This window comes from Pristiophorus japonicus, chromosome 6, assembly GCF_044704955.1.
Source record: "Pristiophorus japonicus isolate sPriJap1 chromosome 6, sPriJap1.hap1, whole genome shotgun sequence".
Taxonomy (NCBI): domain Eukaryota; kingdom Metazoa; phylum Chordata; class Chondrichthyes; family Pristiophoridae; genus Pristiophorus; species Pristiophorus japonicus.
This window is the reverse complement of record NC_091982.1, coordinates 45,796,856-46,085,213: the sequence shown is the minus strand read 5'-3', so window position 1 is coordinate 46,085,213 and position 288,358 is coordinate 45,796,856. Positions and strand designations below refer to the sequence as shown.

The 288,358-nt window shown below is 45.4% G+C and overlaps 1 protein-coding gene across 4 annotated transcripts; it reads left to right on the top strand.

Moving 5' to 3' along the window:
• The first annotated feature begins 63,497 nt into the window (after window positions 1–63,497).
• Window positions 63,498–281,927, top strand: ophn1 (oligophrenin 1). Of its 4 annotated transcripts, none has more exons than XM_070882805.1 (25): window positions 63,498–64,093; window positions 133,045–133,140; window positions 151,914–151,975; window positions 155,724–155,795; window positions 162,960–163,061; window positions 163,936–164,046; window positions 165,507–165,611; window positions 169,442–169,571; window positions 171,995–172,095; window positions 177,272–177,354; window positions 179,917–179,995; window positions 197,004–197,037; window positions 197,157–197,219; window positions 199,632–199,706; window positions 202,432–202,516; window positions 210,905–210,963; window positions 212,907–213,012; window positions 216,875–217,034; window positions 219,109–219,256; window positions 228,707–229,054; window positions 233,899–234,052; window positions 249,137–249,187; window positions 265,134–265,194; window positions 270,443–270,513; window positions 278,945–281,927. In XM_070882805.1, the coding sequence occupies exons 1-24, from the start codon at window positions 63,940–63,942 to the stop codon at window positions 270,482–270,484; spliced, it is 2,481 nt and encodes an 826-aa protein (XP_070738906.1). In that variant the 5' UTR covers window positions 63,498–63,939; the 3' UTR covers window positions 270,485–270,513; window positions 278,945–281,927. The 4 variants fall into 4 exon arrangements, with proteins under 4 accessions (XP_070738906.1, XP_070738908.1, XP_070738905.1 ...); XM_070882807.1 differs by having other exon boundaries at window positions 163,936–164,061; window positions 228,707–228,859; XM_070882804.1 differs by having other exon boundaries at window positions 163,936–164,061.
• Window positions 281,928–288,358: the final 6,431 nt, after the last annotated feature.

Sequence of the window (288,358 nt, the reverse complement as noted above, 5' to 3'; positions counted from 1 at the left end):
CAATTTTGCCCCCGGGTTCAGCCTGGCCGCCAACAGGCAGCCTGGCACCCACTCTTGGATGCCAGGCCTTTGGCTCGGCCGAAACCCTCCCTGGTGGCCCAGTAGACCGAAGTTTTAAAATCATGAAGGCTCTCCCTTTTAAGTGAAGGGGAGAGCCGTGGTGACATGGTGCCATGATGACATCATCGCAGTGGTCACTCCTCATTCATCCAACTTCCGCCCCTTAAGTGCACTCACCGCTCCAACTTTCATCCCTCTCGTGTAGTCACCGCCCTCATTATGAGCAATTTCCAGATCCAAATAAAAAAAAACAAGAGGGGAAGTTTGCTCAAGAGGCGACCTCAAACACAGCTGCACCCCGTTTTGGGCGAGGGGGAAATTTTTACCTCTTGCCTTCTTTTGCTTAGTCTGTTCCTCGGAGTCAAGGATGACTTGCTTCCACACTAAAAATGAGTTCTCAGGTGACTGATGAGTCCAATGCAGGATCTACAGTCACTGTCACAGGTGGGGCAGAAAGTGGTTGAAGGGACGTCGGTTTAAGGGATGGGTGGGTGGGGTGCTTGGGTTGTCGTGCGATCCTTCCGTTGTTTGCGCTTGACCTCTGCTTGCTCCCGGTGAAGAGACTTGAGGTCCTTCCCGGATGTTTCTCCTCCACTTTGAGTGGTCTCGGGCCAGGGATTCCCAGGTGTCGTTGGGGATGTTGCACTTTGTCAAGTAGGCTTTGAGGGTGTTCTTGAAGCATTTCCTTTGCCCACCTGGGCCTCGCTTGCCATATCGAAGCTCCGCGTAGAACGGTTGTTTTGGGGGTCTCATGTCGGACATGCGGACGATGTGGCCCGCCCAACAGCTGATCGAGCGTGGTCAATGCTTTGATGCTGAGGATGTTAGCCTGAGCGAGAACACTGACGTTAGTGCGCCTATCCTGCCAATGGATTTGCAGGATTATGCGGAGGCAGCACTGGTGGTACTTCTCCACTTCTTTGATGTGCCTGCTGTACATAGTCCATGTCTCTGAAGCATGTAGGAGGGCGGGTATCACCACTGCTCTGTAAACCATGAGTTTGGTGCTGGATTTGAGATCCTGGTCGTCAAACACTCTCTTCCTCAGGCGACCGAAGGCTGCTCTGGCACGCTGAAAGCGGTGTTGGACTTCATCATTGATGTCTGCCCTTGTTGATGGTAGGCTCCCAAGGTATGGAAAATGGTCCACTTTGTCCAGGGAATCCTCGTGGATTTTGATAATCGGGGGGGCAGTACTGTGTGGCGAGGGCAGGTTGGCAGAGGACCTTTGTTTTACAGATGTTTAGTGTAAGTCCCATGTTCTCGTACGCTTCGGTAAAGGTGTTGACAATGGTTTGGAGTTCGCACTTGGAGTGTGCGCAGATGCAAGCGTCATATGCATACAGTAATTCAATGTCAGAGGATGGGACGACCTTGGATCTGGACTGGAGGTGACGGAGGTTGAACAGTTTCCCATTTGTTCTGTAGATTAGCTCCACTCCAGAGAAGAGCTTACTGAGACTGAGATGGAGCATTGCAGCAAGAAAGATCGAGAAGAGGTTGGTGCGATGACACAGCATTGCTTTACCCTGGATCATACGTGAATTGAGTCTGTGGTGGATCCCTTGGTCAGGATCACGGCTTACATGTCATCGTGAAGCAGGCAGAGGATGGTGACAAACTTTTGATGGCAGCCAAATTTGAAGAAGACACTCTATAATCCCTCATGGTTGACAGTGTCGAAGGCCTTTGTGTGGTCAAAGAAGGCTGTGTACAGATGTTGCTGTTGTTCCCTGCATTTCTCTTGACTTTACCGTGCGGTGAATATCACGTCCATTGTGCCCCTTAGTGGGCGGAATCCACATTGCGATTCTGGGAGGAGCTCTTCAGCCACAGCCAGAAGACGATTGAGGAGGATTCTTGTGATGACTTTCCCTGTGGTAGACAGCAGGAAATCTCCTCTGTAATTACTGCCACCTTTCTTAAAGATGGTCACGATTATGGCGTCTCTGAGATCCCCTGCATGCTCTCTTCCTTCCAAATAAGAGACATGAGTTCATGTATTCATGCCAATAGTGCTTTTCCGCCATGTTTTAGTGCTTTGGCGGGGATTCCATCTGCTCCTGAGGCCTTGTTGTTCTTCAGTTGCTGGATAATATTGAGACGCTGGCTAAATGGAGCTTTCTTAGCAGGGTGCCGCTGCTGTTTTAGAGCTACATTGATGGAGATGACAGAGCGGATTAGGCAGTGGTCCGTCCAGCAGTCGTCAGCTCCTGTCATGGCATGGGTGATGTGCATGTCCTTGCGGTCCCTCGCTCGGACGATGACGTAGTCGAGCCGATGCCAGTGCTTGGATCGAGGGTGTCGTCATGAAGCCTTGTTCTTGTTTTTCTGACGGAACAAGGTATTAGTTATGACAAGGTCATGTTCCGCAGGTCGGGGCTACAAAAAGAGCTGGAGCGGCATACCACTACAACTTTCAGCGTGAGCTGCTCCAAGTGTGCAATGGCTTCGAGCAGGGTGACGTCATCATGACCCAGGTCGCTGTTTGGAGCATGGGCAGGAGCATTGGGGGAGCGGGAAGGACATGGCGGAGGTGCGGCGAGTGATCGAGGCGGAGGGGCGATGAGGGATCGTGACTGAAATTTGGTGGGTGTTCATGGTGGAGGCTCGACAAATGTTTGGTGCGGAGGTGCGGCGGGAGATTGTGGCAGAGGTGCAGCGAATGTTTGTGGCAGAGGAGTGGCAAGAGATCGTGACAGAGGTGCAGCAAATGAGGGTACCGGGCCCAGAAAAGCCAAGGGCCCAGTGGCAGCACGGGCCAGCTCACATTGCGATATTTTTGCGTGCACTAGGTCTGTGCAGCAGAGCAGGTCTCCAATCGTCCTGGTTAACCCTCGCCACTGGATAAAGGCCTAGCTCTGTCAAGCCCGTGTGGTGGCTGATGTGCAACAATCACCACACGGTAAAATAATCTACGCACAGGCATCTTCCATCCCTGGAGTTCAGGACTGGAATATCGGGTCCTCATTGAAACATCTGTGAACTCATGAGGAATCAAGTCATCCTCGTTCGAGGGACCGCCTATGATGATGATGATGTTCTAAGCATTTCATCAGGAGCATGATACCACTGGAGTTGGTTTTGCCTACCCCTCTCTGCCGATCACACCCCCCAGAGGTCTGTGTCCTTTCCAACTCTGGTGTTAAAGTCACCAAGGAGGCTCAACTTGTCGCCCGTTAGGATTCGGGACAGGGATTGTTCGAGGCTGGAGTAGAATTCCTCTTTGGTCTCATCTGTAGCATCCAGTATTGGGGCGTATGCGCTGAAGACCGTAGCACTCTGGTTCCAGGCTAGGGTGAGTCAAAGGGTCATGAGGCATTCGCTTATCCCGCAAGGAGAGTCTCTGAGACAACCCACTAGCTCATTGTTTATGGTGAAGCCCACCCCATGGAGGTGGCGTTCTTCTTCTGTTTACCTTTCCAGAAGAAGGTGTAACCACCACCTTGTTCCTTGAGCTGGCCTTCCCCTGCCCGCTGGTCTCACTTAGGCCGGCGATGTCTATGTCGAAACGTCTGAGTTCCCGAGCAACAATAGCAGTGCGATATTCCGGTCTGTCGCTGTTGGGGTTGTACATGAGAGTCCTGACGTTCCAGGTCCCGAACTTCATTCCTGTGCCTGTGCGTGAATTCTTTTAACATGGGGTGGCCATTGCACACTGGCTACCACACGGGCTTGACAGAGCTAGGTCTTGGTCCAGGGGCAAGGGGATCCAAGAGGACTAGAGACCAGGCTCTGCTGCATGGGCCTCCCTTGGCTTACAATATTATAGAAATAAAATGTTTTCAGGTCAGGCGATCGGCACTAAAACTGCTGCACTGAGTTGTGTAAGTGCTTGAGTATCAGGGTGGAATTCTCCTCCGAGATCCCACCTGAATCAGGCTCGATTAGCAGAGAATGTCAGAAAATTCAGGAGGTGAGGCCTATCGCCAGCTCACTATACTGACCAGGATTTCCATCCACTAGCCATGCTGGCTGCTCCTTTGCTGCCCGCCTAGAACAAATGGTAGCAAGGGTGGGTGGGCAGAGCCCCATCAGAATTCCCTCCTTTCTGTCCCTGTTACTGCTGCTTCCCGTGGGGTCCCATGTGGAAGGTGGCAGTAAAGGCCTTGAGTTTCCCCAATGTAAGGGCAGAGGGCCTTGTAGCAGGCCCTTCACCTGTCAGTGGGCCCCAAACAATTATCTGCTGTGTCAGCTGAGGCCTCTGGTGGGAGCCTTCCTTCTGATCTTCACTCCACTTCTGCCCCTTTTAGAGGAACCTCGCCACCTCTACCGGCACCCCTACTGGAGCACTGCTAGAGTTTCCTTACTCACACTGGTGGGCTCCCTCTTGACAGCAGGAATCCCCATTGCGCATATACAATGAGTCCCAAGTAAGGAAAATGAGTCAGGGTTGGGGCAGGTACAGATGGGCAAGCGGAAGTCCTCCTTGCTGGAACGATGCCCCAACAAGGAGAATCTGTCCCTCAGAAAGGGCCGAATGGTCTTCTGCTGCTCCTGTTTCTTATGTTCTTAGTCCACGGTGTAAGTCCCACTCTGGTGAAAATGATGCTTTTGCATTTTTGATTATCTTATTCATTGTACAATAATATTTTCCCCATCATTACGAATGCTTTGGGGAGTTGAGGTGGTTTAGAATATTTTAGACTGCTTTGTGAACAGCACCAGCTGGTTTGTAACACAGCTGTTTCTTTTTATGTACTAATTTTGTAGTTAGGAAGTCATTTGCCATAGTGCAATATCCTGCAGCAAATCCAATGAATTTTTACACTTACCACGTGTAAAGAAAGAAAGAATTGGATTTATATAGCGCCTTTCACGACCACCGGACGTCTCAAAGCGCTTTACAGCCAATTAAGTACTTTTGGAGTGTAGTCACTGTTGTAATGTAGGAAACGCGGCAGCCAATTCGTGCACAAGCAAGCACCCACAAACAGCAATGTGATAATGACTGGGTAATCTGTTTTTGTAATGTTGATTGAGGGATAAATATTGGCTAAGACACCGGGGATTTTCAACAACAAGGGTGTCAAGGGTTATGGGGTGCAGGCAGGAAAGTGGAGTTGAGGCCAAGACCAGATCAGCCATGATCTTAGTGAATGGCAGAGCAGGCTCGAGGGGCCAAATGACCCACTCCTGCCCCTATTTCTTATGTTCTTATAACTCTCCTGCTCTTCTTCAAAATAGTGCCATGGGATCTTTTACATCCACTTGAGAGAGCAGACAGGGCCTCAGTTTAACATGATGTCATGTATCTCACATTACTGTATATAACTGTATCTTACCTGACTGTAACTGGATATGACCTGTAACAATAAGCATACCTTATCACCAGGGGTGCACTTGCAGGAGACACTGCATACCTGTCCCACTGAAGTATATAAAGGGAGGTCTCAGGCAAGTGCAGCACTGGAGAGCTGGAATTAAAGATGCAGGTTCTGAGTGACCTTGACTTCAGCATGTGTCTCGTGTAAGTCAGTACATTAGAGTCAGGACTTAACAGTGGTGACGAGTTACGGGATCACAGAATCCACAGAATGGTTACCAACAGCTCAGATGAGAAATACAATGCTGGAGACAATTGGGATGACGTTATAGAAAGGCTCCAGCAAAGCTTTGTGACCAAAGACTGGCTGGGCGACGATAAGGCAGACAAGAGAAGAGCCCATCTCTTGACCAGCTGTGGCTCAAAAACATACGTTTTAATGAAAGACCTGCTGGCACCCGAGAAACCAGCAAGCAAGTCGTTTGAGGAGTTGAGCACACTGGTGAGAGACCACCTGAAGCCAGCGAGCAGCCGACACATGGCCAGACACAGGTTCTACAACTACAGACGCTGTGTGGGCCAAAGCATACCCGACTTCGTGGCGGAACTTCGGAGGCTGGTTAGTTTATGTGAGTTCCCCGATGAACTAAAGAGAGAAGTACTGAGAGACTTTTTTATTGAGGGAATAGGCCACGCAGGCATATTCCGAAAGCTTATTGAGACTAAGAACTTGACTCGAGAGGCAGCAGCACTGGTCGCACAGACATTCTTGGCAGGCGAAGAAGAAATGAGGCTGATCTATACTTCGGGTATGACAACCAACGAGGCATCGGAACAAGAGGTTCACATTGTGAAACAAACCGCTACCCCCACACAGACAAAGGCAGGAGAGCAGGCCTTCAACAGCAGACAATGGTGCCAGAAGCCATCAAAATCAAGGGCCACATGAACGGCCGATCACACCTCATCAACTCACAATGCGAGCAATCAACAACAGATTGAGAGAAGCTCAAGGGAGATCAGCCCCAGACACAGCTCATTCTTCGGAAACAATGGAAACGGTCTGTGTTGGAGATGTGGGGGAAGGCATTCAACCAGGGTGTGTCGATTTCAGCATGCCGTTTGCAGAAACTGCAACTACCCAGGGCATCTGGTTCACATGTGCAGAAAAACAGCAGCTCGGCTGGTATACGAATCGGAAGGGTTGGAAAGCGGACCAGAAGATGGTTGGAACAGTGCACGGGATGTCGAGGTACAGCGGGTTAACACGATCAATGTCCACTGTTCTTACACCAAGACGCCTCCAATTATGATGAGGGTTCTAGTCAACGGGATACCTGTCAACATGGAACTGGACACGGGGGCCAGTCAATCCCTCATGAGCGTTCAACAATTTGAACAGCTGTGGCCGCACAAAAGCAACAGACCAAAACTCACTAAGATCGACACCAAACTAAGGACCTATACTAAAGAAATCGTCCCAGTCCTTGGCAGTGCCATGCTCTCAGTCACACACAAAGGGATGGTGAACCGACTTTCCTTGTGGATTGTCCCCGGGGATCTCCCAGCCCTGTTGGGGAGAGGCTGGCTAGCAGAACTTAATTGGAAATGGGATGATGTTCACGCCATGTCGTCAGAGGAACGGACCTCCTGATCAACAGTTCTAAGTCGTTTTGAACATCACTTTCAGCTAGGTGTGGGCACCTTCAAAGGGGCTAAAGTTAGAATCTACATCACACAGAATGCCAGACCGGTCCATCACAAAGCTAGAGCTGTGCCTTATGTGATGAGGGAAAAGATTGAAAAAGAACTGGACCGGCTTCTGCGGGAAGGCATAATTTCTCCCAGTGACTGGGCAAGCCCCATCATCCCCGTCATGAAGCCTGATGGATCCGTGCGAATCTGTGGGGATTACAAGTCTACCATAAACAGAGTCTCCCTACAGGACCAATACCCGCTGCCCAGAGCGGAGGACCTATTTGCCACATTGGCTGGAGGAAAACTTTTCTCGAAACTTGACCTCACATCTGCGCATATGACGCAAGAACTGACCGAGTCTAAGCTACTCACCACCATCAACACACATCGAGGCCTTTTTGTGTACAATCGATGCCCATTCGGCATCAGGTCGACAGCTGCTATATTCCAGCGCAACATGGAGAGTCTGCTCAAGTCCATCCCATGGACGGTTGTGTTTCAAGATGGCATCACCCTCCCCCAAGCAACTATTGATGAAACGAATCTGAAAGACCAGGCTCTCGTTAATCCTCCCAGACATGCATGAAACTGTTGAGGCTAAGCGTCAAAAGCTAACTGAGTACCATGACCGAAATTCGAGGGGGAGGTGGAATGAGATAGGGGACAAAGTGCTTCTGCTAAACTATGGCCGGGGTCCCAAATGGCTTGCAGGGACAGTAACAGACAAAGAGGGAAACAGGCTACTGGTTGTACAAATAAGAACATAAAATAAGAACATAAGAATTAGGAACAGGAGTAGGCCATCTAGCCCCTCGAGCCTGCTCCGCCATTCAAAAAGATCATGGCTGATCTGGCCGTGAACTCAGCTCCATTTACCCGGCCGCTCCCCATAACCCTTAATTCCCTTATTGGTTAAAAATTTATCTATCTGTGATTTGAATACATTCAATGAGCTAGCCTCAACTGCTTCCCTGGGCAGAGAATTCCACAGATTCACAACCCTCTGGGAGAAGAAATTCCTTCTCAACTTGGTTTTAAATTGGCTCCCCGTATTTTGAGGCTGTGCCCCCTAGTTCTAGTCTCCCCGACCAGTGGAAACAACCTCTCTGCCTCTATCTTGTCTATCCCTTTCATTATTTTAAATGTTTCTATAAGATCACCCCTCATCCTTCTGAACTCCAACGAGTAAAGACCCAGTCTACTCAATCTATCATCATAAGGTAACCCCCTCCATCTCCGGAATCAGCCTAGTGAATCGTCTCTGTACCCCCTCCAAAGCTAGTATATCCTTCCTTAAGTAAGGTGACCAAAACTGCATGCAGTACTCCAGGTGCGGCCTCACCAATACCCTATACAGTTGCAGCAGGACCTCCCTGCTTTTGTACTCCAACCCTCTTGCAATGAAGGCTAATATTCCATTCGCCTTCCTGATTACCTGCTGTACCTGCAAACTAACTTTTTGGGATTCATGCACAAGGACCCCCAGGTCCCTCTGCACCGCAGCAATGGACAATGGCCAAACCTGCCGGAGGCATGTAGACCAAGTAAAAAGTAGATTCACTGATAACACTGAAGAACCAGAGGCAGACTACAATGTGGAACTCACACCACACCTGGTGGACAGACAGGTGGAACAACCTGAGGAAAGGGCAGTCTCAACAGACAACCCAGGCGAGATACCAGCAATCACACCGAATGAAACACAGGCACCAAGGCAAACAACGGAACCACAACTAAGACGCTCCACGCGAGAGCGCAGACCAACTGAGAGACTGAATTGATAAAGGCAATAAAACCTTGGGGGAGGGTGATGTCATGTATCTCACATTACTGTATATAACTGTATCTTACCATGCTATACATGCCTGTAACTGGATATGACCTGTAACAATAAGCATACCTTACCACCAGGGGTGCACTTGCAGGAGACACTCCATTCCTATCCCACTGAGGTATATAAAGGGAGGTCTCAGGCAAGTGCAGCACTGGAGAGCTGTGAATTAAAGGTGCAGGTCCTGAGTGATCTTGACTTCAGCATGTGTCTCGTGTAAGTCAGTACATTAGAGTCAGGACTTAACACATCTCATCTGGAAGACAGCACCTCCGAAAGTGCAGCGCTCCCTCAGTACTGCACTGGAGTGTCAGCCCAGATTTTTGTGCTTAAGTTTCTGGAGTGGGACTTGAACTCACAACCTTCTGAGTCAGAGGTAAGAGTGCTACTCACTGAGCCACAGCTGACACTTTGTTGGCCAGGTAACAACATTTTGCATAAAAGGTCCTGGAGTTGGTGAAAATGCTACTTTCTGAGCATGTCTGAGCTATAATAAGTCATTTGCAGCAAGAAATCACTTGCTTATTTATATTTGAGTTCTATTTCCCTTCAGGCCCTGCACTGATTGCAACTCCAGGATGATTGAGCTACCAGGTCCCTGGTCAAACTTGCACTCAGCCAGTCATTAGGACACTGTCACTCTCATTTTCCACTGTTCCTTATGAGGAAGTGGCTTGCCACCAGAATGAGACACAGGTCGTGACCCCAGAGTCACGTAGGATGGGAAACCTGTATCCTGCCACTGGGTGGTGCTCGACCATGTTTTTTGATGTCATGAGAAATGCTACAAAGCGATGGCTTAAACTTGGGCCACAGGGTGGCAATGTAATCACTCAAGACTTCAACAAATCAAACTGTTATTAATAAGAAAATATTCAGCACAAATGCAGTACATTTTGAAAAAGTAAGTGGATGTGCTGACTGAAAGCGCTCCCACCAATAGTGGAACAGAGGGAGAGGAGGGCATACTGTAGGTCAGAGTCAGAAGAGTAGAGCGCTTGTGCTGCGACATATGATTGCAGACCAAGGGATAGAAATTCAGGCATTAGCGATTTCGCCCGTATTTGGGCGATAATTGTGGAGTTATTTTTTTTAGCGCCGAGGTAGCGTTATCACTTGACATCGCAAAATTCGCCAAACAGTAACCAGCGATAGCGCTAAATGCAGCCTTGCACGAGTGAATTTGTGCACCGGAGCCGAAATATGCAATTACAAAACGGAACTTCTGCACATGCACGATTTGTTTTCTCCGATTTTTTTTTTTTCTCCAATGTTTTTCTTCTTCCCACGATTCTGGTTAGTTGTCAGGGTGTGCCCGCGCATGTGCAGTACACCCAGGATGGAATCGGGTATTTTTCACGGACCAAGCAGCCACCATGAAAGAGACTCCAGCAGGCAGAGAGCCGAGAAGTTTAGCTATGAGGCAAACGAGGCCCTGATTGTAGCTGTGCAAAACAGATGGAGGGAATTTAATACGAGGGTTGTTAGTAAACCCCTCCCAACTGTGCGAAGGCATCTGAGGACCAGCATGGACGAGACGGTTTCCTCAGTCGATAATATCAAGTGGGACCATCAACAAAGTCTTTAAAAGTTCAATGACAATTGCAGGGTCGTGAAAGTAAGTAATATTTTTATTCATGCACTCGTTCGTTACTTAAATTGTAAATCTGACATGCTGGTATAGATAGGCTTAACGTTGCATCTTATTTACCATGAATAATAGTTACGCACGAGTAAGACTACTTTTTGACATCATAAAGCTGTTTCTGCACTTTGATGTCTTCCTCATGAACCATGTGCAACGACCAGAGGACTGTATTAAATACAAACAGTATGGTATAAGTGCTTTGATGGCTACCTGTATGTGCCACAAGAGCAGAAGGGCACTCTGGTAACCATTCCAATTATCATCTTTGCCAGGAAAGTTGTCGCATAACCACCGGGAGCAGCGGCGCACAGGCGGTGGTCCATCCCAGACACGGCCATTACGGATCTGGAGGAGAGCGTGGCAGCTCTGATCAGTGCCTCAGCGAGGTCAACTACCTGTGGGGGTGCTGATCCTCTGTTTGAAACTGAGGCTAAGTCCTACAAAATCCTCGGGCTGGGTTGGGGCAATGTGATGCAGTATCTGTGGGCTCGGGTTGGACCAATGTGATGCAGTATCTGTGGGCTAGGGTTGGATCAATGTGATGCAGTATCTGTGGGCTATGGTTGGGGCAATGTGATGCAGTATCTGTGGGCTAGGGTTGGGGCAATGTGATGCAGTATCTGTGGGCTAGGGTTGGATCAATGTGATGCAGTATCTGTGGGCTATGGTTGGACCAATGTGATGTAGTGTCTGTGGGCTATGGTTGGGCAATGTGATGTATTGTCTATGGGCTATGGTTGGGGCAATGTGATGCAGTATCTGTGGGCTAGGGTTGGGGCAATGTGATGCAGTATCTGTGGGCTATGGTTGGGGCAATGTGATGCAGTATCTGTGGGCTAGGGTTGGGGCAATGTGATGCCGTGTGTCTGTGGGCTATAGTTGGGGCAATGTGATGCCGTGTGTCTGTGGGCTATGGTTGGGGCAATGTGATGCCGTGTGTCTGTGGGCTAGCGTTGGGGCAATGTGATGCAGTATCTGTGGGCTAGGGTTGGACCAATGTGATGTAATGTCTGTGGGCTATGGTTGGGGCAATGTGATGCAGTATCTGTGGGCTAGGGTTGGGGCAATGTGATGCCGTGTGTCTGTGGGCTACATATAATGCAGTAGTGCCACTCCTACAAATGAGCCTGTGTTATGTGACCTTCCTCATTTCACCCTGACCCTCCCCTGCTGCTAACCACTCATCTGTTGTTTTCTATTTCCAGATGAGGAGGCGTCAAAACCGCCAATGGAAGCCTCTACCTCAGCCCATCGTGTGGGGGTGCAGGAAAGGGACCACGAAGACACCGAGGACGAGGAACCTCCATGGGTGGAGGAAACTCAGAAAGCTATTCCAGGGGCGGGGTAGGGGAGGCGATGTAATCGACATCTCTTTTAGGTGCGGCCAGTAGCTCTGACCAGGAAGACACATTCTCGGGCTTTGGCCAATCCGAGGCTCCGGGTCCAAGTGGCATGCAGCCACGCTCTCCCAGGTTTGAATCCCATATGCCGTCTCTCCGGAGGTTGAGTCGGCAAAGCCAGTCTGCTGACAGACAGGCAGATGCACACCTGAACATGATGGGACTGTCCAGGGAGAGCATCCAGCTCAGCCGACAGCTCCTGGAGGTCTTGGGCGCTTTTCCCACAAGAGGGAGGGAATGTCGCAGATTATCGCGACTGTCAATGACCACGCTCAATTGATGGTCTCTACCTTTGGCACTGCAGTAGCCAGTGTCACAGCACCCAGACCCACATCACCTGTGAGTGGTGAGACTGAGCAAGAGGCTCGCCACTCAGAAGCCGGGCCCCCCATACACCGAGCTTCTCCAGGGGAGCCACATGTGCCATTGTCTATCCCCTTTTTACAGCAGGACTCTGGGCGCGCTGCTGCATGGTGTGTTGGTACCACCTTGGGTACGGTCATGGTGCGGGGAAGTGGGGTTAGGACAAGCCGGGGGGGAGGAGGAGCCGCAGGTAAAAGACGTTCGGTGAAGTGGTTTATCTTTCGCTGTCCTTTCGTTGTTTTGTTCCTGTTTTATTGTTGTTGCTATTTTATAAAAGTTTTATAAGTTTCCCAATTCTGTTAAGTTATTAAAAGTTCACAATGATGTTTAATAAATATTACTCAAGTTACTGTGTGTTAAATAAATTCTTTTATTCACTTTAACCATTCCTGTTTAGTGTCTCATTTGCACACTAAGAGGGGGAATAGCCAACATGGTGGGATAGAGTGGGGAGGCAATGGTCAAACGTGCCGTTCACTGTTGAAGCAAAGCGTTGAATTATGAGCTGCTGACGTAAGGCTTTTGCAGTGGCGAAAGCTCCACGAGGCCTCCCCTGTGGGTGGTGGTGGTGGGACTGGTGGGATGGATTCATCGCCAGGCTCCTCATCCTCCTCCTCCTCCTGGTCCTCCTCCTCCTCCTCCCCCCGTTCCTCCCCTCTCTCCTAAAGTGGTCCCCAGTGGCAAATTCTGTCCCCTCTTGAACATTGTGTAGCTTGCAGCACACCACAATGAACGCAGAGACCCGTTGAGGGGAGTATTGCAGGGAGCCTCCAGAGTGGTCCAGGCATCGGAAGCTTGAGCACTCTAATTGTCCTTTCGACGATGTTGCATGTGGCTATATGGCTCTCATTATAGCGATGCTCGGCTTGTGTCTTAAGAGTTCCGGAGGGGTGTCATGAGCCAGGTGGCGAGGCCGTAACCTTTGTCACCCAGCATCCAGCTCTGGCCTTGTGGTTGACGCTGGAACAGGTATGAGACATTGCTCTCACGCAAGATGAAAGCATCATGGATGCTCCCTGGATATTGGGCATTTACTACCATAATGCACTGAGTATGGTCACAGACGATCTGTACGTTCAAGGAGTGAAATCCCTTACAGTTTTGGTAACCCTCTGGATCCTCTAAAGGTGCTCACAGGGTGATGTGCGTACAGTCAATGGCAGCCTGAACCTTGGGGAAGCCAGCAATGCGTGAAAAACCTATAGCCATCTCATTTTATAAAGTCCAACCTGTGTGCGTACAGTGCAGTAGTCACCTGGTGAATGCAGCAATGTGTGGCGTGCTGTGAGATGCAGCATATATCCCCTACTGATGCCTCAAAGGAGCCGGAGGCATAGAAGACAAGTGCCGCAGTCACCTTCAGCTTGACGGGCAGGGCAGTCCTGTTGCTGGTGGTAGGCTGTAGGTCTGCCTGTATGAACTGGCATATTTTCGGAAGTGCAGCCTTCGAACTCACTGTGCCTCAGACAGCTGCAGGTATGAGAGCTATTCCCTGTAAACTCGTTGGGGGGTAAGGCCTTCTCCCCATTCCTCTGCGAGCTCTTCGATTATGCTCACAATGCTCTTGAATAAGCCTTCTTCCAGCTCAATGCTGCATTGAAAAAGCAGCCAAGAATAATGGCAGAGATATTATAACCCCCATTCTTTTAAATATCCTTAACTATCCTTAAAAACGTACTATGAACTCACATTAAGCTCACTGTGTAAAATGCAACCTTCTCTCCAAATCCTTTTCTGCAATGAACTTCTGCTCCATTTTTCAAGATGGCGCCTAGTGCCGAGTGCTCCCTGGATCCGACCTTGATTTTTTCAGGCGTGTTTTTGGGCCGGTGATAAAAATGGTGAATTTTCCGGCCCTGGCAACAACGCAGCATTGCACGCTGATTGACATCATAAAAACAGCTAACAAAATGGGCCAGCGCTAAAATTTAGCGCTAGTGCAAAATCGCTGACGAATTTTCCGCCCGGGCGCTAAATTTTGTGCGACTCGTTTAGCACCAAAAAGAATTACTTGTTCAGCTTCGCCATGGCACTAAACAGGCGCAAACCTGTCGAATTTCTAGCCCATAGTGTGGAGCAAGGCTATAGAAGGATTTTACAATGTATGGACAGAATGTAAACTGACAGGGAAGAGTAAGCATAAAGTTGATGACAATTCAAGGATCTCAGCCAAATTTAGAGCCCCCTGGATGACAAGGTGCATACAGGGTAAGATAAGGCAAAATAGGGAAGCTTATATCAGATATCAAGCGCTCCATACTGCAACAAGCCTGGAAGAGTATAGAAAGTGCAGTGGTGAAATTAAGAAGTAAATTAGGAAAGCAAAGAGAGGGCATTGAAAAAGTATTGGCAAGTAGAATCAAAGAAAACCCAAAGATGTTTTATAATTGCATAAAGAGCAAGAGGATAACTAAAGAAAGAGTAGGGCCTATTCGGGACCAAAATGGTGATTTATGTGGAGGATGTGGGTAAGGTACTTAATGAATACTTTGCGGCTGACTTCACAAAAGAGGGGGACAATGCCATCGTTGAAGTTCAGGAGGAAGACAGTGAAATATTAGATGGGATACACATAGTAAGAGAGGAAGTATTAAGTGTTTTAGCATCATTGAAAGTAGATACATCGCCAGGACTGGATGAAATATATCCTAGGTTATTAAAAGGAGCAAAGGAGGAAATTGTAGAGGCTCTGACCATCATTTTCCAAACCTCCCTGGCTTCAGGAGTGGTGCCAAAGGATTGGAGAACTGCTCAAACTGTGCCATTGTTTAAAAAGGGAGGAAGGGATAAACCGAGTAATTACAGGCCAGTTAGTTTAACCTCGGAGGTGGGCAAATTATTGGAATCAGTTCTGAAGGATAGTATAAACCTTCATTTAGAAAGACACAGAATAATCAGACAGTCAGCAGGGACATGTCTGACTAACGTGATTTCATTTTTTGAGGAGGTAACAAGGAGGGTTGACGAGGGCAGTGCGTTTGATGTAGTTTACATGGATTTTAGCAAAGCTTTTCACAAGGTCCCACATGGTAGGCTGATCCAAAAAGTAAAAGCCCATGGGATCCAAGGGAGAGTGGCAAATTGGATCCAAAATTGTCTCAGTGGCAGGAAGCAAAGGGTAATGGTTAATGGATATTTTTGCGACTGGAAGGCTGTTTCCAGTGGGATTCTACAGGGCTCAGTACTCGATCCCTTGCTTTTTGTAGCATATGTTAATGATTTAGACTTAAATGTAGGAGGCATGATAAAGAAATTTGCAGATGATACAAAAATTGGCCGTGTGGTTGACTGTGAGGATGAAAGCTTCAGACTGTAGGAAGATATTGGTCAGTTGGGCGGAAAAGTGGAAAATGGAATTCAATCCGGAAAACAATGAGGTCATCCGTTTGGGGAGGAGCAACAAGGCAAGGGAATACACAAAAACCGGGAGTATACTGAGAGGAGTGGAGAAACAGAGGGACCTTGGATTGTATGTCCACAAAACCTCAAAGGTAGCAGGACAGGTCGATAAGGTAGTTAAAAAGGCATACGGAATGCTTTTCTTTATTAGCTGACGTATAGAATATCAGAGCAAGGAGGTTATGCTAGAACTGTATACAACACTAGTTGGGCCACAGCTTGAGTACTGCGTGCAGTTCTGGTCATCACATTACAGGAAGGATGTGATTGTACTAGAGAGGGTGCAGAGGAGATTTACAAGGATGTTGTCAGGACTGAAAAATATTAGCTATGAGGAAAGATTAAATAGGCTGGGCTTGTTTTCTTTGGAACAGAGGAGGCCAAGGGGAGATTTAATTGAGGTGTATAAAATATGCGGGGCCGAGATAGAGTGGATAGGAAGGGCCTGTTTCCCTTAGCAGAGGGGTCAATTACCAGGGGATAGATTTAAAGTAGTTGGTAGATTGATTAGAGAGGAGATGAGGGGAAATTTCTTCACCCAGAGGGTGGTAGGGGTCTCGAACTCACTGTCTGATAGGGTGGTAGAGACAGAAACACTCATCACATTTAAAAAGTACTTGGATCTGCACTTAAAGAGCTGTGACCTACAGGGCTACGGACCTAGTGCTAGAAGGCGGGATTAGGCTGGATAGCTCGGACACGATCGGCTGGATGTGCTCCTTCTGTATAGTCATTTTTTATGATTCTACGATTCACAGAGAGGAAGAGAAGGTTAAAGAAAGAACAACTTGCTTTTATACAGCGCCTTTCACAACCTCAGAATACCCCAAAGCGCTTTACAGCCAATTCCATGCGTTTTTAGGCACTGTTGTACTTTAGGGAGGCACGACAGCTAATTTGTGCACAGCAAGTTCCCACAAACAGCAATGAGATAATGACTAGGTCTTTAGTGATGCTGGTTGAATCAAACAGTCTTCTGTTTTTATTTGGGAGATGTCAACTAAGAGAATATGTACCTATTTTGTTCAGTATTAAAAGGGTTAATACCGACAAGGAACAAGTTCCACATTCCTAGTTAGCTGACAGGAAGTTGCTGCTCAGAAATCTCAGAGTCAATGCTTTCCATATGACAAAGAAGGATACCACTTGATAAGAGAACTGTGAGCACAGAAGCCAGAGTTGGGTGAATCTGCTAAACAGAATTCGGTGCGGGGGTGTGGGGTGGGCAAAGAAGGTGCCCAATAATTTAAACCGAGGGGCAACAGCAAATATATAAATAATCAGAGTAATTCATTAGCTCTAAGGGGATAAAATTAAAATGACCTAAGTAGAGAATAACACGCGGCCAATGCCATCGTGTCGCTAAAGACAGCACTGGGCCCTGACTCCGTTAGGTATGTCAAGGCTGCTCAAGCACGTGGAGCGATCCCATCCAAACTGACCCCCATCCGGACAGAATTCCTCATTGGTACCAAGCCCCAAAACCTCCCTCGGGAGCAGGCGCATCACAACTTGAGCGTCCTCCGAGAAATCCCCTCCGTGCCTTTCAGTTCTGCGCGGAGGGGATTCCTGTATGGGCTGCTCTTGCACACCCGCTACATTGCCATCCTTGTCTGCCATCCGGACACGCCATGGTGCACAATCTTGCCGTCCCGTGGCAGTCCCGTGCAATCGGTTTTTAAGTCGGTTCACGGACTCCCAGGCCGCCAACAATTTCTGCAGTCTGGAAGAGTCCGTGTTTCATGTTTATGTAAAGTGTGCGAGGTTGCAGCCCCTCTTCCAATATTTGAAGGGGCTGCTCCTCAAATTCTGGTTGTACTTCAGTCCACGCTCCTGATCTTTGGGCACCTGGTGCGGAGAGGAGCGGGCAGGTCGGAGGGCCTCTTCATAGGACTGCTCCTGGGCATGGCCAAGGTGGCCATTAATCGGTCCAGGCAGCAGGCGGTCAGGCCCGACTGCCTGCCTCTCTTCCACGGTTACATTCGAGCCAGGGTGTCCCTGGAGGTGGAGCACGCGGTGTCCACCAGTACGCTCACTTCCACGAGAGGTGGGCACTGGAGGGACTGGAGTGCATCATCACCCCCGGGGACCAAATTTTAAGTTGATCCAATAATGTAAAAAGTTTAATTGGTTTAATTTGTCGGTTTTAGTGTCCCTTTTAAGGGGGGGGGCACGTGATTTATAGTTTTCACTAAAATAGTTGTAGAGAATAATAACGTTAAAGGGTTCCCAAATTTCATTAAATAAAATCTGGTATACGTAAATAATTAAATAATATATAGGAGCCACTGGATCAAGACCTAGCTAAGTAGCTCTGTCAAGCCCGTGTGGTGGCTGGTGTGCAACGGCCACCCCACGTTAAAGGAATCCATGCACAGGCACTTTCCACCCTTCAATATGTAGTTCTGGACTGAGAATATTAGGTCCTTCATTGAAACACTTGTGAACTCTTCCCTTTTTGGTGTGGAAGCAGGTCATCCTCGATACAAGGGACTGCCTAATACTATACTATACTATACAGGAATAAGGGGATACTAAACTGAAAATGTATATGTATATATGTATATATAACATATGTAGATAGACTTCTAAGCAAATTGACGGGACAGCATAAACCCATTGCCTGCACTTCTGTGCCCTCTCGGAACTCCAGGATACTTCATGGATGTGTCCTCGATGGCCACGTGTGCAGGAAGTCAGGAAGTGCCTCCAGTTGCTCAAACTCAAGCTCAGGGTTTCTGAGCTCGAGGAGTGGCTGGAGTGCAGGGCACGCGGTGGAGGGGGGGGGGGGGGCGGTGAGGTGGGGTGGGGGGGCTGAAAATTTCCTGGAGCGCACGTTCCCGCGAGGTGGTCACCCCACAGCTGCAGAGGGTCGGGAGGATTGTCAGTGGGTGGCCATCCGGCAGGGCAGGGGAGCGGCAGGCAGCGCAGGAATCCTCCAGGAATGTGGTGCTCTCAAACCGGTTTTCAGTGCTGCAAACTGGTGAGGGTGACAACACCTTGAGGGAGTGCAGTGCAGACCACATCCACGGCACCATGGGGTTAAATGACTGCACGGGAAAGTATCATCATCATCATCATAGGCAGTCACTCGGAATCGAGGAAGACTTACTTCCACTCTTAAAATGAGTCCTTAGGTGGCTGAACAGTCCAATACGAGAACCACAGTCTCGGTCACATGTGGGACAGATAGTCGTTGAGGGTAAGGGAGGGTGGGACAAGTTTGCTGCACGCTCTTTCCGCTGCCTGCACTTGATTTCTGCACGCTCTCGGTGATGAGATTCGAGGTGTTCAGCGCCCTCCCGGATGCACTTCCTCCACTTAGGGCGGTCTTTGGCCAGGGACTCCCAGGTGTCAGTGGGGATGCTGCACTTTTTCAGGGAGGCTTTGAGGGAACGTTTCCTCTGCCTACCTTTGGCTCATTTGCCGTGAAGGAGTTCCAAGAAGAGCGCTTGCTTTGGGAGTCACGTGTCTGGCATGTGAACGATATGGCCTGCCCAGCGGAGCTGATCAAGTGTGGTCAGTGCTTCAATGCTGGGGATGTTGGCCTGGTCGAGGACACTAATGTTGGTGCGTTCGTCCTCCCAGGGGATTTGTAGGGTCTTGCAGAAAGTGTACAAATGCAGTGGTCGTTGGAGATTCGATAGTCAAAGAGGATAGACAGGCATTTCTGCAACCACCTACGTGAGTCCTGCATGGTGGGTTGCCTCTCTGGTGCTGGGGTTAAGGGCACCACTGAATGGGTGCATAGAATTTTGTGGGGGAAGGAGAACAGCTAGAAGTCGTTGTCCATGTTGGATAAAGATTGAGGTCCTACAGACAGGAGTTAGGGAGGAAATTAAAGCGCAGGACTCTAAGGTAGCAATCTCTGGATTACTCCCAGGGCCAGATGCTAGTAAGTATAGGAGCAGTAAGATAAGACAGGTCATGCGTGGCTGAAGAGATGGTGCAGGAGGGAAGGCTTTGCATTCCTGAGGCACTGGAACCAATTCTGGGGCAAAAAGGACGTGTACAAGTTAGACGGGTTGCACATCAACAGGGCTGGGAAAAATGTCCTCGCAGGGAGGCTACCTAGAGCTGTGGGAGTGGATATAGAAATATAGAAACATAGAAAATATGTGCAGGAGTAGGCCATTCAGCCCTTCGAGCCTGCACCACCATTCAATATGGTTTACAGGGCTGTAGTAATACCCGCCCTCCTGTATGGGTCTGAGGCATGGACGATGTATAGAAGGCACCTCAAATCGCTGGAGATATATTACCAACGATGTCTCCGCAAGATCCTGCAAATCTCCTGGGAGGACAGATGCACCAACATCAGTGTCCTCGACCAGGCTAACATCCCCAAGTATTGAAGCACTGACCACACTCGATCAGCTTCACTGGGCAGGCCACATAGTACGCATGCCAGATACAAGACTCCCTAAGCAAATGCTTTATGCGGAGCTCCTTCATGGTAAACGAGCCAAAGGAGGACAGCAGAAACGTTATAAGAACACCCTCAAAGCCTCCCTGGTAAAGTGTGACATCACCACACACACCTGGGAGATTCTGGCCGCAGACCGCCCGAGGTGGAGAAAGTCCATCCGGGAGGGCGTTGAGCTCTTTGAGTCTCGACGCAATGAGCATGAAGAGGCCAGGCGCAGGCAACGGAAGGAGCGCACGGCAAACCAGCCCTACCGACCCCTTCCCCCGACAAATATCTGTCCCACCTGTAACAGGGTCAGTGGCTCCCGTATCGGACTGTTCAGCCATCAAAAAATTCACTTTGGAAGTGGATGCAAGTCCTCCTCGATTCCGAGGGACTGCCTATGATCAATATGATCATGGCTGATCATGCACTTCAGTACCCCATTCCTGCTTTCTCTCCATACCCCTTGATCCTTTTAGCCGTAAGGGCCACATCTAACTCCCTTTTGAATATATCTAATGAACTGGCCTCAACAACTTTCTGTGGTAGAGAATTCCACAGGTTCACCACTCTCTGAGTGAAGAAGTTTCTCCTCATCTCGGTCCTAAATGACTTACCCCTTATCCTTAGACTGTGACCACTGGTTCTGGACTTCCTCAACATCGGGAACATTCTTCCTGCATCTAACCTGTCCAATCCCGTCAGAATTTTATATGCTTCTATGCGATCCCCTCTCATTCTTCTAAATTCCATTGAATATAAGCCTAGTTTATCCAGTCTTTCTTCATATGTCAGTCCTGTCATCAGGGAATCAGTCTGGTGAACCTTTGCTGCACTCCCTCAATAGCAAGAATGTCCTTCCTCAGATTAGGAGATCAAAACTGTACACAATATTCAAGATGTGGCCTCACCAAGGGCCTGTATAACTGTAGTAAGACCTCCCTGCTCCTATACTCAAATCCTCTCGCTATGAAGGCCAACATACCATTTGCCTTCTTCACCTGTACCTGCTTGCCAACTTTCAATGACTGATGTACCATGACACCCAGGTCTCGTTGCACCTCCCCTTTTACTAATCTGTCACCATTCAGATAATAATCTGCCTTCCTATTTTTACCACCAAAGTGGATAACGTCATATTTATCTACATTACACCGCATCTACCATATATTTGCCCATTCAACTAACCTGTCCAAGTCACCCTGCAGCCCCTTAGAATCCTCCTCACAGCTCACACTGCCACCCAGCTTAGTGTCATCTGCAAACTTGGAGATATTACGTTCACTAATTTGGCTGGGGTAGGGCACCAGGATGAAGCACTAGAGAGGGAATAGAAGGTACAGAGGACTGGAAGCTACAAACAGCATTAGAATAAAGAGTAGTTCAGAAATAGGAGCGCTCGGACAGGAGCGAAATGCGAGGCAGACTAAGGTGGGTTTCGAGTGCCTGGGGGCCGATATTGCCCAGCACCAGAAACAAGGCGTACCATCATTGTCAATGTGTTCTGGCTGCCCCAATGATTTGGCAGCAGTCTAATCTCCGCAATTCAGCACTTCGGGGATTTTTTTCAAGCGGGACAGAAGTGGCTTCATCATGGGGGCGAAAGTGGGGATGGGGCAGAGTGGCCGTCACTAGCGGGGCGGAGGTGGGGGGTGGGGCGGAATAGCCGAGGTTGTCAGTCATCAGCGCCGTGCTGACAACGTCATCGTTCTGGCACGTCTCAATGTCTGTCCCCTTCAGTTAAAGGGGAGGGCCACTGCGAATTCTGCAGCAACTTTAGTGGCAAACACTAGGCCACCAGGGAGGGTTTCGGCCAGGCCAGAGGCCTGGATAAAAAAAATAAAATGGCGATCGCGGCAGTGCGCCCTCCCCTTTAAGGGTGGCTGCGCTGTCAAGCCACAGAGAGTGTACCAACAGCAAAGACTGTCGGGGGCACCGACTGGCAGTGCGGTCACTCCCACGGGGCAATTTTCAACAAGGCAATTTCCCGAGGGGCAATTTCGGGAAGGGGTCCCCACCCATCTGTAAGGGGTCGGCGCGTACACACCGCAGTGGGAAAAGAGACGGAACGGTCCCCTACTCTGCTCCAAAACTGAGGTAGGGCAATTTCCAAAATGGCGGCCCCTCCACGGAGACTCGGTGGCCATTCCGCGCCGCCCCATGGCTGTCGCTTTCAGGCGGCCAGTGGCCTTATCGGAAGGGGCAATTTCAGCCCCCATGTGCGTAAATGCCCAGAGCCTGGTAAATAAGCTTGGTGAGCTGCAGGCACAAGTAACCACATGGGATTATGATATAGTGGCGATAACCGAGACCTGGCTCAAACAAGGGGAGGAATGCAATGTACTCTGAAAAGACAGGAACATAAAAAAGTATGAGGGGAAGGCAATATTGATCAAACATAGTTACAGCACTAGAAAGGGATGATGTACTTGAGGTTCAAAGGCAGAATCGATTTGGTTAGAATTAAGGAACAATAGAGGAGGTATTACACTGCTGGGTACTATATACTATAAACATTGTATACTATAGTGGGGAGGAGCTGGAAGAGCAAATTCGCAAGCAAATTGCCGAAATGTACAACGACTTTAGAGTAGTGATAATGGGGGACTTCATTTAACCTGGTTATGCACTTGAAGTGTGATAACCTACAAGTCTAAGGACCAAGAACTGGAATGTGGGATTAGGCTAGATAGCCGGCACAGACATGATAGATCGAATGGCCCCCTTCTGTGGCATAAATTTCTATGATTTGTATGATTCTATATATGACTAACTTGATTGAGTTCTTTGATGAATTAATGGAGAGGGTAGATGAGGGTAGTGCAGTTGATGTTGTGTATATGGACTTTCAAAAGATGTTTGATAAAGCACCATATAATAGACTTTTTAGCAAAATTAAAGCCCATGGAATTAATGGGACAGTGGCAGCGTGGATACGAAGTTGGCTAGGAAACATAGAAACATATAAAAATACAGCGCAGAAGGAGGCCATTTCGGCCCATCGTGTCCATGCCGGCCGACAAAGAGCCGCAAGGCCCTTAGTCAGCAGTCCTAAAGGTTACATATAAACCTATGAACAAAGGCGAAAGGCAGAGTACCCAGTCCAACCAATCCACCTCACACAACTGTGACACCCCTTATACTGAAACATTCTACACTCCACCCCAACCGGAGCCATGTGATCTCCTGGGAGAAGCAAAAACCAGATAAAAACCCAGGCCAATTTTGGGAGAGAAAATCTGGGAAAATTCCCCTCTGACCCATCCTGGCGATTGGAACTAGTCCAGGAGATCACCCTGGCCGTATTCTATTCCCTGCAGTACTTACTATTATATCTGCGCCATCCAACAACAGCTCTGGGTCCATAACCCTGCAAGTTATGGCACTTTAAGTGCCCATCCAACCATCGCTTAAATATTTTGAGGGTTTCTGCATCCAACACTCTTCCAGGTAGCGAGTTCCTGCTCCCCACACCCTCTGCGTAAAGAAGCCTCCCGCCTCTCTCAAATTACCTCTAAACCTTCAACCAACCACATTAAAACTATGCCCCCTCATTATAGACCCTTCCACCAATGGAAATAAGTCCTTACTATCCACTATGTCCAGACCCCTCAATATTTTGTACACCTCAATGAGGTCTCCTCTCACCCTCCTCTGTTCCAATGAGAACAAACCCAGCCTATCCAATCTGTCCTCATAACTAAGATTCTCCATTCCAGGCAGCATCCTAGTAAATCTCCTCTGCACCCTCTCTAGTGCAATCACGTCCTTCCTATAATACGCACGCAGTACTCCAGCTGTGGCCGAACCAAAGTATTATGCAATTTAAGCATAACCTCCCTGCTCTTGTATTCTATGCCTCGGCCAAAAAGGCAAGCATTCCGTATGCCTTCTTAACCACCTTATTCATCTGGCCTGCTACTTTTAGGGTTCTGTGCACAAGCACTCCAAGGTCCCTTTGTTCATCGACACTATTAAGTGGCCTACCGCTTAATGTGTATACCCTTTCCTTATTAGCCCTCACAATTCTCTAAATTAAATTCCATTTGCCACTGCTCTGCCCACCTGACCTGTAGATTGATATCCTCCTGCAGCCCATGACTTTCCTCTTCATTATCAAGCACACAGTCAATTTTAGTGTTGTCTGCAAACTTCTTAATCATACTCCTTATATTCAAATCAAAATCATTGATATATACCACAAAAAGCAAGGGACCCGGTACTGAGCCCTGCGGAACCCCACTGGAAATATCCTTCCAGTCACAAAAACATCCATCACTCATAACCTTTTGCTTCCTACCTCCAAGCCAATTTTGGATCCAACTTGCCACTTTGCCCTGGATCCCGTGGGCTTTAATCTTCATACCAGTCTACCATGTGGGACCTTATCAAAAGCCATGCTAAAGTCCATATATACTACATCGTACGCACTATCCTCATCGACCCTCTTGGTTACTGTTAAGTCTTGATTAAAGGATCTGACCAGATACTGTAAGCTCAAAATAATGTGTGACTGTAGTCCTTTATTACAGGTCTCCAGAGTGCCTCTCCAGCCTGTGAGGCCTCCTTATATACAGGTGCTCCCAAGGGATTGTCGGATCCCTTGGGACTCCAGAGGATGAGCCCTCTGGTTGTTAAACAAGGTATTTACAGGTTTATATATATAACAGCACTCCCCCCCCCCAAAGTCAATAGTGTAACTATTTACAATGTGAGTCGATCTGGGGCCTTCTTTTCCTTGGTTGATCGTTCCAGTGCAAATGCTGGTTTTGGTGAGTCATTTGTTGGGCCCTCACTGGACTGCCGCGCATCTGGCCTTGCTGGGCTGCTGGGTGTGGTGAGTCCTGCTGGGCTGCTACAGGTGATGGGTTCTGCTTCGTGGTCAACCGTTGGGTCGGTTGCCACTTGTGTGTGTGTTGGGGGGTTGAAAAAGGTAGAGTCTATTGTAGGTTGTTCTGGATAGTCCTTGAACCTGAGTTTGGTTTGGTCCAAGTGTTTTCTGCAGGTGAGTTCATTTGAAAGTTTGACCAGAAACACCCTGCTCCCCTCTTTGTCCATGGCAGTGCCGGGAAGCCACTTGGGACCTTGTCTATAATTCAACACAAATACAGGATCATTAATCTCGATTTCGCGTGACACCTTTGCGCGATCATGATATGTATTCTGTTGAAGCCGTCTGTTCTCTACCTGTTCGTGTAGATCAGGGTGATGAACGAGAGCCTTGTCTTGAGTGTCCTTTTCATGAGCAGTTCAACGGGGGGAGCCCCGCTGAACAAGTGGGGTCTTGTGCAGTAACTTAGCAAGACTCGGGATAGGTGAGTCTGCAGTGAGTCTTCAACTACCCTCTTCAAGCTCTGCTTGATTGTTTGCACTGCTCGCTCTGCCTGACCATTGGATGCTGGTTTAAATGGTGTAGATGTGGCATGTTTGATCCCATTGCGGGTCATGAACTCTTTGAACTCGGCAATGATGAAGCACCGTCCATTGTCACTCACAAGGACATCAGGCAGACCGTGCGTGGCAAACATGGCCGCAGGCTTTCAATGGTGGCAGCGGACGTGCTTGCCGACATGATCTCACATTCAATCCATTTGGAGTACGCATCTACGACCACAAGAAACATTTTTCCCAAGAATGGGCCTGCATAGTCGACATGGACCCTGGACCACGGTTTGGAGGGCCAGGACCATAAACTTAGTGGCGCCTCCCTGGGTGCATTGCTTAACTGTGAACATGCGTTACAGTTGTGCATGTAGGACTTTAAGTCTGCATCGATACCGGGCCACCACACATGGGATCTGGCTATCGCTTCCATCATTACAATGTCTGGGTGGGTACTGTGGAGGTCACTAATGAAAGTGTCCCTGCCCTTTTTTGGCACCACTATCCGATTACCCCATAGGAGGCAGTCTGCCTGTATGCACAATTCATCTCTGTGCCGCTGGTACAGCTTTATTTTTTCCTGCATCTCTAACGGGACACTAGACCAACTCCCGTGGAGCACACAGTTTTTTACTAAGGACAGTCCTGGCTCGTCCAGGTTCTAATCTGTCAGGTGGTAACAGGTGATTCTCACTCTCGAATGCTGCCATTACCATAACTAAATCTGCGGGCTGTGCCATCTCCAACCCTGTGGTGGGCAATGGCAGCCTACTGAGAGCATCGGCACAGTTTTCTGTGCCTGGCCTGTGGCGGATGGCATAGTTGTATGCGGACAACGCCCATCTCTGGATGCGGACCGATGCATTCGTATTTATCTCCTTACTTTCAGAAAAGAGGGATATAAGTAGCTTATGGTCGATTTTCAATTCAAATTTGAGCCCAAACAGATATTGATGCATTTTCTTTACCACATAAACACATGCTATCGTTTCTTTTTCGATCATGCTGTAGGCCCTCTCAGCCTTAGACAGACTTCTGGATACATAAGCAACCGGTTGCAATTTCCCAGATTCATTAGCTTGTTGCAATACACACCCGACACCGTATGACGACGCATCACATGCTAGTACCAAACGCTTACATGGATCATACAACACAAACAATTTGTTTGAGCATAACAGTTTCCTAGTTTTCTCAAAGGCATTTTCTTGGCTTTTACCCCATACCCATTCATCTCCTTTCTGCAGTAAAGAGCGCAGTGGTTCTAACAGTGTGCTAAGACCAGGTAAGAAGTTACCAAAGTAGTTCAGGAGTCCTAGAAACAACCGCAGCTCCGTCATGTTCTGTGGTCTCGGTGCGTTCTCGATTGCCTCCGTCTTTGAATCAGCCCGCCGTGATTCTTCTCCCCAGGAACTCCACTTCAGGCACCAGGAAAACGCACTTCGAGAGTTTTAGCCTGAGCCCCACATGATTAAGCTGACTAAGAACCTCCTCCAGGTGCTGCAGATGCTTGACAGTGTCCCGACCTGTAACCAAGATGCCGTCCTAGAAGACCATGGTTCGTGGGACCGACTTCAGCAAGCTTTCCATGTTCCTCTGGAATATCGCCACGGCTGATCGAATCCTAAACGGGTATCTGTTGTAAATAAGGAGACTTTTATGCATGTTGATGCAGGTGAGGCCCTTCGATGATTCCTCCAGCTCCTGCGTCATGTCGAGGTCAAATCCAGCTTTGTGAACGTTTTCCCTCCCGCCAGCGGTGCAAATAGGTAATCTGCCTTTGGTAGTGAGTATTGACCCTGCAGGGAGAAATGATTGATCGTTACTTTGTAATCCCCACATATTCTGACGGTGCCCTCTTCCTTGAGGACTGGAACAATCGGACTGGCCCACTCGTTGAATTCGATCGGCGAGGTGATGCCCTCTCGTTGCAGCCAGTCCAGCTCAATCTCCACCCTCGCTCTCATCATGTACAGTACTGCTCTCGCCTTGTGATGGATGTCACGCCCCCGGAATCAAGTGGATCTGCACTTTTGCTTCTTGGAACTTCCCGATGCCCGGTTCGAACAGCGAGGGGAACTTATTTAGGACCTGGGCACATGAAGTGTCATCGTCAGACGAGAGCACTCGGACGTCGTCCCAGTTCCAGTGTATCTTTCCCAGCCAGCTTCTGGGAAAACAGCGTGGCCCATTGCCCGGTACCACCCAGAGTGGTAACTGGTGCACCGCTCCATCGTAGGAGACCTTTACGATAGCACTGCCGATTACGGGAAGCAGTTCCTTTGTGTACGTTCTCAGTTTAGTATAAATGGGAGTCAGGACTGGCCTTGAGGCCTTGCTGCACCACAATTTATCGAAAGTCTTTTTGCTCATTATGGACTGGCTCGCGCCCGTGTCCAGCTCCAGTGACACCGGGAGTCCATTTAATTCAACCTTCAGCATTATCGGGGGACACTTTGTGGTAAATGTGTGCACCCCATATACCTCTGCCTCCTCGGTCTGAGGCTCTGCTTCGTCGTGATCCACTGTGGATCTGTCCTCCTCTGCAACATGATGGTTTGCAGGATTAACAGGGTTTGCAGATCGCCTGCACATACTTTGGAGGTGTCCCATTGTTCCACAGCCCTTGCAAACGTATCCTTTGAAGCGGCATGAATGGAAGCAATGATCACCTCCGCAGCGCCAATAAGGTGTTAATGGCCTTGCATTCACCACCCTTGATGGTGGACTCTGAGACTTCTGCGGACATGCAGCTGCAGGCATGTGAGTCCTGCCCTGTACGTTACGATTCAAAAACAACATTACTTTGTTCACAGTACTTGCAGCAGCACTCATGTGCTGAGAGATTTGTTTGGTATTGTCACTGGTGGTGATGAATGCCTGGGCTATCGCTATGGCTTTACTCAAGGTTGGGGTCTCTACAGTCAAGTCAAAAGTTTGTGAAGTATTACTTCATGACCAATGCCAAGTACAAAGAAGTCCCTGAGCATGTACTCCAAGTGTCCATCAAATTCGCAATGTCCTGCAAGGCGCCTTAGCTTGGCGACATAGCTCGTCACTTCCTGGCCTTCAGACCTCTTGTACATGTAGAACCGGTACCTCGCCATCAGAACGCTTTCCTTCGGGTTTAGATGCTCCTGGACCAGTGTGCACAAATCATTGTATGACCTCTCTGTGGGTTTCGCTGGAGCGAGTAGATTTTTCATGAGGCCATACATTGGTGCCCCGCAAATGGTGAGGAGGATCGCCCTTCATTAGGCAGCATTCACTTCTCCTTCCAGCTTGTTGGCCACAAAGTATTGGTCGAGTTGCTCCACGAAGCTTTCCCAATCATCTGCCTCTGAAAATTTCTCCAGAATGCCCACGGTTCTCTGCATTGTTGCGGTGGGGTTCATCATCTGTATTTCGTCGCCAGTTGTTAAGTCTTGAATAAAGAATCTGATCAGGCACTGTAAGCTCAAAGTAATGTGTGACCGTAGTCCTTTATTACAGGTCTCCAGAGTGCCTCTCCAGCCTGTGAGGCCTCCTTATGTACAGGTGCTCCCAAGGGTTTGTGGGATCCCTTGGGACTCCAGGGGATGAGCCCTTTGGTGTTTAAACAAGGTATTTACAGATTTACATATATAGCAGTTACCTCCTCAAAAAATTCAATCAGGTTAGTCAAACACAATCTTCCCTTAACAAATCCATGCTGACTGTTCCTAATTAATCTTTGCCTTTCCAAATATAGATTTATCCTGTCTTTCAGGATTTTTTCCAATAATTTTCCCACCACTGAGGTTAGGCTGACAGGTCTGTAATTACTTGACCTATCCCTTTCTCCCTTCTTAAACAAGGGCACAACATTAGCAGTCCTCCAATCCTCCGGCACCATGCCCAGATCCAAAGAGGACTGGAAAATAATGGTCAAGGCCTCTGCTATTTCCTCTTTTACTTCGTTCAACAGCCTGGGTGCATTTCATCCGGGCCTGGGGACTTATTTTCTTTCAAAGCTGCGAAGCCACTTAATATTTCCTCTCTCACTATATTTATTTCATCCAGGGACAGAAAGCAGAGTAATGGTGAACAATTATTTTTCAGACTGGATGGAAGTATACAGTGGTGTCCCCCAGGGGTCGGTAATAGGACTACTGCTACTTTTGACTGTAGAGACCCCAACCTTGAGTAAAGCCATAGCGATAGCCCAGGCGTTCATCGCCACCAGTGACAATACCAAACAAATCTCTCAGCACACGAGTGCTGCTGCAAGTACTGTGAACAAAGTAATGTTGTTTTCAAATTGTAACGTACAGGGCAGGACTCACATGCCTGCAGCTGTACGTCCACAGATGTCTCAGAGTCCACCATCAAGGGTGGTGAATGGAAGGCCATTAACACCTTGTTGGCGCTACGGAGGTGATCATCGCTTCCATTCTTTTTTTGATATACATTCATGACCTGGACTTGGGTATACAGGGCGTGATGTCAAAGCTTGCAGATGACACGAAATCAAAAATGTAGTAAATAGTGAAGAGGGGAGTAACAGACTTCAGGAGGACATAAACATACTGGTGAAAAGGCTTGCAGGAACAGAGAAATGAAGGGTGTATGTACACATGTCTTTGAAAGTGCCAGGACAAGTTGAGAAGACTGTTAAAAAGGCATATGGGATCCTTCGCTTTGTAAACACAAGCATAGAGTACAATAGCAAGGAGGTTATGCTGAACCTTTATAAAACACTGGTTAGGCCCCAGCTGGATTATTGTGGCCAATTCTGGGCACCACACTTTAGGACAGATGTCAAGGGTGCAGAGGAGATTTACTAGAATGGTACCAGGAATGAAAGACTTCAGTTACATAAAGAGACTAGAGAAACTGGGGTTGTTCTCCTTAGAGCAGAGAAGGGCAAGGGGAGATGTAATAGGGGTATTGAAGGGTTAGAGTAAATAAGCAGAAACTCTTTCCAGTGGGAGAAGAGTCGGTAACCAGAGGACACAGATTAAAAGGTAATTGGCCAAAAAAACAGAGGCGAGATGAGAAAAACATTTTTATGCAAGAGTTGCTATGTTCTGGAATGCGCTGCCTAAAAGGGTGGTGTAAGCAGATTCAATAAAAACTTTCAAAAGTGAACTGGAAAAACACTTGAAAAGGAAAAATTTGCTGTACTATGGGGAAAGAGCAAGGGAGTGTGTCAAATTGGATAGTCAGCACAGGCTCGATGGGCCTAATGATTCATGATTCTATGATTCTAATAGGTATCCATCTTGCCAAAGTACATTCTTGTTGACTGCAGAATGCCTGCATGCAAGATGAGAGATGTAGTTCAGCTAATAATCGCAAAAGTGCAAAGATGATTTGGCTCAATAGTAGCTGATTTACTGAATACAACCACTAACCAATAGCCCAAAGTGATCTCTTTAATTAGGTAAGGCAAGACTTTGGATCGTTCGTCCCAGTGTTCTGATAAGTCATTTTTTTTCCAGCTGATAGTTCTAGATTCTTAGATTTGTTTTCTTTTAAAGCAGTTTAGCATCCATTGTTTTACTGCTGAAGCTCTCAGCTAAACCGGATTGTAAACCTTTAGATTGAGATTAGCAATTAAAACCCTGGAACCTTCTTCCATCTTTATCCGATATGCTTTGTGGGGATCTATTGCCTACAACATCAGACAGCAATTGCACTGAAACTACTGAAGCTATTTGTTGTGATACACAGCGTACCGCAATTGTGTTTGACAGGCTCGATGGACCAGATGGTCTTTGCCTGTCTGTCATTGTTCGCATGTTCGTACTGGGGTAAATTGGAAGACTTTTAGGCAATGTTTTAAGAGTTCTTCAATATAGGCTATAAAATGATCAGTTGAAGTTGATGCTAAGGCACATCACTATGGAGTGGTGGCAAGCATTCCCCAAGCTACTGAGTTCCCAATCACAGCTGCATTATTGTCAGGAAGCTCTAAGTAGAGGTCAAGTGCTTCTCCACTTTCTTCGGGTCCATCCAAGTGAGACTGACAATATAGGCCACACAGAACTTAACCATGGCCAGTTTTGTTTTGTGAGTTTGTACTTAACAGGAACCGGACTGGGACTGACCCAAACTCATTCCCTTATAATCCCTACCTTCATCTGAAAAAGGAGACTTTCAGATTCAAACTCAGATCTCAGAAGTGAAAAACCCATCTTGATTTTGCATCCGTTCATAGTCAATAGCGTGAAAAATCTAACCCAATTCAATTTGATGGCCAATTTCAAATTTAAACTGTATCTGTATTTAAACTGAAGGAGGACACTTTCCCACTTGTGAATGAAACGATAAAGGATTTCCTTCTGAACACTTCCTGCTGGATACCTCCCAGATGTATTGTGGAAAACAGCCAAAGATGTGATAAGAGATTGTATACAGCCTATTCATCTTATTTATATGGTGACTTACGAACATACGAAAACGACAGGCAAGAAAATGCCATCGAGTCCATCAAACCTGCCCCACGTTGTTATGTCTTTAATACTCTTATGAATGACTCCACAAGGTCCAGTATTGTACTTGAGCTGTTGTGACCTTAATCCCATTTATTGTAACTCCAGAGTGAAGCACAAGCATGGTGGGCAGCCTTTTATACTGGGCCCTGCACACCTATGTAGGTGACCCCCAGGTCTCCCACCGCAGTGCCCTCTGGTGGCACACCTTATGTGACTATACAGTTAGTATACATGGTCTACATACATGACATCACTTCCCACCAAGACTTTAATGCAAATTGACTCATACATTGATGGTGACCTGGGCTTTGCTCTTCCTGGTTGATCATTGGAGGGTCGCTTCTAGCTTGGGTGGGTTGGTAGTGAGATTTGTTGCCAGTGGAGGTCCCAGTGATTTCTGGTTATGAGTCCATGACTACTCCATTCTCCCCCTCACACAGAGATCATGCTCATGGCCCATTACATGCAAGTTGCATTCAAGTTCATCACATGGGTTTTACATTTACATCTTGGTACATTTGTTGGGTGGATTACAGTTGCGTTTTTTTTTGTGTGGTACATTTACATAATCAGTACAGGTATATCAATACAGGTACACAAGGACAGTCTAGTTCCAGCACAGCCGGATGAGATCCGGGTCGTCTGGTGGCGGTGCAGTGCCCCATGCTAGTGGGTCTGTGGGTGAGGTGAGCTCATTTTGCTCGAGTTGCCGGAGCTCAGGGCTCTTGCCGTTACTCCTAGTGTTGGGCAGACCCAAAGACAGCTAATGTGTCTGTGACCTCCTTGTCCTTTTCGTTTGCACAGTGTCGCTTCTGCTCCCTGGGAAATGGTCTGAGCGAGCCAGCGTTTCATATAAGCAACAGTGGGGCTGCCTCGTCTTGTCTAACAGTTCGCAGGGGACTGCTGACTCGCTTTCCTTGAGGGCACCGTTGTGAGCACTCTCTAGTTTGGGATCCTGGCTGGTCCAGGTCCCGTTTGGAGGAGCCGTTGTGGGTGACCCTTCGCTCTTGGGCATTGCCGTGGTGGCAAATTAGTTTGTGGGCTGCGCCTTTTCCACCCGGGTGGTGGGCGACGGTAGTCGACTGCGAGCATAAACGCAGTTTACTGTTTCTTGTCCATGGTGGTTAATGCCATCGGGTACCTGCAATGTTAAACCGATCTGAGGCAGGGTATCGCTACCGGTGCCTCTGGTCTCCGGGGATCGTTTACTCTGCGGCTTGTCTACTTCTGTCAGCTGTGGGGACACTTTATGATACATCGTTCTGGTCCCAGGGACGCAGGCTACAGCATTGGGTAGCCCGCTGGACCTGTATACGACCGTTAGGTGTTCGGCCGCTACATTGGCTGATTGCAATTTGCACCCGACATTGCTCAACAACATTTTGCTCATTACAGCTGGACTTTTACATTGGTTACCAATTTCAAGCAGTTCATTCAAAAATCGTGGGTTGTTGGCCTCCTTTAAAATGGCCTTACTACTTTTACCCCAATCATCTTCCTTGCATGGAACTACGTGTCATTGCTCCATTAGCACTGCACTTCGTGGTTTGGACGCCATCTTTTCCCTGTCCATGATGTCGACTGCCGTGATCTTCTTTCCCAGGGATTCTGTCACTGAAGCTGGGAAGGCACCCTCGGATCCAATCTTCCACCCCAGGAGTCCTGCCACTGAAACCGGGAAGGTGCGTTCGGGTCGTCTCGGCCGGATCATCGCCACGCAGTCGTGATGAGCTGTCTGTGCCTCAGGGGCTACGCGGATCTGCTCTCCGGTGCCTGGTCCAACTGAAGATGGGGGCTTGTTCTGCCTCTGAGCATGGGGGACGTCGATCGCTGGAGGGATGAAATCTTCCCAGTTCCAATGAATCTTCCCCATCCATCTTCTTCCAAGTAGCATTGGTCCATCACCTGAAACAATCCACAATGGTAAATTGTGCACCGTGCCATCATGGGATACACTTACATCCGCACTACCAACTTGATATCAGTTCCTTGGTGTAGGTGCACAGCTTTGCTTGAACCGGGACCAGCTTGGGTCGTTCAGCTTGATCGTTCCATAGCCTCTCAAAGGCTTCCTGGCTCATTACTGACTGACTCGCCCCCGTGTTCACTTCCATGAAGACTGGAACGCCATTTATCTCAACTACTATTATCAGTGGAGGACAATCTGTGGTGCAGGTATATACTCCATACACTTCGTCCTGGGACTGAGCTGCCTCTCCAGCCATCTCCTCGTAATCCACGCTGGATTCACAATCATCTGCTGACTCCTCTTCCATGTGGTGAGACACAGCTCTTTTGCACATTCGCTGGAGGTGGCCCTTTGTGCTGCAGCCTTTGCACACATAGTCTCTGAACCGACACTGATGAGCCCTGTGATTACCTCCGCAACGCCAGCATGGTGCTACTCGACTTACGTCTGCACCCCTCGGCAGACTCTGAGTTAAAGGACTCGGGAGCTTGTATACTCTGCAGATTCACATTCAACAGTTCTGCCTGTGAAAGGCGCCATTCTATTTATAGTACTTGCCGGGTTTGAGTCCTGAGAGTGAGTCATCATCTGCTTGGAGCTGCAGCTTGAGGCCATGAACGCCTGGCTGATGCTAATAGCCTTCTGCAGAGTGACGGTGGTTTCGGCACACAGTAGCCTGTGAAGAAAGGCCTCATGACCGATGCCAATTATGAAGACATCCCGCAATGCATCGGCGAGGGATGCGCCGAATTCACACAGTCCTGCCAGCCTCCTGAGGTCAGCTGCATACTTTGCGATTTCCTGGCACTCGGGGCGGCGGTGTATATAAAATCGATGACTGGCCGTAAGGATGCTCTTCTTCGGTTTGAGTTTGTCCCGAATTAGCACTTTCAGCTCCTCGTATGACTTGGTCGTTGTTTTTTCTGGTGCAAGCAAGTCCCTGACGAGGCCGTAGACCGCGGGCCCACAACTAGTCAACAGGATAGCTCTGCGCTTATCTGCCAGCGTAGCCGGATCATCGCCTACCAGGTCGTTTGCTACGAAATATTGGTCGAGCCGCTCCGTAAAGGCTTCCCAATCTTCACCCTCTGAGAACTTTTCTAATGCACCGTTAGTCATTTTTTTGTGAAAGTTCATAATCTGTTGTTATGCCTTTAATGCTCTTACGAATGACTCCACGAGGTCTAGTATTGTACTTGAGTTGTTGTAACCTTAGTCCCATTTATTGTAACTCCAGAGTGAGGCACACGAATGGTGGGCAGTCTTTTATACTGGGCCCTGCACACCTATGCAGGTGACCCTCAGGACTCCCACCGCAGTGCCCTCTGGTGGCACACCTTATGTGACTATACAGTTAGTGTACATGGTCTACATACATGACACACACAGTTATGATGCCTGAAGTATTGTGATTAGACAGCCCTTACCCAACAGTAGCCATACCATCTCCTGGGAGAGGCAAAGAAACAGATAAAAACCCAAGGCCAGTTAGTGGGGGAACAAAATCTGGAAAATTCCTCCCTGACCTGTTTATACAACTAGTCCAGGAGACCACATTGACCATGCTTGTATTACTTAGTATTTTAGCATCTGTTTATGAGACGCGATCTCCTCTCCAGCCATGAACTACTCCGCCTCCCTTTTGAGACTTTGCTGCCTTAATTCAAATAATCTGATCATTCAATTTGTTATCACTAAATTCCCACTTTGCTATGATATTTATGTTGCTTTCATTCAAATTATTAGTTCATTCCAATTATTTAACGTAAAACAGATTGAATTTTTAGGAATAGACTGTTAAGCTATGTGTAACCATTTGGAAAAAAGGAAAGAAGCAGAACTAGAAGAGACACTTAAACAAATGGAAAGAACTCAAATATCAAATAGACAAACTGATCCTGCCACACTCTAGTCTGATTTACCTCACTGTATCAGTACTCTGTTCACAAAATATTGAATTCCCCTTACTAAGAAGTAAATAGCAATACTTTGAATGAAGGGACAATACTGGATATCATTCCTTATATCATTGCCACAGATGGTTACTGCAGGAAAAACTTTGCTCAAAGTGTGTGTTGCCAACCTGCACCAAACCACCAATTATAAAGAATAAAAGAGAGGAACGTTTGAGGACTAAGATAAATCTTGAGTACCCATTATGCAACAATTCAGATGCACATAGCTTCCCTTTAAAGAGACAGCATTGCACTTTTCGGGGAGTTTAAGACGTCAATCATTTCTTTCAACACCGTTTGCGAGCCACCGGGGCTCCCTGGAGAGTCAAAGCTGCCGTGGATCCAATGTTTGCCGCACAACAGTGTGGGCTTCATATTGATTTCCAAAATTGGTTTCAAGTCTCTAAATTAATAAAGTGATTGTGTCATTGCATATGATTGAATTGGAAGTGGTTTGGTTGATTGGAATTCTATATAATGGCAAGGAGTAGAAAATGATTTGGTTCATGGGGATCCTGAGAGAATGGAAGTGGATTATATCTGGAAATATTCAGCAGGTCAGGCAACATCAGTGAAAAGAGAAACATTAATTCTGTTTCTCTCCACACATGCTGCCTGACCGACTTAGTATTTCCAGCATATTCTATTTTTATTTTAGATTTCCAGCATCCGTAGTATTGTGCTTTTGAATTTTATCTGGGTTGGGCAATCGGAAATCACTACAATGGAAGTGAAAGAAAGAATTTGCATTTATATCGTGCCTTTCACAACTTCAGAAGCGCTTCACAGCTAATGAAGTGTAGTCACTGTTGTAATGAAGGAAACACAGCAGATTATTAACACACAGCAAGATCCCAGAAACAACGATGAGATTAATGACCTGATCATCTGTTTTAGTGATGTTGGTTGAAGATTGGCCAGAACACCGGGGAAGACTTTCCTGCTCTTCCTTGAATAGTGCCACGGGATCTTATACATTCATCTGAGAGGACAGATGGGCCCTTAGTTTAACATCTCAGTTGAAAAGAAGGCATCTCCAACAGGGCAGCACTGAGGTGTCAGTCGAGGGTATGTGCTCAAGTCTCTGGACTTTGAATCCACAACCTTCTTACTCAGAGGTGAGAGTTTTGCCGTTCAGCCAATGCTGACACTTAAGGGAAGGGTTTTGTTCAATTGGAATTCATAACGTGGACTTTAAAAAAAATTTGTTCCCGGATGTTGGCGTCACTGGCAAGGCCAGCATTTATTACCCATCCCTAATTGCCCCTGAGAAGGTGGCGGTGAGCCGCTGCAGTCTGTGTGGTGAAGGTACTCCCACAGTGCTATTAGGGAGGGAGTTCCAGGATTTTGACCCAGCGACGATGAAGGAACGGCGATATATTTCCAAGTCAGGATGGTGCCTAACTTGGAAGGGTACTTGTAGGTGATGGTGCGCCTGTTGCCCTTGTCCTACTAGGTGGTAGAGGTCGCGGGTTTGAGAGGTGCTGCTGAAGAAGCCTTGGTGAGTTGCTGCAGTGCATCTTATAGACAGTGCACACTGCAGCCGGTGGTGGAGGGAGTGAATGTTGAAGGTGGTGGATGGGGTGCCAATCAAATGGGTTGCTTTGTCCTGGTTGGTGTCGAGCTTCTTGAGTGTGTTGGAGCTGCACTCATCCAGGTAAGTGGAGAGTATTCTATCACACTCCTTACTTTTGCTTTGTAGATGGTGGAAAGGCTTTGGGGAGTCAGGAGGTGAGACACTCGCCGATGAATACCCAACATCTGACATCCTCCTGTTGCTAAAGTATTTATGTAGCTGGTCCAATTAAGTTTCTGGTCAATGGTAACACCCAGGATGTTGATGGTGGGGGATTCAGCGATAGTAGGAGATTCAGTGATGGTAATGTCATTGAATATCAAGGGGCAGTGGTTAAACTCTCGCTTGTTGGAGATAGTCATTGCCTGGCACTTGTGTGGCGTGAATGTTACTTGCCACTTATCAGCCCAAGCCTGAATGTCATCCAGGTCTTTCTGCATGCGGGCATGGACTGGTTAATTTTCAGAGGAATTGCGAATGGAACTGAACAATGCAGTCATCAGCGAACATCCCCATTTCTGACCTTATGATGGAGAGAAGGTCATTGATGAAGCAGCTGAAGATGGTTGGGTCTAGGATACTGCCCTGAGGAACTCCTGCAGTGATGTCTTGGGGCTGTGATGATTGACCTCCAACAACCACAACTATCTTCCTTTGTGCTAGGTATGACTCCAGCCAGTGATTCCCCCTGATTCCCATTGCCTTCAGTTTTACTAGGGCTCCTTGATGCCACACATGGTCAAATACTGCCTTGCTGTCAAGGACTGGTCTGGCACAACAGAATTTAACAGCTGGATCCAAAAATGTTTATCTGGAGTGGACTGTAAACTTTCTGAACTCTACAAACTAAATGCTTACTCCCAGAAGATTGGCTTCATGCCAAGAAAGTGTCATAAAGTCCAAGTGGAATTCTACCTTTGAAATCTAATTTACTGAATTTATGAGAGGTGGCAATAAACAAAGCAAATAGGATTCCAGATCAATTGAGTTTAATGTTATGGCTAGGCTGCACCAGGAATACTTTAGGGGCCATTTAGGCCTTAGGAACGCAACAACTGTTAGAGGAATGAACGATAAGAAACATAAATAAATAGCAAATGAAAGAATTTGCATTTATATGGTGCCTTTCACATCCTCGGGTCATGGCAAAGTGCTATACAGCTAAATGATTATTTTGCAGTATAGTCAGCCTTGGCTCAATGGTAGGAGTTGGCCTTGGCTCAGCAGTGGCACTCTTCAAGCCCCATTCCGGAGACCTGAGCACATAATCCAGGCTGACACTTCAGCTGAGTATTGAAGGAGTGCTGCACTGTTGGAGGTTCCATCTTTAGGATAAGAAGTTCAACTGAGGTCCTATCAACTCTCTGAGGTGGAAGTAAAAAATCCCAAGGCATTATGTGAAGAAGAGCGGGGGAGTGCTCCTGGCGTCCTGGCAAATGAAAGAGACGTCCAGTTTATGGTGGTGTTGGTTGAGGGATAAATGTTACTCAAGACATTGGGAGAATTCCTCTGCTCTTCCTCGACGAGGGATCTTCAACATGTACCTATACAGGCAAACAGGACTTTGGTTAGAGCCTCCTCCGAAAGGTAACTGCTTCACTAATGCAGCACTCCTTCAGTATTGCACTCTATCAGTCTAAATTAGCTGGAGCTTTTCAGCATTGTAAAGGAAGGCCTCAAAGGGACTGTTAAAGATATTTAATATACTTAAGTTCACCGAAAAAATAAACTTGGAATAATGTTTTGAGATGCACAAGGTGTTATGTATTTAACCCTTGGCAATCTGTGTCACACAACCACCAGAGGGCCTACCTGTTGGAGTCCCAAGAGATCCCAGCATCCCTTGGGAGCACTGTATATAAGCAGGCCACCCACGAGGTACCTGCATTTTAGAGTCATATTAAAGGAGCTAAGGTCACACTTACTTATTGCTCACAGTACTCAGTTTCATCCTTTATTATGAGCTTATCAATTGGCGACAAGATAACGAACAACCGCGCGAAAATGCAAAGAACAGTTGGTAGCCTGGAGAAGTTCTCAGAAGGGGATGATTGGGAGGACTTCGTGGAGAGACTCGACCAATACATCATGGCCAACAAGCTGGAAGGGGACGAGAATGCTGCCAAACGAAGGGCGATCCTCCTTACCGTCTGTGGGGCAACAACCTATGGCCTCATGAAGAATCTTCTAGCTCCGGTAAAACCAACAATTAAATCCTGCAAAGAATTGTGTCCGCAGGTCCGGGAGCACCTAAGTCCTAAAGAAAGCGTTTTGTTGGCGAGGTATCGATTCTACACTTTCACCCGTCAGAGGGCCAGGAAGTGGTGAGTTACATCGCCAAACTAAGGCACCTCGCAGGACATTGTGAATTTGATGGCTTCCTAGAACAAATGCTGAGAGACTTTTTTGTGTTTGGCATTGGCCATGAGGTAATCCTTCGCAAACTATTGACTGTTGAAACTCCGAATCTGAGCAAAGCCATAACGATAGATCAGGCATTTATGTCCACCAGCAACAGCACCAAACAAATTTCGCAGCATAAAGAGGTTTTCGTCAGTACTGTGCACAAAGTAACATCGTTTTGGAGCAGGAATATACATGGCAGAACATACATGCTGGCTGCTGCTGCATGACCTTAGATGATCCAGAGTCCGCCATCAATCGTTAATGCGAGGCAGTTAACACCCTGTTGGCATTGTGGAGGTGATCATCGGGCCCATCAATGCCGCTTCAAGCACTATGCGTGCAATGGTTGCAGAACAATGGGACAACTCCAGCAAATGTGCAGGTGAGCTGCAAACCCTGCAAACCACCACGTTGCAGAGGAAGATTGATCCACTGTGGATCAGGCTGAATTGGAGACTCAAACCGAGGAGGTAGAAGTGTACGGGTACACACCTTCACCACGAAATATCCACCAATAATGTTAAAAGTTAGATTGGAATTTCAGTATCCATGGAACTGGACACGGGTGCGAGTCAGACCATAATGAGCAAAAAGGCCTTCGACAGGCTGTGGTGCAACAAAGCACACAGGCCCAAGCTCAGCCCCATTCACACCAAGCTAAGAACTTAAATCAAGAAACTGATCCCTGTAATTGGCAGTGCAGAAGTTAAAGTCTCCTATGATGGAGCAGTGCATGAATTCCCACTGTGGATTGTGCCAGGGGATGACCCCACACTGTTTGGCAGAAGCTGGCTGGGAAAAATCCGCTGGAACTGGGATGACATCTGAGTGCTTTCGTCCGTTGATGACGCCTCATGTGCCCAGGTTCTGAGCAGATTTGTTCTAGTCAGGCATTGGAAGCTTCTCAGGGGCGAAAGTGCAGACCATTTGGTTCCAGATAGGTGACCCATCCACCACAAGGCACAGGCAGTACCGTATATGATGCGAGAGAAAGTGGAAATTGAGCTGGACAAGCTGCTGTGAGAAGGCATCATCGCGCCGATGGGATTCAACGAGTGGGCCAGTCCAATTGTCCCTGTACTTAAAGTTGATGGCATTGTCAGAATTTGTGGGGACTATAAAGTGATGATTAACCGTTTTTCGCTACAGGACCAGTACCCACTACCCAAGGCAGACAACCTATTTGTGACCCTGGGTGGAGGGAAGATGTTCACCAAATTGGACCTGACCTCAGCCTACATGATACAGGAGCTGGAGGAATCTTCGAAAGGCCTCACCTGCATCAACAGTCACAAAGGTCAGTTCATCTATAACAGATGCCCGTTCTGGATTCGGTCGGCTGCGGCAACCTTCCAACGGAACATGGAGAGCCTGCTAAAGTTGGTCCCTCGCACTGTGGTTTTCCAGGACGATATACTGGTTACAGGTCGGGACACAATTGAGCACTTGAAGAATCTGGAAGCGGTTCTTGGTTGGATCGCATGGGACTCAGGTTGAAACGCTCGAAGTGTGTTTTCCTGGCGCCGGAGGTCAAGTTCTTGGGAAGAAGAATCGCAGCAGACGGCATCAGACCCACCGACACCAAGACGGAGGCCATCAAGAACGCACCGCGACCACAGAATGTAACGGAGCTGCGGTCGTTCCTGGGACTCCTCAACTATTTCGGTAATATCCTACCGGGTTAAGCACCTTGCTAGAACCCCTACATGTGCTACTGCACAAGGGAGACAACTGGGTATGGGGGAATTCACAAGAGGCTGCCTTTGAGAAACCCAGAAATCTGTTGTGTTCAAACAAACTGCTTGTCCTGTATAACCCATGTAAGTGATTAGTGCTAGCTTGCGATGCGTTGTCATACGGGATCGGGTGTGTGTTACAACAGGCTAACGATTTGGGGATTTTGCAACCGGTTGCTTATGCGTCCAAGAGTTTGTCCAAGGGCGAAAGGGCCTAGAGCATGATTGAAAAAGAGGCTCTGGCGTGCGCTTACGGGATGAAAAAATGCACCAGTACTTGTTTGGCCTCAAGTTTGAGCTTGAAGCTGATCGCTATTCTCTGAGAGCAAAGGGATTAACACCAATGCCTATGCCCACATCCAAAGATGGGCGCTCACGCTGTCGGCATACAACTATGTAATCCGCCACAGACCGGGCACAGAGAACTGCGCTGATGCTCTCAGTCGGCTACCATTGCCCACCACCAGGATGGAAATGGCACAGCCTGCAGACTTGCTCATAGTAATGGATGCATTCGAAAACGAAAAGTCACCCATTATGGCCTGCCAGATCAGGACCTGGACCAGCCAGGATCCTTTACTGTCCTTGGTTAAAAAACTGTGTCCTCCATGGGAGCTGGTCCAGCGTCCCAGCGGAGATGCAGAAGTGGATTAAGTCATTCCACAGGCGCAGAGATGAAATGTCCTTACAAGCGGACTGTCTGTTGTGGGGTAATCGCGTGGTCTTGTCCAAGACAGGCAGAGAAACGTTCATTTATGACCTACACAGCACCCACCCAGGCATTGTAATGATGAAAGCCATAACCAGATCCCATGTGTGGTGGTCCGGCATCGACTCAGATTTAGAGTCAGGCGTGTGCCAGTGCAACACTTGCTCTCAGCTGAGCAATGCACCCAGAGAGGCACCGCTAAGTTTGTGGTCGTGGCCCTCCAAACTGTGGTCGAGGATCCACGTGGACTATGGGGGCCCATTTCTAGGCAAAATGTTCTTGGTTGTCGTGGACGCTTATTCAAAATGGATTGAATGTGCAATAATGTCTGTAAGCACGTTCACGGCCACTATCGAAAGCCTACGAGCCATGTTTGCCACACACGGACTGCCTGATGTCCTAGTCAGCGACAATGGGCCATGTTTCACCAGTGCTGAATTCAAGGAATTCATGACCCGCAATGGGATCAAGCACGTCACGTCTGCCCCGTTCAAGCCCGCACCCAATGGCCAGGCAGAACGGACTGTTCAGACCATCAAACAAAGCTTGAAACGCGTGTCGGAAGGCTCCCTGCAGACCCGGCTGCTGCTCAGCTGCCGCACCGGACCCCACTCTCTCATCGGGGTTCGAGCTGAGCTGCTCATGAAAAGAGTACTCAAAACAAGGCTCTTTCTCATCCACCCTGATCTCCATGATCACGTAGCGGGCAGGCAGCATCAACAAAGGATGTACCATGACTGCACAAATTTGTCACGTGATATTGAGGTCAATGATCCTGTGTTTGTACTCAATTATGGACATGGTCCCAAATAGCCAAAGAAGGGAATAGGGTGTTTCAGATCAAATTGGCCAATGGACTAATGTGCAGAAAACATTTGGACCAAATCAAATTGCGGTTCACCAACAGCTACGAACAACCCGAAGAAGACACCACCAACGTTGACCTTCCAACACACACACACACAAGTGGCAACCGACATCATGATTGACCACGAAGCTGAACTCATCATCCCCAGCAGTCCGGCAAGGCCGGCTGCCCAGCAGCCCAGTGAAGAACTAACCAACTCACCCACACCCGCATTTGTACCGAGACGATCGACAAAGGAGCGAAAAGCCCCAGGTTGTCTCACTCTGTAAATAAGGGTAATACTGACTTTACGAGAGAGTGATGTTATGTATTTAATCCTTGACAACCTGTATCACACCACCATCAGAGGGTCTACTTGTTGGAGTCCCAGGGGATCCCAGCATCCCTTGGGAGCACTGCATATAAGCAGGCCACCCACACGGTACCTGCACTTTGGAGTCTTATTAAAGGAGCTAAGGTCACACTTGCTCATTGCTCACAGTACTCAGTTTTAGCCTTTATTATGAGCTTATCATAAGGGTAGTTGGATAAGCAGGTTCAAGTTCTGTATTGTTAATGTCATGTTGAAGACAGAGGCTAGGAAGTATTTCTTTGCAAAGAGGTTGATCAACAGCTGGAACAGGGTGCCAGAAAACATTGGTTATGGCCATGACTATGATCTAATTCCAAAGCTAGCTAGATGCTGTAGCGGGAAGATAGTAGGGATGATATAAAATCAAATGGGCTAAAGGGTTGCTTTCAGCTAAACCTATTTTGAGTTTGTGTGCGTGGATGTGCTATCTCACACTGGTGATGCACATCAACGAAGTTACAATGCTGCCGTATCGGGAAAGATGTTAGTTTGACAAAAGAAGCAAAGCCATAAAACCAATGTCAGCCGTGGCTGAGTTGGGAGCACTCTTGGCTCTGAGTGAAAAGGTTGTGGGTTCAAACCTCACTCCACAAGCATGAGCACAACAATCTAGGATGACACACCAGTGCGGTACTGAGGGAGTCATGTATTGTCGGGGGTGCCATCTTGTGCATGAGATGTTAAACCGAGGCCCTGTCTGGTCTTTCAGGTGGACGTAAAAAATCCCTTACCACTATTTTGAAGAAGAGCAGGAAAGTTCTCCCTGGTGTCCTGGCCAATATTTATCCCTCAACCAACATCACTAAAAAAACAGATTAACTGGCCATTAGCTCATTACTGTTTGTGGGAGATTGCTGCGTGCAAATTAGCTGCTGCATTTCCTACATTACAACAGTGATGCACTTCAAAAGTAGTTCATGACTATAAAGCACTTTGGGAGGCCCTGAGGGTATGAAAGGCACCATATAAAATACTTTCTATTTTTTTTCTGTTATGAAACTATCAATGGGGCTCACTCTCCTTTGTTTTTAGGCCAATTCCAAGACAGCTGGCTCATGTCTCGAAAATCTGAAATGGGATTGGATGCAAAAAAACCTCATTATTTCCAAACTCTGGTACATTTTACATAAAATGCTTTAATTTGTGGAAAACGCAGTCAAATAAAATAAGTGAAGCAAAGTACCAAGGACAACGTTTATTGACTGTTAGACAGAAAATCGCTGGTGTTGTTCCACTACAACTTTTTTGTGCAGAACTTAATTTCCGTGAGATTCTCGGTCCTACTCTGTGGTCAAGTTGCACTGTCTGTGTGACAGTAGAAATCTCACTTAGTCAGCACAAGGCATAATAGAGCTCACGCTATCTTGCAAGGTCCATTTATTATTGCATAATATTAGTGATGTGTTCTTTGCATGGAACTGGGCACCATGCAGGTAACATGTCTTCCACACAGGTGAGATAACTAAGCTACAGCCGATTTAGAGAGCTGCTGCTGTGCCTTAAAGGGAAACTGAACAATTTTTAACTGGTTGCCATAACCTTTCACTGCAAAGATACAGTTGGTTGACGGAAGTAACAATGGCCAGGGCGAAGAGAGGACTTCCCTTTACTGACAGAGACGTGACTGTGGGAAATGTAACAATGGAAGGTTGACATTTTTTGCTCAGGTGGGGGTGGGGGGGTGCTCCTCAAAAGGTGTGCATGAGAGGAGGTGATGGAACAGCTCATTGCAGTATCCCTTGTGAGGTGAACATTGCATAGATTCAAAACAGATTTTCTACACACAAGCAATCTGCCAATGTAAGTATACCCTGCCTTGTAGTTTCATTAAATATAATGATATGGCTTGCCTGCAGAAAACAGCCTGATTTTGCATGGATAGTTTATCATTTGTGATTCCTGCTGTTATTTTCCACATTATCATGAGGCAGCCCTTAACGATGTATAGCATATCTTCCAGCTGCCAAGAAAACCTTCCAACAATGTGGCTCAGTCATCAAAAAATGTAGGCGTATTACAGTTTCACATCAACAACAACTTGATATATTACAGGAAAAGGAAGTGCATGGCAGAAGGAAGCTGGAACAGGAGGTGCCGTCCCCTATCTGAAGCCCCTAACCAAGCTGGGAGAAATGACCCTGGAGATTGTGGGCGTGGTTTCCATACAGACAATTTTACAGGGTCATGTGGGAGGCTAATAAAGAAAGAGAAAGAACTTTTATTTATTTATATAAAAGCTTTCATGTCCTTAGGATGTTCCGACGTGCTTCGCAACCAATGAATTTGTTTTGAAATGTGATCACTGTTGTTTTGTCGGTAAATGTGACAGAAAATGTATACGCTGCATGGTCCCACAAACAGCAGTGAAATAAATTAACCATTGATCTATTTTTGGTGATGTTCATCGATGATTGTTAGCCAGAACATGGGAGAGCTCCCTATATTTCCCTGCAAAAATTCCATGGAATTTTTCACATCTATCTGAAAAATTGGAAAGGGCCCCGGTTTAATATCTCTTTCGATAGATGACATCTCTGACAAGGCTGCACTGCTTCCGTTCTGCACTGAAGTGACAGCTGAGATTATGTAAACATAGAAACATAGAAAATAGGTGCAGGAGTAGGCCATTCGGCCCTTCGAGCCTGCACCGCCATTCAATGAGTTCATGGCTGAACATGCAACTTCAGTACCCCATTCCTGCTTTCTCGCCATACCCCTTGATCCCCCTAGTAGTAAGGACTACATCTAACTACTTTTTGAATATATTTAGTGAATTGGCCTCAACAACTTTCTGTGGTAGAGAATTCCACAGGTTCACCACTCTCTAGGTGAAGAAGTTTCTCCTCATCTCGATCCTAGAGTGCAGCCTTGTGATCAAGTCCTAGAGTGCAGCCTGAATCACTAATCTTCTGACACAGAGGCACATTACTATAATAAGTCCCAACACCCTCGCATCTCAATAGTATCTTCACGAATCCTGATACCTAGCGAAGCTTTGGGTTACATGCCCAGGAACACAAACAATGAAAACCTTCCTGCTAATTACTTTAGCTACCAGAATAATCCTCCACAGGAACTTCCCTGCTTCCACAAAGAGCAGCATCACCATCATAGGCAGTCCCTCGGAATCGAGGAAAACTTGCTTCTAGTCTTAAAAACAGTCCAATACGAGAACCACAGTCCCTGTCACAGGTGGGACAGATAGTCATTGAGGGAAAGGGTGGGTGGGACTGGTTTGCCGCTTGATCTTTCCGCTGCCTGCGCTTGATTTCTGCATGCTCTTGGCGATGAGACTTGAGGTGCTCAGCGCCCTCCTGGATGCACTTCCTCCACTTAGGGCGATCTTTGGCTAGGGACTCCCAGGTGTCAGTGGGGATGTTGCACTTTTTCAGGGAGTCCCTGTAACATTTCCTCTGCCCATCTTTGGCTTGTTTGCCATGAAGGAGTTCCAAGTAGGGCATGGCCCTGGACAACGTGGACAATTTCCCATGCCTCGGGAGCCTCTTATCAACAAGAGCAGACATTGACGACGAGATTCAACACGCCTCCAATGCGCCAGTGCAGCCTTCGGTCACCTGAGGAAAAGAGTGTTTGAAGACCAGGCCCTCAAAACTGCCATCAAGCTCATGGTCTACAGGGCTGTAGTAATACCGGCCCTCCTGTATGGCTCAGAGACATGGACCATGTATAGTAGGCACCTCAAGTCGCTGGAGAAATACCACCAACGATGCCTCCGCAAGAACCTACAAATCCCCTGGGAGGACAGACGCACCAACATTAGCGTCCTCGACCAGGCCAACATCCCCAGCATTGGAAACACTGACCACACTTGATCAGCTCCGCTGGGCAGGCCACATCGTACGTATGCCAGACATGAGACTCCTAAAGCAAGCGCTCTACGTGGAGCTCCTTCACGGCAAACAAAGAGCAGCACAACGTCACTGAATATCTTCTTTCAGACTTTAACTATCAAATAAATGTATTTGACAGTAGATGAACAAGCAAATAAAGAACAGAAATATATTAGCTCCTCAAAGAACAAATAACAAAGAATAAAGTTTCTGCTTTGGGCGCAATCGGCAACCCGGGTGCAAATTGCACCCAAAATTGGGGTAGTTTTGCGAAGTGTTTTTCTCTCCCCAAGTTTCCGCAAGTCGTCGAGTGCAAAATCTGCCATGAACCAATGTGACCGGGCAGCGTTTTAGAATGTAATTTTTAACAAATATTTGTTTAAAAAAATATTCTTTGATATATTTAATATTGGTAACTTAGTGACACCCATTTAAAACAGAGATGAGGAGGAATTTCTTCTCTCAGAGGGTTATGAATCTTTGGAATTCTCTACCCCAGAGAGCTGTAGAGGCTGGGTCATTGAATATATTTAAGGTGGAGATAGACAGGTTTTTGAATGATAAGGGAGTCAAGGGTTATAGGGAGCGGACGGGGAAGTGGAGTTGAGGGCAGGATCAGATCAGCCATGATCTTATTGAATGGTGGAGCAGGCTTGAGGGGCCAAATGGCCTACTCCTGCTCCTATTTCTTATGTTCCTATGTTCTTATTGGTGTAGAATAGTCAGTAAATTAAAAATATATATATTCAAAAGCTTATAAAACGTGCCTATTAATGACTTTGCACCCAAAATAATCAGCTTAACTGCAAGAGCATCCTCGAAGGCTTGCAAATGAGCACAATTAGCAGCAATTCCCAATGGTGATTAATTCGATCTGCGGTCATGGTCAGTTTGGTGGGCGGGGCCAGCTTCTAGCGCGATGTTCTTTAAACTAACGCAAAAGATCGCAGAAACTTGATTTGCGCTGGACATAATTGCCACTTGAAGTTCAGCGATCTTTTGTGCCGATTATGTCAATTTCAGCCGAATTGCACTGAAACAAACATTGCAACTAGGCCCAAATGTTTACAATCTCTATGTTAAATTACTTTTCTTTTCAATCAACATTTTAAATATATAGTGATTTTTTTTTTGCATTTCTCACCACTGTGCAAGTTTCACTGGCCTAGACTAACTCCTTAAGGGTCAATTATCTTAAATGTCTTACTTTAAGGCTCCATTTGGAGAGCTTTTGAATATTTTTAATCATCAGCCTCTTAGAAGGCCTTGGGTCTTAGGCCTATTGTAGTGGTTTGGACTATTCTGGCCTCTGCTAGCTGAATGTCAGTGCAGGATCTATTCTCATCTGGGAAAAAAATGTTTCTCTAGGTATGGAAAAAGGAAAAGATGAGCGAAAGTAAATGTAGGGCCTTTACAGGCTGAGGCAGGAGAAATTATAATGGTGAATAAGGAAATGGCAGAGAAATTAAACAAATACTTTGTGTCTGTCTTCATGGAAGAAGATGTAAAAAAACTCCCGGAAATAGTGGAGAACCAAGGGTCTAGAGAAAATGAGGAACTGAAAGAAATAAGTATTAGTAAAAAAATAGTACTGGAGAAATTAATGGGACTGAAAGCCGATAGATAAATCCCCTGGACCTGTTGGCTTACATCCTAGGGATTGAAAGAGGTGGCTTTTGAGATAGGGGATGCATTTATTGTCATCTTCCAAGATTCCATAGATTCTAGAAAAGTTCCCGCGGATTGGAAGGTAGCTAATGTAACCCCGATATTTAAGAAAGGAGGGAGAGAGAAAACGGGGAACTACAGAGCAGTTAGCCTGACATCAGTAGTCGGGAAAATGCTAGAATCTATTATTAAGGAGATTGTAACAGGGCACTTAGAAAATAATAATAGGATTGATCAGAGTCAACATGGATTTATGAAAGGGAAATCATGTTTGACAAATCTGTTCAAGTTTTTTGAGGTTGTAACTCGCAGAATAAGAGGTAACCAGTGGATATGGTGTATTTGGATTTTCAGAAGGCATTCAATAAGGTGCCACACAAGAGGTTATTAAACAAAATTAGGGCTCATGGGATTGGGGGTAATGTACTAGGATGGATTGAGGATTGGTTAACGGACAGAAAACAGAGAGTAGGAATAAATGGATCCTTTTTGGGTTGGCCGACTGTAACTAATGGGGTACCGCAAGGATCAGTGCTTAGGCCCCAGCTATTCACAACCTATATTAATGATTTGGATGAGGGGACCAAATGCAATATATCCAAGTTTGCTGATGATACAAAGCTAGGTGGGAATGTAAGTTGTGAGGAGGATGCAAAAAGACATCAAAGGGATATAGATAGGCTAAGTGAGTGGGCAAGAACATGGCAAATGGAATATAATGTGGAGAAATGTGAAGTTATCCACTTTGGTAGGAAAATAGAAGCGCAGAGTATTTTTTAAATGGTGAGAGATTGGGAAGTGTTGGTGTTCAGAGGGACCTGGGTATCCTTGTACACGCATCACTGAAAGTTAACATGCAGGTATAGCAAGCAATTAAGAAAGCAAATGGTATATTGAACTTTATTACAAGAGCATTTGAGTAGAAGGGTAAAGATGTCTGACTGCAATTATATATGTCATGGATGTAGACCTTGTATACTAACTGTATAGTCACATAAGGTGTGCCACCAGAGGGCACTGCGGTGGGAGACCTGAGGGTCACCTGCATAAGTGTGCAGGGCCCAGTATAAAAGGCTGCCCACCATGCTTGTGCCTCACTCTGGAGTTACAATTAATGGGACTAAGGTCACAACAGCTCAAGTACAATACTAGACCTTGTGGAGTCATTCATAAGAGTATTAAAGACATAACAATATAGGCCCCTGGTGAGACAGCACCTGGAGTATTGTATACAGTTTCGTCTGCTTACCTAAGGAAGGATATACTTGCTATAGAGGGAGTACAACAAAGGTTCACCAGACTAATTCCTGGGATGGAGGGGATTGAGTAGACTAGCCTATATTCTCTAGAGTTTAGAAGAATGAGAGGTGCTCTCTATTGTGTTCCTAACACAGATGGGACTGCACACAAGGAGGTTAAAGTAACAGTGACCTCAGTCTTTATTAAGACACTCCAGAGTGAGGAACAGGCCTGAGGGGCCGGCTTATATACAGTGCTCCTAAGAGATGCTGGGATTCCTTGGGACTTCAGGGGATGCGCTCCCTGGTGGCGGAACATGGGAGTGCATGCTTTACAGATACATAACATCACTCCCCCACAAAGTCAAAGTGAAAACTATTTACAAGGTGAGGCGGTCGGGAGCTTTTCTTTCCCTCGTGAACCGCCTCGGTATAAATGTCTGTTCTGTTGTGTTGGCTGTGCCCTCGCTGGGCTGTCGTGTTGTTGGCCCTGCAGGGCTGCTGGATGAGCCTGGCCCTGCAGGGCTGTTGGGCGTGATGGGTTCAATTTCCTGGTCCGGGGTGGTGTCATTGTTCCTTTGGGTGTGTGTTGTGGGCTCGAAAAAGGTGGTGTCTGCTGTGGGTTGTTCAGGGCAGTCTGTGAACTGCAGCCTCGTTTGGTCCAGGTGCTTTCTGCAAAAATGTCCATTGTCTAGTTTGACTACAAACACCCTACTCCCTTCTTTAGCTATCACGATGCCCACGATCCACTTGGGACCATGTCCATAGTTTAGCACATACACAGGGTCATTCAGATCAATCTCCCGTGACAGTGGCGCGACCATCGTTTACATTTTGTTGCTGCCGCCTGCTCTCTACCTGATCATGCAGGTTGGGGTGAACCAGCGAGAGTCTGGTTTTAAGTGTCCTTTTCATGAGTAGCTCAGCCGGGGGCACCCCTGTGAGTGAGTGGGGTCTCGTGCGGTAGCTGAGCAGTACTCAGAACAGGAGGGTTTGGAGTGAGCCTTCTGTGACTCGTTCAAGGCTCTGTTTGATTGTTTGTACTGTCCGCTCTGCCTGCCCATTGGAGGCTGGTTTAAACGGGGCCGAGGTGACATGTTTGATCCCATTGCGGGTCATGAATTCTTTAAATTCGGTACTGGTGAAACATGGCCCGTTGTCACTGACCAGTATGTCAGGCAGGCCGCGGGTGGCAAACATGGCCCTCAGGCTTTCAATGGTGGCGGTGCTTCCCATTCAATTATTTCACATTCAATCCATTTTGAAAAAGCATCCACCATCACCAGGATCATTTTACCAAGAAATGGGCCCGCATAGTCGACATGGACCCTCGACCATGGTCTGGAGGGCCAGGACCACAAACTTAGTGGTGCCTCTCTGGGCGCGTTGCTCAACTGAGCAAACACGCTGCATTGCCGTACACAGGACTCTAGGTCAGAGTCGATGCCGGGCCACCACACGTGGGATCTGGCTATCGCTTTCATCATTATTATACCCGGGTGTGTGCTGTGGAGATCCGAGATGAACGTCTCCCTGACCTTTTTGTGTAGCACTACGTGGTTATCCCACAACAGGCAGTCTGCCTGAATGGACAGCTCGTCCTTTCACCGCTGGAACGGCTTGATTAGCTCTTGCATTTAAACGGGGATGCTGGCCCAGCTCCCATGCAGTACACAGTTTTTTACTAGGGACAGTAGAGGATCTTGGCTGGTCCAAGTCCTAATTTGGCGGGCCGTGACAGGTGATTTATCATTTTCAAACGCTTCCATGACCATCAACAAGTCTGCGGGCTGCGCCATCATCAACAAGTTTGCAAGCTGTGCCATTTCCACCCCCGTGGTGGGCAATGATAGCTGACTGAGAGCATCCGCACAGTTCTCGGTGCCTGGTCTGTGGCGGATGGTATAGTTGTACGCTGATAGCGTAAGTGCCCCCCTTTGTATGCGGGCTGAGGAATTTGTGGAAATGTATTTTTATCTAAGCTGCATCACACTGTATTTTGTACCCTTTTTGATATAAAACAAATTGAAGTCCTGGTCCTTCCAGAAATTTCTGCAACAGACAGTCTGTTTGCATAAACAGCTAAACCTGGCTTGAAACGGCTGATAGCCACCAGACAGCATGGAGACTGTCCTGCTGAGACAAGTACCACCCATGGTGCTCCTCGGTTTTGTCCATGCAGCACCAGTTCCACCCCCACCACCCCCCCGCCACCCCGCCTCACCCCCCCCTTAAGAGATACTCAAACTACCAGCCATTATCTCTTGTACAGAACTCATCCATTCTATGCAAAAAGATAACTGACCAGGAAACTGCACAATCCTGACACAATGCAAGGCTGGTAATACATTATCTCACTCTCATCGAGTAATGGCTGACTGGCCAATGAATAACCCTGACAAAGGAGACATTTGGAAACCATGTCAGGACAAGGATGTGGTAATTAACTCTTTATCTGTATTCACTGACTGCGAGACAGAGCCAATACACAAGAAGGGGCCATAACTTGGGTTTTTACTGTATAAATATCTCGTGAAACTGTACCATTTTGGAGGTCTTCACTTAGCCGTTGGCGGAGTAAGACTTTTCCCTTGCTGCAAGTAAAATTAAAGGAACATCTGCCGGAGCTGAAGGTGTCTGCGTCGTATATTGCGAGTCAAGATTTCGACACATTAGTATTTATCCCCTTGTTTTCAGCAAACAGGGATATGAGGGGCTTGTGATTGGTTTCCAGCTCAAATTTGAGGCCAAACCGGTACTGATGCATTTTCTTTACCCTGAACACACACGCTAATGCCTCTTTCTCAATCATGCTGTAGGCCCTCTCGGCCTTAGACAAGCTTATGGAAGCATAGGCGACAGGTTGCAACTTCCCCGCAACGTTAGCTTGTTGTAATACACACCCAACTCCGTACGACGACGCAACACATGCTAGCACAAGTCTTTTACACGGGTTATACAATACAAGCAGCTTGTTGGAGCATAAAATGTTTCTGGCTTTTTCAAAAGCAATTACTTGGTTTTTTTCCCCATACCCAGTTCTCACCTTTACGCAATAACACATGTAGGGGCTCTAAGAGGGTGCTTAACCCCGGTAGGAAGTTACCAAAATAGTTGAGGAGTCCCAGGAACGACCGCAGCTCCATGATGTTCTGTTGCCTGGGCGCGTTCCTGATAGCCTCTGTCTTGGCGTCTGTGGGCCGAATGCCGTCCGCCGCGATCTTTCTCCCCAAAAACTCCACTTCTGTTGCCATGAAGACGCATTTCGACCTCTTCAGCCGCAGCCCTACGCGATCCAGTCGCTAGAGGACCTCCTCCAGGTTTTATAGGTGCTCGTCGGCGTCCCGACCCGTGACCAATATGTCTTCCTGAAAAACCACCGTCTTGAGTAGGCTCTCCATGTTTCTCTGGAAGATCGCTGCAGCCGACCGAATTCCAAACGGGCATTTGTTGTAGATGAACAGTCCCTTGTGCGTGTTGATGCAGGTGAGGCCCTTTGAAGACTCCTCCAGCATCTGCGTCATGTAGGCCGAAGTCAGGCCGAGCTTGGTGAACGTCTTGCCTCCTGCCAGCGTCACAAATAGGTCGTCTGCCTTAGGTAGCGGGTATTGGTCCTGTAGCGAGAAACGATTAATAGTTACTTTATAATCGCCGCAAATCCTTACCGTGCCATCACTTTTGAGTACTGGAACAATCGGGCTGGCCCACTCGCTGAATTCCACTGAGGAGATGATGCCCTCGCGTTGCAGCCTGTCCAGCTCGATTTCCACTCTCTCCCTCATCATGTGAGGTACCGCTCGCACCTTGTGGTGAATGGGTCATGCCTCTGGGACCAAGTAGATCAGCACCTTCGCCCCGGAAAAGTTTCCAATGTCTGGCTCAAAAAGTGAAGGAAATTTGTTCAGAACCTGGGTACACAAGGCCTCATCGACACGTGATAGCACTTGGATGTCATCCCAGTTCCAGCAGATTTTGCCCGGCCAGCTCCTTCTAAGCAGTGTGGGGCCATCGCCCGGGCCAATCCAGAGTAGCAGTTCGTGCACCGTGCCCTCGTAGGTGACCTTGACCGTGGCACTGTCCAGGACAGTGATGAGCTCTTTGGTGTACGTTCTCAGTTTCGTGTGGATGGGGCTCAGGGCTGGTCTTAGTGCCTTGTTGCACCACAGTCTCTCAAACATCTTTTTACTCATGGTGGATTGGCTAGCCCCAGTGTCCAGTTCCATGGCTACGGGTAAGCCATTCAATTTTACATTTAGCATTATAGGTGAACATTTCGTCGAAAATGTGTGCACCCCGTGTACTTCAGCATCTGCCTCCTCTCTCTGAGGCTCGAAATTGCTTTGATCCACCATGGACCGATCTTCCTCTGCCACGTGGTGGTTAGCAGGTTTTGCAAAGTTTGCAGATCGTCTGCAAGCTTGTTGGAGGTGCCCCATTGTTCCACAGCTCTTGCAAACATACCCTTTAAAGCGGCATGACTAGGCTGAATGGAAGCCTCCACAACGCCAACAAGGTGTGAATTGCCTTGCATTCATCCTTTGTTGCGGACTCTGAGTCATCTGGGTCACCTGAGGCCTGCTGGCAGTTGCAGACTCGTGGTTTATGCCCTGTACTTTTCTGCTCGCAAATACAGTTCCAGTTATTTTATGAACATTGCTAGCAGTTGTGTGCTGAGAGATTTGTTTGGTGTTATCACTGGTGGACTTAAACACCTATACTATCGCAATGGCCTTACTGAGGGTCTGAGTCTCTACAGTCAAAAGTTTTGGTAGGATGGTCTCGTGGCCAATGCCCAGTACAAAAAAGTCTCTGAGCTACCTGCTCCAGGTAGCCATCAAACTCACATTGTCCTGCAAGTCGCCTTAGCTCAGCGACGTAGCTCGCCACTTCCTGACCTTCAGATCGCTGGCATGCGTAGAACCGATACCTTGCCATCAGCACGCTCGCCCTTGGGTTAAGATGCTCTCGAACCAGTGTACACAGCTCCTCATACGACTTATCTGTGGATTTTACCGGAGCCAGAAGATTCTTCATGAGGCTGTACGTCGGTGCCCCGCAGACCGCGAGGAGAACCGCTCTCCTTTTTGCAGCGCTTCCTTCTCCGTCCAGCTCGTTGGCTTCAAAGTACTGGTCTAACCGTTTGACATAGGCTTCCCAGTCCTCACCCTCTGAGAACTTCTCCAGATGCCCACAGTTTGCTGCATCTTTGCGTTGGATTCGTATACTCGTCGCCAGTTATTGTGTTCCTAACACAGATGAGACTGCACACAGGGAGGTTCAAGTAACAGTGACCTCAGTCTTTATTAAGACACTCCAGAGTGAGGAACAGGCCTAAGAGACCGGCTTATATATAGTGCTCCCAAGGAATGCTGGGATCCCTTGGAATGTCAGGAGATGCACTCCCTGGTGGCGGAACATGGTAATGCATGCTTTACAGATACACAACAATCTCATTGAAATATACAAAATTCTTATAGGGCTTGACAGGGTAGATACAGGGAGGATGTTTTCTCTGGCTGGCGAGTCTAGAACCAGGGGTTACAGTCTCAGAATAAGGGGTCGGCCATTTAGGACTGAGATGAGGAAAAACTTCTTCACTCAACGACTGGTGAATCTTTGGAATTCTCGACCCTTCCTGCTCCTACTGGTTCCATAGCAACGATTTCTGAATTCTTTTAAACAATATAAACTGATCTTTCGTTGCCAGCCACAATGGCTGTGGAAGAATCCCATGTGGAGCAGGTCCAACTCCTGCTTTGCCCGTTGCCACCCAGGGGAACCTGAAACAGGTGCGAGGCCCCTCATTTAGACAAAGTTTTAGGCAATGATCTAATACTGTATAAATGGTGTACAACTATACATCCGACTGTGCTTCTGACAGGCAGAGCTTAAATCTGACCCTCAGTACCCAAAGTGAAAATGTGTTCTTTGCCCCAGCACTAACGCACATCAACTCAATAAACACAAAACAACAACTAAAAACAACAAAAGCAAACACAGCTTTAATTATAAGGCCAACACTGCTCAATCCATTTCAAGGTTTCTAGTCTGCCTTCCTCAAATTCCAACAATAGCCTAACCTTGACTCGTTTTCAATTTAACATCCAGTTTGATTGATGATCACAGATTTTTATTCATATTCTTTTAATGTCAAGTCACAAACTAAATTTTGGTTGGTTTATTCACGGATTTTCATTAATCTAATCAGTAAGTATATGGTCAGCGTACCACCGGCAAAGGAAAGTAGTTGGAAATAAGTCCTAAGTAATAAATGGAATGAGGAAGAGCGAGACACAGGGGCGCAGATCTATAAAAGCAGAACTGTGTGGAAAAAGTCAGGAAATGGTAAATTGGAATCTGGGTTTGATATTTCGGAACACTGAATACAAAATGTAGTCACGATTAAACTGTACAAGACATTAGTGGAAGTACTGTGTGAAGTTTTGAACATCTTGTTCACCTTTATCGAAAGCCCACTAGAGCCACGGAAAAGGTGGAACGAGGATCCAGTAGGATGATACTGGGGGTGAAAGAATATAGTTATGATCAGAGACTTGAAAAAACTATGATAGTATTCACTGGAGCAGAATAATTCAAGGGGAAATGGAATTAAAATGTTCAAAATGTTGATAGGGCATGGAAGGGTAAATAATGAAAGACTTTTCCACTGGTCTGTGAATTGCTAACAATGGAGGCATAAACTTACAACACCATTTATGTAGCACCTTAAACATGGAAAAATGTCCCAATGTATTTCGCAGAGGCGTCATCAAAGATTGAGACAGATTGAGACATATTTTCAGTGCAAATCATATGGAACATCTTTAAATGTATAATACTGAGCACACAGAATTAATATATTTCTAAAAGCAATAAGCTCAGACTAAACAAAATTGAACCTAAATTGAACAACAAACAGATAAAGAGGAAAATTGTTCTGTACAAATTCAGCAAGGAGGAATACAAAAACTTGCAGAAACACGTTGAAAAAGGATCAGGGAGGGGAGGAGAGATCTGGAATAAACTTAACATCTGAGGTTAAGCATAACAGTAACAAAAATCTTTCTGTACCACAATAGTAAGCGGGCAGTCAGAGAAGAGGTAAAAACCAGGAAAGCTGCAAACAGTCACAAAGGATGCCTTTTGTGACTTTGATTAGGGCAGTTTCAGTGCTGTGGCAGGGTTGGAAACCTGGTTGGAGAGATTCAACCATGGAGTGGCGGGAAAGGTGGGTTCGGATTTGGGAAAGTCAACACATTCAAGGACTTTCTAGAAGGTTGGAAATGGGAGGGGGTGATAGGTGAGCAGGGCTTGGTGCAGAAAAAGATATGAGCAGGAGAGTTTGGATGAGCTATAGTTTATGGAGGGTGAAGGATGAGAGGCCGTCCAGGGGAGCCCTGGAATAGTCAAATCTGGAGGTGACAAAGGCGTGAATGAGGGTTTCAGTGGAAGAAGGGTTAAGGTAGAGGCACAGACAGGTGATGTTATAGAACTAGACAGCCTTTGTGAGGCAGTAGAAACAGAGTTGGACACTCATCCTGTGCTCAAACAGAGCACTATGTTTGCAAACAGTCTGGCTGAGCCTCTACAGTAGTGGGAGTGGGGTGAGGGGTGGGGGATGGAATGGAGCTGGTGGTAATGATAGGAATTATAAATCACTGATTCGGCTTCAGCTGGAGTATTGTGTCCAATTCTGGGCACCGCACCTTAGGAAGGATGTGAAGGCCTTGGAGAGGGTGCAGAGAAAATGTAGAAGAATGGTTCCAGGAATGAGGAACTTCAGTTACGTGGATAAACTGGAGAAGCTGGGTTTGTTCTCCTTTGAGCAGAGAAGTTGGAGAGGAGATTTGATAGAGTTGTTCAAAATCATGAGGGGTCTAGACAGAGTAGATAAAGAGAAACTGTTCCCATTGGCGGAAGAGTCGAGAACCAGAGGACATAGATTTAAGGTGATTGGCAGAAGAACCAAAGGAGACATGAGGAATAAAAAATTTTCACAGCGAGTGGTTAGGATCTGGAAGGCACTGCCTGAAAGGGTGGTGGAGGCAGATTCAACTGTAGCTTTCAAAAGGGAATTGGATAAGTACGTGAAGGAAACAAAAAAATACAGGGTTATGGAGAAAGGGAGTGGGACTAGCTTAAGAGCTCTTGCAGAGAGCCCGCATGGGCTTGACAGGCTGAATGGCCTCCTTCTGTGCTGTAATGATTCTATAATTCTAGGAAATATCGTGGGGCCAAAGATGATTCCCAGTGTTTCACCAGGGGAAGTTACAGATCACCTAAGACTGGATATCGCACATGCCGTCTGACAACACAGAAGTAGGGGAAGAATGGAGAGAGGTAGTGCTGAATGTTGTCAGCATACATGTGGAAGCTGACCCCATGTCTGTGCATGATGTCGCCAAGGGGCAGCAGGTAGATGAGGAAGAGGTGGGGACCAAGAATAGATCCTTGGGGGATTACAGAGGTAATGGTGTGGGGCAGGTAAGATTGTTCTGACTACTACTGAGTCACCCAGAGATGATGGAATGGATAAAATGGAATCAAGCGAGAGCAGTCCCACTGAGCTGGACAAAGGAGGAAAGATGTTACAGAAAGATGGTGTGCTCGACCATGCAGCGGCTGTAGAGATGATGAGGAGGGATAATGCATCATGTCACAGAAGATATAATTAGTTCCTTTCATTAGGGACGGTTCAGTGCTGTGGCAGGGTCAGAAACCTGATTGGAGAGGTTCAAACAAGGAAGTGCAAATAAGATGGCCATGGATTTTGGAAGTAACAACAGACAAGGACTTTGGAGAGGAAAGAGAGGTTGAAGTTGGGTGGTAGTTTGCAAGGATAGAGGGGTCGAGAATGTATTTTCTGAGGTGGGTAGGGATGACGCCAATTTTGAAATGATGGGCGACAGTACCTGAGAAGAGGGAACCATTTACCATGCCAGCTAGCATGGAGGCTACCAAGAGAAGTTGGGTGATCAGTATTTTAGTGGGAATGGAATAGAGAGAGCAGAAGATGAGTCTCATGGACAAGGTGAGCTCAGAGAGGGAATGAGGGCGATAAACTAGAGAAATGTGCGGGTTCAGGGTTGGGGCAGTTAAGAGCCATGGGGAAGTTTGACTTGGTGGGCTTGGGGAAGAAGTGAAGCAGCAGAGGCAGATGAAAGGATGGTCTCAATCTTAGCGACAAAGTCCATGAGCTCCTTGCACTTGCTGGAGCATTAGTACTGGAAGCTTAACAGGGGAGCTTCAAAATATTTTTTTCATGTACACGGTTATTAGAATATGGATTGCATTACCACAAATGGCAATTAGAATGTCGATCATCGCATTTAAGAGGGTTCGACAAACACTCAAAGAGAGATAAAAAACGTATGGTGGAGAGCGGGGAAATGGGACAGCTCCGATCTGGATAGCAGATGAATGATGGACAAGTAGTTTCCTTTTGTGGTGAAGTTGTCATGATTCTATAATTAGTCATGTTTATTCTGTGGAGCCAGGCAGTGTCCATTGCTTTGTACAGTGAATCATAAGAACATAAGATATAGGAGCAGGAGTAGGCCATTTGACCCCTCATTCTTACTGCGACATTCAATAAGATCATGGCTGATCTGATCCTGGCCTCAACCCCACTTCCCTGCCCGCTCCCCATAACCCTTAACTCCTTTATCATTCAAAAACCTGTCTATCTCCACCTTAAATATATTCAATGACCCAGCCTCCACAGCTTTCTGGGGCATAGAATTCCAAAGATTCACGACCCTCTGAGAAAAGAAATTCCTCCTCATTTCTGTTTTAAATGAGCAACCCTTATTCTGAAACTATGCCCCCGAGTTCTAGATTCTTCCACAAATGGAAACATCTACCCTGTCAAGCTCCCTCAGAATCTTGTACGTTCCAAACTTCATTGAGTATAGGCCCAACCTGCTCAACCTTTCTTCATATGACAACCCCTTCACCTCAAGAATCAACCTTGTGAACCTTCTTTGAACTGCCTCCAATGCAAGTATATCGCTCCTTAAGTAAGGAGACCAAAACGGTTGCAGTACTCCAGGTGTGGTCTCACCAACACCCTGTACAGTTGTAGCAGGACTTCCCTACTTTTATACTCCATTCCCCTTGCAATAAAGGCTAACATTCCATTTGCCTTCCTGATTATTTGCTGTACCTGCATGCTATCTTTTTGTGTTTCATGTACAAGGACCCCCTCTGTACCGTAGCATTTTGTAATCTCTTCCCATTTAAATAATAATTAGCTTTTTAAATTTTCCTACCAAAGTGGATAACCTCACATTTTCCCACATTATACTCCATCTGCCAAATTTTTGCCCACTCACTGAGCCTATCTATATCCCTTTGCAGATTATTTGCGTTCTCCTCACAACTTGCTTTCCCACCTATCTTTGTAATCATCAGCATTGGCTACATTACACTCGGTCCCTTCATCCATGTCATTAATATAAGTTGTAAATAGTTGAGACAAGTAAAATATGGATTGCATTACCACAAATGGTAATTAAAATGTCGATCATTGCATTGCATTTAAGAGGGGATTCGACAAACACTTAGCCTAGTGTGTGTTTGTGTGTGTTTGTGTTTCTGTCTGTGTGTGTGTGTTTCTGTGTGTGTGTTTCTGTGTATGTGTGTGTGTGTTTGTTTCTGTGTGTGTATGTGTGTCTGTGTTTCTGTGTGTGTGTGTGTTTGTGTGTGTTTCCATGTGTGTGTGTGTTTCTGTGTGTGTGTGTGTGTGCGTGTTTTTGTGTGTGTGTATGTTTCTTTGTGTTTCTGTGTGTGTGTGTTTCTATGTGTGTGTGTGTTTCTGTGTGTGTGTGTGTTTCTGTGTGTGTGCATTTCTGTGTGTGTGTTTCTGTGTGTGTGTGTGTGTGTTTCTGTGTGTGTGCATTTCTGTGTGTGTGTTTCTGTGTGTGTGTGTTTCTGTGTGTGTGTGTGTGTGTGTTTCTGTGTATGTGTGTGTTTCTGTGTGTGTTTGTGTGTGTGTGTGTTTGTGCGGCGGCCCAGCCCGGAAATCGTCACGGTCCCTTTCATAAAACCATGCTGACTCTGCTTGACTGCATTATGATTTTCTAAATGTCCTGTTACTACTTCCTTAATGATGCTCTCCAGCATTTTCCCAATGACAGATGTTAGTCTAACTGGTCAATAGTTTCCTGCTTTCTGTGTCCCATCTTTCTTAGAGGCATTACATTTGTGGTTTTCCAGTCCACTGGGACCTCTCCAGAATCCAGGGAATTTTGGTAGATTACAACCAATGCATCCACTATCTCTGCAGCGATCTCTTTTAAGACCCGAGGGTGCAGGCCATCAGGTCCAGGGGATTTGTCCACAGCAGAGCACTGTGTGTACATTTCCACTAATAGCTCCAAATGAGAGGTGATCTTATCGAAATGTATAAGATTATGAGGGGGCTTGACAAGGTGGATGCAGAAAGGATGTTTCCACTGATGGGGGAGACTAGAACTAGAGGGCATGATCTTAGAATAAGAGGCCACCCATTTAAAACAGAGATGAGGAGAAATTTCTTCTCTCAGAGGGTTGTAAATCTGTGGAATTCACTGCCTCAAAGAGCTGTGGAAGCTGGGACATTGAATAAATTTAAGACAGAAATAGACAGTTTCTTAAACGATAAGGGAATAAAGGGTTATGTGGAGCGGGCAGGGAAATGGAGCTGAGTCCTTGATCAGATCAGCCATGATCTTATTTAATGGCGGAGCAGGCTCGAGGGGCCATATGGCCTACTCCTGTTCCTATTTCTTATGTTCTTATGTTCAAAGTACCAGTGGAGTGTTTACTCTTAAGGACATGCTCAAAAACATTATGGTTTGTTGGTTTTTGCCTGTTATGATAGTTTATAGGTGATTCAGCTTTACAGTTAAAAACTGGTAACATGTGGACTATGTTGCCTGGAAAGTTCTCTGGTCCATAGCTGGCCTGTGCTAAGTTAGCTGAAGCCAGCTGGACAGAGAGAGAATTTTGAACAGTGATATTTATAACTGTACGCCTTATGATGTTAAGCTAGAAAACAGTGAAAACTGATCAGTATTCCCCAAAGAGATGTTCTGACAAAACCGTAAAACACCCATCTTTAAACTAAGCAAAATAATAAAGCGGTAAAGACTCTGCACCTCTCTTGCTGTGAATGCAGGACATAGATCGCTCAGGATGGGACTATGTTAAATACTGGCAATTGCCAATTAAAAGTCAAGCATGTGCCCCCTTTTTAAAGGGGCGCGACCATTAACTACTGTAAATAAACAATTGTAAATGGAACTTAATAAATCAAATTCAAATGTTGTTCACCCCTTTAAAGCACTAATTGATTCTGTTCATCATCCTAGGTGATTATTGACTGGCCCTGACTCTCCAATTAAAGAATATTGGTTTCACCCCATTTTTTGACCCCCCCAAGGGACTGGAGTGCATCATCACGCCCGGCAACCAAATTTTAATTTGATTTTACGTTTTTAAGTTTAATTTGTTTTAATTGCCGGTGCTTTTAGTGTCCCCCTTCCCTTTTATAGGGGGCACTGGGGAAAATTGTGATTTTAGTGCCCAAAAAAAAACCAAAAAAAGAAAAACACAAAAAAAAAGGGGGGAAAAAAAGGGCCTTGTAAATGTCTGGAGTGTCACCCAGGTCGGGTGGCACCGTTTAATGTTTTATGTTTTGCAGGTGAACTCCAAAAAGAATAAAACCGAAAATGATCATAAGGCGTATGAGGCAGACTGCCCACTTTTTTTTTTAAACTGGTCAATTACAAACGTTTACAATGTACTTTTACTTTTCACGGTTTAATAGAGGATATACATTTCAAATGTAATGTGTGCACTTGGAAAAAAATGGTGTTACACACTTGGTTTTAGAAACATAGAAAATAGGTGCAGGAGTAGGCCATTCGGCTCTTCGAGCCTGCACCGCCATTCAATAAGATCATGGCTGATCATTTCATTTACTTCCAGAGCGAGTTGTATTAAATGAGGTTACAACTATTTTTAGATAGAACTTTTAAATCAAGTACCCTCTTTTAGTAAGGGCACGGGAACCCACAGATTTCCAAATTAACTGGGAACTTCGTCAAATTAAATTAAAATGAAGAGAGGTTACAATTTGAAGCCATCAGCAGCGCTTGCAGATAACTCAGCCTTGACAAGCTTCAGTTTATGTCATTAAACAGCCTGCCTCTCTGCCCTCCCTTTCCTTGCTCTCTGTCTGCCCCTCCCTTCTTGCCATGACGGTGGCTTGGTTCTTGCTGAGGACTGCAAACCCCAGGATTCTCCGAGAGGGCGGGAGCTGGAAAGGGAGAGACGGTGCGGTGTGTGTAATATACAAGACAGTCAGTAACTGATCAACTCCTGTAGCTTGAGATAGTGAAAGGGGCTGGTGGTGGAAAACTAGGCGGAATAGTAACATCCTGCTGCACCAGTAGTGCTGGCGCCCAGGGGGAAGAGGGAACCTGATAATATAAAGATACATTTGGCAACATTTAGTAACAAAACAAATCCCCCCAACACCACACAACCATTGTTCCAGCCGCCGCTGGAGCTGATCCCCGGGACACTCGGTGACAGAGGCAAGGCGAGAGAGCTGCAATAGGCAAGACCGAGCGTCAGACCCGTGGGCAGGACAAGGCGAAGCGTCTGCAAACGCGGAGAAAAAGAGTGGGTTAAGATTGCGAATCCATCATGGGCCACCCTCCGTTGGAATTCAGCGACTGCTCGCTAGACAGCCCGGATTTCAGGGAGCGGCTGAAGTCTTACGAGCAGGAGCTGGAGAGGACGAACAAATTCATCAAGGAAGTAATCAAAGACGGGACCTCGCTTATCAATGCCATCAGAAGTGAGTATTTTACGACATACATCCTGAAACACAGGGAGGGAGAGCTTAGGAACTGCTTTTTCTTCTCTGGAGGGTAGGAGGGATCCTTATCGAACACCAAACAATATATATATATATATATATCTATGGTTGAAATGGGGATTCCAGCTTGTAATTGTTTTAAAAGGAGCAGTGTTGCTGCATTTGAGAATTTGGAGTCGGTTCAAGACAGGACGAGCCCGTTCGAGTGGAATTGCAGGCACGGGGCAGCCTGCTGGCTGCAGCAGATGCAATATCCGCTGTTCTGCATCCTCTGACGGCGCTTGTGTTTTAATTACATGTTTAGTGCCCTGTTTTGTGTACGAGAGTAGGGTTGTTGTGCGAGACATCTTACCATGGTGATATCAGCCCTTTAAATGGGTTCTGTGACCAGCAAAAGATGGTCTTCCTGTTGCTACAAGCCAAATCCATCAGTGCCAACAGAGTGGGTAGATGCAGATGGGATGGAAGAGACCTGGATGTGTTAGAACTGACGATTCCTGTTAATGAGAGCTGCTCACTAAACCAATAGGCTGCCAGTTGCATCACAGTGCAGGCTGGCCTGTGGGTTGCAATTTGTATATTCAAGGATAATTTGCGACCAATGTCTCACCTAAATCAGTCGTTAAAATCTTGATTATTGCTGTTTGTCGTCAACAACTTGCTTTTCTATAATAACTTGCATTTATATAGAGTCTTTGACATAATAAAACATCTTGAGTTTAGGGTGTGAATTCCAAAGCTTGGGGCCTAGGCAGTTGAAGGCACGGCCGTCAATGGTAGGGTGAAGGGGTGGGTGTGCGAGAGAGGGCAGAGTTAGAGTAACCGAGGTCTTGGAGGGTCGTAGAGCTGGCGTAGGTTACAGACATGGGCCGGGGTTTGTTGAGGCCATCGAGGGATTTGAACACTAGGATGAGTATTCTAAAATCAAAATCCACTAGTTGTTTCCACTAGTCGGGGAGACTAGAACTAGGGGGCACAGCCTCAAAATACGGGGGAGCCAATTTAAAACCGAGTTGAGAAGGAATTTCTTCTCCCAAAGGGTGTGAATCTGTGGAATTCTCTACCCAGGGAAGCAGTTGAGGCTAGCTTATTGAATGTATTCAAATCACAGATAGATAAATTTTTAACCAATAAGGGAATTAAGGGGTATGGGGAGCGGGCGGGTAAGTGGAGCTGAGTCCACGGCCAGATCAGCCATGATCTTTTTGAATGGCGGAGCAGGCTCGAGGGGCTAGATGGCCTACTCCTGTTCCTAATTCTTATGTTCTTATGTTCTAAAATCATGTGATACAGTATTGCTGATTATCAAATTGTGTGAATCAATTGGATGAATCCGCTCTTCAGTTCTGCCTTATGATATTCCTGCTGGATATCCTAGTCCCTTGCAACAAAAAATTGAATTAAATAAATCACTTGGGGGTGAATTTCTCTGGGTGCTAACTGTAGTGATATTGTAAGTGTGTTCATTGACTATTTCCTTTGGTCAATATTCCTAATATCATAAATATATAAAAAAATCCTATTACCAGAAATATTGACCCAGCTGAAGCCTTTACAAACATTTTTACATTGTCGCTACACAGAACAATCTTTGTGTTACAGATTTATTGCTAAGTGTCAACTGTGGCTCAGTGGTTAGCACACTCGCCTGAGTCAAAAGGTTGTGGGTTAAATCCCACTCCAGGAAATTGCGCACAAATCTAGGCTGACAGTCCAGAGCAGTGCTGAGGGAATGCTGCACTGTCGGAGGTGCCGTCTTTCGGATGAGACAATAAACTGAGGCCCCGTCTGCTCTTGTGGATGTAAAAGATCCCATGGCACTATTTTCGAAGAAGAGCAGTGGAGTTATTCTGACGGGACTGGACAGGTTAGATGCAGGAAGAATGTTCCCGATGTTGTGGAAGTCCAGAACCAGGGGACATAGCCTAAAGATAAGGGGTAAGCCATTTGGGACTGAGATGAGGAGAAACTTCTTCACTCAGAGAGTTGTTAACCTGTGGAATTCCCTACTGCGGAGAGTTGTTGATGCCAGTTCATTGGATATATTCAAGAGGGAGTTAAATATGGCCCTTACGGCTAAAGGGATCAAGGGGTATGGAGAGAAAGCGGGAAAGGGGTACTGAGGTGAATGATCAGCCATGATCTTATTGAATGGTGGTGCAGGCTCAAAGGGCCGAATGGCCTACTCCTGCACCTATTTTCTATGTTTCTATATCCTGGCCAATATTTATCCCTCAATCAACATAACAAAACCAGATTATCTGGTCATTATCACATTGCTGTTTGTGCGCAAGTTGGCTGCCGCGTTTCCCACATTACAACAGTGACTGCACTTCAAAAAGCACTTCATTGGCTGTAAAGCGCTTTGAGATGTCCGATAGTTGTGAAAGGTGCTGCATAAATGCAAGTCTTTCTTTCAATGTATGGAAGGTATTTTAAATGGCATGGATGGCGATACAATATAATGCTACAGCAGGTACTTGTTACATAGCAGCCCATGTCTCTTTTTTTAAAAAAAAAACAACTTTAAGCAGCAACAAATAACCGTTGTAGCTGATTCAAATTTCAACCTGTAGAAGCTAAGTTCTGCCCCTGGTATTTCATCCCCTGCTTGACTGCCTGTCTGTGTTTGCCTCTGGCACCTGTTCTTCATTGAAGTTCCACATCTCCAACTAGCTGGGTCACCATATGTTATTGGTATACTGTGGTTGACAGGATGTGGTAATGTAGTCACATGTTTTATGGTAAATGGTGTTGCTCACCATGCTGCTCGTGAGGGCTTTGTGGGGTCTGTCCTGTTAGGGTTCAAACCCATTGTTACAGTAATTATACAAGCTTGATATTTTTAAGGAACAGTTTCATAAAAAGGATGCCTAGCATAAGAAACTACATTGCTGGTCCATCTCATCTCATTTTCTATCATTCCTATCTGGCAAGGACCAGATTGGGCATAGTGGTGTTTTCTGGCCCCATCCCAGGGAGCATTGATTTAAAGTAATTGGTAGGAGGTTTAGAGGGGATTGAGGGGAATTTTTTTCACCCAGAGGGTGGTGGTGGTCTGGAACTCACTGCCTGAAAGGGTGGTAGAGGCAGAAACCCTCACCACATTTAAAAAATACTTGCATATGCATTTGAAGTGCCGTAACCTACAGGGCTGTAAAGTGGGATTAGGCTGGAGAGTGCTTTGTCGGCTGGCACGGACACAATGGGCTAAAATGGCCTCCTTCAAGCTGTAAATTTCTATGATTCTATGATCACCATAGCCAAATAATCTACTAACACTTGACTTTTTACCGTTGAATGAACTTGACCTGGGAATGGACACTGCAAGTATTATGGGGCTTAAAATAATTTGTTTTTATTTGTTCAGCCTCTTCAGTCAACTAAGATAAAATATTTTAATTTCTCTTAGAACCTGCTTATTCAACCAACAACTAACATTATATAATCTTTTTAACCGCAACTTTGTAAGCAACTTCCTATCATAACAACATAAGAAATAGGAGCAGGAGTAGGCCATTTGGCCCCTCGAGCCTGCTCTGCCATTTAATAAGATCATGGCTGATCTGATCTTGGACTCAGCTCCAGCTCCACTTTCCTGCCCGCTCCCCATAACCCTTCACTCCCTTATCGTTCAAAAATCTGTCCATCTCCATCTTTTAAATATATCCACAGCTCTCTGGGGCAGAGAATCCCACAAAATTCCATCATCTGAGATGGAGTTCTTTTTGAAGATGAGTAACTGGCACCTGCATGCACTGATTGAGCCCAGATGCATCAGCTGGATACATTGAAACCTTTTTTTTAGGGAATATTTTTTGATGCCTTTCCCCCTCCTCCTCCTCTTAGCCCCCCACCTCCCGTGCCACTGCAATCTACGAACAAAAGGAAAATGACGGATAGGTAAAGACCATCTAGTCTATTGCGCCTGTTCCACCTACTTGCGATGCTTTGTGTATCACAACTTATATGCTCCACCCCACCCGAAACCATGTGATCGCCTGGGAGAGGCAAAAAACCAGATGCAAAAAACCCAGGCCTCTTTCGGGGAAACAAATGTGAGAAATTCCACTCTGACCCATCTACGCGATCGAAACCAGTCCAGGAGATCACTGGCCATTAAATTCCCTGCAGTACCTACCTTCTGTAATAATTAATCTCCGCCGCAGCCAGAAACAAATCCAGCTTTTGCTTGAAGGAGTTCAGTGAGTCTGTATGTAACTGGCACCTGCATACACCCTATACTTTATGGTCTGGAGAGTGGGATGCTACAACTTGTGTTTAATTTCAAAAGCAACATCTCTTAAAACTCGGCAATAATTCCATGAGGGAATTGATATCGTCAGAGCTGTCTCCTTTTGGCAAGGTGTGCAGGAAGTGATCAAGGAAAAGTCATCATGCATGTGTTCATTTTAAATGATGGTGTTTCATAAGTAATGCTGTGTTATTTGTAACTCTTGAGCCTGGAGAAATCTATGCTGTTTTTTTAAATATGCCTAACATCTTTTACACATACTCAAGTAGACAGATAGATGGAATCTTGGTTTAACATCTCATCTGAAAGATGGCTCCTCCAACAATGTGGTAATCTGGGAAACTGTCCATTTCGAGGATGTGAAACTAATGTGTTTGTTTTATTTAAAATTTCCCCAATGGTTTTAAAATGGGATTTGAGTGTCAACCTGCCCAAATTGGTGGCACTCTTGCCTATGAGTCAGAAGGTTGTTGGTTCAAGCCCTGCTATGGACTTAAACATGCAATCTAGATTGACGCTTCAGTGCAGTACTGAGGGAGCATTGTCATGGCCCGGGTGCTGTTTATCGGATGAGACACTAAACCGTGGACCTGTTTGCTGTTCAAGTAGATGTAAAAGATCCCATGGCACTTTGAAAAAGAGCAGGGGAGTATTCCTGGCCAAAGTCATCCATCAACTAAAGCTATCAAAAATAGATAATCTAGCCGTTGGTCATTTGTTGTTTGCCGAACCTTGTGCACAAATTGGCTGCTGCATTTTGGAACTTCCTGAGGACATGGTAGGAAAGAAAAATTTATATAGTGCCTTTCACGACCACCGGATGTCTCAAAGCGCTTTACAGCCAATGAAGTACTTTTGGCATGTAATCACTATTGTAATGTCGGAAAGGACTCTATCTATCTTTCTTTCCTTCCTTGCAGAATAAAGCTCCCCTTTACCCCAAAAATGCTCCTGCTCCTCAACTTTAGAAGAGCAGTGCCTCGTGCACATGCTGTTTGTACTTTCGAAGATTGATTGGTCTGACGATCTCGAGGTATTCTCAATCTGTGACACTGAAGTGTAGTTCATCCAGTGGCAATGAAACCAAAGTGACTGAGCTGCTCTCTCTCAACGCATCATAATGACTACGCCCAAACATCAGAAGTTTAGGAGGTTTTCTTTGTTTACAGAAGTGCATGGGATGTTTTGAGTATCTTAACTCTGAATTCTGAACTGGCCTTTCTGCACAGAAATATAACTCCTGTTATAATCTCCACATCTATTTATTCTCCCCTTATTATACTCTTTGGTGCATTGTTCATCATTACTAACTTCCAGAGGAACATTTGCAGCCTCCGTGTATTTCATTTGGAGAATACTTGACTGTTTGACTCCCTCCCTAACAGCAGTGTGGGAGCACCTTCTCCACCCAGACTGCAACGGTTCAAGAAGGCGGCTCACCACCACCACCTATGTTTCTCAATGGGCAATTGGAGATGGACAATAAAAGCTGGTCTTGCCACATCCCAGGAATAAATTTTTAAAAATGCATTTAGGGGAGCATGCATTTAACTCTTGCTCTCCCTCAAGTTTGGGACAAATTCTGGGTTCAAGTTTTATTGCACGTATTAGCATAAATTCTGGTGCACCTATTGCATCTTCATGCATTTTGTATATGGAGCAGCGTGGCTTGTATGTTTGTAGATTTGCATGTTGTCACCCAATGTGCTACAAAATAGGGGAGCAGAGAGGAGGAAAAATTGCCAGGTAGAAGGCCAAAGATGCTCATTGATATAGCCTTAGCTTCATTTAAGATTCCCTGTAGGTTACTTTTAGACTAGGTTGGCTGGATCTTAAGGGGACACTTGCACCAAATGATACTTGTGGTTTAAGCTGAAAGGCCAGTAAGTCTGATCAAATCCTTGGGTGAAAAGTAATGTACATCACTGCTATTGTTTGATCTGTTACACATTATTGAACTATTAACCCACATTTGTTGCATGCTGCCAGAATATTGGGAAGCGCAGCAGTTTTCACTCTAGAATGGATAAATGAAGGAGAGGGAATCTCCACTTCCCACTCCATGAACATAACTAATGCAGAAGCCAGGGGAACAAATGGTATAAAATGGAGCTGGGATTTAATGATGTGATTAAACTCCAGCAATGATCTTGTACAGTGATCAAAATCCCCATTGGTCGTGTAAAGGGAAAAGGAGAAAATAGGAATATTATGAGTCTTGTTTTACCAGTGCATTAGAGGAAAACATGGCACTTCAATCAGTGTTCTTTCATGTTGTACAAATAGTCTTCTTGTGTGATGCTCTTAATTCATCACTTCAAATTACTGCCACCAATACCATCATCAGTGGCACTTCAGTCCTAGTGTTATGCAACTCAAAATGGTCTTTTCAGGCACAACCCAAGTCTGGAGGGAGAGTGTTCCTAGCATGAACATTTCACAAACCTACCTATGTTTTCCTCATTCTGGTAACTCTACCAGAAAAGGTTGATAATCTGAAATATCAACACTTGCAATGAAGGGAAAACCTATATTGTCTTGTTATAATAGTATCTATGTTATAATTGATCAGAGATGCTAACATTTTAAAATGCAGAAGTTTGGAGGGGAAATCAAGTTTGTAAAAGTACTTTTGCGTTTGATTAAAAATGCATTTCGTGCAAGACAAGCAGCCATGGGTACAAATTAGTAGAGTTTAGGACTGATGTCAGCAAGCACTTCACATAAGAAATACCTTCCAAATAGGGTCATGGAGGCAAAATCTCAAAGTATTTAGATGCTGCAAAGTTTGAGAGAAATCACAGATTTATACAGAAAGATGAGCGAATTGGCCAAAGAGCCTCCCCTCATCTCTACTTCAACATGAGGTATCCCAAGGTATCTTATTGCGTTCTTTGTTTTGTAACCCGTTATTAGATCAGATTTATGCTTCAGTATCTGCTAATATTCCTCTCAACACATGGGTATGAGACGAAGAAGTTTTTTTTTTTTTCTTGCCCCTCTTTCTCTTTCCCTCCCCCACCCCCCTACCCCGGCGTCCTTTATTCTGTTCTGTGTCTTTGATATTCTTTCATCTTGGGCCATATGTCGATCATCTCAGTCTGAATCCACTTGCACTCAATCAGAAATGCATCGTCATGGGCTTGCCTGTTTTTAAAAAAAAAAATGTTTAGATCTTCAACCTTGGATCAGTGCAATTTTTGGTTTGCAGTGAAGTACTTCTTGGGAATTCTTCCAACTCTTTCATGGAATTCTTGTTGGATTAACCTAATCTCCAGACTGAGGAGTTAAAATGTATTTTAGAAATCAATCACTCCTGATTGCAGATGAAAGGGTGTATGGTTTAGGTTAAGAATATTTGGTTTGGTTTCCAAAGGAGCAGAAATTCTTCAAAATGAATAATGTGTTTTAACTCCATTTCCTGGGGAGAAGAAATAAACTTCTAGGTTTAAATCCAGATTTTGCAAAGGTTGTGCCTGAGCCACAGATCAGAATACTTTCTCACTATTTCGAACATTAGTTGTTCTGCTTTAGCCTAGTCTTACTGATTAAATATGTTCTCCACAAGGTTAACACAGCCAGTATTATGATTGGTGCGTTCCTTTTGCTGGCAAAAATAAAGTATTGAGCATCCCAGTATCTCTGGGTAAATGCACTGCCTGGTGTGGCATTGCCCACACAGATGAGGAATGTCCCTGATCTCAGATGGGGTAGTGGTAGGATTGTTGTAATTGGCATCCGCTCCACTGGGTTAGGGAAGGGAGCAAATAAATCACAGCCCCCACTCATGATCTCTATTCAGTGTTCTTTGTTAGAACGTGGGGGAAGAAACCACAAAATGGAGTGATGTAACATGTTTCAAAACATAACACATCACATTGTGTCACTTGCATGGATGTTATCATGACCGAAATGCCATCTAATCCTCGTGTCTTCTCTCTCCCACTCCTTGAAAAGTTTTGACAAATACTTTTGCACAAAGACAATACCCCTTTAATAGAAGTTGACAAGCAGGTGACCTGTGTGTATGCCCCAAACCTCCCACAAGATCTCTCCACAAAGATATTCTGTCCCAGAGATTAGAGGCACAATGAACCTAGAAAAGATGGGAGTGGGCTGTGATAAGAGCAGACAAACTTCCACATTCCCTGGACTTGTTTCTGAAACCGATGGCAACCATTATATTAGACAGTCTCCGCAGTTGTTTGGCCAGTGAACTGAAGTATAATCGATCTAGTGTGCAGGAAAATGTTCTTCTCCACAAAACGTTGAGCTATCTCGAGGGCTTCTAATGAGGAACTTTGCTGTAATCTTTCTGTCGGGAGAGTTGGTGTTGAATAATGGGAATTACCAGAGGCAGTTACTCATTTGGAGAATCAAACCTGCTTACTCAGAAAACCGGCTTACTTGATTATGTAGCATATTTAATAATTAAATGAGGCCCAGGTCAGTTTTAAAAAAAAACTGCCAGGTCACACACTTGTTTTAAGTCGGCACACCAATCACAGTGTTGGAGATATACATAGAAGATACAACACGACGTTTTAAATCTCCTGCATTTAATCATCTATCTGTAACCCCTCATATTCGACCTTTGAACCATTTGCTTCTGTCGACCCATGTCCCATTCTTAATTTTAAACCCTTCTATTATGATGCCATGTAATCTGCATTATTCTAATGAAAAAAGCCCTAATTTTTCAAATATATTTCTTTGTAGTTTTATTTTCTCATATCGGGCAGAATCCTAGTGAAGTGTTGCACCATCACTAAAACCTCAATATCCTTCATAGTGTGCAGAGCCCAGAACTGCACACAATCCATTAATTTCTGATATATAGGTTTGGATTTTATATTCTACACCGTTCCTAGAATTCTATTAACTTTTATCGACCCGCAGTACTGTCCTCAATATCCTGTGAATCTGTCCTTTCAAATCCCTCTGCTCTTCCACAGCACCGATTATACCTCCATTCAGAGTTTAATTGCTGCTGTTGTTTCATCAAAATGTATCATCTCGCACGTTGAATTCCATCTGTCACTTTTCAGCTCATTCTCTGACCTTATTAGTATCTGCATGTAGCTTCCTTTGGTCTCCTGAATTAACTACTAACTATATATTTTCTCTTCAGGTACATGATAATTTTCATCCTTAAAAGTTGGCTCAAGTGGAGCATGGACTAGTTGGGCAGAATGGTCTGTTTCTGTGCTGTATATTCTATGTAAAAAGTTGTTAAAATATTTCCCTACCCACTGGCCTGTAATTACCCAGATTAGTTCTATCTCCCTCTTTAACAAGAGGGTACTACATTGGCCACTCCAGTCTGCCAGCACACGTCCACACACCAGAGCCCTGAAACAAAATTTTGGCAATTTCCTCCTTCACCTCACCCAGGATCTTGGGTTGTATCCTGTCTGGTTGCTTTAGCCTAAGACTGATCAATTGGATGGCCAAGTTTGAAATGATTGTTGACGGTTGTGAGCCTCAAGATGGATCAATGGCGATCAAAACGCACAACATGCTAATTGATTTATCCACTGCCAATCTCCTCTCCAGAGAGTTGCCAGTCCTTTCATTCATTTATTTTGGTATGGGCCGGCATTTCCAGTACATCATTGAAAACAGGACAGATGCAGTTGATGCCATTCTCCGGTTTCCCAGCTGCTAACTTTCTGCTATTTAAAAAACAATTGTGTGCGACGTGAGCAAGACCACAATTTTTGTTCACCCCTTGCTAGGCCACTTAAGAGGGCAGTAAGAGTCAACCATGTAGTGTGGGGCTGGAATTACATGTAGGCCAGACAGAGTAGGGGTAGCATGATCTCCTCCTTGACCTATTTGGATTTTTATGACAATCCAACAGCTTTCATGGTCATCTTTTTGGTGCCAGCTCAGAAATGACCAGATTTATGGAATTCGGTTCCACAACTTGCCACGGTGGGATTTGAGCTCCTGGTTGTAAGTCCACAGGCCTGAAAGCGCGCTTCCCACGGGCACATACGAAATGCGCACGAGCCCATGGAGTCCCCGCAAGTTACGGGTTTGGTATGCAAAGCGGATGTACCTAAACCCGGAACTTGCGGCAAAAGGGTTCCCACGTATAGAGTTGGTATTTGCCCAACTCCTGCCCAGCGAATGTCCTTCAAATTCTTACGCTTTAACCAGCGTAAATGTTTTTTAAAAAAATAGAAAAGTAAAATATTATCACTTTTTATATATTAAAAACCCTGTCTATTATTAAAGTAAATTTATTTTTTAGCCCTGTTAAAACATACAACTTTTTATTCAAAATAATTTATGTATAAAATATTTAATTAAATTGCATTTTAATTAATTTTAAATATGTAATGTGTTTTTTAAAAACATATTTTGTGTTTCTCTTCTTTTTTTTGTGGATATCCCCATTCATACTTACAGCAGCTCTGTACAGACGGAATTACCAAAAGTTTGAATGGGGATCCCACTACTCTGCTAGGTTGGGCCAGGCCCTCTTGATCCCAGAGATCCGTATGAAACCCGTACGATCCTGGGATACGTGGGCCCCTACGCTGGCCTTCGTGTAGAACCCCAGGAACGCAAGTCTGTGAACCTCCGGGACCACCAGGTACTTTCGTAGAAATGATTGCGGTCGGAAGCGTCCGCCCGCAATTTCTGGGGCCATATGTTTATCCCCCACCAGTGTAATCTCGGTGTGTAATGTCAAGAGAATTTAGATGCTGCTACCAATCCCTGTTGTAAATGTTAGTACAATGCAGTCATTAATGGAGCTGTTGTTTGAAAAATAAAGCTGTGCATGTTTATTGTGCTCTTCAACTGTACTACATCTCATTTCAGTAATGAGAGTAGAGTGCCAATCGGAGGCTGAAGTGAAAAGATCACCCATCCATCACCTAAAGTTCTAAAAGGTTTCCAATTCACAGAGGTAGAACCATGTACACACACAGCAGTGAGTGAGCTCCTCACTGCCTGAGTTGCTCGGTGAGGAACTGAGTGGGTCAGCCCTGGGATCCTGGGTTCAGCCCTCGGTCTATGCTCAGTATTGTTAGGATTGTTCTTGGCCTTGCTGTAGGGAGGGAGAAGATTGGCCAGGGTTCCATTCTGATGGGTGGCATGACTGATTTTGCTCCAAAGCAGCAAATGGCTGTTCTCAGAAAAAGCAACGGGGCTAATTTGAAACATTTAGTTGTATTTAAAAAAAGAAACACTACAGTTGAAACAATGCAATGGAATCAATTCTGGGAATAAGATGATTATTGGAGCTCTTTCGCTCTTTGCATTAGTCTGCAGAATGTGTGGGAGCCTGGGGGACAAGTTCACATGATTCATTGTACTTGTATTGGCTACTTTGTTAAATCAAAATTCTGTTCATTTTGCTGAGCTAGTTTGCTAAAACAGTGGTTGAAATCTCTCAAACTAAGTTAACTAAACCTAAAAGAGGCAATCACAGTATGTTTGTTTGTTCAGCAGAGTAAGGAGCAGAAGCTGAATCTGCAACTCTGCAGCAAGACCAGTATTCGAAACTAGACTGCGATTAGCTCAGCCATACAAAGGATTCCAGGATCGAGCCTTGATCTGCTGCTAGTCGATCAGAGTCAGGGAGGCCCTGTGTATTTCTCTTGAGGGGGAATGTGTGGTTGCTGCTCTGGAACCTTGCCTTATATTCAAACACATTCTCTTCCAGTAGGGGGGTCACTTGATTACTATCCAGTGATCCCTCACTAGAATGTGCATGAATGTGGACGTTGGTGCAGATGGAATCCGACTTTGCTATGGTATTGTGGTCAGATAGCTTGGTGACTGCAGGCTTATGCATGATTAATCGCCACTTGGACAACACTTGTATTTATATAGCACCTTTAACGTAGTGAAATATCCCAAGGCGCTTCACAGGAGTATTTTGAGACACAAAATTTGACACCGAGCACATAAGGAGAAATTAGCTCAGATGACCAAAAGCTAGGTCAAAGAGGTAGGTTTTAAGCAGCGTCTTGAAGGAGAAAAGAGAGGTAGAGAAGTGGAGAGGTTTAGTGAGGGAGTTCCAGAGCTTAGGGTCTTGGCAACAGAAGACACGGCCAAGTGGTTGAGCGGTTTATAATTTGGGATGCTCAAGAGGGCAGAATTCGAGGAGCGCAGACATCTGAGGGTGGGGGAGGGGGGTGGAGGAGGAGTGTTGTGGGGTTGGAGGAGATTACTGAGATAGTGAGGAGCAAGGCCATGGAGGTATTTGAAAACAAGGATGAGAATTTTAAATCAAAGCGTTGCTTAACTGGGAGCCAATATAGGTCAACAAGCACAGGGGTGATGGGTGAGCAGGACTTGGTGCGAGTTAGGGCATGGGCAGCTGAGTTTTGGATCACCTCTAGTCTATGTAGGGTAGAATGTGGGAGGCCACCACAAGGTACTCGAAGGTGCAAAACTGTACTCCAGCAAGAGCCCATGCCTTCAGGAGATGGGGGATAGAGGCAAGTGAAGGAGAGGTATTATGAAAGGAAATATTTGTGTCCTTGAACCCAGCATACATTGGGCAAGGGATCACCTGTACCTGAAGGATCAAAGTTGAGAGCTTTATCAATAAGAGATTTTATGTGTGGTAGTCTGTGTTAGACATTGACTCGTTCATCACCTTGTTCACAAATTGTGAATTAAATGTGTTCCAACAGCCACGATTTACATGGTGTTGAGCCAATAGGTTTCCACAATGGGTTCAAGCCCCACTTGTTCAAGTTATGGGTTCAAGTTCCACTCCAAGAATTTGTAGCATAAAAAAATCTAAGCTGACACTCCGGTGCAGTGCTGAGGGAGTGCTGCAGTGTCGGAGGTGCCGTCTTTCGGATGAGACGTTAAATCGAGGCTCTGTCTGCTCTCAAGTGGATGTAAAAGATCCCATGGCATTATTTCGAAGAAGAGTTAGGGAGTTATCCCCTGTGTCCTGACCAATATTTATCCCTCAATCAACATAACAAAAAAACAGTTTATCTGGTCATTGTTTGTGGGAGCTTGCTTGTGCACAAATTGGCTGCTGCGTTACCTACATTACAACAGTGACTACACTCCAAAAGTACCTTATTAGCTCTAAAGCGCTTTTAGCCGTCTGGTGGTCGTGAAAGGCGCTGTATAAATCCAATTCTTTCTTTAATAGAATGCTGTTGTCTCACCTGGTGCCTGTGTGTTGTTGCCTATCCTGGTTCACAGGTATAATTGAAACAGTAACCTGTACTGTTGCTGGATAGTGATCAGAAAATGGAAACCTGGCCAGTTTTCCCCATCGCTCAACCAGGGCTGTTGAAGCCAATTATTGGTGCCCTTACTGTTGCCCTGGCTCTGATCAACCAACAGCAAATCAGGGATTGATCCAGAGATCCTTCTGCTTTGTACGGCTGGGCTCCCCGCAGATCGGCTGAGCTATCAGAGCAGCCTCAATAAATTTAGAGTCTAGTTTAAAATATTGGTCATGCAGCTGGGTTGCAGATTCATCTTCTGCTCTCTACACTGCTGAATGAACACATACTCTGAGTGTCAGTTTTAGGTTTGGTAAACTTGGTTTGTGAGATTTCAACCAGTGTTGGCTAACTAGCTCAGCAAAATGAACAGGATATTTGATTTAACAAAGTAAGCCAAAACATGCCTACAAATTAATCCTGTTTTAGAGAGAGGAACTTGTTCTCCAGACTCACATGGAACTGTAGATTAACAGCAAAGTGCTGATGAGCTTCAATAATATGTTCTAGTACTCAGAATTCATTCAGTTGCATCGTTTCAACTGTACAGTGTTTCATTTTTTTAAAGTTTCAAATTCGGTTCATTTTCTGAGAACAGCTATTTGCTGTGTTGGAGCAAATCGGTCATGCCACCTCATGCATATCAGAATGGGGGCCAGTAACCATGGGCACAGGAACGCTTGACCTCCTCCTAGTTTTATTGTAAATTACCTCTTGCCCATTTTCATGATTGACTGGGAGTGCTCTGTTGCACATTAGACTGAAGGTGTGGATTGGATCCTGCCCCATCTCGGTTAGAATGGTACCCTAATGTTTGGTATTGGGATATTTGTTATAAAAATAGTTTTTTTTAGTGCATTTGCTGCAGAAAGATTTGTGACTGACTGTTGCCAGGACGAGAATCATTTTGATGGGTACAGATCCCTGACTGAACGGAATACGCCTATTGAATTATTCCGAATCAAAAGGAAGGTAAATTAAGGGGAGTATTTTTGTCTGAAATTTCCATTAAAGTTTTGGCGTAATGACATTGCATGTTTTTTTTCCTCTGAGGAAATTCACACAACTGATTTATGCCGATTCTGCACTGAAACTTTACCATGTGAAGGATCTTGGTTGTTTGCGTTGTTGTCAAGCTATGTCTGCTGAAACCTCACCACTCATTTGCATAGCCCCACTCCGTCCTGTCACTTTCCTGGACTTACGCCAATAATGTGGTGCCATAGATTTACGGCCAAAAATATAGGCACAGCGCAGACTGAAGTCACCTGCTATCGGAGGTTGATGGCTTTTTCTTTTCCCTACTGAGACTGACTATACTTAATCAAAGCGCTGTCAATCCTGGTGCACCCAGAACTTCCCAGACCCCCCCCTCCCCACATGTACAGAAGGACTAAGGAGCTGCAATGGGCATACACCTCTGATTTACACGAGGGGATTAAATGTAGTATCTCCAAATTTGCAGATGACACTAAGTTGGGTGGCAGTGTGAGCTGCGAGGAGGATGCTATGAGGCTGCAGAGTGACTTGGATAGGTTAGGTGAGTGGGCAAATGCATGGCAGATGAAGTATAATGTGGATAAATGTGAGGTTATCTACTTTGGTGGTAAAAACAGAGAGACAGACTATATTTTCTGAATGGTGACAGATTAGGAAAAGGGGAGGTACAATGAGACCTGGGTGTCATGGTACATCAGTCATTGAAGGTTGGCATGCAGGTACAGCAGGCGGTTAAGAAAGCAAATGGCATGTTGGCCTTCATAACGAGGGGATTTGAGTACAGGGGCAGGGAGGTATTGCTACAGTTGTACAGGGCTTTGGTGAGGCCACACCTGGAGTATTGTGTACAGTTTTGTTCTCCTAACTTGAAGGACATTCTTGCTATTGAGGGAGTGCAGCGAAGGTTCACCAGACTGATTCCCGGGATGGCGGGACTGATATATCAAGAAAGACTGGATCAACTGGGCTTGTATTCACTGGAGTTCAGAAGAATGAGAGGGGATCTCATAGAAACGTTTAAAATTCTGACGGGTTTAGACACGTTGGCTGCAGGAAGAGTGTTCCCAATGTTGGGGAAGTCCAGAACCAGGGGTCACAGTGTAAGGATAAGGGGTAAGCCATTTAGGACCGAGATGAGGAGAAACTTCTTCACTCAGAGAGTGGTGAACCTGTGGAATTCTCTACCACAGAAAGTTGTTGAGGCCAACTCACTAAATATATTCAAAAAGGAGTTAGATGTTACTACTAGGGGGAATCGAGGGGTATGGCGAGAAACACAAGAAACATAAGAATTAGGAACAGGAGTAGGCCATCTAGCCCATCGAGCCTGCTCCGCCATTCAACAAGATCATGGCTGATCTGGCCATGGACTCAGCTCCACTACCCGCCCGCTCCCCATAACCCTTAATTCCCTTATTGGTTAAAAATCTATCTATCTGTGATTTGAATACATTCAATGAGCTAGCCTCAACTGCTTCCTTGGGCAGAGAATTCCACAGATTCACAACCCTCTGGGAGAAGAAATTCCTTCTCAACTCGGTTTTAAATTGGCTCCCCCGTATTTTGAGGCTGTGCCTCCTAGTTCTAGTCTCCTCGACCAGTGGAAACAACCTCTCTGCCTCTATCTTTATCTATCCCTTTCATTATTTTAAATGTTTCTATAAGATCACCCCTCATCCTTCTGAACTCCAACGAGTAAAGACCCAGTCTACTCAATCTATCATCATAAGGTAACCCCCTCATCTCCCGAATCAGCCTAGTGAATCGTCTCTGTACCCCCTCCAAAGCTAGTATATCCCTCCTTAAGTAAGGTGACCAAAACTGCACGCAGTACTCCAGGTACAGCCTCACCAATACCCTGTACAGTTGCAGCAGGACCTCCCTGCTTTTGTACTCCATCCCTCTCGCAATGAAGGCCAACATTCCATTTGCCTTCCTGATTATCTGCTGCACCTGCAAACTAACTTTTTGGGATTCATGCACAAGGACCCCCAGGTCCCTCTGCACCGCAGCATGTTGTAATTTCTCCCCATTCAAATAAAGCAGGAATGGGGTACTGAAGTTGCATGTTCAGCCATGAATTCATTGAATGGCGGTGCAGGCTCGAAGGGCCGAATGGCCTACTCCTGCACCTATTTTCTCTGTTTCTATGTTTGACAAGATAATGGAGGAGGAGCAGGCAACAGGCTAGGAGAGTGAAGTGTCACGGCAGAAGGCACTGACTGAGCGAGTGAAATCACGATCTCAGTAACTGTGAAACTACATCACGTTTACCTCAAGGTAATTCTGAATAATTCAGTCTTTAACAATGTTAACCATGCCATTTTGACGATCGTGTTGGATGTTGCCCCAAATTGACACCGTGATGAAGGTGTGAAAATTAATTTTTGTCACTGGACGTAGCAATAGAGCTGTTGCCTTTTCAATTACATGTAGAAATGAGAGGCTAAACAGAAATAAGTTCCTCTCCAGTCGACGTTGTGGTAAAATGTCAGGGATTTCAACTGGAACACTGTGGGTTCAGATCCAGATTTTACTGAGATTCACACTTCCTTTTGCTGTTTTGGACGGTGCTTGCCTGACCACTGTGAAGCATCAGGATGCACTATTTCACTCAAGTTTCCTGAATTTTACAAAATAAAAATCGACTGAACAACAATACAGGCTCACTCAGCAAATCTCGATTAGTTGAAGGGAGTACACCATTTTAAAGATGGCCAATAAAGTTGGGCAACGATTGGTGATGCTGCATTCGCGATCTACTTTACGTCATTTTTTTATGCAGGCAAATGACCTCCATTGGAAAATTCGATGCAAGTTCCAGTTGACAAGATTGGTGCCAAAACTGACATAGGTCTCGGCATAATATCCACGCAAGTGTTCCGGGAAATTTGGGGCCAAATATTTGAAGTATTCCCTACTTCATAATGGAAAACTTTATGGAGAGAATTTATATTGCTACGTCCAGTGACAAAAATTAATTTTCACACCTTCATTGTTTTGGCTACAATTCTATACCTTGGCAGGATACTCGGTGATACATCGCAATCTGTCAGTAAAGCCGCAAGAAATCTCTTTTGGAGGACCAGCTTATTACTGAAACTGCTGTTGCTCAGCCAGTTTGTGAGTTTAAGATCTTTGTTCATCAAAATCACAAACGAGTTTTATCATTATCACATTTAAATGTTAAACCGAGGGCCCGTCTGTGCACTCAGGTGGATGTAAAAGATCCCATAGCACTATTTTGAAAAAGAGCAGGGGAGTTATCCCCAGTGTCCTGACCAATACTTATCCCTCAATCAACATCACTATAACAGATTATCTGGTCATTATCAATTCATATCTGGTCGTGAAAGGCGCTGTATAAATGCAAGTCTTTTTTTCTTCTCCTGCAAAACAAATAACCCTTCTTGAAGGTAATATATGAATGAAGAGTTGGACAATGCTTTAGAGTAATCTACCCCAGAGGGCTGTGGATGCTCAGTCGTTGAGTATGTTTAAGACGGAGATCTATAGATTTTTTAATATTAAGGGATATGGGGATAGTGCAGGTAAATGGAGTTGAGGTAGAGAATCAGCCATGATCTTATTGAATGGCAGAGCAAGCTCAAGGGATCGAATGGCCTACTCCTGCTCCCAAGAATATGTTCTTGTGTTAAGAGAGAATATTTAGTTTTGTATAATTGCTTGAGATTTTAAATGTATTGAAGAAATATAAAAGGCCATTTCTGCTTAAAAAGACATTTAATCTAAACATGTATTTTATTTAAACAAACATCAGCATTCCTGGTACATTAGAAGGGTTTGCATAGCCTCTGAATGATGTCTCCTGAAGGAGGGAACACCGAGTGAGAAACTTGATACCTTGATACTTGGCAGTCTATTGACAGTATTGAGTTGATGTGTCCCTTGTGGCCGAGAGAAAACTGGCTCACCATTTACAGGCCTCTTTCATTTCTTGGAAATTGGGATCTGGAATATGAATTTTCTACCATGTAAATTCTGAATATATTTGAATATTTACCTCTGATCGCTGTCTAAGCCATTGCAGCATTCATTTTTCTTGGCCGCAAATGCTGAATCACAATATACTTCAAATTGTTGGAAAATGCAACGTAAGTGTTTTTTAAAAAAAAACAGAATTTCCTGGGGGAGTATGCCCCATTACGTTAAGTTTTGTGTCATCAGCATTCATCGCGCCTCCCCCCAGCCCCAGTCAAATCATTCGAAATCTTCTACTGCAGAATTTGCAGTTTTGTCTACTTTGCTCCTCTGTGACCCAACTGATGGAATATCGGGTGTAACGGCAGTTCAAGTTACTAAATCTTTGTGTGCTACTGCAATCTCATTGTAACTACATCTTATCGTATGTCTTGCGTGAGGCTTTTAGGCTTTAGCTTTCACAGAAAAACAAACGCTTAAAAAAAAAAAAATTCATCCAATGTGATAAACAGAAATTTAACTTGTACAGCAATATTGAAGGCCTTTTTAAGGCTGTTATTTTAGCTTTACGTTTTTTGGGCATTTTTTTGAAGCTGCTCTTCAACGCTTTTGTAGGTTGGCGGGTGTGCACAATATTGACTCAGTTGGTTTTAGTTGCGCTGTTGGGATGAGATGGTGATTAGGCATTTCCCAAAAGGGAGAAGGAGTAACCTGGAAGATGAGCAGTCCATGGGCCATTGTGTCTCAGCCAGCTTCGAGCAGTATTGGCCTCGATCTCTGAGCAGATCACTTGCCTTTTCTGGTAGGGAAATTAAGTTTCCTCACCAATGACTTTCAGCTGATTTACTTGTGGCAATGTACGTTTCTCATTAACTAGGACTTTTCCATTTTATTTCAAAGCCCAAGTTAGTCATAATAAAGGTATCAGATTCTGCCATATGGTCCAAAACCTGTAAACCATATCCTGTGAAAACTGGAGGCCTCTTTTGTGTTAAGAACATCATAAATTCTCTTAAAGGGATAAGATGCATGTGAGTGTTTCTTTGTGACGCCCCCCCCCCCCCCAATATCCTCCTCCTAGTTGAGTAGGTAATCTAATAATTTAGAGTACCGTGTATAATAAGCATGGATACTGTACACACAATGGACATTTCTCAGAGAATGCAAGAATTTACAAACTTATGAAAGGATTGAACAAAAGGTATCCTATGGAGTTGAGCTTAAAATACCAGGAGACAAGTGGGAGGTTTGGAGCACAAAGGGCAATTTTGGCAGAAGTTATTTTCACAATTATTAATCTTGCGTGACAACCATCTGTGCTTGTTGAGGACCATCAGTGTTAGGGGGACCCTATCTGTATTGGAGGACTACATTCAGAGCAGACAGGTCCAGCCCATAAATGCTGCACCTGTTGGTGCTCCCACTGTGATTGTCTGTGCTCCAGAGTGTGGATGGGAATTCTCATCATCTTGAGGAGGCGGAAAGGGGGAAGCTATGACACTTGGCAATGGCGAAGGAGCGTGGCAAGAGCAGTGCTTTGGGAAAGCTGTGCAAACGACTGCACCTCTTCTTTTCCCCAGACAATAAATCTTGTGTCACCAGCACTCGTATCCCTTATCTGACTTTCATGTACCTGTGCGAAGCAATGTTGGCCAAGTTACAAGCATGTCTCTGCACTGTACTTACTGTAATTGCTGGCTTTCAGGTGTTACGAGCTTTTCACTCTGGCTTGTTTTGAGTTGTTAGCTTTTCTGAACCTGTTGCTCAGCTTTTGATAGTATCCGAGGTTGGCAGGAATAAGTAATCGATCATGGAATAAGCTACTGAGTCGTCATAGGCAGTCCCTCGGAATTGAGGAAGACTTGCTTCCAATCTAAAAATGAGTTCTTAGGAGACGGAACAGTCCAATACGAGAAACACAGTCCCTGTCATAGGTGGGGACAGATAGTCGTTGAAGGAAAGGGTGGGTGGGACAGGTTTGATGGGACTATATAATTGGGCGTTTCGCTGGAAAGAGAAGGGATTACCCGACAGAGATCAGCCAAGAAGTGACAGACGTTTTTGGGCTCATGGATGTTTGAAATTGTTGTTGTGTTCTCGAGTGCAGATGATGCAGTGGAAGCCATATTAACTTACAATTAGCGTGCAGCTTTGCATTGCATTCGAAATAATAAAATGGCAAACTTCCGCCATGCTGCAAGTTTAGTGAGATTATACCGGAGTTAGCAGCAGTATCAGTGTTTTAATAAAGTGCGTGCGTATGGTGAGAAAAAAACAGTGACCACCTTATTAATCCCATCCAAACGCTGTAATATATGATTCTTTATCAAACGGTTTAACTTCAATGCTGATTCACAGTTTGTGCTCAAGGCTATTAATAACATCTGTGAATCAGCAAAGGATTCCACGACAACCATAAGGTCATCTGCAGAATACTGTAATTTTTGTGGGCTCAATTTTCCACAGTTATCTGCACTTTTTTTTTTTGGAGTAAAATAAAATCTTCAAGTTTCCCCAAAGTTTCTGTGCCAGTGTAACTCAGTTAGTTACGATTATTTTAGGTTAGGATTTTTTTGCATCGTAGGGGACGTAACTTGATGTCTGCACCAGTTTTTCACACATAAGCAAGTTTGGCCAACTTACATTTTTCCTAGGACGGCGTATGTGACCACTCCCAAAAAACCTTCTGGGCATTTAAGAAGAAGAAGAAGCGGCGCAGAAAGACGCCATTGTTTTTAGGCGAAGTTTTGGAAGGAGTCAAGATGGCAAAGAATGTGCATCATGAAGCTTAATTTTTTCAAAGTGAAAAGAGAGAAAATGGAAGTCTAATGCAATTCTTTAATTTTTGATTTTTTTTCAAAGTACCACACCACTGCCAAACATCTCCTCACCGGGCTCGAGGTTCGGAATGTCGCCCGACAGAATTGTTCCCTTGCCCGGACACGGGCTCGGGGCTAGGCTTCTAAAGAAGCCAGGAGGGTGGAGTGGAAGCCGAACTGAAGGGATGAGAGCCCTTAGGTTATACAGCAGCTTGAAAAGAAGCCCGGGGTTGGACACTGAGCCCCCCAATGTCTGGGCGAGGGAGCGACTCTGCGGCCGACCCTCGAGCCCGGTGAGGTGGTGGGGTGGTACTTTCGGGGGGAAAAAAAATCTAAATTAAAAAAAAAATTGCATTAGTCTTCGTTTCTTTATTGAATGCCGAGCTTCCCGTTCTAAGCAAGCCTATTGCGCATGCGCAGACCAGGGTGTGGTCCATACTAGGGTGTCAACCTTGGGGGAGAGAGAGAGGACCGAAGGTGTGAGTGCTTTGTCCTGCTGTTTTGAGCTTGCAAAGCTACAATTAAATTATGGGAGCAATATTGACTGCCATATCTCATGCAAGGCTTCTGCATGATGGTGCTGCAGAGGAGAAGACTGATTAGACATCATCACATGAGGAACCTCAGAGCACGTAGGATGATGGGCAGGGGGCCTTGCCCACGTCGGGTATATCGAGGCAGGTGTTCATACTCGCACTTGAGTGGTGCAGACTGTGAGAAGACTGCATTTCTGCAAAGAAATTGTAACCGAGATCGGAGTTAATAAAAGCAGACCGGCACCCTAGAAGCGTTGGGAGGACTGCTTTGTCAGTTGAAGTAAAGGTTACAGCTGCACTTTCATGTTATGCATCTGGATCATTCCAAGCCACAACTGGGGATGTGTGCACCATTTCTCAACATGCAACACATATCTGCATTTGACAGCTGCACTATATGCCCGGAGGAATGACTACATAAAGTTCCCCATGACTATCCAGGCAATGTGTGATAGAGCTGTGGGCTTTTCCAGGATTGCTGGCTTACCAAAGATACAGGGCTGCATTGATTGTACCCACATCGCCTTGCGAGCACCTTTTGGAGGATTCCGAGATGTACAGGAACAGAAAAGGCTTCCACTCCGTTAATGTGCAGCTCGTCTGTGACCACATGTATCACAGCATGGCAGTTGATGCGCAATACCCTGGGAGCACCCATGATGCATTCATCCTACACGAGAGAGCTGTATCTGACATCTGATTCTCCAGAAGGGCAGAGCTGGCTGCTGGGGGACAAAGGGTACAGCCTCGCCACCTGGCTCATGATGCCCCTACGTGTAACCGGGAATACAACATGTCGCACATTGCGATGCGCAGCATAATAGAGAGGACCATTGGCATCTTGAAGCAGCGTTTCCGATGCCTGGCCCATTCTGGAGGCTACTCACAATACGCCCCTGAGATTGTCGGTCAGTTCACTGTTCTCTGCTGCATAACTTGGCCATCATGAGGCAGCAGCAGCAGCTGGTAGTAGAAACCCACCTGAGGTGAGAGTGGCTGATGATGAGGAGGAAGATGCCGATGACGAGGAGGAGGACGAGGAAGTCATGTAACTACCTGAACCCGGAGCACGACGGCGGGCCATCGTGCCCCTTTAACGATTGCTCGAACCTTGTGCCAACAGCTCATCCGTGAACGCTTTGCTGCCTGAATGCTCAACGGCAACTATTCCAAATGGACCATGTTTACTGTTTGTACCTGTTCCGTCATGTTGTGTTAATAATGGAGCAAATAATGGAAATTATAGTTATAATTCAAAATATATTTTATTCAAAAGTCTAACACTTGTTTGTACTTTAATTAAAATGTTCTTGTATCAAACTTTAAAATATTCTTGCATCAAACATTTAAAGTTTTCAGTTAAGATCACTTGCAAACTTTTAAACTTGTAAATTTACATCACTTACTGTTTTCAAATTAAAAGTTTTTTGTAACAACAACAACAACAACAGCAGCAAAGAATGGCTGCACCCATCTCTCCTCCACCTTATTCTAAGACCGCCCGCTGTGCTTGGTCTTGGTGACTCCACCCCTGCCTGCAGGTGGTGGCACAGTGTTTCTCGGGTTGGTTCCAAGCTTATTCTTTCAAACATCTCTGGTAATGCGCACTTCTTGATGATGGGGGGTGTGGGGGGCAGGCGGTAATGTGGATGGCCTAGCTTAGGCCTCTTAGAGGCTGGTTTGGGGATTGGAGTGGGAGTGGCAGTTGATTCCGTCAATGGCCGTGGGGTCTGGCTGTGTTCCCTTATGGCAGCAGCTACCTCCGACATTCCCTCCCTCGTGCCCTGACAGTGTCTCAACTACCTGTGACATTCCCTCCCTCATGTTCCCGGACAGTGTTCCCATTTCTCGTGAGTGTTGTTACTTCTCCCGACATCCCGACACCTCATCACCCACCCCACTGATGGTGTCCAGGAGTGATCGGGTAAGGTCAATGCTCTCCGCACTCATTGCCATCATCTGAACCGCATCTGTTAGATCCCGCACCTCAGGAGAGCGCTGTCGAGCTCTCCTTCCCCTCCTCATCCTGGGTTTGGCTCACTGCATTTCACTGGGACCCGCAGCCTCGGACTATGTGAAACCATGAAATGTCCCAACACTCGCACCACTCAGGAAAGGGGCTGGCATCTCATTGGGTGGCACCTGCACCTCCTTCAGAGTGAGGGCTTCATCCTACCCCCTTGCTTGCCACCCTCCCCCTCACCCCCATGCTCTTGGTTCTGGAAGGTGGGATTGGAAAATGTTCTCTTCAGACTCATCCGTGTCTGAATCATCTTCTGCATCGGCTCCAGCCTCTTCAGGGTTGGCCTCAGGTTCTGCAAAATATAACAGAACACAGACAAATGGTTAGCAGCAGAGGAGGGGGCAGGGTGGCATGAGTAGGCTCACACAGTGCAGGCAGCAGCCTCATTTGAAGGACCACAATGAATCATAGCACATTACATCAACCGAAGCGTAGCTGACTGAGACATCGCCATGAACCAAAGCATAGCTAGCCCACGCAGTACTTAACTTTATAGCAAAGCCAGAATGTGGAATTTTCAGGATTTGTCCCCTCCCTTGAGTGTGGGCCCAGCTTGTGAAGTGGTAGTTGCTTTTCTCCAGGCAGGACCCATCAAAGTAGCGACCCTCTCTTCCAAGGGTGTCAGTGGGTGCAGATTTGCTGGGCTGCCTCCTGTTAGAGTTCTCTCTCTTGTTGTGTGCCACCTTCCTCTGCAAAGATTAAAATATAACTTTAGAGAGGGTGTCTTTCTGCTGGGTGGGACATATATATGATCATGTTTACAATTGCAATTCCAGTGAAGAAATAAAAATATTACTTGCACTAACTACTTGACCAAGGTCGTGCCATTTCTTTTTGCACTGGCCTCTGGACCTCTGGGTGGTCACATTGCACAGTAATCTTGTGCAAATTGGTTCCAGCGTTTCCTCATTTCTTATGGTGAAACTTTTGTGTGACCTCTGCTGGTATCCAGCTCGTGCCATCTGGCCTCAATTACAGTAACTAGTGTCCACTTCCACTTGTGAGAAATTCTTGTTCCTTGAGCCATGTTGCATATTGCAGCTCTGATTTTTCTACTGAGAATTAAAGTTCTCACACATACCTGGCTCTTTAAAAATGGCTTAATGCAGACCGGTAGCTGTGTTTGGCCTGCGAGCCCATAGCAGTCTTGTAAAAAACATAACTTTTTTTCCACGCATACGTAGAAGGGGGGGGCCTCGGTTTTTCAGCGCAGACATTCGGCTCCAGCGTCCAAAGCTAAAGGACAGGTTGCATGGCGCCAATTAAAAAAATTAGAACAGGGAAACTTTCAAGTTTTTTTTTGGAGTAGTCGGGGCCAAAAAAAACGGGCGTAACTCTTAAAATACACCAAAAAACGGCATTGGCGAAAATTGAGCCCTATATGCTTACTAAATCTTTTCAGAGCTAAAAAGAGTTTACAGCAAAGTTAATTCACCTGGTTGCCTTGTGGACTATTCAGACTGAGCAAGCCCGATGAAAGAAAGACTTAGATTTATATAGCGCCTTTCACGACCACTGGACATTTCAAAGTGCTTGGATAGGCTGGGTTTGTTCTCATTGAAACAGAGGAGGATGAGAGGAGACCTCATTGAGGTGTACAAAATACTGAGAGGCCTGGACATAGTGGATAGTAAAGGCCTATTTCCATTGTTGGAGTGGTCTATTACGAGGGGGCATAGTTTTAAGGTGGTTGGTAGATGGTTTAGAGGGGATTTAAGGGGGGGGCTTCTTTACACAGAGGATTGTGGGGATCTGGAATTCGCTGCCTGGAAGAGTGGTGGATGCAGAAACCCTCACCACTTTTGAAAGATGGTTGGATGGGCATTTAGTGCAGCAATCTGCAGGGTTACAGACCCAGAGCTGGTAATTGGGATTAGACTGAATGACCTTTTGTTGGACGGCGCAGATATAATGGTAAGTACTGCAGGGAATAGAATACGGCCAGGGTGATGATCTGGACTATTTTCGATCACCTGGATGGGTCGGAGAGAAATTTTCCCAGATTTTTTCTCTCCAAAATTGACTTGGGTTTTTAATCTGGTTTTTGCCTCTCCCAGGAGATCACATGGCTCCAGTTGGGGTGGAGTGTAAAATGCTTCAGTATAAGGGGTGAAGCGGACTGGTTGAGCTGGGTGCTCTTTGCCTTTCCATTGTTGTTCATAGGTTTATATGTAACCTTTAGGGCTGCTGACCAACGGCCGTGCAGCTTTTTGTCGGCTGGCGCAGACACGATGGGCCGAAATGGCGGCCTCCTGTGCTGTAAATTTCTATGTTTCTATGTTTTACAGCCAATGAAGTACTTTTGGAGTGCAGTCATTGTTGTAATGTAGGAAACGCGGCACCCAATTTGCGCACAAGCAAGCTCCCACAAACAGCAATGTGGTGATGACCAGATAATTTTTTTTGTTATATCGATTGCGGGATTGGCCAGGTCACTGGGTGTAACTCCCCTGCTCTTCTTCGAAATGGTGTCATGGGATCTTTTACGTCCACTTGAGAGAGCAAATGGGACCTCAGTTTAACGTCTCATCCAAAAGACGGCACCTCCGACAGTGCAGTGCTCCCTCAGAATTGTCAGCCTAGATTTTTTTTTTGTGCTCAAGTTCCTGGAGTGGGACTTAAACCCACAACCTCCTGACTCAAAGCGAGAGTGCTACCCACTGAGTCACAGCTGACACTTGTGTACAGCAGTGTGAGTAGATACTGCTTAGCTGTGATGGTTCCTTGTATCATTGCAGCTGAGTGTGGGGGTGGTGAAGGGAGGGAATATGAGATTAAGCTATGTTTGATTGTACCAAACTCCAAAAATATTCATAGGCTCATGTTCCTCACTTTCTGTCACCCTTTATTTGCACTGAAATAACTGACGGCAAAGCAGCAATATTTACTACAAAGGAAATGGTATTATTGTGTTTCATCCAAATCTTTAAACTTTCTTTTTTTAGTTGATATATTTGACTAAACCAGTAGTTGCCTCTGTTGAACTTAATACACAGTTTTCAAAAAGATTGTTACATATTACATGGGATATACGGTGCAGAAAGGGGGCCATTCAGTCCAACCAGTCCATGCAGGCATTTATGGTCCGCTCGAGCCTCCTCCCGTCTTTCCTTCTCCTAACTCTATCCGCATAACCCTCTATTCCCTTCTTCCTCCTATGCTTATCTTGCCACCCCTTAAATGTATACAATATTCGCTTCAACCAGTCCCTGTGGTAGCGAGTTCCACATTCTCGCCACTCATTGGGTAGAGAGGTTTCTTCTGAATTCCCTAATTTGATTTCTATGTGCATGTAATATGAAACTGAGCAATCCAGATCAGGAAAGGTTTGATCCCTGATCTGTGTTGTTTGCTCATCTAAAGTGGACAACATTGGAAATGCATCTTTGGGTCTCAACAACCCACGGGTTCCTGGGGTCCTTGCTCGGGATTGCTTATCCAGTGATCTCTGATAGAAAGTGAACTTGCACTCCCATTGGTTGTTCCCGGTTTGATGGTGGGTGAACGGGACCTGGTGTGAATTGGGATAAAGGCAGCCTGAAAACAGGCCCACAGGGCATCTGCTTGGGTGGGAGATTGGAGTGTGTTAAATCTGCAGATAGGTGTGACAAAGTGTTACAGGAAGTAAATGTGGCCCTTGTAATGGAGTGCACTTCTTGTGTACTGAATGTTTTGTTCTGTTCATGGACGGTGTCGTGTGTTGATTGCCGAAAAACTCTTCAAACCTCACTGAGATAGTGGGGCTAATTTTCCTGGCCTCTGTCAGCCCTGGCCCTTGCACTGGGCAGTCACAGTGCATCCGAAGTGCTGGGGCTGAGGGAGGCTGGGGTATAACAGTGCTCCGGACCCTGGCGTGTACGGTGTTTGTCTAGGCTGAGGGCCATTGCTGTTTCATGTTGCAGGTTATTAACATGTTGCCGGGGACAACCATGGTCCAAGCCCAACCCTCTGGCAGAGCCTCGCAGGAGCAGAAAGGGGGGTTGCAAGTGTAATGTAGGTCTGAATATCTTGCAGCTGTGTGTCTGGCCTCCAACCTGGGGGCTTTTTCCGGCTGCAGCAGAGGCTCCGAGATCATACTGGGGCTGAAACAAATAAAAATTAAAAACCTGTCTTCGTGTCTTTTCAGACTGCACTCCCTGTCTGGTCCATGGGAGTCTTGGAGTCATCGCCTAGTTTCTTTGACTGGACCAGTGGCAGGAGGCTGGGGAATGTTCCCTCCCACCTCCTCCATGTATGAGTTCATTTGGCTGATTATTGCAGGCGCTGGCCCAACTCTGCTCTCCGGGGTATCCCCATGAATCCAACGGCAACATAAAGTGGCAGAGACCCAGCTATGAAGGACCCCACCCCTTTTGTGCCTGGGAAGTGGTTGTTCCTGGAAGCAAGGGAAAATTGGCCCCATTGAGTCTTTATTCTGTCTAAGCCAACAACGAAAGGGTGAAAGGTTGAGAAACAGGTTTTGTTGATATTGTTATAGTTGCATGTCTAATTACAAATCTCTGACTGAACCAAAATATTGGCCTTGAAATTCCGGTTGGAGGCATCTTTCGAATGAACGACTCCGACCAGGGAATTTTTATGAATTTACCTGGTGATCCCGGAGGAGCCTGGGATTCCGTTGGGGAAGCCTTCTCTTCCCGCGCTGCGGAGCGCGCTCCGTCCTCCAGGTGTTAACGCAGACGGTACAGTCATGTAAGACTGTACAACCAATCAGGTACAATATTCCACAGCATTCTCATTCATAGCAATGAGAGCTCCGTATCTACGAGTTCTCATTGCTATTAATGAGAAAAAAAAACTCACTAAACACCATAATAAAAAAATAAAAAACACACCTCACGTAATTAAAATTAATTGAAAGTATAGTTAATAAATGTCTAGGAAATTTTTAAGTTTTGTAATTAGGGTTAAAAATAAACTTATCTTAGTGAGTAGGGTTTTTAATATTGTTTTTAAAATTTTATTTTTATGTTTTAAAACTCTTACACTGGTAAAAGTAGGCTATGCGCCTGCTTTTATCAAGCGCAAGAGTTTTCAGGACACTTGCTGGGCAAGAGATGAGAAAATACTGCAATCTTGCCTATGCAAATGTCCTGGCTGTGGGGAGACACAGGATCCGTCAAGCCAGAGCTTGACAAATCGGAAAATCGCACTGCACGTCAAAAAACAGCTTTTGTGATGCCTTTCCGGATCCATACACACTCAGTGCAGACCTGGGGAGGCTGGGATTTCTGCCTCAACGTTGAGTTTGAAATGGGAAGTGGTTTAAGGGGTGTAGTGCCCACAATCTCACTCGTCTCTTGCCACAATCTCTGCTGTCACAGGCTCACAGCAGTTTGCTAACTCCTGGTTCTGGATTGCTCGCACAGCATAGCTCCTAACTGGGCAGACTGAGGGCAGTGATTCCTGCTGGGACACAGTTCCTTATCTCTGGCTGCTGCCCGCTATCTCATTCATTGCCCATTTTGCATCTGAGAGACTAGACGGTGAGCATCAGTAAATTATCCGAATGTGACTGAGCATCAATGCCAAGTCCTTCTGAACCATTGATAAAGCCTCTTTTGAAACCAATTCCAGGTTTGGCAGTATAATGCATCGGTGATAGTGCCAAAACTGCCATCAAATGTGCTCCCACACAAGCCACCAACGTACCAGTTCAACGTCTGGCTAAATAATTCGTTTAAATTGTTCTCCTGACCCAAATCCTAAATCTTGGCTCTGCAGCCAAAATCTATTCATAAAATTCTGTTTTAATTAAAGAAATCTGCAGGGACCTTTTTGGGGAGGAAAAAAAAGAGGCTTTTGTAGTTGCAGACGAGGAATGGAAACTATAACCCTGTGTGACCCCGTGTGTATCAGGCAGACTTGTTTTCAGACAAGCTATTCTTTGGTAAAATGTATAATATTAAAGGGGAGATTAATGAGAACAGGAACAAGAGCTACATGCAATCGTTATACAGCACCCAATGCACCAAATGGTAGAGAATTTTTTACAACAGCCCCTCTTCAGTGTGTTTGGCCTCTAAATGTATTTTCCTCAGTGATATGGTCCAATTTAGTCTGGAAACTGACCAACTGAAACCAGAAGGAGAAGGGCAGATGCAATAATAATGGGAAGCCAGCAGCGGTTGCAATAAAACCGTGAAATAATCTGTAATGCTCCAGACTTTAACCCTTTCATAGGCCTTCTCTGATCAGGCAGCAAATCTACATTTTAGACTGTTGTAAAGCCCGTCTGAATTTTCAATTTGTTTACTGGTTATTGATGGTATCCAATTAGTTAATTCCCAAAAAGGCACATGGTTATAACATATTGTACAGGTCAAAAACAAGGATGGTAGCATGAGTACAAATCAAAGTTTAATGTTGCCAGGATACAGTTTCTTCAAACTTGAAAATACAGGATTGGAAGCTGTTAATGGGCAGGATGTATATAGCACTGACTAGGAGAGAGAGAGCTGAAAAGGGTGAGAATTATGACTCGTGTGTGTGTGTGTGTGAAATTCACACTGGTGAGAAGACAGTGGCTCTTTGGCCCCAAAGTCTCAAATTGAAGTCTTTAAATTCCTCCATACCCTTACCCCTCCCGATCAATGGTCCTCCAGCCTACATCACACACCTACCCAGAATCTCTCTTCCTCTGACTCTGGCCTTGTGCATCACCCCTTCCCTTTTCCCCATCATTGGTAGCTGTACTTTCAGATGCCATGGTCCCATTCTCTGGAATTCCTTGCCTAAACCCCTCTGTCTCTTTCCTTCTGTCGTCTTCTCCTCTGTTTGGATCCTTCTTAAACCCACCTGTTCGATCAAGCATTTGGCACCCTTCCTAATCTCCTTTGGCTTGACATCCATGTTTTTAAACTGTTACCTGTATGAAGAACCTTTGGGCTGTTTTTCTTCACTGAAGGTGCTATATAAATGCAAATTCTTCAATTTTTAGTGGGGTTTTGCACCATGGACCTTGGCTGCTTATCTGTTAAACGATAGTATTTTTACAATGTCCCTCAACTCTATTTTAGCAAAGAGCATGGGATGGTCAGAGCGGCGGCAGCACTTTATTTCTATGGCAATCAACTGTCTCATACTGTGATGTCAACGCCTTCCCTTGCGGTGGAACCTTCCTCCCACCTTTGGTTGTTTTTTCTTCATTAAGGATGCAAGTTAAGACTCATTTGGGTCCAAGTCCAATCGTTCAATGGACTCTCTTCTAACCTAAAAGCAGCTGCAAAACGCTTCAATGCTAGTGGTTTTGCAATGGCCTGGGGGTACGGTAGCATAGTGGTTATTTAATTGGACGAGTAGACCAGAGGCTTGGCCTAATAATCCAGAAACTTGAGTTAAAATCCCATCACGGCAGCTGGAGAATTTAAAATCAGTTAATTAAATAAATATGGAATTAAAAGCTAGTATTATTAATGGTGACCATGAAACTACCAGATTATTGGAAAAACCCAACTGGTTCATTAATGTCCTTTTAGGGAAAGAAATCTGCCATCCTTACCCGGTCTGACTCCCGACCCAAGCAACGTGGTTGACTCTTAACTGCTCTCTGAAATGGCGCAACAGGCCATTCAGTTGTACCAAACTACTAGTATCTTCACCACGCGGACTGCAGTGCCTCAAGAAGGTGGCTCATCACCACCTTCTCAAGGGCAATAGGGATGGACAATAAATGCTGGCCTTGCCAGTGATGCCCACATCCCATGAATGAATATAGATATATTTTTTAAATGCCCTATTACCTTTCAGCAGGAGCGAGCAGAAGCAGAATAAAAGCCTTTGGACTGTTCTGTAAAATTGTGATTCAAGTCCTACATTGTGGTTTTTTTTTCAGAAATAGCTGCAAACCCAAAGACATAGCTACACGGTGTGGTACTGACCTATGCAGGCCAGGAAGTTGCAAAAATTTAGCTTGCGGTCTATGTCGTGTTAGCTCACCTCAGCTACAGCTTTGCTTCAACCCTTGTTGGGGGCAATTTTAACCGAACCCGTCCATTGGAAAGCTGACGGGATTGGGCGCAACGCTGGTTATACATCCCGCCCGATTTTATTCTCTGCTGAAGTCAGTGGAGTGTAATATCGGTCAGGGTTTAAAACCGGCTTTCTGCTCGGCGCGTTCGGTTAAAATTACTACTAATGGGGAAAAGACACACAAAAAATCAGTCCATTTTCACCCTCCTGCACTTCAGGATTCAGTGACTACTGCAAGGGAGTGAGTATATGCTAACATTTGGTGACAACGGGGCTGCATTGCAGTCAAACCGTTTGCCAACACTCTTTCCAAGCTCGGATATGAAGAACAACCAGTCGCGTGTGGTACCGCGAGTTATTGGTGTCTGTGGAACCAGGAGATGAGAGGAGATTTTCCCTCTTTTTCCCCAACAAATCTAGAGCTCAAATTCTTGTTGGTGCTGGAGGGTTAATGATTTGAAAACCTGAAAGTTGTGTTCAACTGAGTTATTGGATGGGCCGTGATCCAGTCCGCAGCTATGAGCTGTTCCCTCTGGACGTGACGCAGTTGAGGCGGCAAGTGCAGTAATCTTTGAGCCTGAAGAGCAGGAGACAGCTCATCCACTGTTTGGAACAAAGCTTGTGTCAAAAGCTGCTGCCTAAAGATCGCCCTAATGAAGCCACTCTGTGCAGTGTGGGGGTTGCAGCTTAAAGAAATTAGCTCCAGCCTTTCACTCCTCTAGTGTCCTGCAGATGACATCCGAGGAATCAATTAGTCTGGGTCTCTGCACTTATACTGAATAAAAATGAGTAGAGAGCTATATGGATCTTTCATGACAGCTGGGTTTGAAGAGGGAATGCCAGACTTTTTTTTTAAAATTGTAAAGATTTAGATGAACAGCAACATCCTTTCTGTGCAGATCTCAATGGGAGCACTACAGTTGACCTCGGTCTCTCACTGTGCAGAGTGGGAGAGAATTTGGCTAAGGTTCGCACCCAATACTTGCTTTCCAGAAACATCTTATTGGAAAGTGTGTATTCCAAACACATCATTAGAGGAGAGGAACAGGCTCGTGTGTGATGTCCCGAGGTGAAATAATCAACAATCTACAATCTTTACATAGATGCACAATTCGAACAAACGGCATCAAACCAGTGTAGAAGAGAGAATGAAAAGGTTTGTGCTATTTGTGCATATATAAAAGATATACAAGAGATATTATAGATGTGCGGAATGAAAGGGTAGAGAGGATGAAGAGAAACAAATGGAGCACAAGCTAAAAAAGTGCAACTTGAGAGGGAGGAATGTGCAATCAGACATCAATGTGGAGAGGGAAATTCCTCTCTGCTAATGGCAGTAGGTGATGGATGAAAGGAGGCTTGTAAAGTTACATTAGGCCCAATACATGTTCACTCCTCTATTGGAGTGAGTGAGAAAGAGATTTCAAGTCGGGTCATGAGTCACAACCAGTTGGAATTGTCTGTCAATAACTTTAGATGTTGGAAAGCAAATAAAAAAGAACATGCAATTTTAGAGCAACTTTCATGACCTCTGAAAATCCCAATGTGTTTCCAGACGATTAATTATTTTTGATGTGTAATTGCTTTTATGTAGGCAAACACAGTAACCAATTTGTGCACAGCAAGATCTCCAAATTAGCAATGTGATAAATGACCAATTAATCTGTTTTGATGTTGGTTGAGTGATAAATGTTGGCCAGATGAACACTCCTTTTTTTTGTATATTGTCATGGGATTTTTTATGTCCACCTGAACAGGCAGACGAGCATAAGATTAACATCTTGGCTGAAAGGTGATCCTTCCGACAAAGCAGCACTCTCTCACTACTGCACTGAGGCGTCAGCATAGATTATGTGGTAAAGTCCTGGAGTGGGACTTGAATCCATGAAAAGTATTGGCTTGGCTCTGTGGTACATTCATCTGAGTCTGAAGGTCCTGGGTTTAAGCCCCACTTCCAGATTTAAGCCAAAACATCTAGGCTGTCGCTTTGGTGCAGTGCTGAGGGAGTGCTGCATGGTCAGAATGCCATCTTTTGAATGAGCTATTAAGTCGAGGCTGCACCTGCCCATTCAGGCTGATGCAAGAGATCCCATGGCACTATTTGAAGAAGAGCCGTGACATTGCCCTGATGTCTTGGCCAAGATTGATCACCTCAACCAACAGCAGTAAAAATTGATAAACTTGGGAGCACCAGTCACTTCCAAACTAGTGTTGTGTGCTTCCTAATTGCCAAATATAGGGTGACATTGGAGGACTGTGATTTGATCTCCAGTCTGTTCTTTTGGCTGAAGACGGTGTGGACTATTGTATCCTCTACTGCTGCTTCATCGACCCCTTTCCTGGCACTGTCTCCTCCTCCTAGTTCCATTTCTCATTGTCCAAATGCAGTCGGTACATCTTCTCCAATGGCTTCACTTCCCATACCATTGGGCTCGTGCTTGACCCTTCTACCCCTTATTTATATCTTGCCACTGGACAGTGACGTCTGCAAACTTCGGGTCAGCTCCCATATGTATGTCGTTGGCATCCATCTCTACACCTGACGCCCTCTCTGGATTCCAGGACAGTTATGTTCTGTCCAGCTGCTTGTTTGACATCTGGTCTTGGATGAACCAGAACTTTTGTCAGATCAACATTGTCAAGACCGAGACCATGAAGTGCCAACCCAGTTACTGTCTGAAACCACTTATCCCTGCTTAAATTGTTCTATTCTCCATGATCTGATTAATTCTTGATTATATCACCAGCACGTCATTGCTGACATTGAGGGCTGCTTTAATACTCGGCCCAGATTTTCTTGTCAAAATAACAGTGAGGCTAATGGTGCTCGCCCTTATAACTGCACAATGGTATAGCAACTTCAGGCGAGGGATGGATGCGCAGTTAATCTCAAATCCGAAAGTTGCTGTCCGAGTTGTGTCGCTCTGCCATTAGCTTTGTGAAAGTGGCATTTCGTTGTCTGCCTAACCATTGACGTGCATTGCTTGGGGTGAAGTTGCTGTATTTGTGCGCTAGATACGAGCTAAACTTAGCACAGACAGTCAAGTCATTTTTAAATAGAATTATAATTTTTTTTTCTCAATGTAATCTTTCTTCCCCTCTCTTTACTTCTCTCTCTCTATCTGATCTGACATTGAATTCACCCGCTCTAATTTAAACATCCTTCTCAGTCCTTGTGCTGTTTATTTCAAAATCCTTCAATCTGATTGGTTAACGAGATACCCAGTTGCCTTCCCCGATCACTCAGGTCCCAGATGCCCGGTTTCCCTCGCTGCGATGTTATGAGCTCGTGCTTTTAGCAACTTGCCACGCAGAAAAATATCTCGGAACCTAAACAAAATCTGAGCCATTATGTGAGATTGGACCGATTTGTGTTCTGTACCTAGAAGGACAGGGCTTGCTTTTGCTCTCCAAGACTTAAACAAGACATTGAGACAAGTTTAGAAAGAGCATATGCTGGACCTTTTTTTAAAGAGGGGAAGAATATCTCAATTACTGTATAGTGTGATTTAGTCTGAAGTATTTAAAATATATCTGAGTGAACAAGCTTATTAATAAAAATCTAGATCAAAGTGTGAATAAAGGGTAATAGGAAAAAAAGGCTTTCTTTAGTTCGAGCTGCAGCTTGTAGCAGCGCAACCATTAAAACCTGTTCTCCACAAACGCTGTCCAGATCCTCGTGTATTATATTTGAGGCATGTGTTTGGAAGCTAACTTGCTGGGAGTCTGGGAGCATGTTGCTGAACACAAGCCAGCTCCTTGGGACTGTGTCCCGCGGAGCACCCTGTAGACAGTGGCAAATGATAACCAGATGGAGACTGTAAGGCAATGTTGTGAACATAAGTGCAATGTTTTTGGCATGAGCAAACTGGAACTGTAGACCTTGCATTGCTCTCAAGGGGCACATGTTTTGACGAGCGTTTTTCTGAAGCTCCTTTTCCCAAAGTGACTTACATCTTTTTTTTGAGGTGGATGGTGATTGATTGATTTTTATTAATGCAAGATTGGTTCAGGTGCACTTCCACAATAAAGTTGATTCCCGGTCGTGTTGGTAACAGGCAGTCCAGCGTCTGTAGTCTGATATCTGGTGTTTGTTGCAGACCAGTTGCGGTGTAAATGCAACAGTCGTCTGCCCAATACTCGAGCAGCAAATTTACTGAAACAACAAATCTCTCAACGAGTAAAGCTTTTGCCGACCTCCACAGGGTACAGGCCTCCTATATACTCTTTACCTACCTGTCATCAAAACTTCTTTAAGATGTAACTAATTCTGTTCTGTTTGTTTTAAAGTTATTGGCCCAATCTAAAATAGTTTCCTCTGCTGAAGCTGCTTATGATGCAAGAAGTTTTTTAAACATTTTTTTCTTGCTGCTCCTTGCCCAACACTTTAATTTGTTCCTCAAGTTATCAAGTATATCGAATCATGGAATGTTACAGAGCAGGAACAGGCCAAGTCTGCCAGCATTTTTCTCCACATGAGCCACTTTTCACCCACACCTTTTTAATGTTCCTCCTTTTCAAATCTAATTCCCAGTCATAAGAATTTATGTGCTCCAATAACAGTTTCTAGTAGAGAATTCTTCATTTTAATATCTTATAGAAACAGAAAATAGGTGCAGGAGTAGGCCTGCAGTAAATTTGCTGCTCGAGTATTGGGCCCTTCGAGCCTGCACCACCATTCATTATGATCATGGCTGATCATGCAACTTCAGTACCCTATTCCTGCTTTCGACACAAGATTTTGCTTTCATCATATTCTTGTATTGATTTGAATTTGTATGTTCTCCTTATCAATATCTCATTATTTGATTTTGTGATGCCTGCTTGTGGCTGACGGGTAACTTTTTCCACCTTTTTCTAAGGATTGCAAGGGATTTTTGGTTGATTTGCATTTAGTCAGTGGGATACGAGCCAATGCTATGGTTGCAATGACGGCAGTTTCTACTCCGAGCTGTGCTCTGGTGTGCAACGGCCACCACACGTTTAAAAAAAAAAAAAAAAAATCCATGCACAGGCATCTTCCATCCTTCAAGATGTAGTACAGGATCTGGAATATTGGTTCCTTCATTGAAACACCTGTGAACTTATCACTTTTTGGCATGGAAGCAAGTCATCCTTGCTTTGAGGGACTGCCTATGATGATGAACCTTCAGTCAGGACATGCCCCATTATCAGGGAATGTACTATTGTGGATTCTTGTACAACTTTTCACCAACTCCAGGAAAGCTTAGTACAGTACTGGAGTGTCGGCCTAGATTTTTGTGCTCAATTCCCTGCAGTGGGGCTTGAACTCACAAATTCTGGCTCCGAGTCGAGGGGGCAGGACCGGAACCAATGTCTTGGGGGGAGTGTTTGCTAGTGTTGTTGGGGAGGGGTTAAACTAATATGGCAGGGGGAAGGGAACCTATGCAGGAAGACAGAAGGAAGTATAATGGGGACAGAAGCAAAAGATAGAAAGAAGAAAAGTAAAAGTGGAGGGCAGAGAAACCCAAGGCAAAAATCAAAAAGGGCCCCATTACAGCAACATTTTAAAGAGGCAAAGTGTGTAAAAAGACAAGCCTGAAGGCTCTGTGCCTCAATGCGAGGAGTATTCGTAATAAGGTGGACGAACTAAATGCACAGGCAGAAATTAATGAATATGATATAATTGGCATCACGGAGACATGGCTCCAGGGTAATTAAGGCTGGGAACTCAACATCCAGGGGTATTCAACATTCAGGAAGGAGAGACAGAAAGGAAAAGGAGGTAGGGTAGCATTACTGGTTAAAGAGGAAATTAATGCAATAGTAATGAAGGACATTATCTTGGATGATGTAGAATCTGTATGGGTGGAGCTGTGGAATACCAAAGGGCAGAAAATGCAAGTGGGAGTTGTGTACGGACCATAAAACAATAGTAGTGAGGTAGGGGACGGTATCAAACAAGAAATTAGGCATGCTTGCAATAAAGGTACAGCAGTTATCATGGGCGACTATAATCTATATATAGATTGGGCGAACCAAACTGGTAGCAATACGGTGGAGGAGGATTTCCTGGAGTATATTAGGGATGGTTTTCTAGACCATTATGTCGAGGAACCAACTAGAGGGCTGGCCATCCTAGACTGGGTGATGTGTAATGAGAAAGGACTAATTAACAATCTTTTGTGCGAGATCCCTTGGGGAAGAGTGACCATAATATGGTAGAATTCTTTATTAAGATGGAGAGTGACACAGTTAATTCAGAGACTAGGGTCCTGAACTGAAGGAAAGATAACTTCGATGGTATGAGACGTGAATTGGTTAGAATAGACTGGCAAATGATACTTAAAGGGTTGATGGTGGATAGGCAATGGCAAACATTTAAAGATCACATGGATGAACTTCAACAATTGTACATCCCTGCCTGGAGTAAAAATAAAACTGGGAAGGTGGCTCAACTGTGGCTAACAAGGGAAATTAAGGATAGTGTTAAATGCAAGGAAGAGGCATATAAATTGGCCAGAAAAAGCAGCGAACCTGAGGACTGGGAGAAATTTAGAATTCAGCAGAGGAGGACAAAGGGTTTAATTAGGAGGGGGAAAATAGAGTATGAGAGGAAGCTTGCCGGAAACATAAAAACTGACTGCAAAAGCTTCTATAGATGTGTGAAGAGAAAAAGATTAGTGAAGGCAAACGTAGGTCCCTTGCAGTCAGATTCAGGTGAATTTATAATGGGGAACAAAGAAATGGCAGACCAGTTGAACAGATACTTTGGTTCTGTCTTCACGAAGGAAATACTAGGGGACCGAGGGTCTCGTGAGAAGGAGGAACTGAAGGAAATCCTTATTAGGTGGGAAATTGTGTTAGGGAAATTGATGGGATTGAAGGCCAATAAATCCCCGGGGCCTGATGGTCTGCATCCCAGAGTACTTAAGGAAGTGGCTCTCGAAATAATGGATACATTGGTGATCATTTTCCAACAGTCTGTCAACTCTGGATCAGTTCCTATGGACTGGAGGGTAGTTAATGTAACACCACTTTTTAAAAAAAGGAGGGAGAGAGAGGAAACGGGTAATTATAGACCGGTTAGCCTAACATCAGTAGTGGGGAAAATGTTGGAATCAATTATTAAAGATGAAATAGCAGCGCATTTGGAAAGCAGTGACAGGATCTGTCCAGGTCAGCATGGATTTATGAAGGGAAAATCATGCTTGATAAATATTCTGGAATTTTTTAAGGATGCAACTAGTAGAGTGGACAAGGGAGAACCAGTGGATGTGGTGTTTTTGGACTTTCAAAAGGCTTTTGACAAGGTCCCACACAAGAGATTGGTGTGCAAAATTAAAGCACATGGTATTGGGGGTAATGTACTGACGTGGATAGAGAACTGGTTGGCGGAGTCGGATTAAACGGGTCCATTTCAGAATGGCAGGCAGTGACTAGTGGGGTGCCGCAGGGCGCAGTGCTGGGATCCCAGCTTTTACAATATACATTAATGATTTAGATAAAGGAATTGAGTGTAATATCTCCAAGTTTGTAGATGACACTAAGCTGGGTGGCGGTGTGAGCTGTGAGGAGGATGCTAAGAGACTGCAGGATGACTTGGACAGGTTAGGTGAGTGGGCAAATGCATGGCAGATGCAGTATAATGTGGATAAATGTGAGGTTATCCACTTTGGTGGCAAAAACAAGAAGGCAGAATATTATCTGAGTGGCGGCAGATTAGGAAAAGGGGAGGTGCAACGAGACCTGGGTGCCACAGTACATCAGTCATTAAAGTTTGGCATGCAGGTACAGCAGGCGGTGAAGAAGGCAAATGGTATGTTGGCCTTCATAGCTAGAGGATTTGAGTATCGGAGCAGGGAGGACTTACTGCAGTTGTACAGGGCCTTGGTGAGGCCTCACCTGGAATATTGTGTTCAGTTTTAGTCTCCTAATCTGAGGAAGGACATTCTTGCTATTGAGGGAGTACAGCGACGGTTCACCAGAATGATTCCCAGGATGGCAGGAATGACATGAGGAGAGACTGGATCAATTGGGCCTGTATTCACTGGAGTTTAGAAGGATGAGAGGGGATCTCATAGAAACATGTAAAATTCTGACAGGACTGGACAGGTTAGATGCAGGAAGAATGTTCCCGATGTTGGGGAAGTCCAGAACCAGGGGACACAGTCTAAGGATAAGGGATAAGCCATTTAGGACTGAGATGAGGAGAAACTTCTTCACTCAGAGTTGTTAACCTGTGGAATTCCCTACCACAGAGAGTTGTTGAGGCCAGTTCATTGGATATATTCAAGAGGGAGTTAAATATGGCCCTTACGGCTAAAGGGATCAAGGGGTATGGAGAGAAAGCAGGAAAGGGGTACTTTGATGAATGATCAGCCATGATCTTATTGAATGGTGGTGCAGGCTCGAGGGGCCGAATGGCCTACTCCTGCACCTATTTTCTATGTTTCTATGCTACCCACTGAGCCATGGCTGACACTTGCAAAGAGCAACCCTTCTCATGGCCAGTAAGAGACTGCTATTGGCGTGCGGCTGGGAGCAGTTTGATCTCTCGGGGTTGGGGCTCAGGCCTGGGAGCACATTAAATGGGATGAAATAAATGCTTTGCAAAAGAAAAATATTACACAGGGTATCAGCACAATTTCTTGTCCATTGCAAACTAGTGCCTTGCAGGTAGTGCAGTGACTTCATGTTTGTCATTCACACTATGATCAGATGATAGGGAAAAGAAATCCCTGATCCCCTCAATTCTGTGGGCTGCACGAGTCCGACAAAAAGAGTCACATTTTCAAGAGGTTCTTAGTTTTGCTGAAGGTGTTGCTTTCCTGCTGGGTTGTGCTTCCACAGGTGACGATCACCTCTGCTACCTTGGCCAAATGGATGAAGTGTATGAAGCATGGCAGTAAGTATCAGGTGGCGACTTGACCATAGTGAGGCAGTATAGCTGAGCTCAATCCTGTCCATTAATGTCCACAAGCACTCACTCACAACTGCATAATAATCAGGAGCCATGTTTTCCACTCCCAGGCTTTGGGACAGTGCAGCCGAGGCTATTTGTCAAACCCAACTGTTAACCCATCAGAAATTAGGAAACCCAATCATCAACTAGGGATTGCATCTGAGCTTTTCTGCTTGAGGTAGCTCATCTACAACAGAATAAACTCAATGAGCCATGTAGGGAGTGGAACATTTAAGTCATAATATGTGCTTTTCAGTTCTTGTGTAGTCTAGCATATTGTTTTGTAACCTGTGAAGAGAGCCACTGATATTCCAGTCTTCGGCCAATAAAGAGCTAAAACTGAAACACACTGCAGTCAGAGAACCGACGGTGAAGGATGGCTGCTGTACAAGAGTTCACTCCACGAACTTGGGCACATAAATCAAGGCAGACACTGAGGGAGTGCTGCATTGACAGAGATGCCGTCTTTCGGATGAGACTTGAAACCGAGGCCTCGTCTGCTCCCTCAGGTGGACGTAAAAGATCCCACTGCGTTATTTCGAAGAAGAGCAGGGGAGTTATCCCCGGTGTCCTGGCCAATATTTATACCTCAACCAACATCACAAACAGATGATCCAGTCATTATCACATTGCTGTTTGTGGGATCTTGCTGTTTGCAAATTGGCAGCCGCATTTTCCACATTACAACAGTGACGACTATCCAAAAGTACTTAATTGGCTGTAAGACACTTTGAGACATCCAGTGGATGTGAAAGGTGCTATAAAAATGCAAGTCTCTCACCCCTCTCATACCCCCCCCTTCCCCCCCCCCACCTCTTCCCAGACCCCCCCCTCCTCCCTTCCCCCCCCTCCTCCTCCCTTCCCCCCCTCCTCCTCCCATCCCCCCCCTCCTCCTCCCATCCCCCCCCTCCTCCTCCCATCCCCCCCCTCCTCCTCCCATCCCCCCCCTCCTCCTCCCATCCCCCCCTCCTCCTCCCATCCCCCCCCTCCTCCTCCCATCCCCCCCCTCCTCCTCCCATCCCCCCCCTCCTCCTCCCATCCCCCCCCTCCTCCTCCCATCCCCCCCCTCCTCCCATCCCCCCCCCCTCCTCCTCCCATCCCCCCCCCCTCCTCCTCCCATCCCCCCCCCCTCCTCCTCCCTGCTCCACCACCCCCCCTCCCTGCTCCACCACCCCCCCTCCCTGCTCCACCACCCCCCCTCCCTTCTCTCCTCTTCCCCATAGTCTCAGCTGGGATTGTAGCCAGGATCCTCCTCCAGGCTCTGGCTCAGCCCAGAAAGATTGTCCTAATCCATGGGCCTGGTTTGTATCCATGTAGAGCAGGCACTGGTTTCCTCTGTAGGCCTAATGTCTGCAGTCTCCCAATTCCTGAATTGTATTCACCACACATTCCATTTGTTTAAAAACAAAAATGAAATATTTTTTGCTAAATTGGTTGGTGTCTGCACACATTCACTGAGCTGATATGATTTAGAAACGCTGACTTTATATAAACAATCTGTCATCCTTGATAAATTCTGGCAGATCCTGAAGCCATAGGATGCCTTTGTCAGTTCCTTTTTGTATTTTATTTTCATTATACCAGTGCATAGTTTATGAAGCAGTTTGTAGTTGACTAACTTCGAGGCTTTGCAAATAAAAAGGGTGATAAAGGCCATGTATTTGTGTGCTATGCTGCAAAGAGAGGAAGATTGTTAACGCACGTCACGACTTCTCCATTCACGCTAAGTTGCTGATTGCAGCAGTATCACTTTGAGAGGGCATTGACTGGCTAATTGCTTTCCCAGCACTTCCGTGGTTAATCTTGCATATCCCCTAGCAGCCTGTTACTAAGTAGTACAACCAGCGTTTTTAAACATATGATTATTTGTGGTGAACTCTATCTTGTGGTGCCACAGTAATCAATCAAATTGAGTTGAGCGGCCTGAGCTCATTTCACTTGGACATTAGTGGACTGCGTTTGCCTTTTCAGCCATTCCCTTGTTAATTACAGAAATTTTTGTTTTGTCGATTTGAGATATCATCTCAATAAACCTGAGACTTCTGCCCCTCCCCAATGGAATCTGGAATTATCCTGCTCCTCTTGGATAATCCTGGAAATGGAGGAAGATTTGGAATGGAGAGGAAAATGCAATATTGTTTGAGGGAATCCAGCCAGATCTGGTGGCAGATGACCAGACTAGGCATTTGCCAGATTGGTTTGTCTGTTGTTCTCAGATTATGAGTGCAGAGGTGGGAACTACCAGAGGAGGTAGCGGTTGTGGAAACTTGAATAGTTTGATGGGGGGGATAAGAACATCAAAAGCGCAACCAAGGAGGTTGAGAAGGTTGATGGAGGTAGCAATGTCCTGGAGGACCGGAGGAGAGGGATTGGGAAGTTAGAATGTGTTGGGGAGCTGTGGGGTGGGGGAGGAGGAGAGAGATTTTTTTTCTAGGGGTAGAAGGTGTTTGAGGTGTGCAGAGAGATGAGGACGTAATGCGAGATGGGCATCGGTTCGCTGGGCTCGGTGATATGTGCAGCACTGAGGGAGTGCTGCATTGCCAGAGGTATGTGTCTTTTTGGACAAGGCCCTGTCTGCCAGTTCAGAGAGAAGGGAGAAATGGGATAGAAAACATAGAAACATAGAAAATAGGTGCAGGAGCAGGCCATTCAGCCCTTCTAGCCTGCACCGCCATTCAATGAGTTCATGACTGAACATGAAACTTCAGTACCCCCTTCCTGCTTTCTCGCCATACCCCTTGATCCCCCGAGTAGTAAGGACTTCATCTAACTCCCTTTTGAATATATTTAGTGAATTGGCCTCAACTACTTTCTGTGGTAGAGAATTCCACAGGTTCACCACTCTCTGGGTGAAGAAGTTTCTCCTCATCTCAGTCCTAAATGGCTTACCCCTTATCCTTCGACTGTGACCCCTGGTTCTGGACTTCCCCAACATTGGGAACATTCTTCCTGCATCTAACCTGTCTAAACCTGTCAGAATTTTAAACGTTTCTATGAGGTCCCCTCGCATTCTTCTGAACTCCAGTGAATACAAGCCCAGTTGATCCAGTCTTTCTTCATAGGTTAGTCCCACCATCCCGGGAATCAGTCTGGTGAATCTTCGCTGCACTCCCTCAATAGCAAGAATGTCCTTCCTCAAGTTAGGAGACCAAAAACTGTACACAATACTCCAGGTGTGGCCTCACCAAGGCCCTGTACAACTGTAGCAACACCTCCCTGCCCCTGTACTCAAATCCCCTCGCTATGAAGGCCAACATGCCATTTGCTTTCTTAACCGCCTGCTGTACCTGCATGCCAACCTTCAATGACTGATGTACCATGACACCCAGGTCTCGTTGCACCTTCCCTTTTCCTAATCTGTCACCATTCAGATAATAGTCTGTCTCTCTGTTTTTACTACCAAAGTGGATAACCTCACATTTATCCACATTATACTTCATTTGCCATGCATTTGCCCACTCACCTAACCTATCCAAGTCACTCTGCAGCCTCATAGCATCCTCCTCGCAGCTCTCACTGCCACCCAACTTAGTGTCATCCGCAAATTTGGAGATACTACATTTAATCCCCTCGTCTAAATCATTAATGTACAATGTAAACAGCTGGGGCCCCAGCACAGAACCTTGCGGTACCCCACTAGTCACTGCCTGCCATTCTGAAAAGTACCCATTTACTCCTACTCTTTGCTTCCTGTCTGACAACCAGTTCTCAATCCACGTCAGCACACTACCCCCAACCCCATGTGCTTTAACTTTGCACATTAATCTCTTGTGTGGGACCTTGTCGAAAGCCTTCTGAAAGTCCAAATATACCACATCAACTGATTCTCCTTTGTCCACTTTACTGGAAACATCCTCAAAAAATTCCAGAAGATTTGTCAAGCATGATTTCCCTTTCACAAATCCATGCTGACTTGGACCTATCATGTCACCATTTTCCAAATGCGCTGCTATGACATCCTTAATTGATTCCATCATTTTACCCACTACTGAGGTCAGGCTGAACGGTCTATAATTCCCTGTTTTCTCTCTCCCTTTTTTAAAAAGTGGGGTTACATTGACTACCCTCCACTCGATAGGAACTGATCCAGAGTCAATGGAATGTTGGAAAATGACTGTCAATGCATCCGCTATTTCCAAGGCCACCTCCTTAAGTACTCTGGGATGCAGTCCATCAGGCCCTGGGGATTTATCGGCCTTCAATCCCATCAATTTCCTCAACACAATTTCCCGACTAATAAAGATTTCCCTCAGTTCCTCCTCCTTACTAGCTCCTCTGACCCCTTTTATATCCGGAAGGTTGTTTGTGTCCTCCTTAGTGAATACCGAACCAAAGTACTTGTTCAATTGGTCTGCCATTTCTTTGTTCCCCGTTATGACTTCCCCTGATTCTGACTGCAGGGGACCTACGTTTGTCTTTACTAACCTTTTTCTCTTTACATACCTATAGTAACTTTTGCAATCCGCCTTAATGTTCCCTGCAAGCTTCTTCTCGTACTCCATTTTCCCTGCCCTAATCAAACCCTTTGTCCTCCTCTGCTGAGTTCTAAATTTCTCCCAGTCCCTGAGTTCGCTGCTATTTCTGGCCAATTTGTATGCCACTTCCTTGGCTTTAATACTATTCCTGATTTCCCTTGATAGCCACGGTTGAGCCACCTTCCCTTTTTTTTATTTTTACGCCAGACAGGAATGTACAATTGTTATAATTCATCCATGCGGTCTCTAAATGTCTGCCATTGCCCATCCACAGTCAACCCCTCAAGTATCATTCGCCAATCTATCCTAGCCAATTCACGCCTCATACCTTCAAAGTTACCCTTCTTTAAGTTCTGGACCATGGTATCTGAATTAACTGTTTCATTCTCCATCCTAATGCAGAATTCCACCATATTATGGTCACTCTTCCCCAAGGGGTCTCGCACAACGAGATTGCTAATTAATCCTCTCTCATTACACAACACCCAGTCTAAGATGGCCTCCCCCCTAGTTGGTTCCTCGACATATTGGTCTAGAAAACCATCCCTTATGCACTCCAGGAAATCCTCCTCCACCGTATTGCTTCCAGTTTGGCTAGCCCAATCTATGTGCATATTAAAGTCATCCATTATAACTGCTGCACCTTTATTGCATGCACCCCTAATTTCCTGTTTGATGCCCTCCCCAACATCACTACTACTGTTTGGAGGTCTGTACACAACTCCCACTAACGTTTTTTGCCCTTTGGTGTTCTGCAGCTCTACCCATATAGATTTCACATCATCCAAGCTAATGTCTTTCCTAACTATTGCATTAATCTCCTCTTTAACCAGCAATGCTACGCCACCTCCTTTTCCTTTTATTCTATCCTTCCTGAATGTTGAATACCCCTGGATGTTGAGTTCCCAGCCCTGATCATGCTGGAGCCACGTCTCCGTAATCCCAATCACATCATATTTGTTAACATCTATTTGCACAGTTAATTCATCCACCTTATTGCGGATACTCCTTGCATTCAGACACAAAGCCTTCAGGCTTGTTTTTTTAACACCCTTTGTCCTTTTAGAATTTTGCTGTACAGTGGCCCTTTTTGTTCTTTGCCTTGGGTTTCTCTGCCCTCCACTTTTCCTCATCTCCTTTCTGTCTTTTGCTTTTGCCTCCTTTTTGTCTCCCTGCATTGGTTCCCATCCCCCTGCCATATTAGTTTAACTCCTCCCCAACAGCACTAGCAAACACTCCCCCTAGGACATTGGTTCCGGTCCTGCCCAGGTGCAGACTATCCGGTTTGTACTGGTCCCACCTCCCCCAGAACCGGTTCCAATGCCCCAGGAATTTGAATCCCTCCCTGCTGCACCACTGCTCAAGCCACGTATTCATCTGCGCTATCCTGCGATTCCTACTCTGACTATCACGTGGCACTGGTAGCAATCCCGAGATTACTACTTTTGAGGTCCTACTTTTTAATTTAGCTCCTAGCTCCTTAAATTCGTTTCGTAGGACCTCATCCCTTTTTTTACCTATGTCGTTGGTACCAATGTGCACCACGACAACTGGCTGTTCTCCCTCCCACTTCAGAATGTCCTGCACCCGCTCCGAGACATCCTTGACCCGAACAGAGAAAGAGTGCCCTTGTTAACCTATTGTCCAATGGTTAGAGACTAACAGCTATTAACAGAATAATCCTGGCTCTGTTTTTTAAAATAATTTCCTTGGTTGAGCTGCTAGTCCAAGAAAACCAATGGTTGTACTTGTTGCTAATTAATGAATTGTTCTCGAACATAATTAAAACACCTGCGGGGCATTGAGTGTGTGGATGTTTAAAATTATTTTATATGCGGGCATGTCACTTCTTTCTACCAGCTTCAGTACCGAGAATTGACCCTGATGTTCTCTGAAATCTTTTTATATGTGGCTCTCTGAATATCAATTGGAGCTTTTGAAAATGACAGTGAATATATCCAGCTGCATGACTTGTCTTCCCCAGGTCCCAATTCACAGTATTATGTTAGCAGGATTTCAGAATAAGGTCCAAAGTTTTCTCTCATCTGAAGCAGGGAATCTGCAAAGCTCCCAAGACTTAGCGAGCTAATGGTGTTTGTTTTTAAATCCCAGCTGTTCCCTTCCACCTCTCCGTGCCCCTTACAGCTGCTCTAAGATCGAGGGAACTGTACTGTACAGCATGCAGCCAACGGCAGCACTGCAAGGCAAATGAGCTGGGAGTCGCTGACTTCAGTCTTGGCTTTTCTGAAGCAGTATTTGTTCCTCATGCTTCCAGATGCAATCGTGCCAGAGCAGCACTGTAAACGGCCACTGGCGCCAGCCCCCACTTTTTCTGGCTGTGAATCAGTTTGGTGCAGATGTCTGCTTACAGGCCTGTACTACCCTTCCTCCAGCTTCCATAAAATAGAATTGTAGAATGATACAGCACAGAAGGAGCCCATTTGGCCCACTGTGCCTGTGCCAGCTCTTTGAAAGAGCTGTCCAATTAGTCCCACTCCCCTGCTCTTTCCCTATAGCCCTGCAAATTTTTCCTTTTCAGGTATTTGTCCAATTCACAAAGTTATTATTGAATCTGCTCCCACCATCCTTTCGGGCAGTGCATTATCTTCCTTTTTGTAATTCCCTATCTTTCCTCAATATGTTGTCGCCAGGAATATTAAGTGCCCAATCCTCCTTGTTTGAGCCAGGTCTCGGTTATTGCCACTGTATCATAGTCCCATGTGTTTACTTGTGCCTGCAGCTCACCTACCTTATTTACCAGGCTCTGGGCAATTACGCATATGCACTCTAAACCCATCTTAATCTGCCTCGCGTTTCGCCCCGGTCTGATCCCTCCTATTTCTGAACTGCTCTTTATTCGAATGCTGTGTGTCTTCCCCAGTCCTCTCTGCACCTCGTCTCTGCTCTCTAATGCTTCATCCTGCTGAAATTGGCAGCAATTCGAGCCTGTCAGTTCCTTCCTTTTATTCTCTCTCTCTCTCTCTCTCTCTCTCTCTCTTCCCCCCCCCCCCCCCTCTCATTCTCTAAAATGACATCAAACCTTGTAACCATTAAGATATCATTCAACTGTTGATCTTTAGGTTGGCAATAATTCCATCATCATCATCATATCATAGGCGGTCCCTCGAATGAGGATGACTTGCTTCCACAAGAGTTCATAAATGTTTCGAAAGCAATGGTGAGCTCACTATGTTTAAATGTCCAATTTATTTAGGTGTCAGCATTCTCTCCTCTGAGTCACAAGGTTCAAGCCCCACTCCAGAGACTTGAGGTCATTCTGATGCTCCAGTGCTGCAGGATTGGAGCTGCTGTCTTGCAGATGAGACATTAAGCCGAGGTCCCATCCGTTCTCTTGGGTGAATGTAACAGATCTCATTCGAAGAAGAGCAGAAAATTATCTTGGTGTTCCCTACATTAGAACATTGTCTGCACTTGAAAAGTACTTCATTGGCTGGATAGGGACTTCCTCAGGTTGTGAAAGGCGCTATCTAAATGCAGGTCTTTTCCTTTGTTGAAATTTTTTTTAATGAAGGGAGTGGTGAAGGATGAAAGGATTGTTAAATATCGACTGGATTGAGGGCAGGGGAGTGAGCAGATCACTGGAATCACTGAGCTTTTATAGTGAAGAGGATATTCATTTACTTTTCAGATTTTTCTATGTATTGCTAATATTGCACAGAATTGCTCTCAAACTGTCAAAATAAACCTTTAAGTTTAAACCAGTATGAGAGCAAAGTTTATTTTTCTCCCCCAGAGAAATGATTTTATTTAAAACAAATATACAGCATTCGCACTCCACAAACCACAGTGGCACTGCTCCTGTTTGCTGCCAGGTTCCGCTGGCGTCTCTGGCACTCGGTGTGACTCATGCGTCATAGTACCCTGGCCGTTGCATATTTGAGGCTCTCTCCTGTCTGTGGCAAAGCTGTTCTGTCCTAGGATGCTCTGATAATGACTCCACAAGGCAATGTGTTGTACTTGAACTGTAGTGGCCTTAGTCCTTTTTTGATAATTCCTGAGTGAGGATCACACCTGGTGGCCTGCATTTTATACTAGGCCAGGCACAGGTAACCTACAAGTCTCCCACTGCTGTGCCCTCTGGTGGCACACCTTTTGATGGTACCACAGTAGCCATGTAGGATACAGGACATCACTCTCCCCCAAGCCTTTAGTGCAAATCGCCTCTGCATTGACTGTGCTCTGGGCTTAGCTCTATCTGGTTGACCCTTGGCAGGTCGTTCCAATCTTGGGTAGGCGGTTGGTGTTTCGTTGGCAGTAGAGTGCTGCTGGTTGCTGTTTGTGTGTGTGTGTGTCTCCCCCCACACACACATTAAGCCGGAGGTTCATTGCATTCATATACATTCAAGTCCCGAAAAACAAGTTTGCATTACATTTGTGGTTCAGTTGTGAGGCAAATACATTCGACTGGTGAGATTCATTATTGATGTGTACTGGGGATCGGTAACCGGTGCGTAAGGACAAACTAGTTCGAGAACTGCCGGATGGTGTCCAGACAGTCTAGTGCGACAGTGGGAACCTGGTTGGCTCAAGTTGCCTGCTCTCGGGGCTGTTGCCATTGCTCCTAGCGTCAGGCAGGTTCACAGATGCCTGTGATCTCCCTGTCCTTTCTTTGTGCCCTGGGTTGCTGCTGCTCCCTGAGGAACTGTCGTCTAGCAGTGCACGGGGAACTGCTGACTCGCTGGCCTGGGCATTGTTTGGTTTGGGATCCTGGCTGGTCCCGGTCCCCTTTGGGAGAACTGTTGTGGGTGAACATGCGTTCCCGGGTATGGACTTGGTGGCGATGGGGTCTGGGGGCTGTGCCTTAGCACAGTTTTCTCTTTCAGGTGGCGGTTGGTCCATCGGGTGCCTGAGAGGCGGAGCTGATCGGGGGCAGGGTATCGATAACGGTGCCGTTGCCCTCCTGAGATTGCTTGCTCTGCAGCTCGTGTGTGTCGGTTGATTGTGGCCACACTCCATTGTGCATGACTCTGGTCCCAGGGACGCAGACCACAGCGTTGGGTAGCTCGCTGGACCTGTGGCTCCCGATGGGTGTTTGCCCGCTGCATTGGCAGTATGCAGTTGAAATCTTACATCGCACAACATTTCATTACTTATTGTGAATACCCTGTAGCTCCGATCGCAATCGCGCGACTTTTCCTTGCTTGTTGCATGTACACAACTCTGATCATCTGTTATACGTTTTACCTCTAACTCACAATTGCTATTACATCGCTTGAGTATGTGGAACTGTCCCTTTAAGTGTGGTGGGTTGCAGGCCTCCTTTAAGAGAGCCTTGCTTTCTTTATCCCAATCCTCTTCTCTGTTTGGTGCCACATGTTGCTCCATCAGCGCTGCACCTCATGGTCTGGCCGCCACCATCTTTTTCTTCAGCGCATCACCTCGTGATTTGAGTGCCATCTTTCCTCCATCTACAATGTCGACTGCGGTGAGCCTCTTCTCCCTGGGTTCTGCCACCGAAGCTGGGGAGTCGGCTTTGGATCCGATTTTCTTCCTCCGGAGTCCTGCCACTGGAACCTGGAAGGTGCGCTCTGGTCGTCCCAGCTGGATCATCTCCACGCATTCGTGCTGGGCAGTCTGTGCCTCGGGTGCTGTGCTGGTCTGCTCTTTGGTGCCGGATCCAACCTCAGGTGAGGGTTTGCTTTGCCTCTGAGCGCAGAGGACGTCAATCACTGGAGGGGTGAAGTCTTCCCACTTCCAATGGATTTTCTCCATCCACCTTCTTCTGAGTAGCGTTGATCCATCACCTGCAACAATCCACAGAGGTAACTTGTGCACTGCGCCATCATGGAGTACCTTTACATCCACACTATAAGCTCATTGGTGTAGGTGTGCAGCTTTGCCTGAACCGGGACCAACTTGGGTCGTTCAGTTTGATTGTCCCACAGCCTCTCAATGGCTTCTTGATTCATTACTGACTGGCTCGCCCCCATGTTCACTTCCATGAAGACTGGAACTTCCTCCTATCTCTACTTCCATCTTCAGCGGGGAACACTCGGTGGTGCAGGTAAACATGCTGTATACCTTGTCGTGGGGCTGAGCTACCTCTCTGCCTATTATTTCATATTCCACGCAGGATTCATGGCCATCTGCAGACTCTTCATTGACACAGTGAGTCATATTTCTCTTGCACATTCACTGGCGGTGGCCCTTTGTGCAGCACAGTCTTTAAAATGGCACTGGTGACCCCTGTGATTCACTCCACAATGCCAGCATGGGGCTACTCGGTTAGCCCCCCTCGGCGGACTCTGAGTTAAGGGACTTGGGGGGGCCTGTTCTCTCTCCCCTGAGAAGATTCACGCTCTACAGTCCAGCCTCTAAAAGGCGCCACTCTGTGCACAGTACTTGCCGGGTTTGAGCCCTGAGGATGAGTCATCTGCCTAGAGCCGCAGGTCGAGGTCATGAATGCTTGGCTCACGGAGATGGCCTTCTGCAGTGTGATTGTGGTATCCTCCAACAGTACTTTTGAAGAAGGCCCTCATGGCCGATTCCAATGACAAAAATGTCCCGCAGCACTTCGGTGAGGTGGTCACCGACATCACACAGTGCCGCCAGCCTCCTGAGGTCTGCAGCGTATTTTGCAATTTCCTGGCTTTCGGGCCATCGGGTGTAGAACCGGTGTCTGGCTGTGAGGATGCTCTCCTTGGGCTTGAGTTGCTTATGGATCAGTGTTATGAGCTCCTCGTACATCTTGGTCGTTGTCTTCGCTGGTGCCAGCAAGTCCCTGACGAGGCCATAGATGGTGGGCCCACAACTGTTTAGCAAAATAGCTCTGCGCTTGCCAGCCAGTGTGGCCCGGGTTGTCTCCTGCCAGCTAGTTTGCTGTGAAGAAATGGTCGAGCCTCTCCACAAAGACATCCCAATCATCACCATCGGCGAACTGTTGCAACGTACCAAGGGTAGCCATTTTTGCGTGAAGGTCTGTAATCTCGTCGCCAATTGTTATGTCCTAGGATGCTCTGATAATGACTCCGTAAGGCAACGTGTTGTACTTGAACTGTAGTGACCTTAGTCCTTTATTGATAACTCCAGAGTGAGGATCACACCTGGTGGCCTGCCTTTTATACTAGGCCAGGCACACCTGTACAGGTAACCTACAAGTCCCCCACTGCTGCGCCCTCTGGTGGCACATCTTGTGATAGTACAAACAGTAGCCATGTAGGATACATGACAAAACCTCTCCCGAAACCCAGAAGTTCAATTGCGGCAGGCGGGAGTGCAGCGTGGAGCTAAAGACGCTGACGCAAACGTTATATTATTTTTGATTATTTTTTAACCTACCCCAAGCTGCTCCACTTTATTCAGGTGTGAGGTTAAAACGGTGCAACTATTTAAAGACTCATGTTTCTCAGAAGGCCGGATGTTTAATTTCCCAGTCTGATTTCTGTAAGGTGCTACAAAATGGCTCCAGAGTCCTACGAAAAGGAGGAAAAATAACAGGCGGGGCTTCTTGCTTTTGATTTGCTATTCCGTGATCTTTGCTGAAAAATTCATGTGGTCGTTGAGGGCAGGGCAGGCTCCGTGATTGTGTAGCTTGCTGACTCTCCCAGTCTGGGTTCATGCATGAGGGATGACTCCTGGTAAGGTATCCTAGGACTTCTGTACTCATGGAAGTGTAACCCAGCATTGGTCACGGCTTTCAGGAAGGTAGAAAATTCAGGCGGAGTGGGACGGGAAGTCTTGTAAATCACTGAGACACTCCAGCATGAAATGAATTACTAATGTTCCCTGAAGTTGAAGCAGTAGCAATTTAAAAAAAAAATATATATATTTTGTGACCTCACGGGAGCAGACCTGTGTCAGGCTGTAAGCTGACATGCTTGAAACTTTCACTTGCTTTGGATTGGAAGATTCCACAGGGAAGGCAAAATCAGCATAAAATTATCTAATACCAGGGAAGTACCAAATAGTTACATACCCGTGAGCAATTATGGTTGTCTTATTCTTCATCTTTGTTGACATTCGGTTCTGTTTGAACTTGTAGCATTCCCTAGGCTTATCCCATGTGTATTTAAAAAAACATCATATCCTGCAATCTCTCCAATGCTTCTCAATGTGTTGCCTGTTTTCTGATATGGTCTAATATTTAGTGTCTGACTGGTGATCATCTTTTCCAGACATTGGATTGTTGTACCTCATACGACCTCACGTTACTGAGAAGGCACTGTCTAGTTTCTCCCGAGATGGAGAATCAGTTGGTGTAATCATTCCTGGGTCCCATATGCACTTCCCAGCAGCTGTTTCTTGGTGGTGGTGACTCGTGAAGATAAATTTTGAGGTCAATGTTTCTTGTGCTGCATATTTTCTTGGGTTAAATGTCAACGCTTACTCCAGTAAATAGATCTTGCGCCCCTTGCGTTTAGCAGTGCACCTTTTTCTGCCCAATATCGTGTAAACCTACAGTCAGGCGGAAGGACCACAACAGAGAAGCTTGTTGGTGTCTTGGTACAATACTGTGATGCACTATGGATGGGTTCACACCTGTGTGCTTTTAAATTCTCCCCCCCCCCCACCTGCTCCCCTTTGTGGCCGCCCCCCCCCCCCTGCTCCCTTTCTCTAAGGAAAGAGTCAGAGAAAGACAGTAGGTTAGTCATCACCCTCACTGCTCTTGCACACCATCTAGAGGGCTGGGGACAGTTCACCCACTTACCACCTTGGCTGCAGTTAGTGTGCGGCCTGAAAAAATGAAAATGAGAAAATATCAAAAAAAAAATACAAACATCAATGAAAAATGTCATCGCTTTTGACACTAGCCCTAGGCAAAGTGTACAGGGAGAGTTCCATAGTGATGAATCAATAAAACGTGACATGGACATGGATATGATTCAATGCACTGCGTTCCACCCATGACTAAACCCACAATTGGAATGTTGTCTACCTTTTTGTTTAAAAAAAAAAAAATCTGGTGCAACATTTTTTTCATAGAAATATCAATGTTTTTCATTTTTATAGACTCCTTGATCTTCTTGGGGCAACCAGAAATAACAACAACTAACTTTCAATGACTGATGAACCATGACACCTAGGTCTCGTTGCACTTCCCCTTTTCCTAATCTGCCAACATTCAGATAATATTCTGTCTTCGCTTTTTTGCCCCCAAAGTGGATAACCTCATTTATCCACATTATACTGCATGTGCCATGTATTTGCCCTAACCTGTCCAAGTCACCTTGCAGCCTCTTAGCGTCCTCCTCACAGCTCACACCGCCACCCAGTTTAGTGTCATCTGCAAATGTGGAGATATTACACTTAATTCCTTCATCTAAATCATTAATGTATATTGTAAAGAGCTGGGGTCACAGCACTGAGCCCTGCGGCACCCCACTAGTCACTGCCTGCCAGTCTGAAAAGGACCCGTTTATCCCGACTCTCTGCTTCCTGTCTGCCAACCAGTTCCCTATCAATGTCACTATATTACCCCCAATACCATGTGCTTTGATTTTGCACACCAATCTCTTGTGTGGGACCTTGTCAAAATCCTTTTGAAAGTCCAAATACACCACATCAACTGGTTCTCCCTTGTCCACTCAACTAGTTACATCCTCAAAATTCCAGAAGATTTGTCAAGCATGATTTCCCCTTCATAAATCCATGCTGACTTGGACCGATCCTGTCACTCCTCCAGTCCCACAACATTTTCCCTCCCTCACTCCGAGATGTCTGCGCTCCTCCAATTCTGCCCTCCTGACCATCCCTGATTGTAATCGCTCAATCATTGGTGGCCGTGCCTTCTGTTGCCTAAGCCCCAAGCTTTGGAACTCTCTGCCTTTCTCCTCCTTCAAGATGCTCCTTAAAACTTACCTCCTTGACCAAGCTTTCGGTCACCTGCACTAATTTCTACTTCTGCGGCTCGGTGTCAAATTTTAATTGCATAATACTCGTGAAGCGCTTTGGGATGTTTCACTACTTTAAAGGCACTATATAAATACAGTACAGCTGGTGGTAAAGAAGGCAAATGGTATGTTGGCCTTCATAGCTAGGGGATTTGTGTATAGGAGCAGGGAGGTCTTACTGCAGTTGTACAGGGCCTTAGTGAGGCCTCACCTGGAATATTGTGTTCAGTTTTGGTCTCCTAATCTGAGGAAGGACGTTCTTGCTATTGAGGGAGTGCAGCGAAGGTTCACCAGACTGATTCCCGATATGGCAGGACTGACATATGAGGAGAGACTGGATCAACTAGGCCTTTATACATTGGAGTTTAGAAGGATGAGGGGGGATCTCAGAAACATACAAGATTCTGACGGGACTGGACAGGTTAGATGTGGGTAGATTGTTCCTGATGTTGGGGAAGTCCAGAACCAGGGGACACAGTCTTAGGATTAGGGGTAGGCCATTTAGGACTGAGATGAGGAGAAACTTCTTCACTCAGAGTTGTTAACCTGTGGAACTCCCTGCCGCAGAGAGTTGTTAATGCCAGTTCATTTGATATATTCAAGAGGGAGTTAGATATGGCCCTTTCGGCTAAGGGGATCAAGGGGTATGGCGAGAAAGCAGGAAAGAGGTACTGAGATGAATGACCAGCCATGATATTGAATGGTGGTGCAGGTTCGAAGGACCGAATGGCCAACTCCTGCATCTATTTTCTATGTTTCTATGTTTACAGAGATGGGGAGGAGTGAGGCCATGGAGGGATTCGAAAACAAAGATGAAAATTTTGAAATTGAGCTATGCTTAACTGGAAGCCAATGCAGGTCAGCAAGCACAGGGGGTGATGGGTGAGCGGGACTTGGTGCGAGTTAGGACACAGGTAGCCGAGTTTTGGATCACCTCTAGTTTACGTAGGATAGAATGTGGAAGGCCAGCCAGGAGTCATCTAGAGGTAACAAAGGCATGGATGAGGGCTTCAGCAGCGGATGAGCTGAGGCTAGGATGGAGACAGGCAATGTTATGGAGGTGGAAATAGGTAGTCTTAGTTATGCTGCGGATATGTGGTCGAAAGCTCATTTCAGGGTCAAATATGACCCCAAGGTTGCAAACAGTCTGGTTCAGCCTCGGCAGGAGTTGGGGAGAGGGATGGAGTCAGAGTTAGGAAACGGAGTTTGTGGCAATTGTCAGTTTTGCTGATGACGCGAACAAATTTTTTACATTTTTTTTAAAGTTAATCGCCAGTGGTGAAACCTGGATAGAAACATTTTGTGTTCTAGACCTTAAAGTGAACCCACAATCTCACAAAATGTTTCTTACAATATGTAATTCCCATTACTAATAGGAAAACGGTTGAAGCAGATGGTATAAATGGGTTCACAAGATCAATTTTGTTTGGAGTAAAGGAATTGAGGAATGTGGTATTGATCTATGAAATATGGATTGGTTTATTGGGCATAATGGCCTTTACCTGTTACCAAAAATTCTTAACGCTTCTTGCATTTGCGTAGCACCTCATGTTCAAAAGTTTCAAAGTTGAAAAATAAATTACTTTCCGAAATGTAGTGACTATTGTAAAGCGGTAAATGTAACAGCCACTCTGTACCAGGGGCCACCATTGATCAGCAAAGCTTTGATTTAATCTCCCCCCAACTTTCCCTTCGCTTCTCACCCGATGGTGAAAGTAAGAATAGTTTCTAGTTATATAATCGCTTCTGTTTCTCGGAAATCCCCAGAAGCAATTCACGTGCAGCAATTTATTTCGAGGTGCATTGACTGTTGTAGGCAGACGTGGCAACCATTTGTACAGAGTTATTACAAACAGTAAATGAGCTGAATGACTGACAAGTTAATCTGCATTTGGTGGTTGTGTTTGTGTGAGGAATGTTAGCCAGAAGCCCAGGGAAATCCCTACTTTTCAAATGCCCACTCAAACCAGCAAAATGGGTTGTGGTTTAACATCTTCCAAAGCATCCATGACTAACTAACAGAAAACAGAGTCGGGATAATGGTTCATTCTCTGGTTGGCAACCAGTAACTAATGGAGTGCCGCAGGGATCAGTGCTGGGACCCCAACTATTTACAATCTATATTAACAACTTGGAAGAAGGGACTGTGTAACGTAGCCAAGTTTGCTGATGATACAAAGATGGGAGGAAAAGCAATGTGTGAGGAGGACATAAAAAAATCTGCAAAAGGACATAGACAGGCTAAGTGAGTGGGCAAAAATTTGGTAGATGGAATATAATTGTTGGAAAGTGTGAGGTCATGCACTTTGGCAGAAAAAATCAAAGAGCAAGTTATTATTTAAATGGAGAAAGATTGCAAAGTACCACAGTACAGTGGGACCTGGGGGTACTTGTGCATGAAACACAAGGATAGTATGCAGGTACAGCATGTGATCAGGAAGGCCAATGGTATCTTGGCCTTTATTGCAAAGAGGATGGAGTATAAAAGCAGGGAAGTCTTATTACAGCTATATAAGGTATTGGTGAGGCTACACCTGGAATACTGCATGCAGTTTTGGCTTCCATATTTACGAAAGGATATACTTGCTTTGGAGGCAGTTCAGAGAAGGTTCATAAGTTGATTCCGGGGATGAGGGGGTTGACTTATGAGGAAAGGCTGAGTAGGTTGGGGCCTCTACTCATTGGCGTTCAGAAGAATGAGAGGTGATCTTATCGAAACGTATAAGATTATGAGGGGGCTTGACAAGGTGGATGCAGAGAGGATGTTTCCACTGATGGAAGAGACTAGAACTAAAGGGCATGATCTTAGAAAAAGGAGCCACCCATTTAAAACTGAGATGAGGAGAAATTTCCTCTGAGGGTTGTAAATCTGTGGAATTTGCTGCCTCAGTGAGCTGTGGAAGCTGGGACATTGAATAAATTTAAGACAGAAATAGACAGTTTCTTAAACGATAAGGGGTTATGGGGAGCGGGCGAGGAAGTGAAGCTGAGTCCTTGATCAGATCAGCCATGATATTGAGTGGCGGAGCAGACTCGAGGGGCCGTATGGCCTACTCCTGCTCCTATTTCTTATGTTCTTCTTATACCGCTAACGATGCAGCACTGTCTCATGTTCGGGTGTGATTCCAGTCATTCATTGTGAGAATCACATGTTTTAGCATTTACTGTTCTGGAGACATCATAAAAAGCATCATCTCAACAAATTATATCATGCTGTTAGCAAATGTATACACAGGACTTTTATACATAAAAAGCAATGTTGGCAATTATCACCTCTTATTGTATTTTATGTTTGTCCTGCACTTTGCTGATCGAGTAAGCTTTAGTGGCTAAGGTATAGAGGCATTAGATAGCCAACAGATAGGATTATATTTGATTTTACAAGGTAATTGATAGAAGCCAAATAAAGAACTTTAGAAGAAGCTGAGGTCATGCAATCAATGGCAGAGATTTAAAAAAAAACATGAACTAATTTTTAGTCTTTTTTTCTCTCCCCTTATTTTGCTTTCAGCACCTGATTTGACGTTGAATTCACTATTCCAAATTAAACTTGCTGGTTCAGACTGTGCTGTTGGTTAACCAATCTGATGCAGTTACTTGCCCTGTTCACATAGGTCCCAGATGCTCTGCCGAGGATACTGCACTGTTTCCATCTCCCACTAACAGGAACTTCCAAAATCGCAGAGGATTTAAATGGGCAAGTTCGTTCGCTGGTTATTATAACTTCTGGCCCAATGGTCTGACTTTGAATGTTAATTTTCAGACCCTTTCGTTAGGATGTCACCATTCTCCTGGATTTGCATAACCATGGTTACAATAATTAGAAAAGGTGGTCTGAGTTGGTCATTTTTTTTCCTAACTTCCTAACCAATTAAAAAAAAATGAGGAAGTTGAGGGTTGTACATCCCTGTCTGGATTAAAAATAAAAAGGGGAAGGTAGCTCAACCGTGGCTAACAAGGGAAATTTGGGATAGTGTTAAATCCAAGGAAAAGGCATATACATTGGTGAGAAAAAACAGCAAACCTGAGGACTGGGAGAATTTTGGAATTCAGCAGAGGAGGACAAAGGGTCTAATTAGGAGGGGGAAAATAGAGTATGAGAGGAAGCTTACAGGGAACATAAAAACTGACTGCTAAAGCTTCTATAGATATGTGAAGAGAAAAAGATTAGTGAAGACAAACGTAGGTCCCTTGCAGTCGGATTCAGGTGAATTTATAATGGGGAACAAAGAAATGGCAGACCAATTGAACAAATACTTTGGATCTGTCTTCACTAAGGAAGACACTATTAACCTTCCAGAAATACTCGGGGTTCGAGGGTGTAGCGAAAAGGAGGAACTGAAGGAAATCCTTATTAGTCAGGAAATTGTGTTAGGGAAATTGATGGGATTGAAGGCTGATAAATCCCCAGGGCCTGATAGGCTGCATCCCAGAGTACTTAAGGAAGTGGCCCTAGAAATAGTGGATGCATTGGTGATCATTTTTCAACATTCTATTGGCTCGAGATCTGTTCCTATGGACTCGAGGGGAGCTAATGTCACACCACTTTTTAAAAAGTGGTGTGAGAGAAACTGAGGAATTATAGACCGGTTAGCCTGTCGTCGATGGTGGGGAAAATGTTGGAATCAATTATTAAAGATGAAATAGCAGCGCATTCGGAAAGCAATGACAGGATCGGTCCAAGTCAGCGTGAATTTATGAAAGGTGAAATCATGCTTGACAAATCTTTTAGAATTTTTTGAGGATGTAACTAGTAGAGTGGACAAGGGAGAACCAGTGGATGTGGTGTATTTGGACTGTCAAAAGGCTTTTCACAAGGTCCCACACGAGATTAGTGTGCAAAATTAAAGCACATGGTATTGGGGGTAATGTATTGACATGGATAGAGAACTCGTTGGCAGACAGGAAGCAGAGAGTCGGAATAAATGGGTCCTTTTCAGAATGGCAGGCAGTGACCAGTGGGGTGCTGCAGGGTTCAGTGCTGGGATCTCAGCTATTTACAATATACATCAATAAATTAGATGAAGGAATTGAATGTAATATCTCCAAGTTTGCAAATGACACTAAGCTGGGTGGCGGTGTGAGCTGTGAGGAGGATGCTAAGAGACTGCAGGGTGACTTGGACAGGTTCAATGAGTGGGCAAATGCATGGCAGATGCAGTATAATATGGATAAATGTGAGGTTATCCACTTTGGTGGCAAAAACAGGAAGGCAGAATATTATCAAAATGGTGACAGATTAGGAAAAAGGGAGGTGCAACAAGATCTGGGTGTCATGGTTCATCAGTCATTGAAGTTGGGCATGCAGGTACAGCAGGCTGTGAAGAAGGCAAATGGCATGTTGGCCTGCATAGCTAGGAGATTTGAGTATAGGAGCAGGGAGGTTTTACTGCAGTTGAACAGAGCCTTGGTGAGGCCACACCTGGAATATTGTGTTCAGTTTTGGTCTCCTAATCTGAGGAAGGACGTTCTTGCTATTGAGGGAATACATAGAAGCATAAAAAATAGGTGCAGCAGTTGGCCATTCGGCCCTTCGAGCCTGCACCACTATTCAATAAGATCATGGCTGATCATTCCCTAAGTATTCCTTTCCTGCTTTCGCTCTATACCCCTTGATCCCTTTAGCTGCAAGGGCCATATCTAACTCCCTCTTGAATATATCCAATGAACTAGCATCAACAGCTCTTTGTGGTAGGGAATTCCACAGGTTAACAACTCTGAGTGAAGAAGTTTCTCCTCATCTCACTCCTAAATGGCCTACCCCTTATCCTAAGACTGTGTCCCCTGGTTCTGGACTTCCCCAACATTGAGAACATTTTTCCCGCATCTAACCTGTCCAGTCCTGTCAGAATCTTATGTTTCTATGAGATCCCTTCCCATCCTTCTAAACTCCAGTGTATAAAGGCCCAGTTGATCCAGTCTCTCCTCACATGTCAGTCCAGCCATCCCAGGAATCAGTCTGGTGAATCTTCGCTGCACTCCCTCAATAGCAAGAATGTCCTTCCTCAGATTAGGAGACCAAAACTGAACACAATATTCCAGGAGAGGCCTCACCAAGGCCCTGTACAACTGCAGTAAGACCTCCCTGCTCCTATACTCAAATCCCCGAACTATGAAGGCCAACATAAATTTGCTGCCTTCACCGCCTGCTGTATCTGCATGCCAACTTTCAATGACTGATGTACCATGACACCCAGGTCTCGTTGCTAATCTGCCGCCATTCTGATATTCTGCCTTCGTGTTTTTGCCCCCAAATTGGATAACCTCACATTTATCCACATTATACTGCATGTGCCATGTATTTGTCCACTCACATAACCTATCCAAGTCACCTTGCAGCCTCTTAGCATCCTCCTCACAGCTCACGCGCCACCCAGTTTAGTGTCAGCTGCAAACTTGGAGATATTACACTCAATTCCTTCAGCTAAATCATTAATATATATTGTAAAAAGCTGGGGTCACAACACTCAACCCTGCGGCACCCCACTAGTCATTGCCTGCCATTTTGAAAAGGACCCGTTTATCCTGACTCTCTGCTTCTTGTCTGCCAACCAGTTCCCTATCCACGTCAGTACATTACCCCCAATACCATGTGCTTTGATTTTGCACACCAATCTCTTGTGTGGGACCTTCTCAAAAGCCTTTTGAACGTCCAAATACACAACATTCATTGGTTCTCCCTTGTCCACTCTACTATTTACATCCTCAAAAAATTCCAGAAGATTTGTCAAGCATGATTTTCCCCTTCATAAATCCATACTAACTTGGATCGTTCCTGTCACTGCTTTCCAAATATGCTGCTATTTCATCTTTAATAATTGATTCCAAAATTTTCCCCACTACTGATGTCAGGCTAACCGGTCTATAATTACCCATTTTCTCTCTTCCTCCTTTCTTAAAAAGTGGTGTTACATTAGCTACCCTCCAGTCCACAGGAACTGATCCAGAGTCAATAGACTGTTGGAAAATGATTACCAATGCTTCCACTATTTCTATGGCCACTTCCTTAAGTACTCTGAGATGCAGACTGTTAGGCCCCGTGGATTTATTGGCCTGCAATCCCATCAATTTCCCTAACACAATTTCCCACCTAATAAGGATATCCTTCAGTTCCTCCTTCTCACTCGACCCTCGGTTCCCTAGTACTTCCAGAAGGTTATTTGTGTCTTCCTTTATGAAGATAGAACCAAAGTATTTGTTCAATTGGTCTGCCATTTCTTTGTTCCCCATTATAAATTTGCCTGAATTTGACTGCAAGGGACCTGCGTTTGTCTTCACTAATCTTTTTCTCTTCACATATCTATAGAAGCTTTTGCAGTCAGTTTTTATGTTCCCGGCAAGCTTCCTCTCATACTCCTATTTTCCCCTTCCTAATTAAACCCCTTGTCCTCCTCTGCTGAATTCTAAATTTCTCCCAGTCCTCAGGTCTGCTGCTTTTTCTGGCCAATTTATATGCCTCTTCCTTGGATTTAACACTATCCTTAATTTCCCTTGTTAGGCACGGTTGAGTCACCTTCCCAGTTTTATTTTTATTCCAGACAGGATGTACAATTGCTGAAGTTCATCCATGTGATCTTTAAATGCTTGCCATTGCCTATCGACCGTCAACCCTTTAAGTATCACTCTCCAGTCTATTCTAGCCGATTCACATCTCATATCATCACAATTACCTTTCCTTAAGTTCAGGACCCTAGTTTCTGAATTAACTGTGTCACTCTCCATCTTAAAGAATTCTTCCATATTATGGTCACTCTTCCCCAAGGGGCCTTGCACAAGATTGCTAATTAGTCCTTTCTAATTACACATCACCCAGTTTAGGATGGCCAGCCCTCTAGTTGGTTCCTCGACATATTGGTCTAGAAAACCATCCTTAATACATTCCAGTAAATCATCCTCCAATGTATTATTACCAGTTTGGTTAGCCCAATCTAAATGTAGATTAAAGTCGCCCATGATAACTGCTGTACCTTTATTGCACGGGTCCCTACTTTCTTGCGAAGGTTCACCAGATTGATTCCCAGGATGGCAGGACTGACATGAGGAGAGACTGGATCAACTGGGCTTGTATCCACTGGAGTTTAGAAGAATGTGAGGGGATCTCATAGAAACATATAAAATTACGGAATTGGACAGGTTAGAGGCAGGAAGAATGTTCCCGTTGCTGGGGAGTTCCAGAACCAGGGGTCACAGTCTAAGAATAAGGGGTAAGCCATTTAGGACAAAGATGAGGAGAAACTTCTTCATTCAGAGGGTGGTTAACCTGTGGAATTCTCTACCGCAGAAAGTTGTTAAGGCCAGTTCGTTAGATATATTCAAAAGGGAGTTAGATATTGCCCTTACGACCAAAACGATCAAGGGGTATGGAGAGAAAGCAGGAAAGGGGGTACTGAGGTTGAATGATCAGCCATGATCTTATTGAATGGCGGTGCAGGCTCGAAGGGCCGAATGGTCTACTCCTGCACCTAATTTCTATGTTGGCGAGGAAAACACAATGGTAATGGATTTTGTCGCAAGTTACTAAAAATAAGTCATCGAAATGGGCTGTGCAAGTAGATTGAAGATGCTGTTGGAAGCATCTTTGAAGATGGGAGAGATTTGAAAAGAGGGAAGTTTAAGCGAGATGGTGGGTTTGAGCTCGGTGAAAAAGAGCAACCGACTTGTTTGGTCTCGTGGCCGTTTCTTGTTTCTGAAACTTCAATTTTTTCAGATGGTTTTCCTATCACAAAGCATTCACAATCTCTTGAACGAAGTGGGCAGTTAGCCTGCAAGCATTCCCCAGCAAGAGTCACTGTCAACGAGAGAGAAGGGAGACAAATTGGGAGGGATTTATTTATAAAACTTTCATCCGATAAGTGTGGACTAGATTTGAATCCAGGCTAAATTGCTAATAAAGACGTTGCATTTTTGTTCTCATTTCCAGGGCGATGGTGTTTGCATCAGCTCTCTGGATGCCTGGCCGGTGTGCACATGTAGAAATATTGTGGAAATGTTTGAAATATTGTCATTTAATCTGACTGCCCATTCATTGGCTTGTTGATTCACTGTAAATGTTGTATATGAGGTATTCCAGTGTAGGAAATCTTTAGGCCAAGCAAACCTTATCCCTGTTTGATCGGTAAATTGTTTACCTATCATCTTATTAAATCCATCAATCCCTGTACTCTTAAGAAATGTATAACGCTCACAGTATCCACTTGAAAGTCCTTCCCTTTGTATAAAAAAAACATTCTCACGCACTTCCTCCTATTGTTAACATCCTCATTTTTTTTGCAAAACTACACTAAGACCTTTCTACAGTCTCCTGAGCAAGTGCCCCAAGTGTAAAAAAATAAATAAATTAAAATGTAAAATAGAAATAGAGCAAGATGCTGCATATTCCTGGCGGATTTCATGGCCTTGTTTGCAGACTGAGCAGAGGAGGAAGTAGAACTTCGGTGCACCATTTTGTTTTAAAGCTGGGTATGTTGGGATCCACGTGGCCTGTTAAGTATGGAAGAACTTCACAAGACTGAGTACTGTGAGCTAAAACTGATGTGATCTTAGTCTCTTTAATACAACTCCAGAGTGCCTAAGCAGCATGGCAGACAACCTTTTTATACTCCCTTACACGAGGTGTGCAGGTGACCCTTGGGCCGCCAACAGTTGCGCCCTCTGGTGGCAAGTCTTAGTTACAATGTTTACATACATAACAGCCAATGACTTCAGTGGGGAGAGGAGGAGACTGGAGCAGGGAGGGAGAAGACAGGGGCGGAATAGTTGGTGCAGATGGAAGGGAGCCAAGGTTGAAATGGAGTTCAGGCAAGCTTTCTCCTGGGCTTAGCCGAGTGTGGCAACAGTCCAGAATAGGATAATTACTGCTTAAATAAAGTCAGGTTTGTGGAAGCCCTGCCGTATCTGCTCCAGTGTACTGCAAATGTAGGTATACTGCTAGCCATTTTAGTCTTGCGTTTGCAATCCCACTTGCCTCAAAATTTGAATCATTTAAAACCAAGGTTGTAAACTGGGATCTACGTGAAGAAGTTGTTGGAGAGTCATGAGCACTAAGCTTTTCCCTACAAGAAAAGCTTAAAGTAACAAAATTATCAAAAACTTTCCTCTCTGACTGAACCTGTTGAGTGGGTGGAGGGGCGGCAGGACTGGAGGAGGGGAGTGCTTTTGTTGCAATATGTGCAGACCTTTGTGGTAGGGGTGGGGTGGAAAAAAGGTTTTGTGCAATGTGTTGGCAGATAACACAAAAATGTTAAAACCCAAGATAAATAGCAAATGAATGAGCAGGAAGAAAATTGTTAGATTGGTGGTCATTTGTGATGGACACCACAGTCACTACTACAGATACGAAGCTTATGGATTATACATTCTTTCTTCGCAACAGATTAAGATATCTTCAAAATATAGTCGTTTGTAGGATGGGTCTATGGGTGTCTGAGGGGAGAAATGTTCCCTCTAATTATTTTTTTCTGTGCGCGGTCCCTTTATATATTGCAGCGGCCATATAGCAGACACCTTAAGGCGCTGGAGAAATACCACCAGCGCTGCCTCCGCAAGATCCTGCAAATCCACTGGGAGGATAGACGCACCAACATCCGTGTTCTCGCTCAGGCCAACATCCCCAGCATCTGAGCACTGACCACACTCGACCAGCTCCATTGGGCGGGCCACATCGTCCGCATGCCCGCCACGAGACTTTGCAAGCAAGCGCTCTACTCGGAGCTCTGACACGGCAAGCGAGTCCCAGGTGAGCAGAGGAAACGCTTCAAGGACACCCTCAAAGCCTCCTTGATAAAATGCAACATCTCCACCGACGCCTGGGAATCCCTGGCCAAAGACTGCCCCAAATGGAGGAAGAGCATCCGGGAGGATGCTGAGCACCTCGAGTCTCGTCGCCGAGAGCGTGCAGAAATCAAGTGCAGGCAGCGGAAGGAGTGTGCAGCAAACCAGACTACCCACCCACCCTTTCCTCCAATGACTGTCTGCCCCACCTGTTCGAGACAGTCATTCCTGCATTGGACTGTACAGTCACCTAAGAACTCACTTTTAGAGTGGAAGCAAGTCTTTCTCGATTTCGATGGACTGCCTGTGATGCTGATGATGCAGCAGCCGCACAGGTGCAATATCTTCCAGCGGTAACAGCTCGTGAGCGGCCTACGCGGAACCTCCGGATTGATGGACAGCCGCGCGCCTTAGGGGGAACATGGGAGGGGAGGGGTGTGTTGACTGTTCGGGTGGAAGCCCTTTGTTGCAGCACAGTGCGGGTGGGGAAATCCGCACTCTTGCGTTGCTGTGCTTTTATTACATTTTGAGACCAGTAGCCCCCCACCGCCACCCTGCCCCTTACTGTTTTAATTTCAGACCTGATTCTATGGGCTTTCAGTTCAACTTCTCGTCTATTCCTTGGGTTGCGTTGGACTGCCTTAGCTGTTGGCACATTCCTTAATCTTCAAATTCTGCAGTTTCTTTCCATTGTCAGATCATTGTTACACGTCAATTTTTTCTTTTTAAGCAATTTGTGTCATTCAACCAAAAATTCCTCTTCCACCACATCTATTTTTCCTGATTCTATTAAAATACTTGTTTATTGGAGTTTTTTTTTCCAGTTCTGCTGAAGGGCTGTTTCCTTTGCAAATGCTGGTTAACCTCCTTTGTGTGTCTGGCATTTGCTATTTTTAGTTAAGATTTTATTTCAGCATTTTCAAAAGGTGCAGTTCCTTAATTAGCAGACCAATAACACTCACATTTGACAGGCAATTTAAATAAAAAATAAAAAATCCTACTTAATTTGCCTGTAATCCCCAGTATTTCTCTTGGTTTATCTTACTGGACATCAAGAGAACATTATGGAGGTATCCAGGCATTCCTACAAGATCTTTATGTTCAGTAAAGGCACTGAAAGCTTCTCATTAAATCTATAGGGTCTGTAGATGTAATAGGGCTTTGAGTAATGCATTATGAATGCTGGGATAGCCCAATGTTCAAAGTATTCTCATCCTCCAGTGAAGAAAAATACAAACCCCACAGCAACATAAGCTGTGAAGAAAGATGAGGGACATGTAAATGTACAGGAACAGAAAAGACCATTACACTCCATCTGGTTGGTACCAGGGTAAAGAGGGAAAAAAACTATTGATGCCACTTGGATGGTCCCTGTGTCCATGTATTTTTGGTGCCAGTCCTCGGGTACATGGCATGCAACTGAAAATCTCACCATTGGGATTATTCAGTGTTGACAGCTCGGCTAACTAAAGGCGTACGGTTCATTTAGGGAGATTAGAGCAGCAGTGGTGTTAGCATAACTGTATTTTTATTTGTCACTCATGATGCACCGGGCTGGAATTTGCGGCGGATATTAACGGCACATTAACAGTGTTCGCTGTTATTACCTCTTTGAAACTGACCTCAACTTCAGGATGTAGCGCATGCGCATCTAAACGCGGAAATCCTGAAGTTGCGTTCAGTCAATTACTGCTCCGACACTGGCTGCCCCATTAAATGTTAGGCCTGGTTGGATTAGATGTAATTGGGGTTTTAACAGCGCATTGTCTGCTAAATAAACATTGCCCTAAAAAATTAAGTTACATTTTGTGAGTGTCAAATTTCTCATGATTAAAAATTACTATTTTTAAGAAACTTTACATTATTTTAAATGTTGATTTTCAGGTTTACCTCTATCTCTCCCCTGGTGTGAGAGTCTCAATCTTCGGTTTGCTCTCTCTAACATTTTTTTAAAAGTCTGAATAAAAGCAGCTTCTCCATTTCCTGGTTCCCTGTCTGAGAATTCTGCAATGTGATTGGCTGCTTAGACAGATTGTTGTCGTCACAGTAGAGCGCAGTAAGGATTCCCCACTATACTGCACTGATCTCACTTGCGTGTCGTAAAAGGCAAACATTTCACCAGAGATTGAGATTTCTGTGGGCAGCTTTCTTTAGGGCCAACAGCGAGTGCCTTTGCTTTGCCGCTGACTGCAAATTCCAGGAAGTGACGGCAAATGTCTTGTCATTCAAAAATTTAAATTTGTCATCCTTATTCACATCAAGCAAACTCATTCCTTGTATTGCTGCAGTTGAAATGGTAGATCTGGGTGATTCAACCCTTCCCTTTCATGTATTTACACGCTGGAGCATTTTGTCGCTGCTGTAGATTTGTGCTGCTTGAATTTTTTAGGCTTTCATATCCAGTAAATAGAAAAAGAAAATCAATTATCTTGGTCTCTTGAACCTAAAATTGAAGATCTGTCAGCTGCCAGCTTTTAACACTGATGCCACAGCAGGTGAATGGAAAGCGAGTGCCTGCATTGAATGCTCCCAGGTCAAGTTTAGAATGGATTGATGCAAAGAAAGAACAACTTGCATTTATATAGCGCCTTTCACAACCTCGGGACATCCCAAAGTGCTTTACAGCCAATGAAGTACTTTATTTTTGCAGTGTAGTCACTGTTTTAATGTAGGAAACGCGGCAGCCAATTTGAGCACAGCAAGCTCTCTCAAACCAACAAGGTAATCATGACCAGGTGATCTGTTTTAGTGACATTGCTTAAGGGATAAGCATTGCATACTGTCCTGTGTTTTACTGATGTGCCCTAACTGCAGCTTCAGAAGAATGTCTGCAGCAGTGTAGCATTTCCAGTTCTCACACCAGGTGACCCTGTGACCTCTTCAGCTGCAAAGAATTTGGTTTGTGCCCGACCAGATTGCATTCAGCTCCTGTCACATATTAGCCAGTTGTCAAGGTAAGAATTAGAAACCGAAGGTGCTGGAAACACTCAGCAGGTCAGGCAGCGTCTGTGGAGAGAGAGAAACAGTTAACGTTTCCGCTTCGTCAGAACTGCCAATGTAAGAAGTTGCAGGAGATGGAGTGTTGGGCTGCTGTTACTTTTTAAAGCCATTGATGTCTAAATGTTCTTTTTTGTTGTTGTCACAGATTACTCCTCTGCTGTGGTGAAGTTTTCGCAGAGCCTGCATGTATTTCAGTTTGAGTTCATTGGAGATACGCTGACCGACGATGAGATTAACATCGGTAAGGAACTCAAGTGTTGCTGCATCTTTTTATCGGCCGCAGGATTAATGATGGAAGAAAAAGCGCCGATTCACAATATTTTGGGCCAACAATTTAGAGTTCAGTGAAATATTTTTGTTTCGGCAAAAATGCCACTGGCTGGAAGATTGGGGGAGCTCGGCAGGGCAGAGTAGTTGAGCCCAACCAGCTTGGACAGAAATACAGTTGCTCAAGCGGCCTGTTGTCTCTGGTCACTTGATCATTTTATTGCATTCTTTTAGGTAAAAAGGAATCCGTTTTACTTTTTATGGAACGGCACAGCTGGTAAGCGCTCTGCCTTGTATGTTGTGAACTTGGTCATCTCGTCACAACAGAGATGACGGAGTAGTTTGAGAGAACGAGCTGTCCTGATGATGTAGCTTCTGGGATTTATTTGCCTGGCAGGGTTTCTTCTGGCAACCACCAGGATCAAATCCATGACTGATACGTCTCTAGCTGCAGTTTTTGGCTTTGTTACCATCAGGGGCCAGTGAGAAGTCTCGAGGTTTCTTGGAGGTCTCGGTGTTTGAACCTGTGCTTATTCATCTCACTCAAAAGATTCCATTGACTTTTTTTTTAACGTGAGTCCTTGAGCAAGAGCTCCTGACCATGCGCACTTAATGTGAGTGGACTAAATTGGATTTCTCTCATTTAGTACTTTGCTTGTATAAGCAACTGCCTTGTGCCCTGTGAATTGGACTCGAGCAGGCAGCTGCATGAATGGGACAGGACTGGTCTGTATGGTGCAGGGAGGTGTTGACTGGAGATCTAGGGGACATACAAGGTGTGCAAGTTCCGGGTTTAGGCATGCGCTAAAACCTGGAACTTGCGATCTGTCAAGAACTCGACAAATCATCCGCATCCCGGGGAAAAGGGCCTCCGCGAGCGGAGAGTTGGGCTCTTTGCCCAAATTCTACCCAGCGAATGCCCGTGAAATTCTTACGTCGTAAGATTTAAAAAAAAAAGAAAAATAATGTTCAATCAATTACTCATACATTTAAAAACTTGTGTAATAAGATGAGTTTAGTCTTGGGCCCTTCGAAACATGTAAATTTATTTTTCAGAACATTAAATGTTACTTTTAAATATTTAATTAAATGCCATTTTAAATGTAAATCTTTAAAAAAATTTATTTGAAGTGTAGAGGTATTTTTTGGGGTTATTCCCATTCATGCTTATGGGGATTCCGTATGTACAAAAACCCCATAATATGAATGGGGATTCCCTTCTGGCATTAGTTGGGCTGGCCCACTTGATCCCAGAGGCAATCACGAACTGCACCCGCCCCTGAGTACGTGGACCTCTACCCGCGTGTACCCAGAGGCCCAGGACTGTGAATCTCCGTACCTGGTGGATCTCCCGGATCACCAGGTACACGGGCATTTTATTTGCAGATTGGAGGCATTTATTGCGAGAAGCCTCCAACCGCAAATTCAGGGCCATTGTCGCTTCAAAAATTAAGCGACCAAGTATAAGTTAGAAGGATTTAAATGGAAATGAATTTAGGCTGTAGTTTTGGCAGGGTCATCAGCCTCTTGCATGAGGGATGGGGTAAATCAGTAGCCCAGGACATCCATTGAGTGGTACCGAGGAATAGAATTAAGGAAGGGAAAACTTTTTGAAATTGGACATTTATTAATGTTTTCTCAAAAAAATGTTTTATGTAAGAGTAAGCAGTATTGGTAAAAGTCTAGGTGCTGGTCGCTGTCTTCCCCCTTCCCCAAACCCCTCCCACATTGAAACTGTTAAGTGATAGTGACTGAGGAGTGAAATCTGACTTTGTGATTATTAAACCGAGTTAATGGCATTATTACACCTGTTGTGATCTTTCCACATTTCTAACTAATCTACTTAAAAGGCTAGAATCATTGCTTCCCCATCTCTCTCTTTTTTTGTTCTTTCTCCTCATTCTCTTCCTGAGCTTGTGGTCCCACCGAATGTCATCAACTGAGGCGGTAGCAGCATAGGTCCAAAAATGCCTTATAATGGCTGGGGGAAGGTGGTGGGTGGGTGGGTTTACATTGACCCCTCCTATTAAACTCTCTTTCCCCCACCCCCCCCCCCCTCCCCCCATCTACTTTCAATTGCTTGTGATGAGTGCTTCATTGGCTTTGGAGCTAAATTTGTTGGCCCTCTGCCTGCTATAATCACCCTGCATTTTCTCTTGTCTGTGAAAAATAGCAGATTGAGATCTGGGTGTACTGCGCGGGCGCAACCTGACAGCTGACCAGAATCGCGGGGGGGAAAAATCAGCGCAAAAAAAATTGCGCATGTGCAGAAGGCCTGTTTTTTTTTTCAGATCGGTGAATTTGGCTGCGGTGCACAAATGTAGCCATGCAAGGCCGGATTTACTGCTATCGCTGGTCACCGTTGGTGAATTTTGCGGCATCCAGCGATAGTGGTATTCCAGTACTTAAAAAAAAAAGCCGCGATTATCGCCCAAATAGCGGCAATAGCAGTAATCTCAGGATTGCTACCAGTGCCAAGTGCTAGTCAGAGTAGGAATCGCAGGATAGCCCAGATGAATACGTGGCTTGAGGAGTGGTGCAAAAGGGAGGGATTCAAATTCCTGGGACATTGGAACCGGTTCTGGGGGAGGTGGGACAAACCGGACGGTCTGCACCTGGGCAGGACCGGAACCAATGTCCTAGGGGGAGTGTTTGCTAGTGCTGTTGGGAAGGAGTTAAACTAACATGGTAGGGGGATGGGAACCTATGCAGGGAGATAGAGGGAAATAAAATGGAGGCAGAAGCAAAAGATAGAAAGAAGAAAAGTAAGAGTGGAGGGCAGAGAGACCCAAGGCAAAAAAAAAGGGCCACATTACAGCAAAATTCTCAAGGGGCAGAGTGTGTTAAAAAGACAAGCCTGAAGTCTCTGTGCCTCACTGCCAGGAGTATTCGGGATAAGGTGGACGAATTAACTGCGCAGACAGCAGTTAACGGACATGATGTAATTGGCATCACGGAGACATGGCTCCAGGGTGACCAAGGCTGGGAACTCAACATCCAGGGGTATTCAGCATTTAGGAAGGATAGGCATAGAGGAAAAGGAGGTGGGGTAGCATTGCTGGTTAAAGAGGAAATTAATACAATAGTAAGGAGGGACATTCGCCTGGATGATGTGGAATCGGTATGGGTGGAGCTGCGGAATTCCAAAGGGCAGAAAACGCTAGTGGGAGTTGTGTACAGACCACCAAACAGTAGTAGTGAGGTTGGGGACAGCATCAAACAAGAAATAAGGGATGCGTGCAATAAAGATACAGCAGTTATCATGGGCGACTTTAATCTACATATTGATTGGGCTAACCAAACTGGTAGCAATGTGGTGGAGGAGGATTTCCTGGAGTGTATTCGGGATGGTTTTCTCGACCAATATGTTGAGGAACCAACTAGAGAGCTGGCCATCCTAGACTGGGTGATGTGTAATGAGAAGGGACTAATTAGCAATCTTGTTATGCGAGGCCCCTTGGGGAAGAGTGACCATAATATGGTAGAATTCTTTATTAAGATGGAGAGTGACACAGTTAATTCGGAAACTAGGGTCCTGAACTTAAGGAAAGGTAATTTCGACGGTATGAGGCGTGAATTGGCTAGAATAGACTGGCAAAGGATACTTAAAGGGTTGATGGTAGATAAGCAATGGCAAACATTTAAAGATCACTTGGATGAACTTCAGCAATTGTACATCCCTGTCTGGAGTAAAAATAAAACTGCGAAGGTGGCTCAACCATGGCTAACAAGGGAAATTAAGGATAGTATTAAAACCAAGGAAGAGGCATATAAATTGGCTGGAAAAAATATCAAACCTGAGGACTGGGAGAAATTTAGAATTCAACAGAGGAGGACAAAGGTTTTAATTAGGAGGGGGAAATAGAGTATGAGAGGAAGCTTGCAGGGAACATAAAAACTGACTGCAAAAGCTTCTATAAATATGTGAAGAGAAAAAGATTAGTGAAGACAAATGTAGGTCCCTTGCAGTCGGATTCAGGTGAATTTATAATGGGGAACAAAGAAATGGCAGACCAATTGAACAAATACTTTGGTTCTGTCTTCACGAAGGAAGACACAAATAACCTTCCGAATGTATTAGGGAACAGTGGGTCTAGTGAGAAGGAGAAACTGAAGGATATCCTTTATTAGGTGGGAAATTGTGTTAGGGAAATTGATGGGATTGAAGGCTGATAAATCCCCGAGGCCTGATAGTCTGCATCCCAGAGTACTTAAGGAAGTGGCCCTAGAAATAGTGGATGCATTGGTGATCATTTTCCAACAGTCTATTGACTCTGGATCAGTTGCTATGGACTGGAGGGTAGCTAATGTAACACCATTTTTTAAAAAAAGGAGGATTAGCCTGACATCAGTTGTGGGGAAAATGTTGGAATCAATCATAAAGGATGAAATAGCAGCGCATTTGGAAAGCAGTGACAGGATCGGTCCAAGTCAGCATGGATTTATGAAGGGGAAATCATGCTTGACAAATCTTCTGGAATTTTTTGAGAATGTAACTAGCAGAGTGGACAAGGGAGAACCAGTGGATGTGGTGTATTTGGACTTTCAAAAGGCTTTTGACAAGGTCCCGCACAAGAGATTGGTGTGCAAAATCAAAGCACATGGTATTGGGGGTAATGTATTGACGTGGATAGACAACTGGTTGGCAGACAGGAAACAGAGAGTCGGGATAAACGGATCCTTTTCAGAATGGCAGACAGTGACTAGTGGAGTGCTGCAGGGCTCAGTGCTGGGACCCCAGCTCTTTACAATATACATTAACGATTTGGATGAAGAAATTGAGTGCAATATCTCCAAGTTTGCAGATGACACTAAACTGGGTAGTGGTGTGAGCTGTGAGGGGGACGCTAAGAAGCTGAAGGGTGACTTGGACAGGTTAGGTGAGTGGGCAAATGCATGGCAGATGCAGCATAATGTGGATAAATGTGAGGTTATCCATTTTGGGCGCAAAAACAAGAAGGCAGAATATTATCTGAATGGCGGCAGATTCGGAAAAGGGGAGGTGCAACGAGACCTGGGTGTCATGGTTCATCAGTCATTGAAGGTTGGCATGCAGGTACAGCAGGCGGTGAAGAAGGCAAATGGTATGTTGGCCTTCGTAGCTAGGAGATTTGAGTATAGGAGCAGGGAGATCTTACTGCAGTTGTATAGGGCCTTAGTGAGGCCTTCCCTGGAATATTGTGTTCAGTTTTGGTCTCCTAATCTGAGGAAGGATGTTCTTGCTATTGAGGGAGTGCAGCGAAGATTCATCAGACTAATTCCAGGGATGGCTCGACTGTCATATGAGGAGAGACTGGATCAACTGGGCTTTTATTCACTGGAGTTTAGAAGGATGAGAGGGGATCTCAGAAACGTATAAGATTCTGACTGGACTGGACAGGTTAGATGCAGGAAGAATGTTCCCAATGTTGGGGAAGTCCAGAACCAGGGGACATAGTCTTAGGATAAGGGGTAGGCCATTTAGGACTGAGATGAGGAGAAACTTCTTCACGCAGAGAGTTGTTAACCTGTGGAATTCCCGACCGCAGAGAGTTGTTGATGCCAGTTCATTTGATATATTCAAGAGGGAGTTAGATATGGCCCTTACGGCTAAGGGGATCAAGGGGTATGGTGAGAAAGCAGGAAAGGGGTACTGAGGGAATGATCATCCATGATCTTATTGAATGGCGGTGCAGACTCGAAGGGCCGAATGGCCTACTCCTGCACCTATTTTCTATGTTTCTATTTCCAAATTTCTTGTCCAGTGTTTTTTATTTGAAAGCAGTGTTTCTTTGTCATGGGATAGTGTTGCCATTTGAGCGGTGTTTGTCAAGGATTTGCGTAAATCTCCCAGTGCACTGTTCAAGATGCCGGTACGGTTAGAGAAATTAAATGGAGCAAAGGATTATCCCCTTTGTCCCAGCAAACCGAGTGAAAACATGCAGGATTGATCTAAATGGGTTTTGGAGAACGGGATTTGGTTCTTGTAACTGTGAGCCTATTCCACTGTACAACATTCATGTGTTGCACTTCTCAACTGGCAGCAATATTTAATTTTAAATACTGTTGCATAAAAAATTGTGCAACCGACTAAGTCGGCAACAAAACGTGAGTCAATGTCTTTGCAGCCATTGCATGAAAAGTGGAAGGAAGGAAGATATTTATAGTTCAAGTTCATCACAGTAAGATTGTCGTAGCCTTGGCTTTTTGTCCCATTCAAAGAGGACCATAGTAATTTGTGGAAATGAGATTCTCCTGCTTTTTTAGCGCTGCAAAATTCAACAAATATCAAATTCTTCCAAAATGTTAACTTCAGGAAGAATCTGGCCGTGCATCTTATAATATTGCACAGCTGCCAATGCCAGAGTTACGTAAAGATGCTGGGTAAAATCCAGATATGTTGTGCAAGACCTAACCACTCTCTGGGCTCAATTTTCCGGGGTCATTTGCGCCGTTTTTTGGTGCGTGCTGTTTTTTTTGGCGTAGGTATGTAAATCAAAGTTTCCCCCAGGAATCTGCTCCGTGTAACTGAGTTAGTTATGATTTTTTACGTTGTTTTTTTTTTAACGTTCCCTCATCCTCATGTCTGCGCCAGTTTTGATTTTTCCAAGTTTGGCCAAAAACATTTTCTGCTCGGTCGCGCGTATCTGGCCACTCCCAAAAAACCTTCTGGTGAGTTAACAGAAAGCACATTGAGAAATCGGCACCGAAGTTTTTGGAGGGAGTTAAGAACACTTTAGATATCCACAATAAAGATGACTTTTTTTGTGCCCTTTCAACAGAGTACATGGAAGTTTCCTGGAATTCTGAAGTTTTCATTTTTTTTTTTGCTCACGCCACCACCGAACGTCTTCAAACAGGGCTGGAGGGTCGCAATGTCGGCCGGCAGAAGCGGCCCCGCGCCCGAATGCAGGGGCTCAGGGGTCAGCTGCAAAACAAACCCGGGAGGTGGGTGGGTGGGGGCGATCGGGAGACTGCACTCGGCAGCAAATGAGTCCAGGGGAGGAGAAGTCACAAGACTGCTAAGACCTGGGTGTGGTCCATACAGACCTTGGGGAGAGACAACAAAGAACCTGTCCTGCCTGCCTTCCTGGCATTTTGAGCTTCTTGCAAAGGTTAAATTTAAGTATGGGGGCAATACTGACAATGTCATATCTCGTGCGAGCCTTCTGCATCATGGTGCTATGGAGGAGACAAAATGATTCGATGTCATCGCATGAGAAACCTCAGAGCCCATAGGGTGCTGGGCAGGAGGCCTTACCCACATCGGGTATATCGAGACAGGCGTTCGTACCTGCACCTGAGTGATGCAGACTGTGTCAGAAGACTGTGTTTCCGCAAAGAAGTTGTCCGTGAGATCTGTGAGTTGGTGAAAGTCGACCTGCACCCTAGAAGCGTCAGAAGGACTGCTTGGTCAGTTGAAGTGAAGGTTACAGCTGCACTTTCATTCAATGCCTCCAGATCGTTTCAAGCTACAACTGGGGATGTGTGTGCCATTTCTCAACATGCAACACATGTCTGCATTCGGCAGATGACAGCTGCACCATATGCAGCTACATAAAGTTCCCCATGACCGCCCAGGCCATGCGTGACAGGACTGTGGGCTTCTCCAGGATTGCTGGCTTCCAAAAGGTACAGGGCTGCATTGTTTGTATCCACATCGTCTTGCGAGCACCTTTGGTGGATTGAGAGATGTGCAGGAACAGAAAAGGCTTCCAATCCATTAATGTGCAGCTCGTGTGTGATGACGTGCATCAGCTTGTCATTCGATGCAAGACACCCTGGGAGCACCCATGATGCGTTCATCCAATGTGACCGTGTTATATCTGCCATGTTTCAGCAGCCAGAAGGGCAGAGCTGGCTACTGGGAGACGAAGGGTACGGCCTCACCACCTGGCTCATGACGCCCCTACGCGTAAACCGGATGGAAGCTGACTGAGAATGCAACATGTCGCACATTGCGATGTGCAGCATCATAGAGAGGACCATGGCATCTTGAAACAGCGTTTCCGATGCCTGGACCATTCCGGAGGCTACTTGCTGTACTCCTGAGATTGTCAGTCAGTTCACTGTTGTGTGCTGTATGCTGCATAACGTAGCCATCATGAGGCAGCAGCTGGTAATAGAAGGTGAGAGTGGCTGATGTTGATGAGGAAGATGCAGATGACGAGCACAAGGACAAAAAAGCCATGCAAGTACCTGAACGCGGAGGAGGGCCGGCCATCGTGCTCCTTTAACGATTGCTCGAGCCTTGCGCCAGCAGCTCATCTGTGAACGCTTTGCTGCCTGAAGGCTCAGCAACAACTATTCCACATGAACCATGTTTACTGTTTGGACCTGTTCCGTAATGTGTTGTGTTAATGGAACAAATGATGGAAATGAGTCTTGTTTACTTAAAAAGTTTGTGTTAATAATGGAACAAATAATGAAAATGATTCAGATTCATTGCCAACATCTGAACCACATCTGTTAGATCCTGCACCTCAGGAGAGCGCGGTCGAGCTCTCCCTCCCCTCCTCCACATGGGTGTAGCTCGCACCCCACCACTGGGACCTGCAGCCTCAGAAGGTGGGGACCTGGGTGTGCCTCACTGCACTACACCACTGGGACCCACCACCTTGGACGGTAGGAAACCATGGAATGTCCCACCAACACTCCAACCACTCGTCACGGAAGGGGCTGTCAACTCAATGGGGTGGCACCTGTTCCTCCCCCAAAGTTAGTAAAACAGTGGGGGCTTCATCCATCTCCATCCCCACCCCCTCCCTCTCACCCCCTGAGATGACTGGACCGGCTGCGCGCCGCAAAATTTGAAAAATACAGCGGGGAAACTTTGGACAAATATTTTTGGCACATTTCTGGCCTAGAAAAACGGGCGTAACTCTGGCATTACGCCAAAAATTGAGCTTCGGCAGAATTGAGACCTGTATATTGTAATTTAATTTTTGTTCTCTCTCTTACTCTCCCACTATGAATGGACACCTTGACTGAGAGCTCTGCTGAATGATGCTCTTTGAAATGCCTTTGCATTAAGGAAAATCAGACAAGTGCAGTTTTACCTGAGGAGTAAACACTTGGGTTAATCTTGTGCAATGTGTACAGGCACTGATAATTTGTCATCTTCTGGAGTGCTTGACTTGGTTAGCAACCTGTACAATTAAAGTTCAACGAGGAGGCTGTGAAATGCCACTGGGATGGATCTGGTGCCATGATATCTTCCATAAGTGAATTTGGGGGGATTGTGGGGGCATTCGGCCTATCATGCCTGTGCCAGCTCTCTGAACAAGCGGTCCACTTAATCCAAGACCTGTAGCCTGTCCCCATATAACTTTTACACTTAAGAAATTTTTTTTTTCATATTCATTAATTTCCATTTAATGCTAATTCTGCTTCCATCACACTTTCTTTCGGGCATTTCATTCCCCCTCAACTGTCCATATACATAATATAATTTTAAAAAATCTCCTCACTCTTAACTTTGGCTTATGGTTGATGATTTTAAATTGATGTCCTCTCGTTACTAACTCTCTGACGGGTGGGCATAGTTTACTCCATTGAATGTCTGAGCACAACACGAGATTCACATTCCACCTGTGCCCTTCACATACTGCTAGTTGCAGCTGTTCTTTGGCCTTTCCTCTCTCGAATTTATTTTTGAAAGAAAATGGCAGCTCAAAAAGATTCTCCTCGGAGACTAACTTGAGCTGTAAGTAGTTTTTGGGAGAAGAGCCAGGCAAAACCTGCATGTTTTAAGCACACTTGCTGCTCTTTTGATGGCGTCCTTGGTAAATGCGCCACCTGGTGTGAGACACGAGAAGCCAGACCTATGCTGTTCTCTAACAATATTTTCTTCACGAGGAGAAGGTACTTATTGACAACTCAACAGATGGAAGGTTGGAACATGAAAAGAACCGTAGAAGTTTAAAGCACAGGTGACTGCTTGGCCCATCGCAACTGTGGCTCTTTCCTCGAGCAATCCAAAACTAATCCCACATCCGTGCTCGATCCCCATTGACCTGTTCATCCTGCTGCTTCCATGATCGTACAGCCTATCATTGATTTCACCCAAATCTCAAATGAAAAAATTCTAGATGGTCATTTTATACTCCTCCCCCAAATTAATCAACTAAAATACTAAAATTTTCATATGATCACCTCATGTTCAGTATTCAACTCTGGCCTACTATCCTCCACTGCATAGCACACCTACAAATACAGAATTCTATTAATGCCAAACTGTTTATTCTTCATTCTTGTATCAATCATGTCTCTTCCTATACCCTGCCTGCATCTTTTGTCTTCCTCAGCTGAAATGCAGGGCTGTATATCTGCTATGAGGCAACCATCCATATTACTCCTCCCACACCCCCCACTCAACCATCCCAGTTTTTGTTTTAAGCAGACGTTTCTTTGTAATCAGCTGTGACCTTGGACATTCAATATTTACATTATAAAGTTCTTGCAAGTAAAGTATTATTGGTGGCAGCTGTTCTCTAACAAGGAGCCTGATCACTAGACAGTGCAGATGATTAAAACGATGTGCATCAGCACTCTGAGAAAATAGTTTCACACCCTCCTAGATTGTTTTGTTTCCACAGGCGACTGTGAATGAATGAAAGTTGAACAAATATTAACCAGACGCAAAGTCACACCATAACTCATTCTCTTCACCGCTCCCACCCAAAGTATCTTCAAATAATGATTCTAACAATCAGGGTGGTGCGTTGTGTTGAATCTGTAATGTTCTGTCTCCAGAGAGTGGTTGCACACAGGCCTTGGAAGCAGGCTTACATCCTGTTCCTGTTCCTTGTTTGGAGATGGTGTGTGGCACAAGAGAGGAAACCAATTCCTTAGCTCCTGGTCTAAGTCAGCCCTGTGGCAGCTTTGCTTTGATCTCTTTTTGGAAGGCAGATCAGTACGTTTAAAAGCCAGCAGGGCAAAGGAGGCTGTGTGTGAGCCTCCACTGCAGTGCCCAGTGCTGTTGTCACCCATGTTCAACATCCGTTTCTGTCGTGCGTAGACAGCAAACCCTTTCTTTCCTTGTTCACAGGATAGTGTGGCCGCTTTCCACACAGCAAGCCAGCCTCAGGCATGTCTCCGTGACCTGGCTGATGAGTGCCAGTTATGTGCTGCAAACTCCTTGAAACTGGATTGAGACCGCCCAAACTCAAAGACCCTTATAGTCAGTAGCTAGAGGTGACAATATATGATCTCAAAAACATTGGCATACCATACATACTACAATTGCATATTATACGATCTCTCTCCCCCCGCCCAAAGATGTTCAATTGGTGAATGCACTGAAAGATCCGAGATCTGACCATGTCTGTTTTAGCCTTCTGTGTTTCCTCAATCTAAAATCAGCTGACATGAAGGGACTTTATTCAATGAAAACCTCAGTTGGTTTTGAGGAACATGACGCTTAATGCACGATCTAGAATGAGGAAATGGCACCTGGGAAAGAGTTGAGTTTTGTTCCTAAACTCATTTGATTGATCTGTTTCCATTTCTTTAACCACGGACAAGATTGCAACAGATCCAGCCAGTTGAAGTTTGATCTTTGTTTGTTTGGTGTAGGTCACTGGTTAGATTCTGCTTCAGATTCAAGTAGTTCTATCAGCCACTGATCAGACCTGTGTTTGCTATAGTCTATAAGTCTCTGCAGCTGAGGTTTTTAACAGCCCTACTGCAAAAAGAAAATCAAACCAACTGTTATAATGTAGGAAATGCAACAGGCCATTTGCCTAGAGTCATCATCATCATAGGCAGCCCTTTGGAATCGAGGAAGACTTGCTTCCACTCTATTTAAAAAAAAAAAAGAGTCCTTAGGTGGCTGAACAGTCCAATATGAGAACCACAGTCCCTGTCACAGGTGGGACAGATAGGCATTGAGGGAAAGGGTGGGTGGGACTGGTTTGCCACACGCTCTTTCCGCTGCCTGCGCTTGATTTCTGCATGCTCTCGGCAATGAGATTCGAGGTGCTCAGCACCCTCCCAGATGCACTTCTTCCACTTGGGGCGGTCTATGGCCAGAGACTCCCAGGTGTCAGTGGGGATGTTGCACTTTGTCAGGGAGGCTTTGAGGGTGTCCCTGTAACTTTTCCTCTACCCACGTTTGCCGTGAAGGAGTTCCGAGTAGAGCGCTTGCTTTGGGAGTCTCATGTCGGGCAGGCAGACGATGTGGCATGCCCAGCGGAGCTGATCAAGTGTGGTCAGTGCTTCAATGCTGGGGTTGTTTAAAATAATGAAGGGGATAGACAGGATAGAGGCAGAGAGGTTGTTTCCACTGGTCGGGGAGACTAGAACTAGGGGGCATAGCCTCAAAATACGGGGGAGCCAATTTATTACCGAGTTGAGAAGAAATTTCTTCTCCCAGAGGGTTGTGAATCTGTGGAATTCTCTGCCCAGAGAAGCAGTTGAGGCTAGCTCATTGAATATATTCAAATCACAGATAGATAGATTTTTAACCAATTAGGGAATTAAGGGTGATGGGGAGCGGGCGGGTAAGTGGAGCTGAGTCCACGGCCAGATCAGCCATGATCTTGTTGGGTGGCGGAGCAGGCTCGAGGGGCTAGATGGCCTACTCCTGTTCCTAATTCTTATGTTCTTATTAATGTTGGAGAGGTCCAGAGCCAGGGGTCACCGTCGGGATGGGAGGTGGGACATTTGGGACCGAGATGGGGAGAGGCTTCTTCACCCGGAGGGTGGTGAGCCTGTGGAGTTCTCTGCCACGGAGGGTTGTTGGGGCCAGTTCGCTGGATGTATTCAAAAAGGAGTTAGATGTAGTCCTTGCTACTGGGGGGATCAAGAGGTATGGCGAGAAAGCAGGAATGGGATACTGAAGTTGCATGTTCAGCCATGAACTCATTGAATGGCGCTGCAGGCTAGAAGGGCCGAATGGCCTACTCCTGCACCTATTTTCTATGTTTCTATGTTGTTTGCCTGGTCGAGGATGCTAAGTTGGTGCGTCTGTCCTCCCAGGGGATTTGTAGGATCTTGTGGAGACATCGTTGGTGGTATTTCTCCAGTGACTTGCGGTGTCTACTGTACATGGCCCTCCTGTATGGCTCAGAGACATGGACCATGCCTACAGTAAGCTCTCGCAAACATAAGAGCATAAGAATTAGGAACAGGAGTAGGCCATCTAGCCCCTCGAGCCTGCTCCGCCATTTCCAAGGTGAATACATTTTCCGACATTGTATTCCATCTGCCAAACCTTAGCCCATTCGCTTAACCTATCTAAATCTCTTTTCAGCCTCTGTGACCTCTACACAACCCGCTTTCTCACTAATCTTTGTGTCATCTGCAAATTTTGTTACACTACACTCTGTCCCCTCTTCTAGGTCATCTATGTATATTGTAAACAGTTGTGGTCCCAGCACCAATCCCTGTGGTACACCACTAACCACCGATTTCCAACCCGAAAAGGATCCATTTATCCCGACTCTCTGCTTTCTGTTAGCCAGCCAATTCTCGATCCATGCTAATACATTTCCTCTGACTCCGCGTACCTTTATCTTCTGCAGTAACCTTTTGTGTGGCACCTTATCGAATGCCTTTTGGAAATCTAAATACACCACATCCATCGGTACACCTCTATCTACCATGCTCGTTATATCCTCAAAGAATTCCAGTAAATTAGTTCAACATGATTTCCCCTTCATGAATCCATGTTGCGTCTGCTTGATTGCACTATTCCTATCTAGATGTCCCGCTATTTCTTCCTTAATGATAGCTTCAAGCATTTCCCCCACTACAGATGTTAAACTAACTGGCCTATAGTTACCTGCCTTTTGTCTGCCCCCTTTTTTAAATAGAGGCGTTACATTAGCTGCTTTCCAATCCGCTGGTACCTCCCCAGAGTCCAGAGAATTTTGGTAGATTATAACGAATGCATCTGCTATAACTTCCGCCATCTCTTTTTAATACCCTGGGATGCATTTCATCAGGACCAGGGGACTTGTCTACCTTGAGTCCCATTAGCCTGTCCAGCACTACCTCCCTAGTGATAGTGATTGTCTCAAGGTCCTCCCTTCCCACATTCCCGTGACCAGCAATTTTTGGCATGGATTTTGTGTCTTCCACTGTGAAGACTGAAGCAAAATAATTGTTTACGGTCTCAGCCATTTCCACATTTCCCATTATTAAATCCCCCTTCCCATCTTCTAAAGGACCAACATTTACTTTAGTCACTCTCTTCCGTTTTATATATCGGTAAAAGCTTTTACTATCTTTTTATGTTTTGCGCAAGTTTACTTTCGTAATCTATCTTTCCTTTCTTTATTGTTTTCTTAGTCATTCTTTGTTGTCGTTTAAAATTTTCCCAATCTTCTAGTTTCCCACTAACCTTGGCCACCTTATACGCATTGGTTTTTAATTTGATACTCTCCTTTATTTCCTTGGTTATCCACGGCTGGTTATCCCTTCTCTTACCGCCCTTCTTTTTCACTGGAATATATTTTTGTTGAGCACTATGAAAGAGCTCCTTAAAAGCCCTCCACTGTTCCTCAATTGTGCCACCATTTACTCTGTGTTCCCAGGCTACTTTAGCTAACTCTGCCCTCATCCCACTGTAGTCCCCTTTGTTTAAGCATAGTATGCTCGTTTGAGACATTACTTCCTCACCCTCAATCTGTATTACAAATTCAACCATACTGTGATCACTCATTCCGAGAGGATCTTTTACTAGGAGATCGTTTATTATTCCTGTCTCATTACACAGGACCAGATCTAAGATAGCTTGCTCCCTTGTAGGTTCTGTAACATACTGTTCTCAGAAACAATCCCGTATGCATTCTATGAATTCCTCCTCCAGGCTACCCCGTGCGATTTGATTTGACCAATCGATATGTAGGTTAAAATCCCCCATGATTGCTGCCATTCCTTTTTCACGTGCCTCTATTATTCCCCTGATTATTGTCTGTCCCAACGTGAAGTTATTATTTGGGGGTCTATAAACTATGCCCACCAGTGATTTTTTTTCCCCTTACTATCTCTAATCTCCACCCACAATGATTCAACATTTTGTTCATTAGAGCCAATATCATCTCTCACAACTGCCCTGATATCATTCTTTGTTAACAGAGCTACCCCACCTCCTTTCCCTTCTTGTCTATCTTTCCGAATTGTCAGATACCCCTGTATGTTTAATTCCCAGTCTTGGCCACCCTGCAACCACGTTTCTGTAACGGCCACCAAATCATACCCATTTGTAATGATTTGTGCCGTCAACTCATTTATTTCAAATGTTGCGTGCGTTTAGGTAAATTGTTTTAATACTAGCTTTTAAACCATGATTTTTAGTTTTGACGACTCCTGCAGCCCCTTTATATTCATACATATTGTCCCTTCCTATCACCTTGTGGTTTACACTTACCCCAGTGCTACTCTGCTCTGTTGCCTCCTGCCTTTTGCATTCTTTCTTGGGGTCCTGTTCATCTGAGCTCTCACCCACTCTCACCAGCTCAAAGCCCTCTCCCGGGTTCCGAATACTCCTTGCATTGAGGCACCGAGCTTTCAGGCTTGCCTTTTTATTACACTTTGACCCTTTAGAATTTTGCTGTATATTGTCCCTTTTTGTTTTTTGCCTTGGGTTTCTCTGCCCTCCACTTTTAGTCATCTCCTTTCTGACTTTTGCCTCTGTCTCCATTTTGTTTCCCTCTGTCTCCCTGCATTGGTTCCCATCCCCCTGCCATATTAGTTTAACTCCTCCCCAACAGCACTAGCAAACACTCCCCCTAGGACATTGGTTCCGGTCCTGCCCAGGTGCAGACCGTCCGGTCGTCAAACAGCAATGTGATGACCAGATAATCTCTCTGAGGGTTAAATATTTGTCCGGATACGAGGAAGAACTCCTGCTTTTCTTCAATATAGTGGGTTCAGAGAGAGCAGACAGGGCCTCGGTTTAAAGTCTCAATCGAAGACGGCACCTTTGCCAATGTCGCACTCCCTCAGTGCTGCACTAGAGTGCTACATTGTGGATTATGTGTTCAAGTCCCTGGTATAGGACTTGAACCCACAGCCTTCTGACTCGGGCGAGTGAGCTACCCACTGAACCACCGGTTGATACCAGTATTGGCCTTTGCTTGTCAAATCCTTTGTTTTTTTACATTAAGAACCTATATTCTTCCTGTCATATACTGGTCTTGTGTGTCTCTGCTCAGAGGGTGAGCAGCTGGCTTCCTTTCCTACCCAAGGTTGTACGCTGACTTTTGCCAATCACTGGAATGTATCCCTCCGTCTTTCTTTCTCTACCCCTTTCCATGCAGTTACTACAGGCTCCTTTTGTCGTAACACTAATTGGTGCAGCTACGATGTGCTGAACAATGTAATTAAAATGGGTCCTTGATATCATAATGAGGCAGCTTTGGGCGCTACTTTGATATGTTCAATTTGTGGCCATCTTCCATCTAGAAAGGGCATGAAGGTGTCCGATTTTGTCTGTACCCTGTAACCAAAGAGAGCTGTGGGGGCCGGGCACCAGCCAATCCATTCTCTGACTCCATAGTGCGCAAGGTGAATCAAATTGGGAAAGGAACATTGAAACATAGAAAATAGGTGCAGGAGTAGGCCCTTCGAGCCTGCACCGCCATTCAATGAGTTCATGGCTGAACATGCAACTTCAGTACCCCATTCCTGCTTTCTCGCCACACCCCTTGATCCCCCTAGTAGTAAGAACTACATTACATCTAACTCCTTCTTGAATATATTTAGTGAATTGGCCTCAACAACTTCCTGTGGTAGAGAATTCCACAGGTTCATCACTCTCTGTGAAGAAGTTTCTTCTCATCTCGGTCCTAAATGACTTACCCCTTCTCCTTTAGGCTGTGACCCCTGGTTCTGGACTTCCCCAACATTGGGAACATTCTTCCTGCATATCTACCCTGTCTAAACCCGTCAGAATTTTAAACGTTTCTGAGATCCCCTCTCATTTGTCTGAGCTCCAGTGAACACAAGCCCAGATGATCCAGTCTTTCTTGATATGTCAGTCCCGCCATCCTGGGAATCAGTCTGGTGAACCTTCGCTGCACTCCCTCAATAGTAAGAACGTCCTTCCTCAAGTTAGGAGACTAAAACTGTACACAATACTCCAGGTGTGGCCTCACCAAGGCCCTGTACTACTGTAGTAACACCTCCCTGCCCCTGTACTCAAATCCCCTTGCTATGAAGGCCAACATGCCATTTGCTTTCTTAACCGCCTGCTGTACCTGCATGCCAACCTTCAATGACTGATGTACCATGACACCCAGGTCTCGTTGCACCTCCCCTTTTCCTAATCTGTCACCATTCAGATAATAGTCTGTCTCTCTGTTTTTACCACCAAAGTGGATAACCTCACATTTATCCACATTATACTTCATCTGCCATTCATTTGCCCACTCACCTAACCTATCCAAGTCGCTCTGCAGCCTCATAGCATCCTCCTCGCAGCTCACACTGCCACCCAACTTAGTGTCATCCGCAAATTTGGAGATACTACATTTAATCCCCTCGTCTCATTCATTAATGTACAATGAAAACAGCTGGGGCCCCAGCACAGAACCTTGCGGTACCCCACTAGTCACTGCCTGCCATTCTGAAAAGTATCCATTTACTCCTACTCTTTGCTTCCTGTCTGCCAACCAGTTCTCAATCCATGTCAGCACACTACCCCCAATACCATGTGCTTTAACTTTGCACATTAATCTCTTGTGTGGGACCATGTCGAAAGCCTTCTGAAAGTCCAAATACACACATCAACTGGTTCTCCCTTGTCCACTCTACTGGAAACATCCTCACAAAATTTCAGAAGATTCCAGAAGAAGGAATAGTGAGGGTCATCTGAAAGTTAAATAGAAGATGTAGGGAATTGAGGATGTGGAAATGGTGTGATAAAGCCTGGGCGAGTGGGAAGACAGCTGTTGGTGAGTGAGCATACCATCAACTGGCACAGAAAGAGATAGTCGATACGACCCTTCCATCATAGAAACGTACACGCACACCACAATGGTGCCTGATGATCACTTTCCGATGCAATGCATTGCTACTGCATGAGGAAGGGGGAATTGGTCTACCTCTGGGAGCTTGCTATAGGCAAATGGCCTGCTGCATTTCCTACATTACAACAGTGACTACACTTCAAAAAGTACTTCATTTGCTGTAAAGCGCTTTGGGAAGTATGGAGGTCATGGACCTTAAATGTGCAACAATAAAGGTTCAGTATAGGAAATTTGTGCTGTGTTCATTTTGGGCGGAATATTGTCATAGATAATAAGGTTGAGAGCAAGCTGTGTCTCTTTTGCTTATTTTGAAAGAGTTCTGCGCTCCCTGCTCTCTCCGTCCTTACTGTAACACTGAACTTTTCCTGACTACGTTTAACAGCAGGGATTTCTGGAATTCCTATTTCCTTTACTCCCCTCTAAGGACTGTTAAGAATGTGCGTTTGATCTAAATTAAAGTGAATATCCAAGCTGTTTGGGATCAAATTCCCATACCTGCCAATAGGGGATTTACCCCCACCCATATTAAATATGTAATTTAAAGTAAGCTATATGTTCTTTTTAAGTTTGCAGCTGTTGTGACCTACCTCTAATTATCTCCATCACCTTGATCCCTTTCCTAAGTTGTTTGCCCAGCTTTTTTTTAAATGAGAGGTTAACCAACACATGGGGAAATGGCAGGCATGAACTAAATCTGTATGTTGATACTGTCATGTAATTCTCATATTTATTTAAACATACATTGAGGCTTCAGCTACTGATGCTCACCATTAATTTTCTCATTTTTCAGCTGAATCCTTCAAGGAGTTTGCAGGGCTACTGCAGGAGGTTGAAGATGAAAGGGTGATGATGGTAAGCGATTCATTTCGAGCCATATCTGCAGATATGCAGCATGTTGAAGGTTATTTATATTGGCCCACAAATCTATTGCCTCCCTCATCAGTGAAGCACTCTACTCGGAACTCCCTCACGACAAACGAGCCCAAGGCGGACAGCGGAAACGTTTCAAGGACACCCTCAAAGCCTCCCTGATAAAGTGCAACATCCCCACTGACATCTGGGAGTCCCTGGTCAAAGACCGCCTAATTGGAGAAAGTGCATCCAGGAGGGCGTTGAGCTCCTCGAGTCTCATTGCCGAGAGCATGCAGAGACCAAGCGCAGGCAGCGGAAAGAGCATGCGCCAAACCTGTCCCACACCCACCCTTTCCTTCAACGACTATCTGTCCCACCTGTGACAGAGACTATGGTTCTCGTATTGGACTGTACAGTCACCTAAGGACTCATTTTAAGAGTGGAAGCAAGTCTTCCTCAATTCTGAGAGACTGCCTATGAATGAATGACATGTAACCACAATGTATGTTGCAGGGATTATTTAAAACTACCCAGTTGGGGAATTCTTGTAAGACAGCACATCCTTCTCCAGGGCAATTAGGGATGGGTAATAAATGCTGGCGTTGACCACGACGCCCACATCCCGTGAATGCATAAAAAAAAACTCTGATTGTGTAGATGTCAAAGACTCTTGGGCACATTCTGAGGTTAATTTTCTGTTGCTAAGGAAGTTTTTTTTCTGTAGGTTGCAGCTTGTAAATCACTGGTTTTCCCCAAGGCCAGTAGAAACCAACAGGAAATGATTGGCTTGCTTTTATTTTGACTACTTTATTAAAACAGAACTGCGTGACACTGAAAATTTTGCTTGCGTGACACTTGAAATGTAATGGACCAAAATTTGCTGGGTAGCAGGGCGTCTAACAGCATCTGCCGTTAGCTAGACCCACCCTTCACCCTTCAGCTCAGAAAATGTTTACCCACAAAAGTTGCCGATAATGGAGTAGCGAGGTAAACGGGGCATCTGGGACCTGAGTGAACAAACATCCAATTGGGTGTCTCCACATCCAATGGGATTGAAGAATTGGGAAATAAACACGAAGAACTGAGAAGGAGGGTGAATTAAAGGGGCTGAATTCAATGTCGGGTACAGAGAGGGAAAGAAAGATTGGATTAAGAGAGAGGAAAAAAAGTGACAAAGGAAAAGTAAGAAAGAAATTAATATTTAAAGTTTGACTTTTTAAAAATCTCTCTGAAAAATTAATAACCTGATGGAATGAGACTCCACTGTAATCATTAATTTTTGGTGCCAGAGAGGTTGATTGACAGTCATTTACACTTATCACTTGTGTTATGTATGCAACCCTATGTAACCAGCATTCTACCGCCACCAGAGGGCATATCTGTTGAGTCCCAAGGGATCCCAGCATCCCTTGGGAGCACTGTTTATAAGCAGGCCTCCCATGCTGTACCAGCACTCTAGAATAAAGAGACTAAGGTTACACTTACTCATGTCTACAATACTCAATCACGTTACTTTATTAAGTACATACAACTTGTATTTGCATTGTTTTTATATAGTGGCTTTCACGACCACCAGACGTCTCAAAGCGCTTTACAGTCATTGAAATATCACGTTGTTAAAAGGATACTTGCGCTTGTAATGACAAGACCTAACTTTGTGTGGCGAGTTTAATGGGCAAATTCAGCAAGTTCCTTTTTCAAAAAAACAGGAGGCTAAGGGCGAAATGCTGTTTTGGCGAAGGTAATGGCGAGTGGCGCAACTAGGACAGCAACTTTTGGATATTTACATTTAACGGCGGATCTGCTCCTTGCCTGAAGTTGCCGTACCACTTACCCACAAACAGCAGCGAGCACCATTAGCCTTGCTGTTATTTTTACAGCAAATTCTGGCCCAATATTTCTTAAAACTTGTGTCGCTAAAAACACGTCAAAGCCAAATAAATTAGCAATTGATACAAATAATGAATTGTTAAGTTATCAGTCAAATATGCCATTGAGTAAACATGAATGAGTCAAAGAATAGTTTTTAAAAAAGTACCAGAGTGAGCAGAAAGCTGAGCAATTTAATCCCACATTTTCATACATTATTGTTCACTAACCAGTAAGAATCTTTTTCAGAATGGTGGAAGATTTATGTTTTGGTATGTCTAGTATATACTGACCCACAAAAGCAACTAGATAGCTCATAATTTTTTCATGAGTTTTGTCCCATCATTTTTCTTTACTCGGGTCAGTGTATACAACTAGACATAACAAAACATAAATCTTGCACCATTGTGAAAAATATTTTTTTTGAGATGTTATTTTTTTCAGCTTTTATATAATTAAAACCGTTAAATAAAAGTTCTGACTTCACAGTGTTACTTGGGTTGAGGTTTTTCTGTCACTCAAAAGGACTTGTTTGCACTGGGTTCAGGGAGGATGTTTGAGATGCTTTGATCCACTCAGGATCAGCCAGCCAGGCATGGACTATAGAGAATCACCACTATCAGAGAATACATCAAGCACTTGCACCTTGCGCGTTTCCTTTTGGGAGGCTAGACAAAAAAAACACTGGAATAGAAGATTGTAGGGCAGGAATAACCAAGTTATTTATGTCTTGAGCAAGCTTTGTAAATTTACACCTGGTCTTTCAATATCAGTAAGGCATGTAATTTTTTTTTTTTTAAACCTTTCATGTGCTGTTTGGCTTCAGTAATGGTGGTGCATTATGTCAAACACTCGTGCATTAGGAATGCAGCAAAACTGTAGTAAAAATCTGAACCCACTCTCTGGGGCCCTGGATGTGGTCACAGCTTTCCAGTGAGGAAGTCAAGATATTAATCCAATTTACTATTTCCTTTAAGTTTTTACTTTAACTGCAATCCTTTTACGTACTTGCTAAAATGGTTGTGGAAACTCAGTACATGGGAGACTGCAGGCTTGTGTGACCCTGCTCACTGAGGCTTCATAGTGCTGTCTTTTCATGCTCCATCCTTTTATTGTATTTGAAACCTCCCTATCTAACCAGTGTGAGCTGTGTTTCGATATTTCCCCTGTCTTGTGTTTCTCTGCAGTAAAGCAAAATTCTTTCCCAGCTCGATACTGCTTCATATTCAGCTGATCAGTCTTTCCAGTTTTGTGATGGCTCTAGATAAGCTTCCAGAACCAGCGAAAGCACCACTAAGAGTCAATGGGTCTATTGGAGAGGGCTCATCCACCATACCTTTAACATATGTCAGCGGAGGAGCATGAGTGACGTGGAGGTCCAAAATTGTGGCTGCCCATGAGGTAACTGATATGCCAGATAAATGAAGTTATATCTTTAGTGGCAGTGGTGATAGAGGGAAAAATATGAACGTGGGAAATCTGAAATAAAGACAGATCCTATGATCTGTCTTATCAGAATCTGAAAAGGAAAAATGGTTGGTTAGTATTTTGAAATACTTCAGCATACAGCTCTGAACAGGTAGGAGACAGTCAGCAGTGGTAATTATGATTGACTGAGGAGTACTTCAAAAACACTAACCCCTGTAACCTTTCTTCAAGATTTATTATTCTTACAGTATTATTCAGCCATCTGACCTCAATAAACGTTTGCGATTTTCCTCAATTCTGATCTGTTGATTTTCATATCCTTTTCTAAACAGATTGGATCAATAAGTTAAGTTGGGAATCTATCTATCTGTAATGGTTTGTGCTCATTGTTGTGGATAAGACTCAGAGGATGGTGAACTCTGAATTTATTTGCCACTTGCCTTTGTTACAGATTCAAAATTCCACCAACTTGCTAATTAAACCCTTGGAGATTTTTAAGAAAGACCATATAGGAGTTGCAAAGGTAAGATTTTTTTTTAAAGTCTTTTTGTTAAAATTGCTGTCTCTGCAACTTGCTACTTTGTTGGACTGTTTTTTAATATTCCCTCCGGTTTCTCTCCACCTTCACTGCCCTGTATAAGTTGCTCTGTTCTGCTGCTGTTAGTATTGCTGGTGAATAGGATGGCAGCTCCTCTGCAGCTCATAGCCAGGTGACATGGTGCAGGTCAGTGAGGGTGTTGTTTCATCTGGAGGCCCGAAGACCCTGGATAAGTGCAGACACGAGTTCCGTGCCCTTGTTTTGATAGTTTTCCTGTGTATGGGATGATTTGGGAACAACTACACACCCTTTTTTCCCTCCAGTCTCCTGAGGCCATGCACTCACTACGACCCAAGGAAAGATTGGTGACCTTTCGCAATGCTGTTCTGAATCTGTCACTGGAGGTACAGGGACTGCCTGGGGATGACTGTTGAAGGCGGTGGCGTTCTGTATTGCGTTTCCCCTCCTCCCACTTTAATGATGCGCGTGGTCCTTCGTTGCAACAAAATCTAATTTTGAGGATCTGTTGCCCTTTCCTCTCCCAGCCACCACCATTACAACTGCCCTTCCATTTTGTTCTTTATTAAGAGACAAGAAATGGAACCAGACTGCTGACTAGTAGCGTCAATATTCTCAGTCGATTCTGCTGTAACAGTGGACTAAACACAACAAGGAGGGGAGATTTGGGGCCATGTCATTCCATGTTCTTTAGTCAGTTTTCAAGATAACTGACTGCACAAATTGGGTAATATGTTAATTTATCAAATACAAGATACTGTTTTATTGGATTCTGGTTGTTAAAATAATTACCCACTCCTTTTTACTATCCAGAGAGATATGGGTGAAACCCAAGGCTCTGTGGCCAATCGGAGGGATGAACTCTTAATGACTGTGCTCTCAGTGGGAGTGATATGTTTGGGTGGGTGCGTGGGGAAGAATTGATGCGAGTATTCTTTAGACTGGTTGAAGTTGATGGTACTAATGACTTGGGTTCTCATGAGTCCTATTTTCAGTGGTGTTGAAGTGAAGCACTTTACCCATTAAGTACACTCTGGCAGAAATCCGCCCGATTGTAGGAGATCACCGAAACAATATGCTCCAATTCTCTCACACTCTGTGCTGACTATTTATTTAATCCTGGCAGTGCTGTCCATGCAGGATTTTGCCATGTTGAGTCAGTGCTGCTCCCTCTCTCCTTCCCCTGGCTGAAGTCTAGAGCTACGTTTAAGAAAGCCAAAGTCTGCTAAAGAAGTTGCCAAAAGAGGAGAGTGTGACCGCTTGCCAATAATTCAAACGAAAGCAGCTCCAACGGAATGGATATAAAATAGGAAACCTTTTCGCCATGCTACAACTTGCTTTCATTGCAGAAATAATTGTGACTTAACTCAGCTGTTGACCTGTTTCTAGTAATAATTCTTCTCTCAAGACTTTATCATTAAGAGTCCTGCCTGGTGACTTTTGCCAAATGTTCACCCTTTTCTACTAGAAAGCAGACTCTGCTTCCCACTGAATTGCTGTTGACCCTCGCTCACCATCTGGGAGGTGGCCTATGATAACACACATCAAATGACTGTTGCAGATGGGGGGCCTTGAGATGCATTAATGTCATAATTACCCACTCCCTTAGTTTTCTACCCTCTCTCTCAAGTCCTAGTATGGTTCTGTGGGTCCCAGCCACACACTCTTGGGCCTAATCAAATCTGTCCACGATAAGGGATCGGCCGTTTTAAGACTGCAATGAAGAGGAATTTCTTTACTCAGAGGGTTGTGACTCTTTGGAATTCTCTACCCCAAAGGGCTGTGCATGCTGAGTTGTTGAGTATACTCAAGGCTGAGATAGATTTTTGGATATTGGGGAAGTGGAGGGATATGGGGATCGGGCAGGAAAGTGGAGTTGAGGATGAAGATCAATATTGATCTTATTGGAGGGTGGAACAAGCTTGAGGGGCCGTACGGCCTCCTACTGCTCCTAATACTTATGTTCTTTGTCCAATTTTGATGCAGGAATCCATGCAGTTTGTATCTCGCACCTGAGCCCAATCCTATTGTCATCTGAATTACTTTCCAGCAAGGATGACTGAATAATAATTAGGAGCAAAAGCCCCGAGCACATTTCTTCCCCTTCCCCCACCCCACCACATCCCTTTCCCTCCATCGCCCAGTAACTCTGATACCAATTGTTGATGCTACGATCTGCTAACGGGCTGGGGAATTCACTGTGGGATCTTCTGGTCCATGTGATTTAATGCTACATTGGGTACTGGCTACTTACTAGACCATTGCGATGGACGGCTGGGGGGCGGGCGGTGGGAGTAACCATTTGCTAGGATATAGGTTATAGTTGCTGTTATGTCTAAAGGAATAAAGAGTCTGACCAGATACTGTGAGCTCAAAGTAAGGTATAACCATAGTCCTTTATTGCAGGTCTCCAGAGTGCCTCTCCAGCCTGTGAGGCCTCCGTATGTTCAGGTGCTCCCAAGGGATTGTGGGATCCCTTGGGACTCCAGGGGATGAGCCCTCTGATGGTTAAACAAGGTATTTACAGGTTTACATATATAACAGCTGCATTCTCCATTTTCTTTGTAAGCTGTAGTTCCTTTTGCTTTTAAAGAGCACAGGAATTACTAGACAAAAAAAAAATCCAAGGTCCATCTAGTTCACCTTTTACAATCCTGGTAGTTGCACGATGTTGACTGATCATACATATCAATCTCTCTCAATTAGTCTACAATAGACCCAGTCATAGAATAGTACAGCACAGAAGGAGGCCATTCGGCCCATCGCGTCTGCACTAGTTCTTCCGAAGAGCAATCTAGTTAGTCCCACTACCCCGCTCTTTCCCCATATCCCTGCAATTTTATCTCCAAGTATTTATCCAATTCCTTATTGAATCTGTACCCACTACCCTATCAAGCAGTGCATTCTAAATCCTAACCACTCATTGCGTAAAAAAAGTTTCCCCTCGTGTCGTTCTTTTGCAAATCACCTTTAAATCTGTGCCCTCTCATTATTGACCCTTCAGCCATTGGAAATAGTTTCTCTTTATTTACTCTATCTAAATCCCTCATGATTTTAAACACCTCTATCAAATCGCCTCTTCACCTTCTCTGCTCCAAGGAGAACAACCCCAGCTTCTCCAGTCTATCCACGTAACTGTAATCCCGCAACCCTGGAACCATTCAGGTAAATCTCTTCTGCACCCCCTCCAAAGCCTTCATGAGCTTCCCAAAGTGCAGTGCCCAAATTGGACACAATACTCCAGCTGGGGCCGGACCAGTGTTTTGTATAGATTTAGCATAACGTTACGTGAGGAAAATGCCAGTGATGGAAAGCTTTGAGAACCATAGGTCCAAAGTCACCTATTCCTCTGGGCATGTTAGACGTACCACATCTCAGTTCTCAAATTACTCAAACTGTAACCCAAAATGTTATTTTCTGACAAACTTATATTATTTGAACATAAGAACGTAAGAAATTAAGGCAGATGAACAAAAGCTTGGCTAAAGAGGTAGGTTTTAAGGAGCATCTTAAAGAAGGAAAAACAGGTGGAAAGGTTTAGTGAGTGAGTTCGAGCTTAGTGCCCAGGCAGCTGAAGGCACAGCCACCGATGGTTGAGCAGTTATAATCGGGCAGAATTTGAGGAGCGCAGACATCTCGTGGGTTCAGAGACTGAAATAGATTAGAGGTAGGGAGGGGCAAGGCCATGGAGGGATTTGAAAACAAGAATGAGAATTTTGAAATCGAGGCGTTGTTTAACAGGGAGCCAATGTAGGTCAGCGAGCACAGGGGTGATGGGTGATCAGCCATGATCTTTTTGAATGAAGCGCATTCCAGATCATCATAACTCGCTGCGTTTAAAAAAAAAAATAAATAATAATTCTCCTCCACTCCCCTCTGGTTCTTTGTCAATGACCTTAAATCTGTGTCCTCTGGTTACCGACCCTGCCAGTGGAAACAGTTTCTTCCTATTTGCTCCATCAAAACCCCTCGCTCGCTGCAATAATATTCCTGCAGATTAGTTTTGAATGTATCCCCCCTTCGAATGCAGGCCAGGTCCTCTGGTTCAACTGTTCTGGACAAGGTGAAACAGCTTGCCGTGGTCTTGAGGGTCCTTCCCTCTCCCTCACCTGGGGGAGACCACTTTGGTACTTCTGTCTGTGTACTGTTGCCGCGCTTTGCATTGTTTTGTGTTGGTGGGTGGCTGCGCTTCACGTATTTAAAGAAGCAGCAACCAGTTTGTCCTTTGGGTCTGCTGGCAAGCATCAAGGCTGTACATATAATACAAATAACAGTCGTACGATATTCCTGTCATTCTGTATGAAATGGACAATGCACCATTGTCTCGAGTGCAGTTGTGTTTAAAGAGACCTATCCCATTCTCGGCACAAAGCCAAACTACTGCAATGAGGATATCTGGAGGTCAATTGCTGTTGGTGAAGCAGGTTTGCAGTGCTTGCAAATATCTGACTCCAGGTCAGAAGAAACCAGCTTGAAATAACTGCTCTTTTAATTTTTTTTTCTATACATGTGTGTATTGTTGACATTCTGAAGTCTGATATATAAAACTGCCGTCTGTTTTAATGACGGTAACTTTACTGTTCACTATCGTGTGGTGGCTACTGGTGTACTTCATGCTGTATAATCAATTCAGACAATCTGTCTTCCTTTGTTCTACATGCTGTCTTTTTAATATAGTGCGACATTGCAGCTAATTAATTCCAAGACTGTGGCTGTCCTTCACAGTCAGACATGAGAGAGCAGAGCCGAGCAGCCTCGTGTCACTGAACAGTGAGACGCACACTTGCTTTGCAAACTGCTCTAATTTCTGGCAAAGAAGTCACATGTCTCTTGTTTTTGCCATATTTATTTTTCCCACAGTTTTCTCCCCTTTGCTCTTTGCTGGGCTGTATTGGCATTGCCCAGGGCTCCAGCAGCTCATGGAATTGGAATGCTCTATCCCGGAGACCTTTGGATGCTCAGTCATTGAGTGTATTCAAGATGGAGAGCGATAGATTTTTGGAAACTGAAGGGAATCAAGGGATATGTGCTCGTGTGGCAAGGTGGAGTTGAGGTCGACGATCAGCCATGAATGGCGGAGCAGGCTCGAGGGGCCGTGTATGTCCTCCTTCTAATTCTAATGTTCTTATGGTGGCCATGCTTCATTGTGTAAGCCTAAACAGTGAGTGTTGCCAGGGTGCTCAACCACAGAGAGCTTAAGTTGATCAGCGAGTTGTTCTGATCTGGAATACACTGCCTGAAGGGGTAGAGGAAGCAGATTCAATCATAACTTTCAAAAGGAACTTGAACAAATACTTGAAGGGGAAAGAAATTGCAGGGCTGTGAGGAAAGTGCAGGGGAGTGGGACTAATTGCGGATAGCTCTTTCAAAGAGTTGGCACAATGGGTCGAATGGCTGCCTTCTGTGCTGTATCATTCTAATAATCTTCTTGCCTAATATTCGCTAAACAGCACTTGGCACTTAGCAGAGCTATTGCATAATTGCCAACTATGAGAAACCTGGCTTTATTTGTCTGTGGCCCTCCTTAGCCCAGGGTGTCTGGATTATTGTATTAAGCGGAGTGAGAATAGCCAATAACACAAATTGGGGATTGAATCTGGAACCTTTCTGGTCTGTATGACCTTGTGATGCACATGTATATTGAGCCGTCATGGGCTCATCTATGTGTATTATCTCTTCTGTTCCCCAACTCTCCTTTGTGAAATGACTGAGATTCTGGTGATATGATGGATGAAGGGTGTGATCCCATGTCCCTCCTTTGTTATGCAGTGAATTGGCACTTTCAAATGTTGCACTCCCCCGCTGGCAGCTGTTTGCATATTAAGTCTGCTTTGTACATAAATACTTCACTTTCTTCCATTCTCACTGTTAAAGTTGATGTGTAAATATCTCGATTCTAGCTGGCAGCTAGCTTCAAAGCTCAGATAAATTGTTACCATCTTGACTTCTTTTCTACTTCTCCTCTCTTCAGCATTCTTCTTTGTGACGTTGTTGAGCAGTTCTCGGGTTTTGAATCTGCCTTCACTTTTCCTGCTTTACTGAGGAACAAGGAAATAAAATCAACACTAAGTTGTTGACTGAGGTCCCCCACCCTGTCGATTCTTGACCGGTGGATGCCTGGAGTGAGTGCTAGATTACAGGTTACCACTACAGGGAGCAGCATGTGCTGGAGCAGGAGAGCAACGGCAGTGATCAAGATCCAGGCCGGTGATTGGAGCGTGGGCAGGTACAGCAGGAGCGGCGAGGTCGGGGTGAAGGAGCGGCGAGAGATTGTAGAAGGATGTGATCGGGGCCCAGGAGAGGCGTGAGTTCGGGGCCCAGAAGAAACGTGGGCCCAGGGGCAGCATGGGCCAGCCCACACTGCGATATGTGTGCGCACTAGGTCCGTGCAGCAGAGCTGGTCTCCAGTCGTCCTGGTTAATCCTTGTCACTGGATCAAGAGCTAGCCCTATCAAGCCCGTGTGGTGGCTGGTGTGCATTGGCTACCACACGTTAAAAAAATCCATGCACAGGCATCTTCCACCCTTTAAATTTAGTTCAGGACCTGGAATATTAGGTCCTTTGTTGAAACACCTGTGAACTTTTTGATGTGGAAGCAAGTCATCCTCGATTCGAGGAACTGCCCATGATGATGATGATGGTGACAGGTTCACTAGATGAAACATTGTGGGTTTGAATCCTGGCCACGACCTGGTCATAGACTGGCTTTGATGTAGGTTGGGTGATCATCCTTTCCGGAGGGTGGTGTGTCAAAGAAAAAGAAAGACTTGCATTTATATAGCACCTCTCTCAACCTCAGGACCGCTTTACAGACATTTAAGTCATTGTTGTAATGTAGGAAACATGGCAGCCAATTAGCGCACAGCAAGCTCCCACAAACAGCAATGTGATAATGCCCAGGTAATCTGTGTTGTGATGTTAATTGAGGGATAAATATTGGATAATGCATCGAGGGAACTCTCCTGCTCTTGGAAATAGTGGCTGTGGGATCTTATACTTGCACCCGAGAGCCCAGTGAAGGTATGGGAGGAGGAGTAAAACGATCAGAGAGGACACTTGAACCATCTGCAGGCCACCCACGGGATCCTAGGTGGAATCCCAGTGACCGACTGACTTATTTTCTATTTACAGGATAGAAAGAAAAAATTTGAAAAAGAAAGTGAGAAATTCTACTCTGCACTTGACCGACATCTCAGTCTCTCCTCAAAGAAGAAGGAATCCCAGCTCCAGGAGGTAATGGTCCTGAGATTTTTTCAGTGGTGGTGTTTACCTTCTCTTCCACAAACCTCCCCCTCCCCACCAGCCCATCCACCTCCCCTAACCCCTCGTTTTCCTCCTATTGTTGGAGAAAACATTGCATGGAAAAAAACATTCCAGCAGGAAGGGGAAATTGTGTACCAATGCCCAGATGTAAATCTTGTTTATGTTGCTTGCATCGTGTACATCACAGATATGATGCCATTGTTCCCCTCCTTTTTTTTAATCAAACTTTTATTACATCTGTAAAATATTGTCTCTTTCACTGCCTGCCCGCCGCCCCCGCCCCCCGCCCCCCGCCCCGCACCAACCCCTGCACCCTACAATCATTGAATATGTCAAGTTGTCTATGCAGTATCAGCTATATAATGCATGAGAATGGTGTTGGGTGGTGATCAGGAGCTCCCTTGGAAGTGGACACGCACTCATTCTAATATTCCATGGGGCAATGACTCCTGAATAGATCCCGAAGTACACAACCAGATCCAAGGACAGATGATGAACGATTTGTCTAGGAGTTGAATCTACAGACAAAAGCACGACATTTGATTTTTAATTGTTTTACCAAACTGCTTTCATTCAACCACTGTCTGCCCCACTTGTGACAGAGACTGTAATTCCCACATTGGACTCAATCAGTCACCTGAGAACTCACTTTTAGTGTGGAAGCAAGTCATCCTCGACTCCAAGGAACTGTCTAAGAAGAATTGCAATATGTTTAAAACCACTTAAATTGACCCTGAAATTATTATTTGTTGCTATCGCTCTTGTTGCCTGCGATGGAGCTCTTCGTCGTGTTTTGCTCCGTCTGTTTAGTAGATCTCACAGACCTTCTGTTTTTCAAATCCAGGCCGATGTGCAGGTTGATAAAGAGAGGCAGAACTTCTATGAGGCATCGTTGGAATATGTGTACAAAATTCAGGAGGTGCATGAGAGAAAGAAGTTTGACGTGGTGGAGCCAGTAAGTTATATCTGGGTATTAAAGCTTTGATTCCTGACCATGTTGATTGTTGGGATAAACTTCCACAGGCAGTGGCAGCTCTTGGCTACCCTGTTTAAAATAGTCACCTTTTCAAGTGTTGGCCTAGACCGCATTCCCCCCCCAAAAAAAATTAACGGGAACATTGGTGGTGACAGTGGTTTTATGAGGTGGGTGTGGGGGCAGTTACTGAGGGGAGGGAACAATTTACAATATCAGCTAGGTTGCAGGCCAAGGAGGGAAGTTGGATGGTCAGCAGTTTGGTGGGAGTGGGGTCAAGGGAGCAGGAAATGGGTCTAATGGGCAAGAGGAGTTCAGAGAGGATGGAGGTGGGGAGATGGGAAAGAAAGAGACGCGTGTTCTAGGTTAGGGTCTCGAGGATGATGCTGGAATAGTGGGCGACAGTACATAAAAAAACAACCTGACAGCGGTGGTTACCACAACTAAACCTGATCCAACCCATAGACATGATTCCGACCGTGCTCTCTGAATAGTGATCTCGGCTGAAAGCACCTTCCAGGCACACCTGTTGCCTAGTTCACTTCACTGCATTTGTGATTGTACTGAAGGGACAGAAATTTTTCACCAGTTCTATCTCCGTTGTAGGATTCTTACATCTACTTTTCTTGCGACTGCGAAGTAAAGTTACTGTTAACAGATAATTTTACACAAGGAACTGTATTACCTCAATGAAAGTATCTTGTGTTTTTTTTTTGCAGCTTTTAAACATGGTCGGCCGCACCTTCAATGCTTCTCCTCTGTTGTCCAGCTCTCTGTAAAGGCAAATTATTATTTTTTTCCCTCCAATCCTGCCATTACATGGAAATTCAGCTTTGGACCAGGAGGCCTTGAGCAGGACACTGATCTTTCACATCTGGGTTTGAATTCAGCCCACGCTGATGGTGTGGAAGTCTTCAGTCTGTAAGCTAAGGAGTCTGAAGTACCCACCTGGTGGGGCTGAATCCACAGTAGAGAATGGTCCATCATTCAGTGCTAGGCTGGTGATCTCAGAGGCCACAGGCTGCCTGTTATGAGAGATGCTATTGTCACACTGGGGAAGTCGGTGCTCTTCCGAAACGGGAGCTTAAGGCACATTGCTGAGGCCAAAGTACAGGGAGTGTTATTCTATGTCTGGTACTTGCTTTAATTGATCCAGTAATACCAGCAGTTGGGTATGGAGTAGAAAAGTGGTCCAGTCCCCAGGATCCTCACTCCTCAGCTTTTATGAGCAAACGTAACATTCCAATTGCTATTGTGGTTGAACTGATGATTCTTTGAGAGAGTGGTAGGTGGCCATGCAAGATGGAGGAATATCCACCTGACCGAATAATGGGCAGAATTTTCCCTCATTGATGGAAGGATGACAATATTCCAGTTTATAAAAAAAACTTCACCAGACCAATCACAATCTTGAACACTGTTTTTCTTCACTCTCTCCACAGGTGTTGGCATTCTTGCATGGTCTACTCACGTTCCATCATTTGACCTTTGAACTGACTCAGGATTTCTTGCCCTATAAACAGCAGCTTCAGCTAAGTTTGCAACATGTGAGTTCTGTTGTGATGTATAATCCTGACTGAAAGTAAACAGGCACCTGAATTTCTTTTTTTGGGGGGAGTGGGGTGAGGGGTGTAGAACAAGGTTCTAATGATGACCAAAAATCCATTAACCCGGTGTCTAGGAGCACTAGATGCTGGGATCAACAGAACTGTTGATTACCCTGTACATTGCATTCTGGAGTACATGAATTCTGTGGAACCTAATACTTCTCGAGTCTTTTCTATGTAGTATACTTCCACCCTTGTGGAGGAAAGCGACTATATTTATGGGCTAAATTTCCCCCGAGGAACTGGTTTGTTGAGTATCTAGTAGCGGAGGATTTTATTGACTGCACAAAGGTTGAATGACTCATTTGTGAGTCGATAATTTTTGGAGTCAGAAAATAACAAGTCGAGTGATTTTATTCTCTGAATAAAGGCATGAGATGGCAAAGGGTTTTATTCACTGAGTTGTTGGTGAGATTACAGGATGTAATTGATTCTGAAAATCAATTGCTTTTAAATAATAGCCTGTCATTTTAATTCTCCGCTCCATTCCCACTGTGACATCTCTACCCTCAGCCTCCTACATGGTTCCAAAGCAGCTCAATGCAAGCTCGAGGAATAGCACCTCACTTTTCGAGTAGGCACTTTACAGCTTTTTGGACTCAACATTGAGTTCAACAATTTCAGATCATAGGCTCTGCCCCCACTTTTTTCGGATGCAGCTGTTGCTGATGATATTTCCATTTCCATCTCCTCTCGATCTCTTTATTGTTCCATGACCATCTTCCTTCGCCTTGCACTACATCTCTTTTATCATTTAATCTCTCCTGCCTTCCACCTCATCAGACATTTGTTCTCCCCCTCTCCCCTACCTCTGTAATTGCTTAAAACCTGTTGCATCCCTGATTCCAGTTCTGATGAAAGGTCATCGACCTGAAACGTTACCTCTGTTTCTCTCTCCACAGATGCTGCCTGACCACTTGAGTATTTGCAGCTTTTTCTGCTTTTATTTCAGATTTCCAGCATCCGCAGTATTTTGCTTTTGATTTTAAATAATTGTTTAATTTTGCAAATTAGATATTTTCTATTCTGCATGTGTCAATTCAATTGAAAACAAGGCATTATTTTTTTTTGATTCATTCATGGGATGTGGGCATCACTGGCAAGACCAGCATTTATTGCCCATCCCTAATTGCCCTTGAGAAGGTGGTGGTGAGCCGCTTTCTTGAACCGCTGCAGTCCGTGTGGTGAAGGAACTCCCATAGTGCTGTTAGGGAGGGAGTTCCAGGATTTTGATCCAGCGATGGTAAAGGAACGGCAATATATTTCCAAGTCAGTATGGTGTGTGACTTGGAGGGGAACTTGCAGATGATGGTGCTCCCATGTGCCTGCTGACATTGTTGGTCTACGTGGTAGAGTTCACAGGTTTGGGAGGTGCTGTCGAAGAAGCAGTGCATCGTGTAGATGGTACACATAGCAGCTACGGTGCGCTGATGGTGGGAGGGAGTGAATGTTCAAGGTGGTGAATGGGGTGCCAATCAAGTGGGCTGCTTTGTCCCTTTCGAGCTTCTTGAGTGTTGTTGGAGCTGCACTCATCCAGGCAAGTGGAGAGTATTCCATCGCACTCCTGACTTGTGCATTGTAGATGGTGGAAGAGCTTTGGGGAGTCAGGAGGTGAGTCACTCTCTGCAGAATAACCAGCCTCTCACCTGCTCTTGTTGCCACAGTATTTATGTTGCAGGTCCAGTTAAGTTTCTGTTACTAATCCATTTTGGAATATGTTAATGGCTAGCATTTCTCAATTAAGCATAAAAGACATTGCGAGATTCCCAAACTAGTTAGTTTTCTGTCCTGTCATAATAACGAGCAAAAAAACTGGTTGTGTGTGAGATCGCCAAATTCACACATTGTTGCTTGTTTCTGACTTCAACTCGGCCCCAATACCACTTTAAAAAAAAAAAACCCTTACCCATGCTTTTGTCTCCAGACTCGATTTCTTCAATGCTCTACTCTCTGTAGCTCCCTCCCTAAACCCTTCTGCTCGACCATTTCTATTGCCACCTTTCACAAACCTGAAACACATTTTTTTGACCAGGCATACCTGTTCCTTTTATATATACTTTATTTTTCTGCACCCTCTGTGAAGCACGTTGGGATGGTTTTTTTCCTATGGAAAAGACACTAAGGCCCCAAGTTTCCACACGATAAAAAACGGGCGCCCCTCCGAGCGGGGCGCCGGAAAAAAAAACGCGCGATTCTGGAGCGCCCTGCAGCTCCATGTCTGCTTGGCGCGGCGCCCAGGGGGCGGAGCCTACCACTCGCGCCGATTTTGTAAGTGGGAGGGGGCGGGTACCATTTAAATTAGTTTTTTTCCTGCCGGCAACCCTGCGCGTGCGCGTTGGAGCGTTCGCGCACGCGCAGTGTGAAGGAAACATTGGCACTCGGCCATTTTTGTAGTTCTTTGTAGCTGTTTAATTTTTGAACATTTTTTAATAAAAGCACATTGCCATCAGCACATCAGCACTGAGGCTTCTTGCAGCAGTGAGAAGGCTGCGGGAAGCCTCAAAGTTGAGGCAGTCGTTTCCCGACGGCCTCCCCCCTCATCGTCGGGAATGGCTGCGAACTTGAGGCGCGGGAACAGCTGCCTCAACTTGTGAGGCTTCCTGCAGCATTCTCCCTGGCTGAAGCACTTTCACACAGATAGGAAGATGGTTTATTTAATCTTTTCTTTGCTTATAAATGTTTATTCAGGTTGGATTTATTTGTATAACATTTGTATAAGTATAAATAAGGATTTATTATAGAATTTAATGACTTCCCTCCCCCCCCCCCACCTCGTTCTGGACGCCTAATTTGTAACCTGCGCCTGATTTTTTAATGTGCGGAACAGGTTTTTTCAGTTCTACAAAAATCTTCTCTTGCTCCATTCTAAGTTAGTTTGGAGTACGTTTTCACTGTGGAAACTTTGAAATCGGGCGTCAGTGACTGGACACGTCCCCTTTTGAAGAAAAAAATTCTGTTCCAAAGTGGAACTGTTCTAACTGACTAGAACTGCAGAAAAAAAATGTGGAGAATTGCGATTTCTAAGATAGTCCGTTCTCCACCAGTTGCTCCTAAAAAGTCAGGCGCAAATCATGTGGAAACTTGGGCCCTAAATGTCAGTTGTTGATTGAATTGGGTCTAGTCAAATTTATTAAATGTTGCCCTTCTTGAACAGATGATTCACCACTGGACAATGTCTGATGCCCTTTTTAAAAAAAAATGGTGGTTGTATGCAGATGATCCAGTCCGGGCAGCGGTCGGTCGAGGGGGTCGTTCAGCCCAACTGCCTCTCTTCCGCGGTTACGTTCGAGCCAGGGTGTCCCTGGAGATGGAGCACGCTGTATCCACCGGTACGCTTGCGGCCTTCTGCGAGAGGTGGGTGCCGGAGGGACTAGCGTGCATCATCACCCCCAGCAACTAAATTTTAATTTGATTTAAGTTTCGTGAAAGTTTAAATTGTTAATTTGTGGGTTCCAGTGCCCTTGCCAAAAGGGGCATTTGATTTACATTTCTGCTAAAACAGCTGATGGAAACAATAACCCCACAGCCATGGGAAATTAAATGAGGGCCACTTCATAAAACCTGCGTCACTGCATCTTGTCCTGTAGTGTTCATCACGTCTCCTTCACTGCAGTCTTTCTTGTCGGCCAATATGGTGGGTGGAATACGCAGGCCTTTGGAGTCAGCATTTCCTGGTTATTTCAGGAACGAGGCCTATTCAAAAGGCACCTCGCTATGCGGCAGTGACCAACAAGGTGTAGATTCTGAAATGGTGTTGGCTGTTTTCACAGACGAGGAATCACTTCATGGGCACTCGAGAGGAGATGGAGGATCTCATGAAAAGAATGAAAGAAGCTCCACAAACCTGCAAGCTACCGGGGCAGCCCATCATCGAAGGCTACCTCTACTCTCAGGAGAAACGTAAGGACCAGGTGGCCCGCTGAGACTCCACATTTGTTTCTCTCTTGTTGTTTCATTCTGTATTGTACAGGGCCGGGTCACTGCCGGGGCTGGTTTCCTGAATTTAGTAGTTCAGCATCTCCCTGTCCAATTTTCAGAAATTTGATCTGAGGAGTGAACAATGGTGTGGAGCTTTTGATTGGCCTTTACACAGGTTTTAGTGACTATGTATTTAGCCTAGTGTAAGGGGCATGGTCTTTACTGCAGGTGTTGGTGACATCTACTGCCTTGACACCAGTATTGCAGCTGTTTGTTCATTGCTCTGCTCTTAATTCATTCCACATGGCTTCTAGTTGCAACTTCATCCTTCCTCTTATTTCATCATTTTGCACTTTATTTATGTTGCTTATTGACCGGATATCCAACTTGCCTGTTAGACTTCTAGCACCGCTTTCCACATCCGTGGTCATTCTGGATTCAATTAAGCTCTTCAGTGACCTGGTTATTCATCGGCAGCAGGTACTGTGGGAGGATTTATTCTCTCAGAACTTCAGCCAGTAAGTGTTCCGTTCAAAATTCAAGGCTCTGGGTAAGAGTTCCTGATCTTGGGTAAGGGCAGAGCAGATTCTTTCACATGGGTTTAATTGGGGGGAGGGAGGGGGGGGGGAAGAGAAGGGAGGGGTGGAGAGGAGAGAGAAGGGGTGGATAAGATAAGGTGAGGGGCGTGTGTGTGGGGTGGAAGATGAGGTGTGGGAGGGGGAGGGAAGGTGAGGGGTTGGGGGGGGAGGAGGGAGGTGAGGAGGCGGAGGGGAGTTGTGGTGGTGGGAGAGGGGGGGGAAGAGAGAGAGGGAGGGGAGAGAGAGATGGGGGAGGGTGGAGAGAGAGAGAGAGGGTGGGGGGGAGGGATGGATCGGAGGGAGAGAGGGTGGGGGCGAGAGGAGGTGGGGGGAAGAGGGAGAGGGGGCGTGGGGGGGTGGTAGGGGGTGGAGAGGGAGGGGAGAAAGAGAAGGAAAGGGCTGAGATAGTGAAAGAAGGACCATTTTAGCCAACATTGCTCTTGGCCCTCTGAGCGGCAATACAAGAGCAGCATTGGTGGAAATGCAAGAACAGCCTTTATGCTGGGCCTTGCTCCCTCGGGAACATCATGTGGTACAGAGATGACCACATTATGTTGGGGTTGTAACTAGCAAAATAAATTAGGGGGAACCAGTGGATGTAGTGTATTTGGATTTTCAGAAGGCATTCGATAAGTTGCCACACGTATTGATTAAACAAAATTGCTGCTCATGGGATTGGACGTAATATACTAGCATGAATTGAAGATTGGTTAATGGACAGAAAACAGAGTAGGAATGAACAGGTCTTTTTTGGGTTGGCAGGATGTAACTAGTGGGGTGTCGCAATGATTGCTTCTTGGGCCCCAGCTATTCACAATCTATATCAATCATTTGGATGAAGGGACCAAATTTAATGTATCCAAGTTTGCTATGCTACAGAGTTAGGTGGGAATGTAAGTTGTGAAGAGGATGCAAAGAGGCTTCAAGGGGTTATAGACAGGCTAAGTGAGTGGGCAAGAAAGTGGCAAATGGAATATAATGTGGAGAAATGTGAAGTTATCCACTTTGGTAGGAAAAATAGAAAAGCAGAGTATTTTTAAATGGTGAGATATTGGGAAATCCTGATATTCAGAGGGACCTGGGTGTCCTTGTACATGAATCATTGAAAGTTAACTTGCAGGTACAGCAAGCAATTAAGAAAGCAAATAATATGTTGGCCTTTATTACAAGAAGATTTGAGTGTAAGAGTAAAAACTTCTTACTGCAATTATATAGTGCCCTGGTGAGACCACACCTGGAGTATTGTGTACATTGTATCCTTCCTTACCTAAGGAAGGATATACTTGCCATACAGGGAGTGCAACGAAGGTTCGCCAGACCAATTCCTGGAATGGGAGGATTGTCTTATGAGGAGAGATTGAGTAGACTAGGCCTATATTCTCTCGAGTTTAGAATAATGAAACTCTCAAAATTCTTACAGGGCTTGACAGGGTAGATGCAGGGAGGATGTTTCCCCTGGCTGGAGATTCCAGAACCAGGGGTCACAGTCTCAGAATAAGGGGTCGGCCATTTAGGACTGAGATAACAAAATTTCTTCACTGAGGGTGGTGAATCTTTGGAATTCTCTACCCCAGAGGGCAATGGAGACTCAGTCTTTGAGTATATTCAAGAAAGAGATCGATTGATTTTTGGATATTAAGGGAATCGAGGGATATGAGGATAGTGCAAGCAAGTAAAGTTGAGGTAGAAAATTAGCCATGATCTCATTGAATGGCAGAGCAGGCTCGAGGGGCCGAATGGCCTGCTCCTGCTCCTAATTCTTATGTTCTTTTGATTAGATGGCTATCTAGTTCTGCAGGATTTTCATCTATTTTTAACTCTCCACAGGGGCTCTGGGATTCTCCTGGGTGAAATACTATTGCAAATATGTGAAAGATACCAAAATTCTCAGCATGATCCCCTTTGATCCAAAACCTGGGATGAAGCAAGTGAGTATGCTATTGATGCAGAGCCCAGAACTGTATGTTGGAGTTACTGCATAAAGGGCTCTATTTTCGCCACCATTGGGTGCCGTTTTTTTGGCGTCCACTGATTTTGTTTGGAGCAATCATGATTTTGCAATTTTCCTCCATGTTTGTACGCCGGCGGTGATGGTCAGCGCCGGTTTTTTGTACAACAGGTTTTTTGGCGCAGGTCTGGTTGAAAACTGATTTCCGCGCTGTTTTAGGCCCTTTAACCGATTTTTGCCAACGATTTATTTTATGTGCGGCGCACAGTGGCCTTAAGTGCCGATCAGAAAAACCCCACGTTAACCTAAGGAAATTGGCGCTGAGTATATTTGAGTTTTTGGAGTGAGGGAAGAAGACAATTTAAAACACACGTTCATGATGATTTTTGCAGAGGGAACTCTGAAAATATCTCAGATAATTCATTTTTCCCAGAGAATATTTTTGAGAATGGGCAAATTGCGATTCCACCCCGCCCCACCACTGAATCTCTGCTGATGGGGCTCCGGGCACGGGTCGGAGGAGGAGGAGTGCCAGCCAGCCGAAGGATCGCTCCCTCGGCCGGACACGAGCACAGGAGCTCGGCGCCTGGATTCCGCCCTCCCCAAACCCCCCCCCCGGGCTCAGCTTGTAAAAGAGCCCTAGGGGTGGGGCTGAGGGGTGGAATCCAAGCACCGAGCTCTTGTGTTTCTGTCTGGCCGAGGGAGCAGTCCTGCCGGCATGCACCAGAGATGGCACAACACAGCAGCAAACAGGCATTTCGGCACAAGCTATAATTAAAGTGCCATGAATCTGTGCGTTGCGTTGCCATAGAGACAGAGCTTAGTGTTGCGCATGCGCGCAGACCAGGGTGTGGTCTGTTCTATGAGGGCGTCGCCCAGCAGAGGTGTGAGTGCTGTGCTTCAGTAAGTCTCTCAATAAAAGGAACAACAAAGTTAAGAATAAGAATTATGGGTGCACATTTTACTATGCTTCGTATAGTAAGGTCGGTTTACATGCATGGCATGTGGAGGCGATTGATAATATGTCGTCGTCGCACAAACCAGATTGCTCGGGCATTAATGGGGAGGAGGCCATACCCTGATCGAATCCAAGACCCTCGAGGATATGGACGTGCTGAACCCTAGGAAAGTGTTTACCGTGGTCCCAAGGACAACAAAGAGGAGATCTCAGACAAAAGGTGAATGGGGCCATTAGGTTATAACTCTCAGGAAACTCGGTCACTGCTTGAAATGGACTGCACAGGGAGATAGTCAAGACTGGACAAGCAACAGCTCTAAAGAGTTGGATAGACATTTGGCGAGAGAGTCGAATAAGAGATTTGCAGTGAGTTTCATCCACTGTGTTGGGGTAGAAGGAAGACGTCTCTTCCTTGCGGTGGACTCCCTGATATAAGGAGTTGACACCTGCTCTCTGTATCGCGACCATGGATTCACTCAGATGAAAATTTCGGTTCACCGGTTTTATTATTCGAACATGCTCGGGAAATGTTCCGATGAACACTTCAAAGTACAAGAGGTTTCAATTACAACTATACAGTTTTTCTAGAAACCATCAATTGATCTTCTGCTATCAACAAAGTTTAATTGATTTGTCGACTCTTATCAGACTAGTTCTGAGTGGTTCTTTCCCACCTGTCCATCTCTCATCACATGTCAATCATGTTCAGTGATGTGAACTTTGCCTTAGTCCTATGACGTGTGAAGTAACTCTGTTCAAAATATAGGCTTCCTTATCTCTTCCCGAGAGAACTAGTCTAATAGTGTTTCAGAGAGTCAGATACTGTTTACAGTCTATGTTTCAAACTGTTGCCCTTGGTGGATTTGCTTATTCAGAATGTAAATCTATACTGAGGTTCACACAACAGATGGTTCATTACCCATCAGGCTTCGCTATTCCCTTCTTACTAGCCCAATGTAAGCGAGAGTATAAGCATGCTTTACATACATTAGTGGGTTATACATAACCGGTCAATATTACAATCCATACCATAAGACAGAAGAACTCCTGATTCCTCAGAACTCCTAATTCCCTTATGCTTCATACTCGAGTGTACTTTTTTCCCCCTTATAACTGTTTCTGAACTCGGGGGCTGGTCAGATGGACTGAAATGGGCTTTTCCGGTCCTGTACGTTCCTTTACTCTGTTAATGTTTTTGCTGCAAGCAGAGGATCTGTTGCAGATTGAAAACACATTCTGTGGAGGAGGCATTAACTTGCCCAGAGTTTACTCCCAAGGAATTCAGTTTAAAAATGCCAACCTTCTGGCTTGTGGTCACAGACAAGACTTGGCCAGACAGGCAGGAGCATTTGAGGAAGGTTCACATCAGGCCGAAGAGAAGTGGCTGATGGGAATGGTTGTTTAGAATCATCACTTCTTAGGCAATCCCCAGGAGTCTAGAATGACTTGCTACCGCACTAAAATGAGTTCTCGGGTGACTGATGAGATCAATGCGGGAGCTACAGTCTCTGTCACAGGCGGGGCAGATGGTGGTTGGAGGGACTGGTGGATGGGGTGCTTGATTTATCGTTCGCTCCTTCCGCTGTTTGTACTTGACTTCCGCGTGCTCCCAGCGAAGAGACTCGAGGTGTTCGGTACTTTGAGCAGTCTTGGGCCAGGGTTTCCCAAGAGTTGGTGGGGATGTTGCATTTTTTTCAAGGAGGTTTTAAGGGTGTCCTTGAAGCGTTTTTTCTCTCCTCCTGGGGCTTGACATAGCTCCGAGTAGAGTGTTTGTTTCGGGAGTCTAGCATCGGGCATGCGGACAATGTGGCCCATCCATCGGAGCTGATTGAGCGTGGTCAATGCCTCGATGCCTCGATGCTGGCCTGAGCGAGGACACCGACGGTGCGCCTATCCTGCCAATGATTTTGTGGAGACAGCGTTGGTGGTATTTCTCTAGTACCTTGAGATGCCTATTGTACATAGTCCATGTCTCTGAAGCATATAGGAGGGTGGGTATCACTACTGCTCTGTAGACCATGAGCTTGGTGCCGGATTTGAGATCATGGTCTTCGAACACTCTCTCCCTCAGGAGGCCGTAGGCTGCACTGGCACACTGAAGGCAGTGTTGGACTTCTTCATTGAAGGGGGTCAGTAGGAATATGTGTGTTAGAATCATAGAATGTTTACAGCACAGAAGGAGGCCATTGGGCTGGCGAGCCCGTGCCAGCTCTCTGCAAGAGCACTTCCGCTAGTCCCACTCCTCGCCCTTTCCCTGTAGCCCTGCAAATATTTTTCCTTCACATACTTATCCAATTCCTTTTTGAAAGCCACGATTGAATGTGCCTCCACCACCCTCTCGGGCAGTGCATTCCAGATCCTAACCACTCACTGCGTTTAAAAAAAAAAAAAAGTTTCTCCATGATGCCTTTGGTTCTTCTGCCAATCACCTTAAATCTGTGTCCTCCGGTTGTCGACCCTTCTGCCAATGGGAGAACAGTTTTTCTCTATCTGTAGAAAGGTTGAGCAGGTTGGGCCTATGGAGTTTAGAAGAATGAGAGGTGATCATATTGGCCCAGAAATCCCAGTTTCTCCTTACCGCGAGCGTTCAAATGGATTTGAGAAAAGAGATGCCCACCTACCTGAAGCTGCTGCAGCCATGCGAGAGCTCGGTCCTGAGGCTTCCACTGACTGCGCGTCGCAGCGCGTGCACGTCAGCACGTGCGCAGACCTGGAGCTGGAGTCACATGGCTCTGGGCAGCCAATCAGGTGTAGTATATTCTCATTCATAATAATGGGAACTGTTGGAGTTCCCATTATTATGAATGAGACCCCCCACCTCTATCCCCCAAACACTAATAACGAATAATAAAAGATAGAAAAAGTGTACAATATTTTTATTAATTTAAATTAGTTATTTATGTATTTAAAAAAAATATATTTCGATTTAAAAAAAAAAAAAAAAAAAGATTTTTAAAATTATGGTTTAAAATAAACTTACCGTAGCGGGGAGGGTTTTTAACAATAACGTGTTTTTACAATGTTTTTGTGTGTTAAAACTCCTACGCCTGTAAGAGTAGGCTATGCGCCTGTTTTTCTCAGACACAAGAGTTTTGAGGACATTTGCTGGGCAAGATATGGGTAAATCCTGCAATCTTGTCCATGCAAATGCCCTCGCTCCTGATGTGTGAGATCTGTCAAGCCAGAAACTTGACATTGAAAAAGCTGGTTTTCAGCGCGTGCGCCAAAAACCGGCTTTTCCGATTCTTCCCGGATCCGTAGAAACTCCGTACAGACCCAGGGAGGCCGAGATTTCCAGGCCATTGAAGCATTTAAGATTCTGAGGGGGCTTAACAAGATTGATGCAGAGAGGATGTTTCCCCTCATGGGGAATCTAGAACTAGGGGGCATAGTTTCAGAATAAGGGGTTTAAAAAGGGGGTGAGGAGAAATTTCTTAAGGTCATGAATTTTTGGAAATCTCTACCTGTGGAGGCCTGGTCATTGAATATATTTAAGGTGAAGATAGACAGAATTTTGAACTACAAGGGTCATGGGGAGCGGGCAGGAATGTGGAGTTGAGGCCAAGATCAGATCAGCCATGATCTTATTGAATGGCGGAGCAGGCTTGAGGGGCCAAATGGCCGACTCCTGCTCTTATTTCTAATGTACTTACCTACTCTGTCTAGACCCCTCATGATTTTGAAGCCTGGATTTTGTAAAAAAAATAAACTCATTCATGTTTCAGTCCCTCCATGGCCTCAACCCTCCCTATCTCAGTAACCTCCTCCAGCCCGACAACCCACTGAGATCTCAACGTTCCACCAATTCTGGCCTCTTGTGCATCCCCGATTTCCAACACCCCACCATTGGTGGCCGTGCCTTCAGCTGCCCAGGCCTTGAGCTCTGGCATTCCCTCCCTAAACCCCACTCGCACCTCCTCAAGACCCTCCTTAAAATCTAACACTTGGACAAAGCTTTTGGACACCTGTCTGAATGTCTCCTTCTTTGGCTCGGTGTGAATCTTTGTCTGATTACACTGCTGTGAAGTGCCTTGGGACCTTTTACTGCATTATAGGTGCTATCTAAATGCATGTTTCTGCACTGTTGGCAGTGGACCTTGGGCAAAACACTGCTAAGGATCGTGGCTCTTGAGGAAACGTTTCAAACACTGCTGTGGACAATCTGAATTGTCAATCTGCTTTATGTAATTTTCTCTAGGAATTTAAACTGAAGTCCTGCATTCGGAGGAAATCTGAATCCATTGACAAGAGATTCTGCTTCGATATAGAGATCTTTGAAAGGTAAAGGAATGTTACTGATTGGGGCAAAGATTGTTGTGTTAGGTCGCTGAGAATGGTCAAAGACTGGTGATGTCATGAACAATGCACTGAAACAGCGATGCCAATGGATTATCTGACACACAACCGGGACATAGAATTTGAATCAATGTTATGCTTTTTGGTTTTTAAGCCTGTAATAATTGTGTCACAAACGTTAATCCAGCTTGAATATAGGTCAATGAACATCAGCGCTGTGGAGAGCTTGGATGGGAAGCATATGTCTTAACAGTTGCTGGCCGTGCCTCTTCCCATCTGGTCCAAGACGTGGCAGATGATGCCATACCCCTCCCCACCCGTCTCCTTCCTGCCCCTTCGCTCTCTGTAGCTGTAGGGGTGGCTCTATATTGGAAGGAAAGCTGGTGTTCCATCTGTCATGCCAGTTTAGATTAGCATCTTAGCTTGAGAACCTGAGCCTGAACCTGTTGCCGACAGGAGAATTGGGATGGGATGGTGTGAGAGTCCTCTCTCTCATCTCGCACCTTTCCCCAAGTGGCTGTTTTCAAAATGGTGGGCATGCCAATCAAACTACACACAACTCATGCATTGGGTATTAACAAGTGGAGTGTCTGGGATTCTGTTGAAGAAGGAATGCTGCTTACAAAACCAGAATTCTATTCTTTCAGTCATGGCTCAGTGGGTAGCGCACACTCCTGGGTCAGAAGGTTGTGGGTTGAAGTTGCACTCCAGGGACTCGAGCACAAATTCTAGGCTGACATTCCAGTGGTACTGAGGGAGTGCTGCACTGTCGGATTTGGGATGAGATGTTAAGCCGGGGCCCCTTCCCATTCAGGTGGAAGTAAAAGATCCCGTGGCACTATTTGGGAGAAGCGCAGGGAAGTTCTCCTGGTGTCCTGGCCCATATTTATCCCTCAACCAACATTAGGTCAAAAACAGATTATCACAATGCTGTTTGTGGGAGCTTGTGCATAAATTGACATAGAAACATAGAAATTAGGTGCAGGAGCAGGCCATTTGGCCCTTTTGAGCCTGCACCACCATTCAATAAGATCATGGCTGATCATTCAACCTCAGTACCCCTTTCCTGCTTTCTCTCCATACCCCTTGATCCCTTTGGCCGTAAGGGCCATATCTAAATCCCTTTTGAATATATCTAACGAACTGGCCTCAACAACTTTCTGTGTTAGAGAATTCTACAGGTTAACCACTCTCTGTGAAGAAGTTTCTCCTCATTTCGGTCCTAAATGGCTTACCCCTTATCCTTAGACTATGTCCCCTGGTTCTGGAACTCCCCAGCAATGGGAACATTCTTCCTGTCTCTAACCTGTCCAATCCCTTCAGAATTTTATATGTTTCTAAGAATCCCCTCTTATTCTTCTAAACTCCAGTGGATACAAACCCAGTTGCTCTAGTCTCTCCTCATATGTCAGTCCTGCCATCCCGGGGATCAGTCTGGTGAACCTTCGCTGCACTCCCTCAATAGCAAGAATGTCCTTCCTCAGATTAGGAGACCAAAACTGAACACATTATTCTAGGTGTGGTCTCACCAAGGCTCTGTACAACTGCAATAAGATCTTGCTGCTCCTGTACTCAAATCCTCTAGCTATGAAGGCCAACATGCCATTTGCCGCCTTCACCGCCTGCTGTACCTGCATGCCAACCTTCAATGACTGATGTACCTTGACACCCAGGTCTCGTTGCACCTCCCCTTTTCATAATCTGTCACCATTCAGATAATATTCTGTCGTCTTGTTTTTGAAGTGGATAGCCTCACATTTATCCACATTATACTGCATCTGCTATGCATTTTCCCACTCACCTAACCTGTCCAAGTCACCCTGCAGCCTCTTAGCATCCTCCTCACAGCTCACACCGCCAACCAGCTTAGTGTCATCTGCAAACTTGGAGATATTACATTCAATTCTTTTGTCTAAATCATTAATGTATGTTGTAAATAGCTGGGGTCCCAGCACTGAACCCTGTGGCACCCCACTGGTCACTGCCTGCCATTCTGAAAAGGACCCATTTATTCCAACTCTCTGCTTCCTGTCTGCCAACTAGTTTTCTATCCATGTCGACACAATACCATGTGCTTTAATTTTGAACAACAATCTCTTGTGTGGGACCTTGTCAAAAGCCTTTTGAAAGTCCAAATACACCACATCCACTGGTTCTCCCTTGTCCACTCTACTAGTTACATCCTCTAATTCTAGAAGATTTGTCAAGCATGATTTCCCTTTCATAAATCCATGCTGACTTGGACCGATCCTGTCACTGCTTTCCAAATCTGCTATTTCATCTTTAATAATTGATTCCAACATTTTCCCCATCACCGATGTCGGGCTAATCGGTCTATAATTCCCTGTTTTCTCTCTCCCTCCTTTTTTTTAAATTGACCCATTTCCTACAATTCAACAGTGACTACACTTCAAAAAGTACTTCATTGGCTGTAAAACACTTTGAGATGTCCGGAGGTTGTGAAAGCCTCTATCAATGCAAGTCTTTCATTTTTTATTTTCTCTTTCACATGCTACAGTAAATTCTAAACAAATCTTCCTTTCACAGGCAAGGCCCTGTCACTCTCCAGGCACTCTCGGAAGCCAACAGAAGGTTATGGATTGAGGCGATGGATGGCAAAGAGCCAGTGAGTATCTTGCCGGATTCTCTTGTTTGTTTTGTATTATTGGGAAATTGATTTGGGTCTCCATCCTCCCACCTTTCATGGATCACACTATTGTCCAATCTACTGCGTGGCCAAACGTCCTCTAAAGCCTTCCAATGCTGTTACAATTCTGGCTTTCTCAACAGATTTTATTACTTAGGCAATAAACTGAAACTTAACCTTGCGTGTGAAGTGACAAGGATAGCGTGCCTCCCTCATGGTCAACAATCCACCCTTGTGCTGCCAAAGTATAAATTGGGAATGGTCTGGAGTGCCAAACGTGCACACCACACTAACAGACCATGTCGTTCAGGAGCGAGGCAAATCATCAATTAAATAACAACACCGTGTTCAACCTCTGATGCAAAAATTATAAAGCATTCTTCAAGCCCTTTTTAGAATCCCTTAACTGTATAACTTGAACCATGGAGTTCCATCGTACCATCTTGACGTAGAGACAGGCCAAGGGGGAGGCTGCAGCAAATGTGCCCGGTCCAGGAAGCTGCTTGTAGCTCCGATCAAAAGCTGAACCTTTTGCAACAGAGACAATGGCCCAAATTCTTTTGCCATCCAGTTGAGAATCAATATTAATTGCCAACATCTAGGCTGGATAGGAGGTTACCGAATAACCTCCTTCAGTGAGCTGCTTCTTTTGAGACAAAACAGAATGAAATTTTACTTCCAGTGCGGCAACCTCTTTTGATGAAGCATTGGCGACAATTATAAATGCTGACTCGCCGGGCGGAAAACAGAGGTTTAGGGAAGGCATTCCAGAGCTGAGGGCCTTGGCAACTGAAGGCATGACCCCACCCTCAGCTCTGCGCCCTGCCCCTATCTGCATTTCATTGAAGTCAATCCCCTAAGTAATATTGGGCAGGGTGGAAAACCGACGTTCCACCCGATCCCTGTGCGTTTCCCGCCCAGTGAGTTGGGTTCAAATGACTCCCATTGTGTCAGCAATCCATCGAATGCCACTAACATTTGTACCAGTTACTGGCGTAAATTCCTGTGCCATTGACCTGATGCTTCCAGACAGCATTGCATGTTCTCTCATCCAGAGCTTCTTGTAAACAAAGGGTGAAGGAATTCGATTGGGAGCAATAACTTTGGCCTAGCTACAATTTAAAGAAGATGTAACCCTGCTGTATCTGTCACCAGTTCCCCTTTCTAGCCAGCTGCAGGGAGCCATACAAAGCCAGCAGGGGGCGGCATGCACAGTTTTAAAGGATAAAAAGTTTTCTCTTCCCATAGGAATAACCTCCGTTGTCTTGCTATCTACTGTTTGGGCTACATATCCCAGCATTCTATCCGTTAGATTGCTTTATTGACATATATTGAACAAGAAAAGCCTACAATTTATTTCCAATACCCTTTCTCATTCTGTGCTAATTCTAAACCATTTACTGTATAATTTTGCCTAAAGTGCCAGTTAAATATAATTCAATTGCCATTTGTTTGCCTAATTGGCAATCCAAATCCTTTTACAAATCTTCAAGCGATGTACTAGTTCTCCCTGAAGTTCTGGCCCCTATTTATCTGTCAACCAACCACACTTAAGCTGATTATCTGAGCATTATCACATTGCTGTTTTCTCTGATATTTGAGAGAGAAAGTTATTGGATGACACAGATTCATTGTCATTTTCCCAGTGTTTGTGTAAGGCAGTGTTGTGGCATCCACTGCAGACTGATGGGATGTGGGTTATTTCATATTAAGGAGCGTCTTGTAGGAGGAAAGAGGTGGAGAGGTTTAGGCAGGGAGTTCCAGAGCTTGGCCCTAGGCAACAGAAAGCATGGCCACCAATGGTTCAGCGATTATAATCAGGGATGCTCAAGAGGGAAGAATTAGAGGAGCACTGATATCTCGGGGAATTGTGGTGCTGGAGGAGATTACATAGATAGGAAGGGGTGCGGCAGTGGAGGGATTTGAAAATAATGATTGCTCCAAAAACAATCAGCGAACGCCAGAAAAAAGGCGCCCAATGGTGGTGAAAATAGAGCCCATAATTTGTGACTTTGATGAGAGCCATTTCGGTACTGTGGCAGGCGTGGAAAGCGGATTGGACGGATTCAAACATGGAATTGCGGGAAAGATGGGCAGGGATTTGGGAAGCAGCAACACTTTAAAGGACTTTGGAGAGAAAAAGGAGATTGGAGATAGGGCTGTAGTTTGCAAGGATGGTGGGGTCGAAGACAGACTGGATCAACTGGGCTTGTATCCACTGGAGTTTAGAAGAATGAGAGCCGATCTCATAGAAACATATAAAATTCTGACGGGATTGGACAGGTTAGAGGCAGGAAGAATGTTCCCGTTGCTGGGGAGTTCCAGAACCAGGGGTCACAGTCTAAGAATAAGGGGTAAGCCATTTAGGACCGAGATGAGGAGAAACTCCTTCATTCAGAGAGTGGTTAACCTGTGGAATTCTCTACCGCAGAAAGTTGTTGAGGCCAATTCGTTAGATATATTCAAAAGGGAGTTAGATATGGCCCTTATGACCAAAGGGATCAAGGGCTTTGGAGAGAAAGCAGGAAAGGGATACTGAAGTTGGATGATCATCCATGATCTTATTGAATGGCTGTGCAGGCTCGAAGGGCCAAATGGCTTGCTCCTGCACCTAATTTCTATGTTTTTTTTCCCCTATGTTCTAACAACAACAATAACTTGTATTGATATTGCGCCTTCAACTTCGTAAAATGTCCCAGGGCGTTTCACAGGAGCGTTAACTAACAAATCTTGACACCGAGCCACATAAGGAGATATTAGGGCAGATGACCAAAAGCTTGATCAAAGAGGTTGGTCTTAAGGAGCGTTTTAAAGGAGGATGGCGAGGTTTAGGGAGGGACTTCCAGAGCTGAGGGTCTTAGCAGCTGAAGGCACGGCCACCAATGGTAAAGTGATTAAAATCAGGGATGTCCAAGAGGCCAGAATTGGAGGAACGCTGAGATTTCAAAGCGATGTAAAGCTGAAGGAGATTGCAGAGAGAGAGAGGTGTGAATCAATGAAAGCATTTGAAAACAAGAATGAGAATTTTAAAAACAAGACATTACTTAGCTGGGAGCCAATGTAAGTCGGTGAGTACAGGGGTGATGGGTGAGCGGGACTTAGTGTGAGTTAGGACATGGGCAGCCGAGTTTTGGATGACCTCTAGTTTATGGAGGATAGGATGTGGGAGGCCGGCCAGGAGTGCGCTGGAATAGTCAAATTTAGAGGTAAAGGCATGGATGAGGGCTTCAGCAGCAGATGAGCTGAGGCAGTGACGGAATCAGGCGATGTTACGGAGGTGGAAATAGGCGGAAATTCCCGACACGATGAGTCCCTAATCCCGGGCAGACTGTCTGAGGAGGAGGGCGGTGCGGTTAGGGGTGGGGCATTGCAGATGTGAAAGGAAGGAGGGAAAGAATATCTAGACAGTGAATAAATTTGCTCTGTTCTTGTTGGCCTCCTGCTGGCTGCCTGAAGAGTGACTTTTACAAAGGCTTGAGGACACGGGGGTGTATTCTGGTGCTGTAATGCGCTTGCCCGAACCTTTGGAACCGCTACTGGGGACCATGAAAGTGGGTGTCTGTGAAATGTGTGAATTGTTGGTTGTCAATTAGCTGAACTGTGCCTTGTTAGTCTCTTGCCTGTTTTCTTAAGGGTCAGCGATGTTCAAAATAAAAACTGATGTTTAGGAACATTGAAATAGGAGGAGGCCATTCAGTCTCTTGAGCCTGTTCCACCATTCAATGGGACTACGGCTGACTCTGCTTTGGTTCCATAATTCTCAACAAAAACCTCTCTCTGCCTTTTGAAATTTTTAGTTAACCTAGCATCCACTGTGTTTCTCTGATTTTTACCCTTCTCTTCTGGACTTCAATTTTCCCCTTGGTTTTAGTGCTAAAAATAAAAATGAAAGCACAATTAAAAATGTAAAAAGTCAATTAAAGGTCCTTTTATGTACAGTACATTGCCGCGTTGTTTTGAAGCTAAATTTAAGAGCGTCTTTTCCATACTTGGTATACATGTGAGGATGTGGGTCACATAAAAACCTGATGCAGACAGGAAGGCTCAGAGCTGGCGTTTGGCTGCTTCAACTGTGCATTCCACACCACAGCCTTCCCCTGGCAGGGCTATAGTCAGCACCACTCTTTCAAATCCCCCAAATACTAGCTTTAACGCAACAGGACGTGGGAGAACAAGTTGGTAGTGACTGACAAACAGAAGTGAAATCATTGAATGATGCAATGCAGAATGAGGCCATTCGGCCCATCAGCTGTGAACGATTAAAATCAGGGACGCGCGAGGCTAGAATTGGGAGAGCACAGGATTGTAAGGCTGGAGGAGATTGCAGAGATAAGGAGAAGTGAATTCATGGAAGGATTTGAAAACAAGGACGAGAATTTTAAAATCACTTAACCGGGAGCCAATGTAGGTCAGCGAGCACAGGTGATTGATGAGCGGGACTTGGTGCGAATTAGGACACGAGTTTTGGATGACCTCAAGTTTACGTAGGGTAGAATGTGGGAGGCCAGCTAGGGGTGCGTTGGAATAGTCAAGTCTAGAGGCAACAAAGGCCTGGAAGAGTTTTCCAATTAGTGCCGCTCCCCTGACCTTTCCACATAGCCCTGCAAATTTTCCCCATTCATCCTAATTCCTCCCCCTCCCCCACTGATTCTGTTCATTTAAAAGGGGAAAGGTGTAACTTTCAGCATCCAAAGAGAACGAGTAGGAGGTCCAATCACTGCCCGATGGGTAGCTGAGCTTGTACCTCGTCACTCTCCGTCATGGGTATCTGTCGATGATGCTGTACAAAAGCCACCTCGACTTCATTGTGTGTCCGACCCCAGAGTGGGGTTGCCAAAGCTACAACCTGTGTGGGCCAAATGCTGCTCACGAGCCCGGCTACCTGACTGATTTCAGCCCAATTTCTTACTCCACCATATACTCTTGCATGAACTTTGTGGGCCTGATGGTTTGGAGAGGTCTGTCTCCGCACTATTAAATATCGACCCCGGGGCCAGTTTCATATAAACAAAAGAAGGCAGAAAGAATGTGCATTTCTATTGCACCTTTCACGTCCTCCGGACATCCCAAAGTGCTTTACATACAGCCAATTAAATACTTGTACAGTGTAGTCACTATTGTAATGCAGGTAACGTGGCAGCCAATTTGTGCACAGCAAGCTCCCACAAACAGCAATGCGATAATGACCAGATAATCTGTTTTTGATCTGATGTTGGTTGAGGGATAAATATTAGCCAGGACACTGGGTTTTAAACTTTATACTTTGTACTTAAACATTTTATGTGACCCACAGGCTCCAAAAAGATGACCATTGGACACCTCCTGCCCTAGAGGTGTATGTTCAATATCACAAGCATAAAGTATTCATGTGTTTACATGATTAAGTGCTAATCAACACAGTTTGGAGACTTTTCTAGATCTACAGAATCCAGGAAACAGAAGCTTCCTTTGATGCACCGTTTAAAACATGCACTGTTTGAAAACCGTGTAGATCGTACTGTTTCTGAACCAAGTGCTTTTCTGCAATATCCATTTAACGAGGTCCTAAGCAGCAGAAAACCAATGCAAATGTTGTTGTACTTTCCTTTACAACTAGAGGGAGTTTTTAAACACAACTTGCAAAGGGGCCTGAGAGATACAGTGGCATTTAAGAGAAAGACTTTCATTTATATAACACTGCAGGACATCCCAATGCACTTTAAATAAAGAATGACTTGCATTTATCACCGGAACTCCCAAAGTGCTTTACAGCCAATGAAGTACTTTTGAAGTGTAGTCACTGTTATAATGTGGGAACGCGGCAGCCAATTTGCACACAGCAAGCTCCCACAAGCAGCAATGTGATAATGACCAGATAATCTGTTTTTGTTCTGTTGATTGAGGGATAGTATTGGTCAGGTCACTGGGGATAACTCCCCTGCTCGTCTTGAAAATAGTGCCATGGGATCTTTTTACATCCAGCTGAGAGAGCAGACGGGGCCTCGGTTTAACATCTCAGCCGAATGACAGCACCTCCGACAGTGCAGCGCTCCCTCAGCACTGCACTGGAGTGTCAGCCTAGATTTATGTGCTCAAGTCCTTGAACTTGCAACCTTTTGACTTGTTAGGTGAGTGTGCTGCCCACTGAGCCACAGCTGACATTAAATCCAGTTTACAGTACCAGATGTGTAGCTGAGATGTGGTGGGTCTGAATAACTTGCTTTACCAGAGGACACCGAATATAATTGTCGCACTTCAAACTTTGTCCCGGATGGAGTTGGCTAATTGAATGCCAGGATTTGAACCCGAAACCTGCCATTCTCCTCCACATGGCTCCGTTCCACTCCAGAGGTGCAACTTGTTCACTGAGCCACCAGGGACTCGTGATTGATGGCTATGACCTGGGGCTGGATTTTCGGGCTTCTGCCATCCCTGTTGGCAGAGGTAAGCACTTCCGGGCGGGCGGCCAGTTTCCAGCACCCCACCGGGACTTTCGGTGCCGGTTTCGATGGGGCGCAGAACATTACGGCCCGGAAAAGGCGAGCCGGTGTGTAACGTCCCTGGTTGCAACACCGACTTGATTTTTGGCTGCTGCCTGATCCTTAGCGCTCCGCAGCGCGCCCTGGTGGAGCCGCCTGTTAAAGCGGGCTTTCTGAGCTGTAGCGGCCTCAGTGAGGTAAGTAATGTCCACGTTGGGTAAATGTGATTGTTTTTTATTTTGTTTTTTTGGTTGCGATTTATGTTGTGGATGCGTGAGTTATTAAGAATGTTTTAGGTGTTTTTTTTTTCAGATTTTATTTTGTTGCGTCCCCCGGCCTCTCTGAGCGCTCCGAGGCCGGCTGTTTAGCTTGTGATTTTCACTTGCTGAGCCGGCCAAGCATCCTGAGAGAGGTGTGGAACGTCTCCCTTAGTGCTCTGCCCCCACCCTCGGGGGCCCAGCTGCCGAATTTTGCTGACTGAGGCGCAAACTTTACTGTCCCACCGCCATTACCGCCCCGAAATGAGCAGAACCAAAAATCCAGCCCTTGGACTCTGTGTGGATGTGTGAGTGCATTGAGAAGGGTAGGGGGAAGCTTTTAATTGAGCAAGGTGACTTGTGTAAGAATGCATTCCCTCAGAGCAAAAATGTTAGCTTAGCTCTAAGCCTCTCCCATTTCATTTTCCAGCAATATCTGATTTCAATTCTTTTAACTGTTTCAATTTTCTGCTTGACCTGGAGCTCAACTGAGTGAAAAACTATCGGAAAGCTGCTCAGTGAAAATTTGGTATTTGCTGCCACCTGTTGTACATGTGTGTCACTGCAATTCTATTCCCGACCAGATATTTTAGCTGCTTTTTGAGGGAATTAATCAACATTGTATAAATTACTTTTGCTGAGAACCGACTCCCGATATCTGCCTTTGCAGGAGGAAAGGGGATCTTCTAATGTTGCCTGAAGATGGTTCATTTTGAATTTGTGCTCATGGTTTCAGTAAAATAACCTGCTCACATCTCCATCATCAATGCCTCTGCGTTTAACTTAAAAACACAAGAAATAGGAGCAGGATTAAGCCATTTGGCCCCTCGAGCCTGCTCCGCCATTCAATAAGATCATGGCTGATCTGATCATGGACTCAGCTCCACTTCCCTGCCCGCTCCCCATAACCCTTTATTCCCTTTTGCTCAAAAATCTGTCCATCTCCGCCTTAAATATATTCAAAAACCCAGCCTCCACAGCTCTCAGGGGCAGAGAATTCCATAGATTTACAACCCTCTGAGAGAAGAAATTCCTCCTCATCTCAGTTTTAAATGGGCAGCCCCTTATCCTGAGACTGTCCCCTAGTTTTAGTTTCCCCTATGAGTGGAAATATCCTCTCTGCATCCACCTTGTCGAGCCCCCTCATTATCTTATGTTTCGATAAGATCACCTCTCATTCTTCTGAACTCCAATAAGCATAGACCCAACCTACTCAACCTATCTTCATGAATCAACCCCCTCATTGAAACATAGAAAATAGATGCAGGAGTAGGCCATTCGGCCCTTCGAGTCTGCACCACCATTCAATAAGATCATGGCTGATCATTCACCGCAGTACCCCTTTCCTGCTTTCTTGCCATACCCCTTGATCCCTTTAGCCATAAGGGCCATATCTAACTCCCTCGTTCATATATCCAATGAACTGGCATCAACAACTCTCTGCGGTAGGGAATTCCACAGGTTAACAACTCTCTGAGTGAAGATGTTTCTCCTCATCATAGTCCTAAATGGCTTACCCCTTATCCTTAGACTATGTCCCCTGGTTCTGGATTTCCCCAACATCGGGAACATTCTTCCTGTCCAGTCCCGTCAGAATTTTATATGTTTCTATGAGATCCCCTCTCATCCTTCCAAACTCCAGTGAATACAGGCCCAATCTCTCCTCATATATCAGTCCTGCCATCCTGGGAATCAATCTGGTGAACTTTGGCTGCACTCCCTCAATAGCAAGAACGTCCTTCCTAAGGTTAGGAGACCAAAACTGAACACAATATTCCAGGTGAGGCCTCACCAATGCCCTGTACAACTGTAGCAACACCTCCCTACCCCTGTACTCAAATCCCCTCGCTATGAAGGCCAACATGCCATTTGCCTTCTTCACCGCCTGCTGTACCTGCATGCCAACTTTCAATGACTGATGTACCATGATACCCAGGTCTCGTTGCACCTCCCCTTTTCTTAATCAGCCGCCATTCAGATAATATTCTGCCTTCGTGTTTTTGCCACCAAAGTGGATAACCTCACATTTATGCACATTATACTGCATCTGCCACACGTTTGCCCACTCACCTAACCTGTCCAAGTCACCCGGCAGCCTTTTAGCGTCCTCACAGCTCACCGCCACCCAGCTTAGTGTCATCTGCAAACATGGAGATATTACACTCAATTCCCTCATCCAAATCATTAATGTATATTATAAATAGCTGGGATCCCAGCAGTGAGCCCTGCGGCACCCCACAAGTCACTGCCTGCCATTCTGAAAAGGACCCGTTTATCCCAACTCTCTGCTTCCAGTCTGCCAACCAATTCTCTATCCACGTCTGTACATTACCCCCAATACCATGTGCTTTAATTTTGCACACCAATCTCTTGTGTGGGACCTTCTCAAAAGCCTTTTGAAAGTCCAAATACACCACATCCACTGGTTCTCCCTTGTCCACTCTACTAGTTACATCCTCAAATTCTAGAAGATTTGTCAAGCATGATTTCCCTTTCATAAATCCATGCTGACTTGGACTGATCCTGTCACTGCTTTCCAAATGTGCTGCTATTTCATCTTTAATAATTGATTCCAACATTTTCCCCACTACTGATGTCAGGCTAACCGGTCTCTAATTACCTGTTTTCTCTCCCTCCTTTCTTAAAAAGTGGTGTTACATTAGCTACCCTCCAGTTCATAGGAACCGATCCAGAGTCGATAGACTGTTGGAAAATGATCACCAATGCATCCACTATTTCTAGGGTTACTTCCTTAAGTACTCTGGGATATAGACTATCAGGCCCCGTGGATTTATCGGCCTTCAATCCCATCAATTTCCCTATCACAATTTCCCACCTAATAAGGATTTCCTTCAGTTCCTCCTTCTCACGAGACCCTCGGTCCCCTAGTATTTCCGGAAGGTTATTTGTACCAAAGTATTTGTTTAACTAGTCCGCCATTTCTTTGTTCCCCATTATAAATTCACCTGAATCTGACTGCAAACTTGGAGATATTACACTCAATTCCCTCATCCAAATCATTAATGTATGTTGTAAATAGCTGGGGTCCCAGCAGTGAGCCCTGCGGCACCCCACAAGTCACTGCCTGCCATTCACTAATCTTTTTCTCTTCACATATCTATAGAAGCTTTTGCAGTCAGTTTTTATGTTCCCAGCAAGCTTCCTCTCATACTCTATTTCCCTCCTCCTAATTAAACCCTTTGTCCTCCTCTGCTGTATTACAAAGTTCTCCCAGTCCTCAGGTTTGCTGTTTTTTCTGGCCAATTTACATGCCTCTTCCTTGGATTTAACACTGTCCTTAATTTCCCTTGTTAGCCATGGTTGAGCCACCTTCCCCATTTTATTTTTACTCCAGACAGGGATGTACAATTGTTGAAGTTCATCCATGTGATCTTTAAATGTTTTCCATTGCCTATCCACCATCAACCCTTTAAGTATCACTCGCCAGTCTATTCTAGCCAATTCACATCTCATACCATCGAAGTTACCTTTCCTTAAATTCGGGACCCTAGTCTCTGAATAAGCTGTGTCACTCTCCATCTTAATAAAGAATTCTACCATATTATGGTCAATCTTCCCCAAGGAGCCTCGCACAACAAGATTGTTAATTAGTTCTTTCTCATTACACATTACCTAGTCGAGGATGGCCAGCCCTCTAGTTGGTTCCTCAACATATTGGTCTAGAAAACCATCGCTAAGACACTCCAGGAAATCTTCCTCCACCGCATTGCTACCAGTTTGGTTAGTCCAATCAATATGTAGATTAAAGTCGCCCATGATAACTGCTGTACCTTTAATGCATGCATCCCTAATTTCTTGTTTGATGCTGTCCCCAACCTCACTATTACTGTTTGGTGGTCTGTACACAACTCCCACGAGCATTTTCTGCCCTTTAGTATTCTGTAGCTTCACCCATACAGATTCCACATCATCCAAGCTAATGTCCTTCCTTACTATTGCATTAATTTCCTCTTTAACCAGCAACGACATCCCACCTCCTTTTCCTTCCTGTCTATCCTTCCTGAATGTTGAATACCCCTGGATGTTGAGTTCCCAGCCTTGGTCACCCTGGAGCCATGTCTCTGTGATGCCAATTACATCATATCCGTTGACTGATATCTGCGCAGTTAATTTGTCCACCTTATTCCGAATACTCCTCGCATTGAGGCACAGAGCCCTTCAGGCTTGTCTTTTTAACACCCTTTGCCCCTTGAGAATTTTGCTGTAATGTGGCCCTTTTTGCTTTTTGCCTTGGGTTTCTCTGCCCTCCACTTTTACTTTTCTTTCTATCTTTTGCTTCTGCCCCCATTCTACTTCCCTCTGTCTCCCTGCATAGGTTCCCATCCCCCTGCCATTTTAATTTAACTCCTCCCCAACAGCACTAGCAAACACTCCCCCTAGGACATTGGTTTCAGTCCTGCCCAGGTGCAGACTGTCCGGTTTGTACTGATCCCACCTCCCCCAGAACCGGTTCCAATGTCCCAGGAATTTGAACCCCTCCCTTCTGGACCATCTCTGGAATCAACTTCGTGAACCTTCTCTGAACAGCCTCCAATGCAAGTATATCCTTCCTTAAATACGGAGACCAAAACTGCATGCAGTACTCTGTGTGGTCTCACCAATACCCTGTACAGTTGTAACCGGACTTCTCTGCTTTTATACTCTATCCCCCTTGCAATAAAGGCCAACATCCATTTGCCTTCCTGATTACTTGCTGTACCTGCACATTAACTTATTGGGCTCAATTTTTCCCCCAAAGCTTTTTTTGGCGTAATTGAAGAGTTATGCCCATTTTTGGGGGGCCCAAGTACGTCAAAAAAATGTTCTAAGTTTCCCCGTTGGATTTCTTCATTTTGGCACTACCTAACTTGTCCGTTTAGTTATAGGGGTGGAGCCTTGATCTACGCCAAACAGATCAGATTGCCACGGTAACCAGGGACACAATGCGAGCTGAGGCTGCAAAGTGAAACATATAGCCAGCTCACAACACATTAAAACACATTGCAGCAACTTAAAAACATATTAAAATGCATTGCATCAACTTGCCTCTTCCAATTATTAAAGCTGGTCTCACTCTCTCACCCCTAGCCATGGCCGAAGGACTTGCTGGTCCGTTTCCCCGCCCGACCCTGGCCCTCAGTGCTTTGCCGGTCTGCTCCCTAACCCTATCCCAAGCCGAATGGCCTTCTCCAACCGGATCCCTGTACCTAACTATACACAAAAGGCTTCCCTGTTTCCCCCACCTCTCTCTTACCTCTTCTGCTGCTGCTGTCCACATACGCTGGCCTAAGCAGAACTGGAGTAACTCTCAGCTGGCCAAACTTGCCTAAATGGCCAGAATTGGTGCAGGTGGCAGGTTACACCCCTTTTGGCTGAAAAACAACTTGCCTAAATAAATCGTAACTAATTGAGTTACGCTGGTGCAAATTGATTGGGTCAACTGTTTTTTTTAACTTGGGCCAAAAAAATGGCTTGCTCCAAAAAAACGGGGCAAATTACTGGGGAAAATTGAGCCCTTTGTGTTTCATGCACAAGGACCCCCAGGTCCCTCTGTACTACAGCACTTTGCAATTTTTCTACATTTAAATTGTAATTTGTTTTTCTGTTTTTTTTCTGCCAAAGTGGATAACCTCACATTTTCCAACATTATATACTCCATCTGCCAAATTTTTGCCCACACACTTAGTCTGTCTATATCCCTTTGCAGATTTTTTGTGTCTTCCTCACAATTTGTTTTCCCACCCATCTTAGTATCATTAGCAAACTTGGCTACATTACACTCGGTCCCTTCGTCCTAGTCATTAATGTAGATTGTAAATAGTTGAGGACCCAGCACCGATCCCTGCGGCACCCCACTAGTCACTGTTTGTTTGCCAACTGGAAAATGACCCATTTATCCGGAAAATGACCCATTTATCCCGAGAATGGAACACCATAGGAAGCTCTTTTTGTTTTAGCAGTGAATGCTGATTGTCTCCGGGCAAATTCTAACCTACTTTATTTCTCTGATTACGATTTCTTCTCTTTCTCTCTTCTCCTCCGCCACCCGGCTTGTTCATGGTGCAAGATGATTTAGAAAGTTGGTTTAGGAAAGAGGCTGTGAGGCTTGGAGAACTGGAGCTAATTACTGCAAACAGCTGTACATGGCCAGACTATGCCTGAGGCCTGTGTTACATATTCATAAACATCAATCAAAATTCCTGTTTTTCTCCGACTAATACGGCAAGGGGGGGGGAGCAAAAAAGAGATTTGTGGCACAGACACCAGCAACTCTCGCACATCTGCCCCAAGTGACCATGAATGAGCCCAGGTGGCAAACATCTGACTGTTTAATCCCAATTGATTAGCTGCCCAACATCTGTACACAGACACGTCCCAGCGGGGATCACAGAATAGCCATCGGGAGCAGGAACCCTGCTTTGCATTTTCCAGCGATGTCCCAAAGCGCTTTTACCGCCAGTGCTTGAAGTACAGCCAGATCCCACAAACAGCAATGTGATGATTTGTTTTAGTGATGTGTGTTGACGGATAAACATTGGCCAGGACATGGGGAGGATTCCCGCCCCCCCCCCCCCCCCCCCCCACAACGCAATAGTGCCACGGAATCTATTGCATCCACCTGCAGGGGGCAGATGAGGCCTCGGTTTAAAGTCTCATCTGAAAGACGGCACCTCCGACAGTGCAGCGCTCCCTCGGTACTGCACTGGAGTGCTGGCCTAGATTTCTGCACTCCAGTCTCTGGAGTGGCGCTTGAACCCACAACATTCTGACTCCCACGGCTAATGCCTTGACATTCCCTGTCCGAGATCACCGAACACAGGCCAAACTTGGGACTTTCCTCATATGTATGATTCAATACCAATTCATGTGGTATTGTTTATCATCCATTTGAACCATCAAGGGTGGAACTACGGAACTACTCTCCTTCCATTCTCTTAACTGTTCATGAGTTCCACCTTCCTGCTCCCCCTACTCTCTTCATTCGGTGACAACAACATCTGCCGTGCAGGAGTTTGTAGAATTTTTTGGTCAGAACTAATGACCCCTGACCTTTTTAAGGATATTTGTACCCAACATAGGAGCATGTTGTTGTGTGGTATTTGTTTATTTTCAAGTCCCTCCATGGCCTCACCCCTCCCTATCTCTGTAATCTCCTCCAGCCCCACAGCCCCCCGAGATGTCTGCGCTCCTCTAATTCTGCCTTCCTGAGCATCCCTGATTATAATCGCTCAACCATTGGTGGCCATGGCTTCGGTTGCCTAGGCCCCAGGTTCTGGAACTCCCTGCCTAAACCTCTCCCGCCTCTCTCTCCTCCTTCAAGACGCTCCTTAAAATCTACCTCTTTGACCAAGCTTTTGCTCACCTGTGATAATTTTTCCTAATGCGGCTCGGTATCAAATTTTTTATCTCGTATTAATCCTATGAAGCACCTTGGGACGTTTCACTACGTTAAAGGCGCTATATAAATACAAGTTGTTGTTCATGTTTTACCTCAATGGCTTAAAGAGGACAAAGTTGCAAAATATACCTTGGAGCAGACCCCGGATCTGGTCAATGACTAATTATTGTCAAACTTCCCACTGAACAACGGGTTACTGGGGGCACGGCTGGGCTGGGTTTTAGCTTGACTGGTGCAAGGCCCATTCCTAGAATTATCTCGTTCCCATCTTGACCTTGGCATAGTTTAACTTGAGAAATATTTCCCTTGTTCCCCCATGAATTACAGATGGATTTTATTCTTTGGAGTTTCAGACATAGGTTGTCACTTAGTGTTGACCTTCCAAATGGGACAATAAAATGGTTATTTGTGTGTGTCTATACTTTTCTTTTCCTCTCTCTCGGTCTCTCTCCCTGGTCTCGGTCTCTCTCTCTCGCTCTCTCTCTCTCTTTTTCTCTCTTGCTGCATATCGTTCAGATATCCCTCTGCTAATTTTTCCTTGTTGAAAAATCAAAGTGAAGGACCAAGCACTGAGAGGGGTAGAAGAGTCAATGAGATAAATCAAGTTGTAAGGATTATATGGTGCCAAAGTTGGGTTTTTAAAAGCCTTCAGATTGTAGGCCAGAAAGATTAAGGGAGGTACTGTGTTCCTGTTTTACTTGGAAAGAGTGGTTTAGAGTCGGAGACAGTGCAGCGATTCTTGATCTCGATGTCGGGAGGAGGAAACGTGTCCAAGAAGGTGCAATTAGAGCTTGAGAGGAGAGTTCAAAGAAGTAATGACAGCACGTGATAAAGTAGAGACCAACAGCATTCTTGGGTTAACTGCAGGACAAAAAATCTACAGAAAGTGAGGGGAGAAAAGAGAGAGAGAGAGTGACTTGCATCTATCTCCCCTATCCAGGCTGCATGAGCAGAATAAGTATTTGTGGAGGGGGTTAGTACTGTAATAAATCCCGTAATGTACTGGGGTGGGTCAAGAAGTTTCATCAAAAATGCCTGTTCATCATCCAATATTAACAGCTCGTCAATAAATCTAAAGCAAGTTTCATTACACTATGCTGGCTGCGCCCCACACTCGACTGGAAACATATTGCATCTGGATTTAGCTCAAAAAATATTGAGGAGAAAGCATGCGAGTGTGTTGGTTATAGAACGATGATTCATTCCCAGAATGTGTCTCTAATGTGGAATGTTGGAGACTGGAACTTTGTACATTTTTTTTTCTCCTTTTAAAAATCCTGCTCTCTGTAATCACACTGAGACTACACAGAAGGCTCCCTTCTGCAGATGTTGCGCCGAGAGAAATGGTGTGGCTCCTGCAGGCACTAATGGAAGAGTTGGAAAAGTTCAATGAATAGTTTTTGCATCTAGCCCCGTCGGGAGTTCTCAGAGACTGGAGAAAGGACTGATGCCAATTTTCTGATGGCAAACTATTTTATTGCGAGGCTTTGTTCAAATCGGTCTCCACTCCCTTTCTAACCACCCCATCCACACACAAACTTGAACAGGCTTGAGGTGCTGATGTGTCCCTAAATTGACCCCATGTCTGGGCAGATTCTGGTTCGACTCTTGCTGACAATAGTTTGACATTGAGATGTCAAGTTCCATAAGGTGAAGTCTGCACAGACCTTGACCGGCTCACCAATTGCCCTTCATTTTCCATGTTCGTCAATATGGAGCAATGGAGTAGTATGTACTTTGTCTGTGAAGTTAATTCATTCTCACTGGGGGGGGGGGGGGTTCTGTTTACATCTCAGCGATTGATTTAATATTTCACATCCTTTTACTGCTGCATCTGACAGATAGTGTGTATACAAATGTTTGTATTATAACATGAATGTAAGTGTTAGTTTGATCCAGTGCAGCATTCCAAGACTGGATCAAACCACTATGTACTATGTGAGCGCTGCATTGTCTGAGGTGCAAGCTTTAGAATGAGGCATTAAGCCAAGGACCTGTCAGCCTGTTCAGGTGGATGTAAAAGATCCCATATCACTATTTGAAGATGTGCAGGGGAGTTTTGTGTCTTGGCCCACATTCCTCCTTCAACTAGTATTACCAAAAACAGATTAACTGGTCACTTATCTCGTGTTTTGTGGGACAAATTGGTTGCACACCAAGAACATAAGAATTAGGAGCAGGAGTCGGCCATTCAATAAGATCGTGGCTGATCTACCCCAACTCCACTTGCCTGCACTATCCCCATATCCCTTGATTCCCAAGTTGATCCCGTGATCAAGAGTTGGCTGTGAAGCGATTTAAAACATCCTGCGGACGTAACAGGCACCGTTTCAATACATGTTCTGGTTCTTTCCTTTTATTGCTTTGATCCCTTCCGGAATTATGCTAGTTATGTCTCTTTCTGTTGACAATGACTTTATATCATCATAAGACTCAACACCACCACCATCCATCCGATGAATGAGGCATCTTTTTCCCAGCTAGGTGCAGGCTTGCGGGGTCGAATGGCCTAATCCTGTTCCCAGGTCCCAGCTTTTATCTCGGTTCCTGGTGAGTTAGTTGGCCTTGGATGGATTGGTGCTTCCCATGCTAAAATTGCCTGTGCTGCTCCTGGATTAGGGAGATTAGACATCCAGTTCTTCATCGCTCTGCAGAAAACCCAACTTAAAAGTGAGTGTTCATTTGAGGATAGAATCCTCCATCGCCACATAACCTGCCAACACTCATTGTCCAAGCTTTGGGAGCACTGGAAGACATCTTGGTGCTTGCGCCCTCACTCCTGGCAGAGGAGAGGGAAAATCAGAGTGGGGAGAAATGAATCTTTCTGTTGTCCTGAATTAACCAGCTATTGTCTCTCTGCTTCTGAATTCTAGATCTACATCACTCCGAATGCGAAACCAGAGGAAAGTATGTGTGCAATGTTTCACTTATTGATTTACTTTGGTTGGGCATTTTGAAATTCTGTTATTGATTGAATGCAGAGTCTATATATGGATCCTCACTAGTTTAATTATTTTCTTGCACAGTGCAACTGAATGAACTTGGCTTCAAGTTTGTGAGGAGGTGCATTAATGCTGTGGAGTCCAAAGGTGAGAAAATTATATTTCTGTTCCCATTGTTGGTAAAACCCGAAAGTATCTCAAGTCACTGTTACAATTTCAATGGAATGCATTGAGAGCAGATTCACAATGTGTGCCTGGTACTATAACCCACAGAGAGATTCACACTATACCCCTGGTACTATAACCCACTGAGATAGATTCACACTATACCCCTGGTACTATAACCCACTGAGAGAGATTCACACTATACCCCTGGTACTATAACCCACTGAGATAGATTCACACTGTACCCCTGGTACTATAACCCACTGAGATAGATTCACACTGTACTCCAGTACTATAACCCACTGATAGTACCACGGGTACAGTGTGAATCTATAACCCACTGAGAGATTCACACTGTACTCCGGTACTATAACCCACAGAGAGATTCACACTGTACCCCTGGTACTATAGCCCACTGAGATAGATTCACACTGTACCCCTGGTACTATAACCCACTGAGATAGATTCACACTGTACCCCTGGTACTATAACCCACTGAGATAGATTCACACTGTACTCCGGTACTATAACCCACTGATAGATTCACACTATACCCCTGGTACTATAACCCACTGAGATAGATTCACACTATACCCCTGGTACTATAACCCACATAGAGATTCACACTATATCCCTGGTACTATAACCCACTGATAGATTCACACTGTACCCCTGGTATTATAACCCACTGAGATAGATTCACACTGTACCCCTGGTACTATAACCCACTGATAGATTCACACTGTACCCCGGTACTATAACCCACTGAGATAGATTCACACTGTACCCCGGTACTATAACCCACTGATAGATTCACACTGTACCCTGGTACTATAACCCACTGAGATAGATTCACACTATACCCCTGGTACTATAACCCACTGATAGATTCACACTGTACCCTGGTACTATAACCCACTGAGATAGATTCACACTATACCCCTGGTACTATAACCCACTGAGATAGATTCACACTGTACCCCTGGTACTATAACTCACTGAGATAGATTCACACTGTACCCCTGGTACTATAACCCACTGAGATAGATTCACACTGTACCCCTGGTACTATAACCCACTGAGATAGATTCACACTGTACTCCGGTACTATAACCCACTGATAGATTCACACTGTACCCCTGGTACTATAACTCACTGAGATAGATTCACACTGTACCCCTGGTACTATAACCCACTGAGATAGATTCACACTGTACCCCTGGTACTATAACTCACTGAGATAGATTCACACTGTACCCCTGGTACTATAACCCACTGAGATAGATTCACACTGTACCCCTGGTACTATAACCCACTGAGATAGATTCACACTGTACTCCGGTACTATAACCCACTGATAGATTCACACTATACCCCTGGTACTATAACCCACTGAGATAGATTCATACTGTACCCCTGGTACTATAACCCACTGAGATAGATTCACACTATACCCCTGGTACTATAACCCACTGATAGATTCACACTGTACCCCGGTACTATAACCCACAGAGAGATTCACACTATACCCCTGCTACTGTAACCCACTGAGATAGATTCACACTACCCCTGGTACTATAACCCACAGAGAGATTCACACTATACCCCTGGTACTATAACCCACTGAGATAGATTCACACTGTACCCCTGGTACTATAAACCCACTGAGATAGATTCACACTATACCCCTGGTACTATAACCCACTGATAGATTCACACTGTACCCCTGGTATTATAACCCACTGAGATAGATTCACACTATACCCCTGGTACTATAAACCACTGATAGATTCACACTGTACCCTGGTACTATAACCCACTGAGATAGATTCACACTGTACTCCGGTACTATAACCCACTGATAGATTCACACTGTACCCCTGGTACTATAACCCACTGAGATAGATTCACACTGTACCCCTGGTACTATAACCCACTGATAGATTCACACTGTACCCCGGTACTATAATCCACTGAGAAAGCTTCACTCTGTGCCCCTGGTACAGACCCCCATCTAACCCGCTCAATGACCCAGTTCCTCACTGAGAGCTGGATTTATGCCCTGCTCCCAGTACTGTGGGAGTGGCTGTGAGCGAGAATTACACTGCACCTCTAATACTATCTTGTTCCCTTCCATGGCTTCCCCTCATTTCCCAGGCTGCACGAAGCAGAGTGCCTGGCATGATGGGCTTTGTATTTCTCCATCGCACTCCCCACCCCAGAAGATGAGAGTGGGAAGACCTGGCTCTGTCTGGGTTACCGATCAAGATTCCTTTTTATTTCAATGAATAAAATAATCTCGTCTGAGAAATTAAAATAGTGAAAAAAGATACAAGTTTAATATTAAGCCCCCTTTTAATAAAATATTGAATTTGGATTTATTTATCTTTGCAGGAATCACTACAGAAGGTGTTTACAGAACTGTGGGCAGCAACTTCCAAGTACAGAAACTACTAACTCAGTATTTTGGTGAGAACATAGCTCATCAAACAAATTACTGGTGTTCCCTCTCTGACCCTTACTCGCTCAACAGTAGCAGATTGAGTAGCGGATGAACCAGAATTCGGAACTGGACAGGTTTGGGTTCCGTAAAAGTATTTGCACCTCTGGCAACACAGGTTTGTGGGATGTCCTCTGACCTCCTGGACAAGGAGTCGTTCCCCAGCCCCCCACCTGTAACGGAGGTGACCACCACTGCCGATTGATGGAGGTGCTGCCCATTTCCTGGCTCTCCTATTGATAGAAACATAGAAAATAGGTGCAGGAGTTCGGCCCTTCAAGCCTGCACTACCATTCAATATGAACATTCTTCCTGCACTTAACCTGTCCAATCCCGTCAGAATTTTATACGTTTCTATGAGATCCCCTCTCATTCTTCGAAATTCCAGTGAATATAAGCCTAGTCAATCCAGTCTTTCTTCATATGTCAGTCCTACCATCCCGGGAATCTGTCTGGTGAACCTTCGCTGCACTCCCTCAGTGGCAAGAATGATCCTATTAGAAATTTCAGAGTGATCCGTTTTTGAGCAGCATGATAGACTGGAAAAGCCTGAAGTGATTGGCGACCTTTATTGTACAGTTTTGCCAGCATTTGTAGATCGGTCTTGGGCAGTGTTTGAAATGATATCCAAAACCATTTTTTAATCTTGCTTAATTCCATTTATATTCCTTTTTATTTTCATTTCACATTTCATCCATGATCATTTTACCCTGTTTATAAAGAAAAAAAAATCAGCATTCTGAAGAAGGGCTGAGCCTGAGTTAGGAATGTTGCATATTCTACTGCAGTATTATTGATGTCAGTTGCAATCCAACAACAATTTACATTTATATAGCACCTTTAACACAGCAAAACTTCCCGAGGCACATCACAGGAGCATTATCTCACAAAATTTGACACGAGATATTAGGGCAGATATAGGACAAAGAGGTTCGTTTAAAGAAGGTCTGAATAGAGGAAAGGGAGGCAGAGTGGTTCAGGGAGGGGATTATAGAGCTTTAGGGCCGTGACACGGCGGGCTGGCAATGGTGGAGCGATTAAAATCGGGGATGCTCAGCAGAGCAGAATTTGAGGAGTGCAGAAATCAGAGTTGTAGGTAATGTTCCCATTCATGTATTTTTTGGGTGCGTGGCCCTTTTAAGGAGCTGTGCGACTCATTCAAATTTCCACGCACGCGCGGTTTTTCCCTTTGTGAAGCCGACAAGCGGCCTGCACGGGACCTCCAGAGCGCTGTCCGGCCACGCAACTTAACAGGAACATTGGTTATAGGGCTGGAGGAGATTAGAGATAGGGTGGGGCAAGGCCATGGAGGGTTTTGAAAACAAGGATGAAAACTTTAAAAATCGATGCATTGCTTAACCGGGACCTAATGTACGCACATGGGGTGATGGGTGAACAGCACCTGGTGCGAGTTAGGACTCCGGCAGCAGAATATTGGATGACCTCAAGTTTATGGAGAGTGGAAAATGGGAGGAGAGGGAGGTGGAGGGATTTACAGAACTTGGGGTCTAAACAGCCGAAGGTATGGCTGCCAATGGCAGAGCGATTAAAATCCACGTTGCTATATGTATTGAGGTAGATTTAATTCTTCCATATTCTTTAAAAGAAATAAAATAAAAACAATGTCAGAGAGTTATCACACTAGTCCACGACCTACACACAAGCACCATTTTCCAGGGATTTTAGTAGACTCAACAGTCAACCTATTCAATCACTGCAGAGTAACAATCAATAAAGCAAAAACAGCATGAAATATATAGCCCAAGCTGCAGAGAGCAAGTCAGAGGAAGTCGTACTGAAACTGTACAGTGCACTGATCAGACCACCTCTTGAGTATTGCATGAGAGACCAGGGAAGACATTCAGTTTCCCTCGCCCCCTCCCCTTTCCCCTCAAAAGGCCTGCTACCGTTCGGCATTTGGGCTCGGGTGAAGAATTTTTTTTATTCGTTCCTGAGATGTGGGCATCGCTGGCAAGCCCATCCCTAATTGTCCTCGAGAAGGTGGTGGTGAGCTGCCTTCTTGAACCGCTGCAGTCCCTTGTGGTAAAAGGTACTCCCACAGTGTTGTTGGGGAGGGAGTTCCAGGATTTTGACCCAGTGATGATGAAGGAACGGTGATATACTTCCAAGTCAGGATGGTGTGTGACTTGGAGGGGAACTTGGAGGTGGTGGTGTTCCCATGTGCCTGCTGCCCTGCCCTTGTCATTCTAGGTGGTAGAGGTCACGGGTTTGGGAAGCCTTGGCGAGTTGCTACAGTGCATCTTGTAGATGGTACACACTGCAGCCACGGTGCATCCATTTGGGGTGAAGTACCAGAGGGTTGGCAGCAGCTTCAGGACCGGATGGCAGAAAATGAGGAAAGGACGTATAAACTTCAAGGTGAAAGAACTAAAAGAAAGATCGTGTGGCAAAAGTTTAAGCTGCGCATGAACTGCCTGCATCAGCCAGTGTTGCAGGATTTAAGAATTTTTAATTACAGGCCATTGGAAGTAAACCAGAAAGTATTTGCAATTTGGCGGCGTACTCCTTCTCAATAAGTGATCCAGTGAACTGTTATGTTCCCCGCTCACCCTCCCTCCACTCCCAGAAACTGTCTGCACTGTAGAAACCAGGGATCCCAGGGGTTTAATAAACAGTCCTTACTGACTGATCTATGCAGTGATATTGGTTTCTTTATTATTTCTTGTTCCTTAGATCCAAATCATCCTGGTGATGTTGACTTCCAGAACATCGAGTGGGATATAAAAACAATCACCAGTGCACTGAAGCACTACCTCAGGTAGGAGACCCCACATGCTAATTAGTGCAGAATGATGCTATCCTGCCTCACCTACCCCACCCTACATACATATGCGAAGTGATATATTTGCCCCTTTTTTTCAATAGTTTAACAGTTTCCGATGTGCTGTGTCATAGAATCTTAGAGCACAGAAGGAAGCCATTCGGTCTATCATACCTGTGCCAGCTCTTTGTAAGAGCTACTCCATTCATCCCACGCCCCCCCCCATTCTTTCCCCAAAGCCCTGCAAAAGTATATATCCAGTTTGCTTTTGAAAGTTTTATTGTTGAATCTACTTCCACCATCCTTTCCAGCAGTGCATTTCAGATCATCATAACTCGCTGTGTTTAAAAAAACATTTTTTTTTAAATTCTCCTCATCCAAGTATCTTTAAAAGGCACATTTAAAACAAAATGTGTAGTACTGCCTTCTGTCACTGGAAATTAGCTATATTTCTCTGGCCTTGCCTGATGTATATTTATATTAAGAAAGACAATCAAGCTATTCTTTACGAATAGAGGTAGGGTTTTCGGAAAGAATGGTTCAGAAAGCTGGTAGAAACCTGTATCACTGACAAGTAGTGATGCCACCATCTATTCAGGACAGCCTTTGTTTAGACAGCCCTCGATTGATCCCTCCAGCTGGCCAATGCATGTCTTTACCCATGTGGTAATATAGCTTCCTGTCCATTGTAGTAGTGATTGCCATTGTCTTGCAGAGTGGATTCTCAGTGGGGGAAAACATATAGGAGACGTGTAAGTTTGGTAGCTGACATTCTAGTTAATTACGATTTTGATCGAGCTACAATGGGTGTGGAGGCAAGGCCCAAACTTCTGAGATGGGCTCACCTACAGGACTCTGAAAATGACTGCGTCTGGGATTAGAATGTTACTAAGCTGCCCGTCTACTCTATTATTTCAAAAGGCAGCTCACTTTAGGAAGGATGTCAAGGCCTTGGAGAGGGTGCAGAAGATATTTACTTGAATGGTACCAGCGTTGAGGGACTTCAGTTATGTGTCGAGATTAGAGAAGTTGGGATTGTGTCTTTTAGAGTGGAAAGGGTTAAGAGGAGATTTAATACAGGTGCTCAAAATGATGAAAGGTTTTGAAAGTGGACGGGGAGAAACTCTTTCCATTGGTGGGAGGGTCAGTAACCAGAAGACATAGCTTTAAAGTGTTTGAAAATGAAGATTTTTATATGCAGCGATTTGTGGTGTTCTGGAATGTACTGCCTGAAAGAGTGGTGGAAGCAGAATCAATAGTTTCAAAAGAGAATTGTATAAATACTTGGAGAGGAGAAAAATTACAGGGCTATGGGGAAAGAGCGGGGGAGTGGGACCAATTGAATATTTCTTTCAAAGAGCTGGTAGAGACACGATGGGCTGAATGACCTCCTGTCCTGTATCATTCTATAAGTCTGCAAAGAAAGTCCATTGAAAGGAACTTAACCTGTAGGTTGTCTGTTTAAGTCTCGAGAACTGGTTCAAATCTACAGAATTATTCGATCTAATGTGGACAACTGGCTGCATTTTCACTGGTGTTGCCAAAGACCAGTTCTGTGAATGTACCGGTCTGGTTATTCTGTCTGGTATGGAAGTGTCTGGCACTAACCAACATCTGAAGTGTGGAGAAAATCCTACTTCTAAATCCAGAGACAAAAATAAGTCTATTGTTGGTCCAGGGCACACTGTATCTCGGGATACTTTGTGCATTAGGTAACAGCTTGGATCATTGGGAGTTTGCGTGTTGGTTTCTGGAGCTGGTTTTTGTGCTGGGTGCAAGAGAATCATCTGGCAAGTGTTTGAAATGTAACAACTCTTGTAGCAGTCAGAAATTGCCTTTTTTGTTTAAAGACTGGGTTGAACTTTTTTTTTCTGGCAGGTTCTGGTATATTCTGTTGGATATATACCACTGGTTCTTTGTGCTACTTTCAAGATATTTGAGCTCTTACAAACCTGTTCATTTTCATTCCAGAAGAAATTGTTTTAAGTTCTCCCAATAAGTTCAAATTGATTCCTGTACAACAGATGGCAGTCCTTTAGGGCAACTGTTTCCATTTCTGGTTTAATCCTCAGACTGACAGATCCAGGAAAATTGTATGGCACTTTTCCCACACTGTGACACTGAAAACCAACGCTAATGTTGCAGGAGTTAAAGGAAGGGATTTAATTGCAGATGGCATAAACATTTAAAATCAAATTTAGTTATATTTGAGATTTTTAAAAAAAAGCAAACATCAGTTCTTCCCCTGAACATTTGTCTTTATCTAGTTTTCTCTCTCTCCTCGCCTCACCACATGTCTCTCTACAGCTCACCTTGTCCACAAGACCTGCTCTCTTCACCCCATTCCCACTAAACTGCTGACTACCCAATCTCTCTTGCAAAACCCCACACTAACTAACTGACACTAAAAATTGTTTCTTTACCTTGGGTACTGTCACCTTCCCTTTCTGTTATCGTTGTCCTGTCCTTGTAAACTGCCACCCCGTTTCCAGCTTCGCTTTCCTTCGAAAGTCCTTGAACGTGTTGTCACTTCCCAAATGCTCTCCCGGCCAGCCTCCGTAAACGTCAGCTCATCCAAAGCTCTGCTGCCCATAACCTATCTTGCAACAATACCCACTCCTGTGCCCGCAGACCTAAACTGAGTCTTGTTTCTGCAACACCTCAAATTAAAAATTCTCCACCTCATGTTTAAATCCTTTAATGGCCATGTCCCTCCCTATCCCCCTTATCTTCTCCAGACCTACAACTCCAAGTACTCTACATTTGTTCATCTCTCGCTTATGCATCCCGCCCCCCATGCCCTCTCCTTTTTTCCCCACCATGTATTCAACTGTCTAGACTCTAAGCTTTGGAATTCCCTCCTTAATCCCCTCTGCCCCTCCACCCCCATTTCTTCCTTTACACCCTCCTAGAAACCTATTTATTTGACCAAGCTTTTAGTCAAACTCCTAATAGTTCCTCCTTTGGCTCGGTGGCAATTTCTATCTGATTACACTTCTTTGAAACGACTTGGGACATTTTTATGTTAAAAATGCAAAATAAATACTAGTTTCTGTTGTTGCTCCCTCGGTTATTCCTTCCTCCCTTTTTCTTTCCTAATCTTCTCATTTTTTGTTTATTTTCTCGAATCTAAACTACTCTGCTAAAACTATGCATGTTTCTTTTAAACCTGAGCATCTAACCCTTCACCTCTTCCTCCTGGCTGCCATCTTTCATCCTGGAAGTGGAAATAAATTTAATTAAGAAAATAAAAATTGCGTCTGTGCCTCCAGACTAGCTCAAGGCCATTTATTTATTTAGCCAACCAAAAGCTAGCGTTGGATAAATACAATCAATTATTATGACCAGTGCAATTTAGGACATTTTTATGCATCAAAGCAGAAAACTGCCGCCAATTAATAACCTTTAAAAGTGGTGCCTAGTTGTTCCCTTCTGAACACATTCTTCTAGGGCACACTAAGGGTGTAAGATTAATTTTAGTTTAAAACCAGTCACAGTGAAGTGTGCTCTTGTACAAGTTGTTTAGGTTTTTTTACGAAGTGATACAGAATGCAAAGAGAAGGATTGCATCCATGATTCTGTGAGTTCTTGACATCGGGAATGCAGCTGTTGGAATACATCAGGCATTTAAAAAAAAAAGGAAAAATAGAGGGGAGTTATTCCACCTCCAGAACAGCATTAGCTGAGCCTTGGTAGCAAGTCCCCTTCCACCCTCTGAGTGCATGACATCAAGAGGGGAGAAAATAACATTGAGATATTTTATGGCACACCACGTAGATCTATAGAATGGTCTTAACATAGAAAATTGCTGAGCAGTCAGCAGGAAGCTGAAGCTGAAATGCAGAAAAATAATTTAGTCAACATTTTCACATCTCACTGCAGACGAGAACAGCACATTGAAAAATCCATTCTTCACGCTAATCCTCCTCGCTGAGGAAGCTCTCTTTGCCTTCATATTCATCCAGTTCACTTTGACCCTGTTCCTTCAGCCAACAACAACTTGAGTGTGTGTGTGTGTATATAGCGCCTTTAATGTAGTAAAACTTTCCAAGCAATGCTATCAAGCAGAGTTTGACACCAAGCCACATAAGGGGAAATTAGGGCAAGTGTCGAAAAGCTTGGTCAAAAGTTTTAAGGTGCATCTTAAAGGAGGAAAGAGAGGTAGAGAGCGTAGGGCCGAGGCAACAGAAGGCATGGCCACCAATGGTTGAGTGATTATAATCAGGGATGCTCAAGAGGGCAGAATTAGAGGAGTGCAGATATTTCGGGGGGGTTGTTGTTGGGCTGGAGGAGATTAGAGATGGAGAGGGACGAGGACATGGAGAGATTTGCAAACAAGGAAGAGAATTTTGAAATTGCGGTGTTGCTTAACCGGGACCCAATGCCTTCCTTGGTTGACTAGCGGGTTTATAATTGCACCTCCATCACAAACAGTTTCGCAATATAATCTGGTTAATTTGGCGTTGAATTTTCCCTGTTAATACTGTAGATTGAATTCAGAAATACCAGAACAAATGTGCTTGTGCTGTTTTCTCATTCTTACCACTGATCTAGAAACATAGAACATAGAAAAATAGGTGCAGGAGTAGGCCATTTGGCCCTTCTAGCCTGCACCGCCATTCAATGAGTTCATGGCTGAACATGCAACTTCAGAACCCCCTTCCTGCTTTCTCGCCATACCCCTTGATCCCCCCAGTAGTAAGGACTTCAGTTTGACGTCTGCAGGTGAACCATGTGGAATCTGCATCTTTCGTCTGTATGGGCAAAGTCAAAATGCCGGACCCAATGCAAGTGCAGTCAACAGCAATCAGTCGGCACCGATCGCACTTTGCCTTCAGAGTCACATAATGGAATCACCTCTCCGGAAGAGCCCTGGTATCTCTGACAGCAAGCATGCACACAGCACAGAAGGAGGCAAATCGGCTCATCATGCCTGTGCCGGCTCTTTGAAATAGTTATCCAATTAGTCCCACTCCCCTGCTCCTCCCCATAGCCCTGCAATTTTATCCCCTTCAAGTTTTTATTTAATCACTTTGAAAAGTTACTATTTAATCTGCTTCCACCACCCTTCCAGGCAGTGCATTCCAGATCATAACATAATCTACCTGGCAATGACATCACCATGACAGTCCCTCAAAATCGAGGAAGACTTGCTTCCACTCTTAAAAGTGAGTTCTTAGGTGACTGTACAGTCCAATACGGGAATTACAGTCTCTGTCACAGGTGGGACAGACAGTGGTTGAAGGAAAGGGTAGGGATTCTGGTTTCCGCTGTCTGCGCTTGGTTTCTGCATGCTCTCGGTGACGAGACTCGAGGTGCTCAGCACCCTCCCAGATGCTCTTCCTCCACCCCAGAGACTCCCAGGTGTCGGTGGGGATGTTGCACTTAATCAAGGAGGCTTTGAGGGTGTCCTTGAAACGTTTCCTCCGCCTACCTGGGGCTCACTTGCCATGTAGGAGTTCCGAGTAGAGCGCTTGCTTTGGGAGTCTTCTGTCAGGCATGTGGGCGACGTGGCCCGCCCAACCGAGCTGGTCGATTGTGGTCAGTGCTTCGATACTGGGGATGTTGGCCTGATCGAGAACACTGATATTGGTGCGTCTGTCCTCCCAGGGGATTTGCAGGATTTTGCGGCGGCAGCACTAGTGGTACTTCTCCAGCGCTTTGAGGTGTCTGCTGTATATAGTCCATGTATCTGAGCCATATAGGGGGGGCGGGTATCACTTCAGCCCTGTAGACCATAAGCTTGGTGCCAGATTTGAGGTCCTGGTCTTCAAACACTCTTCCTCAGGCGACAGAAGGCTGCACTGGCACACTGGAGGCGGTATTGGACCTCATCATCGATGTCTGCCCTTGCTGTTAGTAGGCTCCCAAGGTATGAAAATGGTCCACGTTGTCCAAGGCTGCGCCGTGGATTTTAATGACCGAGGGGGCAGTGCTGTGCGGCGGAGTCAGGTTGGTGGAGGACCTTTGTCTTACGGATGTTTAGTGTAAGGTCCATGCTTTCGTACACCTCGATGAAGATGTTGACGATGGGTTGGAGTTCAGCCTCTGCGCAGACGCAAGCATATTCTGCGTACTGTAGTTCGATGACCGAGGATGGGACGACCTTGGATCTAGCCTGGAAGCGACGAAGATTGAACAGGTTCCCATTGGTTCTATAGTTTAGTTCCACTCCAGCAGGGAGCTTGTGAGATGGAGCATTGCAGCGAGGAAGATCGAGAAGAACGTTGGCGCTAAGATGCAGCCCTGCTTGACCCCAGTCCGGATGTGGATTGAGTCTGTGGTGGATCCGTTGGTCAGGATCACTGCTTGCATGTCATCGTGGAGCAGGCAGAGGATGGTGACAAACTCTTGGGGACAGCCAAAACGGAGGAAGACGCTCCGTAGTCCCTCACGGTTGACAGTGTCAAAGGCCTTTGTGAGGTCAAAGAAGGTCATGTACAAGGGTGCTGTTCCCTGCATTTCTCGTTGTTGTCGCGCGGTGAAGATCATGTCCGTTGTGCCCCTTAGTGGATGGAATCCGCATTGTGACTCTGGGAGGAGCTCCTCAGCCACAGGGAGAAGACGGTTGAGGAGGATTCTAGCGATGACTTTCCCAGTCGCCGACAGCAGGAAGATTCCTCTGTAGTTGCCACAGTCGGACTTGTCCCCTTTTTAAAGATGGTCACGATTACAGCATCTCTGAGATCTCCTGGCATGCTCTCCTCCTTCCAGATAAGAGAGATGAGGTCATGCATTCGTGCCAATAGTGATTCTCCGCCATACTTTAGTGCCTCGGTAGGGATTCCATCTGCTCCTGATGCCTTGTTGTTCTTGAGCTGATGGATGGCCTTTTCTACCTCGTGCAGGGCTGGGATTTTGCTGAGATGGTGGCGGGTAGCATGTTGTGGGATGGAGTCGAAGACACTCGTGTCGAAGGCAGAGTCTCGATGAAGGAGATCTTCGAAGTGCTCCTTCCAGCAGGCCCTGACTGCCTGGTGTCCTTAATGAGTGTCGCCCGGTTCTTGTGCAGCATTGGGATGGGGTCTTGGGTGCTTGGGCTGCAGGTGGACTTAACTGCCGTGAAGAATCCTTGTACGTTATGGCTGTCAGCCAGCTGCTGGATCTCCTGTGTTTTCTCCACACACCATCTATTCTTTAGGTCACGATTTTTTGTTGGACCTCGGCCTTCAGCCGTCTGTAGAGCTGCTTTGCTGCTCCCGAATTGGGTTGCTGCTTTAAGCTCAGAAATGCTCTGCCCTTGCTGTTTGTTAGCTCCTGGATCTCCCCTGTTTATTCTCGTCAAACCATCGCCCTTCCAGGCAGTGCATTCCAGATCATGACTTATCTACCTGGCAATGATTATGGAGAAATTGGCATCTCCGGCCTTTGGGTTAACACAGCGGCAAATACAGAGCCTTGCCATATGTGGCTACCCTGCAGCACAGGGCTGGTACATTAAGTGTCAGTAAGGACCGCTGCGGCCTTGAAACTTGGCTCAATACTAACCTATTGAGATGGAGCGGCACAGTGGAGCACGCTTCTTGCAAGTACCTCGTGCAGCACCGCCTCCACTACCGCAGTGATCAAAAGAGGGTGAGAAGTGCTGGGTTGTTCTGTACTGTCTACACCTTGTGTTTCCTTTCCCAGCTAATTCTTAGTCCCATTCCTTTGAGTCATGGGGAACGGCTGCTAACGGGTTGAGATATTTCTGAGCCTATCCAGAGGTTTTCAGAATTTTTGCCCCTTACCTCCATTGTCTGCACCCAACACTGGTGTTCTTCTTAAACCTGCCATTTACACTCATGAGTTGACCATAGTAAATTAGGTGCAAACAACACATTTCCATTTTAAGTTTGTCTAAAACCTGGCACCAACCATTTGAGTCTAAGGTGCATCCATGTCCGGAAGCAACGGTGAGGGACATTTGCCTTCAGTGTATTGAAGGACCATCCAGGACAGCCTTTGATGCGCCAGCCATCTGATATTTTAATTATCCAAGTCCAGTGCCGTGTACTAGACTAACTTCTCATCAACGGCTTCATCCAAATCTTCTTGTGGGAACCTTTGGCAAAAAGGCAAACCTACCTCCCCCTCTAAGAACCCGACTTGTTAACTTTCACTCTGCATGGGCTTAATTCCTGACTTGCCGCATTTTCAATGATGTATTTATTAATCCAGTACCGCACTAGGAATGCAAACTTATTTTCGGTCCATGTAGAGCCCATGGCTTTTCTGCCGCTACCCCCCCGCCCCGCCGCCCACCCATACTGAGTATATTTTGCAGGTGGATGTGTGGGTAAAGTGTGGATTTTCCATGAGCTCTGCGAATTTTTTTTTTGTACAAAGGCAGGACTTTATTGCACATTAAATGACAAAACAAAACCTGCTCTCTATTTAACACAGGAATCTTGAAGAGCCAGTGATGACGTACAAGCTCCATAGAGAACTCGTCTCCGCATCCAGTAAGTGCGTTAGATTCTGACATTGCCCACCCCAAGGAATGTCTGACACTGCATGCCTCAGTTGGTAAATTTGTTGCCCAGTGTTGGATCTGAGTCATACAGACAAGAAAATCCTGGGTTGGACTTCTAGTCTGTGCTGAGTGAGCTCGAACACAACAATGCAGTACAATTGACGACCTCCGCAATCCTGAATTAGAGCGGGGAAAATTTGCCAGGCTTTCTTGTCCCCGATCAATATTCAGTGACCTTCGCTGGTCGTGTGCATGTGTGGGTGGATGTCCGTTGAGGACAGGGACGTGCTCAGTTGTGATGGGACCCCCATGGTTGGATAGCCTGCTGAAACTTCCATTGCGCGGATCTGAAGACTGGCCACTGGTGAGGTACCGAGGGATTTCTTTTATCCATGTAACCCCCAAAAAAATCAATGCCTGCACAAGAAGGGGAAAGGGGGAAGGGAGATAAGAACATTGGCGTGGGGAAAAAAGAACAACTGTGTATCTCTTGGGGTGTAGGCAGAGTAAAAGAACCCATCAAATGCCACATAATAGCCTTTGACAGCATATTTTAATAAAGGCAGTTAAAAAAGGAAATTCTAAATTTGTATCTGTCTGCAGATCATCATGACTGACTTAACATGTCATTATGAGATGCCAAATATGAATCAAAAAGCTCCAGCATTGAGGATCTCCTCTTCGCTCAGAATTCCCGAGATCCACTGATTGGCTGTGTTCAGTCACCCTCGGGTATGAATTCCTGACTCTTGCTGGTCAGCGAAGTAAGAATCTTTTTGCTGGATGGCACTTAAGTCTACAATATAGCCTCTTTGTGGTGCAGGGTACAAATAAGAAACCTCTAAAAATTACGATTCTGAAGGTTCATGTGGTCATTTGCTAGATAGTCATGCCTGATCCATCATAGAACATTTCTATCATCGAGAAGTTTTATTTTATTCATTCTTGGGATGTGGGTGCATTGGTAAGGCCAGCATTTATTGCCCATCCCTAGTGACCCCTGGGCATGCTGGCCAGGCCAGTTTTTATTGCCCATCCCTACTTGTCTGTGGGCACACTGGCAAGGTTGGTGTTTATTGCCAATCCCTAGTTGCCCTTGAGACGATGGTGAGCCTTTTAGTCCTTGGCCTTGGTGATTAAGCTGGTGGATGGGGATGCCAATCCTTTAACTTGTGACTTGTAGGTAGTGGAGAGGCTTTGCGGAGTCGTGAATTGAGCTACTCGCTGCAGAATACCCAGCTTGGCAAGGTCTCAGTAAGAGACTGGAAGCCACTATTCATAGCAGTCTCCAGTCTGACACTTAAACCCTCGAGACGACCAATGCCCACCAGTGATGCGGCACTCAGTGCCTCTGCCACATCCTTCCATGCCCTCCTCCTGACCACCCATGGAGGATGGGATGTCAAGGAGCCGGTCGATCCTTCCCTCGATCTCATCCAGGAGGGCTTGAAGGTCATTCTTGACAAAGTTGCAGACTCTCTCCATCACTCGCCTGTGGGAAGAGAACAATCTCCGAGTTTGTAGACTATCCACTGAGTTTGTAGACTATCCACTGAGTTTGCAGTCAGCCACTTACTTTGCACTCCTCTGCCTCACTCAGAAGAAAGATAACCCTCTCTCACTCCTCGCACTTTTATAGGACTCCACCCTAACACCTTGATTACATTCAAACCAGCCTGGCCATTTACACTCATTTTTGTTTTCCAAAGTATTCAAATTTGTTTGGCAGAAAATTTTGGCATAAGTTAGCATGGGTGGAATTTCATTGGGAAACTTCCTGTTTATGCCCTCCCCGCCCCCCCCCCCCCCCCCAGGAAATTCCACTCCAATATATTTATTATGCATTTGAAGGTGTAAACGCTAGAGCAGGTTAGAGAATCTTGACGTTGGAAATGAGCGGGTTGATATGACAAAGTGTTTACTGTGTTGCAGAGTCTGACAATCTCGATTACAGGCTTGGTGCCATTCATTCCTTGGTGTATAAGCTACCTGAGAAAAATCGGGAAATACTGGAACTTATAATTAAGCATCTAGTGAAGTAAGTATCACAGGAACTAATTGGTCAGAAGCTCTGCGTAAGGATCATGCCTTTTAAATGGCCCAAGCTTTAGGGGTTGGGAAGTTAAGAGGATGCTTTTGCGGTGAAAATACTTCGCCCCTCTACACCTCTCTCCTTTTAAGACACTCATTAAAACCTACCATTTTGACCAATCTTTTGGTCACTTGTCCTAATATCTCTGTGGCTCAGTGTCGAAATATATCACTTCTCACACTGGGGTCGAAATTCAGATGCACCAGAAAGCTGGCGCACCTAATGAGTTTTGGAGTGGTACTCACCGCTGGAACTCTTGGTGCAGTGAGTAGATCCATTTTCAGGACTTTGATATTTTTTCAAAGTCCGACAAGAAATGGATCATAATGGGGGGCGGGCCTTAGACCCAAAGCCAGGCTGACTGGCTGAAAATGGGTCAGTCGGGGCCTCCGCTGCTGTCAATCGTTCTCTCCCTTCCATTAAAGGAGAGAGATTCGATTATTTCTTATCTTTGGCCACTGGGCCACTAGGGAGGGTTTTGGCTGGGCCGGGCCAAGCCAAGAGAGGGTGCCAGGCTACCCAGTGGCGGCCCGGCCAAACCCGGGGGCAGTTATTTTGCCGGCCAATCGGCAAGTCGGCCGGCACAAATTTTTGCATTGCAGCCGCAGCAGTGAGCCCACCACTTTAAGGTCTGCCTGCACTTAGTGCGGAGATGGTGCACCGGCAGAAAAACCTGTCTGGGGCACCACGCGGCGGGGGATCAATCTATTCTGCTAAATATGGATAGGCAGGTATTTTTATTGTTTTAAATTGGCGGTGCAACCACTTGGGCGGGATGGGGTACAGGCCGAAAAATCCCCGACAGGGTCGGCCTGTTGATCCCAGAGCAGCGGCCATTCAATTTTTATGAACGGCCACCGCAAATGGGCATTAACGTGTCTCTTTGAGACCCTGAATTTCGGCTCTACTCTCGCTGTAACCTTCTCCAGTCCTACAATCCTCCGAGATCTCTACGCTGCTCCAATTCTGGCCTCTTGTGCTATTTTAATCGCTCCATCCTTCGTGGCCGTGCTTACAGCTGCCTAGGCAATAAACTCTGGAATTCTCTCCCTAAACCTCTCTGCTTTTCTACCCCTCTCTCCTCCTTAAAACATTTCTTAAAACCCACCTCTTTGTCCAAATGTTTGGTCACCTGTCTCGGTTTCTTTTGTATTTGGCTGCAGGACCATATTTCCCTCCAATTGTTGCTCTGTCAGTCCTGAAGCGCTGGGGTTCTGTCATTGGACCAGTCAACCGTTGGGGAGGGTCAGCCAACCCAACATGGTCCCCACACGTGCACTTGACTTGTGCTAAGTCCCCCGCGAGCTGAGGTTAAGTGTACCACCCCTTGGCTGTGCTCAAGCTAGATCGGAGATTATAGCTGGGACATTCCTGGTCTCAGTTTTACACTAAAGCCAGTGTATTTCTCATCTGAATTGGACAACCTGCTCCCCATTTTTTCCATACTTTTTTTTTCTCTTTTTGACGCTTTCTGCTATCTTTGAGTCTTGCCTGGCCTCAGATGTTCTTAGCTGCAAGATCAGGCTGGAGACCTGTTCCCAGGCCTCTGCTGATGCTGCTGTGTAGCTGGCCATGGTGAGCAAGAGGGACGTGCGCATGGTTGAATCGTCCTCCATTGCAGAGCGCAACTCCAATTGGAAACTCAAAGGGAGAAGGGGAACTTACCAGCATGGGTTCAATATTGCTCTGCTGTACCCTCTCCTCGTCCCATTTCTAGGTTATAACACTTGTCATTTTTGGAGGAGGAAGAGCTCTGTCCTTGTAATTCACAGATGTCGATAATATCTGGAAAAAATGACTTCATCTGTTTTTTCCTCATTGTAAACCACTTGTGTCAGACGTTGATGCATTTTGGCATTGGCAATGATCATCGAAATCATTATTTTAATAAACTATAGGCTTTCTTTCTTCCCACTCCCAAGAGTTACTTTTTTTTATTAGTTCCTGGGATGTGGGCGTTGCTGGCAAGGCCAGCATTTATTGCCCATCCCTAATTGCCCTTGTGAAGGTGGTGATGAGCCACCTTCTTGAACCACTGCAGTCCGTGTGGTGAAGGTACTCCCACATTGCTGTTGGAGAGAGGTTCCAGGATTTTGACCCAGCGACGATGAAGGAATGGTGATATATTTCCAAGTCAGGATAGTTTATAACTTGGAGCGGAACTTGCAAGTGATGGTGTTCCCATGCACCTGCTGTGCTTGTCCTTCTAGGTGGTGGAGGTTGCGGGTTTGGGAGATGCTGCCAAAGAAGAATTAGGAACACTACCTTGCTCTTTCCACGTAGCCCTGCAATTTTTTCGTAAAGTGTACATCCAATTTACCGTTGAGTCTGCTGTGACCACCCTTTCAGGCAGTGCATTCCAGATCGTAACAAAAAAGTGCTCTTTGCTTCATCTCTGGTCCTCTCCCAGAAAACAGTGGCTCATCCTGCAATACAATTCCAAAGGCACTGGCAGCCCAAATGGCATGATCCTGGACTGCGAGAGTCGGTTGGCTGTGGGGAGCATCCCACAGGAACACCATCCTTTCTTTGCCCACCTTCGAGACACACGTGCATTTCACGTGCTCTCTCACTAGCAGAGGATAGAAAGGATATATTTGCCTTGGAGGGAGTGCAGCGTAGGTTTACCAGCGTGATACCCGGACTTCGTGGGTTAAGTTACGAGGAGAGATTACACAAATTAGAGTTGTATTCCCTAGAATTTAAACGATTAAGGGGTGATTTGATTGAAGTTTTCAAGATATTAAGGGGGACAAATGGAGTAGATAGAGATATACTATTTCCGCTGGTTGGGGATTCTAAGACTCGGGGGCATACCTTTCAGGAGTGAAATTAGGAAACACTTCTACATGCAAAGGGTGGTAGAAATTTGGAACTCTCTTCCGCAAATGGCAATTGGTGCTAGATCAATTGTTAATGAAAGGTATTAAGGGATATGGGCCAAAGGTGGGTATATGCAGTTAAGTTGCAGATCGGCCATGATCTCATTGAATGGCAGAACAGGCTCGAGGGGTTCAATGGCCTACTCCTGTTATCTATGTTCCTAGAGGAAGGGTGGCCACTGCCCTCGGCTACCTGGGCCTTCCTGACTCTGCGTAGCTCAGTACCATCCTCAGTGAAGCATTTACCCACTGAGCCAATGGAGGAGCTGAGCTGAGGGAGGGAGGTGAGGGGGAGCGGCGGGGAAACAACAGTCCATGTTTTTCCTTGTGGTTCTTCTGCTTCAGACTAGGAGTGAAGAGGAAGTGGACATGTCCACAATTTATGGCAATGTCACTTTGTGATAGTTTATCCCAGTGCCACTATGTGGAATAACATTCCCTTCTCTTGACCTTCTACGGAATATTTTAATTTTATTCATTTATTCTTGGGATGTGGATGTCGCTGGCAGTTAATGCTCATCCCTAGTTGGTGATACAACTGATTTGCTGGTTAGGCCACTTCCAGAGTCCACCACGTTGGTGTGGGACTGGAGGCAATTCTAGGCCAGACCTGGCAAAGGTGGGCTTGTCCTGAGCAATCTCCCAATATTGATTACTGATACCAGCTTTTTATTTCCAGATGTTAACAAAAAATGAATTCAGATTCTCAAACTGTCGTGGTGGCATTTGACCTCAAGTTCTCTGGATTACCAGCCCGTGCCTCTGGATTATTGGTCCAGTAACGTAACCACTACACCATCATACCTTGCGGATGGAATGTTGCTCCTGATGGGGTGTGAAACGTGGCTGGAATGAAGAGTGTATTGATTTTGCTCTTGCTTTGCCTTTGCCTTGTCCGTTAATGGGGCCATTTTGTTTTTGTGCAGTGTTTGTGGCCACAGTAAGGAGAACTTGATGACTGCTTCCAACATGGGGGTGATATTTGGGCCAACGCTAATGAGAGCACAGGAAGACACCGTTGCGGCCATGATAAACATCAAGTTTCAGAACATTGTCGTGGAAATCATGATCGAACATTACGAAAGGGTAAAGTCCGCTCTACTTCAATTAAGTGAGCCTTTCATTTAGGTCCCTGAATGAAAGGACTGTATGGAAATTCATCACTGTTTATGGTGGTGCTTATGAATGCTGGAAACCCAATTCAAAAATAGTACATGTAGTAATATTAGGAGATTGCTCAGTCAATTAACTAGGTGCTGCTAGTAAGAACATATTTTTGACGTATTCTCCATTGATAACCAAGAGTAACAATACTGCTGATTGTAGCATTGTTGCTAAATTGTGAATAACGATGAGTACTAAGCCATGCAGACCAGAAGGTCCCACGTTTCACCACTGGTCTCTGAGTTAGCTGACCCCGCGCCAGGGCAGAGGTGACTATTGGCCTCAGATCACTTGGGCTAGGGAGGAGATAAAAGCAGCCTAGGTTTCAGTTCTTGATTGCTGTCCAGTGATCTCCCTGCTAGAAAGTGTTTGTGGGAGGGAGACATAGAGAAAGAGAAAGGCCGAGAGCGAGAGAGGGGGCACGAGATGGTGAGGGGGAGCGTGGGAGAGAGATGGTGAGGGGGAGCGTGGGAGAGAGATGGTGAGGTGGAGCATGGGGAGGGGGAGCATGGGAGAGAGATGGGGAGGGGGAGAAGGGCAGTGCATGGGGCCGGGGGGCGGGGGGGTGCATGGGGAAGCACGAGAGAGAATGCTCTTAGTCCGATATCTTACTTGAGGCTTGTTAACTTTGCATTCATGTTCTCTCAATCTGCACTTGCAGCCAAGTTAAATAAGATGCACAGGAACCTCTCCTCTCCAACACAAATGGCTCATTTTTACATTTGCTTCCCTTGCAATGCATTGACAGCGGTTGTTAAATAGGGTTGGCAGGGAACTGGGTCATATATCTTTGGCAGAAGCTAATGGAAAGAAGGGAAAGCCTTTCACAACCTCAGGACTTGTCAAAGTGCTTTACAACCAATGAAGTACTGTTGAAGTGTAGTCACTGTTATAGGCAGCCAATTTGCACACAGCAAGCTCCCATTATGAGATAATGACCAGATCATCTGTTGGTTGAGGAGTAAACATTGGCCAGGACACTGGGGGAAAACTCCCCTGCTCGACTTCAAATAGTGCTGTGGGGTCTTTTATGCCCACCCGAGGAGGCAAATGTGGCCTCTGTTTTAACGTTTCATTCGAAAGATGGCACCTCCGGTGCAGCACTCCATCAGCGCAGCACTGGAGCCTCAGCCTAGATTATGTGCTCAAGTCTCTGGAGTGGGACTTGAACCCACAACCTTCTGCTTCAGGCAAGATCGTTGCCACTGAGCCACAGCCAAGACTGGCCCCTGCAGGGTGACACTTTTTTTCTTCATTTGATTTAATAGTTTTTCTCTTGCCATCCATGTAATAAAACACTTGGCCGGAACTTGGCACGGCCCCGACACAACACTGTAAAGAACATAAATCGCCTTGTAGCAACATGGTGGCATACTTTCTCCTAAGACGTTATAAGCACTGGAACGCTACTCTGCCTCTCTTATTAAAGATCAAACTGCTGCGAGGACCTGCTGTGAACGTTACTATATTTCTATTTAACAGTGAGTACTGATGACCCTGTTGATTTGGTTGAACTGACCTGCACGATTTACTGAGCCTGACAGCACAAGGGAGCTAGATTGATGTACAGTGTAACTGAAACTTGTGTTTCCTGATCTGCACGAGTCCAACTCCCTCTCACTGGGGCTCAGTAATTCCTCGCAGTCAGCATGTTGTGTAAATATTGTACTGCTCCTGATACTCCAGTGCTCTCACTCTGTTGGACTTGGCATCTTCTACCAGTTTCCTGCCGAAGGTAAGCACCTGTGCCTGGAATTCCTGTGGTGCGTCCCTGCCGCGACTTCGGCGGAGACCTGTCGGAAACGGCCGTTTCCCCGGGGATGTCCTGCCGAAGTTACGGCTGGGGACCACGGAAATACGACCCTTTGGACGTTTTGAACGAAAATCGTTGGAGAAAGAAGCAGAAGGAACAATAGTTGAGTGGGTGAGAATTGTCTTTTTTTTAAAAAAAAAAGGGATCCTGGAAATGAGTCTCCATTTTGTTCCAATGTTCCAGATATTGCAGTCCCCACCAGAGGAGAACGCTGCTCCTCCAATACCCCCTCCCAGAGCCGCGCCGAGGAAACGTCAGCCAATCACAATCTCTAAACGCCCCACTCGGCCTCGGCACAACCTCAACGCTTCCTATTCTGAGGATGTGGAAGGTCAGTACTCCTCACTGGCGGCCTGTGAGGCCTACCTTTGCATGCATGTTGTGTGACTGGAATTCTATGGAGAACGTACCATAGATGTTTGATTTTTGTTGTTTATTGTGGGAGGGAGAGGGTGGCACTGCTAGTCAGCACATGTGGTCAACATCCTGCTTAAACTCAGTGCCTGTCTTCACGTGTCGCACCATTGACATTTCTCTCTCCCTTTCCCTTTTGTGAATGCAATAATTCTTGTACAGTTACACGGATGCTAGTAGCCCTCTGGTACCTCATACAAGAACCTATTTTTCACGTGTGAGCCTATACAGTTGTGGCCAGCCATCGATTTGTGGGCGGGATTCAGTTTAGTTTGACCCTGCTCTTACTGAAAGTCCAGCAGGAGTTTCTGGGTGGTTTTATTATTTTCCCCAGCCCAGGGACTCTGAGGCCAACTGCTGCCCTGATTGGGATGATCTGCCTCGCAGAGACCAGGAATCGAATGGTGGGGGGGTGGGGGGACGTGGGGAAGATGGTGCTTTTTAAGGCCATCACAGGAGCGATGTACTTCAAATTCAAACAATGACCAAACCCATCCATTTGAAAAGACCATTTTCTTCACAGCGCATTAAAGCACAGAGCAGCACAGTGGAATAGTTTAAATCAACATCTATTGAGGTTGTTTGATGTAACTGAGCATTGATGTTTGTAAATTCCATATTCCTAGAGCCTTTGGCTTTCCTTACTGCCCCATGCTGGCATTTTTCACTAATGTATCATCTCACTCTCACTTACACCTCGCCCTATCTGTGGCGCCCTGTCTGTGTCGCGTGCTCTCTTACCTCATATTTTCCCTTAGAGTGCTCCCTCATTCTTTCTCGCTCCCTCATTCTTTCTCTGGCGCGCTCTCTCTCATTCTCATTCTCACTCGCTCTCGCATTCTCATTCTCGCTCGCGCCCTCTCTCTCCCTCATTCTCCTTTTCGCGCGCTCCCCCTCTCTCGGGTTCTCGCTCGCGCGCTCCCCCTCTCTCGGGTTCTCGCTCCCCCGGGTTCTCGCTCGCGCGCTCCCCCTCTCCCGGGTTCTCGCTCGCGCGCTCCCCCTCTCCCGGGTTCTCGCTCGCGCGCTCCCCCTCTCCCGGGTTCTCGCTCGCGCGCTCCCCCTCTCCCGGGTTCTCGCTCGCGCGCTCCCCCTCTCCCGGGTTCTCGCTCGCGCGCTCCCCCTCTCCCGGGTTCTCGCTCGCGCGCTCCCCCTCTCCCGGGTTCTCGCTCGCGCGCTCCCCCTCTCCCGGGTTCTCGCTCGCGCGCTCCCCCTCTCCCGGGTTCTCGCTCGCGCGCTCCCCCTCTCCCGGGTTCTCGCTCGCGCGCTCCCCCTCTCCCGGGTTCTCGCTCGCGCGCTCCCCCTCTCCCGGGTTCTCGCTCGCGCGCTCCCCCTCTCCCGGGTTCTCGCTCGCGCGCTCCCCCTCTCCCGGGTTCTCGCTCGCGCGCTCCCCCTCTCCCGGGTTCTCGCTCGGGCGCTCCCCCTCTCTCGGGTTCTCGCTCGCGCGCTCCCCCTCTCTCGGGTTCTCGCTCGCGCGCTCCCCCTCTCTCGGGTTCTCGCTCGCGCGCTCCCCCTCTCTCGGGTTCTCGCTCGCGCGCTCCCCCTCTCTCGGGTTCTCGCTCGCGCGCTCCCCCTCTCTCGGGTTCTCGCTCGCGCGCTCCCCCTCTCTCGGGTTCTCGCTCGCGCGCTCCCCCTCTCTCGGGTTCTCGCTCGCGCGCTCCCCCTCTCTCCCTCTCATGGTGTTCGCCAATTCCAGTCTTTGAAGTCATTTTATCTGGAAAACACAGGATAATGAGGCGGTAGCAGGAACATTTACTTCACTATCTGTTGTGTATGCAATAACTCAATAGACTGAATACCGTAAACTCCGAACAGGTACAAACCTGGCTCTACTTTATTAGGGTCCCAAGTGATTACATTACAAGATGGCTGGCCTTTTATACCTGGGCTGCACACACAATGACCTCTGACAATGGCACCACCTGGTGGCTAGTAAACCCAAGGATACATACATGACACTATCCATGCACGACTTCATACATTTTTTTTCTATATACATCTTAGTCTGCCACTCCACACCTGGTATATAAAAGTCAAGTAAATAAAACGTGTGTAATATGCAGCAAAAGCTAAACTGGGATAGTGAGCAGCAGTTCTGTGATTGATTGTAAATAATTTTGCAGAGATTGCTGTAAGAACTGAGCAACATGATCCTTGTCTACTGCACCTGCTACAGTCGGGTGCAGGCTGATTCAAGTATTCAAGTACCGCCTTAATGGAGCAGGACAAAATGGCAGATTCCTGAAATGGTCCCCGTGGGTACCTGGAAGGTTCCTGTGGCATAAAACCTGATAATTTTAGGTTGCCTCTGGCAGCATGAATGCCCTTTATAAACAGTATTTCTTAGCATAAATGTACTGAATTTCTGTTCAGCAAAGCAAGGATTAACGCACTCTAATCTGATCCACTGTGCTAGTTTAATTTAGTTACCTTTGAATAAGATTCTGTAAAGGTTCAAATTGGGCAGATAAAGAATGATTTATTCTTTGGAGGTTCTTACTGGAATTTGACAAATATTAGACCTAGTAATTTGCAGACTGGAGAAGGCGCTCTCTTTTCCCCCCCCCCCCCCCCCGCAAAAGCAGAAACTTTGGCCTAGGAAGTGTCTCATGAGAGGATCAAATTGTTGAAGAGGTTGGCTGCCCTGGCACACTCTGTTAATTGAATTTCAAACCATGCTGTCCTTAAACTACTTCGCCTGCACTTCACTGACCAGCAACCCCAACCATTCACACAGTTACCAGCAGAGACTGTCTGTGGTATAAATTGTGTTCTGTGTGCCTTGATGCACTAACATTACTTGCACAAGATAACAAATATGATCTGGTTAAAGGGTTGTTGTTGCTTGTGAAGTCCTCCCTCGTTTCTTGGCCCCTCTGCGTTTTGAATTAATATACCCAAGGCTCTGACTTTACAATGTTTTTAGTTTGGCTCTGGAGTATCTGTTGGACAGGAGATGAATACTGCAATCCCCTGGTGGCTATCCTTCGACTCCCCTCGATAATCTGTAGATAATCTCAAAATGGCCAACCCCTTTAAAAGGAGCTCATTTGGAGAGAGAACTGCTTCTTCCCACCAGAACACATTCCTTTTTTTATTAATTTATTCGTGGGGCTGTGGGCGTCACTGGCAACGTCAGCATTTATTGTCCTCCCCTAATTGACCTCGGGAAGGTGGTGGCGAGCTGCCACCTTGAACCGCTGCAGTCTGGGAGGTGAAGCTCCTACCAACAGTGCTGTTCGGGAGGGAGTTAATGTGGTCCCAATGGGTTTGGAATGGGAATAGAGGCCCCAGACATCTATGTGAGGTGACATGGCTCCAGCAAGGAACTGTGATCACATTACCCCTCTCCTTTTCTTTCAGTGCTCTATATGGCTGATCAGCAACTAGCCTGAGGAATTTGAGGAGGTTAATTAGATCCTGCCGCCTGATTCTTACTGTCGAAGCGGGGCTGCATTCGTTTTTTTAAAATTTGTGCGCGCACATTTTGTTCTGTTAATCGGCCAGCCATCGGTCTGCAGTACTGGACGCCGATTTTATGACGTTGATTGTTATACGCGTCTGAAGCTCTCGCCGCTTGGCGCCAGCACTTGTCTCTTTCGTGAGACCAGTGGTGTCTGGTTTAATCAATTGCTTGCAGCTGCTAGCTGGATAAGCTGTCAAGATCCCTGTTTTCCAAATGATTTTTTAAATATATATGGTCCTGCAGTTTAACGACGCAGTCTTTGGGTCAGAATCCTAATTACAGGGCTGGCAGTCGAGGACTTTTATTCAGTGGGCCTGTGTTAATGAGAGGCGTCTACTTTTTTTTTCCATTTGAGTTGAACGCACACAGTTGTGCTTGTTGAATGACACAGGGCTGCCTCTCCTCGTTAGAAGCCTTTTCCTCGACTCAGTGACTGTGTGGCGTGGGGGGGGCGGAGGGAGGACCGGGGGGAGTGGGCAGGGATACAAATGTTAACTTGCTGCTTTCTCCTGACCTGCAATAATGAGAGTGCAACTTAAAGACCATTCGATCTTCTGAAATTCATCCCTTTGGTGCTCCAGTTCTCCCAGTCTAACGTCCTACTATATTTTAAATGCCACTAAATTCTGCATCTCTATCGGGCTGCCCCGGAGGATTATTTCAGACATTTACCTCCCTTTTGTACGGAATTTTTTCTGATTCCTGATTTTTTTTTTTTTACTTTCCACTATCTCTACGACCTCTGGTCCAATGAGCCTAACTTACTGTATAAAAAAAATTAATAATCTGGACTCTATATAAGCCATTTAATATTTTACATACTTCGATAGGATCCCCTTAATCGTCTTCCCTCTTGGCTATAAGGATTGAGCGGGTGGGATAGACTGATTTGGGAGAGGACTGGCACTGTATCCTGGGGGTGAATTGTGCTCATAGATTCTGCCCATTCAGAGAACGCTTTACTGTTAAATGGACTGGAACTATCTCGGTACAAAAGACTAAACAACCTGAAATCTTTTGGGCCATGCTATTAAAAAGCTAGCATCAGTAAAGGTGACCGTGTAACTACCGGATTGTTGGGAAAACCCAACTGGCTCACCTATGCCCTTTAGGGAATTAAACCTGCCATCCTTACCCGGTCTGGCCTATATGCGACTCCAGACCCACAGCAATGTGCTTGACTCTTAACTGCCCTCTGCAATGGCCGAGCAAGCCACTCTGTCAACAACAACAATCAATTGCATTTATATAGCGCCTTTAACATAGTGAAACGTCCCAAGGGACTTCACAGGAATGTTATGAGATTAAAAACCGAGCCGCATAAGTAGAAATTAGCGCAGGTGGCCAAACGTTTGGTCAAAGAGGTATGTTTTAAGGAACGTCTTGAAGCAGGAAAGAGAAGTAGAGAGACGGAGAGGTTTAGGCAGGGTGTTCCAGAGCTTGGGGCCTAGACAACAGAAGGCACGGCCACCAGTGGTTGAGCGATTATAATCAGGGATGCTCGAGGGCAGAATTAGGGGAGTGCAGACATCTTGCGGGGGTGGTGAGAGGGGTTGAGGGCTGGAGGAGATTACAGAGATGGGGGCGGGGGGCGGTGATGGAGGTTGTGGGGTTGGAGGAGATTAGAGCTAGGGAGGGGTGAGGCCATGGAGGGATTTGAAAATAAGGATGAGAATTTTGAAATCAGTGTTGCAGGTCACGGAGCACGGGGGATGGGCGAGTTAGAATACGGGCAGCCGAGTTTTGGATCACCTCTGGCTTGCATAGGGTAGAATGTGGGAGGCCAGCCAGGAGTGTGTTGGAATAGTCAAGTCTAGATGGAAATTAGTGATGGACAATACATGCCAGCCTTGCCAGCGATGCCCTCATCCTGTGAATGAATAAAGTTTTTTGAAGAAAAGTTGTATCCCATCATTTCCATATAATTCACGCTGACGCAGAATGATGCTCTCTCTGCCAAATTAGGAATATTTTTAAGGTGAACCTTATACTCTTGCCTGTTGCATCTGTTTCACGTGTTCTCATTTCTCATTCTACGTACTACCTTCAAGGATTTTGACTGACTGACCTGTACAATTGCTGGATTTCTTGCATCAAGCACATGGGCCATCTCCAGCATCTGGGACACAACCCTTGTTTTGAGGGGTTGGGGGAGGTGGTTTGACATATGCATCACTATTCCGAGTCTCCAAACTAAACCATTGAGAAATCTCTACCATTTTAGGATTTCTGGTTGCCCTTCATTAAAGTAAATGGGACGTATCTTTATGGGGGCAGAGAGTTTATGGGGGTAGAGGGAACCCAAATGTACATAGGGATATTGCTGGAGCTTGACCAGTTAAAACCTGTATATCGTACCAATATGAATCACTGGTAAGCTTTTCTGCTGCTTGTCCAATGAGCAGCACCTTACCTGTTGGGGCTTTGGCATTGCAGGGACAACTGGAGCTACATGAGAAGACTCCCAGCCCTAGGTAACCAATCTAGTCCACCAGGTGAGCCAGACTGGCTTGTCAATCAACAAGAATGTTCTGGAGGTAATTGGGTAGGATTACTGAGGCTTCAGCAAAGGGTTGACTTCCAAGGCAGGCATGTTATCTGAGATCCACTTTTGTCCTGGGAGACCCTACTTAGTGATCATTGCTCTTCTAAACTTTCCTCTATTATTTCACCTACTTAAAATATGCCCTTCTATATAATTGCCCTCCTTTCTATGCTCTCACTTGAATTACTCCTATCTTTCTCTTCCCCCTCCCTTTCCTCCCTTAATTTGCAGATTTTAAACCCCAAAATGAGTATTGTCGAACCACTTACTACTTGATTTCTGGACATGTGTTGCCTCTGATTTTCAATCTTGCTGGTGACTGGGATTCTGGGCCTTGGCATTTCACCTACTTTGCTCAATAGAAATTATATATTTTTTTTAATGTTTTGCTTTCCTTACCTAACTGTCTATTATATACTGTGGGGCAGCCCAAATCTGTTCCGTGCACAAATAGATTTTCTCTGCTATGGATAGCCAGTGGGAAGAGTTGGTGTAGAAATATTGCCAAGTCACCCTATGTTTCCCATTTTTAAATGCGCATCTGCACCATTATCAGAGGTAGTCCCTCGAAATCGAGGATGACTTGCTTCCACTCTAAAATTGAGTTCTCAGGTGGTAGTACAATCCAATGCGGGAATTACAGTTTCTGTCACAGGTGGGACAGACAGTGGTTGAAGGAACGGGTGGGTGGGTAATCTGGTTTGCCGCACGCTTCTTCCGCTGTCTGCGCTAGTTTTCTGCATGCTCTCGGCGACGAGACTCGAGGTGCCCAGCGTCCTCCCGGATGCTCATCCTCCACTTAGGACGGTCTTGGGCCAGGGACTCCCAGTGCTGGTGGGGATGTTGCACTTTATGAGGGAGGCTTTGAGGGTGTCCTTGAAATGTTTCCTCTGCCCACCTGGGGCTCACTTGCCATGTACAAGTTCCAAATAGAACGCTTGCTTTGGGAGTTTCGTGTCGGCATGCGGACGAGGTGGCCCGCCCAACGGAGTTGGTCGAGTGTGGTCAGTGCTTCGATGCTGGGGATGTGTTGGCCTGATCGAGAACACTGACATTGATGTGTCTATCCTCCCAATGGAGTTGTAGGATTTTGCGGAGGCAGCATTGGTGGTACTTCTTCAGTGCTTTGAGGTGTCTACTGTATATGGTCCACGTCTCTGAGCCATATAGGAGGGTGGGTATCACTACTGCCCTGTAGACCATAAGCTTGGTGCCAGATTTGAGGTCCTGATCTTCAAAAACACTCTTCCTCAGGTGACTGAAGGCTGCGCTGGCACACTGGAGGCGGTTTTGGACCTTGTTATCGATGTCTGCCCTTGCTGATAGTGGGCTCCCGAGGTATGGAAAATGGTCCATGTTGTCCAAGGCCGCGCCTTGGATTTTGATGACCGGGTGGCAGTGCTATGAGGCGGGGTCAAGTTGGTGGAGGACCTTTGTCTTACGGATGTTTAGTGTAAGGCTTTCATACGCCTCAGTGAAGACGTTGACAATGGTTAGGAGTTCGGCCTCTGAATGTGCGCAGACGCAAGCATCGTCCGCATACTGTAGTTCGATGACAGATGATGGGACGACCTTGGATCTAGCCTGGAGGCGACGAAGTTTGAACAGATTCCCATTGGTTCTATAGTTTAGTTCCACTCCAGCAGGGAGCTTGTTGAGAGTGAGGAGCACGGCACCGCGGAAGATCGGGAAGAGTGTTGGCGCGATGACGCAACACTGCTTGACCCCGGTCCGGACGTGGATTGTGTCTGTAAGGCTGCCACTGTTTTCATCAGGCAATTACCTCTGTGCGTGCAATGTGCAGAGTATTACAGTCACTTTTTTGCTCAAGTACCACATCCATTTCCAAAAGTGGGTCAGGCACTTACTGTATTTCCATAACTGTTTCAGCCAGATGCACTTATTTTTCATCCACGTAGCAATCCTGAATGAGCTGGGAGGACCGGCCTTTTTTGTGTTGCTCAATTTGTGTAAATTTATATGGAAATGTATTATGTACACAGACAGATCTCTTTGGAACGGAGATCAGTGTCTGGAATACATTCCAAAGCATCGTGCACTGATTTGAACTAGGATTTGGAAAAAGATATGTTTAACCTTTGGACACTCGCCCAACTTGTCTTGTGGAATGATCCTGATACTTCTGCAGATTTAAGGCAGGTTTTAAGGAGATTCCTCCCTCAATTGTTTTGAGAGCAGAGGGATGCAATGATTTTGATCCCTGCAAAGTCAGTGCTGCCAGACTCTTCTGACCCACTTTAAAAAAAAAAAATTAAAAAAAAATCGTCTTGGTACTTTAGTAAACAGCTGACTGCGATACACGAGCTACACTGGGATATTTCCCTGTTGAAAAGTGTCATCGATTCCCAAATGAACATCTAAAATGTTGCTTATTCTTGCATGAGGCCAGAGTCAAAGTTGCTTGACCTTTTGGCAGCACAGCAAGGCTTGCGTTCATTTAATGTGTGGGAGAAGCATTGATTTTTCTGTTCTATTCTGTCTCATTGAAGCCAGTCACTTATGGGACACTCTGGGGAAAGGTGGGGTGGAGGTCGGACCTAAATAACTATTAATGAAGTCAGAGAAAAACAATGGTAGGAAGCCTATACACATTGGCTACAATGTATCAGTTAAAGACAGATTGGCTTAAGGCTTGTGGCACTACTGATGCTCTTCCATCACCCGACATAAAGACAATGTGAAACAGCTGACCAGTCTAGTTTTACTGGGGTGGAAATTTATTAAATCGATTGTTGCTATCATTGGGACCGCAACTACTGTACCTTAGTGGCCCTTGGCTTTCATGGTGAAGATGTTGTGCCAACCTGTTACTACATGACGCGATGCTTATTCGGGCTATGAGGTTCCATTTGGAGCTGCTACTGCGATCCACTCGGATATAGAGGCTTATGGACCAGTTGTATCCTTTCACACATTTTTATTTTGGAATATTGCCAATACAGTTTGCAAACAAGAACCGGTTACCTCAGCTCATGGTGGAATATATTTCGCATCACTAGAGGAAAACTCTGGTTGAATAATTGGACTTTACCCTGAATGCCAGACAAGACATTTTCCTCCGATCCAATGCTATAAAATCCTTCCTCTTCTCGCAAATGTTTTGTCCATGGCTGCGGAAGAGAGAGTAGATATAGGTCCGTAGTAACTGGTTGTAAATATGTGCAAGCCAGCAAATGATTCCAGGGATTGGGCGGCAGTCATCTGGTCAGGAACTGCTGCCCACTTGCTGTGTAGTAAATGATTCAACCTCTTGCATCTGTTTTGTTGACTGTCTTTGTTCCGCTGAAGAAAAAAAAAATCTTTAAAAGTTTAAAAAAAAATCTTTTTTGTTTTTGCAGATGGCGCAGGCAACACAAACCAGAATGCCAATACTCTGGAAACAGGTGGTCTGAGCTCCCCACCAAGCCCTGTACCGCTGCTGCGTATGACCAGACCGAATATGGGCATCCCAAGGGTAGGAGAAACTGAATCTCCTCTTCGGCAAGCTGCAGGTAACCAGAATTGGCGGCCGTACTCGGAGACTGATGTGGGGAGGCTCACACCAAAAGTGAAAGATGGGGGTCTGAAGCTTGCACCAAAGTCTGTCAATGGGGCACTGTCGCTTGACCAGACCAACGCCAGTGTCTCTCGAGCATCATCCTTTCGCTCAAAGCCGACTTCTTCCAAGATGGTTTATACTGAAGATGGTAAATGCAATTGATATCATTTAAAGTAGTTGCTGGACGGGCATGGAATATTAATGTTGCAATCTCTATTAGCATGCCAGTTCCATAGTGTACTTTCATTCTCAAAGTTCTGTATGGTTCATTTCACCATTTTAAATTGAATTGAGTCTCCACTAAATCAGTTGTTTCCATGAAAGGGCTTTCACTGGATTTTATTTCAGTGAATCACTTTCGCTCTTAATTCTAGCAATGAAACAGGTAGCACAAGTTCAGAAATAATGGGCTCAATTTTCCCCAAAGCATTTTTTTTGCGTACTTGAAGAGTTACGCCCGATTTTTTTTTTTCTGGCCCAAGTACGCCAAAAAAAAATGTTGTAAGTTTCCCATTAGGATCTCTTCATTTTGACATGGCCTAACCCGAGGGTGAGTGGAACTTTGATCTGCGCCAAAAAGATCAGGCTGCCTTGGTAACCAGGGTCACAATCATAGGTGCATTCGCCTGCCGGTGCGTTCTCCCACCCCTAGCCCTAGCCGAAGGGCTTGCCAGTGCGTCCTCCTGCTGGTGCGTTCTGAGTTCTCCTGCCTGGTGGTGCATTCTCCTGCTGGTGAGTTTTCCCGGCTGAGTGGCCTACCTCACTGGCCGGCCAGGCCCGTTGACTTCCCCGGCCGAGTATGATGTAAGTTTTATTTTTTATTTATTTATTATTTATTATTGATGGATTTTATGCTTCATGAATGTTGTTGAGAAGGTGTTTAATGCTTTGCAAGGCCCTCTGTGCTTCCCTTCCTCCCCACTACCCGCGCTGATTTCTTAACTCTCCGCAAGGGTTTTCTGTGGCCACATTCGTGGCCTAAGTTAGTTTGGAGCAACTATTAGCTGTCCGAACTGGTTTAAATGGCCAAAACAGGCAAAGATGGCTGGTAATGCCCCCTTTTGGGGAAAAAAAACTAAACTAGACTAAATTTCTAACTAACTCACTTACACTGGCGAAAACTAAATGTGCAGAATGAGGATTTTTAAGAACTCCAGAAAAATCAAGTTTCTCCAAAAAAAAACGGAGCAACTCCTGGGCAAATATGGGTCCTTTGTCACCATATAAAAAAAGACCAGGATGGCGATTGAGGGCAGTGTGGTCCAATATGTTGGCCAGTAGCCACAACTCTTTTGGAGTAAACCAAATCAACATTAAATCAAGTGCCCCCCTATCTGGGGGACACTCCAAACACTTTTCACGTGCCCTTTTTTTTGTTTGTTTGTTGTTTTTATGGTGATTCTTTTGTGTTTTTTGGGGGGGTTTTTTGGGCACTAAAATCATAATTTTTTCCAAGTGCCCCCCGATAAAAGGGGAGGGGGACACTAAAACCGGCATTTAAAATAAATTAGACTTTAAAACAAATAAAATCAAATTAAAATTTGGTTGCCGGGGGTGACGATGCACTCCAGTCCCTCCGGCGCCCACCTCTCGCGGAAGGCCGCGAGCGTACTGGTGGACACCGCGTGCTCCATCTCTAGGGACACCCTGGCCCGGATGTAGGCACGGAAGAGAGGCAGGCAGTCGGGCTGAACGACCCCCTCGACAGCCCGCTACCTGGACCGGCTGATGGCACCCTTGGCCGTGCCCAGGAGCAGTCCTACGAGGAGGCCCTCGGACTTACCCGCTCCCCTCCGCACAGGGTGCCCAAAGATCAGGAGTGTGGGACTGAAGTGCAACCAGAAATTGAGGAGCAGCCCCTTTAAATAATGGAACAGGGGCTGCAACCTCGCACACTCCATAAAAACGTGGAACACGGTCTCTTCCAGACCGCAGAAATTGCAGGCGGCCTGGGAGCCCGTGAACCGACTTAAAAATTTATTGCACGGGACTGCTCCGTGCACCACCCTCCAGGCCAAGTCCCCGATGAATAATGGGAGGACTCCCGCGTAGAGTGCACTCCATCGGGGACCCCCGCCTCCTCCGGACGGCAAGATGGTACGCCATGGCGTGTCCGGTCGGCAGACGAGGATGGCAAGGTTGAGAGTGTGCAGGAGCAGCCCGTACAGGAAACCCCTCCGCGCAGAACTGAAAGGCACGGAGGGGATTTCCCCGAGGCGGCTCAAGTTGTGAGGCGCCGGCTCCCGAGGGAGGTTCCGGGGTTTGGCGCCGATGAGGAATTCCGTCCGGACGGGGGTCAGTTCGGACGAGATCTCCCCACGTGCTTGAGCCTCCTCGACGCACCTAACGGAGTCAGGGCCCAAAGCTGTTTTTAGCGTGGCCAGTAGCCACATGTGGAAAATTGGGAATCCAGATGTGGCTAATTGCATGTATAAAAGTATGAGTAATGGATACTATCATTGGGCAGGTGATCTCAATACTCACATTTGCAAAGCGTATGCAGGCATACTTCACCATTTTTGTACATTTTGTGGTAAAGATGCAAAGCCAAGTGTGCAAGTATTTTTTGTGCTTTACTCCCCTGGATACTGCTGATTGGTTATCGGCTAAAATGGTGTGCAACATGGGTGGAAAAGCTGAACAGCATGGTAACACAAATGTTTTATGAAGAGAGGAGTTGTCACTGGTCAGCTCGACTAATTGTAGTAATTGCTTGAGGTCAGCAGTAGAAAGCAACACAACCAATAACTAGCTGCTCCAACACAGCACATCAGGGCACAGGGAAAGTAGCATCCAGCCGCGTGCTGGGGAGGGGGTGGTGGGCGAGGAGTCTGGGTGGTGGGCGAGGAGTCTGGGTGGTGGGCGAGGAGTCTGGGTGGAGAGAGGGGTCTGGGTGGAGAAGCGGGGCGGGTGGGGGTGTCTTGGTGATGCAAGACTTTTTTTTAAAACCAGAAACCTTTTATTCTAGTATAAAATTCAATTAGATTGCACATGTCACTTTGAAGAAACCCAGCTGTGCCATGCTTCAGAATACAGATTTATTGCTTTTTATTTTTTAATATTCCTCGATGACTGATCCCATTAAGTCTGACAGCAGCCTCTCTGCTCAAAGTTTGAACTGTGACCCTGGTAAGTCCTTACCAGCACCATGAAAGATCCCGTGGATGGACACGAGGTTCGAACAACTTTAATTGTTAAAATTTGCTGCCAGTTTAAAACTTCTAGTTTCCATTTCAAATCCAAGAGCTGAACAGACAAAATAAATTAAGAGCAAAACCTTATGTGCTGAAATAGTGACCCAAGAGGTTTCCTAATAACTCATCAAACAAGCCAGGGCCTGATTTAAACGATTCAATTCCAGTAATGAGACGTGACCAGGAAAGAAGGAGAACTTTCTGTCGAACAGATTTGATTTGTTGCTTCGTCATTGGAGTGAAAGTTTATAACCGGCTGTCACAGCTGCCAACCCACAACCGCTTGGATCACAAGCTCCCTCTTCAAGTTTCATTTCTGCCAATCATTTGCTTACACATCTTCCCCGGTTCTGTGACAGTATCACCCTGTTCTACCACATTCAGGCAGTCACATCACTCGTACATTTATAGAGTTGCTTCTCCACAACCCTCCTGCTCCATGGAATCCCTTGTAGTAAAAACAGATCTTCTCTCCAATTTTCCGTCAAATCCTGAATGTTCCAGGAGATTTCGGCACCCTAAGGAGTGTATCTCGTTTCCAGTTCTTGTGTTTTGTGTTTTAATGATGCTGATCAGAGGCTACATGACAGCAGATGTCTTACTTGTGTCTTTGCCTGACATGATGACATGAAAGTTGATCTCATTGTTACTGGAGAAGGGATTCTTCACAAAATGGCTTCTCTAAGTTGCCTCTGAAAAACCTAAACCACAAACAAGGGGAAGGCGGAGGGTACCAGTGAGTGTATGATATCTCCCTTTAGTGCTCAATGCGGTGCGAAACCATACAAATCAGGAAGGTCCTGGGCTTGACCTCTGTTCTCTACTGAATTTACTGAGCTCAATTGGGCAGCGATAGGGGAGCAGTAGAGTGCCCCTGAACTGGTGCGGAAACACATTAGCCGGTGACCTGTGTTAGAAAGTAGATGTATGGAAGTCTAGTGAGAACCAAGATGTAGCCTTCCAACACTCACCGGAGATCGTTCTTGGAGACCGTCACTTGGCTGAGGGAGCAGAGGACTGCCAGTTGCTGTCGGCCCACACCATGGGAATAGTCAGCATGTTCAGGAGGGAAGGGCAGCTGGTATTGGGGTGTGGGGGGTTGAATAACATCAGTCTCTTTTGCAACAGTTTTCATAAGAAGCAAATGTGTGCGTGGGAGGTGACGGTGTTAAGCACCCTATACACCAAAGTTTTTCATGAGTAGCTAAAATATAACTTCTGTGAATGGGACTGAGATGGAATTTTCAAATCAATTAAAGAAAAGCATTACTGTTATTTTACAGAATTTCGGGGGGTGGGTGAGGGGCGGGGGGAAGCATAGGGGAACCTAAGATTTGTAGAAATAAAAACAGGAAATACTCAGCAGCTCAGGCAACATCTGTGGAGATAGAAACAGAGTTAACGTTTCAGGTCGATGACCCTTCCTCAGAACTGGTAAAAGTTAGAGATGTAACCGGTTTTTCGCAAGTACAGAGGCAGGGAACAGGGGAGGGAAGGTCTAGGTACTTCAGGTCATTAACCTGAAATGTTATCTCTGTTTCTCTCCCTACAGATGCTGCTTGACCTGCTGAGCATTTCCAGCATTTTCTGTTTTTATTTCAAATTTCTAGCATCCGCAGTATTATGTTTTTGCATCAAGATTTGAGGAAACTGATTTAGCAGATCAGTGAAAGCTTTTCCAATTGAGGCTCAAGGTATCCTCCTGGTCCCTAAGCAAGGTCCTCTGATGGTGGAAGCAGTAATTTCTCAGTGATACTTGCCAGCGCGAGTTAACTTTCTTTTTCTTTGTGTTTCTCAGGCGATTATAGCAACGTTAATGTACAGCGGGCCCACCAGGCATCTGGCCTGCAGCGTCCTCCCATGCGACCACCAGATCCTCCTTGTCGAGACAAGGTCCCTCCACCACTGAAAGTGGAGCAGTCAACCAGCACGGAAGATAGTCAGTCTTCTGTGTAAGCTTCGTTTTTGAATTTTACTTTTTTTTTTGTTTACGGAATGCAAGAGTCGCTGGCAAGGCCAGCATTTATTGCCCATTCGTAATTGCCCTAGAGAAGGAGCTAGTGAGCTGCCATTTCAGAGGGCAATTAAGAGTCAATCACGATGCTGTGGGTCTGGAGTCACATATAGGCCTGACCAGGTAAGGACGGCTGATTTCCTTCCCTAAAGGACGTTAGTGAACCAGATGAGTTTTTACACCAATCCGGTAGTTTCATGGTCACCTTTTGTGTCTCCTCTTTCCCCTCCCTTTTCCAGTTGTCCTGCATCATCATCTGAAGGCACCGGCTTGCAATGGAGTAGAGCTTCATGGGCATCAGATGCTCTCAGTTAGCTCTCACGCGCACACACACATAGAAGGGGTCACTAGATAGGAAGCAAATATGTGTGTGGGACCTTGCTGCTTGCGGAGACTGGGGATGTAACCTGGTCTGTATGGCTCAGCTACTCACTAGATAATCTGACTGAGCTATTAAAGGAGCTGTTTAATGCGTCTTATCACTAAAGAAGTAGTACTCGGTAAAATAATGGGACTAAAGGCGGACAAGTCCCCTGGACCTGATGGCTTGCATCCTAGAGTCCTAAAAGAAGTGGCAGCAGCGATAGTGGATGCATTGGTTATCATCTACCAAAATTCCCTGGATACTGGCGAGGTCCCAGCGGATTGGAAAACCGTAAATGTAACGCCCGTATTTTAAAAAAAGGAGGCAGATAGAAAGCAGGAAACTAAGTGGTTAGCCTAACATCTGTCATTTGGAAAATGCTGGAATCTATTATTAAAGAAGCAGTAGCAGGATATTTGGAAGAGCATAATTCAATCAAGCAGAGTTAGCATGGTTTTACGAAAGGGAAATCATGTTTGACAAATTTGCTGGTATTCTTTGAGGATGTAATGAGCAGGGTGGATAAGGGGGAACCAGTGGGTGTGGTGTGTTGCATATGAATAAAGAGTCTGACTGGATATTGTGAGCTCAAAGTAAAGTGTGACCTTAGTCTTTTGTTGCAGGTCTCCAGAGTGCCTCTCCAGCTTGTGAGGCCTCCTTAAGTACCTGTGCTCTAAAGGGATTGTGGGATCCCTTGGGACTCCAGGGGATGAGTCCCCTGGTGGCTGTACAAGGTATATACAAGTTTACACACATAACATGGTGTATTTGGATTTCCAGAAGGCATTCGGTAAGGTGCCACATAAAAGGTTACTGCACAAGATAAAAGTTCATGGGGTTGGGGGTAATATATTAGCATGGATAGAGGATCGACTAACTGACAGAAAACAGAGTCGGACCAAATGGGTCATTTTCCGGTTGGCAAACAGTAACTAGTGGGGTGCGCAGGGATCGGTGCTGGGTCCTCAACTATTTACAATGTATATTAATGACTTGGATGAAGGGACTGAGTGTAATGTAGCCAAGTTTGCTGATGATACAAAAATGGGTGGGAAAGCAAATTGTGAGGAGGATACACAAAATCTATAAAGGGATATAGACAGGCTAAGTGGGCAAAAATTTGGCAGATGGATTACAATGTGGGATACTGTGAGGTTATCCACTTTGACAGAAAAAATAGAAAAGCAAATTATAATTTAATGGAGAAAAATTACAAAGTACTGCAGTAGAGAGGGACCTGGGAGGTCCTTGTGCATGAAACACAAAAAGTTACTATGCAGGTACAGCAAGTAATCAGGAAGTCAAATGGAATGTTGACTTTTAATGCAAGGGGGATGGAGTATAAAAGCAGAGAAGTCCTGCTACAACTGCACAGGGTATTGGTGAGGCCACACCGAGAGTACTGCGTACAGTTTTGGTCTCCGTATTTAAGAAAGGATATACTTGCATTGGAAGCTGTTCAGAGAAGATTCACTAGGTTGATTCCGGAGATGAAGATAGGTTGAGTAGGTTGGGCCTATACTCATTGGAGTTCAGAAGAATGAGAGGTGATCTTATCGAAACATACAAGATAATGAGGAGGCTCGACAAAGTGGATGCAGAGAAGATATTTCCACTGATAGGGGAAACTAAAACTAGGGGGCATAGTCTCAGAATAAGGGGCCGCCCTTTTAAAACTGATGAGGAATTTCTTCTTGTATATCTATGGAATTCTCTGCCCCAGAGAGCTGTGGAGGCTGGGTCATTGAATATATTTAAGGCGGAGATAGACAGATTTTTGAGCGATAAGGGAGTAAAGGGTTATGGGGAGTGGGCAGGGAAATGGAGCTGAGTCCATGATCAGATCAGCCATGATCTTATTGAATATCGGAGCAGGCTCGAGGGGTCAAATGGCCTATTCCTGTTCCTATTTCTTACGTTCTTATGTTCTTAATATATAAAAGTATTAAAAAAATGTAATTTCCCTCCCATATTATATAATTGATTTCTGCTTCTAAAAGAAATAAAGACTTGCATTTATATAGCACCTTTCATGTCCACCGGATGTTTCAAAGTGCTTTACAGTTAAGGAAGTACATTTGGAGTGTAGTCACTGTTGTAATGTGGGAAACGCGGCAGCCAATTAATGCACAACTAGCTCCCACAAACAGCAATGTGATAATGACCAGATAATCTGTTTCTGTTATGTTGATTGAGGGATAAATATTGGGCAGGACACCGGGGAGAACTTCCCAGCTCTTCTTACAAATAGAGCCATGGAATCTTTTCCATCCACCTGAGAGAGCAGAAGGGACTGCGGATTAAAGTTCCATCCGAAAGGCGGCACCTCCGACAGTGCAGCACATTGAGCCACAGCTAAAGATATTTTTATTGACAACAGCCTCTTGTGATTTAAACAAACTTCAATTCCAGACAGTTTTAACTAATGTTCACTTTGAGCCTTGGCTCAGGGTTGCACACTCGCCTATGAGTCAGAAGGTTGTGGGTTCAAGTCCCACTCCAGGGACTTGAGCACAAAAAAATCTAGACTGACACTCCAGCGCAGTGCTAAGGGGGTGTTGCACTGTCGGAGGTGCTGTCTTTCGGATGAGATGTTAAACCAAGGCTCCGTCTGCTCCCTCAGGTGGATGTAAAAGATCCCATGGCACTATTTCGAAGAAGAGCAGGGGTGTTATCCCCAGTGTCCTGGCCAATATGTGGTGTATTTAGATTTTCAAAAGGCATTCGATAAGGTAGCACACAAAAGGTTACTGCAGAAGATAAAGGTACGCGGAGTCAGAGGAAATGTATTAGCATGGATAGAGAATTGGCTGGCGAACAGAAAGCAGAGAGTCGGGATAAATGGGTCCTTTTCGGGTTGGAAATCCTTGGTTAGTGGTGTGCCACAGGGATCGGTGCTGGGACCACAACTGTTTACAATATACATAGATGATCTGGAAGAGGGGACAGAGTGTAGTGTAACAAAATTTGCAGATGACACAAAGATTAGTGGGAAAGCGGGTTGTGTAGAAGACACAGAAAGGCTGCAAAGAGATTTAGATAGGTTAAGCGAATGGGCTAAGGTTTGGCAGATGGAATAAAATGTCGGAAAGTGTGAGGTCATCCACCTTGGGGGGGGAGAAACAGTAAAAGGGAATATTATTTGAATGGGGAGAAATTACAACATGCTGTGGTGCAGAGGGACCTGGGGGTCCTTGTGCATGAATCCCAAAAAGTTAGTTTGCAGGTGCAGCAGGTAATCAGGAAGGCGAATGGAATGTTGGCCTTCATTGCGAGAGGGATGGAGTACAAAAGCAGGGAGTTCCTGCTGCAAGTGTATAGGGTATTGGTGAGGCCGCACCTGGAATACTGCGTGCAGTTTTGGTCACCTTACTTAAGGAAGGATATACTAGCTTTGGAGGGGGTACAGAGACGATTCACTAGGCTGATTCCGGAGATGAGGGGGTTACCTTATGATGATAGATTGAGTAGACTGGGTCTTTACTCGTTGGAGTTCAGAAGGATGAGGGGGATCTGATCGAAACATTTAAAATAATGAAAGGGATAGACAAGATAGAGGCAGAGAGGTTGTTTCCACTGGTCGGGGAGACTAGAACGAGGGGGCACAACCTCAAAATATGGGGGGAGGCAATTTAAAACCGAGTTGAGAAGGAATTTCTTCTCCCAGAGGGTTGTGAATCTGTGGAATTCTCTGCCCAAGGAAGCAGTTGAGGCTAGCTCATTGAATGTATTCAAGTCACAGATAGATTTTTAACCAATTAGAGAATTAAGGGTTACGGGGAGCGGGCGGGTAAGTGGAGCTGAGTCCACGGCCAGATCAGCCATGATCTTGTTGAATGGCGGAGCAGGCTCGAGGGGCTAGATGGCCTACTCCTGTTCCTAATTCTTATGTTCTTATGTTCTTATGTTCTTATGTTCAATATTTATCCCTCAATCAACATGACAAAAAAAACAGATTATCTGGTCATTATCATATTGCTGTTTATGGGAGCTTTATTATGCACAAATTGTCTGATGTGTTTCCTACATTACAACGGTGACTACATTTCAGAAAGTACTTCATTGGCTGTAAAGCGCTTTGAGGCATCCGGTGGTCTTGAAAGGTGCTATAGAAATCCAAGACTTTAATTGTTTTGGGTGCACGGTCCCTTTAACGGGCTGCGAGGCCCATTCACCTTTCCGCCCATGCGCGGTTTTCTCATTGCAAACAGCCTGCGTGGGACCTCTGGACCGCTGCGCAGCTTAACAGGAATGTTGTTGTTAACGTATTGTTTAAATTATTTCATTTTACAAATGTGAGGGGGTGTTTTGTGAAACAAGTTCCATGAGAAATGCCAGAAAGAAAACATCAGGGAAGCAAAGCAAGGTTGAGGGAACTAACTCTGCTTTGAGCACTTCTGGTTACTATGAGCTGGCAGTGGTGAGGGCGTAAATAGATAAACTCTTCTAATTTGACACTTTTTTTCAACTAGTCGCTTGCTCCTATGTATGGGAGATTTCCTTATCTGGGCTTTTAGAGGGAATAGCTTCAGAGAAGAATATCGTCGGAGACCAGATCATCCTACACTTCCTTCAGAGCCCATAAGTCAGGGAGCATGTTAAGCCCTCTCCCCTCGAGGCTAGAATATGTTGCATGGCACAGAAAGACTTCAAATAGAAAGTGTATTTATTAAAGGAAAAACAGGAACTAAAATAGCTTAACCTATTTATAATCTGATTCCTTTGAGTACAGGTCTGTGTGCCAATAATAATTTTCATTTTTTTCTGCATGAATTTAAATCTCATTTCCACAAAATTGAGAATAGACCACCTTAACCTCAGTGTGAACTTGGCATCTAAAGTACTGCACTGTTTGTTGTGAAAACGTTGGTTATTTTACAATTCATAGCAAATTATTTTTTTATGATCTACCTCGAGTTTAGTTCAAATGCAACTTTTAAAAAATAAAGTTAGGCGGTTAAATACAAAGGCATTCCTCCTGTACCCCAGTTTTGGATCGGTTAAAGATGTGCTCACAGCAAGGTCTGGGCAAGGGCCATCGATTTATAAACAGATTGAACTGGTACTTGCATAGCGCAGTCAGAATCTGCACCAATTACCGGTTTAAAACTTCCACAACTCGCTCTGCTCGGTTGGCCATACTTTGAGTGAGATTGGTGTAAGTAACCTCGGTCACGTGATATGCTCCTCCTGTACTATGTGGGAAATCAGGGACGCCTCAGGTGTCCCTGACGACTGTGTGCGGGAAGTGTATCCGCCTCCAGATCCTGATGGTCCGCGTTGTGGAATTGGAGCTGAGGGTGGATTTACTCTGGAGCATCCACAATGCTGAGAATGACGTGAGTAGCACGTGTAGTGAGTTGGTCTTACTGCAGATGAAGGGTCCACAGCCAGTTAGGGAATGGAAGACCAGCAGGAAGAGCAGTGCAAGGAAGGTAGTGCAGGGGTCCCCTGCGGTCATCCCCCTCCAAAACAGATACACCGCTTTGAGTACTGTTGTGGGGGATGACTCATCAGGGGAGGGCAGCAGCAGCCAAGTTCATGGCATCGTGGCTGGCTGTTGCACAGGAGGGCAGGAAAAAGAGTGGGAGAGCGATAGTGATAGGGGATTCGATGGTGAGGGGAATAGATAGGCGTTTCTGCGGCCGCAACCGAGACTCCAGGATGGTATTTTGCCTCCCTGGTTCAAGGATGTCTCGGAGCGGGTGCAGGACATTCTGAAAAGGGAGGGTGAACAGCCAGTTGTCGTGGTGCACATTGGTACCAACGATATAGGTAAAAAAAGGGATGAGGTCCAACGAGACGAATTTAAGGAGCTAGGAGCTAAATTAAAATGTAGGACCTCAAAAGTAGTAATCTCGGGATTGCTACCAGTGCCATGTGCTAGTCAGAGTAGGAATCACAGGATAGCTCAAATGAATACGTTGCTTGAGCAGTGGTGCAGCAGGGAGGGATTCAAATTCCTGGGGCATTGGAACCGGTTCTGGGGGAGGTGGGACCAGTACAAACCGGACAGTCTGCACCTGGGCAGGACCGGAACCAATGTCCGAGGGGAAGTGTTTGCTAGTGCTGTTGGGGAGGAGTTAAACTAATATGGCAGGGGGATGGGAACCAATGCAGGGAGACAGAGGGAAACAAAATGGAGACAAAAGCAAAAGACAGAAAGGAGATGAGTAAAAGTGGAGGGCAGAGAAACCCAAGGCAAGAAACAAAAAAGGCCACTGTACAGCAAAATTCTAAAGGGTCAAGGTGTAATAAAAAGGCAAGCATGAAAGCTCGGTGCCTCAGTGCAAGGAGTATTCGGAACCCAGGAGAGGGCTCTGAGCTAGTTAGAGTGGGTGAAAACTCAGATGAACAGGACCCCAAGAAAGAATGCAAAAGGCAGGAGGCAACAGAGCAGAGTAGCACTGGGGTAAGTGTAAACCACAAGGTGATAGGAAGGGACAATATGTATGAATATAAAGGGGCTGCAGGAGAGGTCAAAACTAAAAATCACGGTTTAAAAACTAGCATTAAAACACTCTACCTAAACGCACGCAGCATTCGAAATAAAGTAAATGAGTTGACGGCACAAATCATTACAAATGGGTATGATTTGGTGGCCATTACAGAAACGTGGTTGCAGGGTGGCCAAGACTGGGAATTAAACATACAGGGGTATCTGACAATTCGGAAAGATAGACAAGAAGGGAAAGGAGGTGGGGTAGCTCTGTTAATAAAGGATGATATCAGGGCAGTTGTGAGAGACGATATTGGCTCTAATGAACAAAATGTTGAATCATTGTGGGTGGAGATTAGAGATAGTAAGGGGAAAAAGTCACTGGTGGGCGTAGTTTATAGGCTCCCAAATAATAACTTCACGGTGAAGCGGGCAATAATCAAGGGAATAACGGGGCATGTGAAAAAGGAACGGCAGTAATCATGGAGATTTCAACCTACATATCGATTGGTCAAATCAAATCGCACGGGGTAGCCTTGAGGAGGAATTCATAGAATGCATACGGAATTGTTTCTTAGAACAGTATGTTACAGAACCTACAACGGAGCAAGCTATCTTAGATCTGGTCCTGTGTAATGAGACAGGAATAATAAACGATCACCTCGTAAAAGATCCTCTCGGAATGAGTGATCACAGAATGGTTGGATTTGTAATACAGATATAGGGTGAGGAAGTAGTGTCTGAAACGAGCGTACTATGCTTAAACAAAGGGGACTACAGTGGGATGAGGGCAGAGTTGGCTAAAGTAGACTGGAAACACAGACAAAAAGGTGTCACAATTGAGGAACAGTGGAGGACTTTTAAGGAGCTCTTTCAAAGTGCTCAACAAAAATATATTCCAGTGAAAAAGAAGGGCGGTAGGAGAAGGGATAACCAGCCGTGGATAACCAAGGAAATAAAGGAGAGTATCAAATTAAAAACCAATGCGTATAAGGTGGCCAAGGTTAGTGCGAAACTAGCAGATTGGGAACATTTTAAACGACAGCAAAGAATGACTAAGAAAGCAATAAAGAAAGGAAAGATAGATTACGAAAGTAAACTTGCGCAAAACATAAAAACAGATTGTAAAAGCTTTTACCAATATATAAAACGGAAAAGAGTGACTAAAGTAAATGTTGGTCCCTTAGAAGATGAGAAGGGGGATTTAATAATGGGAAATGTGGAAATGGCTGAGACCTTAAACAATTATTTTGCTTCGGTCTTCACAGTGGAAAACACAAAAACCATGCCAAAAATTGCTGGTCACGGGAATGTGGGAAGGGAGGACCTTGAGACAATCACTATCACTAGTGGGGTAGTGCTGGACAGGCTAATGGGACTCAAGGTAGACGAGTCCCATGGTTCTGATGAAATGCATCCCAGGGTATTAAAAGAGATGGCAGACGTTATAGCAGATGCATTCGTTATAGTCTACCAAAATTCTCTGGACTCTGGAGAGGTACCATCGGATTGGAAAGCAGCTAATGTAACGCCTCTGTTTTTAAAAAAAGGGGGCAGACAAAAGACAGGTAACTATAGGCCGGTTAGTTTAACATCTGTAGTGGGGAAAATGCTTGAAGCTATCATTAAGGAAGAAATAGCGGGACATCTAGATAGGAATAGTGCAATCAAGCAGACGCAACATGGATTCATGAAGGGGAAATCATGTTGAACTAATTTACTGGAATTCTTTGAGGATATAACGAGCATGGTGGATAGAGGTATACCGTGGTGTATTTAGATGGACGTGATGTATTTAGATTTCCAAAAGGCATTCGATAAGGTAGCACACAAAAGGTTACTGCAGAAGATAAAGGTACGCGGAGTCAGAGGAAATGTATTAGCATGGATAGAGAATTGGCTGGCGAACAGAAAGCAGAGAGTCGGGATAAATAGGTCCTTTTCAGGTTGGAAATCGGTGGTTAGTGGTGTGCCACAGGGATCGGTGCTGGGACCACAACTGTTTACAATATACATAGATGACCTGGAAGAGGGGACAGAGTGTAGTGTAACAAAATTTGCAGATGGCACACAGATTAGTGAGAAAGCGGGTTGTGTCGAGGACAAAGGCTGCAAAGAGATTTAGATAGGTTAAGCGAATGGGCTAAGGTTTGGCAGATGGAATACAATGTCGGAAAATGTGAGGTCATCCATCTTGGGGAAAAAAAACAGTAAAAGGGAATATTATTTGAATGGGGAGAAATTACAACATGCTGTGGTGCAGAGGGACCTGGGGGTCCTTGTGCATGAATCCCAAAAAGTTAGTTTGCAGGTGCAGCAGGTAATCAGGAAGGCGAATGGAATGTTGGCCTTCATTGCGAGAGGGATGGAGTACAAAAGCAAGGAGGTCCTGCTGCAACTGTATAGGGTATTGGTGAGGCCGCACCTGGAGTACTGCGTGCAGTTTTGGTCACCTTACTTAAGGAAGGATATACTAGCTTTGGAGGGGGTACAGTGACGTTTCACTAGGCTGATTCCGGAGATGAGGGGGTTACCTTATGATGATAGATTGAGTAGACTGGGTCTTTACTCATTGGAGTTCAGAAGGATGAGGGGAGATCTTTTAGAAACATTTAAAATAATGAAAGGGATAGACAAGATAGAGGCGGAGAGGTTGTTTCCACTGGTCGGGGAGACTAGAACTAGGGGGCACAGCCTCAAAATACGGGGGAGCCAATTTAAAATGAATTTCTTCTCCCAGAGGGTTGTGAATCTGTGGAATTCTCTGCCCAAGGAAGCAGTTGAGGCCAGCTCATTGAATGTATTCAAATCACAGATAGATAGATTTTTAACCAATAAGGGAATTAAGGGTTACGGGGAGCGGGCGGGTAAGTGGAGCTGAGTCCACGGCCAGATCAGCCATGATCTTGTTGAATGGCAGAGCAGGCTCGAGGGGCTAGATGGCCGACTCCTGTTCCTAATTCTTATGTTCTTAGATTCACTCTGCATCTATTTCTGTTTCTGTTATGTATGCAATAAAGGTTCAAACTGAGTACTGTTTAACTAGGCAAGGTCCAACCTTGGCTCTGCTTTATTTAGTCCCAAAGTGCCTGACTCTCAAAATGGGTGGCCTTTTTTTCCTGAGCAGCACCAAGTGTGTGCTGCTCAGTGGCCTCCAACAATGACGCCATTGGTGGCTACAAACAGAATGTACATACATGACAGTTTCGCTTACAACATTCTGCTATAGATGATAGAATGTTACGTCGATTTACAATTTATTGACTCTTTTATTTTTTTCGGGTGACTGGGGTGGGATTCGAATGTAAATTGCTCCCAGTATTTCTTCATGTCCCCCTAGACTTGAACCTCTGTTTCAAAGAGCACAGGCAGCCTGCCCCAATTCCTCGGCATCTCCAAGGAGATGCTCAAATATCCCAGTTCAATGTCCCCATCGCCCCTGCAGTGAGATTCCTGCAGATTCTGCTCTGCATGACTCCGTTCCATCTTCATTCTAGTCTTCTGCTTTAACGAATCAGATGATGCAATGAAAGGTGACAATTTACATACAGTTTAATTATGCCGATTAAGGAGATACCCTGATCGAGTCATTAAAATTCATCAACACAAAATTGTCAAGTTTTTATGCACTAATGAAGCCTAGAAACCAAATGCTAAACTAATTTATTCATGTCTGCTACAAACAAACGGATGTTCTGGTTTTATATGAGCACCAGATGTCAAGAAAACAGAGTCGCTGCCTTTACGAAAGCTTGTTTAACCATTTCTTCTTTTTTTCCCCAGTGAGTTTGAGTTCTCCCCACTAGGGTGAGCGTGCAATTGTTTCGGCCATCTTTATTCTGTTCCCACCATGTGCCTCGGTCCTAACTTCAGTAAAGCACCATTTACCACACAGGTGTGACATTTGCAGTTTAAAAACTAGGAACTGGACTGAGATAGTCCCAATTCATTTCATGTAGCATCCTCACAGCCAGCAAAGAAAGATTTTCACCAAATACATTTGGGCTAGATTGGAGCTCTGGTGCCAAAGATGAAGGATCAGTGTCCTCCAACCCACTACATCATCTAGGCTCTCGCACTCTTCTAGCTCTCTCATGTCTTCTCTCCTCTCTTGTCCCTTCGTTCCATTGCTCCTTCTCTTCTCTCTCCTCCCCACTTTTCCCCTCTTCTGAAACCAGTGATTCATGCTACGGTACAATCTTGCTGGTGCCTTGTCTGCATGAGCTGGCAAAGCGCTATATGACAGCAATGTTGCACCCCATCCACAATTGCTATCCATACATGCACACGTGGTCCATTGGGCAGGCCAAATTTTTTGCCTGACACAAGAATCCCATAGCAAGTGCTCTACTCTGAACTCCTACACGGCAAGCGAGCCCAAAGTGGGCAGAGGAAACTTTTCAAGGACACCCTCAAAGCCTCCTTGAGAGAGTGCAACATTCCCACCGACACCTAGGAGTCCCTGGCCAAAGACCGCCCTAAGTGGAGGAGCATCCAGGAGGGCGCTGAGCACCTCGAGTCTCGTCATCGAGAGCATGCAGAAAACAGGCGCAGGCAGCGGAAGGAGCATGCGGCAAACCAATCCCAGCCACCCCTTCCCTCAACAACTGTCCCACCTGTGACAGAGACTATGGTTCCCGTATTGGTCTGTTCAGTCACCTAAGAACTCACTTTTAGAGTGGAAGCAAGTCTTCCTCAATTTCGAGGGACTGCCTATGATGACATGAGATAATGAGCAAGAGGAACCTGGGCTGGTTTTATTTCTATTTTTATTTCCCTTCCCCTGAGGGGTTTTGTATTTGTGATCTTGATGTGTTAATAAGAACATAAGATAAAGGAGCAGGAGTAGGCCATACGGCCCCTCGAGCCTGCTCTGCCATTCAATAAGATCATGGCTGATCTGATCATGGACTCGGCTCCACTTTCCCACCTGCTTGCCATAACCCCTTATCCCCTTATCATTTAAGAAACTGTCTATTTCTGTCTTAAATTTATTCAATGTCCCAGCTTCCACAGCTCTCTGAGGCAGTGAATTCCACAGATTTACAACCCTCTGAGAGAAGAAATTTCTCCTCATCTCAGTTTTAAATGGGTGGCCCCTCATTCTAAGATCATGCCCTCTAGTTCTAGTCACCCCCATCAGTGGAAACATCCTCTCTGCATCCACCTTGTCAAGCCCCCTCCCCTCATAATCTTATACATTTTGATAAGATCACCTCTCATTCTTCTGAATTCCAATGAGTAGAGTTCTAACATATTCAATCTTTCCTCATAAGTCCCCAGAATCAACCTGGTGAACCTTCTCTGAACCGCCTCCAAAGCAAGAGTATCCTTTGGTAAATATGGAAACCAAAATTGCACGCAGTATTTCCAGGTGTGGCCTCACCAATACCTTGTATAGCTGTAGCAAGACTTCCCTGCTTTTATACTCCATCCCCTTTACAATAAAGACCAAGATACCATTGGCCTTCCTGATCACTTGCTGTACCTGCATACTATCCTTTTGTGTTTCATGCACAAATACCCCCAGGTCCCACTGTACTGCAGCACTTTGCAATCTTTCTCCATTTAAATAATAACTTGCTCTTTGATTTTTTTTTCTGTCAAAGTGCATGACCTCACACTTTCCAACATTGTACTCCATCTGCCAAATTTTTGCCCATTCACTTAGCCTGTCTATGTCCTTTTGCAGATTTTTTGTATCCTCCTCACACATTGCTTTCCCTCCCATCTTTGTATCGTCAGCAAACTTGGCTACGTTACACTCAGTCCCTTCTTCCAAGTCATTGATGTAGATTGTAAATAGTTGGGGTCCCAGCACTGATCACTGCGGCACCCCACTAGTTACTGTTTGCCAACCAGAGAATGAACCATTTATCCCGACTCTCTGTTCTCAGTTAGCCAATCCTCTATCCATGCTAATATATTACCCCCAACCCCGTGAACTTTTATCTTGTGCCGTAGCCTTTTATGTGGCACCTTGTCAAATGCCTTCTGGAAGCCCAAATACATCACATCCATTGGTTCCCCTTTATCCACCCTGTTCGTTACATCCTCAAAGAACTCCAGCAAATTTGTCAAACATGACTTCCCCTTCATAAATTCATGCTGACTCTGCCTGACCGAATTTTGCTTATCCAAATGTCCTGTTACTGCTTCTTTAATAATGGACTCCAACATTTTCCCAACCACAGATGTTAGGCTAACTGGTCTAAGGTTTCCTACTTTTTCTCTGCCTCCTTTTTTAAATAGGGGCATTACATTTGCAGTTTTCCAATCTGCTGGGACCTCTCCAGAATCCAGGGAATTTTGGTAAATTACAACCAATGCACCCACAATCCCTGCCACTACTTCTATCAAGACCCTAGGATGCAAGCCATCAGGTCCAGGGGATTTATCTGCCTTTCGTCCCATTATCTTACTGAGTACCACTTCCATTGTGATTGTGTTAAGTTCCTCCCCCCCCCCCCCCCCCCATAGCCCCTTGACAATTCACTGTTAGAATATTGTTAATGTCCTCTACCGTAAAGACTGATACAAAATATTTGTTCAGAGTTTCTGCCATCTCCATGTTCCCCATTACTAGTTCCCCGATCTCGTCCTCTAAGGGACCAACATTTACTTTAGCAACTTTTTTTTTCCTTTTTATATACCTATAGAAACTCTTGCTATCTGTTTTTATATTTTGTGCTAGTTTACTTTCATGATCCATCTTCCCTTTCTTAATAATTTTTTAGTCGTTCTTTGCTGGCTTTTAAAAGCTTCCCAGTCTTCTGTCCTCCCAATAGTTTTGGCCACTTTGTATGCCCTTGTTTTTAATTGGATACCGTCCTTTATTTCTTTAGTTAGCCACAGATGGCTATCTTTTCTCTTACACCCTTTCCTCCTCACTGGAATATATTTTTCTTGAGAGTTGTGAAATATCTCCTTTTAAATGTACACCACTGTTCAGCAACCATCCTGCACTTTAATCTATTTTCCCAGTCCACTTTACCCAACTCTGCCCTCATACCTTTATAGTCTCCTTTATTTAAGCTTAGTACGCTGGTTAGAGATCCAACTTTCTCACCCTCCATCTGAATTTGAAATTCATTCATGCTATGATCACTCATTCCGAGGGGATCCTTTACTAGGAGATTGTTTATTAATCCTGTCTCATTACAAAGGATCAGATCTAAGATAGCCTGCCCCCGGTTGGTTCCGTTACATACTGCTCAAGGAACCCATCCCTTGCTCTATGAACTCCTCCTCAAGGCTACCCTGACCAATTTAATTTGTCCAATCAATATGGAGGTTAAAATCACCCATGATTATTGTTGTTCCCTTTTTACAAGCCCCCACTATTTCCTGGTTTATGCTCCGACCAACAGAGTTGCTACTGTTAGAGGGCCTATAGACTACATTCACCAGTGATTTTTTTCCCCCCTTATTATTTCTTATCTCCACCCAAACTGATTTAACACCCTTATCATTTGAGCCAATATTGTTTCTTACTATTGCAGTGATGTGTTGTGACGTGCACGCTCTCAAGTCTCCCTCAACCCTTTGGTTAGGTCAGGTCACCAGTACTTGCTGGCTTCTGATTGAGCTCTACATTTAATACATCTAGAGCTACATGAACAGTTTTTCAATTTGAATGGGGTAGTGGGTGGGGAGAAAGGCGCAATAAATTGCTTTGTGGCGCATTTTGCAACACTATTATTTCCAAGTACATCGTGTAGACCTTTATGATTTTTGCTTCGGGTTTAAATTTCAGTCTAAATGGGTCAACAAAATTAAAACCACTTTGAAAGAAATTGCAGACTGCACTTTTTGCTTGGCATTCATACTGCCTTTAAAAGCAGTTTCTGGATAAGCAACACTCTGGCGCCTGAGGAGGCAACAGCATGCCAGCTCACAGCATCTGGACAAGGAGACCCCTTTACCAAAAACTGTGGCACTGATAACCATGACAAAATTGTAGTCATTATTTATGCGAGGCTGCCTTGTGCAAGCTTCTGTTCCATAGGTACACATTTTTGATTTGTGTTCTTATATTAAAAAAAAATCTATTTCACGCATACCTCCGATTGAAAGATTTTGTAACTATTAGCAATCTCTTGAGCTAGAGTGCAGTGCTAGGCAGGCAGCCACTGGAACATAAATAATCTTTCCTGTTAGATTTATGATAGTTAACTTTTTGCACAGTAATTCTTAGCTTTTATTGTTTTAATTTACAGGGTTGCTTCCAGAGCCAAGTTTTTCGAAAAAGCTGCTAGAAAAACAGGCGGGTAAGAGACAATAATTACTATTGATGCCTTCCAATACCCACTGATAATCACTTGCCCCTTGGTTAAACCCATTGCAGAAATGTTTCATTCCCAAAAGACCCTTTTATAATAATCTTCTGATTTTTTTTCTCTTTAAAATAACAAATACTTTGAGGATGAATACATTCTACAAGAAAAGCTTAATTGCCAAGGATTTCAGACAAAGAAGGTCGCTCTGTGATGTGTGCTGAAGTTCTGACAAAATCGAGCTTTCTGCTGAATAAATCTCTGGTTTGAACAAATTGTTTGCACACTCTATAAATAATGACAGAATTACATAGAGTTCGGGAAGTTACTTTATTCTTTGCACTATGTATAAAGTACCAATCAAAGGTGTGACGGGAGGGTGGAGGAAAGACTAAAGATTTAATCCTCCCTATTTTTAAAAATTCATTCCTGGGATGTGGGCGTCGATGGCAAAGCCAGCATTTACTGCCCATCTCTAATTGCCCTTGAGAAAGTGGTGGTGAGCCGCCGCCTTGAACCGTTGCAGTCCGTGTGGTGAAGTTACTCCCACAGTGCTGTCAGGGAGGAAATTCCACGATTTTGACCCAGCAACGCTGAAGCAATGGCGATTTATTCCCAAGTCAGGAAGGTGTGTGACTTGGAGGGGAACTTGGAGGTGATGATGTTCCCATGCGCCTGCTGCCCTTGTCCTTCTAGGTGGTAGAGGTTGCGGGTTTGGGAGGTGCTGTGGAAGAAACCTTGGCACATTGCTACAGTGCATCTTGTAGATGGTACACATTGCAGCGGTGGTGGAGGGAGTGAATATTTAAGGTGGTGGATGGGGTGCCAATCAAGCGGGCTGCTTTGTCCTGGATACTGTCGAACTTCTTGAGTGTTGTTAGAGTTTCACTCATCTGGACAAGTGGAGAGTATTCCATCACTTGTGCCTTGTAGATGGTGGGAAGGCTTTGGGGAGTTGGGAAGTGAGACACTCGCTGCAGAATACCCAGTATCTAACCTGCTCATAGAAACAGAGAAATCGACATCGCAGAAGGATGCCATTTCGGCCCATTATGTCCACGCCGTCCGACAAAGAGCCACACGGCCCTCGGTCAGCAGCCCTGAAGTTTACATATAAACCAATGAACAATGGCGGAAATGTAAAGAGCATCCGGCCCGAGCATCCGGCCCAACCAGTCCGCCCCATAGAACTGTTCACCCCATACGTCACAACATTTTACACTCCACCCCAACTGGAGCCATACGATCTCCTGGGAGAGGAACTCTCTTTGCCACAATATTTATATGGCTGCTTCAGTTAAGTTTCTGGTCAATGGTGGCCTCCAGGATGTTGATGGTGGGGGATTCGGTGATTGTAATGCGTTGAATGTAAAGATGCGGTGTTTAGACTCTTGCTTGTTGGAGATAGTCATTGCCTGGCACTTGTGTGGCACAAATGTTACTCGCCACTTATCAGCCCAAGCCTGAATGTTGTCCAGGTCTTGCTACATGTGGGCATGGACTGCTTCATTCTCTAAGGAGTTGCGAATGGAACTGAACACTGTGCAATCATCAGCAAACATCTCCACTTCTGACCTTATGATGGACCTTATTGCAAGGGGGATGGAGTATAAAAACAGAGAAGTCCTGCTACAACTGTACAGGGCATTGGTGAGGCCACACCTAGAGTACTGCGCACAGTTTTGTTCTCCGTATTATAAGGAAGGATATACTTGCATTGGAGGCTGTTCAGAGAAGTTTCACTAGGTTGATTCCGGAGATGAGGGGGTTGACTTATGAGGAAAGGTTGAGTAGTTTGGGCCTCTACTCATTGGAATTCAGAAGAATGAGAGGTAATCTTATCGAAACACAAAAGATAATGAGGGGGCTTGACAAGTTGGATACAGAGAGGATATTTCCACATAGGGGAAACTAAAACTAGGGGTATAGTCTCACAATAAGGGGCCGCCCATTTAAAACTGAGATGAGGAATTTATTCTGACAGTTGTAAATCTGTGGAATTCTCTGCCTCGAGAGCTGTGGAGCCTGGGTCATTGAATATATTTAAGGCGGAGATGGACAAATTTTTGAGCGATGAGGGAATGAAGGGTTATGGGGAGCAGGCAGGAAAGTGGAGCTGAGTCTATGATCAGATTAGCCATGATCTTATTAAATGGTGGAGCAAGCTCGAGGGGCCAAATGGCCGCCTCCTGCTCCTATTTCTTATGTTCTTAAGAAAGGTCATTGATGAAGCAGTTGAAGATGTTTGGACCTAGGACACTGCCCTGTGCTGCTAAGTTACTGATCTTGGCTGCATTGCCTTCGGGATGCACTGAGATTGGGGAGCAGGGAGGAGTTGAAAATTAGGAGACGTGTAACTGGGCTGCTTTCTTGTGCTTGGTCGTTTCTTTTTATGGAGAAGCTCAGGTGAAGGGTCAAGGCCTATAGTGCAGGATCCCACCAAGGCTGAAATGAGAAGGAGCGAAGATGAGAGAAATCGAGGAGCCTGCACTAAAGGCCTTGGCCTTTCACCTAGGCGTCTGAATAAGAAGAAACTGCCACAGAGAACAAGGAAGTAGCCGCGTTGCAAGTGTCGGTAAAACGGACCAATTTGCATAGAGGGGAGTTGCTTACTGTTCAGTTGATGATTGTTCAACTTGAAAGATAGTCACAAATAAGTGCTTGCAGCTCAATAAAACACAGTGAGCAAGAATTTCCTCCCAGGCTCTCCTGATCGGCCATTAACTTTGGGCGATTGATGGAAACACCGATACACCCAAAAACAGGGTTTCTCCTCGGATCTTCCGCTGGAGTTATGGCAGCTGATCAGGAGTACCGTTGAGGAAATCCCTATCGATTATCTTTTGAAGTGGGGATGTTGGCAACATCTACTGTAACAATGCAGCTGCATTTGGAACAGTGTTTGGTAAATGCTGACATCTATTTAGATCCCTTTTTCACACTGACTGCATGTGTGGTAGTAGACCTTATTACTGGGTAAAATACATTGAGAAAATCACACTTGGGAGGCCGAAATTGCAATTTTTATCGACTGCTGTTATCGCCTCCAGGAGGCGCTAATGGGGCGCAAAATAGATTTCACCTGGGCGCAGCGAGAAAATCGGCTGTTGCGGAATTAGCCAGTGGTTTTGCGGGGGCGCTATCGCCCCGCTCCTAGCGCGAGCGCACCCCTCAGCGCACGGCGATGGTGACGTCATCACTGTGCACGTCGCCCCCTTAACATCCCGGAAGTGAAATTGCCCCGCGCAAGTAATCTTAATGCCTGGCAATGACGACGACAGCTTGAGCTGTCGAATTCCAGTCGCAGATCGGATATGCCAGCGCTATTTAAAGGCGCCATCGTGAAAAGTTATTTTTTGCCGGCCATTACCTATTTCTGCTTTGCAACAGTTAGTCAGTGTGGCTGCTGGAGCGATCTCTGTGATTTTTTTTTTCGCTCAACCATTGTTATGTCTCCTACCTTTTCCCCTGGATCACTCACAGCACCTTCGACGTTATACCATTTCTGTCGCTTCATGAGGGCTGTGCTGGCACTCGACTGCAGCTCCGACTTCACCGTCAGAGGATGCTTCGCCGATCATAACGGTGTCGCCAATTGCAGAGGGAAAGGTATTGAGAGAAGGAGAGAGAAAGGCAATGACAGAGAGGGAGCATGCCGCAGGGAGAGGCACAGAGATACATGCCACAGGGAGAAGCAGGGGGGGATGGAAAGGGAGAGGCACGGGGTGATGAAAAGGGAGACACACACAGAAACACATCCAGCAGCACAGGGAGACGCACATCAAGATGCCGCCAGAGGAAGAAGGCACAAAAGGGCTGACAACAGGCAGCCTTACACTCCCAGGTATTCCGTCAGCAGTTCTACATCAATTTCACTGAGGAGCAGTGTGTGCGACGGCTGCGTTTCAGGAAGGACGTGGTCACCGAGCTCTGCCATCTGCTGCAACAAGACCTCAAGCCTCAAACCAGTGTAAGGACAGCTCTCTCAGTGGTAGTCATCATCGCGCTCAATTTCTACGCCAATGGATCTTTCCAGGGAGCAACAGGAGACATCTCCAACATCTCCCAGTTTGGCGTCCATTGCTCCATCCGCGAGATCACAGGTGCTCTGTACAGAAGGAGGAGGGACTACATCTCCTTCCCCATGAGTAAAGAGAAGCAGCATGAGCATGCATGTGGCCTTGTCAGGATAGTGGGCTTCCTCATGGGGCCGGGCACCATTGACTGCACCCATGTCGCTTTGAGGGCACCGCAGCACAATCCAGAGAGTTTCCGTAACCGCAAAGGCTTCCACTCACTGTACAGTTGATGTGCGATCACACACGCACAATAATGACCATCGATGCCTGCTATCCTAGCAGCAGCCATGATGCTTTCATCCTGCACCATACTGGTGTGCCAGCTCTATCAGCCAAGACATGAAGTTCGCAGCTGGTTGCTCGGAGACGAGGGCTATCCGCTCTGCGCCTGGCTCATGACTCCCCTCCGCAACCCCAACACTGCTGCCCAGCACTCATATAATGAGAGCCATGCTGCCACCAGAAACATCATTGAGAAGACTATCGGAGTGCTGAAGCAACGGTTCCGCTGCCTTGACTGCTCGGGCGAAATCCTGTAGTACTCGCCTGAGCGGGTTTTCCCTATTCATCGTTGTCTGCTGCATGCAGCACAACCTCGCCATCATGAGGGCACAGCCATTGCCACCAGGCATAGCTGCACCACCTCAGGAGGAGGAGGAGGAGGAGAAGTAGCAGTAACAGCCGCGACAGAGGAGGCAGCGAGTCCATCGCGATGCTGCAAGGGAGGTCCGCGACCGTCTCATCAGAGCTCGTTTCCACTGATTTCCATCCCACTTCCTGGTTCCTGTGGATGTCACCATTATCACATCAATTTTCCTTTCTATACCAAATCCTCAACACTGAAATGAGAGACAACAGCAAACATTAAACATTCCAATCACCATTTATCAAACAACAATAAAATGCATAACAGTGCCTTTACTGCTCACCCTTGTGCATTTCCTTATAGCCCCTTTTTCGACGACCTATTCTACAACTTCTCCGCCGTGTCTCCCCTGTGGCTACAGCACGGCTGGCGGAAGGCTGCCGTGTGTCAGGGCCAGAGACTACAGATGCCCTTGTAGGACACCCTTCCCAGCTCTGGGCCTGGAAGGCCCGGCTGCAGACTGCACCACCTCAGGCTGTGGCGGCGGCAGTCTGGGCTGGCTTGGGTGATGGGCATGGACAAGTACAATGGCGGAGTGGCAGTGGTGGGATCAGGAATGCTGTAATCCTGGGAGAGGACAGCAGGTTCCTGACCCACTGCCACTCCCCCGGGGCAGGACCTCAGCATCCCCACCAATCTGATGGAGCACAGATTGCTGGGCTGCTGCGACACCAGGAGATCCCGGTCGACTGTGGTGGACCCCAGCGGTGATGACAGCAGTAAGGGCTTGCGTGGCGTGCAGCTGAGATGGCATGACATCGCCAAGACGTTACGTGGCATCAATCTGAGACTGCAGGAGAGCAGTCTGAACATCCATGCAAGCAACCATTGACTCTCTATTTTAGCGCAACACGTTGTGTTGCTTCCGCCTGTGCTGCAATGGAAGCTGCCACATCGCCCATCACACGTGTCATGAGGTCTGGATCCGCACGGTCTGTCTCGGAGTCCACCATCGTCTGCACACTGGCAATGGTGGGCTCCATGGTGTGTGCAGAGCTGTCTACAATGCCAGAGGTGGACTCCTCCACGCTCCTTCACACTTGCGACAGGCTCTCTGGCACCCTTGCCATTGCACCTATCATGTCGGAATACATGGCCATCACCCTTTGTGTGAATGCCTCCCCATCGAGGTCTTCGCCTGAGTCCTGTGCAGTAGAACCCGCGTGCAAACTCGCCCTCTGGGGAGATGGCTCCCAAGGTTCCCTTTCCCCTTGACCCTGCTGTAGCCCACTGCATCACCCAATGCATACCGTGTCCTAAACTAGCCTCTTATGACCGCGTAGTGCCGGTATCTGAGCTGGTGCCTGAGGGTGAGAGAAGCACTGACATAGTGCTTGGCTCCTCATCCTTGTCCCCCTCTTCTCCCTCGTGATTGAGTTGGGGGGGCTCAGGCATAGTCAGCTCATCTGCTGGCTCATTCTCTGAAAGCATAAATGGCACAATAGCCCCATTAAGGTGAGGGCCGAATGGAGCAAAGGAGGCAGACAGAATGAGGCGGTGGAAAGTGATGAGGCCTTCTGCTTTAATGGGGAAGTGGGATGAGCAGAGGAGATAAAGATACCACTATTGCCCCTCGTGGGCTTGACGTCTCCGGCGGCCATGGCGCCTACCATCTGCGGGCCAATGAGCTGCACCACTCGCTGCCCCAGGTCGGAAAGCTGGCTCAGTTCAGCTTCCCTTCCCCCCCCCCCTCCTCCAATCCGCTGCTGCTGCTGCTCCATCCTGTTGTTGTGTGCCATCTTGGTCTACAAAAGAAAGGAAGCTGTGTGAGTAACAGTCCAGTTATGTACGTGGAAGATATGCCTGCCATGATTAAATAGCTGTGAATGTAGACAAGGCGTAAAATGAGGCTTTGAGTGTGAGTAGGCACAGATGGTTGGAGGTTGCCTGCTGGGTTAAGTGCTGGTTTGCAGAGTGTGCACAGACAGAGGCTCAGAGCCTGGTATGTAAGAGTTGTGAAAACATGTAGTCACTTGACCACCTGAGTGAGGTTGTTGAATTTCTTGCGACACTGGGTGGGTGTTCTATCCACCATCGTGCTGCCTGACACCTCCGCAGTCACCTCTGTCCACATGGCCCGAAAAACCTGTGGAGTAGGCCTTCTCCCAGGTGCAGGGAACAGTACCTCCCTCCTTCCATCGATTGCTCTACCAGTGTCTCCAAGGCCAGGTCGCTGAAGCGAGTGCTCCTTGCATAACATCCTACAGCAGCCATTGCACACTTTCCTTACAGCTCAGTCAACCGAACAAATGATGAGAATGATGGGTGCTACCTAAAACGACGTTCCCATTAAGAACTGGAATGACCAGCAACCTCTATCAGTGAATGAAAATCGGATGAAATTGGGTGCAGCCCCACTGAGGCCATTAGTGCCTTCGATACTGCTGCGCTGCATTTCTGAGGGAAAAGTGCCCAATTTCCCACAATTCTGTTGGCCATCTTGCCAGGCGCTAAATTGTCAATCTTTTAAAAGTTATTGCCCCAAATGCAGTGTTACTGAATTTCTGCCCCTTGATGCCCAAGAGAAAACTCCAACCCATGAGTTCTCCGGGGGGGGGAAATTAAAGTTGTATTTGCTGTTTTCATTGTATGCCATGATTTCTGCAGGTTGCATGCATAAGACCGTTGGGAAGATTGCACTGAAGGTCGTCATTACTGATCACACCATCTTCTATTCTGTCTCTGGCCTTTACAGGGTCTCAACTGTGGAATCCCTCTTTCGAAAAGCTTTTTCGATTGCAGTCGTTCTTGGTTAAAACATGCATGGGTATAATGTACATAAGAACATAAGAAATAGGAGCAGGAGTAGGCCATATGGCCCCTCGAGCCTGCTCCGCCATTCAATAAGATCATGGCTGATCTGATCATGGACTCAGCTTCACTTCCATGCCCGCTCCCCATCACCCCTTATCCATTGGTAGGTTGTGATGGCGAGTGGGCATGACTGAGTGTCTGAGGTTGATCACCCTGGCACTGATTACAGGTAGGGGCAGTGATTTCCGTGTGAACAGTTTTCTTCACCTGCTGTGCAAGTGCCTGGTGGGTTTTGATTGTGCCACCAGAGCTCTAGAATTCTGTCGCTCCTTCAGCCTTCCCTTCCTCCTACAACCTCTAGGCTTTTAAAACTCAAGCTAGGTTTCGCCTAAGCACTATCTATTTATTTATTTATCCATCTTGTCTTCTGTTCTCATCCCTCGAATGGCGGTGGCGGTCAAAGTTACCTGCTTACTCTGGCCCACAGGATTTTTCTGAAATAGGACAAGACCAGCAAAGGCAACTATAGGAACAGAGTGAGAAATAAAGTAATCCAATCCCTTGCTTATAATGGTGAAATGCACAGAGGGAAACGTGGGCGATTTGACTGAAGTGTCACAACAAAAACTTAACGAATTATTGTATTTTGGAAAGTGGATCTTCCTGCCAATGTAAATGCCGGCACTTTCAACATTGGAACTTGCTGCAGTAAATCAACATGATTGGCTACGAGCCGAAATACTTCCATTCTAGTTGCATTTCGGGTGTGCCAATTGCACCTATATGTAGTTGCACTTGGTATAGATTAAGTGAGGAAGGGGAGGAAAGTACACAATGAGTGCACAATTGTATGACACGGGTGCAGTGTACCACCCAGCACATTTTTTAACCCCATTTATGTTGAGCCAAAATAAGATTGGTCCACGTCAATGTGCATGCAATCAATTGTCGGTAACGAGAGGACACAGATTTTAAGATCATTGGCAAAAAAAATCCAGGGAGGAAATGAGAATTTTTTGAAATAACAAGTTATGATCTGGAATGCACTGCCTGAAAGGGTGGAGAAGCAGATTCAACAGTAACTTCCAAATGGAAATTGGATAAATACTAAGGGGATAACATTTCAGGCCTATGGGGAAAGTGCAGGGCTGTCGGACTAATTGGATAGAAACATAGAAAATAGGTGCAGGAGTAGGCCATTCGGCCCTTCGAGCCTGCACCACCATTCAATATGATCATGGCTGATCATGCAACTTCAGTACCCCATTCCTGCTTTCTCTCCCTACCCCTTGATCCCTTTAGCCGTAAGGGCCATATCTAACTCCCTTTTGAATATATCTAAGCAATTGGCCTCAACAACTTTCTGTGGTAGGGAATTTCACAGGTTCACAATACTGAGTGAAGAAGTTTCTCCTCAGCTAGATCCTCAATGGCTTATCTCTTATCCTTAGACTGTGACCTCTGGTTCTGGACTTCCCCAACATCAGGAACATTCTTCCTGCATCTAACCTGTCCAATCCCATCAGAATTTTATATGTTTCTGAGATCCCCTCTCAATCTTCTAAACTCCAGTGAATATAAGCCTAGTCGATCCAGTCTTTCCTCATATGTCAGTCCTGCCATCCCAGGAATCAGTCAGGTGAAGCTTCGCTGCACTCCCTCAATAGCAAGAATGTCCTTCCTCAGATTAGGAGACCAAAACTGTACACAATATTCAAGGTGTGGCCTCACTAAGGCCCTGTACAACTGCAGTAAGACCTCCCTGCTCCTATACTCTCATCCTCTCGCTATGAAGGCCAACATGCCATTTGCCTTTGTTACCTCCTGTTTTACCTGCATGCCAACTTTCAATGACTGATGTACCATGACACCCAGGTCTCGTTGCACCTCCCCTTTTCCTAATCTGTCACCATTCAGATAATCTGCCTTGCTGTTTTTCCACCAAAGTGGATAACCTCACATTTATCTACAATAAACTCCATCTGCCATGCATTTGCCCACTCACTTAACCTGTCCAAGTCACCCTGCAGCCTCTTGGCATCATCCTCACAGCTCACACTGCCACTCAGCTTAATGTCATCTGCAAACTTGGAGATATTACATTCAATTCCTTTGTCTAAATCATTAATGTATATTATAAATAGCTGGGGTCCCAACACTGAGCCCTGCGGCACCCCACTAGTCACTGCCTGCCATTCTGAGAAGGACCCGTTTATTCCTACTCCTTTGCTTCCTGTCTGCCAACCAGTTCTCTATCCACGTCAATACATTACCCCCAATACCGTGTGCTTTAATTTTATACACTAATCTCTTGTGTGGGACCTTGTCAAAAGCCTTTTGAAAGTCCAAATACACCACATCCACTGGTTCTCCCTTGTCCACTCTACTAGTTACATCCTCAAAAAATTCTGGAAGATTTGTCAAGCATGACTCTTTCAAATGGTTGGCACGGGCACAATAGGCTGATTGGCTCCTTCTGTGTAATGACTATGAAGAATAATTGAGACAGGTGCAGAGGGTAGCCATGTTACTGCAGTGTTGTCCACTAATGGACTATATTCAAAAGCTTTCTGCAGTATAAACAAGATTAGATTCTTAATGGTATAATTAAGTGTTTTAATCTTGAGGGATCGGTCATTATATATTATAGGTGGACCACTTTTGCCTTTGTGATCTGGGCTTGGAATTCAACAGCGATTGATGGGATGAAAGTCTTCTCTCTTTACATGGCAGTCCCACAGACTGGTCAAACAACAGCCACACACACTCCCATTCAGTCATCTAACAGCCAACATTACATACTCCTCCATCACCATCCCTGGATATGTCTTATCTGATCGGTAGGATAGACTCACTAAAGCTGTGGTCACAGTTGGGTGGGCATGGTCATGGAAGTCCTCGACATTAACTCTGAATCCCATGGCCTCAGGTCGAACAAAGCCAAGGAAATATCCTGCTGATTACTATCTACTGCTAACTCCCCCCAACTGACCACTTAATACTCCTCACTTGGAGAGGACAAAGGGGAGTCCAGAATGGTGGTGAGAAATGTGGCAACAGGAGAACGAGACTCCATTAACATTCCCATCCTCGACCATGACCGAACCCAGGATGTGAGTGCAAATGACATGGCTGAAGTATTTGCAAGTGTTTTCAGCCAAGAATACCATGTGAACAATTCTACTCTGCCTCCTTCCGAGATCCCTTCTGTCATAGATGCCACTGTTGACTCCACAAAGAAGCAGTTGAATTCACTGGACATGGTGAAACTGGTGATCTCTGAGTGTAATGTCGCTAACCAGAAAAGGGGCAACCACCTTCCATTGACCTTCGACAGCACCACCACTGGCGAGAACCCCCACCATCGACATCCTGGAGGCCACCACTGTCCAGAAGCTTACAGGAACAGCTATATCAACACGGTCGCTGTAAAATAATAATATAACTTTTATTTATATAGCGCCTTTAACATAGTAAAATGGCCCAAGGCACTTCACAGTAGTGTTACAAGACAACACAGATAAATTTGACACCAAGCCACAAAAGAAGAAATTAAGGCAGATGACCAAAAGCTTAGTTAAAGAGGTAGGTTTTAAGGAGCGTCTTAAAGGAGGAAAGAGAGGCGGAAAGGTTTAGGGAGGGAGTTCCAGAGCTTAGGGCCAAAACAAGGAGGACAGAGGAGGACAAAGGCTGGATAAGAGTGGCTCAGCTAATGATCGCTCAAAGTCTCTCCACCATCTTTAAGGCTCAAGTCAACAGTATGAATTCTCACCGCTCTGCTGGATGTGTGTAGCTGCAACAACAAGCAGCTCAACACCATCCAGGAAAATGCAGTCTGCTTGACTGGCACTCTTGCCACTGAAATCAATAAACGCCCCTTCACCACTGGTGTACTGTGGTTGCAGTATGCATTATCAATGGGAGGCACTGCACCAACTTGCCAAGCTTACTTCGCCAGCATCTCCCCTGTGTCCTCTACCACTGAGGGGGACATAAGCAGAAAGGTTGCGAAAACACTATCGCTATGCAAGTTCCCCTCCAAGTCGCCTGCCATCATGACTTGGACGGATGCTGCCGTCGATTCGTTGTTGCTGGACCAATATGAGGAAATTCCATACCTAACACCATCGTGGGAGTGTTCTCACCACAGGGACCGGCAGCAGTTCAAAGAAAATGAACTATCACCACCACATCAGGGGGGGATACAGATGGGCACTTTGCCTGTGTCTCTCATATCCCACAAACTAATAATACAAAATTACAACCTGAAGCTCACATGTTGGGATAAGAGCTTGGGAATGTTGTTTGGATGCCAATGAAAAGAGTATCAAGCTCTTGTATTCTTTCTTTCTTCTCCCAGTTGCTTTGAACGTGGCAGGCACTTGATTGGCAATAAAATACCCCAGGGTTGTTCATTAACATCAATTCATCGCTGGCAAAATATAACATTCTCTAAGTTACAGACCATCAGAATGCCTCACCTGCTCTTTTTATAACACATTTGTTTCTGAAAATGTGACACAGGAGCTTCGAAATGAAGCATTACATTTAAGTGAGAAGATAAATCAAAATATGCTGCCAAGTCACAAGCAGTGACTAGCCAATTACTTAGAGTTACAGGAACTATTTGAAAACTGAAATGGATATGAGACTAAAGAGAAGCTCTTTGGCTGTGGATCAATACACTGACAGCAATGAGTCTAAAATTGTAAAACCAGCAGCCTGTTCAAATCCCGACGTTGCTCACCTCCAATGCAGGTTGGATCCTGAAAGCAGGAATCCTTTCAGTTCTTCACATACAATTTACAGGAATTGTGTTAATTTCATTGAACTGACATGCTAAAGAGGAGTCCATGTTCATGAAATGAGGTATTTTATAGCTGGAGCTATTATTAAGCCACGAGTTTAACATCAGTACCTAGTTTAAAACAATCTTTTAATCGGGAGCAAACTTAAGGTTATCTATTTAAACCTATTAATCACAAGCCAGCATGGCTTTAGAAGGGGAAGATCACGGTTGATGAACCTTGACTGCTTTTGAGTAATTTGACATCTCAAGTGGACAGTGGAAAGCCATGTGACATGGTCTACTAGCTTATCAAAAAGTCTTGGATTAAATTCCTCATAAAAGGCTGCTACTGGAACTGAAATTAATAAGAATTTAAGGCAGAACCTGGGTGTGGATGAGGAATTGGTTGAAGTAGGTGCTTGATGGGGGATAAGGAAGAAGTAGATACTTTTTGGAGAAGAGATGTTGGGGATTGGGCGGTGGTGGTGACAGGGAGGGGGTTAGTACTGAGTGGAGTACCCAGGGTTTCATTATAGGGTTCTACTATCCTAAATTATATTCATGACTTGAATATAGAAACACAATGCACGCTGGCTGAGCTTGTCGGTGACACTAACCTCAGAGAGTGGGAACGACTGTTGAGAGAATCATAGTAGCTAGGGACTTGCCAAAGGAGTCTGATTAAGTTGTGCAAGTGGGAAAATCGCTGGCAGGTGGAATTCAGCGAAGATAAGTGCACAGTACTCCATTTTGTTAGGAAAAGATGATATGAGGATACGCTGGATGGTATAGCCAACAGTGGAGGCCCCAACCTGCGTGAGGACACCAGCGGCAGGTCAGGGCCATAAAAGGAGCGGAGGTGCGGTGCCTGGGAGCAGCGTGGAGGCATGCCACTTCAGGGAGTTGCAATGGCAGCGAAGAGTGATGTCATCAAGGTCCAAGTCGGTGATTGGAATGTGGGCAGATACAGCAGGAGCGGCGAGAGACTGTGGAGGGATGTGATCGGAGCCCAGGAGAGGTGAGAGTTCGGGGCCAGGGGCCCAGGGACAGCACGGGCCAGCCCACACTGCGATATGTGTGTGCACTAGGTCCGTGCAACAGAGCAGGACTACAGTCATCTTGGATAACCCTTGCCACTGGACCAAGACCTAGCTCTGTCAAGCCTGTGTGGTGGGTGGTGTGCAATGGCCATCACATGTTTTTATAAAAAAAAAAATCCGCACATAGGCATCTTCCACCCTTCAGGATATAGTTCAGGACCTAGAATATTAGATCCTTCGTTGAAACATCTATGAACTCATCCTTTTTTGGCGTGGAAGCAAGTCATCCTCGTTTCGAGGGACTACCTATAATGATGATAGCTAACGGTGAAGCAGGAATGAATTTGGAGCAATAGTAGAGTTGGCATTCAACATGTCAAATCAGTAACATGTCCAAGGATAAATTATATTCCTAGGTTAGTTGAGTGTTAGTTGGGAGATACTGTGCTAAAGCTAAACAGTGCCCTGGTCAGATGGCACCTTGACTAATGTGTTCATTTTGGTCACCAAGACATGAGCAACATTGAAATCATGGAGGTCATCCAGAAAAGAGCCACCAGGCTTGATCCTTCCCATCAAAGGAAAGACTGGATAAACTGGGGGTTGTGAACCTTGAAAGCACATAACTGGGAAGGGACTTTATAAAACTGTACAAGATCATAAAGGATACTGATCCGATTAATCCAGGGTAGAACTTCAAGCTGTGTTAGGATACTAGAAACGGAAGGAGGTGGGTAGTTAAAACAGGTGAAAGATAAGTATCGCAGGAGTCGGTTTTGTTCAGAGTAATCAACCTTTGGAATGCTCTTCTGGGTCACATAGTGGATATGAAACCTTAAATTCATTCAAGAGACAGTCAGGTGACTTGATGCTATGGGAATTTGTCTTTGAATGCTCGATGAATGAGCTACGGTGGGCTGAATAGTCACCCCCATCTCTCTGCTTTGTGAAATCCCAAAATGAATGTTTACAGGAGGGAGAGGTGGAAAGAAAATTATATTTTTTTGCTGAAGAATTGGCTAAAAAGGTGAATGCTTTTTCCCTTTTTATTTTGCACCACTATTCCACGTCTTTTAATAGAGATCACTATAAAATTCCATGGTGTGTGCGCGAGAAGAATTTATACATATGGTGACACTGAAGCACGGTACCAGTGGAAATACAATTATTCTTTTCAATGTGAGATTTCTCACCATTTAGAATTGGCACAGAATCGAGATACAGTGCGCCTCTATATTCCTATTTAAAAACTCTTAACATGTGTAAACTTGGAAGAAAAACATGTTGGCCCAGAAACTGCAGTCAGAGGCTTCCTGCGGGCGACTCCTCCGACCAAAATTTTTTTTTAAACGAAAGTACCTGGCGGTCCCGGAGGAACGTAGACTTGCATTCCGAGGTCTTCACAGTCCAACGTAGGGGCCCACATATTCCGGAACCGTATGTGCTGCCTGGGATCACATGGGCTGGACCAACCAATGAAAATGGCGTATCGCCATTCACAGCAATGCTGATCACCGTTTGTACGGAGATCACTATTTCTATGAATGGGGACACCCCCAAAAACACAAACATTTTAAATAAATAAGAAAAACATTTAAAATATTTAAAATTAATTTAAATTGAATTTGATTAAATGTTTTAGACAATTTTTTTTTAATGTTTTAATGAGGGTAAAAATAAACTTGCCTTAATGGGCAGGGTTTTTAATGTCAAATTATTGATAACATTTTATTATTCTATCTTTTAAAACTCTTGTGCATGTAAAAGCAGGCCATATGCTAACTATCCAAAGTTAGTGGACCCCTGAAAAGTCCCTACAGCGGACCCCAGTTTGAAAAGCACCGGCTTAATGGATAAATACATTTCTTTGTGTGCTGGTAATCCATAAAATCCAGGATGGTCCCACGTTTATTCCCTGAATGAGATGATCTCAGCCAAGCAGAGATAGTGTGCTGCAATTGTTCTAAACCTTGGGCTAGGAAGTGGAGAAACTGCCAGACCGTTTCCTCTTCTAAGCACTGTTGAATGATTCCTGCTGGAGGGTGCTGACACGCTGTACTTGGCTCGATGCCCCCCACGCCTCCCACAGTCAAATAGGCTGTTTACATTCACTGGGCTCGTCCAAGAAGAATGATCACTTGCGCGAGAATCGTAATCATACAGTGCTGTAGGAGTCCATCCGGCCCATCATGCCTGTGCTGGCTCTTTAAAAGAGCTATCCAATTAGTCACACATCCCTGCTCTTTCCCCATAGCCCTGCAAATCTTTCCTTTTGCAGTGCATTCCAGCTCACCATAACTTGCTGCTTTCTCCACTTTTTCCTGTTCCTCTCGCCCATCTCTCATTTAATAGAATAAAATTATAGGTTGTGATAGTGAGGCGGGGTGGGGGAGGGGGGGGTGACGACCACACAGGGGGCACAGTGCTTTATTAAAATCCCTCGTGTCAGGACCTGTCCCCCACAAACCTGGTACTGGGCATGTTTGGTATCAACCAGGCTCCATGAAACACCTTCAGGAAGAGGAGGTGAGAATATTGTAGGAGGGAGAAATGAGGATAAATGACTATGTTGTGCCACTGTTAGTGTGTGACTAACGTATCCCCGATTTAATCTTTTTGTTGCTCTCAACAGTGTGAGCTGCTCTCCACCACGGTCTCCCCCTGTAGCACGCACCAGTACTGCGAAAGATGAGGTAGGTCAAGGTATTCATTTTATTGATGGCTTCAAGGGTTGGGTGAAGGGGCCATTTATGTTCATGTTTTACAATTAAAATGTGGGTGCTTGCGTATATTCAAAAACTGATCATGTGCAAAAGGATCTTGAAAAAGTAAGACCTTAAAGTCTGCGAAGTATTTACTCTGACTAATAATTGAAAATTCACCCCCTCCGTATGTCTCCTGTTTTTTTTTTAATAAGTTACCATATTATGCAGAGTTCATTTTCTTTGGGATTCAAAGCCATTAAGCAAATTGTATGCTAATTTTGCTCTCGTTGCTATTTTTCTGTACATTTTCTTTGAATGTTGTAATTGGATAGTTAATTATTTTTTAAATACTCGTTAAGAATTGCATGATACTAATCCCTCTCTCTAGAGGCTACTGTAAGGTGCCATGGAGAGAGATCAAGAAGAGTGTATGATCATTTAATAAATCTGCTTCACTGTTGTCACTAGGGTTTTAGTGAGATGTAATTATCGCTTTGTGAACTTTTTATACATTCAGCAGAACAATTCTAAGTTTTGCCCTTCCAAACTTGGGATGTGTCTGGTGAAACCAGAACATGAAGTTGAAATCCCAGTGTTTATAGGGAGGTGGAGGTGCCAAATTCGAAGAATTGTACCAGTAGTGCATTGTCCAATAGTAAAGTGCATTGGCTTGCATTGTCATTTCCCTGTCATGTATTATTACCAACACACTGATTAGGCCTAATGACAACACTATACTTTGTTCAGAATATAAAATTAACACTTTGCAATTTGTGGTTGAATGGGCTTAAGGGGCTGGAGTCCGGGATGAATTTTTTTTTCCAGGGGGCAGTTACTGGATTGTGATCAGAAGTGGAAACCCTTGTTAATTGTTTTGCTCTTCATCCCAGTAGCACCAAGTTCAAGTATGCTACTCCACTATGCTATCCTGATCACTATGTAATGACACATACTAGAAAGAAGACATATGTCGACATCGGGTGAGCACAGAGGTAGAGTCCGCTATGATGCTCCAACAGTCAAATAACCTGCCGGCACTCACTTGGGTGAGGTACCGGACAGCAACAGGTGCCCAGGAAACTGCACCACAGGAAAGGTCCACATCCTTTGTAGGAAAGAGGTGTTCGAACAAAAAGCTTAACCGAAGCAGACCAAAAGCGGAGCTGAAAGATGCTAAAGTTAATAACTTTTTTAATCAATGGGCTAGTGCCAACCATGGCTCAGTGGGTAGCACTCTCGCCTCGGAGTCAGAAGATTGTGAGTTCAAGTCCCACACCAGTGAATTGAGCACAAAAAATCTAGGCCGACACTCCAGTGCAATGCTGAGGGAGAGCCGCACTGTTGGAGGTGCTGTCTTTCAGATGAGACGCTAAACCGAGGCCCCGTCTGCTCTTTCGTGTGAACGTAAAAGATCCCATGGCACTATTTCGAAGAAGAGTTATTCCTGGTGTCTTGGCCTGTACTTTTCCCTTAATCAACAGATGAATACGTGGCTTGAGCAATGGTGCAGCAGGGAGGGATTCAAATTCCTGGGGCATTGGAACCGGTTCTGGGGGAGGTGGGACCAGTACAATCCGGACGGTCTGCACCTGGGCAGAATCGGAACCAATGTCCTCGGGGGAGTGTTTGCTAGTGCTGTTGGGGAGGAGTTAAACTAATATGGCAGGGGGATGGGAACCAATGCAGGGAGATAGAGGGAAACAAAAAGGAGGCAAAAACAAAAGACAGAAAGGAGATGAGGAAAAGTGGAGGGCAGAGAAACCCAAGGCAAAGAACAAAAAGGGCCATTGTACAGCAAAATTCTAAAAGGACAGAGGGTGTTAAAAAAACAAGCCTAAAGGCTTTGTGTCTTAATGCAAGGAGTATCCGCAATAAGGTGGATGAATTAACTGTGCAAATAGATGTTAACAAATATGATGTGATTGGGATTACGGAGACGTGGCTCCAGGATGAGCAGGGCTGGGAACTCAACATCCAGGGGTATTCAACATTCAGGAAGGATAGAATAAAAGGAAAAGGAGGTGGGGTAGCATTGCTGGTTAAGGAGGAGATTAAGGCAATAGTTAGGAAGGACATTAGCTTGGATGATGTGGAATCTATATGGGTAGAGCTGCAGAACACGAAAGGGCAAAAAACGTTAGTGGGAGTTGTGTACAGACCTCCAAACAGTAGTAGTGATGTTGGGGAGGGCATCAAACAGGAAATTAGGGGTGCGTGCAATAAAGGTGCAGCAGTTATAATGGGTGACTTTAATATGCACATAGATTGGGCTAACCAAACTGGAAGCAATACGGTGGAGGAGGATTTTCTGGAGTGCATAAGGGATGGTTTTTTAGACCAATATGTCGAGGAACCAACTAGGGGGGAGGCCATCTTAGACTGGGTGTTATGTAATGAGAAAGGATTAATTAGCAATCTCGTTGTGCGAGGCCCCTTGGGGAAGAGTGACCATAATATGGTGGAATTCTGCATTAGGATGGAGAATGAAACAGTTAATTCAGAGACCATGGTCCAGAACTTAAAGAAGGCTAACTTTGAAGGTATGAGGCGTGAATTGGCTGAGATGGATTGGCGAATGATACTTAAGGGGTTGACTGTGGATGGGCAATGGCAGACATTTAGAGACCGCATGGATGAACTACAACAATTGTACATTCCTGTCTGGCATAGAAATAAAAAAGGGAAGGTGGCTCAACCGTGGCTATCAAGGGAAATCAGGGATAGTATTAAAGCCAAGGAAGTGGCATACAAATTGGCCAGAAATAGCAGCGCACCTGGGGACTGGGAGAAATTTAGAACTCAGCAGAGGAGGACAAAGGGTTTGATTAGGGCAGGGAAAATGGAGTATGAGAAGAAGCTTGCAGGGAACATTAAGACGGATTGCAAAAGTTTCTATAGCTATGTAAAGAGAAAAAGGTTAGTAAAGACTAATGTAGGTCCCCTGCAGTCAGAATCAGGGGAAGTCATAACGGGGAACAAAGAAATGGCGGACCAATTGAACAAGTACTTTGGTTCGGTATTCACGAAGGAGGACACGAACAACCTTCCGGTTATAAAAGGGGTCGGGGGGTCTAGTAAGGAGGAGGAACTGAGGGAAATCCTTATTAGCCGGGAAATTGTGTTGGGGAAATTGATGGGATTGAAGGCCGATAAATCCCCAGGGCCTGATGGACTGCATCCCAGAGTACTTAAGGAGGTGGCCTTGGGAATAGTGGATGCGTTGACAGTCATTTTCCAACATTCCATTGACTCTGGATCAGTTCCTATGGAGTGGAGGGTAGCCAATGTAACCCCACTTTTTAAAAAAGGAGGGAGAGAGAAAACAGGGAATTATAGACCGGTCAGCCTGACATCGGTAGTGGGTAAAATGATGGAATCAATTATTAAGGATGTCATAGCAGTGCATTTGGAAAGAGGTGACATGATAGGTCCAAGTCAGCATGGATTTGTGAAAGGGAAATCATGCTTGACAAATCTTCTGGAATTTTTTGAGGATGTTTCCAGTAGAGTGGATAAGGGAGAACCAGTTGATGTGGTATATTTGGACTTTCAGAAGGCGTTCGACAAGGTCCCACACAAGAGATTGATGTGCAAAGTTAGAGCACATGGGATTGGGGGTAGTGTACTGACATGAATTGAGAACTGGTTGTCAGACAGGAAGCAAAGAGTAGGAGTAAATGGGTACTTTTCAGAATGGCAGGCAGTGACTAGTGGGGTACCGCAAGGTTCTGTGCTGGGGCCCCAGCTGTTTACACTGTACATTAATGATTTAGATGAGGGGATTAAATGTAGTATCTCCAAATTTGCGGATGACACTAAGTTGGGTGGCAGTGTGAGCTGCGAGGAGGATGCTGTGAGGCTGCAGAGCGACTTGGATAGGTTAGGTGAGTGGGCAAATGCATGGCAGATGAAGTATAATGTGGATAAATGTGAGGTTATCCACTTTGGTGGTAAAAACAGAGAGACAGACTATTATCTGAATGGTGACAGATTAGGAAAAGGGGAGGTGCAAAGAGACCTGGGTGTCATGGTACATCAGTCATTGAAGGTTGGCATGCAGGTGCAGCAGGCGGTTAAGAAAGCAAATGGCATGTTGGCCTTCATAGCAAGGGGATTTGAGTACAGGGGCAGGGAGGTGTTGCTACAGTTGTACAGGGCATTGGTGAGGCCACACCTGGAGTATTGTGTACAGTTTTGGTCTCCTAACCTGAGGAAGGACATTCTTGCTATTGAGGGAGTGCAGCGAAGGTTCGCCAGACTGATTCCCGGGATGGAGGGACTGACCTATCAAGAAAGACTGGATCAACTGGGCTTGTATTCACTGGAGTTCAGAAGAATGAGAGGGGACCTCATAGAAACATATAAAATTCTGACGGGGTTGGACAGGTTAGATGCAGGAAGAATGTTCCCAATGTTGGGGAGGTCCAGAACCAGGGGTCACAGTCTAAGGATAAGGGGTAAGCCATTTAGGACCGAGATGCGGAGGAACTTCTTCACCCAGAGAGTGGTGAACCTGTGGAATTCTCTACCACAGAAAGTTGTTGAGGCCAATTCACTAAATATATTCAAAAAGGAGTTAGATGAGGTCCTTACTGCTAGGGGGATCAAGGGGTATGGCGAGAAAGCAGGAATGGGGTACTGAAGTTGAATGTTCAGCCATGAACTCATTGAATGGCGGTGCAGGCTAGAAGGGCCGAATGGCCTACTCCTGCACCTATTTTCTATGTTTCTATGTTAACAAAAAACAAATCGATTGTCTGGTCATTATCACATTACTTTGTGGGGGATTGCTGTGCACCAATTGGCTGCCACATTTTCCTACGTTGCAACAGTGACTACACTTCAAAAGTATTTCATTGGCTGTAAAGCGCTTTGGAAAGGTGCCATATAAATGCAAGTCTTTCTGTGTGTGAAACTATACTGCAGCACAGAGTACTGTCTTCAGGAAACATTGTCAATGAAAATTAAAGCAGGGAAAGAAAATAATGGCAAGGTGCCCACTTTAAATTGAGGTTGATGCTTTTGAATGTAGCAATTACAGATTTCTGCACTGATGTGTGTTTTTTTAATCTGTTCTGGGTGCAACACACACCAATTTCAGTCCCATTCAGTGAGGCGATTATAGTAATTCAGGTAACTAACGCACCAGATTAAAAGCTGATGCAGTTGATTTAACTTTAATGTGAATGCTTTTTGCTGGAGCTCAGTGTTCATTTACTGCACTTTCACTCTTCAGAGCCCAAGCACCATACACTCATCCAGTCGATCACAGTCATGATTTCTCACTCCTATAGGGATAGTCTGTTGGTAAGTTTACCTTCATTTCATTTGTTTATTATTGTGTCCTCCTCTGTCATAGTGAGGGTAGGATTAGCGTTAATCTACTTTCCTTTTTATTTTCCCTTTCTCCTCTTCCGGCTTGAATCATAATTGTACAGTGCTGTAGGAGGCCATTCGGCCCATTATGCCTGTGCTGGCTGTTTGAAAGAGCTATCCAATTAGTCACAACCCCTGCTCTTTCCCCATAGCCCTGCAAATCTTTACTTTTGCAGCGCATTTCAGCTCGTCATAATTTGCTGCTTTTTTCACTTTTTCCTGTTCCTCTCGCTCATCTCTCATTTAATAGAATAAAATTATAGGTTGCGATAGTGAGGGTGACAACCACACAGGGGGCACAATGCTTTGTCAAAACCCCTCTTGTGAGGACCTGGTCTACACATGAATAAACCTGGTACTGGGCGTGTCTAGTATATACATTCATATATCCGAGGCTTGCTAACTGCTGTGAAAGCACATTTGATAGGGTATAGTGTGTGTCCATGCTGTGGTCAGGAGGATGGTGGCACTGCACCTACACATGGTGACTTGTTCTGTTTCCAGTGCCACTAGTGAGGACCTTGTTTCCTGCTGCCAATCTGTCCTAGTCCGATGTCTAATGGCTATCTCGTGACAATTCACTTTCAGGGAGAAACAGATAACCTGGAGTATTGTGTACAGTTTTGGTCTCCTTACCTAAGGAAGGATATACTTTCCTTAGGTAAGGAGATTCCTGGGATGGGCAGATTGTCCTATGAGGAGAATGAGAGATGATCTCATTGAAGCACACAACATTCTTACAGGGTAGATGCAGGGAAGATGTTTCCCCTGGCTGGGGAGTCTAGAACCAGGGGCAGTTTCGCAATAAGGAGTCGGCCATTTAGGACTAAGATGAGGAGAAATTTCTTCATTCAGAGTGTGGTGAATCTGTGGAATGCTCTACCTGGGATGAATAAAAGGCCTTAGACAAACAAAGTGTTTGCGGGGGGGGGGGTGGGGGAGGAGAGAGGGGGAGAGAATAGGGATAGCCTGTAGCGAGACAGTGAATAGAGGGCGAGAATTTAAAATTTAATGTGATGGGGAGGCATTGAAGATCACCAAAGATGGGGCTGTTGGACAAATGGGACTTGGAAATGAGTGGCAAACGTTTGGACATATTGGGAGTTTATGGAGGGAAGAGAATGGAAAAGTCATCAAGGCTTTGGGATATTTGACTTTGGATACAACAGTGGCATGTATAAAGGGTTCACCAGAGGGGCCAAAATAGGTGTGGAGTTGGGCAACATGGTAGAAGTAGAAGCAAGTGTCATGTATCTCTCACTACTGTACATAACTATCTTACCATGCTATACATGACTGTAACTAGATATGACCTGTAACCACAAGCATACCTTACCACCAGGGGTGCACTTGCAGGAGACACTGCATACCTGTTCCACACAGGTATATAAAGACAGGTCTCAGGCAAGTGTGGCATTCGAGAGCTGTGTAATAAAGGTGCAGGTCCAGAGTGACCTTGACTTCAGCATGTACCTCGTGTGAGTCTGTATTGCAGGTACAAGACTTTACAGTGGCGACGAGTTACGGGATTACAGAATCCACAGAATGGCGACCAACGGCTCAGATGAAAAATACAATGCTGGAGATAATTGGGAGGACTTTATAGAAAGGCTCCAGCAAAGCTTTGTAACCAAAGACTGGTTAGGCGACGATAAGGCAGACAAGAGAAAAGCCCATCTCTGGACCAGCTGTGGCTCGAAAACATACACCTTAATGAACGACCTGCTGGCGTCCGAGAAACCAGCAAGCAAGTCATTTGAAGAGTTGAGCACAGGTGAGAGACCACCTGAAGCCAGCGAGCAGCCTACACATGGCCAGACACAGGTTTTACAATTACAGACGCTGTGTGGGTCAAAGCATACCCGACTTTGTGGCGGAACTTCGGAGGCTGGCTAGCTTATGTGAATTCTCTGATGAACTAAGGAGAGAAGTACTGAGAGACTTTTTTATTGAAGGAATAGGCCATGCAGGCATATTCCAAAAGCTCATAGAGACCAAGAACTTGACCCTAGAGGCAGCAGCACTGGTTGCACAGACATTCTTGGCAGGAGAAGAAGAAACGAGGCTGAGATAGTCATGGCAATCAATGCCTTTGAGTCCACAGGTTCGCCCATGACGGCTCGCCAAATCAGAGCCTGGACGACCAGCGACCCCACGTTATCCTTAGTAAAAAGATGTGTCTTAACTGGTGACTGGGCAGTGGCTCGTGATGCCTGCCCCGAGTAGATCAAACCTTTCCATAGGCGCATGCATGAGCCATCACTACAAGCAGACTGCCTGATGTGGGGCAGCCATGTAGTCATGCCTCTGCGAGGCAGAGAGGCATTTGTCCGGGAGCTCCACCGCGAGCACCCGGGGATCGTTCTCATGAAGGCCATAGCCAGATCCTACGTCTGGTGGCCTGGCATTGACGCGGACTTGGAGCTCTGCGTCCGACGATGCACCGTTTGTGCCCAACTCAGTAATGCCCCCAGGGAGGCCCCCCTGAGCACCTGGCCCTTGCCCACCAAACCGTGGTCGTGGGTGCACGTAGACTATGCGGGCCCATTCATGGGCAAAATGTTCCTCGTAGTCGTAGATGCATTTTCAAAGTGGATCGAATGCACCATTTTAAACTCGAGCATCACCTCCACCACTGTGGAGAGCCTTGGGACTAAGTTTGCAACGCTCGGAATTCCTGACATATTGGTCAGTAATAATGGTCCGTGCTTCACCAGCGCAGAATTCCAAGATTTTATAGTTGACCACGGTATAAATCACATTAAGACGGCACCGTTCAAGCCGGCCTCCAATGGTCAGGCGGAGCGAGCAGTGCAAATCATTAAACATGACATGCTCAAAATCCAAGGTCCCACGCTGCAGGGCCGCCTGTTGCGATTGCTGCTGGCATACAGATCTCGTCCGCATTCATTGACTGTGGTTCCCCTCGCGCAACTATTGATGAACCGGATCTTAAAGACAAGGCTCTCATTAATCCTCCCAGACATGCATGAAATCATTGAGGCAAAGCGCCGTAAGCTAACGGAGTTCCATGACCAAAATTCGAGGGGGAGGTGGAATGAGATAGGGGACAAAGTGTTTGTGCTAAACTATGGCAGGGGTCCCAAATGGCTTGCAGGGACAATAACAGGCAAGGAAGGAAACAGGCTACTGGTGGTACAAATGGACAATGGCCAAACCTGCCGGAGGCATGTAGACCAAGTCAAAAGTAGATTCACCAACAACAACACTGCTGAACCAGAAGCAGACTACAATGTGGAACTCACACCACACATGGTGGACAGTCAGAGGGAACAACCTGAGGAAAGGGCAATCTCAACAGACAGCCCAGGCGAGATACCAACAATCATCATACTGAACAAAACAATCAGCCCAGGCGAGATGCCAGCAATCACACCGAAAGAAAAACATGCACCAAGGCAAACAACTGAACCACAACTAAGACGCTCCACGTGAGAGCGTAGACCACCTGAGAGACTGAATCTATAAAGACAATAAGACCTTGGGGGAGGGTGATGTCATGTATCTCACACTACTGTACATAACTATCTTACCATGCTATACATGACTGTAACTAGATATGACCTGTAACCACAAGCATACCTTACCACCAGGGGTGCACTTGCAGGAGACACTGCATACCTGTTCCACACAGGTATATAAAAACAGGTCTCAGACAAGTGTGTCATTCGAGAGCTGTGTAATAAAGGTGCAGGTCCAGAGTGACCTTGACTTCAGCATGTGCCTCGTGTGAGTCTGTACTGCAGGGACAAGACTTTACAGCAAGCAGTCTGGTGAAGGATAGGATGTAGGGTTTAAAACTCAGCCTGGGGTTTAACAGGACCTCAGGATTGCAGATGGTCTTTTTTAGCCTGAGTGTCCAGGGAGGACAATGAACCCCATGGCAGGGGATCAGAGTATTTAGTGGGGGCTAAGGATGATAACTTCGATCTTCCGTGTGTTGAACTGGAGGAAATTACGATTCACCAAGACTTGCGGACAAGCAGTCTGATAGCATGGAGGCAGTCAAGAGAAATTATGAAGAAATAGTTTTTACTTGTCCAAGATCTAAATGTTGCAAGTGCTGCAGTCAAATCAAAAACTCTTGTTGCTGTATTCCAAATTATTCGATATACCATGCATTCTCATGTGATATCCTTCATTTTGGTAGGTGGCAGAATAAATACTGTCAGACCATGGCTTAAGCTATAAACTACTAGTTTGATTTATTGAACAGTAATCGATACATGAATAGTATTGACGGACATGCCTTCAGCTGTCTAGGTCCTAAGCTCTACTATTGCCTCTCTAAACCTCTCCTTTAGGACTCTTTTTAAAAACTCACCTCTTTGACCAAGCTTTTTAGTCACTCCATCTAATAATCACCCTCATTGGCTCGGTCTCGATTTTTGTCTGATTACGCTGCCGTGAAACACCTTGGGATGTTTTCCTACTTTAAAGGTGCTATTTAAGTGACCCATTGCTGTCCCCTTCGGAGTGACTGCTGATTTGGCGAAGGATCAGCCTTGGATATACGATTTGAAAATTCTTTGGTAATACAGCAAAACTAAAGACATTAAAAAGTGTCTCTTTCATAACTATTATACCTAGTCAGCTGTTCATAGAATAGTGTTTGCCCACATAAATAAGCTGCCACTTAGAGTAGAGTTCAAAAACATCTCTGCTTGTCTAACTGTGCCCAACTATGTGAAGTTGACCAAAATTGAATAGAACAATATATAAACTGATAATTGTCAGGAAATATATTTGAAGTAGCCTCCTGCATACCAGACTTTAATATGTCATCTCTGCAGCTGAAGGAAGTACATAAGTAGCCGACATTTAAAGTGACTGTCAGACTCTTGAGCAAAGCTATTAAAATATATATAATGAAACTCCCCATTCATCACAAAAGGATAAGTAAAGATTGAGATTATCAATTGCTTTGGGAAATATGACGGCTCCTAAACTGCTGGTACCTTGGTAATGTGGTATCAATGAAGTTAACCAATCATGAATAATATCAGCTTTGGCTCAGTGATGGCACTTTTACCACCAAGTCAGAAAGTCATCGGTTCAATCCCCACTCCAGAGTAACGAGAACATAATCTAGGTTGATACTGGAGTGTAGTACTGATGAAGTGTTGCACTGTTGGAAGTGCCGTTCTTAGAATGAGACGTTAAACCGAGGCTCTGCCTGCCCCCTTGTGGAGGTAAAGGATCCTATTGAACTATTTGAAGATGAGCAGCAGCGATCTATCTACTGGAGTCTGGACAATGTTTATCCCTCGGTCAACATTTATCCCTCAATCAACACCAACAAAAACAGGTTATCTGCTCAGTTTCTCATTGCTGTTTCTGGACTCTTGCTATGCACAACTTGTCGGTCACATTTGCACTGCATTATAACAATAACTACACTTCAAAAGTACTCCATGGGCTTTGAGATATCTTGAGGTCATGAAAGATGCTATATAATGTAAATCCTTCTTTCTAATGTAGAATGGAGATTACAGGTATATTCTGGAGTTCTGTTTGACTTGAGGGAAAATAATTTTGCCTAAATTTCTTCAGGATAGCCAATGCATTGGACTATGTGAATGATACGGTCACTGGATTAACATGAGTAGAGATTATAGTTATTAACACAGGGTGTGTGGGCTTGGAGTGTTGCCACTTCGTGTATTAACTTAATTTGCTTGCACTACTTTTAAATAAGGTTGAGGATCATGGGGCTAACGGCACATTGACTAACTGAATTGAAAACCAGCTTGTAAATAGGAAGCAGGAAGTGATCAATAGGAAAAGCTCTTTGGAGTACCTGACTGAGGTGCTCAAATGTTTTATGATGGTTCTTGTGTCACTGAAGAAGTGGGTGGGGAGGGTGAGAGGGATGAATGTTAACTGGAGAGCACTAGGCTTGGATAGGATATATGGCACAGAAACAGGCCATTCGGCCCAACCAGTCCATGCTGAGGTTTATGCTCCACTCGAGTCTCCTCCCGTCTTTCCTCATCTAACTCTATCAGCATAGCCATTACATCTCCCTCATATGCTTGTCTAGCCTCCCTTTAAATGCATCTATACTATTTGCATCAACCACTCCCTGCGGTAGCAAGTTCCACATTCTCACCACTCCCTGGGTAAAGAAGTTTCTTCTGAATCGACTATTGGATTTCTTCTGACTATCTTATACTGATAGTTTCTAGTTATACTCTTCTCCACAAGTGGAACATTTTCTCTGTATCCACTCTATCAAAACCATTCATAATTTTAAAGACCTTTATTGGGTCAACCCTCAGCCACCTGTTTTCAAACAGAAAAGAGACCGAGCCTGTTCATTCTTTCCTGATATGTATGTCCTTGCATTTCTGATAACATCCTTGTAAATCTTCTCTGCATCCTCTCCAGTGCCTCTCTATACTTTTTCTAATATGACGACCAGAACAGTACGCCGTACTCTAAGTGTCATCCAACCAAGGTTCGCTATGTTGATTGAGGGATAAATAGTGGCCAGGACTCCGGGGATAACTCCCCTGCTCCTCTTCGAAATAGTGCCACGGGATCTTTTACATCAATTTGAGACATGGCCTCGGTTTAACGTCTCATCCGAAAAACTGCACTCCCTCAGCACTGCACTGGAGTGTCGGCCTAGATTTTTGTTCTCCAGTCCCTGGAGTGGGACTTGAACCCACAACCTTCTGACTCAGAGGCGAGAGTGTTGCCCACTGAGCCACAGTTGATACTGTCCTGTCTAGTACATATTCTGTGGGATGAAGGGAAGTGGGTGGGTGGGGAGGCAGGGGAGGAGAAGTAGGCTTCAGACACTGTAATGGCAAACTGAGAGTTTTCAGCATTTTGGGCAAATTTGCAAACTGTCAGTGAAATACACCATTACAAGGTGAGAGTGAATGACATAGAATCATGGATTGTTGGGAGTGAGCAACAGAGCTAATTTTGGAAGGGATTTGGACATCATGAACCACAAAAGCAGATTTTGATCTATTTATATAATTAAGCGAATTCCAGCATTAGTTTTGAGCCTGGTTCTCATTATGCTGCAGTCTGTAACATAGCCTGAAAGCAAAAGTTATGCTAGCGCCAATTATAACCATGGCAAGAATTGGACCGTGTTTCTTTATTTTGGTACACTGCCATGCATTTTGCAGGAACATTTAATGTGGGAATTAAGTTAATTTCCGCCCTCCCTCTCCCCACCCCTCTCCTTTTTTTCCGTGCTCTCCTGAAGATGCTAGCTCATACTGGGGTACAGTTCAACAAGGAGCATCTGCCTTTCAGTATTTCATCCAAGTGACCATTCTTAACCTGTGAGCTGAGATGGTGAGTGCTGGAAGTGTATCTAATAGTGGGGTGCATCAAAACTGAGCTTGAATTGTTTTCTCAGTCTACAAACACGCATGTATTGAAGGTGGGGTGGGTGGGGGGGGGGGTTCACTGGATAATGATCAAATGCGGGAACACACAGATTTTTTGCCCCCCCCTCCCCCACATCCGAACCCCCAAACTAAAGGCATGCAATAATCTTGGCTGTTACGAATGCCTCCCCAGATGAGATCACCAAACCAGACATGGACCAATAATCAAACCTTGCTTCCATTCTACACCAAGTGGTGAGTTACCCGCATGAGCTGGCAAGGTGTATGCATTTCAGGTCAAAAGGAATACTTGCAACAGGTTTAAACATCTACCGGGGGTATATGTGAACAAATCGTTGAAGGTGGCAGGGCAAGTTGAGAAAGTGGTTTAAAAAGCATACGGGATACTGGGCTTCATAAATAGAGGCGTAGAGTACAAAAGCAAGGAAGATGTTGAACCTTTATAAAACACTGGTTCAGCCCCAACTGGAGTATTGAGTCCAATTCTGGGCACCGCACTTTAGGAAGAGTGTGAAGGCCTTAGAGAGGGTGCAGCAAAGAGTGGTTCCAGGGATGAGGGACTTCAGTTATGTGGATAGACTGGAGAAGCTGGGGTTGTTCTCCCATTGGCAGAAGGGTTGAGAACCAGAGGACACAAATTGGCAAAAGAACCAAAAGCGACATGAGGGGAAAAAAATGTATGCAGCGAGAGGTTAGGATCTGGAATGCACTGCTTGAGAGGGTGGTGGAGGCAGATTCAATTGTGGCTTTCAAAAGGGAATTGGATAAGTACCTGAAGGGAAAAAAATTGCAGGTCTACGGGGAAAGGGCGGGGGAGTGGGACTATCTGAAGTGCTCGTGCAAAGAGCCGGGACAGGCCGAATGGCCTCTTTCTGTGCTGTAACCATTCTATGGTTGTATAATGTATATTCATTTGTTATCACAGTGTTGTACAATAGTTTCTAAATGTAATTTCTATTTTGCAGACTTCATGAGAGAAAAGCCTGGCTGGTTTCAGGGAAGCTGCTGCATCGGAACTGAAATGATGATTTCTGTGAACTACCTTGCACTTATCAAGATCTCATCCAGAACACCAAAGACCCTCTAGATTATCCACATGAATTCTAACTAGGGAATGTTCCATCCCAGCAATATCTGAGGCAGTATATTAAATGACAGCTATGAGTGGTAGTGTTCTTGGGCTCATTTTTCTTGAATTGCTTTTTGTTGATCAGTTCTGATGCTGTGTTTTATTATATCGTATACCTTTTTTTTTAAAAAAAAAAGCAACAACTCCTGTTAGTGTTTGCATTTTATCAAAAAAAACTGTAAAGTACTGCTGGTAATTCACACAAACTTCATTAAATGTGCAATGTACTTTACCACAAAAAAAAAATCCCCACAGAAAATTAGGGACTAGGTTATGGAAGAATTTGCTTGACTATCACTCCAATAGGTTACATTTAAATTTTTTTAAAAAGGTGGCTGGACCATAGATTTTAGAAATTGGGTAAATTGTGATTTAAAATATGAAGCGTAAAGGGCTGCTTACTTTGATGGCATTACCAGTAAAAGTAGAGAGAATCTTCAAACCGAAGCCATATTATTCAGAGTACTTCAGGCAGTTATCGTTGCTCTATAACATCAAGGGCGCAAGTCTCTTGAGATATTTACTGTGATTTGTTGCCCTTGTTGTGAGCTGGGACAGCGTGACATTGACGCCCTGATTGTGGAACCCATTTCCTAGCCCATGTGAACGATAGAATGGTTGCACGAGTGCCGAGGCACAGTCAAGAGGAACTACATACAGCATATTGGCAAAAAAAAACAATCTCAGCGCATAAATGGTCTGTCTAAACAAGCCCATCCATCACACGTTGGTGGAAAATGGATTTTTAAATCCTAATCCTTCACTTCACATTTAATTACTTTAAGTAAACGCTTTATTTAAAAACTTGTTGAATAAATTCCTATTGAAATAATGATTTTCTGAGAGAATGTGATGCAGTGGGACAAACTATTCTTTCACCTCTAGGACCTGGGTTTGGTTCTACCTCGGGCTGATGGGATGAGTGGTTTATATCGCTGCTGAAGGGTTCCATGAAAAGGCAGTTGGGAGTCTCAATTCAGCTGTGCCATGAGGATTGGTCCCTCATTTGCCACCAACTGGCGATGGCATTGAGTGATCAAAAGGCTATGGAAATGATAGACTGATGAAGTTGAGTATATGCTTCTGAGTCTGGGGCTGAGGTATATTGTTGGGGCAGATCAAAGGGAGCTTTTCTGTGCAGGTGCCTGCATCGTATCGAACCTGAGAGTGCTTGGTGCTGCCACGGGGCCAGAAGTGGGAGAGTTGCAATTTCCAGTTCTAATACTTTGACTGACACTTCTTGAGAACAAAAGTTCACAAATAAAGAGAGCAAGTTGCCAAAAGTGATTAATTAAAAGCAGCTGTTGCCGGTGGCACTTCCTTCATGTGTAGAAAAACAAAGCCAGTGAGTGCAAATGACTGATTTCTAACAGGTAACTGAACTGTAAGTCTTAATTTAATTGCAGTTTAATTTACAAATTAACTATTGGGCATTTAACATTCCTGGTAAAACCCAGTGTATACATTGCTCCTTTACGTTGTCATTCCAATTAAACATTCCATAGATTGGGGTATAAATCACACTCCTTTATTGAGCACACTATATTTGAAAATATATATATTTTGGGGGAAAATGAGGTCCAATGGGTTGAGTTCTGGTTTCCAAACGTAGAAGGGGAGCTGTTCCTGTTTAACCATTGAGCTACTGTTTAGGAAATGGGAGTGAGCAACGGTCCTGAAAATTTCGAGTGACGCCGTTGTGATTTTGGTAAAATATTACTGCCCATATGGTATGTGGTGCCTAATTAACGAGACAGAATTTTTATTGAACAGTCACAGAAACGACCCCAGAAGATGGATGATCGGTTGCATTGAGGTGGATTGAAAGGCTGAGATAAAGTAATGCTTATGTGGCTAGAATCCTAAGGACTACTTGTAAATGATTTCTGAAGCATGGCATTATTTTGGAGCTCAGAGTCTTGTCACTGCAACATGGATGTTTTGTATAGCTGAGTGGATTCTTTGCTTTTGTACTCACTGACAGATGCAGTGCTGTGAAGGTCACTTCAATTTATATTGTACACTATATTGTTTGTGAAGTCAACAATCGGTTGACACGTTATGAAGAGGCTCCAGTTTCTCATGTCGTACGACGGTCAGTCCCAGTTGGCTGCATTGCTGATGGGGAATGTCACGCACCTTGTTAGTCATAGCGAATATTGGATAATCGCTTGAATTCTTTTTTTATTTAGTAATTAATTAATTTGCCGTTCGCTGTGCACAAATTGGCTGTTGTGTTTGTCTACATTGTGACGGCACTTCAGACAAAATCTTTTGGTTGTAATACACTTTGGGACATGAGAGATGATGTACAAATGCCAGTTCTTCCTGTGTTGTTTTCGAGTATTGGTCTGTTTAGCAGAGGAAACTTGCAAGTGGGATTATTTAGAAACCATTACTCCAAACCCACCTTCCCTGCCAACAAAATAAGTGTTACATCAATTAAGTAATGTACAAGGGTGACTGTTAACAGGAATATTGCAGATGGCCAATACCTTGGTGATGGATAGAATTTAATGATTAATTCACAAGGCTTCCATTTCCTACATTAGCAATATTGAAGGAAAAGTTAAGTGATGAGGTGAGAAAGATGATGTGATCTTTCAGTCCAAGTTCAGAAATGCCTGGCATTCTGAAGATGAGTCCGCTTGTGATCCCTTTGGTGTTTCAAGCTCGAAGGTGTCAGGCTATAACATGCTGCTGATTGCTGGGTGTTTGCACCTTGGCTGAAGAGTAACTCTGGGGAGATCACTCAAATGCACTTGCATCAATTGGGTACATTTTGTAACTGAAGTGACCAGGCGGAGTGGAAGCTGGAAATAAGATGTTCTATGAGGTGGGTGGGAGGGAAAATCTTGCTGATGCACAGTCTGCCCTTGCTTCAGTTGTTTCTTGTTGATCCTGTCGAAGCTTCAATGGTGATGAAGCTACACAATCTCAACCTGCTCCCCCGATGACTCATTGGTATATAGTGCGGTACTGAACCCCACAGATCAGGATGATCTAACAATTAGTTGTTTTTTTCTGCTGGGTAAGCTGATCTGGAAAGTTGGGACGGGTTACTATACTTGGCTTCCGTACTCCAAATGAAAGAGGTGGAAAAAGCAATGGGTGGGGGGGGTGGGAGGTTCCTGTTCCTGATTCCGATTGCTGCTGGAAAGTAGGTTTGTGTGGACTATCATTGAGAACAGGATTGGGCTCAGCTGTAACATGACACCAGGTTGAGCAGCGGGCTGTCCAAGGTTGCCCATGAATGACAGCCACTCGAGCAAGGCACTGAACCTTAACCCCAATATGAGTTGCTGTTTGCAGCAAAGGAGGGGAGATGATGGAGTTAAAGAAATTTGAAAGGTAAATGTGTAAGCACAAATAAGTATTAAGTCTTGGGTGATTTCCAGATATTATTGATTGGATTAAGGAGACATATTCACAAACTATAGATGCCCTGATGGACAAAGTGGAAAGAATCTGTTGGGATGTCACTCAGGAAATTCACTTCTTGGAGTCAGCTAATTTTCAGATTTTATTTTCCCTTAGTCTTCAAGCAATTCTATGTTGCCCTGTTTTATTTTGTACTGCTCATGGTGGGTTGTGGTACTTTACATTCATACCAATGTAGTGGGTCTTTAAGATGTCACATTGAAGGGATCTCCACTCCGGGCTCCATTTTAGTCATGACTGGCTAAGGGACATTTCTTTCTATAATGGCCAGCATCATATGATACTTCCAACTTAATACACATTTGTAAAAGTTGTGCATGGGAGAATTAGAGCAAATTAAAGGCATGCGAGTTTTGATTCAAAACTTGGGAAACTGTTCAATTAAGCTAAGTCTGTGTGTTTGGTGGGGTGAAGAGGAGGAGATCTTGGCAAATGTTGACTTATATAAACAGAAATACGGTTGCTTTAATGCAGTTACTGGCAAAGAAGGTGCCAAACTAGGAATCAATCAATCGGCTGCTGACTATTCCCACCTTGTCACATCTGCCTTGGCACTGCACAATGAGTACAATTATATATCTGATATGCACCACTGCATCAGGCTGGCAACTCCATCCATTTTTTTTTTAGACTACTGGGCTGGAATTTTGTTGTTTGTGGCTGGAGTGACTGGACAGAATTCTTCTGCTCCTGTCATGTGTTGAGCTTTTAATGTTTAGGTGTGGTTAAGACAGGTGCCTAACAAATGTGGGACTCTCATACAAAGCACATCAAATCACCTCACTGGATTATCATTTAAAGAAACAACTACATATAGGGAAAAAAGTTTTGTATTTGATAGTGTCATTATAACTGTGATCACCCCTTGAAATATCTGTGAATGAGGGAAAGCATAAACAGTAATCTGTCCCAGGCAAGAAGTGCTTCACACCACTTTTTAGTTTTCAAAGAGTGATTTGGCCCAAGGGAAGATTTGTCCCTCTCTCGACGTGTTTTTGGTGGGCTGGAGTGTGTAGTCACCAGTTATTTAGTCTTTACATTTGCTGGGCAGCAGGAATACTCTGCTGCTTGAAACTGATTTAAAAGGGGGGGGGGGGGGGGGGGAAGTTTTTAAAAATTTGCCATAGAATCTCTAACATTGGAATTTTTACCACTCTTTCAATACTAAGTACTAAAACAAGGCACCTTGGATCGTTCACTTAACCAACAGTGGCTGCTTGGGGTTTAATTTCAGCTAATGAATCTTTGCTGTTAATGTAGAAACAAAAAGGGATAAAGACAGAAAGGTAACTGCTATATGCTGTTAAAAAGCTGCCGGAAACAGAACTGAGGAAGGTTCAGAGCTGGAGGAAGATGGGAAAAAGCTCCTGTTCAAAAAATGGGTCAAGTTTCTTTACTTTTCAGCTCAGAAAACTAGTAAAATAATTTCCTAACCTAGCAAGATTGTCGGGAGAAGTTTCATTGGCCTGAGTTGAAAAGGTATTAAAGAATACGTGTTCTTTTGAGGAATTTGGGTGGCAGAACACAAAAGGTCTTGCTGCGATGTTTGGGTTTAAAAGGGCATTATTGTCCTTGGTTTTGAGAATGGCTTGCATACGTTATAAATTGATCTGTGGCTTTCTTTGGTTCTTTTCCCTTGCTAAAAATGGCTTCCTTAAGGCTCTGAACAATCTATTTTCTCTATATTGGGCAGTGATACTCTAGAAAGGACACAGCGTGTGGTATTAATGGGCAAAATGCTCACAGGATAAGTGCAAATGAGGAAGGACATTTGGCCCTTCATAACTCAACTGTCTAGAAAGATAAGCCTGCAGTCTTACCAGCACAGCATCCAGTTGGTTCTTAAACTAAGATTTCTGTGTATACTATTGTACCTGGAAGTGTATTTAATGTGTTGTTTATTCGTTCTGATATTGGTCCTAAATTTGTGTGTAATCAGTTTGAACCTATAACCTGCTTCTATTAATTATGGTGATCTTGTAGCAGTCCTCCAGATTTACCCTTCCTATACCATCTTTGAGAGGGAACTTTATGGAAGTATTTAAGATATTAAATGGTTATCTACTTTCAAGGATAAAGAGCCCCAATTTTCACCATCTTGGCTCTTTGCACCCATCCAGGACTTGAATCTTTCTGTTGTATGTTGATGACTAAAACTGGATTCAGTACTTGGTGTAGTGTCATCAGAGTACTGTACATCCTACGAGTTGCACATTACTGATTTCGCAACATAGTTCGGCATTAAGTTTTCTTTGCAGTTCTGTAGTTATTATCCATAACTTGCTACGCTAAGTGTTGAGTCTATTACGCTAGGATCTCTCTACTTCATCTTTGGTTAAAACAAAAGCAAAATACTGCAGAAACTGAAAATCTTGTATACAAACAGAAAATGCGGGAAACACTCAACAAATTATTCAGCATCCGTGGAGAGGGAACCCAATTTAGCTGCCTGACCAGCATTTTTTGTGTTCATTTTTAGCTAGTTCATTGAATTTCTGAACCTGGTCCTTTTAAATGGATGAATCATTCAACAACATTTATTGATTTTCCCCATTTGCTAGAGTCATATTTAATTCAGTTGTTTCCTGCAACATATTGGTTTAAATATATTAACTTCTTTTAAATTCAGAGACGAATGGGACAAGTCATGCTCAATAGTCTGCACAGGTTTCAGATAGAGATGGATACTCTCATAGACTCATGCCACGCTGAACACCAATTTTATTTGTTTGGTTTGGGGGGAGGGGGGCAAATGCTTATGAAGTTGGTTCCTTCCTACCCACTGCCCAACTACCCCCTCACATGTGCCCAGTTCAGTTGACAACAGCTTTAAGCGTCAAATTTCCATGATGTGCTTGAGCATGCCCGACGTGACTAATTGAATAACAAATAGAGGGTGACCCGCAAAATTTCCTTTGCTTTCCCCACCCTACCCCTTACACTATTTCTTTATCAAGTACCTGCCTCCCAGACCTTTAAATAAACAACATGGTAACTGCTGCTCACGTGCATAAGAATGAGCCAAGCCCATTTTAGGTTGTATCTGCCCTTCCCCTTTTCATGGAAATGGGTCTTGCCTCCACTTGGTACCTTCATGATGATGATGAAAATGGTTGAGATTTCGATTTTAATTGTTAGGTGTGTATGAAATGCAACAGCCTATGTAGCTTGACGTTAAGGAGCATTGCACCTTAACCTTTTCCTCAGCACTTTCTCTTACGTGTACTGGAGTCTTCGTGGTGGTGCCATTCAAATGCATGTACATCGTGTTTTAAGTGTATATTGGTGTTCATTACTACTTGTTTACTATGGAAATAAAGTGGACGCTTGCAACTTACAGTACCTCAAACAGTGATCCTATGTATCTCTTCCTCATTCTCTATCTGTTCCTCTCCCTCTCCCAGACCATGCTCGCCAACTGATGGTTTCCATCTGTGCAGTATCATTACCTTTTTAAAGCTAAATGGATATCAAATAATGGTTTAAGCAAAAGAATGATCTATCCATGGGTGCCAGATGGCTAATTACTTCAAATTGAGCTAAATTATGTTGATCAAGGCAAATTGTTCATTACGTTGCAGGAGCTAAATATCAAAGTATGCCAGTTAGACATGAAGTTAGGCACAACTTCCTCCATAAAAATGTTTAATAAGCTTTTGGAATAGATTACCATTGAAACAGAGCATATAAATGGGTTCAAGAGGCTTTGATGCTTTTTTGCAACGGTCGTCCAGAAGCCAACTTATGGAAAAAAGTAAACGAATGAAACTGCAGCACCCTTTCCCCTGCTCTCCTCCAGAAAAGAGTCCTGTTCCCATTGGTAGAGCAGAACTAAAAAATGTTCCTTGGAACTTCACCACAAATCTCAAAACTGTTCCCATAAGATCACTTCATCGGCTTGGCTTCAGGACGCAGAGAGGGGTATACGATGGGAAAGTGGATTGTTGACAATTAAGATCTGTCAAAATGGGGCAGACTTGGTCAAGTATCCGACTGGGCCTTTCCTGTTACTGAAAATTCTTGTGTTTCAGTTGCTCATTCATAATTGTAGATGAACTGATTTTAAGTTCTGACACGAGCTTTTAAAAGGGATTTATTGATTTTGTGTACATTTTTAAGGTAACCAGAAACATTTTCCTCTTTTCTCTGCCAACAAACTAGGGCCGTAGTACTGATGGTGAAAACACTTTGGAATTGGGCTGTAGGTTAACTGGGAAAGAAACAATGTATGTAAAACCTGTCCACTTGGTCTGATTAGTGTGTATTTAAAAAAAAATCTAGACCAAAGTTGAAAGGGGGAATTTTTATTTCTAACAAATATTCAAAAACTACTGCTGTAAAAATAGAACATGTTGACCTATGTATCCAATTATAGAAGATGCTGGAATCTGGAAAGAAAAAACACAAGATGCTGGAAATACACAAGTCATTATCTGAAAAAAGAAAGCTAGGTTAACATTTCAGGTAGGATCCTTCATCAGACAATAATCATAAATCCTATTGCAAAAGGGAGTGGATGCAATTTTCGGGCAGTTGAAGTCCCTTTGATTGATCTGACAGTTATTTGCAATTACACTCAGTAAATGGAATGCCCAATGGGGGGATTTTAACCCCCAAAAAACAGGTGGGATGTAAACAATCTCAAATCCAAAGCCAGCCCGCTTCGAAACCACCCACTTACATGTTTTAACGGAGGCGGAATGGGGAGCAAGCGACCAACCTGAAATGTTAACCTAGCTTTCTTATTTCAGATAAAGACGACTTGTGCATTTCCAGCATCTCGGGAGGTGGGTCCCTCATTTGAATGAGGCTGCGTGCCTCAGATTTTTTCTCTGCAGCTTCAACACTAGGCGACCGGGTTTCCTGGGGTTTGGGAAACCTGCCAGCTTAAAGGGAGGCGAAGGACTGCTGCATAGAAACAGATAAGTGCTTTTCCGGCACTGCTTGTGGGGAGCAGGAATGCTTCCCCTTCCCCCAGCCCCTCAAGCAAGCCTGTAGACTTCCCAAGCGATCAGTCCCGTGCCTCCCTTCCCCACCAATACCACGATCCAATGTCCTGCACTACAGTTCACTAAATATCAGGCGCTGCGTATAACAGGCAGCCAACTGATCCTGCTTGCTCTGCACTGCTGCCCGAGATGAATTTCTAGCTCTAAGGGCCCAAAATTGGTGAAGGACCCTGCCCAGCCAAAGGACCTCTGATGGCCACCGAGGTACCTGACAGTACGTTGGACGGGATATTCATCGTGAAGGCCCTTCAAAGGGCAGCGGGAGGCAAATGAGGGACTTACGCCGCCAATCTGGGCGGCAACCAGTGGGAGCTCCCATTCTCGGTGGCAAAGGCAAAGGCTTGCCGCCGAGGATGGAGACAAGCCCACGAGGGTCAAAGACCTCCAAAGAAAAATCATCAGGGAAAAAAATCCATCGGTAGACCTTCAGGGGACCCCATTGAGGTAAGTCACTGTGGGGGGGAAAAAATGTTTACTAACCTTTTTTTCAGGATCTTCATACTTACTGACTGGGCAGACCAGCCTCCAGCCAACGGTCCTTCCTGTTCTGGCGCTGACAGCCGCACGCACCAATCTGGCATCTCGACAGGCGGCAGGTCAGTTGCACCACACGACTGTCCGCTGATGTCAGCGGGCGGTACCCCCGCCCGCCCGCTCCAGCCCACATCGAAAGTAGCACTGGGCGGATCTTCCAGAGGAATGTCGGCGGGCGGCAGTGGGCAGTGAGTTCCTCAATTTCGGGCCCAATGTGTCTTAATGAAGCAGCCATTAAAATGGGTTTTATATACTGTATCTTGGAA

Excerpts from the sequence above, each read along its gene's own strand:
- ophn1 (XM_070882804.1), top strand. The coding sequence starts at position 63,940 with ATGGGCCACCCTCCGTTGGAATTCAGCGACTGCTCGCTAGACAGCCCG. Across the intron at positions 199,707-202,431 it reads ACTACTAACTCAGTATTTTG|ATCCAAATCATCCTGGTGAT; the intron begins GTGAGAACATAG and ends CTTGTTCCTTAG. Across the intron at positions 249,188-265,133 it reads GCTGCTAGAAAAACAGGCGG|TGTGAGCTGCTCTCCACCAC; the intron begins GTAAGAGACAAT and ends TGCTCTCAACAG.